This window comes from Apus apus, chromosome 6 (assembly GCF_020740795.1).
Source record: "Apus apus isolate bApuApu2 chromosome 6, bApuApu2.pri.cur, whole genome shotgun sequence".
Lineage (NCBI taxonomy): Eukaryota > Metazoa > Chordata > Aves > Apodiformes > Apodidae > Apus > Apus apus.
In genome coordinates this window covers 35,114,246-35,355,000 of record NC_067287.1, presented here as the reverse complement: position 1 = coordinate 35,355,000, position 240,755 = coordinate 35,114,246, and the positions used below count along the sequence as shown (strand labels likewise).

General features: G+C 44.1%; 3 protein-coding genes across 7 annotated transcripts; 2 read left to right on the top strand and 1 right to left on the bottom strand.

Moving 5' to 3' along the window:
- Positions 1–49,635: 49,635 nt before the first annotated feature.
- CPS1 (carbamoyl-phosphate synthase 1) lies at positions 49,636–170,356 on the bottom strand. 2 transcript variants are annotated; one of them, XM_051624102.1, is made up of 40 exons: positions 170,109–170,356; positions 167,840–168,024; positions 148,451–148,595; positions 140,470–140,579; positions 136,298–136,442; positions 135,153–135,242; positions 134,383–134,439; positions 132,904–132,996; positions 127,807–127,896; positions 126,567–126,695; positions 125,992–126,098; positions 125,444–125,585; positions 123,459–123,536; positions 121,835–121,933; positions 121,064–121,159; positions 116,826–117,015; positions 116,139–116,296; positions 115,382–115,510; positions 111,786–111,930; positions 111,178–111,388; positions 109,905–110,103; positions 107,600–107,776; positions 103,502–103,620; positions 92,645–92,786; positions 90,779–90,844; positions 90,175–90,238; positions 86,599–86,780; positions 79,698–79,892; positions 78,668–78,735; positions 76,291–76,366; positions 72,909–72,986; positions 71,782–71,889; positions 70,473–70,562; positions 68,428–68,598; positions 65,744–65,818; positions 62,704–62,802; positions 54,608–54,667; positions 53,743–53,855; positions 53,082–53,211; positions 49,636–51,828 (listed from the first exon to the last, which is right to left on the bottom strand). In XM_051624102.1, exons 2-40 carry the CDS (start codon positions 167,893–167,895, stop codon positions 51,730–51,732), a joined length of 4,581 nt encoding a protein of 1,526 aa, XP_051480062.1. In that variant the 5' UTR covers positions 167,896–168,024; positions 170,109–170,356; the 3' UTR covers positions 49,636–51,729. The 2 variants fall into 2 exon arrangements, with proteins under 2 accessions (XP_051480062.1, XP_051480063.1); XM_051624103.1 differs by lacking the exon at positions 121,835–121,933.
- Positions 170,357–173,478: 3,122 nt separating this feature from the next.
- Positions 173,479–190,681, top strand: LANCL1 (LanC like glutathione S-transferase 1). Of its 2 annotated transcripts, XM_051622695.1 has the most exons (9): positions 173,479–173,598; positions 173,871–173,988; positions 181,376–181,583; positions 184,112–184,247; positions 184,586–184,732; positions 186,695–186,877; positions 187,284–187,460; positions 187,724–187,796; positions 188,674–190,681. In XM_051622695.1, the coding sequence occupies exons 1-9, from the start codon at positions 173,515–173,517 to the stop codon at positions 188,748–188,750; spliced, it is 1,203 nt and encodes a 400-aa protein (XP_051478655.1). In that variant the 5' UTR covers positions 173,479–173,514; the 3' UTR covers positions 188,751–190,681. The 2 variants fall into 2 exon arrangements, with proteins under 2 accessions (XP_051478655.1, XP_051478656.1); XM_051622696.1 differs by lacking the exon at positions 186,695–186,877.
- Positions 190,682–208,995: 18,314 nt separating this feature from the next.
- Positions 208,996–229,424, top strand: MYL1 (myosin light chain 1). Of its 3 annotated transcripts, none has more exons than XM_051622698.1 (7): positions 208,996–209,260; positions 221,904–221,931; positions 225,104–225,247; positions 226,929–227,102; positions 227,605–227,682; positions 228,205–228,257; positions 229,109–229,424. In XM_051622698.1, the coding sequence occupies exons 1-6, from the start codon at positions 209,141–209,143 to the stop codon at positions 228,231–228,233; spliced, it is 573 nt and encodes a 190-aa protein (XP_051478658.1). In that variant the 5' UTR covers positions 208,996–209,140; the 3' UTR covers positions 228,234–228,257; positions 229,109–229,424. The 3 variants fall into 3 exon arrangements, with proteins under 3 accessions (XP_051478658.1, XP_051478657.1, XP_051478659.1); XM_051622697.1 differs by having other exon boundaries at positions 229,104–229,424; XM_051622699.1 differs by lacking the exons at positions 208,996–209,260; positions 221,904–221,931 and adding exons at positions 220,761–220,854; positions 221,632–221,656 and having other exon boundaries at positions 229,104–229,424.
- Positions 229,425–240,755: the final 11,331 nt, after the last annotated feature.

The following is a 240,755-nucleotide window of genomic DNA, read 5'->3' as shown; positions in this document are numbered from 1 at the left end:
AGTTGTCAGCTGTGCAAATCTTATCCAAAGTTCACAACAGTTGCTGGGAATGCTCCAAGTCCTCCTTGCAAAATACGGAAATTCAGTTCATCAGAACCTGGATGAAGTTTTAGTTTGCGTAGTAGGAAAACCAGCACTCTGGAGTATGCCATGCACACCTCAGTGTCCTCCTTTAAAAACCAGGTGTAAATCCTCAGACCCATGAAATTCTCTCTCCAAACAAAAATCACCACCCAAAACCAAGCAGATGGTTTCTTCAAGGCTAATTAAGATGTTTTATAACTAAGTTGCTGCCCCATTTACAAATGCCCCAGCAGGTCAATTCTGCCCTGAGGCTTCTGTGTTGGTGCCTGACATGTCACTCCTGCCAGCACAGGTCACATCAAGACAGAGCAAGGCCAGCACATATTCAGCCAGCCTAACTTTCATTGCAGTAATGGGGTTACAGTGAGGGTTGGTTCAAACATGAAATAAAGTGTTCACTTAAAGCCATTAAAAAGAGTTACTTCACAGTTAGATTATTAATCGCCTATCATAATATTCTTATAGGTGATTATAAAAAGTATACTTCTGTGCAGTCAGAACGTCCTTCTGTCAGACACCAGGGTGAATGAAAAGCCAGCAGCAGAAGCCCTGCCACTGCTCAGGAACACTGCCACCTCTTGCTGATCACCCTGCAGACAGCTGCCAGGCATGCACTCAAAACGTGGCAAACCCCAAGTTACTCTTTTGAAATCCTAACGACAGAAATGTTATCCAACATGGTTTTATCTCATGTTTTGGGTAACAACACACATCACTTAGCTAGCTGGGGGCAATTCAGTAAGCCATGGTAATGTCCTTTTGAGCTCTGTCGAGCCTGATCCCTTTTGTTTCAGGCACATGATCTTGGTATTTCATTGCTGTAACGCCAGAGACCATCAGCAGTTACCCTCCCTACCAGGAACACAAAAGCAGATTTAGTCCTGGGAGACCACAGAAAGATGCAGCCTGACAAGCTACAAAGCCCAAGATGTTTTCTTCACACAGAAATTTTTGCTAAACCTCCAGTAAAAACATACAGCAAAGGCAGCACATCCTGAGTTGGTGCTGGTGGCCACCAAGGACCTCCATGCCCAGGCCTGCCTGCAAGCTTTGCCCCAGGACCCCAGAGGTAGGTAGGGGCTAGGCTTTGAACACCACAAAACACAGATTTTTAGCAAAAACTCAAGCATCTCACTCCCTGGAAATAAATCATTTTCTTTCATACTCTTCATGAGTCAGTCAATTGCTTTTTTCCCCCCTCTGATGAAAACCAATACAATAATGATAAGGGCAAGAGCACATTTTATGCATAGGCTAGTTAATTGCCATGATTATTCTGCAAGGCATCTGGGTCTGCTACTGAGGCATCCGTGTGTCCATTATGCTTCAGTGGCACATCATGAAGGCATAAATGAATACTGCAAATTTGGAGATTCTAGTTCAGTGGGATAAGAGATCGGGTCAATGGAACAAGTGACCTGTTCCTAAACTCTGGTTATGATATATGGCAGCAAATGTTAAAAAAAAAAAAAAAAAAAAGTAGTAAGGAATTTTAGAAGACAACAGCTATCTTAAAAGACATGTTCTTGAAATAAAGAAAAAGATAAAAATGTTCATTCACTTTAGGTAAGACTACCACTCTATCAAAGCCTACATTAAACCACATCTCCCACAAGCAATTCCAAATAAAGAGCACAAATTCAGCTGCTACAAGTCTGGGTATTTTTTCATATACCTCACCACACCCTGTCTGGGCTGCATGCAGCTATCAACAAGTGCCCATAACACCTTGCCAAAATCCATACATTCACTTAAATCCTGGTTTCCAAACATTTCTCAGCTTCCAAACTTGGCAAGATAACTAGGTTAAAAGGTTGATTTTTTGGGAGGAATACCTTGCCCCTCCACTTGCAGCAGCATTAGCAGGCTAATTGGAGTCAGGCTCAAATTAAGAACAATTAATTTTGCTGATAGAACACCCAGCATCCCAACTTTGCTGCTTGAGGAAGGAAACCAGCGGAAACAAAGATACTTTTACCTCCTCTGACACTGTACTTTTTCATACCCTTGCTGGGCAGGCTTACCTGCAGACCTCTGCAAGCTCCAGCCTCCAACACCCCTCATAACAAAAGTCCTCCATTTTACTCCTTCACAGCAGCCATGGAGCAGCCCCTTCACGGTGCAGGCTGCCAAGGTGCCCATTTCACTTTAAAAGAGCATTTCCCCCCCTCCTTCTCTCCTCAGAAAAGGCCCAAGCACTGCCTCACCCCACAGCCCACCCCCCCTCCCCCTTGGGACCAAGTGCTGCTTTACACCCTTTTCCACCAAAAAATGGGGACCCACCTCCCTGGCCTCACCCCTCAGGCAGTGATGAGATGGCTACCGGCCTCAGGGCTGACTGGCCTGCACCTTTCCAAGCCCAAATTCTGCGCAGATAGGACGAGCCAGGTCAGGAGAGGCTGGAAGAAAGCTGCAGGCCTCGGGGTCTCCGCGTCACAGGCCTCGGGGTCTCCATGTCACAGGCCTCGGGGTCTCCGCGTCACAGGCCTCGGGGTCTCAGGGTCTCCACTTCTCAGGCCTCAGGGGTCTCGGCTTCACAGGCCCCCACAGGGATCTCAGCTGCCTGCTGAGAGGAGGGTGCTCCCCAAAAAGCCCCCCCGATCGGACTGGGGACCCTTCCCCCGGCACCCTCACCTCCTGCCTGCCTAGGAAATGGCTGCTCTGCGGAGCTGTGGGCTAGATGCGGAGAAGTGCACATCTGAGCCCACTTGGGCAATCAGGCAAATTAAGCCGGAACAAGCCAAACAGCTTCACCTGCTGCTGCTTGGCTGCACCTGCTCCCACATTCAAGCCGGCCCCGGCTCCTGCACCCACACTGCCTTCTGCTCCTTCACCACCTCCTGGTGATCCTGCCCCATCTCCTGCCCTCGCACCACGTCTGCCCCTGCACTACCCCTTGCTGCCCCTGCACTACCCCTTGCTGCTCCAGCACCTGCCCCTGCTGCTCCAGCACCTGCCCCTGCTGCTCCACGCCCCTTTCTGCTCCTGCACGTGCACCCACAAACCCTGACTCCACACCATGAAATTCAAACAGCGACCACCTTCAAGCAGCAGATGAGCAGTGACCCGTGTGTGCCATGGGCCTGTGAGGTGGCCCTGCTCATGGAGAACCCCCCCTGGCCACCTGGCTGACCCCTAAACAAGCCCCTCAGGGCCCACCTCACAGCAGCTGAGGAGCAGCCATGGCAGAGCAGCTTGCCCCCTAGTACAGGGGGAACACGGGGTTTTGAAATATGTGCATTCACTGTTTCTCTTTTGTGTTTCTCTGCATTTGTATTTTACTTCAAGAAGCACACTGTACTTTTTGTTACTCTAAACTGCAATTAGCTGCAGAAAATAACTTTTTTTAGTAATCCTTGCTGACAGGTGTTAACCTCCTCAGTACACACGTAATTCTCATCTCCCTCCTGCCCTCCTATTAATTTGTCTGGCATTACAGCAGCCACAGGGAATCCCCAGCTTTTCCCTGGTCCTGAGATCATGGATCTGGGGCTCTGACACCATCAGAGCTGCCAAGCAGGTCCAACAGCCCCTCAAAACCACTCTTATGGGGGAGCCCTTTGCAAAGGGACTAACTACGATGCCACTGCACCATGATTCAGCTCATTCCCTGCCTTAGGAAAAAGAAAAGTAAATGCTACTGAGCAAAAGCAGTGCCAATATTCCAAGTTTCTGTTATTAGTCACACCAGCAATTAAATACCTCATGGAGGCCTGGCTACCTTCTCTTTGAACACATCCAACAAACAGGAGTTTGAGTGATCAAGAAAGGATCTCACAGGTGGAAGCTGATGTAGATCAAACCACTTCTCTAACTGAAAAAGACTAGAAAGATCCATAAGCAGAAGGAGTTTCAGTCTTTGGACTGGTGAGAAGGGGCACAACAATTTCCAGTTAAGTAATTCTAAAGATCAAATTCAATTTAAGAATAATTTGCAGGTTTGGGGCTGTTTGGATTTTTTTTAAGTCAACACTTGGAGAAATGGTCCAGAAAATCATTAGGTTATTTGTGTCTTCAAGGCAAAAATAAACACTTTCATGGATTTAAGTATTTAAGCACAAGTTACCATGTTGGCTGCTCTCCCAGACAGTAACCTCCCAGTCCAGCTTCCCCCAAATCCTGCACAGCAAGGGGAGCTGGAGCTGTGTGAGTGCAGGCAATCAGGAGAGTCACTTCAAAAGTGCACTCATGACCCCAGCTGAAATGCTGGTAGATGTACCCAGACACACTTTCCAAGTGGAAATGAATTAGAACTGGTTGAATTAGTATCTGTGAATAATTTACCCAGTACATTCTGCATTAATTGTTGAATAATTTATTCACAAATACATCTTCTCCATTATTTGACCTCTGCTGCAAAGTAATGAATGCTATTTGGCAAATAATTTACTGTACAATATTTATATGAATACATTAATTCTGAATATATTTCCCTATTACCCATCACTTCCAAATTCAACTTTCTTAACCCTTCCTCTTGCTGTTTGAGTGATCTCAGCACAGACAGCAGTGAGCCATCTTCTGTAAGTTATTCCTCTGTCTGCTCTGGTTCATCCTAATTTAAATGTCCCAGTGCATATTCCAAAATATTTCAGCCTGTTGTGGGCCCGTTCCCTCTGGAGAAGGGTCTCCCTCAGCCTGGAGGCCTCTTGGAATAAACACAGCAATGTGCAGGCAGGTGCAGTTGTGGGTTGCTGGATGGGAGGAGCAGCAAACATGGGAAATATTCAGACAGAGATTTTAATGGAAAGCATCTGTAAGCATCCAAAATTACACTGAGATCTGACAGGAACTAAACACATCATTCCACAGCTCTTAAGAAAACCATGGCCTTTGCTGAAATCTTTTTTACCTCTGCAGTACAATGATACAACCTACTCTTTACTTAAGCACCAAGGCAGCAGTCTTCAAAAAGTTGAAGCCATGGTCTAGAAGATGCACAAAACCTATATTGCTTTACAGTCATCTTGTTCCTTGGGTATTAAGGATAGGCAGGTGGGAAACTAGCTGCAAATACCTGTAATCAACATGTACCTCAGAAACCTCTCTGAAAACAACCTTTGCTCGCTCCTCTTGAACATCAACACCACACTAATAGACCATGAAGACATTTTGCTGAGTTCAACTCGGCCTTCAGGGCAGCTACAGTAATCCAGGAGCAGCAAGGAACTGCTCTGCATCTCCAAATCACAGAATCACCAAGGCTGGGAAAGACCTTTAAGATCATCGAGTCCAGCCTATGACCTAACACCGCCACATCGGCTAGACCATGGCACTAAGTGCCACCACATCCAGCCTTTCCTTGAACACATCCAGGGACAGAGCCTCCACCACTTCCCCGGGAAGTCCATTACGATGAAAGAACATTAAAAAACCTACACACTATATGCAGGAAAGGTTCTTTGGTTCACAAATTTCTGGCAAACATATTGAACTTATTTTCTAACCACGCTCTCATGATTTTAAGTCCAGCATTTCCCCCAGACAAAAGCAACCAGTGAACAGGAGCTATATGAGTCCACATGACTGTTTTGCTGCAATTCCCAGAACCAAGCCATGCACCACAAGTTCTTCAGGACTTTGACACCCTTTACTTGCCACTTTTTAATGAAAAATTGAAATATTATAAAATCTGCACTGCTAAGTTTGCTTAACCAAACTGACAGTTAAAGGCAAGAGTCCCCTGCTATTTTCAATCACACTGACAACTGATTTTTTTTCTGGGGGAGCACAGCATCTTTGGCAGCAATATTAAAAAAAAAAATCCCTCTAAACATGAAGACTGGTGATTTTGAGCCTCTTCTACATTTAAACAAATGAACTCATTGCTGGGCTGCCACTGGCAGACTTGTGATTTTCCATGTTCATAAGGCAATTACCATCTGGGACAAGGAACAAAATCAAAGGGACTGACACTCTTCTAGGCCCCTTTTCAGCAGCACTATGTGTGGATACCAGGGAGCTTTTCCATGCTGCTACAACCTACTCAATGGCCTACTGCTCTCTGCTGGGGAAGGAAGCACAGGAAAATCCTGGCACACTGTAATTTCATACCACCTTTGCAGCTTGAAATACCTCAGACTGCACCTCTGGGAAAGGGTATAAAGAAGAGACAGAGCCCTGTGTACATTTGGGATGATTTCATCACCGTCATCCAGAGAGTAAATATTGACTGAGACAAGACCTTTATCCTGCTGGGATCATATATATTTTCTCCCTTTCTTGTACCTTTTCCATGCTGTGTCCTGAGCAGAGAAAATCCAATCATTTCTTTCCCAGGCAATGAGGCCTCCCCTCAGCCTCCTCTTCTCCAGGCTGAACAGCTCCCTCAGCCTCTCCTCCTAAGACCTGTTCTCCAGACCCCTAATCAGTCTAGTTGCCTTTCTCTGCACCCTCTCCAGCACCTCCATGTCCTTCCTAAACTGCTGTGCCCAAAACTGCACACAGTGCTTGAGGGGCAGCCTCACCAAGGCCAAGGGGCAGTATCACCTCCCTGGTCCTGCTAGTCACATTCTTCCTGATGCAGGCCAGGATGCTGTTATCACAGAGTGTTTAATTGGATGACAAATTTTGATCACACAACAGGAGTCAGTCATATTTTTCATTTATTCTCCTTTCTGTGCCTTGCTTTGCTAGTCTTTGCTGCTACAGTTTTAATTCATTGTGTCCATTATTCCCTTCTAAACAATTTATCTTGTAACTTATTTGCAGATGGAGGAAGCTGAGGAGGGGCAGAGGGATTTGCCGCTCTCATTTTTGCACCTGCTCGTTTTCACCTACAGGGTGCTCCTTTTTCATGCTCATTCTCTCATGTCTTTTTCAATTACAGGCAGTTTTCTTCAAAATGTCATCTCTAAGTAGCTTCCCAAGGAGGGACTAACTGCTTTGTCTTGCCTGAATTCCTCTCTTGCAAAGACACAATTAAGGGTATCCCACAGGATACTTTAGGATTACTTTGATGCTCTTCCCCCAGTACAGACTATCGATTGTAATCTATTTTCTGGATTTCTTATTCCCAATATTTTATTTTTTTTTCTGAATTTTAATACTGACACAGAGCTGCATTTGTTGGGCAATTTGCACCAGTGGCAAAGGCTATGAAAGTAGTGATAGTTACAAGAGATACAGATCCTGAGATACAGTAAAAAGGAATGCATTTCTCTGAGAATAAATTATTTTTTTTACAGTTGCTCAACTCCCTCTGTTCCCATCCTGGCTTCAAATGATGCACTGATCTTGTTCTGGCTCTGTGGACAGCTAATGAGTAGGAAGTCCTCAACTCAGGTTCCTGGCTGCATCACAAAACAGTCTTTCTTATAAAGCAAAAATAACTGCAGAGGAATGAACATCCTTTTGGCTGGCTTTGCTTGACCTGATAGTGCTCCCTCTTGCAATGACCATGATAGCATGACAGTATAACATCAGGTAACATCTCATTCCCTCTGCAACCAGAAAATATGTGGATCCACTTTACCTGGCACAAGCAAATCCTGAGCTTCATTTAGTAAAGTACCATAATTACTCAGCCCTCTCTCTTTACTAGCTACGTCTTCTTCAGCTTTGTTTCTAGTAGACACTGAGGACAAGTAGCCATCAGTCTCTCAAGCAGCTTCCTTCCTTCCTGTGAAGGTCAGGATATCCTTGGTCCCAATTGGATTGATGCAGGAGGCTTCACAGCACTCAGCATCTATTTCTTCTTCCCGCATTTGTCTACGTCCTTCCGTGTTCTCCCATAACTCTATCACCTGGGATGGTTCTGACAATTCTTTACTACATGCTCAATCTGATTTAGTTTCCTTATATTTCCCCAGGGACTCGAATTGCTGTTCATGCCCCATTTAGTTTCCTTCTAGAGAAGAACACCACTTGGTATAGATGTAGTGTCCCCGGCCTCAGGAACAGGAAGAGGACTATGGAGCATTTGAAGGCTGTTCAATTTCTTTAGCTCTCACCTTGTTCCCTTTCATACTGCTCTTCAAGGAGGTTCCTGCACAAGACCTAGAGAATTTAGAGCACCTATTTGATTTATCTCATTTAATTAATTCTTTGCATTGTCTGCTTGGAAACAGAGCCCAGTCACAGCTTCTGTTCCTCAGCAATGGGATGTCAGACACTTTCCACCACACAATCTCACCTTGCAAAAAGAAAAAAATAAAAGAGGAAAAAAAGAACATAAAAAAAGTCTTCAGGCAAGTAAAGAGCATCAAGCGTTATAAAAAAGCAGGATATATTTCTTAATCACTGGCCACTACCTGCAAGAGCATAGCTCCTTTTGTACTCTTATGAATTACTTATTTCCTTTTTTTCTGGCCACCAAATGCTTAGCTGACAGGACAAGAACAGTTTCTCATTATCTTCAGGGAGACAGGCACTACCCAAATCCCTGCGAGCAAATGCTTTGTCCATGTCCAAAAGCACTGAGATTAGAAATGAGGGGTCTTGGAAGTCCCACTTGATTTTCCAAAATGTGCAACTCACCTTGTTTTGCAGTCTGGCTGTTTCCTTCCTGACTCCTGCCTGGTCTGCTGTGTATTTTGCTTCAGAGATACAGCAAACACCTAAAACCTCATGTGGTAGATGGCATTAAAGAAGCTTATTTACAAATGCTCACACTCTCCCAGGTGAAACGTCAAGGTCCAAGATGGAATATAGGGTGGAGCCTTATAACAAATACCAATCATTGAATCATAGAATGGTTCAGGTCAGAAGTGTCCTTTAAAGGCCATCTAGTCCACCCCGCTGCAGTGAGCAGGGTTATCTTCAACTACATCAAGTTGCTCAAGAGCCCTGTCCAACCTGGCCTTGACTGCTTCCAGGGATGGGACATCTACCACCTCTCTGGGCAACCTGCAGCAGTGTTTCACCACCCACATTGTAAACAATTCCTTCCTTATATCTAGTCTAAATATACCCTTGTTCAGTTTAAAACTGTTAGCCCTTGCCCTGTTGGAACAGGCCCTGCTAAAAAGTTTGTCCCCATGTTTCTTATAGGCCCCCTTCAGAAACTGGAAGGTGCCCTAAGGTCTCCCTGGAGCCTTCTCCAGGCTGAACAACCCCAACTCTCTCAGCCTGTCTTCATAGGAGAGGTGCTCCATCTCTCTGATAATTTTTGTGGGTTTTGTTACCAAACCAGTAACTCTGGAGTGTTCCCCCAATTGAGGCCAGTCCCGCTGCTCTTCTGGGCCATTCTGCCAACCCCATTAACTGTGGGTGTGAACAAGCTGGATTGGAGCATTTTGAAGTACATGTTTCCCTCACAGGCTGGTTTTAGAAATGTAAATGCATGTAGGAGGATCTATGCTTCAGGCTGGCTCCACTAAACACAACAACTTTTAATTAATTTTTTAAAAATATTGCCACAGGCTCCTCTTAAATTGATGAGAAGTGCATCCTACTTCCCTTTACAGAAAGGCACCATATATTACACTTAATCTGATTAGGTTGGGAAAAAAAAAAAGCTATCTGTGCTTCGAGAGGCTTTAAATATGTCCTTTTAAACAGCATTTAAACAGAAAACTGTATCAACCCACTTTAATGTGGAGTAAGGCCCACTGAAAGTCAATTTAAAATACTGCACGATTAGTATATTATTGCAGCCCCATTATTATGAAGACACCTTACAGAGGGAAAAATTTCTGAGCAAAACCTGCTGTCACCAAGTTGTAATTTACTGACTCTGAAAGTGTTAAAGAATTATAGCCATAGAGATTTAAGATTATCCACCAAGGAAATGAGCCTTGAAACCTGTATCACAATGTATTTGGCTACAAGTTCAGATCTGAGGAAAATTATATTAACAAAAAATCACATAAATCTTTTCAAATAAGGAAAGATATACTGGGGAATCAGGATGGGATTATGTCTCCTGCCCATTACTTTCATCCAGAGGACTTCATTTTGCAAAGCAGATGAATAGCCTTACCCACATGAGCAATGAAAAGCCAATTCATCACGTTAAATCAATGGTCCCAGTTGACTTAACTGAGCTGGGAAACAGGCCCCCAGGGCCAGACTGTGATGGTGGAGGATGTCCTGGTTACAGCACTGGGGCAAACCAAGGATCAGAAGCCCAGCCGTGCTCTTTTTCCAGTTTGCTGTATTACAGGTTTGTTTGCTAAGGGAAGATGTGAACATAAAGACTGCCATTCCTGAGAGAGAGGAAATTGCAACCCAGCTGTGTAATTTGGATATTTGTCCCATGTAAACAAAACCAAACCTAATATTTACATCATGAGCCTGACACATTCTCCTCAAAGAGTTCAAGACCACAAGCATGAGGAGATGGTGAAGAGAAGGTTACAACTGAGATAAAGCTGTAAGTAACCAGGAGAAGAATTCCACTATGTGGCCAAGCTCTATGTGTCACAGCAGGATGCAGTGGACTGAAACTAAAAAGAGGTAAATTGTGATTTGTGTTAGGTAACATGACTAAGTGATCAATAAGGAACTGCAATAATTTTCCAAGGGATTTACAGGCATCCTAGAGAAGATGAAGCACTTACGAGTGTGTCATTCCGAGGAGAACCCTTTATTTTTGCAAATGGCCAGACAGTGGTTTACTCAGGAGTATTCAGCCAGCTCTATTATTTGTTTCTTTTTGGTGGCCTCTGTCTCCTCATATTGAGAAAACCCAGGCAAGGTTATATTTTGTTGCTGCTTTTATATTTTGTTCTCTCTCGTTAGCTTCTGAGCCATGAGACCTAAGGCAGTTTGGGATATCTGGTACCAGCTCTTGAGATCACTGTTGCTGCAAAGAGCAGAAAATCTGGGCCCTTTTCAGTCCCACCCAAGTTTGTACTGATTTCTTCAAAGCAATCTTAGGCCACGACTCTACAGTTACATGCAGCACAGCTGATGGGCTAATACCATAGAGCCTATCAGGTCATCTTATAAAGAATAATACTTCACAAGATGTTCACATTGCTGCATCCTGTATCCAGTGCAACCTGTCTCCATCAAGCTTTTACCATCTATAGGCCAGTAGAAAAGATGATCATCAGCAGCAGCAGCAGCAACAAAAGTCCACCTTCCTGGAGAAGTAGTGCACTTGTTTCACACTGACAAGCTTAAGGTACACACAGTCTGCCTGGCCCTGCTCATTTGGTCAGATCTTCAGATCAGAGGACTGCAGAACCAACTCCTACCTCTTAGAGAAGGATGTTGATAAACTGGTTACAGAAGCATCCCACCTTCTAAAATAATGAAAATCTAGAAGAGTTTAAGCCTCCTCTCTAATGATTACAGGAGTTTTAATCACTTCCATTTTGAAATTCAAATTGGACGTAACACTTGAGCACCTATAATTATCTTTATGGAAGCAAAGATTTGCATTATGTTAGGGCAATTCACGTACATCAGATAGAGAAACTGCAAAATTCAGGGAGCAAAAACTGATTAAAAATAAGTCAAAATTCTACTGATGAAGATAATTAACTACAGGAACACAGGAATGTGATGGATTCACCAGTGCTGTAAGTGAAGACTGGATGACTTTCCCAAGGGTCTGTTCTAGCTCACACATAAGACAGGAGCAATAGAGAGTTGCTAAATGACATTTTTCACTGTGTGTTATATGTGATGTCTGAACAATTGCAATGACTCCTCCTGCCTTTACTGTTAACAAAATTTGCAATTGTTATCATAAGCAGCCCATGTATAGATGCTTCATCCTAGAGTAAACTTTGAAGGAGGAAGTGATACCAATAAATTCTAGAGCTGAGCTGAAAACACCAGTGCATGGCATACACCTACTTTTAAGATTAAGTTGTAAAAATGGTATGTAAATATCTTACTGTCATTCATGATTTAAAAAGCAGACAGCAGGACAGGCAGCAAAATAACAAAAGGTATGATCTGTAATTGTATCACTAGGTGTCCTTTATGTTTCTAATAATGAAGCAGAGTTTGGTTTCTGCTGAGGAGGAAAAGCTGATACTACTGTGGTTGATGTTGCAGTACAAAGGAAGCAGAGAATCCTCATCCGCAGATAAGAGACATAAGCTCTAATGAAGACATGCTTAAAAAAAAAAAAAAAAAAGAACCCCCTCCCAGTCTAATAGCCTGAAGGCATCTCAACTAAACTGTCTGAGAGTCAAAAGTGATCTGTTTAATTAATGCTGAGTTCTAATCGTTAACAGCAATTACATACAAAAACTCGAGACATGGATTCATGCACTAGGAAATTAGATACAGTAGACAAAACTGTAATTAAAGAGCTGAACATATTTGCTTCCAGAACAGTGTCTAGTACATTCACACTTGTGCAAATGCAGGATTGTATCCTTCAGCTGTGGCACAGATGAACCATCTGGGGTGGTGATCTACATGATGTTAGACTTCCAACAAGACCTGTGATGTTCACTGCTATGGTTTGCTTCTGTGCCCATGATGAAGCTAGAAGCTGCTATTTCCCATGTTTTTCTTAGAGCTGGTTTGACTTAACTGGTCACTGCATTAGCATTTTGTGAGCAGCACAAGCCAGAGCAGAAGGAGCAGCTGCTCACTTTCTTCTGAAGCAGCAATGAGGAGGCATCAAATGAAGTCTGGAAGTAACAAGTTCAGAATATATGAAAGGAGTTACATACTTCAAATATTGCAGAAGGCTCCAGATACTCCAAAATAGATTCTAAAAGTAATGAAATACCAACATCATGGGTCTAAAAGGAAATATAACTCCTCTGAGTTATAAGTTGGAACATATGCAAGAAAACAGCATGAAGACTGAGGAAGCAGGGAATTACTGCCTTGCTCCTGAGATCTTACCCATTTATGTTGCCTGATGCTGGCTGTGGGTGCACACAAGACACAGTCCTTTCAAGGCCATCTTTTTACTTGGAGATTTAGAGACTGGGACTGGTTTTTTGTTTCCTTTTCCTCTATTTTTTTTCACACCCCACTAGGGCCCACTGCAAAGCTTTCAGACAGCCAAGTAACATCGTTACTGGGCAGAGCTTCACCATTTCATGGCAAAGGGCAAACGCTGGAGTCATTTGCCTCATGAGTGGCACATTTCTATCTTAGCCTTGAGCCCTTTGCCTTCTACTAGTGCAAAGCTGAGAGATGCTCTTCAGGAGGAAAAGGGTACCCTTGCCTTAAGCACCACTCTCTGGGCAGGGCTGGGACCACTACCTGCCTGTAGCTAAAATGATCACATCTCTCCCCTGCACCATAACGGATTATGCATGATTACTGGGCTCCTGCAGTCTGGGCTCCCTGAGCTCTTCTTAAAAGAGCATGTACTGCTGGTAAAGCAATCTTCACTTCCAAGTATCTGCAGTGCTCCCTTGCTCTCCCCTTTGCTCCCAGCACCTTTATTCCCAGATGCTGTCCTCTCTCCTTTAAGTCCAAGTCTAACAGGAAAGACTGAGCTGTCCAAAAGCAAACAAACCAAAGGGATCATTTTCTTGCCTAACTCAGATCTCTGCAGCATGCAAAGCTCACCCCTTCTGCTGACTGGTGGTCCCCAGGCATCAAACTTCAGCAGTGTTTCTGAGAGATATAAAATTTGATGTTATCAAGAAACTGCTGAGCTGCTGTGGCTGATACACTACCCAGAAAGCAGTCACTTCCACCAGCCTAACACACCAGCCTGGATTAGCTTCACAGCTCTTAAATATGTTTGCTCCATTTAGGTCATTTGGCGAGAATCGTTTGCCTTGCCTCACTATGCAAGGCAGAAGCCCTTCCTCTCCCTCCCTGTCTGATTATATTTTCTGAATATCCACACCCTCCCCCCCAAAAAAAAAAAATCAAGAGCATAATTTTGCTCAGTCCATCTTCTCCCTTCTGTCTCCTGCTCCCCGTTTGCAGCACAAAAGCTTTCCTTTGTCAGATTTGTTGGCCCGTGACTGACAAGCAATTACAATAAGTAATTTCATTTCAGGGGAAGATAATAAAACGTGATACCATAACTACCCACAGAGCCTCCAAAGTATTCATGTTCACTCTAATAACCTGGTGAGATGCTGTTAATCTTGACAGAGGCTGCCCAGCAGGTGCTGGGGAGCTGAATCTTCATATTCTTTCACTCGTTGCTGATCCTTCCACTGGGAAAGCTCCAAGCTGTTAAAATGCAACGGCCCTGCTCTATTTTTTAATTACATTTAGTTTATTAGAGGCACAATCAGATGCATAACTAATCCTGGAGCCTGCCCTACCTTACTGAAGACGCAAAGGGAGGTCTGACTCATTTAGGCTCTGGCAACCTCAGATGCCTGGAGCAGTTTCCCTCTGGGAGACAGAGATGTTGAAGGGGAATGTGGGGCCAAGGGGGAAACTCTGGCTGTTTTCAAAAGCAGATTATTTTAACTGATACTTCCCTCCCCTGCCCAGGAACCCCTTTGATGCAAGTTGCTTTTGGTTTCAAATATTCCTCCTAAAGCCAAGATGTGCCAAGGAAAGACAGGTGCCCATTTGTCACATAAAATTCAGTCTGTCTGTCCCCTGAGGGCCAGAGTGCAAATAAGGTGTGTATGGGCAAGGGGACAGATGGACCTGGTGCCAAAGAATCCCAGGTCTCTCCCTCAGAAAAACTGCATTTACCAAAACAGCAGGAACCACATAAACTATCCCAGAGATGCCACCCTGTGGTGCAAATCAGCCCAAGAGGAGGAGTAGGGAGAAAGGAGATGACAGCAGGGAGAAAGGTAGCAGCAGCAGCTGCCTAGAAATGGAAGCCACTTTTTGCACATCTCAGCTGGGAAATTAATTTGTTCCTCCATGGAAGCACAGTGGGGGAACCTATGGGGAATTAGGTCCTTATGGCCAAGCATCAGGTACACACAGACTGTCTGCTCCAAAATGTCTCACTGGCTGTTTAGCATGCTAAACCCTTAGGTCCTTAATCTGAGAAAGCACAGTTTGCACCACAAGCACATCAGTGTCCAAACAGTAGAATGGTGATGCTCAGACCTCTTTGAAATCTTGGGCATTCCTCAGGACATACATCACCTCAGTGCACAGGGGACCTGTGGCCTCCTGCTTCTGAGCAAGCAGAATCTCCCTCTGCTGCCAGAACCCAGACAAAAGCAGCCCCTCAGCATCCTGCCAGCACTGCAGAGGGGATGAGTAAACACACAAGACTTGCTGAATCCAGCAAGCAGCTCATAACTGGGGACAGCAACGTGAACTGTGGCCTTCATGGAGACAAACCCAACCTCCCTGCATGCAGTGCTGTGCAGAAAGGGCAGCAGGGAAAGAGGGAGCAGGGTTTGCTCATACAGGTTTCCACATCACCATGGGTACCTTTTTTGACAATCCTATTTTTAAAACTACTGTAACCACAATAGCACCATAACGGAGGTGAGAGGGCAGAGATCTCTCTCAAAGAGGGCTAGTTCAGGGACTAGAGTGTGAGGATGCTCCTTTCAGAGAGGGAAAGCCAGAGGAAGTGCTCCCAGACAAGGGCAAAAGAGCAAAAAGGCTGCTGCCATAAGCTCCATATTCACTTGGGAAGCAAGGATCTAGCTACAAGATCAATTGAACGGGCAGCATGTCCTTGTTAAATTCACAATGGTAATTAATATGTTTCCTAAGCTCTTGTGAAGCAACTGAAATGCTGAGAAATGCTCTGAAGGAAATAACAATAACTGTGATGTGCGTCTCCATCTTCCAAAAAAAAAACATGCAGATCTCTAACCACCAACAGGTGGGTTCCAGGCTAAAACCTATGATATTAGGTCTTTAGAAAGGAAGCTCTATATGGCCCAGATCTCACTCCAAACCAAGAGATCAGAAAGGCATTTGTGTCATTTTAAGTCGTCTATTCTTCAACCATTATACCTCCAGACTCTGTTGAATTTCAAACGTACTCCTGGTAGAGAATGGTCCTCTGAAACACAGTGCATGGGCCTATCAGAGAGTTAATTCCTCTGCCCTCTGGTCATTTATTTACACCTAGACGAAGCTTTAGAAGAGAGGAGTAATATATATGTTGATGACAGCTGAGCTGTGTTTATCTCCCAACATGTTTCAAAGCAAACTATGAGATGTTCCTGTTCTTCCCTTTATTTCAGATGGCCTTCTTGAGTTTGCATAGCAAAAATGGAAGAAAAGAGAGGTGATGTAAGAGCAAGCTAAGTGCAGCTGACTTGCTGGGGTTTAGAAGTGTGGTCCAAACCAATAAGAGAGCCTCTTGCATAACATAAAAAGGTCAAGAGTATAAAGATGTGATCTCGACGGGGAAGAGAGCCAAGAAAACAGTTCGCTATTTAAATAGCTGATTAAACAAAATATAATGAGGGCTAACTTGGCCTCTTTCCCAGAGTTCATAAACCCACACAGGGAATCTCCTCTGGGGGCAGTACAGCCTGACGCGTGCCTTACTTAAATCAGGCCATTTAAATAGCTGACCTTTTTGAGTGTCAGCCTCTGCTTCTTCATACACCCACATCTACTTCTGAAGCTAACCTTTCAGATTGTTGCCTGCCTGTTTGTGTTGTGTCTTCCCCACCTTTAGATGCAGCAGAAGCCACATCAAATAAACCAGAACTACAGCAGAATGACAAGTTGCAGGAAACCTTTTCCTGCATTATTATTTCCTGGATCCCATTTACTAAGTGGGCTTGAAGGGCTGGGTAAGCCCAGCTCCCTGTAGATCATAGAATCATAGACTCCTTAAGGTTGGAAGGGACCTTAAAGATCATCAAGTTCCAACCCCGCTGCCATGAGCAGGGAACCCCACCATTAGATCAGGTTGCACAAAACCTCATCCAACCTGGCCTTAAAAACCTCCAGGGATGGAGCATCAACAACCTCCCTGGGCAACCCATCCCAGTTCCTCACCACCCTTACAGTGAAGAATTTCTTCCTAATATCTAACCTAAATCTCCCCTCTCTCAGTTTAAAACCATTACCCCTTGTCCTATCACTGGCTTCTCTGGTAAAAAGCCCGTCCCCAGCTTTCCTGTAGGCCCCCTTCAAATACTGGAAGGTGCCATCAGGTCTCCCTGGAGCCTTCTCTTCTCTAGGCTGAACAGTCCCAACTCTCTCAGTCTGTCTTCATAGCAGAGCTGCTCCAGGCCTTTGATCTTCTTGGTGGCCCTTCTCTGGACCCTCTCCAACAGGTCTGTATCTTTCTTGTGCTGAGGGCACCAGAACTGTACACAGTACTCCAGGTGCAGTCTCAACAGAGCAGAGCAGAGGGGCAGAATCCCTTCCCTGGACCTGCTGGCCACACTTCTTGTGATGCAGCCCAGGATGCAGGTGCTCTCTGGACTCCAGCACACACTGGCGGCTCATGTTGAGCTTCTCATGAACTACCATCCCCAAGTCCTTCTCCTCAGGACTGCTCTCCAGCCATTCTCCCCTTGTTGGACTTCATGAGGTTGGCACTGGCCCACCTCTCCAGCCTGTCAAGGTCCCTCTGGATGGCATCCCTTTCCTCTAGTGTGTCAACCACAACACCCCTAACCTGTTTCACAGCTTCCAGACAAAGTGGCTTACATCAATATTAGACTATTACTCAGGTAGAGATGGCTTTCCACGTCAGTACTGACCATATGGACAGGTGGTTTATATGGTATGGAGCACAGGGAATCCCTCCTTTACAAAGAAGAATTCACATCAGGAAAGAACCTGCAAATTCATAACCACAAATGCCAAGAGACAGCATAGAGGAAGAGTGGGATGGAGAGTCTGTAACTGATTAAAAAACCTTGAGGACTACAGGAGACTCTGAATTGCCTACAGTAAGGTTTGGATCAGATTTTGGTTTGGGAAGAAGAGGGAGAATTGCAGCTGTCAAGAGCTTTCATTAAAGTGAAAAAATTACTTGAGCACAAGAGCTAGAGTTAATGGAAGGCCAAACTATGAAGCACTGGCCAGGCAGACACGTATGTTTATCCTGCACAACTCAGGATTGTCCAGGAGGCAACTCCCTTCCAGGTTGTTTGGATGCTGTTGCTTCATTCTGATTCCTGACAACATTTATTTGCAGTGGAATAATAAAAATTCAGAAAGTGGGTTCCCAGCTATATATGTGGAAAATATGTCCATCCATTAAGTCCAAATATCACCTCTCAGTTATTTACAATACTACAAATATCAGTTAAAGTGTACATAATGATACTGATTTTAGTCTGAATTGATACTCCACATACTCTGCACACATGGCTGTTTTTACTCTCTTCAGAGGAACATCAATATCAAACACTTTCAGAGGAACAGAGTGAGTACAGTCCTAAACAAACAGACCAATTCTAACAGTGTCAAGTTAGGCTGATGGAGAGAAGTTTGTGGCTTTTGTATCAGAGACCCTGGGAATGTCTCAGGAGTCTTTATTATCCTCATTACAGTAGGCAGCACAGATGGATCTAGGAGATGGGAGGCCATGAACAAAATGCACATAAATATCGTGGAGCTGCCCAAGGTCAAGGAATAACTCACAGAAACCTTACCATGCCTGCTGGATTTACCATTTGTTTCTCCATCTCTCCTGAACTAAATTCCTTTAAATTGTATCTATTCCATGTTAGGACCAGAATGCCCACATAAAAAGTGACCCTTCTGGCTGGCAGTTTCACATTCACTTCATCTTCTTTTCAGAGAATTATGGCCCCAAAATGGAAGGATCAGAAGAAAGCTACTTGGAGATTTCAGCCCATTAGTTTAAAGATAAAGAGCAAGGTGAATGAAAACTGCCTTTCAGTGGCCAGCTGAGGAAACCCAGGGCTACCATAGGACCTGTGAGCAGGCAACTTCATTTACCAGAATTATTTGTGACTCTCTCCTTCTGCAATGAAAAGGTGGACTTTGCCCTTCAACACCAAGAGCACAGAGACTAGCATGGAGCTACAACCTCTTAGCTGCCTGCCCTGTTTCTCACCTTACAAAGCTCTCTTCTGCTGAGGACCCAGCAAAGCCTGTCCCTGCACACTGCATAGTCCTAGTGCTGGTGTCCTCATGAGTCTTCATCACAGCACTCCAGGCTGCTGGATGGAGGTTATGTGACTCAGAAGGAAATAGTATTCAGAAAAACAGGTGGACTTATCCTGCCTAAGGGCATGAAAGGCACATCCTCATGTCTGAGCAGCTCCACACACCATGCTGTGAGCAGTCTGCCTGCTCACCACCACCCAAGGTCAGAGACTCCAGACACAAGCACCTGACAGAAAAGGAATTAAGTAGTGCATTGATCAACTATTTAGAGGGCTTAAACTCTTTTAACAGATAAAACCATATGTACTTCCATTGTCATCAAGATACTGCATCATGTCTGCAACAGTCCAAGTCTCCATCTGCACAGGCCCAGAGATACATTTTTGCTGCAGTGACGCCTGGCACAACCAGGAGGTTTGGCTAAATCATGCTGAAGGCTTTGATTTTTTTCCCATGCTGCTGAATTACAGAGCTCATGGATTAAGAGGAAATCCTCAGTTGTCCAAACACAAAAAAGGCACAGACCACAGCAGTGTAAAAACCCCAGACAGCAAACACCCACCTTGCCCCATGCTTTAGCCACCAGCCAGCCTGTTTGCTAACACACAAAGTGATTATTCTGAATTGCCATCTGTGCCATATTTGAATTAATGACCAGAGGAATATTCTTCTGCTAATTCTCCTACTCACTTAGACTCCTTCTCCTTCCTCTTTCTTCCATTTATTCTAATATGCTTTTCAAATACATCATAATCAATAACATTTTCTGTATGCTTGACTTCTCCTATGTTCTTATCAAATATTTTTTTGCTCTCTTCTCTTCTGTATTATACTTTGTAAGAGAAGTATGTTCTCAACACCATTATCCAGAGTTAATAACCCAGAGACTCAGATGTTCTTAGGAACACTTACCTCCCCCAGGGTTGCAGGAGACTCTGACTTCACTGAGGGACAAGGGCTATCCTGAACATAGATGGACTCAAACAGTCCATTCTGGACTATCCTGGTTTTCATTATTTTCCATGGACTCCTTCTCCAATAAGTTTCATTTGTCGTGGGATCCTGTGGCACTGGAAGGAAGGAAGCCAGTATCAGTAATTGAATATAATGGTACTACCCAGCTCCAGTTCAAGCCAAATCTTTGCCAGGCCCTGCTCTCACTGCAGGGCAGTTGCAGCTCCATGATTTTCTCATCCGGGGCAGGAAAGGCAGGTTACAAACCTGCTGAAAATACCTGACATCAGTCTGAGCCAGCTTTCAATGTCTGACACAGCAAGAAATATTGTTTCCACTTTCCCTCCTTGAGATGGAGGTAACCCTGTCTCTGTCTCCCACCCACCCCAAGAAACAACCCCATTACCAAAGGCAGGCAATGACAAACTGCAAAATGTGGATTCAGCTCATTTTGTAAAATATCTTGACTTACACATCAGCATAATGGTATTCCTCCTCCCAGGAAAAGATTCTGATAGCCCAGATCAATCTATTCACAAAGGTGAAGAGAACCTCCTTTTAGCCCCTTAACAGAATTATGAGATTGGCAGGAGGAACTGGCTTGTGCTGAGCAAATTTGCAGAGTCTGCTTTTTTTTTTTATTTGCATGTGGGGTTTGCTTTAAACCTCACTTATATAACACTTATTTATCAGAGCCACACAGGCTAATTCATGTATATGTATTTAGTATAAAAGCATATGAATTAATGTTCCCAGCTTGTTTACTTTGAAGGACTGAATGCCCCCTCAGGAAGACATACTGATCTTAAAGGAGGCCATTCTCTGATGAACACTGATTCCTGCAATATTTATGGCATCTGAAGCCTTTTCTCTACTCTTGATCTTTTGAAAAGAGATCCCGAAGGAGGGTGACAAAGCTCAGAGAGTGAAGGAGGGAGAAGGAGCACAAAAGGGGTCCCTTTGCTCCAAGTGCAATGTCAAAATGTAAACAGGAAGGTGATCAAGGACTGTGGTCGCTTCTAAATTAAGCATTTAAAGTGTATATTAATGAACATGAAAGGAAAAAAAACACATTGAGCCAACTTTATAGGGAATGCTAGGGTGGAATAAAAAAAAAAAAAAAAAAGATTTGCAGCTTTTCTCAGTTTTGCAGTTCAATTCTGCTAATTTAGGCCATATCAAACTGTGATTTTGAGGCCAGCCAAAAGAACTGATGTCAGCAGAAACATCAGAAAATAACCCCTTCACAGTCCAGCACTTGCCATCTTTCTAATTTCTCCACATGGCCATATTTATTATTGAAAATAAAATATTAAATACTTTTCTGCCTTCTTCTTCAGAACTGAGTTTGCACTCCATATGGGCTGAGAGTATAAGGAGTGCACACATGCTATCCATGGGATGTTCCCCCTCCTCCACTATCCCCAAGGGAAATCACCATTTGTTCCTTGGTTGGTTTTTGCTTTCATGGCATGGTGAGGAACAGAAAAGGCAAAACACAAGCACTGGGATCTCAGGGCTAGATTCAGTGCTCCAAAGCCCAAGCAAAAATATTTTTTCCGTACTCATTTATTCTCATTGTCGTTCTGCTTTAGTACCTGAAGGGGCTACAGGAAAGCTGGCTCTAGAGGGACTTTTTACAAGGACATGGAATGATAGGACAAGGGGTAATGGCTTTAAACTGGAAGAGGGTAGATTTAGATTAGACATTAGGAGGCATTAGTAGCCTGTGTGTAATACACACTCTCAGCTACAAACCTCCTGGTGAGTCTTATTAAGAAAAACCCTCTCATTAGGGAACCAGAGTTGACAGTTGTCTAAGGCATCCTGCACCCACCTGAAGCTCTGCAGTTCCATAGTTCCCCCTACAATCCCACCCCTCCCACACGCCCGAGACAGAGATATAACACATGCATCCAAGTCCTCTACCTGAAAGGTCCCTCTCATCTGGGCAGAACAACGTAGATCTCTGTAGCTGCAGATCAAGGGTGAACAGGAAAGACCAGAAGCTGCAGAGGTAAAGCCTGAAGCTTGTCAAAGTCAGCACTGCCATCCTCCCTGATTTCAGCAGAGCTGGGGTTTCTGCAGTCATTTTGTTTCAATGTCATAACGAGAGGGAAGGTTGAGATGTGCTGTCAGGATTTCTACATGAGAAATTAAAATAACCAATTTCAGGTTAGCTTTTTGTTTAGTTAGTTGTTGCAACTTGTCACCGAGGGGCCTCTTTCAGCTGTACAGAGCACTTGCCTGGCTTGGTCAAGCGGAAGATAGAAGTTGAAGCACTCCTCTCACCAAAATACTTCTTTTAAAGGGAGATCAGAAAAATGAACCACAGCAGAGGCTCAACAGGCGAGGCTGGAAAAGGAGTGTTTAACAAATAGTTCAACATTGGAGAGATAAACTAACATTTGGGTTCATTTCCCTGCATAACGTTATTAGCTGTACAAAATTAGACTGTCAAATACAGCTCCGTAAAATGGAAGGGTAATGCAAGAGGGCAAGAAGGAGAAAGAAAACACAGGGGACATATCACTGTCACTCACAAAGGAATGCCTGGCAGACTAAGAATGAAGTTCACTCCTCAGGGCAAGCCATCCCCAGCTGCTATAAATACATTTTAATGCCCCTGTCAGCACGCAGGAAGAGCCAGGCAGCCTTGCCCAACACAGCGTGTCAGGTGTTTTCTGTCATTCAGAGAGCTTCAAAGAGCCACATTTAGATTGCAGTTTTGTCACTTCTTCCTCTAGCAGGGCTAAGGCAGCTTCTCCACTGCTTGGCCAGAGCAGGTAAAGAATCTGGAGCAAAGCCAGCAAGGCTGCTGCCAGCTCTGGCCTTCGGGCAGCAGCGGTAGCTGGGTGGTGCAGTTGCTCCACCTTGCATCACTGATGCAAGTAGTGACTTTGCTGGACTCCAATCTCCCTCTGGGCTGTACTGCAAAACCACCATTTAACAGGCTGCTTGGCTTTTCTTCAGGGGACCATTGTACAGGAGGACTCCTGCCATGCTTGGGTAATAGGAGTGGGTGAGTCACGCTTGCTGATGGCCAATCTGCAGGCTCACACCCGGAGCTGTTGCTTCCTGGCAGAGCTGTTCCCAGAAAGGTGAGATAAAAAAATCAAGCCCTGAACAAAAAGCAAGAATGCTGCACAGTACCCAGAGTATGTGGCTAGCTCCCTTTCCTCATTAGTTCCAGATCCTATGGCCATCCCTAAGCTGCAGCTCAGCTACAAACAGCTTTGGGGCGACTGTGGGCTAGATTGGAGCCAGTCCTCGTTGCTGCTGCTTCATTTTTCATTTCTGAAGAGCCCTGCAGCACATTCTTCAGAAACAAATGCCAGAGGAGGACTTTTCCCCTTGCTGACAGACAGCTGTGCAGTGCTACAGCTGCCAGCCCAAAACACCATCTCCAGCAAAATAGGAACCAATGTTAGGGCTCCTGCCAGGAATCTCCAAAAGGGAGACTGGCTCTGCTTGAGACAAGCAGCTCTCAGATACAGTCCCATCAGCCCAAGAGGAGAGAGATCACATCCCACTTTGTAAATGCACTTTTGGATTTCTGCTGCCTTTCACTTCCTTCTGAAACATGAGTTTGGCCTGAGCTAGAAGTATGGTAGGAAGTATGCAATGTTTAGCACGTGGAAAACCAAGCACAGGGGAAAAAAAAGGATGTAGCCATGAATAAGCAACCCAAATGGGAGACTCTGGAAGAGCAGCTCATTTCCAAGACAGAACTTTTCCACAGGATGCACAAGCTATTGCAAGGCAGCCCACAGCCAGCTACCCATCCCAGGAGCCAGGCTCACAGGGCAAGACAAGCTTCAGGCTTTCCTTTGGGGCTCAAGTCAGTATTTTGTTCTTTTCCTGGCACCAGGCCTTTGGATGACATGGCACATCTCTCCCCGTCTCCCCCAGTTATACCAGTATAAATGCTTGCAATGCTCAGCTCTAACCAGAACACTGAAACAAAACCAAAAACCAAAACTAGCCTCCTTGGCAGACAGATGTTGCCAAGGTCCCACTAAATCACTGCTGAGAATGATGAAACTGAGCTTGCTGCTCCTGCATTGCTACTGCTGTTGCTCTGCTGACGTGAATATCTGACCTTGGGTCTCAACTGGCACAAACTGGCATCACCTTCTTGAAGCCAACAAAAAAGATGGACAACTGCACCCGGCAGTGCCTACTAACAGAGGCATCCTTTTGAAATGGAAAGGCTTTGTTTCTACAATTTGCTTCATTCTCATTTCATTTCTCAACAGCTCTCGTTTGCCTGCAACCGCCCCAGCAATAGTTCATGAACAGGAACATACCAACCTACCACAAAACATCCCAGGCAGAGATATTTCACTCAGCTCAGCAGCCCTTAAAGGGAAGCATCTGCTGTCAGAGGCCTGTGCTCATCACCTCTTGATGCATGGGCCTGTCTGAGAGCAGCCCTGGTTCAGCACGTGCCCCCTGCGTGAGGGTGAGTTTATCAGCTTTACTGTCACGGCGCGTCTTTAAAAACCAATGTAGGATCTCATCTTTCTGGAAGCACATGCATGCGATTTACAGCCTTCCAGCCAGCAGCACTACAACACAGATTACTTAATCCATCATTTCTCAGGAGGGGGAGGTGGTTGCTAAGGCACGGGGAGGTTTCAGCTGGGTGAGACCTGGTCATAATCCAGAAGAGCCAGCTTCCGAGAACACACTCCGCCTTCTAAACTTCAGCTGGAATTCAAACTGCACCCCCAAAACTGGAGTTCCCATCCTGTCCCACACTTAGGGATACACAGCCAAATAATTCCATCAGAAATGCCACACCAGTAACCCCACTTAAAATGTTCACAAGACACACAGAGGAAAGTAGCAAGTCTCAACAGCTGGCCTTATTGTCTTGAACTTAGAGACACAGCTCTGGGATCAAACTACCACACTATAAAAGAGACCCTCCGGTCCTCTACCTCATGCCACTTTACTGTCCTTATAATCAGTTTTTTTCTAGTAGGTATAAAAAAAGCCACCATGGATGATGGCATAACAGCCTAAATAATTACAAAGTGCTTCTCCATTTGCTATGATTATTAACCAGCAGCTCAGTGAAAGGAAGAAAAGTGTTTTCTAGGCTCTCTCGGAGAGACCTGGCCTCTAGGCTGTATTAGGCCTTTAACGTTAAAGAACCAACTGATCTGATCAGAGATGGCTGATAACTAGATTGAAAAGTGATTATCTGCTCCTTATTGGTGAAGGTTGGGGATGCTCATACTTAAATTCACTGAGTCTAGGTCTTCTGTTTAAGCTAAACTTGAGATAATGCCACTGCTAGATCATCAGTTAACACTAAGTTCCATGTGAAAAAAGCATGTACAAAATTAGTATCAGGTTGTGCAAAGTTATCCTTTCACAGTCTCTGCAGCCTGGGTTGATTTTATTCTCCAACTCCCAATCCACGGACATCCTATTTTCTCCAGGAGTTTCTATGGGAGCCTGCAAGGAGAGGGTGCCAGGAGCACAAACATGGCTCACTAGGCAGACACCAGTACCAAATCTTATGTATCCTCTTGCTCTGCACTCCAGAAATTCTGCCCTTGCTTTCAGATAGCTGGTTGCTCAGGGCTCCCACAACCTCTTTCACCACAAGCAAAATGACACCATCTTCATGACATCCAGTGCTCTGATTTTCTAATACATAGCTTACCTCTTTCATATACAGCTCAAGGAAACCATCACACACTTCTCCCAGGGCTTGTAACCACCAGGTGGAAGCTTGTCCTAACACACTCTCCACCCCCAGCACTGCAGAGCACTCGATATAAAGCAGCTCCATGAACTCTGCAAAGCATACGAGGGGGGCATGAAAAATGCTTCATGGGATTTGCAGCTCAGCAGAGAGCATGAGAGACATGTAGGGTTCATCAGGTTACAGGTCCTTAAAAATGTGTCATCAACTTCGGGTTCCCACTTTCCCCCTGAATGTTATAAAAATCTCAGAATTATCAAAATCTTCACTGCAGCAATCTGTATCTGTGGAAGCACACTTGTTTACACCAGATCCTCAGCAATGCCCACTGAGAGGGGGAAGTTCACTGGGCTGGTGGAGACCAGGAACTCCAGGTTCCAGTGTGGAAATGTAAGAGTAAGGGGAGAAAGGGAAAGAAACTATGACTAGCCTGCCCTTGTATTTCAGCATATCACAGCAGAGCTTAATGGAGCCATAAGAATATGTTCTTGGGTACTTGTGCTTTCCAGCAGGTTTTGCAGCTCTTGTTTAAGACAGACAGCTCTCCTGGAGCTCAGTCTCTGGGCCATTAACAGAGCCCTTGAAAGGACTCATTCTTTTTATTCTATATTTTTTGCCAGTGTTGAAGAAATCCCTGTGAAAGTATTTGGTGACTGTGTTAGAGTGGGGGAAAGCAGAACATCTTGTTTTGCTTGTTTTGAGACACAAGCCCTTTGGAGGTGGTTAACACAATATGACAACCAACCAGCCTGAAGGCTTGGGGCTTAGAAAGACCACAACTGATTTGCTTCAATGGAGGACAATGTTTGTTCTTGGATTTCCTACTCTTGAAGGCACTGTTAGGCAGCCAAATCCTTTTTCTTGCCCAGGAGCAGGTCAGCATTCCTGCGGAGCTGGCACTCCTGCTCCAAAGGAAGTGCCCCCTTGGTCCCTCCTCAGACTGGTCCTCCTGGTGGGGTTTCCCATATGAAATCAGGTAAAAGGGAGCTGGGCTTCCAAACCAGAAGCCCCTAGGGCTATGGGTTTTTTATCACTTTGTGCTGTAACACCGAAAGTCTCTTGACTCCAGAATCTGGGGACTAATGCACAAGGCTCACAATAAAAACACAGGGTTCAGTAAGAACTCTTGACTGACATCACAATAATAATTCAGAGGTGTGGGGCATATAACTATGAAAATAAAAATAACTTAAAACACATTAAAAGCATTAATAACCAAAATTAATAACTCTTGAAAATAAAGCAGAGTATGGCCTGAAAATACTTGCTGCAAAGTACTTGTAATGAAATAATGCTGAGATAAAACGGCAGCTATGTTTACTAGAATATACTGTTTAGCTCTTCCAAGGGCAGTGTCTAGCAGCTTCAGCTAGGGCAGGACTCACCTCAGGGCATAGAAATTCCCACTCCAGTCAATATATCTGAAGGAGGACCTGAACAGCTTTGCCGTCGAAAGCCTGTTGTTCAGTTCTGCACGTGTGACAGGTGACATCAGCTGGTGACTCCTAAAGCGTGGGCTGGTACTGCTTTTCAGCACTAACAGAGCTGGGCTGCTGTGTGTCACACCAGGCTGGTAGTTAATGGATGATCCAAGGCACAGCGCTGGAGGACATTAAAAGGCAAATCATAAAAAATAAAAATTACTTTATAGCTTTACAATAAAAATGGGCATATAAAAGAGGTTCAGAAGAGATGGCTGCTTCCTTCTAAACCAAGTCTGGAAATTAGCTGGAATTTATCAGACAACTTTTGGATCAGAAATGCAATAAATGCTGATGTAGTTGTTACTGCAGGTCTCTGATCTATTGTTCAGAATAGAAAATATAAACTTATCTACAGTTTATCTTTTGCCTTGAGGTTTTTTTTCTTAATTGCTTTTCTCTTTGCTTTGAAAATTAACTGATGCTATAGATAGTGCCTGCTTGATACAGGTAGCCTAAAACCAGAGTGGTGTTACTCTGAACTCTCCAAAAATAAGCCATTGCATTAAATGCCACAGGGTGCTCAGCAGCTCATGCCAGCAGGGGTCAGTGACGTACTTGGGTCACAGGAACTGCCCTTTTAACAGTCAACACTGAGGAAGGAGCTCAGAGGAAAGTGTGCAAACAAACGTTATCACTATCCACAGCAAGCAACTTACCACATCTCCAACAGCTAATGATCTCCTTGCTGTTTTCTTATGCTGAAGTTCCATCTTTTGTGGAATAAGAATTAATCTCTACTGATTTCCTAGGCAATATTTAAAAAATGCAGGCTCCTCTTTCTCATTTCAGAGCTAAAGCAGATAAAAATAGAAGCTCCAGGGTAAGATTTTTTCCACAAGTTCTCATCACTGCCATCTTTCTGCTCTAGGCAGAAAAGCACCAACTGCTCCCTGACCTGCTTCTGGTGCACCTCAATGCTTGAATGTGCAGCCCAACAAGTGAGGACGATGGAAAGAAGGAGCATATCCAACTGCATAGCAAGGGGAAGAGCTATCTGGAAGGAACATTAATTTTGGCCAGGATGACAGTTTCAAATAATGCAGATTTCATATTGACTTTCAATGTTCACACAGGAAGAGTCACCCTTCAGCTCAAGGGCCTGTCCAAGATGGTTCTTGGCAGTAGAGCGTGTAGGACTCACTTCAGGTAGAAGCATCCCCTTGCCAGGACTCAGACTGAGATTTCAGGGAACCAAGGTCTGCTGAGACAACCAGACCTTCACTCATGAAGTCTGGCACACTGGGACAGACCACAGGTACATGTTAGCTGCTGTCAACCCTAGTCTTTCTCATAAAGCTCATTGCTCCTGAGAAAGGTGACATTCCTCCACACACTGGCCCTAAGCAGCTGTGCATAGCCACACTGGCCAGGGAGAGCGGAGGTGGGGAGGGAATAAACTCTTCCTGGTTCTGCCACCAATCATCTTATATTCTGAAATGTGAGGTTTAATTATCCATGTTGCTAGTTTAGCTTGCTTCAAAAGTAGTGCTTAATAGACACCACAAAAGACTATCATACAAGCCCATTATCTCCTAGATAGGTAGAAAAAGAAGAGGCTAATTTGGTAGAAATGAATAAACAAAGCAGAAAACAAAACTCAACACAGCCATGACCTAGAAGCAAGCAGGTAAAGCCAAATGCAATCCTTTGTTGGAAAAGGTGTTTTTGGAACAAATGTTTAAACACAGATAATGAAATTCCTTTACCCCACTCTAAAATAAGGGAAATTACAAGAGTAATGGCAAACAAGGAGCCATGAATATTTGTACTGCAGATGAACATATCTCCAACAGGAAACCTCTGTGGGTGTGTTCATCCCAGGCAGTGTGTTTTGTGGTACCTTTAAATATGAAGAGCAGATCCTTTACTCTCCTGACTTGCACAATCCATCAGTGTCTGCAGAGCCCCAGGTCCCTGCAGGCTTCTACCACAGCTCATTTCCCATGGCACCAGTTAGAGCTTCAAATGCATTGCCAAGAATGAAAAATGGAAAAACAAATTGGATTTGCCAGGGCAAAAGGAAAAGGAAAGAAGAAGGGAAAACCATTACTAACCTTCCATTGACAGGATTCTTGCTGAGGGAGAAAGGAGCCAAGATCATAGAATCCCAGACTGGTTTGGGGTTGAAGAGGCCTTAAAGACCATCTATTTCCAACCCCCTGCATGGGAAGGGACACCTCCCACCAGACCAGGTTACTTCAAGCTCCATCCAACCTGTTCTTGAACACTGCCAGGGATGGGGCAGCCACAGCTTCTCTGGGCAACCTGGGCCAGGGTCTCACCACCCACATAGCAAAGAATTTCTCCCTAATGTCTAACCTAAATGTCCCCTCTTCCAGAGTTTAGGTGTATCTTGTTTTTTTTCCTTGGGAAGGAGGGAGTTAAGGGGAGCACTGAGAGCCAGTGCTGGTGCCAGGCATGGTGTGAACAAGGATCCCTGTTCTACAAGGTGGGATTCACTTCTGTGCATCCTTGCCATCATTTCCTTCCTGCAGAGATGGAGCCAAACCACATGAGATGGAGTTAAAGAGAAGAGGGGCACACTCTCAGCAGGGGAAACCTGCCTTCTTCCCTTCCCCTCTTTCGAAGGCCTTTTGTGCTGGCTGACCACCTATCTTGTAATTCACAGAATCACTTACAAATGCATCAAAGAATCCCCTTTGCTCTCTACAGCTGCTTCATTCTACTCCATAAAAGCACATACCCATTTCCACTCCCCCTCCTCCTCCAACCTCACCTCATAAAGTGTTTTTTTTAAATGCATCCCACAATGTCAGAAGGAAAAAAAACCACAACAAAAACATCCCTGTCTCTCCTCTGCTGCAAGAAGCAATTAACTCCCATTACCCTTCAGCTGGCTCACTCAGGCTGGTCACTGCCAGCCAGTGAAAGTGTCATTGAGCTATCACCAGCACTGTGGCTCTGAGCTGCTGTCACTGAGCCCCAGCACTGCCCGGGGAAGCTTCTGTCATGGCTTTGCTAAATGTTCACTCCTGAGTGGCTCAGAGCCCTCTGCAGGGACAGACATGGTTGTTTCCTTGCTGCAGGTGGGAGCAAAGTGCACAGGAGCAAGCACCTATTGCCCAGAGAGATCCATGGGTTCACAATTACCTACCTCTCTCTGGAAGCAAAAAACCCACCACAGCAAACAGCGGAGCACCAAGGCAAGGCTGTGAGCTGTCAGCAGCAGGCTGCACGCCTGGCCATGCCATCAAACATTCTGCTTTCCTTCTGCTTGGATTAGCAATGCAATTTTCGGGAAGCGTTGAATTTCTTTTGACTCCTCTGGCCTTTTGAAGGGTTTCCAGCAGGCCCTGAAGCCATGTCAGCTGTATTAGCCCCTAAAATGCTGGCTGTTTCCATCTGCCAGTCACATGAATGCATCCCAAGACTTTAGCAGCACATCACCATACTTCAGTCTTCCTAGTGGGAGCAACAACAGACTCTCAATAAAGCAAACGCACCAGCACAACACGTGACAGAAAATAATGAAAACTGGATCTTCATCAGCCAGGCAATTATCCGAAGGAAACAGAGAGGTAAAGGTTTGGAGAAGCATCCCCAGCAGACAGATCTCTTCTGATCTATTCTTGCTGTGGGCTCAAAGGTGGCTTTGCTCTGAGACACAGGCAAAAAGTACTCAAAAAAACCCAAACCTCACTCAAGAAGTATTTAAGAGGAAAGCAAAAAAGCCATGAAGAGCATCAATTCTGTCCCATCTTGTTCTAGGCAACTCCAGACATGACATAGGGCTATCTTTCAGGGTCAGGCCCACTCACCCATGGGCATGTTAAAGGGTCATCCCTAGAAAAAAGACTTCATCCCTTCCCAGCTCAGCCTTTACAGTAAGAAACTGAAGTAAATTCCCTCTGTGCTATTCATTGGTCCCTACACACGGCTCAGTAACTAGCACAGTGCAGAGAGACATCACTTCTCTAAAACCCTAAGGATGTACCAAGTCATGTATCAAACAGCAGTGACATCTTAAAATCACAGGTGACTTCTGAAAGCATTGCCTTCTATTTTTAGAAGGTAATTCCTTCCCTTGAAGTAGCTAGTTTAAAAAAAAGTAAGAGTTTTTCCTCCTTTGTGTTGATACTTGTGACAGAATGATTGGAAGGTCTCAGTTACTCTCAATTCCATGGGCTAATCCCCTTGGAGATAAGGTGGTGCAGTCACTGTGAAACCAGGAACTTAATAAGGTGATTGAACACAGTCATCAGGCACTACGTGAAAAGCCTAACCTCTGGCTACCTGGGATTACTGACTCTAAAGAACAAGTTGAATTATTTTTCTATTGTATTTATTCACAAATCCAGACAAGCTTTTGATCCTTACTTCTAAAATACATAAGCAATGTGCTACGCTTCTCAGAACTGCACTCGCTGTCATAGCTGGGACAATAGGTCAGTGTGCCTGAAGCTGCAGACATCTCTGCAGACAACTCTGAAGAGGGTGATGGACCTGTGAGTGCAAATATGGCCAATTTACCTGGCAGATCTGTGCCTCCTGGTATGGCACCTTCCCTTCCTTGAATTCCTCCTTTGTAGTCAGTTCACCTGGTGGTGGGGACTTCACAGCCAAATACATGCCTGTTACTGAACAAGTGCAACACCCCTGTATTTTCTATGCTGCTGCTTTCTACACTGACATTTTCCCTGATGTAAGCAACTGTGATCGGGGGACAGCCAGTTCCTCCACAATCCCAAAGTGTCCTGGTTTCACATAGGCTGAGAGCACTCACTGCTCATCAGTAGAAGAGCTGTTGGCACTGCTAGAAGCAGATGGGAACCAAATAACAACAGGGAAACAGTCCCAATCCTGCAAGACAGGGACCCTCATTCAGAAGCTTTCACAGCACATCAATGAGAAAGAAATGGACAGTGTAAGGAAAAGCCAAAAACTGGTCTGCATGGCAGATATTTCTCCTCTCTCCTTACCATGAGATACAACCAGAAGGAAATACAAGTAAGAAAATACATGGTCTCTAAGAGAAGTCTTGATGAGAAAAGACAAGCAAAAGAGTCTCTACCTCAAGCTGAAGGAAAGTGAAGAGTGAGAGGCAAAGGTCTGCCTGCATGTTTTCGTTTGTTGCTGTCTACCCCCAATAGTCAAGACCCTCCAGGGACACTGTTTTCCTGGGAAGACTCCACTTTTCAGACAAATAGAATAAGAGAAAGCCCATGCTGCCATTCTTCACTTTACTCTTTCACACAGCAGGGCATTGCCTGTTCACAGGCAGGACTTGTACCACAGCTCCTGCACCTGAAGGGCCTGCACCCCCCTCACAGTTTTCCCTTGACAGAAGTGAGAACCACCACCAGGTATATAAGCAACACACTTCAAGACATAAATAAGAACCTAAAGCAACCAGACCAATTTCCCCATTAAATGCATATTGCCACCATGAGGCTGAAATGAAGGCCTGGGCCTTAATGTATTGTTGACAGGAATCCATTTGCAGAGGCATCAATTATTTACGATTGCAATCAATCATTTGCAAAGCGCTGTAAATTCCAAACAAGGTTGAACAAACACAAGGCTTCATCAGCACCCATTTCTCTTACAGCCAGAGCTGGGTTGGGAAGAGGTGCCCATCTTAAACTGGATTGATGGGAGCTATTGCACTCAGGGTACTCTATTCTGAATAAGGGGTAAACTTCACAAAATAAAGGGTAAACTAAGGTTAAACCTCATCCAGGTTCCAGGCCTGCAGCATTAACTGTCAGCAACACTTGAAGTTGGTAGTTTACAGCCAGCTTGGGGATGCCTGGAAGAGGTTCCAGATAGAAGAGGTTCTGACACCTCTTGAGATGATCAGGAAATGCTCCACAGCATCTTCTGCCTGACCTTAGAGGCTCACTGTGCTGATCTGTGGCTATGCTCACATCACCTGGGTAAGGAGAGCCCTGACCAGTGGGAGTCTGTCCACCAACACTGTGTCAGAATTTCTCATTAAATCTTTTTATAAACAAAACTTGGGACAGCCCCAACTTGGGACAATGCCGAGTGAAGGTTTCCCATGGCATGCATTAAGTCATTTGCTAAAAAGGAGTCAGCTTCTACACACCATGATGTGGACCAGCACAGGGAAATGCGGCAGCCAGCTAACAGCAGGTCAGATTCTGCTCATACTACCCAAATGCTCCCGAGCTGATGTCTGATCCACAGGTGGGACACACTGCCATAAGCAACCTGTGCAGTAGAAAAACCAGTCTCCTAGACTTGGGAAGCTTCTACAGCTCGGCTCTTGTCCTGCAAATCCTTCCCTTACAAACAGACAGATAGATAGATAGAGCAATAGATAGATGGCACTGGCACAAGAGAGCAGCAAAATCAGCATGCCTGTTTACATCATTTGTTGTTTGGGATGTATTTTCTCTGCCAGGCTGTTACTTTGAGCCCTGTGGTTCACTTTCCCTTTTTCTTCTGGACCAAAACAACCTGCTGCTGTTTTCTCTGAAAGTCTGAGTGCTGCTGACTCCTTTGTCTGAGCCAGCTGCTATTAGTCATTTGGGGCTAATTCCAGGGTTTTATTCACTGCAAGGCCCACAGAGGGATTTAAAGCTTTGAAGCAAACCACAAAGGCCCCGTTGACCAGTTGGCCAAACCCAGGGCTCTCTGTCACCCACCCATAGTAGTCCAGAGTGACTCAAGCAAGACAAAGGGCGATGCGACACTGCGGTGGACCCGAGCTTGTGTCAGTGAGATCAGAGCCTGACCTCTGGTTTTAAGAGGCCATCTGGCCCAAGAAGGAGCCACAGGCTTGATTTCTCTGCTTAGGGGGCTTGTTGGCAACGTAACAAAGTAGAATCGTGCCATTTGGAAGCAATGAAAGCTGTGATCCAATGACAAAGAACTTGGCATTGATGCCTACAGCACTGAGCCAGCAGTGATTTTCCCATACAGACTTACCTTGAAAACATCCCCAGTGTGCTGGCAGTGGTTTGGAGAGACATGTCCATATATTCTGGACCACTGACTATGCCATATATCATGTTTCTGTGCAATTTTAAGAATTGCTGCATCAGCCAAACCTCCACAGAATGTTACAAATATAAAAGAATAAATATTTCACATGAAAATTCACTGCTAAGTCTGCAAACTTCCTGCTGTAGCCTAATGCAGTGGGGGAACGGTTCATTTTCCAGGGTTTTAGAGCACATTTACCTACTTGTGTCATTCCCAAATTGCCCAAGTGTTGTGGGGAACAATGGTCTTCTTTGGGGTCCATGCATGGTAGGTAGCACAATATGTTCCTAGCCCACAACCTACCCATTAGGCTCAGTCCTTGAGAGTATTCCAAATTAACAAACTACTGGGAAAAAAAAACATGAGGAAGAGCAATGGAGGGTCAGGCTCTCATGATGAACAAAGGTTACTAGAAATAATGCCTTTCTCTCTCTCCTTGCCTAATGGGAAACCTCTGCGGTGTATTATTTCCAATCAGGCTGGCAGTCCATGTTGTACACATGGTCCCCTGGCGTAACAGGGAGCCTTGGGCATGCATCTCGAGTCAAGAAGCTTTACCATGTCAATGTGTTTCCAGCTAAAATGAGCACACCGTGCTCTCCTAGCATGGTTAACATGCATTGTCTGCAAGGGGTCAGGAGTATTCCCCACAAAGGGCAAAAAATTATATTATTCCCACCGGAAGAAGACAGAAGGATAATTTTTTGTTTGTCTGATTCACATCAAGGCATTTGAAAGACAATTTGGGTATTCCCCCCCTTTCTTTCTGTTCTGCTTGATCTGAGAACATGCTTTTGCATTTTGCCAGCAGGTTTCCTTACTAGGATATTTCTAAGCTGTGATATTTAGTTATTTGTGAAGGGAAGAAAAAAATGCACAATTAGTCTTGCTTCCCTAAAACCAAAATAAATTCTCAACACATCAGTATTCCTCTGAGAGGAATGTCCTCCAAATGTCCATAACTGCACATGTCTACACGTGTACATATGCATATTCATATTTTGTAAGCAGCTAGAAGACCACCATGCCCACCCTAATACCAGCCAAATGCCATTTTCCTGTGCAAGAATAACATTAAACCTGTGTTATCTTCCCCATCACTGCCTGTGTGAAGGCACCATCCTATCTCAGACTTTTCTGACCCTCCTCCTTCCATTTTTCTAGCTGAGTCTAAAAGTTACAGAATAGCTGCACCTGCTTTGATATTTGACTAATTATCTCTGTCTTCTGGCTGACCAGAGATCACTTGGGTTGCAGCAGCAGCAGCCCTGGGGGTATTTCACCTCCTTTTAGAAGCAGCCAAATCTGCAGCCTAGTAATTCTGCCTAACAAACAATTCCAGAGTCTCCACTTCAAATGTATTAAAAGGGGCAAAATTTGTTAGAAAACACTGTGAAAACATGGCCCCTATATTGAGCTTTCTGGCAGATACCTAAACATGCAGGCATCTGAAAAGTTTGGTGAAAGCCCCAAACTGTTCAGTTTTTCATCTACCCACAAGAGGTCATCTTGTCAAAGGCCTACTCCTCACTGGCCCCACCTGGCACAGGATGGGGAGACAGAGGAAATACTGACCTCCTGGCTCAGAGATGTGCAGCTCATTAGGCATCTGTGGTCTTATTTCCTTTTCCCTGAGATCTCCCCATGTCACAGAGCTCAGGGAAACGTGCAGGAAAGCAGTCACAAGGACATTCTTGCCCCTTTCTCTGCCAGACTCAGGACAAGAGCTCAGATGCACACAGTCACCCAAATTACACAGACACCCTGAGAAGGGAGGTAGTTTTTACCCAGCGCACACATACAGCAGGTAGCTGCTAGCTGCACCATGCTCATCACTCCTCACTCCAGCTGCCCCAGGTGTCAAGAGGCATGTTTTGGAAACCCAGCACTTCAAATACCACAGAACTTAGCAGAATTTTAGCAATGCAACCAAGCAAGGTAACCCACTGCCAGTATGTCTGCTTATACAACTTGCTATTGCTTGCCACCTAATGGCAAAGCTATTGGTTATTCCTTGGGATAACCTCTTGCTTGTCATCCAGCCCTCATCTGCCCTGGATCCTCAGGTTGCAGGCATCTGTAGCAGCTTACAGGTACCACAGTCATCACAGAATCACAGACTGGTTTGGCTTTGAAGGGACCTTATAGATCATCTAGTTCCAGTACCTCCTGTATGGGCAGGGGCACCTCCCACTAGACCTGGTTGCTCCAAGCCCCATCCAACCTGGCCTTGAACACTTCCAGCTTCACTGGGCAATCTGTGCCAGTTTCTCACCACCCTCACAGGAAATCCTTTCTTCTTAATATCTATATCTACTCTCTTCCAGTTTAAAAACATAACCTGTCATTTTAAAAGGGAACACTGTATACCTACGGCAAAAGTGAGCCTATGGCCCATGCAATTATTTGCAGACAAGACTCCAACAGGCAATATTTTGAGTACCTTGCCTGTTTGCAATCCTATCTAAATACATACCTTCTAATTTTCCACAAATTCTTTGAAATCATGACCCTTCAAGCTTATGAGACACATCTGAAAGTACAGAAAAGTTCTTCTATCCAAGTCATTAAATGGGAACCCCTATAGCAGAAAGAAGTAAACCAAAGCTTTTGCCCAGAGGTTGGGAATTTTCCAGTTCAGGCTTTTGTGGCTCCCACCCATCTGCACGAGTACAATAGCAGGGCCATGTTTGGCTTTGTGGCAAACTCAAATGCAAGTGCCAGAAATGGGGAAAGAGATAATTGTGTTTCTCTGGGGAAAGTGGTCATTAGGAGGGTATTATCTGGATAGTGGTTATATAAACTGTGACTGAATGGGCTCTATTTACAATAAGAAAAAATGCAATCTGATGAAAAGGCTGCACTTGAGCAACATGAAAAGCCAATAATCTGTGAGGAAGTAGCTGTTAAATAGCTAGGAATTTTAAGCAGGGACAGTGCTGGGGGAGGGATTTAAAATCTAACCAGACAATCAGTTTCAACATTTCTCAGTAGTCCCAAATCTGCTCTGCAATTTGGAGCAGCAGACAGTGAGAAGGCTGCTGCAGCCCACAGGCCACTTTCTGACCTGATTTACACTTTCTGCAAATCCACAGAAGTGCATCCCCTGCCCTTTGGTATGTAACCTTTTCACAGAGGCAGTCCTGTCCTCACACATTCACTATCAAGGAGGTCATGCACATCGGAAAGAAGGCACCTGTCCCATTTCACCACAGCTGGTCCCATTAAGCCAATGTCAATTGTAACCTCTCTGTAATCACCCAGAAGAGCCCCAAGACTCAGTCTCTCAATATCTCTTCTACACTTGCAGCCACGAAGCGCTGGATCAGCCCCACTCAAATCCCTTTTTCATACCTTGCTGAAAAGGATTCGGTGAGTGACTACAGGATATGCAGGGGAGCTTTTATCTTCAATACCTGCCTTCACTGCATATATCCCAGCACAGATTCAGGAGCAGGATTCTTCCTCAAGACTACACTTTCTAGAAAAAGGCATCATATTTTTTTTAGCATGATCTTTGTGAATTTTTAAGCACAGCCTGGGACATAGAAAGCTTGGCCTACATGAGGAGCTTAATTTAGCTTGAGAGCTTTGAGACCATAAAGGGATACTTTTGTGGGGATGTTAAGCAGCCCAGTGGAGTCAGGCACATATTTGGGTTTCTGCCACTGGATCCTTCATGAACTATATCCTGCCAAACCACCACAGACACATGCTCCTCATATACGAGCACAACCTTATCTAGTCAAGGAATCAGCTCCTTCTAAGTTTTTGCCAGAATTTGTAATGAATGTAAGAACACAAAATGGCTCCACCTCCAGCTGTTTTCAGCTCATCACCTTCCAGCCTTGCTAGTGGTTGCTGTGTATTTAAAATGCAGTGGATTTCTTTTTCATGAACATGTTCCAAGATCCCTTGAATACATAAAAACATGTGGTAACCAACTGATTCCCACCCATTCTCTCTTCCCTATGCAGGTTTTTATAGACTCCACCATGGAGAAGCAGAGCTTTCCAACTTATTCCTCCTATGAAAACAAAGTCTTATCTTGTTGCCTTTTCCTGAGCCTCTTTCCAATCTACTGCATTCTTTGTGAGATGCAGAGACCAGAACTGCCTACAGGATTCAAGGTGTGGGCCAGCCAGGGATTCGTCCAGCAGCACTGAGAGGTGTCCCTTACTGCCACCCCGATCCCACCAGTATTTTGGGGTTTCTGCCAAGCATTGGGCTGACATTTTCGTGTGTCTCTTCATTGGTAATGGCCAACTCAAAGCCCACCATTTTATGTAAGATGTTAGGCTTGTTTTTTCTTAAATAGCATTATGTTACATTGTGTTTTAGCTTACACTCTACTGCTCACTCATGAAGTCTCCCAAAGGTGTTAACAGGCTTCACCTTGAATAACTCTGTACCATCAGAAGAGACACAGGCCCTCTAAAAGAGATTTGTATCTTACCAAGACAGATAACCAGATAAGCATTTCAGATAACCTTCTGGGGGTTTAGTCTCAATCTCTTCCTACTCTTACATTTACATTTTAAATGTAAGGTCTGACCAACCTCTTCTCTGTTGATCACTAGCCATATGTCCCCTTCCCATATGATAATGGCCACCTGCAAATTTAAACACAGCATATGGAAGGAGATAAAGTTGTAGTGGTGTGAGTCTCATTTATTCAGCATGATTAGTCCTAGATCTTCTAGTGCAGATGTTAACACATATGGGCACAATTCTCATCATGCTCATGAAACAAGCAAGATGAACTTGTTCCTAACTTCAAGCTTTGGAGTATTTACAGACCTAACCCTAATTTCCCTGCTTGTTATTTTCCTTCTCTGTTCAGCTAGACAAATAAACACTGCCCTCCCTGAACTGAAGAGAGACACAAAGATTGCTTGTTAGGAAATGAGTATGCTCATCTGATTTATGAGAAATGGGAAGTTTTCTTTATGCACTGTTCTCTCAAAAAACACCAAACCAAACCAAACAAAAAAAACCCACAACAAACCAACAAAAAAACCCCAACACAACAACAAAGAAAAAACCTGACACAGCCAAAACAATCCAGCTACCCTATAATTATATAAGGGTGCACTTACTCAGTATTTAGATAGGTGACCTTTAAGGAAAAGATGGGGTATCAATGATTCAATAAAGTGTCTCCTTTCCTCTCAGAGTTAATGGTGATCAATATCCAGTTCTGCAGCTGGCTGGAGGTTGGTTTTGCTAAGGTGGCAGTGAGATGATACAGCTGTTCTGACTACTTGTATTGTTTGAAGATCTGATGCTAAACCAGTGGGTACAAAAGAATAATTTTTATAAAGCTGTTTAAAATTGTCTTTAATTTATCAGCTTGCAAAATAGTTCCCCTTTTTACAAACACTCTTGCAGCACTCTTGCTAAGACATCTGAAGACTTTTCTGCTGCCTTTGTAAAACCAAAATGACTTTCAAAACCAGGTTTTGAGGTTTAATGAGAACAGCAATTTCTCTTCCAAATACAACAGTCACATGCACTTTCTCAGATGTTGCCAAAACTAGACCAAAAAAGCCATCACAACACAGAACCTATGGACCAGCCATTTGAACGCTGCAGAAGTGTCCTGGTAAAAGTCTGCTTAGCATAACGACCCTTTGTGCAAACTGCCCCATCAGCTCAACCAGAAATTGGATGTTGTTTATCCTGCCTTAGGAAAGAGAGATCTGGTAGCATAGACCACATCTTTAACTGCAGGACTCCCTCAGGGGTGCTACTTGTTTCATAGCAAAATACACAGAACACCAACTATGCCATTCAGGGATGCATTACTTTCCCATGACAGCTGGTAGCCATTACTTACATCCTAAAATATTATAATATAAATATTTTTGCTTCTTCTCCCAGATGCAAACAATGAGAAGAGAGTCAGCTCAGGGAGAGGAGAAGAGAAGCCACAAATCGATTTGATCCTTTGATATCTGAGGATATAATCCTCTGGGATCTCCATAACCCCAAAGAAATGAATGGAAAGTCTCTCGAGAGGATTCATCAGGCTTCAAGACAGACACTCCATCCCCATCATGGCTACTCACAGCTGCACTCTAATAACCCTCTAATAGAACAGGGCCTTCCTGCTTTTCCCTCTTTATCAGGGATGCAAACCATCAAGTTTGCATGGGATTAAGCCTCCTAAAATGGTCACTGGTACAAAGTACGATTTACAAAGGCACGCAGCTATGAAACTCCTAATCTGCACCTTTACATAACTTCTTTCCTGAAAAAATCAGCCCTAGGTGACTATGGCTCTGAAGACTATTTCCCTCTTTAGCCATCAGAACTGCAGGACCACCACGGCCAAGACAGAGCTGTGCCTTTGCTCCATCTGCTCATGGCTTGTACCTAAGCAGCACATGGATGCACTGGGGCAAATCAGCAGCCCACAACAGGCTTGCAGAGTTAGCACCGAGGATGTGGCTTGCCTGCAGAACATTCAGTATAGGAGATTAGGCAGAAAAAGCAATGAAACCAGCATCAGCCTGGCAACTCAGGTTGGATTTGCAGGATTGCCAGCAAAGAGGGAGGGCAAAAGAGAAACACAGTGAAAACAAAAAAAATCAGTAAAATCATTCTTTTAAGCAGAGTACATTTTTGGTTTTGTGACTGAAAGCCAACAAAGAGACAGCCAAAGACAATGAGCACAAAGGTGATTCCACAGAGCCTCTTCTCAGAGTAAACTTCCCACTAGCTTGTCATTACTTTGATTATAGGACTGTTACTGTTGGTGTATCCTAGTCTGAGATGCAACTCTGCCAACACGGGAGTCTATCCTGACCACTAACCAGGCAGCATTCCTTGGAAGTGCACTGCTACTGATGGCTGGAAGCCCCCTAGGAAATGGCCCCAAACCTGCATGAGGCTGTTTGCCAGTAGGCACTGGGTAAGGGAAACTGCACTGTAACTCCACACTAGTTAAAAACCATGGTAGAGAGCTTGGTGGTGTTAGAATGGGACTCAAAAAACCCAAGTTGAAGTCTCAAATTTGCAAGGAGCCTGTTGCACGAGAAGGGATGGTAAGGCTGCCCAGGCCTTTTCAACCTTGCCTTACATCCACCACAGACAACAATGGAAACCAGGGGTAGAAGAGCAGGACACCATTGGCTTGCTGGTCTGCTATCAGACCTTAGTGGCCTGGGATTCTCTGAGGAGATTCATGGATGCATTTTGCTTGCAATCACAAAAGTCTGCAAATCACTACTATCACCTCCTTTGAACAAGCCACAAATGACTTGACAAGGCCAGCACTGCAACAATTTACAGAACCTGCTGTCAAGATAGCTACTCAAAATCTGGCTATAAATCTTGACCTGACATATGCATATGCTATGTTTTCCAGCTTTCTGGCTTACTATTCTTTGTTTTGTAATCCCAGAATGATTGCAATTAAGGAACACTATCTCATCAAAATGCCTTTCAGTGCACTAACTTGTAAACACTAGTAATAAGTATGGCTAATAAAATACAGTTTATTAGCCAACCTTGTACAGTATTTATACAGCCTTTTCTACTCATCATTAAGAAAAACAAATCCTTCTTGGCTGTGCTGAAGGTGGCATTGTTGCCAGCTCCCTTGGTCTCACCTGTAATGAGGTGAAGAATTAACAGTCCTTACAGGAGCAGCAGGGTTTTTTTACTGCCTGTCCCAATCCCATCCTCTGCTCTTCTGACTGACTCAGAGAGGAACTGCCACAAATGTTGTTTCCAAAAATAGATTAGCAACAAAACTCGCTTTTGTTGTGTTAAATGATGGAAAAAATCAGAATCTCAGCTGCTTGACAGTACTTGGTTCCTGTCCCGGGATTCCAAGGAAAAATCTGGTGGCCCCTCAAAAGTCTGGTGAATCAAAATCCCTGGTCAGGAAGAGCTGCCTGTGAATCCCTGCAGTTAACATGGTAACAAGCAAGTAGCTGAAATAAGTGGGGTGTAGGGGAAGCCTTCACTCCATAATGTTCTCAGGAGCCAATTAGTGTAGAGTGATGGTAGATAAGTGGTTATTTCCTTAGGGCTTAAGGGAACTACAAACATTTTGCTTTGTTTATGCAATGACCTTGGTAGTTGTCAGCCAGCAACTGGGTAAATGAACCACAAAATAGGAACACTGTAAAAAGCCAGACCACTGATTTAAAAGAGAATGTTTTCCTTAGTGGAAAAACCATGCACAGTCTTTCCCAGCACAAGATTCTGTTTTGTAGCAAAGTCCTTTTTTCTTTTTCTTTCTTCTTTTTTTTTCAAAAGGTACTTGGTAAAGTCAATTATCATGATATATGGAGTTACTTTCCCCGAGATGAACATAAAACCAAATGCTTGGCAGTAAACATAAACCTCCCAAGTTTTCCCTCTTCTTCTGTCCTTTTATCTCTTTTTATTAAACACATGCAGAAGTATAAATTGGTAATTTACTGAAAAATGAATGGTAATATTTACTAAAGTGGCACTATTTACTACCCATTTTACTGTGAAGAGAGCCTGGGTTTAGGAGCTTCTTTCCTTAGGATTTTTAACACAAGCATAAACAAAAATTACTATGAAGAGATGACTTAAGTCCTTTCCTGCTTTTCTTGTTTTCTTTTAAAAAAGAAACACTGAAATAAACCCATGGGAAGGAGTAAGATTTCTTTGTGCAAATACTTATTCCCTGCCAGGTCCTGACATGACACACCAGCTCTGCAGCCTGGAGGACATACCACAGAGAAGTGCCCAGAGCACCTGGAACCAGCCAGCAAAAAAGCCTCCACAGCTTCAGTCTGGGATCTTTATCCAGAGTAACAAAAATCCCTGCATGCCCAGGGATTTCGACTACTGACCTGCTTAAGGCAGCAAAATCATCTAAGGGATTACCCTTCATTAGTACCCAAACTAGGATTACATTTACTACTGGATGTACATCCCTTGGAGCAGGAGATCAGCCCTTTAGATAATGGTGGCAGTCATTTACCCAGAGCAAGGCCTGCAGGGAAGGTGAATCCCTATTAGTGGCACAATTTACATATCCTGGAAATAAAATTCATTCTTGCCCACATCAGAAATCAACCCATGTGCTTAGGGGACACATGAGAAAACCAATGAGCAGCAGCTCTGCTCAGACAGACCAGGTGAGCTGGTCACACAGCTTCCCCCATGTGCTTCCCTTCAGAGGAGGGTCACATGAATCATGGCATCCTAGAGGAGGAGCTCAAGGTTTAAAGTCCCTCCAGCTGGGATCAAAGTGATACATGGTGCTGCTTATTACAAAATATAAATACACATTCCACCATACAACCTTCCAAGAGTCACTACAGAACATAACCTCCTGGCCTTCCTGAGGCTCTTCCTTATCCAAGCACCTACAGCCAGATTATCTGCTGATCTGAGACACTGAAAACATTCCTTGCTGTTTTATTATTTTCACATATGCAAAGTTATTCAGCTGGACTGGAAACTGTCCATATAAATTCTCTGTGACTACACTACTCACACTCTCATTCTCCCATTTCTGCAGAGCAAATCACTCCCACCTACTGCCATGTCCTGGAGCTGAACAGACAGTGACAACTTTCTATAATTAAATTAAATCCATTCTATTCCAGAAGATACCACAATTCAGAGGGAGCAAGTCCTTGTCTGCTAAACTCTCACGGTTTGTAACAAAGTGCTTAATACTCTATATAATTTGTAGAGTGACAAGTGTATGAAAATTGTACAGCAGATTTCCATAAGAGCTGCATCCTGCGTTGAGAGAAAACATCTTATTATGAATGCATCCTCTGGAGCACTCTAACCCTCTAAAAATACAGCTTAGGAGTGAAGTCACATTGTCTTAAGCACTGTAATATTCTATTTTATACAGTTCTTATGCAACCCCATTCACCAAATGCCTTACACCATGCTTCCTAAGAACTCAGGACTCCTCTGGGTCATTTTCTCACCAGGGAAGAATCACATGCAAGGTCCTGAACAGGGCAAGACAGCAGACAAGATGTATATGCACAGAAGAAGAGTTGAAATGGGAGTGGATTTGGATTAGGTTCTCTGCATAAGTAGATCTTCTACAGCTGCCCATTGCTATGGGTTTTTATCAGAGATGGAAGGTCAAGCACCTCCACTGTGCATGGCAGGGAAAAGCTGCAGCATTTGCGTTTCAGAGGAGGACCCACAAAAAACCCTGCTCCTCATCTGAGACCCAGGAGCCCTGCTGCTGAGCACTGCCCTTGGCCTGCAGCTTTTGAAAGCTGTTATGATGGATCAGAGATAATGGACATGAGCCTTGAGACCTTGGCCCAGCCAAATACCAGAGAAAACTAACGTAGGATGAAAGCAAGTTCCTTTTCCAAACACCTTCTGATGCAAATAATTACTACGTGGGAAGGAAACACAAACCCTGAGCAGTGAAAGGAAGGTCACATAACAGGTGAAGCTGGATATTACACCTTGATCCCTTCCCCCTGGCCCTTGGAGAAGACTATTGCTAAAGTGGGTATGAGTCTGATGGCCAAAGGGGTTTGCTTGGGCAAATCCCAACTGTCAAGGGATGGGCATGGACAGACAATCAGATGTGGCCAGTCTCCAACAAGGCATACTCTGGCTCTTTTGGACTCTCAAGTCCTGACCAGTGTAAAAATCAAGCTTAATATAAGGCATGGCTCTAATGATTGGACAGCCACACTCCAGCCCAGAAAACTGGTGAGAAAGAAGTCTTAAATGAGCATGACAGCAACTGAAGACAGCTGGTATTATTGATTGTAATGCATGAGTAAATCTGTAACACGTCCTCCCCTCTACACAGGAATAATTCTCAGATTATTTAAAAAATAAGTCATAGGTGGCACTCAGTCTTAACAGACAAGCCTGGAAATTTAACCAAAGTAGCTTTCTCCATCCCCTTCCCTGACCAACATAACATTTCTGTTTAAACACTGGGAGAAGTAATTCCATTTAGTTAATCCTCACCTATTGAAGAAGATAAATTAGAACAACACCTGTCACTTTTTCACAGTCCCTTAGAGTGAAGAGCCTTTGAGATGGATTTTCTCTGGCAAGGAATGTAACAGAAAGGGATTGTGGTAAATGAAGGAATCAAGCAGAAAATCCACTCCCAATTTAAAGCAGATAATGAGCACCAGAGCTGGTGTGGAAGTAATTAATTCTAATCAGTTATGAGACAATAAAATTTAATTATGGGTTCCTTGAAAACTAAAACCCCAGCAATTATTGTTAATAGGCCTTTCTTGATGGCAGATAGTGAATAGAATTTGTTGAGACTGTTATTCCTGCAGTTAATTTTTTAAAGAAAATAAATTAGCTTTTAGTTAAGGATGCCTGGGCATACACTAACACACTAAACTGTGCTATTGCACTAAGTTTAGATCCCACAGGACAAAAATGCAATCTTTGAGGAAACTCTTGGATATGCTTTTAGCTAGACGACATTCTCCTCTCTGCCAAGGTCTCAGAGCTTCATTACCTGTTCAGATGTACTCTCTCCTCAGGATACCTGGATGTCTCCAGCTTCATTTCAGCACATTTATGCTAGTAACAACAGAAATCGCAAGTGATTTCTTTGTCATGCACTCATTTAAGTGCTGCATGAGAACTCTGGCTGGGGAGTAACAGTGGTAGGAACCCAGAAACCAGACCACAGCACAACCAGGTGACTCCTGCTCTGGCTTGATGTGGCTGTGGCCCCTATTCACTCTCTTCCTGCACCAGATGCTGCTGCCGTTTCAAACAGAAAATGAACTACTTCCCCTCCAGTCTAGAAGCTTATCTCATCCAGCCTGAACTGCATGAGGGGAGAGTTCAACTCTGGTATTTCTCATTTTGATGCTGCACTCATATGTTTCTCTCCCAACTAGCTATGGAGCATGACTTCTACTCAACTTGCAATGATTTCCAGCTCTTTCAAAGCGTGACAGCCTCTGAAACTACCATATTTACCAGAAATGACTTAAAAGAAAATGTAAGCTAACAAATCCAGCATTTGCCCAGTGACTTAAATGCCTGTGCCCAAGTGCCCTTAAGAGTCTGTATTTTCTCTGTCTTGCAGTGTTCAGGTGGTGAATGGAACTAACATGGGCATGTCTGTCCTCCTCACCATTATAGAACTTCTTTACTTACCTGTGCCAAGCTCTAGCAGCTGTGTTTTGTTGTCCCTATGAAAATGGCATAGAAGAGACTGCCCACAATATAGTGTTGCTGAGGCACCATGTGCTTGGGTACCCACAGAGCATCTCTGAATGAGCTAGAACTGCTGAAACCTTCACTTCAGGATCAACAGCTCAGGCTAAGCTGCAAAACAGTTCAATACTGGTACCTTTATGGCTGTTGAAGGAGCACTACAAAATATTTCAATGCTTATTTTAGGATATACTAAGAACTCGGAGCCACTGGTAGTAAGAACACAATATTTGCTTTCAGCTGACCACATCAATGCACTCAAGATGTGACTGAAGGCTCAGGTTTGACCCTCAACAAAGGTCATCTTTGGACTGCTTCACCTCCACCATCTATTCCCATGGATAATGAAAGGCAGAAACACTTCATCCCATGCCCCACGATGCTTAGTCAGAACATAACCCAGTTTTCTAAGAGTTGTTCCAAGTGCTTCTGTCATAAGGGGATGGAGTGTAACACCTCTCAAAGATGGTGAATAGCAGAAGGCCACTTTAAGCTATAATGAGGTCTCATTACTACAAGAGATTATGAAGGACAAGAGCTTGGCAGCATTTAGCAGTGCTCAGGAAGTCAGAAAAATGAACAAGATTGTCTAGAGCTGAAAGAGCAAATGTTTTTCCTGAAAAGGTGCCTGATTCTCTATGATTAGTATCTTGGGCAATCATTTACACCAGGGGCTAAAAGCAGTGTAAAATCAGCACAGCAACATTATGCTGGCTTTGCACTGGTGTGAGCAGCTCTGCAGAGACTGACAAAAAACAGGCCTGTAGAGTTTAAGAAACTTCATGCTATAGGAGTAAAAAATTGACTTTTATAACAAGAAACACTCCGTGGGAGAATGAATTGTGCCTGAATTACAAAATCTTGGCACCCCTTGCAGCTCCCTGTAAAACCACCTGCACTTTCTACTTTTGGAGTCTGGCTTAGATGAACCAGAGTATTCATCCAAGATTATGGCAAACCCAAAGCACTAGAATTACTCCCTAGCAATTATTCATCTTTTTCCCAAAGTACATTATCATAAAGCTTGAACATAATTCACAACAAATGCTTTTGTCTCACAGTTTCACCTTTACAAACTTCCCTGAATTAAAAGAGTTTATCTCAACTGGCATTATCAGTCTGCAGAATTCAATATATTTTAATTAGGAGGATGAGTGAGAGTTTTGCCTTCCTAGTTAATGACAAAGTACCATGTTCTCTCTTTAATTAGGGCATATTAAGAGGTTCATATTTAAATTCACTTCAATGTAAGGGTGAAACAAATGGTACAGTGTAACTAGATTATTCCCTACCAACTACATTATGCAGTGTCAGACATTGAGATCCACGTTCCTAAGCAGCGCATGGAAACATCTTTTAAACGCCTCCAGGGATGGTGATTCAACCACCTCCCTGGGCAGCCTATTCCAGGGTTTAGTTACCCTTTCAGTGAAGAGTTTCTTCTATTACCCATTTCTAGTATCCATTTCAGTTTCTTCTGATATCCAGAGGTCATTTCCTTTTGTCCTGCTAAAGATGCCTCACAGGCTGGTGACAACATTCAGTCCAAGAAAACCCAGTAACCTGTGAGCCAAGCAAGACCCATTCCTCTGCTCACTGCCAAGAGTTCTTTCAGACCATGAAGTCTTTCCTACTTGGCTACTTGCTAGGACTTTCAGAAACCTGATTTTGACTGTTTCAAACAGTTTCAGAGCAAAGGTTTCTTATAGCTTCTCACTATGTCTTTTCACTTACATCAAACATATTTCTTTCATCTCAGTGTGTTTGTGACCTCTACAAAAAGAAAGCACAAAGTGGCAGCAGTAAGCTTCACTTCCTTACATTCTTCTCTTACTGCTTTCAACATGCAAAACCATCACTGCTTTGCTACTAACCTCTGCAGGGACTGCCCAAGCAATCTCCAAGCGATTTAAATGGTGCTAACATGAGAAGAGAAAATCCAGGAAAGTGATCAATTGGATAAAGAGCCTGACCTCAGTATTCAGCAGTGTCTCCTGGGCAATCCAGCCTCTGGAGCTTCCCACCACTTGGTGATCTATGGCTCCAGAGAGTGGTTCAGCAGACTGAGAAAAAAAATCCATCTCTGAAAATTAGGTCCCTTCATATTTCATCATGGCTCTTGCCACCTTTTGTTGTGCTTATCCCAAAAGCTGTGCTTTGTACTCTCTCATACCTTCATGTGTCTCTTTATCAACTGCCTTTTAAGATCACAAAAAAGAATAAAATTGACTGCCTGTAGATTAGCAAACGTCTTGCCCTGAACATCATCCTCTTTCATCAGTCATTGTCCCCCTCCCCAAGACTAGTAAGAAAAAGACATTTATAAACAGAGTCTGTTTAAAGAAGAGATGAGCTTGGTACAAAGGATACTAATTGTAACATTTTTTCTTTCAGATCTGCATTGATCCCAACAGCTGTAGATACTTCAAAAATCTTTTCCTACAGTGTCCACACCTTCATTACACAAAGAAAAGCGTATTACCAAAAAACATTCAGCCAGCATTCAGTGTTTGCTCAAGGTAAACTGGGGGGTGATTTCCTGGCTCCTTCTGACCATGACTGAAGTAGGAGTTTCATCTTACATCAGTCAGAGCAAAATGAACTTTTTTTCTTCAAGAGGGAAAAGGGAGGAGACAGCAAAAGTAGACAAAGACAGCTCAGGAGATGGGATGGTGTACTGATCAAGTGTGGAAGGACACGAGTGTCACCTGCTTCAGCAGAGTGGAGAAGGGACTGGTGTTTAGCACCAGCAGCAAAACATTAACACTACTGCATAGTTACAGGGTACTGAGCAGATATTCAGCCCTGGATGTGTTTTTCTACTAAGTTCCACTTCAATTAGATGACAGTCTGTGGACACCAAAGTACCCGCATCTGCTGCAGTAAAGTAACAAGAGGAACATACACACATACATGTAGCTGTGTGTACACACTGTTGGCAAATTGCAGGAGTAAAGTAGTAGAGATTAAAAGCAGTAAAGTTTACCCTTTTCTAGAACTGGCAGCCCCTTCTTTAAAGTTGCCATCTCTTCCATGCTTCTTCGACCACCACTTTATCATCTCTCCTTGCATTTCACATGTCCCTCTTGGGGGATCAGGGCTTCTTCTTTCTCTTGCACACATGCAGCTGAAGAGAAAGAGCATTGACTTTGTCCTGCTGCTCCTGTTTTCTCACCACCTCCTCACCTCTGAGGTAAACAGCAGCTCCACATTACATTAGGATTTCACTGTCAAACATAAGAATGATGTTTCCCTAACAGACTTGTGTTCATCAGTGCTTTAAAAGAAAAAAAAAACAACAAAAGAAAAACAAAAAGCGGAGTCCAGACCAAAGAGAATTTAAGAACGAGTAGCTGTGACAATCCCAAGCATTTATTTCATTTACAGCTCTTTAAAGAAGTGAAAAAATAGAAAAAGAAGAGAATACAGACATTTTAAGATGTCTCTTTGCTCACTACTAGAGGTAAAAGCAGGGCGGGAGGATGTGAGATGATGCCAGTTGTTAATGGATTTTTCTGACACTGAAAAGAAAGTGCAGAATGCATTTGAAGAGTACTGCTTCATTAACCACCATTAGTCATCCATTTCACAACTGAATGGGTTGATGGCTCTGGGCTCTTCTGGAGTTTTGTCCTCGTTGGTTTTTTTATTTGTTTCTCTCTTTTTCTTCTTCATAACACCCCTACTCTCAACATGGCACTTAGCACCAATTGTTCCAAGACCTCCAAGATACCCAAAGGCACCACAGCCTCTGCCCTCTCTTTTGCATTTTTCAATAACAATTCTCATCAGATTTTATATATTTCCTGAAATGGCTTAGCATTAATTTGAAAAAAAAGAAACAACCACCCGGACTATCTACCTACTCTTATTCTCCCACTACACTTGAAGCTTCTTGGGGCCCAAGTGAACTTCAGGCCACAAGCAAGGTTTGCTCAACTCCTCAACACAGTCCCAAGTGAACTACTTTCAGTGTCCATCACTCCAGCAGGAGCACTCCTGGGTGGTACCCAGCTCCACCACCACACTGGCTGGCAGCAGTATTTCCTGGCAGGGCCTGCAGGTATTGGGGGCTACAGAAGAAGTAGGCAACTAGAAGCTAGAAGTGCCCTGGGTCTGGCATCTCAGACAGAGCATGGCTGGAGGAAATCACTGCTCTTTAGTTCACGCCAGGAAGTATTAGACAAGTTGTACAGCTTGCCTCCAGAGTCTGCTGTGTACATATTGAAACACGGAGGAAAAAGACAGGCACATACATTCCTTAGCTGATAAACATCTAGAGGCAGGCAGTGTATATGCAGCAGGATGCAGAGCCATTGGTCATGGAGCTGCTGAAGTCTTCTGCCATGGAAGCAGCAAGTGATGACATGGAACATGTTGCACAGTGGGTGTCTACTCCCTGGGCAGGATTTGCAGACCTTGCCAGAGCTGAAAAAGCAGCAGAGAAGGCTAGAGCAAACGCAAAGGGGTGACTAATTGGGAGGGGTTAAGCACCGCAACACTTTCACCTCAGTTTGAAAGGATTCAATTTTAATGCCCACAGTCATGGCACAAAATGTTGGACAGCAACACACAGAAGTCTTCTGGGAGTTCTCTGCTTCTGAAGCCAGACACAAAGCTGAGAGAGAGCCTTTATGACACAGGGACAGGCACCTGAATTCAGAATGATGAACCCGAATTTAAAAAATAATAAGAATAGCCTGTAGGACTGAGAAGAACTTGGAAGCAATTCCAGGACACACACAAACAGCCTTCCTCTCCCATCAAATCTACAGGCTGAAGATGATGACATTTTTAACAGTGTTAAAAGCCAAACAAAAAGTAGCTGCATGATGCCTCTCAGTTGTTGCAGGGAATCGTAGGGAATTCGTGCTCATCTTTCTGTAAAGAGCTCCTGTCACACATATCACTGTGACAGGTGTCCATGGTGTCACTGGGTGGATAAAGCAGAAGGATGTCTAACTATTACACAAACTTGTAAGATCCTCAATAATCAGCAGTGGAAGGAGAAAGCTACATGTCTTTCTATGGGAGGTCAGGGCCAGGGTCTAGTAGTCCAGCATGAAAAGAGCTCAGAGTATGGATACAAGGAAGGTGCTCCTAAGGAGGAGCAAGCTTGGTTATGAAGAGAACAAACAACCCCCATGTAGGATCACTTATGTCTCCTTCCATATCCTCTGCTATGGTGGTGTCTGGATCCACCCTTCTAGCAAGTAACTCATATTAGATCCTAGGTGGAAACGGGAAGAAGATGGTGGAGAGTCTGGGGAGAGGATGGCATTCCAATGAACTATCAAAAGTATTGGCTAGGAATTCATTTGTGTGAGTTGGAAAAAACATCAGTGCAGATGCTATAAAAATATGGGAAGATGGTTAGCTGGGTGATCTGAGATTCCCTCTCTTTTGTGGTGCCAGAACCAGTAAGATTGCAGGCCGAAGATAGTTCTTCTATGCAGTGTTTCCGTTGTCAGACTGTCTGTAGTGAAAGAGACTCCTGGAGTCCAGTTTCCCAGAGTACTTGACAGCTTCAGCAAAAAGCTTTGTCACCTGTCAATATAAAGCAGAGGAGGACTGAGCATTGCAAACCTTCTGCAGAAGGCTGGGTAATAAACAGAGCAGGCTCCACATTTCTAAATGGTCACCCTGAAACTACTGTATGCAGTTCCAGTCCTTAAGTTCATCCAAATGGTAGTGACTTGAATCGAGATAACTGTGCATGGGTGTTGCCTCCAGCCTCTGGAGCCTGTGGGTCCAGCTGAAGAGATGTAGAAATGCTGGGCTGCTTTGGCAAGACAGCTCTGTCCCATGAGAGCTGTTGTTTTCCCCCTACAGCCCAAGCCTTTAAGAGAACACAAGGCTGTTTTCCACTCTCAAACTCAAAGATTAAAACTCAGCAATCAAAAGGGTTCAGTGGAATGCATCAAGCAGGTCTGGTAATAAATTTTGGATGGGGACCCCTGTTCTGGTTGTCAGTGTGTCTTGCTAGCAGGCAGAGGATGGGTCTTCAACATCCCATTCCTGCTGACCCTGTTGGGCATTATCCTGCCTATGAACTTACAGCTTGGCACACTCTGCTCTCCATTCACTCCAATCACGGTGGAAGATTGTGCACAGCTGGACACTAGTTCAAGTCACTGGATTCCATGTCAGCGTCCCCAGAAATCAGTGGGAATTTGGCTGCTGTGCTTAATGAGAGCCAGATGAGGCCCTTTTGTGACAGTTGAAGCCACTCGCAAAGGAAGTCAAGGTACTGCTGGCAGCAGGGGTCCCACTTAGCATCACCAAATCTCTCTTCCCCACTCAGTAAGTGAAAGGGGTTTGTCAGGAGCTACAAACACATAATGACTGGCAATTGGGAACTACATCAGAACAGGCAGCAATTCCACTTGGATGGCACTTTGGAACTGGATTGCCTCAAGGATCATTTAAGAAAGCTCAGCTACATCCTGCTCTAAGGTTTAAGGACTGTACTGGAAAAACACCCCAGGAAAAAACTGATCCTGTGCATAATTTAAATATGTTAAAGGCAATCCTGGGCAAGAAGTTTACTCTGAAGTGAAAATGGTACAGCTGCTATTTCAGCTGCAGTACAAGACTCAAGATTTTGTTTGTTTTACTTTGAGCAATAGTATTTTGTACAGCAGCAAAAAGAAAATGCATTTGAATAACTTTGTTGCTATGATTTTCAGGCACATTATTACTTGTCAGAGATAATGAAGGTCCAAACACACTGGAATCTAAGGTCACAAGTGCTTGAAAGCTCTTGTAACTAAGAGGAGAAAGAACAACATGGGAAGTACCTGGAAATTAGTGAGCAGAGCAATCCTGCTATCAACAGCCATCCTCCGGATCACATAATTATCATGGACAAACTTGGTGTTGCTGTTAGGCAGGTTAATCACCAGATCTATTTTCCCATCCCTTATCAGGCTGAAGAAACAAAGCACAAGACAGTATCACAGTGTGTCTTTGCTTCATGAAAATCCACGATGCATAGCACAGGCACACAGGGAAACAACACTGAACACTTTGAATCATCGTGCATCTCGAAAAAGAATGGTTGAGGGGCTAAGGCACTAAGCTGGAACTCAGGAATTTGGGCTCTACTTCTGTTGATGATGCAAAGCAACACTCAGCCTTCACACAACTCAGCAGAAGTCTGTTAGAGGCACGACTGACTGTCATTAAAGGCTAAATACTTAGATCCCATGTACCCTTGCATGAAAACGTAACACGTAGCAACACATCCAAGACGTATTCAATATGACTGTTCAACGAGACGTTCATTAATTACGCTGAAACCTTCCTGCTGTGGCAACTCCAGAATCAGATAAAATAAAACTTTTTGATTGAATCCTGATTAAATACCTCTCACTGATCTCAACAGAACCAGCAATTTACCCCTTTATTTGCTGTCCCTGGATGTTAAGACAAATTTGACAAGGTGGGTGCTGTTCTTACCTCCTGACTGGCGGGAGGCTGAGACTCCGGCTTTCCTGTGAAGGCCACGCCACAGGATTTGCTGGGATACCATTAGCATTGAGCCATTCTGAGGTTGCTTCTGTGGCATACAGCTGTAGAGGGGAAAGAATGGTTACTTCTGTGTGCTGCACAACACAAAAATCTTTCCTTGAACTCATGTGGGTCTGACCCAACATGCAGCCTGGCTGTCAGATTATTTTGGAGGACACTGTCATCACGAGTCTCCCCGTACACAGAGAACAGCACGACTTGCCCAGCTTTGTTATCTGTGACTGCTGATGGATGATGATAGTCAATGAATGGTAGTAACATACAGAGAAGCAGCTAAGGGGCTTAGGAAAACTCAAATCCCTCTGACTTTCAATAGGCTTAAGTTCAATCACTCTTTTTTCTTTTTTAACTTTTTAAATTTTTTTTCCTTGGTTGTTGCTGCCTAGCACTATGTTCTGAAAGGCAGAACTGTAAATCCAGTAGTTGTACTAAAGCCACTGGGGAAAACAGTACTTAAATGCTTCATACTAAGCAGCTCTCCCCATCTTCTGGGGCCACAAGTTTCTTGGAGAAGTCAGAGGAGTTTATAATCTGATATCTTGCCTGCAGGTTGAAAACAGAGCCAGGGGTTTTCTTGCCCTCAGGACTTAGTCCTGTTTGTTCAGTTAAATAATAATGACAATTTTTAGTTGGGTGACACCTGCTGACTTTATGGATCACTCAGCTAAAAATCCCTGTTGTACTCTGAAAATGTTCTTTTTTCACTATCTTTAACATGCTCCTTTCCTGTAGCAGGCTAAGCATATTTCAGATTTGGAAAACCCTGTAGCCTCAAATAACTGAAACCACCCACCTTGAAGCCTTCCTCATGCAGTAGCTCTGCCACGCTCAGGAATCTGGGGCGGAAGGACTTCTGAAAAATGAGATTTATTAGATACAGCATCAGAGCTAGGATTTAGAAGTAGTGCTTCTTTGGGGTAACCCAGGGCTCCTTTACACTGTGCTACGAGGCAAATACACCTTTCTGCGCTGAGAGTGTCTTTGTTTGTGTGGGTGGACATATCTGAATGCACATTTTCAAGAACCCTGTCTGAATCCTGAAGCCTGACTCACTCCCAGCTAAGAGGCATTTCGTTACAACACCAGGTAAGTGCTCCCATACCAAGCTCAACCACAACTACAGAAGATTTCATACTGCATATTAAATATCTGGGTATCTGCGTCCTCAAATACACCAACTAGTTTTCTCTGCTCTTAATTATTATTATCTTCATAATCATTGCTCAAACATTTGGCCTTCTCTTCTGGCAGATAACATATATGGACAGACTTGGGGCTCCCTTTGGATCCTCTGTTTGCAAAGAACCTGTGTATGTGTGAGCTCATTTCTAACCCCCACGAGCATATGGAATGGAAAACACAAAACAACTCAGGAGACTTGGACACCCTATTCCCATGAGGACCTGAATGTCCGTATACTTAGGGCACCTTTAAAAGACTCTCTCATGCATTCCCGGCTCTAACATAATTTAGAAGTAGTAAAGATAAGACGACCTCCTGTAGACATCTTCACTTGAACAAGACAATATAGAGCAACAGAGGAGTGAATGTTTGATCCCAGTATAACTTCCTGCAGGATGTTGAAGGCACAGCAATGCAAAGATCAGATGCCACACATGCCCTTCTGACTGCCAAGGCAGGCTAAATCTCACTTTTAACCTCAGCCTGGTCTGGCTCTTTGCAAGTACGATTACTGCAAGCTCCCTTATCCCCACTGGAGCTACTGATAGCTTAACCTTTATGGGAGAGAGCACAATATTCTGAAGAGTGAATGATTTCCTATAAAGAAAAGGAGTCAACAGGTTTTTTCGAGCACTCTGGAAAGAACCTCCTTCTGAACACCATGTTATTCTGTACAATAACTGGAAAATATAAATACACAATCTGACAGGGTTGGCAGCTTCCCAGTCAGAGAGAACGGCTCTGCCTTCTGGTCAGGAGGTTTGGTTTTCACAACAGTATTATAAACTTCTATCAAACATGTACTGAACGCTTGTGACACATAAAACAGCCTCTCCATGAAAAGAAATTACAGCTGTCAGCTTGCATCCAAGCAGCCTCAGATTTACAAGCTGGCTGAAAGGACCCATGCAAGAAACCATTAGTTACTAAAGGTGAAAAGTACAAGCAGATTTATTTAGTGAAAGATATTTATTGTAGGAGAATTGTATTCTTTTCCTTTATCAGAAAAGTTTCTTATAACCTCTTGCTCACGTTTGCTAGCATGCCCTGCTGTTTGGAGAGAGCTACATCCTCAGTTAATTCAGGACAGCCACACCATTTCTCACAAAGATCCCACCCGAAAAAAAAACAGCTCATCTCCTGTCATAATCTTGAATTCTGTACCTAAACCCACTGTGGAGCACACAATAATCCTGGTGTGTAAGGAACCAAGGCAGAAGGTTACCTTGAAACAACAGACTTGGAGTGCTAGGATTTAAAAATAAAATACTGCATCAATGCTTTCTGCATCTCGTGGTCACCAGCACAGATGTAAGACAGATGCACACCATCCCAGAGATATCACTGAATAGCCCAATCAGGAAAGAAAATAAAATGAGCTTTTCAACTCCTCTTGCATAAAATATAAATTATTTAATGGCAGACTCAGGGTTTCAGCAGCACATATTTCTCAGAATTGTGAAAAGAGGTCAGATTATCAGCTTGCATCAACTGGCAGAGATTCGTGTGCCTAACAAGAAAGAATCACAGAATCACAGAATCCTAGGGGTTGGAAGGGACCTCGAAAGATCATCTAGTCCAACCCCCCTGCCAGAGCATGGTCACCTAGAGTACATCACACAGGAATGTGTCCAGGTGGGTCTTGAATGTCTCCAGTGAAGGAAACTCCACAACTTCTCTAGGCAGCCTGTTCCAGTGCTCTGTCACTCTCACAGTAAAAAAATTTTTCCTGACATCCACATTGAACCTCCTATGCTCCAGTTTGCATCCATTACTCTTGTCCTATCACTAGACATCACTGAAAAAAGCTTAACTCCATCTTCCTGACACTCACCCTTTACATATTGGTAAACACTGATGAGGTCCTCTTCTCCAAGCTAAAGAGACCCAGCTCCCTCAGCCTTTCCTCACAAGGGAGATGTTCCACTCCCTTAATCATCTTTGTGGCTCTGAGCTGGACTCTTTCCAGCAGTTGCCTGTCCTTCTTGAACTGAGGGGCCCAGAACTGGACACAATACTCCAGATGTGGCCTCACCAGGGCAGAATAGAGGGGGAGGAGACCCCCTCTTGACCGACTAACCACACCCTTTCTAATGCACCCCAGGATGCCATTGGCCTTCTTAGCCACAAGGGCACATTGCTGGCGCATGGTCATCCTCCTGTCTACCAGGACCCCCAGGTCCCTTTCCCCTACACTGCTCTCCAGCAGTTCACCATCCTGAACTCCACCATCTCGTGGTCACTGCAGCCAAGGCTGCCACTGACCACCACTGCTTCAACAAGGCCCTCCTTGTTGGTGAGTACAAGATCCAGCAGCGCTCCTCTTCCAGTTGGCTTGTCCACCATTTGCATTAAGAAGTTATCATCAATGCACTGGAGGAATCTCCTAGACTGTGAAAGGCTGGCTGTGTAAGTCTTCCAGCAGATACCGGGGTAGTTAAAATCCCCCATGAGGACCAAGGACTGTAGTTATGAGGCTGCCTTCAGCCGCTTGTAGAAAACCTCATCAACTTCCTCGTCTTGATTAGGAGGTCTGTAGCAGACCCCCACAACTGTATCACATGCCAGCCTGCCCCTTAATTCTTACCCACAGACTTTAAACTTGCCCCTCATCAGCCCCTGCACAAAACTGGATACATTCTAGTTGCTCCCTCACATAAAGAGCAACTCCACCACCTCGCTTCACCGACCGATCTTTCCTAAAAAGGACATAGCCATCCATGGCCACATTCCAGTCATGTGAGCTGTCCCACCATGTCTCTGTTATTGCTACCAGATCATAACCCTTAGACCGCACACAGACCTCTAACTCTTCCTGTTTATTCCCCATGCTGCGTGCATTGGTGTACAGGCATTTCAGGAAGCGAGCAGAGCACACTGGTGGGACCAAATCCTCCTTAGACCATCTGCCTTCGGGCCCTGGCATGTTGCTCCTGGGCTTATCCCTGACAGACCCAGTTTTCTCCCCTTCCCCCTTCACAGCTAGTTTAAAGCTCTCTCAATGAGCCCTGCTAACTCCTGCCCCAAAAGCCTTTTCCCCCTCTGGGACAGGTGCATCTCACCTGCCACCAGCAGGCCAGGTGTCTCATATAGCAGCCCATGATCAAAGAAACCAAAGCCCTGCCTTTGGCACCAGTCTCGTAGCCATTCATTGATCTGTAAACTCTTCCTGTTTACCTCTTCACCCATTCTTGCAGGAGGTATGGAGGCAAACACTACTTGCGCTCCAGACCCCCTAACCCGCCGTCCCAGGGCCCTGAAGTCTCTCTTCATTGCCTTTGCACTTCTTGTAATAATTTCGTCACTGCCAACCTGAAAAATCAGCAGCGGGTAGTAATCAGAGGGATTTACAAGATTAGAGAGTTTTCTTTTAACATCTCTAATGCGAGCCCCAGGGAGGCAGCAGACCTCCCTGTGGGATGGGTCCAGTCAACAGATGGGCCCTTCTGTTCCCCTCAGAAGGGAGTCACCCACCACAATTGCTTTCCTTTTCTTCTTGATTGAAGAAGTCCTAAGGCATCGGGGTGACTCACAAGGCCTAGGTGCTTCACTAGATGGATCTACCCCTCCAACCTCATTTGCCTGGCCCTGAAGTTCCAAGGCCTCATACCTGTTATTCAAGGGCAATTAGGAGGGTGGAGGGGGTTGGGAGGGTTTTTGCTTGCCTCTCTGAGGACGGACCTCCCTCCATTCCTCCCTGTCTCTGAAGTCCTCTCCTTCTGTCCGGTGACAGGAGGGGATGGGATCCTTCACTTGCTCAACCTCTTCCATCTGCCCTTGCCTCAGGGTGTGGCTCCACCAACCTATTTCACTCTCACATTCTCTGATAGTTCTTAGTCTTTCAACCTCCTCTGTCAGTTTAACCACCTGCCTGAGGAGATCATTTACTTGCTCGCACCTCACAGACACGGTGCCACTGGCTCCCTCCGGTACCAGTGCCAGGCTCAGGCATTCACTGCAGCCAGAGACCTGCACGGTTGCGTGCCTGCTCAGAACCTCCATCTGAGTTGCCACATTCTTTTTCAGTACAGTTTTAGGGCGCATTGTGACCATGATCTATCAGGCTAACTTGCCCATCTTGTTAGAGAAAGTTCCTTGCCTGCCCTCGCGCCTCTCCCTGTGAAGGCCGCTCTCCGCTCTGCGCTGCCGCGTGCTCTGAGGAGCTGCCAAGATGGCCGCTTTTAAACCTTCCCGCCGTTCTCAGCCACGGCCCCGCCACCCCAGCCTTCCTGTTCCTTGCAGGATTCCCACTCAGACTCGGGTCTCCTCGCTCTGCCCCGGCTTCACCGCCTCCGTGAAGCCCGGCCCCTTCTCTAATCCTCAGTAATTACAGGAGCAGCTCTCACCGCTGCCGCTCCGCGCTGCCACTCGCCACTCCGCACGACATACTCCATTTACCCTGGGAGAGCATCAGGCCTTTAACACCCTGGGGAACCTGGGCCTGTGCAATGTCAGAGCTCTCGCAGCTGATGGACCATCTACCAGGCTTACGGTCCCACTGGCTGCCCAGCCAGCCTTGTGCTGTCCCACAGACATCAAGGAGCCCTCCCCTGTTTGACTTCAGGACAGCTACTTTGTTAGCAATGTTTCTGTGTGGCCCTAGCAGGGTCACTGCTGGAACTGTATCAACAGGGAAGCCCCTCTCAAGGCGGGTTCACAACCTGGGTGTACTGGGACCTGCAGATGGCAGCCCAGCTGTTTGACTCTTGATTCGGAAAAAAACATTGAATCAAACATTTGCAAGGAAACACAGATTTCACTCTCTACTATTTTCATCTGCATCTATTTGAATTTCATGCTCAAGAAGACAGCCCCTCTCACCTCAACATCATTAACAGCAATGACAGAAAGGTGCCCACTAACCTAAATGTGCTGAGCGTAGGCACTCTTGAGCAGAGCAGAATTCACCACCACTTCTTATCTCTCTCTTTGCAAGACCTAAAAGCCCAGTATAAAAACCAGATCAAGCAATTAATCATGAAGCAAGCAAGCCTTTCAAAGCTGGCTATGTTTTGAGTTCACCATCCACTGCAGATGAAACATAGAACCTTCCTCAGAGACAACCACATGGGCTGGTGTATGTATTCCTAACAAGAATCAGCCCTGAGTGCCCCAGAACAGCTCAAAGAAACCATCCCAGAGTTAGAAAGCCAGAGGCTTCTGCTTGGGGAGGGATCTCCACCCCGTCACCCCCCCACAGGAAGGACACTTAAACATGAACTGATGGTGGAGAGGGACAACAGGCACCTGTGCTTCTGAGCCTGTATTACCCCTCTGAGGATACACTGACAGTTATACCAGTTTGAGGTATGTTTGTCATTAAAATGACAACATCACTACTCCTGTTCACAGCCCACCTCCTGCCTCCACCCTTGCACTTCTTGCTTCTGCACTGCAGGGCCCCCCCTTCCTCCAGCCCATAATGCTCAGGAAAAACCACTCACCATCTACACATCAGGTCTAGGTCAGGCTTTCAACCCTCCCTTCTCACAAGCCTTTATTTCCTCTCTGTTTTGAAATGAACCATCGAAAAGTAGGCAGGTGACAAACTCCAGGATGGTGAGGGAATAATAACGTGGTTCTCAGCATTAACTTTACACTTCTTGTTTTGGAGTTTAATTATATAAGAAATGTGCTGAGATGAAGAGAGACCTTTAAGCGATTGATCCTGTTGTTTTCAAGTCTGTTTTGCATGACAATGAACTGTAAACCACTCATTAAAAGGCACAGAATCTTGTTACTTATAAAAGGTTTGGGGGGGTTGAGCTTTTGGGTTGTTTTATCTTTTTTTTTTTTCCTTCTCCCTTGTTTTTTTTTTTCCTTAAGACCTTTGTGCAAAGAACATTTGGCTCAGTTTAATAGATACTGACACAGAACCTACATAAATGCTTTCTATGCTAAAATTACTCTTTTCTGCTTGTTTCCTCTTAGGTGCTACCAGGAAAAGAGCAGGCTTAAATTTTAAACACTGGGCTCTCTCTTCTTCTCCTGACTTTTCTCCTTTTGCAAACAGTGTTTTAAAATCTGCAGTTATTAGATTCACAGGTACCAACTGCCCAGCTTCATACTGAACTTTTAAATGTTATCTAGGTAGCAAGGAAATGCTTCTGTTAATCTGAGGTAACTCAGAGCAACAGCTTCAACCTCTTATATATGTGTACATTTAAGGACTTAGCAGTGATGTGTGTTAGCAGAAGTCATGTCCCATTCTGGCCACTTTTCACACACTTCACTTCCCCTGCTGGCACAGACAGCCCAACACACTTTTCACCCCCCAGCTGTCTATCAGGAAAATACATGTATTCTATTTTTTTTTGTTGTTGTATCTGCTTGTAGGGTATGAGCTTACTGCAAGCACCAAGGGGAAATGGCAGCAGGCAAGCAGCTGTCTCACAAGAATGTGCTAGTTGCAGTCAAAAGATTTGCTTTCTTTTGAGGAACATACACAAACCTTGTAAACCAAAAAAGTTTACAAGTGTAACTGATTTCAGTATCTCCTATAGCTGGTAACTACTCAGTGATAAAGAACATTTTTTCTTTTCTGCCCAGCTACCTTTTCATCCCAAAAGGCACATCCTCCTTCCTGATACAAAACTGTGCATAGAGCAGGGCTGTTCCTGTGGCAAACCCATCAGGAACTTCCTCAAGTAAGGGTTCCTTACAGAAGCCATTGCATTGAAGGACATCCCCATAAGGACACAATTTAAACTTTCTTTCAGCAACTTTGAGGGATGCTGACAGCAAGAGATTAAACTCTCAACTCCACGTTCTAGTCTGGTGTAGACCTGCAGAATTTGTATCTGAGATGTCTCCAAGAGTGGTCTGGCAAGATACGGCAAACAGAAACATTACTACACAAATGTGGTGCTGGTTCTTCCTTTCTAAGCTACTTTATCCTAGCTGATAAGAGCTGCATGGTAGGGAGCAATATCAATCCTGCACCACCACCAAAGAGGAAAAGGAATCCCTCTAGCTAGTCCAAAAAACAGGCTACAGTGTGAAGACTTGAATCCCTTGCTTCACTGCACTCTAGTATATTCACATCATTACTCCAATGAGGAGAGGAAGGTGACTGTGGAGGTCACATTGACTAACAGTGTCCCACCAACAACTAGCCTCACAATTCCCTAACAACATCACATTTTCCACACTGTCAGATGACACTACAGCTCTGCTGGAATTAAATCTCTGCCATTGATGGGAAAGCTTAGCAGGGCCAGCTTTGCAGTGTGGAAACTGTCTCATTCTTTTGAGGTGGAGGGGAACTGATTCCAACAGGTCAAGAGGCAATGTACAGATAAAGGGAGTTTACATGCCAGGGATGGAAGGTAACATCCCCAGGGCTCCCACTTAGCAGGGAGCAAGAAACAATCTCTAAGTTCCAGCTGAGATTTGTTCCCCTCAGCAAGGTGGCCTCTAACTCTCTGATCCCAGGCCTCTGCTTGTAGCAGCCCAAGGAGTTTGCCCTCAGCAAACTTCTGTAGCTCCCAGTAGAAACTATCAGGAGCCAGAGGGAAAAAACTAGGCCAGCCCAGGGAACCCAGTCCAGATGTCTCCATGGTGTTTGTTCATCACTGTCTTACTGCACTACAAAATGTACTACAAAGAAGCATATTTAAGCCATAAGGACACACGAATGAAAACAAGGCAACAGTTACAGAGTTCCCCTGTGTCAGCCCTTTCTCAGCTTTGATTTTTAGCACTCACCTGGATCCCAATCAAAATTCCTTCCTTAGGAAATATAAATCCTGTGGCAAGCATGGCCTTCTGGAAGGCAGAGTACACATCCTCCCCGAAGCCTGCGACCTGGGAAAAGGCACATGGAAGGCAGCATGAGGGGAAAAAACAAAACCACCTCCACAATATGGCTTTAAAAAAGAAACAGGAATCAAATTTTTAAACAGGCTCTTTTGACTTCTTTATGCAGAATCAGATGCTTTTCCTTGGAGTCAATAGGCAGAGAGGGAAAAAAAATTTATCAGGAAATTATCGCAGACAAATCTCATCATTTTAATGAAGCAATAACGAAGGCATAAGCAACACTTTAGTTTTAAATAGCACTCCAAGGAGCAACAACAATTGATTCTGCTGAGTTATGGAAAGGCTGTACACAGCCCCTGCTGCAGTGTTTGTGAGTGCACTGCCAATGGTTTAACATTATCTGATGCTGAAATGGCAGTGAGTGTTCTGAGTGTTCTGCATCCTGTGTGTGTGCAGCCAACTGGGGTACAGCAGCACTTGTGCTGTCATGTACTGCTGGCACTTCTTTTGAAGATAAACCACGGGGTACAAAGATGCTTTTCCACCAAAAGCCCACAGATGCATGCCATGAAAGTGAAATGCTAGTATGTACTTAAGAGAACAACAAAGCAATCACACCAATTCATAATAATTTGTTTTACATAAACAAAAACTTGATAAAGAAATCAATACAAATCATTCAGCAGATCTCCAGGGTTCAAAACTGCCTGTGGAGCTCAGCTGCTTACAGACTGTCACACAGTAGTGATCTTTGGAAAGAACTAAACTGTGTTCCTTACCAAAATTTGGAATTCTGATGACAAAAAGACGAATGCATGAGCTTTTGGGAAAGTTAAAAAAGAAAAAAACCAAAAACAACACAACAACAACCCTCACTTTTTCTGGCCAACTCCACGCTTGTTGAAAACCAGTGAGAAGCAGAAACTGTCACAGATTTTTCCCTCGAAATAACAAAGCTCCGTGTACAGACCGACAGAAAAAAGGAGCTGATGGAGAATTGCTCTCCCATTTTCCTCTTGTGGTCCTTCTCATCACAGTTCATGGTCTCAATGTTACTATGGTGAGCAGAAACGACTACTTCATGTAAGAACAACAAATGATGATTTGCCAGATATTCTCAAGCAAAAAAAGAACAACCAACCAACAATCCCACAAGGGAAGGGATAAAAAAATAATGACAACTAGCACCTCAGCTTTTCTCCAAAAGCTCATCCTTGAGTGTTCAGTCTGTTCTACAGCATAACTGGCTGAGGGTTTACATATACCATGGACTTTCTAGGGTGGTGGACAGCCCCCTGGCCTCATAGGCTTGAACCAGGGGTTTTGAGCTTGCTGAATGAGGTTTATCATTATGCCACAATACTTAAAGGAACCGCCCCAGTGCTGTGTCTTCTACTGTTGTGGGAACCACAATTTCCAGCAAAATACATCTCTGCTAGAGAGAAGTGACAAACGAAAACCCAAATCAAGCCATATGTGTGTGAAACCTGTCTTAGAGGAATAATCCAGCATTTTACCCAAAGCAAGCTATTATCCTTACTTCACTCTTAAGAAAGACCTTCACAACTGTCAGATTTTATGGCATTTGTGAACATGGATCTTTCCAATTCATAAAAGTTAATAATCCCTCCCTTATGACCAAGGTAATCTCTAACTCTATATAAAGTTCAAAAAATAAATCTTGTCCTTAGTTACATTTTTATTCCTTTTTTTTTTTTTTTTTGGGGGGGGGGGGGTGGTCTGTGTAGTCAATTTTTATCTGAAAAGAAGGAAGTCACAGAACTCACTTGGCTTTTTTCTGCCCATTAACTACACTGAAAGAAAATCCTCTGCAATACTGATTTCTCACACATTACAAAGAACAAAATAAAGGTAATTCTGGAGAGATGTAGGAGACCTAAGGCTGTTCTTAATGTGTATCTGGGTATAGTGCTTTTTCATACTGAAATGATAAGTCTTTTCTAACAGAACAGCTCATCCAGACATACCCAAGCTCATACCAAATGAAGCAGCCCAGGCTCTGCCACCTGTCTAGCTATGGTAGAGCAGAGTTAAGCCTAGACTAATTTCCTCAATATTTAATCACTTCCCAAGTGGGCTTTCCAGCCCAGAATAAAGTCTCTTGCTACTGCAACTCTTTTCTGAAGTAACCGAGTAAGCAAGTTTAAAGACAGCTTGGGTGTATCTACAGAAGTTTTGGACAGTGTGCAATAACTCATAAACAAACCTCTTTGTTCTGGATGATTTGTTACCTCTTCAAATGATGTGGATGGAAAACTGCACCCATTGAGGGGTGAGGGCTCCCATCACTGCTGAGCTGACTCAGGAAGAGGAACAACTGTGTGGCTTTACAGCATGAGATGTGTACACCAGAGACACATGTCAGATTCACCCCACAGCCCTGCTGTAGAAAGTGTGGACAAAGTAGCCCAGCCTCCCTCTCATCCTACCAACAGACAATACTGCACCCAGCCCGTTTTGTTCATCCTTTCTCACCTTTTGCACCTTGAGATATTCCTTGATGGTTTCCACACTACAACAAAAACATCACCACATTTATTTGTTGCCTGTAAGCAACTGGCACGTTCCAAGACCAAATGCTTATGACCCAGAGCCTCGATATTGCTATTCTGGCATCTGTTGAAAGCTGTAAGCACTTGTCTGTCTAGAAGCAAGTGATTAATAAAACTTACTGACACACTGAGAACCTCCCAGGACCCGACAGCTCTCTGATAAACTCATTTCAGGCTGTCACACCAACCAGGTCCAACTCAGGGAGCTGACATGTAGGTAAAGAGGGACATCCAGTGGCTGAACAAACCAGGTTTTCCAGGACAATGTGTTTTTACAGGTAAGAAAGATATTTTCAATCTTCTCAGGAAGCTACAGATGCCATCATGATTCAGGCAGCAATAATATCACTTGCAAAGATTCATGAAGTTTAAAGGCAACTTGGTTTAAGAAAAATAGCAAATCTAAAAGATACCTCCCCAGTAGAGGCCATTTCACATCGGAGAACAGGATCAGCATCTCTCAGCCGGGACCAGGAAAACATTGGGGCCTGGAGAAAGAAAAAGAGGGAGATGGAGAAAGAGAATAAATATTTAATGGATTAAAATAAAATATAAAATATCCAGCTACACTTGGAAGTGACAGAAATAGACAGGAATTAATCCAAAGAAAAGCATTGGTCAAGGCTGATAAGTAAAGAAGCACTTGACAAATCAGTTCCCCAGCATCTTGAGGACAGACTGGAACAAATAAACACTATTTCACCCATGAGTCACCCTTCTAACTCTTGCAATCCTGCTCGCATTCTGAGGGCAGATTTCTAATCTGTGCTAGCTCACTATCACTAAGTTTTAGGACACATTTTAGAACAGAAAGGCTATGAAGCATCTAACTCATTATTCACAAGGGAGACTTCCTGAAGCCAGTCATTTTTTCTGAGCAAACTGTTCTCCAACAGAAATTTTTCATTCACAGGAATCAAACCATTCCACAAGAATACACTCTTTAGGTGTAACCCAGGTGGAACTTCATAAATTAGTTTCATATTTTCTCCCTCCTGCCTCCTCCAAAAACACACCCCCAATTTTTTGACCTTTTGGATGCAAATACTAAAACTCATCACCATAACTATCTGAGGACTTAGGACACTGTGGTCTCTGAGTGCTCTTGTGCAATTTCACCTTATAAAAAAGGGAAAGAAAGAAAGAAAATCTCTGTTAAAGAGTCAATGACCAAATGTGGCAACCACAGAATAAATTTTCTGCTAATTTTCTCTAGGGCTTCTCTCCATCTTAAACTACTAATGGCATTTGCATAAAGACAGCATCCTTGCTGCTTAAAGAAGGACCTATTTTTAAATCCAAAGACACAATTCTATTCTTGGAAGTCTCTGAGGGTAACACTGCAGACAAGACAGCTGCTGTTTCATGACACCTAACAATGACCAGCTAAAATGTGACACCAGAAATTCACTCCAAAAGGTTTCTGAGAAAAATGTCATGTGTCTTCATAACTTTTAGATCAGTTTTACTTCTTTCATAAGTACAGAGAAAATTTTTACAATGGGCAACTCTAGAGACTCAAGCTGAGATATGGCAGTCAAGGTGGATTATTTTTTATGCCCGTTTTGTGTTGAAAAGTAACAAGCAAAAAAGCATTCCACCAGCTCCCTAACTTTTGTCTGCCATGATTATGAAAATGTAGCAGCAGGGGCAGACTGTAAATCAATCCTATTTAAAACTTAGTCAGTCATGCTCTACCCAGGATTTTATCTTGGTCATGCCTTGACACTTGCATCACTTTGCAGGCAAACATGGCAAGACCATATTTCAGTCACTAAGGCTGAAGTGGTGGGACTCCAAATCCACAAAGGAGCATACATGTTGAGAAAGAAAACACTTTCAGATTCTCTCTGCAGAGCATTTAAGAACTGCTGGAGAAACAAAATTCCATTTCCATGCAAATATTCCTAGCAATAAAAACGTAAGAAGACAGAAAATACGATACATGAATAAACAGAACCAGGTTTAACTGGAATATTTTTCCAAGTTTAGCATTTCCAAAGGTATTAGCAGGTTTCTGTATTTGACAAATCCACATAGAACACAAACAGTATAAAAGGCTTTGTAGTCAAGTCTTCAAGAATATAGTTGGGTTTTCCACTCTGTAGCCAACAATCCCAGGAGAGGCAAAACTCCTGACAGTTTAGCTAACAACAGTGCAGAAGCCTCAGGTCTAAATAACTGAAGTTTATAAAAATAAATAAGACTCACAAAAATAAGAAAGACTCAGAATAGAATTTCAAATAATGCCCTACCTGTGGCATCAAAATAAAAGGTAAAGCTACTTTTAGACTGACTGGCTTCCAACAGCCTGAGCTGGCTTGGCCATAGTTTTGGCTTGCATTTGAATAGGTCTGAACCTTTTCTTAGGATAAAGATCTTAGGTGCCTTCTGTTTTCTCAATTTTCATTTGCTATGGAAGCTACTAAGGCTTGAAAGTTTCTGTATAAACATTTCTCATTAGCCTTCGTGTTTTCTGCACTGCTGTTCCAGATTTTTATGATTACAAACACCAATTGATTGATTTTTTTGCAATAAGCATTCAAAAATATCTACAATGCACTTCGGTATATCTTGGGTGCTGCATAAGCTTAGTAATCATGAAAAGTAAAATCTTGGCCCCACTAAACCAAAGGATCCAAGACTTTCATCCCCATTTTAACTGGTGGTGCCTATAAAGAAGATTCCATGCATTCTAGAGCCCATGTCCCAAATTCTGAAGATAAAATCTGGGGTGCACTGAAAACACAATTTGTGCATGTCCACACATATATCAGATATTACAAAATAGTCTGAGCTACAGTGTTCAATTCTGCAAGTGCATACTTATGATGCAGTTCATAAACATCATTTAGATTAGGTTACAAGAAATAAAGGGAGATAAGAATCATTTTGTTAATAATCACTGGACAATTTTCCCTTGATTTTTTTCTCTAAAATTTCCAAGCTACATTATCATAACAGAAGAGGCAAAAGCTCAATTTGGCCTTTGGTCAATGAGTAAATCCTCTCTGGGCATTAAAGCACTAATTGCCTATTAACGTGTGAGGTGCTGGCTCTTTGGTGGGGTTTTTTTGTGTTCTTTTGGAAAACATACCTTAATCCCAACATACTTGGAGGGAATAATGGGATGTTCCAGTGTGGGGAGGGATGACTCATTAACCTCCTTTCCAATCATCACTTTTGTGGCCACATCAATGAAGTCCACCCCCAGAGTCTTCGAAACAAAGGGGAAGGAGCGTGAAGCTCTCAAGTTGCACTCTATCACCTGAGGGGATTAAAAAGAAGAAATACCATGATCAGGCACCATGCAGTGAAGAAACAGGTTTATCCATATTTCTGTAAATAAATTCTTATTCTTGGCAGAGATGCTTTTTATAGGACACAAATTATGTTCAATACTACAAACAGCGGTGAGGGACGGGGAGCGGCCAGCTTGAGATCCAGGGAGCCTGGTGTTCTGCAACACTCTATTTCATTCTCTATATTCTGAAAACTAGGACTGAGAGAAATCCAGAGTTCACTCTGGAAAATGTGCTGTACTATAGCCTAAGTGTCCAGTTCTGGGCTCCCCAGCTCAAGAGGAAAAGGGGTCTACTTGAGAGGGTCCAACAAAGGCTACGAGGACAATGAAGGGACTGGAACACCTGTCTTATGAGGAAAGGCTGAGAGACCTGGGGATTTCAGTCTAGAGAGGGTAAGACTGAGGGGGGATCTAATTATTGTCTGTAAATATATGAGGGCTGGGCAGAAAGAAGGCAGGGCTCTTTTCACTTGTGCTCTGTGATAGGACGAGGGGCAATGGACTCAGACTCGAGCACAGGAAGTTCGACCTCAACATGAGGAAGAACTCTTTACTGTGAGGGTGACGGAGCCCTGGAACAGGCTGCCCAGAGAGGCTGTTGAGTCTCCTTCTCTGGAGACTTTCAAGACCCATCTGGATGTGTTTCTGAGTGATCTGCCCTAGCTTTTGGTCCTGCTCTGGCAGGAGGTTGGACTAGATGATCTTAGGAGGTCCCTTCCAACCCCTAACATTCTGTGATTCTGTAAGCTTATGTGCAAGAAGCATGGAAACTGAAGCACAGGCATTAGGTACGACCTTTAGAAGTCCACTTTGTTCTTTTCCCATGGTAATGGCACCTCAAGAATGACTGGGCTATCCTTAACAAATTCCCTCATCTAATTGCAGAGGTCATTCAGTGATATAAGAAATAAAGAAGGTCTGCATCCTGCTGAGAAGCCCCCCACATTGATCAATAGCAAAAGAATTGTGTAAAGAATAAAGGGAAAGAGGACAAGAATAGGTAAGTTAAGACAGAATGGAAAAAGGGGTTATCCAAAGCAAAGGCCAGCACATCTGAGGGAAAGCAAGGAAAGAAAAATTACATTCTGTCCTTCTGGAGTTTCTCAATAACTTTGTGTGAAACAGAAGAAAGGTGAACAAAGGTAAATACATTTTTCTCAACTAATGGCCCAAACAGGATGTTTCACTAATAACGCACCTCTTCTACACCATGTCAGGTTTTTTTTTCCATTCACTGTTTCCTCAGTCATACTCTGCTCATATACCTCTGACCTTCTTTTCCATGAGCAGCAGAAAGCCAACTGTTACCCACCAAGGGTCAAACAGCTCTGTAGTTCTGCTACTGATAGCTCCCAGAACCATGCTATTTAGATAACCATATTAATGGCTTATATTAAAGGCTTAAACACTGACATTGTCTTGCTTTCTTTCCAGTGACTTGGAAGGCTTATTGCAATGATCAAAATACCTAAAGATGAGAGGGGATTATCAGAGATCTGAAAGCAACGATATTCAGTTCATAGGATGAGGCACAGGTCCCAGTGCTGCCAGTCATACTACAAACTGATAATTTTGGGAAGGACAATATCCTATAGAGAAACAAGGCTCTTGCTGACAGACAGTGCAACCAGACTCATTTCACCCTTGAGGGGAAGGCAGGGGAGGATGCTGTCTCCTGCACAGACAGGGAGAGCTGCAGGACTAGGGGTAGCACAGGTGAGACACAAGTCAGGTTGGAAACCCTCAGCTGCTACTGCTAGAGTTCCCATGACAGGAACCATGCACCTCAGTATCCAAAGCAGAGCCTGATTTCTTGCAGCAGTCACAAGAGCTCTTACCAGCACATCATTGCCTCGCACCAAGAACTGAATGTTGAACGGACCAGAGATGGCAAAGGCATTTGCAATCTTTCTTGTAGCAGCTTTAACCTAGAAAAAGAAAGAAAGTAAAAATCCACCTATATTTTTAAATAAATTAACCCTAAAAAGTAGGTACCATGTCAATAAAACACCTCACATGTGGATTCCTTTAAATGTCACGTCTCTCAGCACTAGCACACTTTGTCTTTCTACCTTCTTTTTGGCAATAGCATTACCTTTCAGAAGGATACATGTTTAACTTGTCTGGTAACCTAGAGCCCAAACTGCAGTTTGAAGGCAGACATAAAACCACAGCTGTGTGTGTGTGTGTGTGTGTAAAGGCATAAAAGAAGAAAAGCCTGTCTGTAGCGATTCTTGCACTGCACACTGAAGCCTTTGTAACTTTGTTAGTGAAATAATGAATAATGATGTTTTGCTATTTGAGATTATCTGCTCCATTTTACATATGTCCCAAAAGTCTTTCACCAACATGCCTATGCCATCACAAATCAGTGGGAGCTGTGTTAGCAGGAATACTCTGGAACAAATTGGGAAAAAAAAGCTACGGCCTTATTTTCTAGGATTGTCAAGAAATCATGTGCAATTTTGGTGCAAGCATTGGAATAGCTTTGTTCTAGGAGATGATTATTTTAAAAACAAGGCTTTGGACATTCTTGTGGAGCTGGGAGCACAGACCACTGCATTACAGCTCTTGTTATCTTCCAAGAAAATCCTTTTCGGGATGATATCTCGGGGGATGACGCATTTCTTTTGCAAAATACATTTGGCAGCGAACTCTGTATCACCAGGTTTAGCCTCAAAAAGAGAAAAAGTCAAGTTTTGGAGAGGTTCAATCATCCTGATCTCCTTTCCAGAAAAGGCAAGCAGCTATAAAGTCACAGACCTGATCTAATTATTTAAGGATTGTGAGAGAAGGAGAAGTGGAAAAGTGCAGTTTGGCACATATATGGAATAGACATTGCTCTTGTGTCATGGTTGCTGGCCCTAAAACAATTTTTTAAAAATGTAAAAAAATCCAATGTGTCTGAAAGTGTGTACACCTGCAGCTTAAACTCATGGGATCCAGTTCAGCTGATCCTGTGTCTGGTACAGCCAGTCATGGGGGACACAATAACATCCTACTTTTGCACAGATCACACTGGCCTTTAAAAAACATTGGCGATTGAATTTCTCCCAAATTCCTCTTCTAAGTTCTCCCGAGCAAAGGGGGAAAGCAGATTCCAACTCTTGTTTTGTTTTCTCTTTGCAGTCTTAGCACAACACCTACCTTCTCCAAGGCTCCCTGGCTAATAGTCTGTGTGGGTAACATGAGGGTGGCATCTCCAGAGTGAACGCCTGCATCCTCCACGTGCTCCGAGATTGCATGTGAGATAACCTGCACACAGCACAGAGACAGCAGTTAGTCACCTCACCTGCTCTCACAAACCATCCCGTCTCCATGCCCTCTCCTAAGTACAGCCCAGCACAGCCTCCTGAACAGAGCTGTATACAAAAGAGGATACAGACAGGAGGGATAAAGGGAATGTCCCAAAACTCTGGGGAGAATGGGCTTGAAGCAAACTCAAGGCATGAGTTTGAAGGCATCATGTAGTGTCTTTCATATTGCGGTTAAGCGAACTGTGAACATGAAAAAACCTACCATGGCCGGGAGAGCCTAAAGCTTCCTTCCTCTCTCTGACACACACTGACTCAGAAGGTAAAAGATAATTAGGCTCTAAACCAGCTCTATAAATTCTGCTTGCCACAAATACAAAAAAGTTGTCATCCCCCAACAGAAGCAAGTATGGACTAACTTCATTTGTGTATATGTTTTTTCACCCTTCTGTGGTGTTTTAATCATGGAAAAATGCAAGCAGATGAAACTCAGACCTAAGGATTTAAACTGAATGGATTGCATCAAGGCACACTGCCTTGATACCAAAAGAGTGATCTCGTCTGCTGGTTAAAAATGAAGACTGAGAACAGAATACTTCTGCTAAATGACAGGTTTGGGATTTTACTGTCAGACCTGTCTTTGATTAGTAACGTAATGCAAACTGAAGTCGTAATAATAAGACAACTGTGGTAATATCATAAGACATGCTGATACTATTCTGATGAAAGTGATTTGTGAAACCAGTGATTTGTGAACCCATTAAAAATTATATTCTGAAGGAATCACTCACACAGCTAAGCAATGCTTAAAAAAACCCAACACTATTTAGATGTGCACAATAAGAGAGGTTGAGCTTTTCAAGCACGATGTTTTTGAACTTAAGACAAATTCATCTTTTCATGTTTCTCTCCTCTTCTGAGCATGAATCCAAGCTGTATAGTAAATCATTCAGACCACACGTTTCTGCAAAACTCCAATCTGAAAAAATGACTATTGTTAAAGAAAAGCAAAGATCTTACTCTTCCTGCCTTGGCTACAGCATCCATTTCCACCTCACGGGCATCTTTGATAAATTTAGTGACTACCACGGGGTGATCCTGTCGCCAAGACAAAAAAGAAAGTTTTCATTTGAGCGTATGTGGGACCATCCAAGCACTCCACTATTCATCACTGGGAAAACTCTGGAAGCAGAATCCCACAGGACCAATCTATATCCTTATTTCCACAGACAAATGAACTTTGCAAAGAAATAATGGGGGAAAACTTGGTGTGATTTCCCCAAAGCCACTGATGCTTTAGTTTGTATCCTCCACAATGTCACCAAGACAGTGAAATTTGGGGAAAACCAAAAAGAGCTTTTAGGTGAGACCACAGTAGAAAGAAGACAGTGGGCCATGTGCGTGGATCCAGTGACCTATGATTCTGTCTCCTGAAGATACTTCTTACCTCCAAAATCTTCAATTCTTGTTCCTCTGTGCCACCCAGTTACCTCACTGAGCACACTGCTTCCCAGAGCAATTGATTCTTGACACAACCAATGACTTAGTACAGCGGCTGTTTGTTCTTTTTAAAAGTCAGATATTTTAGGCAAGAGATCCACTCCTTTCTCATTTTCCTGCCTCATTTCATAAGTTGCCCGAAGGAGAAACTGCAACTAATTTTAGCTGGCCAGAAATAACCTGTCCTTGACTCTCAATACATTCACTGGTATACATGGTTTTCCTTCCTCTTGTACCTGCTTACACTTCCCTAATGCTTTCTCCTTCCAGCCACCTGCTCCAACAGCGGTTAAAAATCTAATCCACATTCTTCCAGGCCAGCTTTATGTCTCAACACTGTACCTGTCCCATCCGCTATTAACTGCCTGTTATTTATTAGAGAATAAAATTGAATAAATGACAGCCTGTGCATGCTCAAAAGGCTCCTCTTGAAAAAATATAAAGCAACTCCAAAAGTTACAAGAAACAATTCCTTACATCTATCAGTGCAAGGGTAAATTCACAGGCAAGGACAATGTCACAGCCTGTGCCGTTTCATAAATTTAGAGGCTTGTGTCCCGTAACTTCGTCTTGCTGCAGTTTTTCACCAGAAGATTTTATATGTGCACACAACCTTGTTTGCTCCAATCTGTCTCAACTCGCACAGGAAGTCTGGAACATTACTGACAACATAAATGCCACGATGACACAACACCATAACAGCAAAGTACAGAACAACACTGGTCAGGCACTTCATCTGGAGATGCTGTTGGATGCAGGAGAGTTAGGTAAGGCTTTCTAAACAGAAAAAATGAAGTGTGTTCCCCCAAAACACACTCATCTTCAATTGTATGCTCACAACAAACCTTGCCACCTTCTGTGGAACCACTCACAGCCCATAAAGCCTTGACGAGGGTAAAAAAAAAAGCATATAAACAAACTGCAGAATACAGTACTTTTGCTCCAGTTTGTTTTTTGCTAGCTTAGCTTCAACTATACTATGGCTCTTGTAAAGAGAAAAATACTGGAAGAAATAATTCTTCCCTTAGCAGTCTAACTACAGCAGCAAAAAATTACATGTATATCCAGTGTAAATCTCAGCAGGATCAGGGCCAGAGCACTCGAAGACTCACGGTGTGCAACCAGTCATGTTTGCAGCAAGCATCAGTGCCTTGTTTGTGTAGCAGTGCTGGACATCTTAAGGATCCCATGGGAACACTCACTCTTTCCCCTGGGAATGCATCACATATTGTCAAGACTTTACAACTTCAGCTCTCAGCAGGGCACCTTGTACCAGGGGATGAGACCTCTCGGCAACGAAGAAGATCATTGCCCAATTCAAGTAATCAAGCTGTGACAAGTTAAGCTACCAAGGGTCACTTTCCTGGGCTTCAGCCTCCTTCAGGGCACCCCTTGTCATCATCAAGCCATCCAGCAGGAAATGTGATCTGTCCCACTGAACACAGCTTAGGACTGCTGCCTGCTCTGCTTCTGTGAGTGTGTGGGGAAACACAAAGCAGGGTACTTCAGATGAACTCCACAGAGAAGAGAGGTGTTCTGGGAGGCTGAGCATTGCTGAGGATCTGGTTCCTACCACAGGTTGGCCCTGGGGTCTTTTGACAATTAGATAATTCCTTCTGCTGGAAGTAACAGTGGCATTCTGTCACTTCCAAAAATCCCTTTGAAGTTGTTTAAAGATGGTAAGTGGTCTGCTTGCATCCACACTATCCTGTCCTTCAGGATACTATTACTTGGCAAGGTGTCTCCATTTCATTCCATCTTTTTGAGGCTGAAATGCTAAATTTACGTAATTTTCCTTGTACACTTAAAAAACACATGACCTTGTTCTTGTTGAAGCTTTAACCACATCTAAGAAATCCCCTGAGTAAGCAGTAAGGTGTCTGGCTTCCACAGCCCATTGTTTTTTCAGATAGTTCCTTTTTGGCTTACTTATTTTTAACTCAAAGAGCCCAGTGACAGTAGCCTCTATGGTGCTACAGAACAGTTCTGAACAGTGATCACTCAAAAGAAGGGGGGAAAGAACCCTCAGAAGAAAACAGACCAAAAGGCAAAGCCAAACTCAGAGACTGATGAAAGGTCAAACTTTGAGTTCTCTATGTTCTTCATTCAGCCTCAATTGTTTAACTTTCTCCTCCTCCCATATTCCCATATTCTCATCTCTCCAAACATCCCTTGTACAATAACACTGATAGAAGGTACAGAAGAAATACAAGCTTTGAGATGACTACTACATTCTGAAGCACTCGTGTCTTTGGGAAATTGCTCAGATTGGCCTTTTCTAAATTTCAACGTGTGAAACCAAATCCTTCTCTTTGCTAGAAAAAAGACACTTGAAAAAATTCCCAAATTAGCTTTTGAAAAACATTTAAAATGGAAACCAGAGCTTTCCTCTTCTGCATAACATACTCTGCAGATCAATAATCCCACTGGATCAACAGTAAGCAGGCAGCAGTCCTGCTTTTGTGTCAGAGGAAAATGGAATTCAGTACATGGTTTGGAGAGCTAAATGTCATAGCAAAATTGTGCAAATGTTCCTGCATTTAAAAGGGTAAAAAAAAATAAATTAAAAAGTAAAAAAAAAAAAAAAAAAAGGGGTGAGAGAGAAGATGCCAGGACAAAGGGTAGGAAGGGTCCCAGCCCACTGCTCTACAGCTCTTTGTAGAGTTAACTGGTCAGAAAGAGAAGCTCCATCTGGGCATCCCAGTGGCATCAGTAAGGATGCTTGCACAGGCTCCCATGGTCTGCCCATTAGGAAAAAAACTCTTAAGTTCATTGGCTCCTCCCCAAACAAAGAAGGGAAAGCACAAGGGAGACAAAACGCAGAAACAAAGAGATGGAAAACACAGCAGAGGCGAACAAATATGACAAAAAGAAAAAGCAGTGGTAGGGCAAAGATTGGTACCTGAGAGACTCTGGTGGCTTCTGCTAAGAACTTCTTCATTTCCCCTTCAGTGTAAACTACATTCATTGCAGACCCACTGTGAGAAGGGCAAAGAAAACAGGTCAGCTTCCCTCGTGACTAGATGATCTTCAGAGGTCTCTTCCAACCCTGACCACTCTGTGATTTCAAGTGAGGTATCAGAGTGTTAGACACCACAGCTCAGGGCTGCCAATTACCTTCATGTGACAGACAAGCCATGCAAGCTACTGACTCAGGCCACTTGCTGCACTCTGGACTGAAAGAAAGGCAAAGCTGGTACCAAATGAACCTCCACTACAGCCCCCAGAAAAGAGAGGTGACCTCCAGATCCATAACCAAGAATTGAATAAAAGAACTGCAACTGTGTAGCCTTAGCACTGCTGCCCAACCCCGTTTCTGACCCAAACCTTTAAAGCTCTTGCACAGCTGGAGGAGATGGAGTCAGCCAGACAGCCCCAGTAAGGATCCCAACATTCACTGCATGTGCAGGTGAGCTGTGAGCTCAGGACAAAACAGGGGCTTTGCTCAGTTTTGCCCAGTTGCTCGTAAGTGACAGATGAAGTGAGGAACACACAGGGCAGTGGTGATGGTGCAACAGTGTAAATGCAGGTAGAAACATGCTGGTTTTTCCTGGCCATTTTGCTGTGCTTCTCCCTTAATGTCTTAGGCCTTAAGGGAGGAGCAGAGCAGATAGAGAGACTATATCTGAAAGCTCCTTTGAAATGTAGCTGTCAGTAATATCAGAGGGGTTTGGGAGTGAACAAGGGTCCAGAGTCATTCACATTCCTTTTAAAGACAAGAATCTTTTGGAAAAGGTGTTTCATTGGTAACTTCCACCACTGATGTTCAGCTTCCCCTGGCTTTGGTGGACAAGCCCACAGAGGCTGAGGGCAAAAGTAGAGGAAGGATCTATCCCACAAAATCAGTCACTTTAGCCTAAGATAAATAGACACAAGTACCTAGGTGATCGTACTTAGCAGACTACCTCTTCAGCTGATGTAAATGAATGGAGTTCAGTTAAATCCATGGACCTATGTTAGTTGTACCAGTGAGGATGTGAGATGGTGCACACAGTACATAACTAGTGGGGAAACGCATTTAGTTTTCCAAGGCAGCTGGCAAATATTAAAGGCCACAACTGTTTGAAGGATGAAGAAGTCTAGCTGTGGACTTGCTGCTGTTCTGCAAATAGAGGCCAGACAGTGTGCTGTGCTAGGGCTTTCCACCTTCTTCCTCAAGCTTACATCCTCCAGTTTCATCTTTCTCCCCAAGGTCCCTCCAGCCTGTCCAAACACCTTTTAGCAAATATTTACAATGGAAAGGGCCCATACTGAATTTAATACAGATGGAAACAGCAGGCTAAAAGAAGTGTTCCCTAAAATTCTGGAGAATTACCTCAGGAGCACTTTCGAATTTATCCTCCTAATCTGAGTGCTGGTTTCTAACTTTGCTTTGCAAACCCACTGCAAGCTTCAGAAACTGGATAGAAAAGTCCCATTCAGCAGACTCTTCTAAAGGTTACATCCTTCAGGGTTGAAAATACAAGAAATATTTTTCTTTTCTTTTTAAATAAAAAGAGTTGTTTTTATCTCCTGAGAATAACTAATGTGCCTTTTTATTTTTGATACCTCTCTCTTTCATATGAAAAGTATCCTGTCTCCAATTTATTTTCACTTGTAAACTCTGCCCAGCAAACTGCCTCTCTGTGCCTCTCTGTCACCCAGTTATGAAGAAATGGCTTGCAGAGAAGAAGGATCATTCACAATGTGTGAGTTTGCTGTGTCTACGCATTGCTATAACTGCTTCAAAAAGTCTACCTCCTGGAAATGGGTGGCTCTGTACAAAGTCTATTTAAAGAGAAGCAGCTGCCACAGCACAGGGACATAAAACATGCCTGTAAGCAGAGAAGCTTAGCAAGTAAGAAGCTGAATTCAAAAGACGTGCTGTCATTTTTTGACAACAGATGCCAACCCAAATAAATGGCCTCAGTATGTTCCCTTCTGTTTTTCCTGGTGGCAAACAATCTCCTGGCCTAATTGTAGAGGTAGTAGTCTCAGGAAGCTTAAGAAACACCACAGATGGTTCATGGTTTTGGCCTTGAGATATGAAAAAGTTAATGCAGCTTAACAGATATTCTTATGATTATGTTCCACCTTTGATCTGTGCCTGATGGACATAAAGAATCCATGAGCTTCCTTTATTAGAGAAGTTGTCCTACCTGTTAAGACAGGCAGCTTCATGCTGCATTCATCTAGGATAGTATTTTCCACACATCCCCTGAAATTACTCTTCCTTGTCTCAAAAGAGGCTTTTGTAGTTTGTATCCCCAGTGTGACGAGCTCTGATGGTGGAGCCTTACCTCAGAACATAGGAAGGCCTCAGCAAACATGGGTAACTCACAGAGCTTGCAAATTCAACTGCATCTCTCTAAAGAAAGGGAGGAGAAACATGCTGTGAACAAGAAAGTATTTTCAAGTCATACCAAAATTTCATTTCTAACTGCATTTGCACTTTCCTAGCCATTAAGACTGGTGGACTTTGGGGGATAAGGTAAGCAGAGGACTACAGTCTGGGCTGAACATAATACATGACTTCTTGGTTCCAGAGTTGTCATCTTCAGACTTTCCCTGCCCATAGAGCTTCACCCAGAAAAAGGAGCAGTGCTGACACAACTCTATTCCTTTGTGAGCTCCATCTGCTAAAATAATTTTCCAGGCCAGTAGGATAAACTTGAGTAGCCTGACAGTGGTGGTAACTTTTGCTAGGTATATATGAGCAGCAGCTGAGGGAACAGGTTGTTTAGCCTGAGAAAAGGAGGCTGAGGGGAGAACTTATCACTCTGTACAACTATCTGAAAGGAGGTTGTGGCCAGGTGGGGGTCACTGTCTTCTCCCTAATACTAAGTGATAGAAAAAGTGGAAATGGCTTCAAGTCGTGTCAGGGGAGGTTTAGATTGGACATTAGAATAAACTTCACTGAAGGGGTTTGTCAGGCCCTGAACAGGCTGCCCAGGGAGGCCAAATCACCATCCCTGGAGATGTTTAGAAGATGCGTAGATGTGGTGCTGAGGGACATGGTTGACATGAGCAGACTCAGTAGGTTAATGTTTGGACTTTATGATCTTAAAGGTCTTTTCCAATCAAAACAATTCTATGATTCTATGTAGTGTAAAGGTGATTTAAAGACACTTCCTTTCCAGTTTCCATCCCACTGCCAGCAATGTTACAGATTCACTTTACAAGGATCAAAAAGTCCTTCAACATCACCAATAAAAAACAGTCAAATGTCTTTGGAATACTGAAACATATCAGCAAGTTGGTGCCCCTGGAGCAGATGCTCTAACAAGCCCCAGCCCCTTCAGAGTTCCCCAGATGCACATCCCAGCTTACCAGAGTGCTGACTGCCTTCCAGGGAGCCTGGGCCACGTGCAGCTCATCCAGAACAGCTGAGAATACGGAGCGATCTTCTGCCCGGTCAATCTGCAAAGGGTTTGTGCCAAGGATCTTCACACCACGCTGGTGTAGTGGCACTGCCAAGTTATTTGGAATCTGCCCACCTACAGAAATAATGCAACCACTGCATCCCTGTTGGCAGAGAGAAAAGAGTACAGTCACATCCAAGTGAGCTTAACTTCAAGAGCTGTTATAAGGAGGAATCCAGTATTTAGATGACATCACTTTTCAGGTTGCTATGAGCAAAGGCAGATCACAACTGTGCTGATCCAGAGGCACTCAGGCTGCACAGCGTGATTCAGAGTGTGTAGTCTCTCTAAAAGAGCACTATCCTTCCTGATATCACTCAACAGCAGTAACTTGAGGTCAAATTCCCCAGGAAACCAAAGAAATCTGCACTATTCATATGCCTTTTGACATCAAGCCAAGATTTTAACTTCTGCTAGAACCAAAGACTGTCACCCTGTTTCCACATCATGTTTAGGTGTCTCTGCCTTGCCAGTGGTGGTGAGCATTGAGCTGACAAAGGCTCCCTGGCTTGGAAGAGAAAGGGCACTGGGATATGAAAACCTCACACCCCACAACAAAACTCTGCTCAGTGGGGTCAGGTCTTCCTCCCTTGTTTTCCTACATGTGTGAACGTGGGGAGTATCACCTCAAATGAGCTGAGCTCCAAATGAGGTCCCCTTCATTTGGATCCAGTAGAGTTGTTTTAAGTCCCCTTTCTTTTTCAGTTCAGCCCTTCTGAGAAAACAGCTTCTCCCATGCGCACAGTTAGAGACTTCCAGAGTAGAAGACATTGATACAAACTCCTTTTTACTACAGAGTTGGAAGACAGCAGCCTCCAGCAGAGAGGCAATGGGAAACAAGTGGATTTATATTTTTTCTGCCAGCACTGCCTTTTGCTAAGGAAACAACCTTTCCTAGCCCCAGAAGAAAGCCTTTAAGGAGTGCTTCTCAATGACCCCTTGCTGGCCTGTACAAATTAAAGCACAGTCTAGTTCAACAGAGCCCAATCCATCAGACAGCCTGTGGCAGTGAATTTCTCTGGATACAAACGGAACCCTTAATTTTCCTTCATCCTCATTATTCATGCCTAGCTCCTCATTCTAGCAGTGCACTCAACAGTGACAGGTACTTCAGCCAAACTGTCATATATGCTCATTTCCACACAGGTTATTTGCAAACACTATAACCCCAGAAGCAGATGGGGCAGGACAGGTGGCACAGCCACAGTGGCACATTCCAAAGCTGTCACTGGGCAACCACAGCATTTTAAGTGAGGAAATAAGAAATGGCAAATCACAAGAGCCTGCTTGCAAACACACATCCTTCTTCAGGTGCAAATATGGGCACTTTCTTGACATAGAACCCCTACTGCTTTCAAGCACAATCTAGACTGGTGCGAAAATTTTTAGTAGTAAAAAAAGGCCTTAGAGTATCTACAACAATGATGAGGACATGAATTACATTTACAATGTGTAATAATTGAGGATAATTGAATAACGGGCACTTTAGTTCCAAATTAAAGCTGGTGAAACTTTGCCCAAAGGAGAATCAAGCCTACGGTACAGCTGCAGGGAGGGCCTCTTGTACATCAGATCTGTTTTACACAGTTTTACCGACCTCCAACGAACAAGAAACATGAATCAAGTGATCCATGGTTTGGCTCTGTCTTTAACAGTATCAATATTCCTTTAGTTAAGCAGTGTGTTGTTGCTGAAGAAGGTTAGCCCAACTGGCCTTCCTGGAAGAGGAACTCCTGAATAAGGGATTTGAAAGGATTTAGAGTAGCAGATCTGTAAGCTGAGAGCAGGAAGGACTAGAAGCAACTGGGAAAAAGAGATGATACATGCTGGTACAAACCCTGCTCAACATCACCATGATTCATTTCCCACCAAAACAAATATCCACTAAAAAAGTCTGGCATTTAAGCAGCACTTATTATTCCAATGTCTAAATATTATTATTTGCTTAAAATGCTAACACACAGTGCTGGAATATTTTTTTTTTTTTTTTCACCATTGCAGTCAGTTATGGGATGAAATGCTGCTGACAGGGAGAGAAAAATGCCTTATTAGTAGGGGGTGGAGCATGGATGGAGACTGTTTTGTGCCCACATGGGGTTGTATCATGACACTGGAGCTCACCATCTCCAGTTTGGAAGAAAAACCTGTTCCTTACTGCTTTCAGAGCTATCCAAAATACAGTACTTATCTCTAGTCCCTGGGCTCCTTATCATCCCACATGGATGAGAAACAGACAAGCAATAAGCAAACCTCTTCTTGCAGCTTGGAATAGTTTCTGTTTAACAACAAGTCAACCTACCTTTGCTGCCAAGGTCAACCAACATCTTAATCTATCCTCAGCATCTTAGACATGCGAATGTCTCACCTAACAGCTTCTCTTCAGCTGCTGCTGCTTTCTTCCTTTAAAAGAATTCTAGTCTCTGAGCCTTCAAAATGCAAATACTGCTTATATCAAACTTGGGATATCATTAGGGACTCCAGCCCCAAGGGGACAGAGATGACTCATTCAAGCAGATAGCAAAGAATCCCATACTCATTTGTACTCAAAAAAGAACTATAAATTGAGGTCCAGCTGCTCCTTACTTCTTGCTTTAAAATTCTGCTGTTATTTGCCAAAGCACAGTCTCACCCAAGGAACAGCCCACCACCCCACTAGGGAACAGGACTGCTCCACTGAGAAATGTGGGCAGACAAAAATGGACTCCACTGCACATCATGTTGCCATCAGCCATATTTTAATTCCAAATGAAATTAATAACATCCTTGCCATTACATATCTTTAAAATATATCATATAGATAATCTAGTGGAAGATGCCTACAGAGAATTATTTTCCCCTTATAACAAAAACCACTCTTTTTATTACTAAAGTGCTTTTATGTCATTAGTAATAGAGTTGGGTTTTCTTTTTCCTTGAGTTTGAAAACAAATTAGACCATTAAAATTATACCTAAGAGCCTCCTTTAGTTTTATGAATTGTTTCAGAATTATCCTAGAAACTGAAGAAGAATCAGAAGAGACCCTCAAGCAGACAGATATTAAAAGAAAAAGGGAACATCTTCTCTGAAAACAAAAAGACAATAAATCTGAGGGAAGGAAATTTATTTATTTTTTTAAATTATTGTCCTCATAGACTACCACCTAGCTTTGCACCTTCACAGTAAGTTAAACTTCCCTCCAAAGCACAGCTCTGTTGCTCAGTTTCCAGTGACTCAGAGCAGTTGTGAATGTCAACTGGAGAGGTAAAAGGGGACACAAAAGAGAGAGAGAGAGAGAGAGAGAGAGTGGGACACCTGAGGATGTCCTTGGAATAGGACTGTGCCAAGCTGTGAGCAGCTCTTGGTAGGCAGGTTCCAGCCCCCTCAGTCTCTTTGGTAACCTCACTCCTCTGCGTAGCCTAATAATCTATTAATCTATTCAGAAAAACTGGGACAAGTCAGTGCACCAATTTGTGTGAGCTTTGTAGCTGTCCAAGGTTTGCTGGCCATTCTAACAATGTTTAGGGTGTTGATGTATCACTACTGAGGACAAAGGCTTGTGTCCAGTGTTTGCTGATGGCTTTACCCACGGTTCCTCTGTAACTTTTCAGAGTATTTGCCACCATGCACTATCACAGAATCACAGAATCAGAATCTTAGAGGTTGGAAGAGACCTCAAAAGATCATCCAGTCTGATGATCCAGTCTGATCCTGCCAGAGCAGGATCACCCAGAGCACATCACACAGGAACGTGTCCAGGTGGGTTTTGAATGTCTCCAGTGAAGGAGACTCCACAGCCTCTCTGGGCAGCCTGTCCCAGGGCTCTGTCATTATACATTGGAACATGGAATTACACACACACTACAGGAGGCTAATGAGCAGGTGGGTCTGAAATCATGGCACTCTTTGTGCTTTGCATTTGAAGCTGGGAGAGATGGTGATCTGCGGGACTGGTGAGGGATCTCGGAGTCAGATCCTGAATTTTTCACTTGATTGTTTTCTCAGGGACTGACTTCCAACTCCGTTGCCTGAGGATTTGGCTCACTCATTTAAAAAAATAAATAAACTACATTTTAAAAAAATAAATAAACTACATAGAGCAAATGAAATATTTCAGACTACACCCTGCTGGAGGTCTGGACTCCATCCCCAGGTCTGCCTATGTCCTTTGGCATGACTCTGTGGAGTCTCTCTACTCCTCAGAGACTCAGTTTCCCTACATGTGAATTAGGCATAATGAGACCATTCTCTTTTGTTGCTACTTGAGAACAATGTTCTAGAACAGCTGAGTATTTATTATTTCTTTCAGGATTTATTAGACAACACAACCCTAACTTGGGATGTTTAGGCTCAGACCCTGATGGCTTTAACACCTCTATAGCAAACATCAAATTGGTTTCCACACCCAAGTCAGAGTAGCAGAATCCTCTGTGAACTCCTGGCCTCTCTCTTCTCCCTCATTTTATTCCCAACACCTCAGCTCCTGCTGCCTTCTCCCTGCCCGCTCTCCCCTCACAATCACTTTTTTGTTACTTGTTAAGCAGGACAGGCTAAAAACATGCCTGAAAGCATGAGCACAGCACAGCTGGTAAGCAAGGCTGGCTGAGCTGGGGAAGCTGCCAAGAGAATGTCCTGCCCCTTCAGCTCTGGGTACCACACGATGCTGCTGTGAGACCCTGAGGTCTGCAACGCCTCCCATCAAACTCACTGAGCCCTTCTGTGACCAGCAGCACAATGCAAGTTTCAACATGTATACATTCTCCTTTTCACTTATTTTTCTTACCCAACTTGCTAATTACTAGCACTACATGTTTACATAAGTAGTTGCTCTCTCATCACCTATCTTCACCTTCTCTTTGATCCTGCAGTAATTAGATACTGTGTTGCATCAGTGTTATTTGTCTGACAAACTGTCACACCACTTCTCTCCCTGCCTCAAGTTCAGAAGTTCAGTTTTGCTTAAGTAAACAAGAGTTCAATGTTTATAGAGCTGAGCTACATGGAAAATCCTAAAGCATTCAAAAATCAGCCATTAATACTCCAGAGAGCCACCAGTCTTTTGACCTGTCCTAAATCTGGGCTTTCCAGTTACAGCCTCTGTTTTTACGTAAATATAAAGAAGAGGTAAAACAACATGTGAAAATTGGGAAGCATCAAGATGCAACTGAAAAATGGTTCTAAACAGTATTTTTCAGATGGTTTAAGAACAAAGCCTAGAGACTGGGATTTGAGTTCTGGTGTGCTTTTGCGCAGTTCCAAATTTAGGAACTATCAAAATGTAGCCAGGTTATAAAATTATTTTAGCAACTTGCACACATTCACAAAGGAGATGAGCTCAAATTGTCACATACTGGGAAAAAAAGAGCCAAGAAAAATCAGAAGTTTAACGTGACCTGGGTTCTGTAAAGTTGCTTCAGCAAGTTACAGGATGAACTCACACTGAATTTCAAGGAAGACGAAGTTCCTGTAAGCATCGTTGAAAATCTCACACAGAAATCCAAGATGTGTGTGTTACCAAACAGAAATCAACATTTTCCATGTTGAGTCACAGAATCACAGAAGCATTAAGGTTGAAAAAGACCTCTAAGATCATCAAGTCCAACCATCACCCCAGCACCACCATGCCCATTAAGCCATGTCCCCAGCTGTCACATCTACACGTGTTCTGAACACCTCCAGGGATGCTGACTCCACCACTTTCCTGGGCAGCCTGCTTCCAATGCTTGACCACCCTTTCAGTAAAGACACTTTTCCTATATGCAATCAAAACCTCTCCTGGAGCAACTTGAAGCCACTTCCTCTTGTCCTATTAAGTTAATTTTATGTTGCCTAATGTAATATGTTTCCCTGACTCCAAAGTAGCACTCCGGCTCTCAGGGTGGGGTGTTACAGGAAGCCTCACTGCCAGCAAGGCTAGGAGGTATCACAGAGGATTCCAGACAGGCTTTTTTGCACAGGATCCCACAAACATACACGTGCATACAGGCACCTATTTTGTATGCACACACCCATACACAACCACTACTTGTATACACACATGCTAACATGGCATTGTTTGGGAATTTTGGAGGCTGGTCCATCCTCGGGGTCCTTGCCAGCCCAGGCAATTTCCCACCCCAGCTTCAGTGCAGACCAGACTGTCACACAACACAGGGCAGCTGGCATGAGGCACTGGAGATACTGGCTTCAACTGTTCATATTATATACCCTTCCATCAAGAAATCTGCCTGGGACTCCTCTCCATAGCTTAGTATCAGTGTTTCTGAGCACTTGAAACCTCCTGACAGACAAATGCAATGTCTGGATCAGGAGCTGGAACATGTTCTGGTTTGATGGCAATTCCAACGCCCCTTCGTGACCTGCCTGCCTGCTGGACCACATCCACCACATTGCCACTTTATTTGCAAAGCCAAGACTGCAAGTTCTTGAGCAGACGTTAGTTAACATGATGCACATAACTTGTCCTGCTGCTTCAGGGGGAGCACTTGTGTTTAAAGTCAAGGATATGCTTAAGTGCTAACACTCAGCACCGCAAGGGCAGAACAATTTGTGCAATAAATGACTGTGCAGCAAATTAAATCTGCTTGTAAATATTGCACAATATGGCACCTTGCAAAATAATTTAATATTTATTTGGCATTCATTATTGAGCAGTCTGCTAGGAACACCAACGATGTGTAAAATGCAGCATTGGGATCCAAACCAAACAGCTTTTGCTAGCAAGCTCTCCCCCTTCCCCCTCAGCTGCTCTGCCAAAGCAAGCTAGTGACAGGAATTCTGAAGAGTCTGGTCTGCTTCATGGATTTTTGTTGCTGCTTCTGCTGTTCTTTACCTCATATTGGTAGATGTCCAAGATCCTTTCCAATGACAGCTCCTCAAAGTACAGTCTGTCACACTCATCAAAATCTGTGCTCACAGTCTCCGGGTTGCAGTTCACGACGACGCTCCGGCTGCCAAGCTGACGCAGCGTGCGGATACTGGAGACAGCACACCAGTCAAACTCCACGCTGCTGCCTGCCAGGAGACAGAACAGTGGGCAAGGTAAGGAAGGGTGCAGAGAAAAAAAAAAAAAAAACACAAACAGACCTTCTCAGCACTCAAGCTGAAAAAGAAAACAAAAGAAAACAGCATTGCCTCCTCTCAGCTAAGAGCAAGAAACCTCATTGTCCTACCATGGAAATTAACCATCCACAAATGTGAGCCTCCCAGCACAACAGGTATGTTGTCCCAACTGCTCAGGAGTGACAGGCCTCTAACACGTCTGTCACCCTGCACCCATAAACACTCATGTCTGCTCTTGCTGCCCAGCCAGCCTCTACTGTCCCCCAAACAACAGGCCTTGAGATGAACTTCAGAGGCAGAAGCTTAGAGGTGACCAAACTGAGCGCCTGTTATTATCAGAGAGTGCTGTTTACTTGAGGAAGCATGAAGCATTTGTACAGATGCGGTTTAAAAAAACAGGAGTCCGAAGTGTTTTTTACCTTTCAGGAGAGCAGAGTGTAGCTAACCTAATGACAGAAAAATTACAGCTCAGTGAGTTTGATCTTCCTGTGCACTGACTCTAGATACAGCAAATGGGTTGAACAACACTTTCAGAGCCACCCTGTGGTCCTTTCATCTTGGTTTAAAGGCCACAGTGATTATGGCAACACTGTGGGGCAAGCACTGTTCTGAACCCTGAGTAACCACTGTGGCCACCTCTAAAGGGAAGAGGCACAGAGGGAGTCACCAGGCACTTGAGTGAGCAGCAGGACTTGGGCAAGCTGCAAGGCTTGGGACTTGGGCAACACTGCAGGCTTCAGGCAATGCTGGAGTCCAGACTTGCACTAACAGCTGCTGCCCCATAATTTCTACACTCAAACATCTAAGAGGGGTACCATAAACAAAGAATGAAATGCAGTAAAAAACATAATTAAATAGTTATGCTTACAGCCTACAAGAAAACCTTGGCCTCATCACAATGTGTTCACAGACATTACATGATCGTTAACCACTGATAGAATTATTTTTCTATATAATTGTGTGACAACACACACTGGAAATTCAGGCTGTGCTTAATTACTGCCTCCACCACCTAGTCACAAACAAATGGCTGTCACAGGTCTCTCCCTGACAAGCACACAATTCCCTACTTTTGTCAGACCGCAAAACATGCCCAAGTCTCAGCTAAAACCCCATAGAAAAGTGAGAGAAATCAAATCTGAAACTGGGTATTTCCCAGAATAGACACCAGATTCTTGGTCCCTTTTTGTATTCTACCTCCACTATTCAGGAATTCTTATACACATAAGAAACCTCAACTCTAGGACACAATGGTCATCTGGAGTCCCCACCTGACTGCTTTAGATACAACCTGGGAAAACAGCTGAACACTTTTAAGTATATTCCAGCCATATCCAGTAATGGTCATGTCCAAACAGTAGCAGGAAAAGGGAAGACAGCAAATAATTAGTAATACTGGTAATGACTGTTGTAACCCAAACAGACACTGCTACTCAGAAGATAATTCCTCCATCCATACAGACATGCTTTTGAGCTAACTTTAAAGTCACAATCATCTGAAATGTATACATTTACAGAGCACTCTGCTGATCCACACAGCCAAACAACTTATTTTATACTTCTCAGGGCTGCCTTTCACACAAACAAATGCCCCTTCCTGGAGAGGAAGTGCCCTCCTGGCAGCAAGTGAAGAGAGAAACATCATGTTGAATGCATGAACAATATCTGCCCAGAGCACAGGTCACTCACTGCAGCTCAGGTTCTCTCTAAGCCAGAGGCCTCTCATGAAAGGTTTGCTTCAAAGCAAACCCTGCATTTGAAGAGTGTGCAACTGTGCTGATTCACACCATGTTTCTATTTGGTGTATTAGTTAACAAGAACAAGAAAACATCAAAAAAAGACACTTCCTTTTGGATAATTTTCATTTTAAACAAAGAAGACAGCATGACTTTTGAAATTACCTCACACTTCCCCCAAATAATTTTATTTCTTTCCAAAAGTGCTAACAAACTCAGTGTTTTCCTGTAACACATTTTAAAATATTTCCAAATCATATCCATAAAGTTGTTTTCACTTTTTTTAATCTAAAACTCAGTTTTCAAAAAGGAAAAAAGAATAATATTTTTTAAAAAAATTATGTCACATGTTCCAACCAAATAATTTAGCTCTTTCTGACCTCTTCCTGTTTTGTAAATGCAAATCCACAAAGAACACTAAGTGGATCCCACTGAATTATGACTACAACTCTGAAAGCATGGAGGGAAACTCTGCTGCTTCCTTTCCTTCAAAAGAAAAAAACATGAAATCAACTTGGCTATTACACCTAGAAATAAAAATGTTTTAGAGATCCAAGCAGCAGTTTCCCTTAGCAGCCTTTATGTGGTTGCAGCCTCTTCCAAATATTGTCTTGATCAAGTCAAAGCGACAGAGCAGGTAAGACCACGAGCAGGCCTGTTGGGCTAATGCAAGAACAATTAGGAGTTTTAGGTGAACAGTGCAAAAGGTATTAACAAACATTCCATCAGATTATTAAACAACACTGCCATCCTTTTTAGGTTCATTTTTTGTAACCACGCTTCACAGCACATTGACTGGCAAATGTGTTCACAAAAAAATTAGCATAATCATGGAGTGTTCCTCCCGATTTCACTAAACTCAACATTTATACTGGAATATGAGTTCAGAAAAGACACATCCTACAAACAGTAACAGGAGTGTGCCACGTGGAGCTGTCCATCCAAGCAAAAGAAAAGGACAGACTTCTAAATTTCAGCTTTCAAAACCCACTACCACTACTTGGGAGATGAAGAGCAAAAATATTTCTGAGTAAGAAGCAATTTTTTTTCTTCTCAATATTTAAAAACTTTTTTGGAAGGATCCATGAAAAGAAGTGAAAGTCATCAGATAGAGAATTCAGCAGCAGTCTGTCTACCCAGTACTCATAGCTATGAGGAAATGCTTATGCTGCATCACCATTTGAGTGGGCTGAAAGAACATACAGAATACTGCTTATACTAAAGCAGCTGAATAGATCAAAATATTTTCCTAGTCACCTATACTTACAGCAGTAAAATGCGTAGGACATAACAACATAGTCATGAGCTGGGAGACAACATGTAAGATAACACATGCAAAAAGTAAGGTTAAAAGAGTTCCCTAAAACTTTGTGGAAATCACCAGTAAGTGGCAAGTGAAAAGTAATAAAATTCTCCTGTTTTTTCCAGGGCATGAAATGAAGTCTCCAAGCAAGTGTAAAAGGCAAGCCTTGTGTTAGGGATTTATGTCCTGTGCACTGTGCTCTGGAGGGTTTTGTCACCATATAAGAAGAGGAACAAATGAACCACAAGAATACCCAAAGAAGGCTCGAGGGTGCAAAGAGAACAGAGGAGTTGTAAGAAAGATTTACCTATGTGATACGGCCCACAGCCCAACACCATCACTCCACTGTCATCAAATTTTACATCGTGCTCCTGAGAAGGGAGGGAGAAAAGTCATTAGGATCTGTGCTCCACAGCACCTAATTCCATGCCTTTCAGAATAAACAGTTTCTGGTGCTCAGGCCATAATCCAAGAGTCTGACCTCGTTTACTGCACTGTAAATCAAGTGCAACTCTATTGGAATTAGTGGTGGTGCAGCCAAACCAAAGGAGACACAACTGCTCTGATTTTAGCAGCTTAAGGAGCTGCTAAGCTTCACATAAAAATAATGCTAGGATGAGAAGAGTGAAACATGAGTTCTGCATTCCCACCACCTGACCTGTGCACAGAGGACACAAGTACAGGTGATACAGAACAGCATAACAACACTGGGGCATTAACATTAAATGCACTGGATCAGCATTTCAGCAAGAGCAAGTTCCAGGCTTTGCTGCAAGGGGATTATGCATAACACTACCCTAAAGAATTGCTACAGAGCCCAAGACATGTCTGAGATCCCCAGAAATAACACAGCACAGGGAAAAGAGATCAAACTAGAGAGCAATGAGGCTGCTGTCTCCAAACATGCCTACCTGCCCGTTGTACGTGACGTAGAGGTAATTGGTTACTGCTGGGTACTCTGCTGCCAGTGTGTCAATCTGTGGGGAAGAAGAGGAGGTGTGACTTGGCCAGCATAGGATCTTTCTTACATGCAGGTGTTTTGGGGTTTTTCTTTTCTCCCTTTCCTTTTCTACTCTTCTTTCTGTCCTATTATTTTCCCAGCATGTCTTTCCTGGGAAGGAAGTGATCTGAGCTCTCTGACACCGGCAACACAGCAGACTCCTGGCCTTCTCCCCAGACCTTACAGTTCAGTCCATGGCAGAGTCTGCCATCTCCTTCTAAGCTGCAGTTTTAGCTCTCTGGTAAAACACCTTCACAGCCCAGGAACTTTTGCCATCCACCCCTCACTCTCTAGTTAGCTTGGCATCATTAATTACACAGATCTCTGTTCCTCCAGGTCTCCTGTCCTCGTTAGCTGGGACATCTGGGATCTTCTCACTGTACTCTTGACCCATCTTACTGCCACACTGAATACAAACACGCTCACAGGATCACTTGGAGATCATGCCAAGGAGCATCCAGCAAGTACTATGTATTTATATTACAGTATAACTCGTGCTTTGATAATGAAATGGAACACAAAGCAAGAGTGATTTTGAACCACCCTGTATATGTAGTTTTCAACAATTTCTTATTTAACTAGTCACCAGAGAGCTCAGAAGAATGATTTGCCCAGGAGGCTACTCACAAACTGTTTATGTCAACTACTTATTGCATGTTATACATGGTAACTAGTCCATCTAGGTCACCAGCAATTGCTGAAGTTCCCTGAATGAACAGCTGAAATACTTCTATGCAGAATACTGAACAGGGAACCACATTAAAGAAGTCATTACATGAATTTTTACATGATACACCATTTAAAAATCTGTTGAATCTTCAAGCATTTTCAGGAATCCCCTCTGGCTGTTCAAATCCTTGCAAATAATGAGGAATGTTGACCTTACGTCACTAGCACTATGTAAGTGTCTGCTGCTCATTACTGTTGCTAATACTGCAGCTTGTACTTCATGGCTCAAGAAGAAACATATGCTTTGAAGCCACAAATGCAGCCATAAGTAGAATGACCTTATTAAGGGTACCTTGGCACACAAATCAATCCAGCACTGCAGTGCCATATGCAGCTAAAAGAATGTAGCACAAGACCAGGCACATTTCTGTGGACCAGGTGAGGATGTAGAAGGAAAACAAGCAGCTGGGGAACAGAAGGAGACTGGGCACCTGGAACCAAGCCTGAGGATACAGCTGGGCTCTTTCAGAAACATTCGGTAGCTAGGGTTGGGGTTGGGTTTTTTTTCCCCTTTAAGGACAAAAAAACAGCTGGTGGCAGTTTAATACCAACACACCTTAAATGCAGCACTCCTGACACTGCCATGAATACTGGATGAGCTCATGACACTCATGCCATCACAGTGAATAGCAAATGAACCCGTAACAATAGCACACATCAAATAAAGTATCACCTTGTAAAAAGTTACTACCAAGAGAAAAACATGCTACATTTTTCATGGTCACACACCATGGTGGGCCAGCAGTCTCAGCCTTTCCCTGAAGCCAGATAGCTGCACTTCCCCCTCAGCCACACCAAATATGAACAAGAATATTCTGTGTCTCTGTTAGGGAATGTTCATGCCATCACACTGTTGCCTGCAGTACAGAAACAACAACTATGTGGGTGAAAATTTGTCTCCTGTAATGTCAATGTCAAAACTCCCATGGATGTTAACAGAGCCAGGGGTTCCACTTTGTTTACCTCCACTGTTTCTAAGGTCATGGAGGTCTCCTGCTTGTTGTGCTCTTGCAAGCCCCCACCATGAACGGTGATGTTTCTCACATACCTGTTTCACCCAGGGCACTATATTCTTCCTCAGTCTCAGTTGATGGCATTGGACTTCAGTCAGCTTCAGGCATTTCCCAATCTGTTTGTCAGAGAACCCGATTTGTTTGGCTCTTCTCAGTGTCTCTTCTGGAACTGTTTCACTGAGATTCAACAAGAAAAACACCTCTGCGTGAGGCATTACAGGAATACTTAGAAGATATATGAGTGCTTGTGTCTTCCATACTGCACAGAGTAGCTATAGGATTGTGCACATAAAGGCAAGAAAAGGAAGACCACCCAGCTAAGCTATGCAATCCTCATACATAAAAGATCTTCTTTGGCACTGGATGCCTGTCAAAAATACCTGTAAGGTAAACTCTATAGGCAGACTGCTGATGCTAGGAAGTGAAACACTTTCTTTCCTTGCATTTTTTGACAGGAATGGGTGACTCATGATGAGGTCCCTCATCTCCCAGGCAGCACTCTACACCAGGCTAGAACAAAGTCACCAAATCTACTACTGTCTTTGCCATTACTGCCTCCATAGATATATTTAGCATTCCCACATCTCCATGCCCAAACTTCAATTCCATCTCTACAATTCCATTCCTCCTCCCAGTCTAAAACTTAAAATATAGGCCTCACCAGACTGGGCTGGATCAGCAGTTATGTACTTGCATCTCCTGCTTCTTATTTCAGCTGTCCACCCACCACAAAGCCATGACATTCCTGAAGCTCTGAATGAGCCATTCAGAGGTATGACTGTAGACTGGCCCTGCTGAGCAGGGTCACAACTTGCCTCAGAACACTACAATTTGTACCAAGCAAGCCCGTCTTTCTGGTGTTAAGGATGCTCTGCCTACCTCCAGAAATGGCCAGTCTTTTGAAAAAAAGATCTGACTTCAGAGATACAAAGTAGAAATGAACTTCAGAGGCTCAAATGCAGGGCAGGCTTTTCCATCTGACAGTCTCAAGTATACTTTTTTCCATATCACTTGTGCTGCTTCTTGCATTACAAAAAGGGAGAGAAGGAGACAGACAGGATAAAGGAAGGGCATGTTTTTTGGTTTTGTATTTGCAATCAGGGGCCCTCAATACTTCCATATGTTCTTAATTTCCTAGTTTTACTCTTCAGGACTTTTTACTGTTTACTGCAAAAACATTGCTTTCCCTGGGCATCTCTGCAGCTCAACAGTTTCTTGCCCATTATGCTTTTGAATTTTTTAATCTTCTCCCTTTCCTTCTTTATTCCCTCTTTTTTTTTTTTCTTTCCTTCTTTTTTCTCTCCTATACTGTATTTGTTACATTTTGGTTTGACTCCCACTTACAGCCGTTATAGTTTCTGTCTGTCTGTTTCAAAGCTACCTTTCCAAAGCTTAGCTTTGGCAAAAACATGAAAAAAGCTTATGTATTTTTATCAGCACTTCTGCTTTTCATCTTCATTGCCAAGAGCATCCTTGCCTGCCCAATAAATCAATATTTTATGAGCAAGCAAGCTCTGAATCAGGAAAAAGGAAATGATTAACAAACAAGCAATTTTCCTAAATCAGAGCTTCTGAATTATGTCCTTTGCTTGATGGTATTTTTAAATAAATAGCATTATGTTATTTGAGTGGGAGGAGAGGGCTAAGGCCGCTTTACTGGAAAGTGTCAGGAAGCTGAAGCATGAAAGAATCACTGGATTGGATTTTCCACTCTGGCTTAGGCACGGAGCAGCTCTGCTGCCCTTGGAGAAGTCAGGCTGCCATAAAACAGGTGAGAGTCACAGATGTGACAAACCAGCTGTTCTGAGAGCAAAACTGGGGACCAGAAACTTCTGGGTTCAGAACCCCGGGTAGAAGCATTTTGCTCTATGAATTCCCCTGCACCACCTCTCCATCCCCTGCAATATGAGACCAGAGTCCTCCGCAGAGCAGCCAGCTAGTGAGGGTTTGCAGCAAGGAAACACTCCCTGTAACTGCTGTCCCCTGCACTATGTCCCAGCCTGGCATCAACAACCAGCCTGCTCCACCACCAGAGGACTCCAGGCAGGAGTACCACCTACAACCCTACATCTGCTCCACAACCCTCTACCACATCAGCATTTTTACTCCAGCAGATCCTGCTCTAATGTCACTCAAATTGAGCTTCCCAGGTTTTGGATTGAGTTCTGGGTGCAGAAGGCTTCCCAAAGTAAGACCCACTTTGCAGCATCGCAGTACGTTGAGCCCATGGCTCCCACACACTAAACACCTCAACCACAAAACTCCTCTACTTCTCCTCAGCCCTTTCTGCTTGCTGATCTCAGCTCAGAGGCAGGACTTCTTGTATAAAATGTGAATGACAGAAATGAAGGCATGGATGTGTGTTTTACAGGAGAAGACGCAGCAAACAAAACCTGCTAGTTCTCTGGCAAAACAGATACTAGCCCTTGCCAGCTACTAAGAACAGCCATGTCAGATTTCTCTCCTAGATTCAGCAAGTACAAGTGAGCAGACCCAATGACTCCAAGAAAATGAGCCCGTCTCTGTGCAGTTTACTCCCTTGCTCTCCCTCCCTTTTGCCTCAGAAACACACATAGCTGGCTGTCATTTAATTACTGACAGGGAAAGAAAATTGCCTTCATTTGCAGCTTGTTTCAATTCAGGTTTTTTTGTATCTCATTATAACAGTATCACTCATCCTCATCACCCCCCAGCATGGTAGGCAGAAGAGAAGCAGTGATTATTTGGTGACATGATTCAGTTGCCTTGGGCTAGCAGTTTAAATTAGTTTAGGACACTTACTAATCCATGCAAAACGGTAACCAGTTTTGTACAGGACAACCAGTGTGCAAGAGAAAAACTGAGTACCTAGAGGGGAGATGAAACCATGCATTTTTTCCCCTGCCGCTTCCAAGGTGTGATAAAGAAAAGACAAGAGATGTAGCTTTCAAAGTGGCTAATAAGAAAGATGTGGTAGGAACCTCTATTCAAGCAGCACATAGACAGGAAGGGTTTTCTCATTTCTCACTGCCATGGAGGCAGCTTAATATGGAAGAAACTCAACCAGCTCACAAGCCTAGAAAGGCTAGAACTGACAACCCAGCCTGCGGATGTAACAGTTTTGCCATTTAATACTGTCACAGAAAATCAGTCAGAGCCAAACGCCCAGCGGTGCCGCTTTCTGAGCACTTGAAACCAGAATCTGCCACAAGATAAGAAATTGCCAAAAGCCTTTGAGGCAGCTCCCAGGGATTTGGAGGCATAACATGAAGAAGGGGCAGGAAGAGTAAGCCAGCAGAATTGCTCCACCACATTTAAAGGAACTGCATCAGAGAGCTGCAAACCCTCAGCTCTGGTAGGGAAATCAGGCTGCCTCTCTGCGTATACTGGACACGCAGCTTCATACCGGAATAATTTCCATTTACTAATCAGGGTAATTTTTAGCATTTATAACTCAACTCTTATTCAAAGAACAAAAAACATTCAGCCAGTATGGTAGGGTGATGCTTATCTTACAGATAGCAAACCTGATGTGCGCATAGGTGAAGGAGTGGTGACATTTAAGATCCAGCATTTCTACCACCTGTGCTCAAAGACAGCCCTTCAGACCTGCTGGAGACACAGAAGCCATCAAGAGCAGAATCAGGCTGATCTCTCTGAATGCCCCAGTGCAAATAACCCTTCCACGAGCCCACCAGAAATCCAACACTAAAAAGAGAAGAAAACAATTCGCACTTCTGGCTATTCCCAAGCACATGATCCTGTCCCTACATCACTGCCTCCAACTTTCCCCTAGAGAATCACTTACTTTTCAAACGCACAACAAAAAAGTCTTCCAAAGATTAAACTGCCTCACTGGTTTATAATCAATCCTGAAAAAAGGGAAGATTAAGTGGCTGTGGGTCCAGACTCCTATAATGCTCCCTTTTTTCCTAACCTTTGCAAATGACAGTCAGAAGTTTTAGAGCTTCAAAACCAGATGATTAGAGTTTTGCACACTGCCACAGTCATTTAGTGGCTGTTCACGTCCTCAGAAAGCTAAAGTCCCCTGCACATTTTGCAGTTTATAAACAATACAAGCCTTTCCCAAACCTTGCTTGTGGCTCTTTTTCAGCTTTCAGTGTTGATTTGTTGTTGCTTTTTGTTTAAAATTCCACCCTGTCATCTTTGGAACTCCATCCACTCACTTCTTCAATAATAAACGATAAAAGGAAATGGAATAAATTCCCCTTAATGAGGAAATTTTCACCTGGCACAGAGGACCTGGGGAAATCTATTAACTGACTGGAGGAACGCTGGCAGCATTGCAATTATGAGAAGAGCTCGCTCCAGCACAGTCCTCTCTTCCACTTGACTGGCTTCATCTAATCCACCAGTTTAGGACTAATGGTAAATAAACGTCCCACAGAAAGGGACGAAGCACTCTTTTTCTTGTCACCCAAATCAGGCTCTGCTTCATTTTACATATGGTGTCTGGTTTATGCCCATACCCACATGACTCAAGGGCATGTCAATGGGTCCTGATGAAAAGGATCAGGAATATTTTGTGAATGGAGGGCCAACGCCTGAGCTGGGAGCAGTTGGGACACAGCTATTGTGTCAGCCAACATCTGCCCTGTAAGCCCACAGGCTCATCCCTGCAGGTCACCTCTGGTTTATCTCAGCAGCTCTTCATGTGGTTAGATACACACAGAGACACTGCAAAGTTGAGCACATGCCAGCTCAGCCTGCCAGTCTTGAAGTCAGCTCCTCCTCAATCTGGAGGGGGTGTATTTAAGCCCAGACTGTAGTTTTACTAAGGCAAGCAAAGTGAACCAAAAACAAGCACTGGAACCTTAATGCCTTATGCCTGTCTAGTCCTGAGAGAGCTCACCCTTTCAGTCACAGACCCGGGGGCTTTCAAAACCCTACTTGAATTCAGGCTGGATTATGTATAGACATATTCTTCCTCTTTTCCTCATTGTCCTGCTTTAGGGCTATTTAGAGCTTTAGGGCTCCTAGTGGCTTTCTTGATCGCTCCTGATGTTCTACAAGATTTTGAACACGCTACAATTAAAATAACAAGATCAGTGTATAAATTCTCTCCCTGCTCTTCTTCTCAAGGAGACAGATTGTTACCACTTTTCCACTCCTGAGCAACTCATGAGATGACTGACAAAAAGCTGTCAAAGGAGCATTTAGGGAAGCAGGAGCTGTAAACCAACACATCTTGCTCACTGAACAGCTATCACTCCACTGCTCTGCATCTTTAACATTCAGGTTCCTAAGCCAATAAATCTCATTGTGGACATCTTGATTTAAGTAACATGAACCCCACACTGTGCCCTAAGACCTGGAAGACTCACAGCTAGGATTAACTGACATGCTGAAGCAGCAGCTCACACCGAAACACAGCTAAGAAATGGGTCATAGATGCTTCTTCAAAGTCTATTTTCTACTCCCAGCATAAGAGAGAGCTTTGAGGTCTTTCCTGCAATGTCATGGTACAGACTCCTCTGCTTCTGATATTTTACCTACTGGATACAGATTCCCCAATGGCTTTTAAAGGACAATGCCCATACTTCATCTACATCAAGGAAAAAAGCATAGAGTGTTTTACAACTGTACAGATGCTTTGAGAGAAAATAAGACTGTGAAACTACCAACGGCTCTGTAAGACAAATAGGAAGTAGCTCGTGTCAGACCCACACAGAGCACAAACAACAGCACTGAATTGCTGGTTACGTTGTAGTCTCCTCATGTACTGAGCTCCTAATTTGTTTCTGAGTCTTCCCTGCCCTGGAGTTCACAAAGAAGACAAAAGTAATCTTCCCAGTTAGTTAAAAGTGAGTACTACAAATATGTCAGTGATAGCCCCTCAAACAGTATCAATCAGCCTCATTTAGTGTCACTGGACCTGCTCTACTTTACACCACAAAAGATCTGATTTATGCTCTCTGACCTGTCCCAAAAAGCATGCAAGTCAGCAGAAACACAGCCTTTGAGAAGAGCAGGTGTGCAACAACCACTGTGGAAGAGCACAGCACAGGTTATCGATGGCCTGTCTGATCTTTCCTTCCTGTTATTTTTTCCCAGGTCACCTACTGGAGCTCCGTTTTAATTCCAGCACCTGTATTTCTGTGGCTGCTCCAGCACAGTCATGTTTTGAAACCAAGTCATGCTTCCAAGCAAGCAGCTTTCAAAGCACACCTTTCACAGAGCCAAGGACATGAGCTTTTAAAAGGAATTCACAATAAACAACTTCTTCCATAGGTCACTGAGTAGATCACCTGGCTACAAATGCTGGGCTGAAGTCTGTCTGCACCCCCACAATTTTTCTTCTTTCCCCTCTATTAACCCATGTCTCTTTAGGAAGGGCAAGAGCAATGCTCAAGCCTTCACTTACCCCTTTCAAGAAAACCACAGACCAGGAGGAGTTTTCACTCAATGACCACCAAGCAAGGACACATTCTCCTCCAAAACAAAGCTTCCAAGTATGAAGTTATCAAAATGTGATTGGTGCCATCAGATTTTAGAAGGCTGAGTTCAGTTCACTGCTCTGCCAGACTGTCTTTGAGACTTTGGGCAAGCTTATCATCTCCAAGCTTTTGCTTCTCAACTGTGAAATGAACGATTATCATGCACCTGATTTCTGACTTGAATTCTATTTTACAGCCTTTTACCAATATTAACACGCTCCTCTTTTGACAATATACTCACACTTCAGCCTGCTGCAAGATGGTTCAATCTCCCCTGACTCTTACTCAGATCTTCGCCAGCAGTGAACTTGACCCCATTACCTCTCCTTTTACCCCATCCACATAAGCTCCCAAGTAATGGCACACACAATCAGTTACAGGTCCAATTGCTACACAGATGCCTAAAGTGACTTAGATGCACAAGTCCTACTGATTTTTAACAAGGCCTTTCGTCCCCACGTCACTTGGGGAATGATGATTTCACCATAGCTGCCTACCTCTTCACCTATACTTAATGGTATCTGTTGCACATTCTCCTTGCATACAGCCATGGTTCTCAGAAATGACAAAATCAGGAACAGATCAAAATAACCACGGCCACATGCCAACAAACCTTCAATGCAGATGGTTAAAGTACAGATGCAAATTCCAAAGAGGCTTTCCCTTCCACCCAGGCCTCCGTTGTCTTGAGTTAAACATGCCTCAGATGAAACTTCCAAGTCTGGCCTTCATCTGTGCTCTTGGGGGTGATGGTGTTACTGGAAACTACTGCAAACGGGACTTGCTCTGGACTGGGTCCACAACCCTGGCCTGAAAGTCACATCTCAGTCCTCACTGCCTCAGAGAACTACACATGGTCTATTCAAATTTCCACCTCCTTCACGAGCTGTCAGTGTGATGAACAGCCAGTGAGGACACTCCACAGCCCTTCCCCTCCATTTTCTCCATGGGACAGGTGAGGTCAAATCTAAGGACAGAATTTCCTGATAATAGCATATCTTATTGCACTGCCACTGCTCTGGACACCATCACCTGTTCCTGGACTGACAGCACGGGATGGTGCTTGCTCTTTCCATTTATGTATGTATATATGGCTTGGTTTGTGTGAGTGCCTGGTGGGGAAGGTTATAGTTAAAGACTATACTGCAGAGGGTACGAAGGTAATCAGTCAAAAACCAACAAAAAACCCACAATGTAAGTTTCCACTTAAAATGAAAAATATGTAGGTCACAGGAGAAACAGCAGAGGCAATGTTTGACATGTGAGTGATATTACTGGATATTCTTGCAAGTACTCTCAAAATGGCTTTCTTTTCCCAACTCAACTCAGGCCATTTGCTTTCCTGCAGCCAAATCACATAACCTGAAACAACTCTTTCACCCTCTTAGAGAGCCCAGAGGCAAACTGAAATGGAAACATTGCTGCAGCACGACAAATGTGATACTGTCTCACCAGCACCAGGTTCAATCTTCTTTGGAAAGAAGTTTGCTGGGACAAGCATAAATGGGGCAGAAGGTGCCCCTCCCAGTCTCCACTTTCTCTGCAAACGGCTGGCCTTACCTGCACATCACTTAGAATGGACAAACATTTATAGGTCAAAAAGGTTTTTCCCCCCATAACATTATCCCATACAACCTCTCAAGCCTGGAAATGGATTCCCTGCACAAACTGGTGAGGCCTTCTGCTCACCTCACTCCACATGGTGAGGATGCAAGGTAGCAGGCAGTGTGTGAATGCGGCCTGCTGCACTGCTCACAAAGGCCTCCACCTGTCTCTGATCCCCCCTCCCCATCTGTCTGTCCTATCCACTTGTTCTAGCTCTAAATTTCCTCTTGGCAGGAACCAGCTTCTTGTTACCAGTCTCTACAACAACTCTGCAGGGGCCCAAATCAAGACTCTTGGCACAGGTGTTACTCCAACTGCATCCAAAAGCTCACTGCAAAGAACCCCCAAACCAGAGACAAAGAGGAAGGGATGGATTTGACCAAATGGAGAGCAAGCTTGTCACCAGCAACAGCACCTGGGAACAGGACAACTACTTCTGGTTCTGGTAAGTGTCAACACAAAAAAGGTTTAAAGCAATGATGGTGTCACAGCTCATTCTTTTCAATCAGAAATAATCCTGTATCCCAGGTAAAACTCATGCCAGGCATGCTGGGGACTGGAAACAGCTGGCTGCAGGAGGAGCACATGTGTGCCAAGCCTCATTTGCATCACTCAATTAGCTTTCCCTCGGCTACTGCAGAGATGTGTTTCCTGATGTGGCTCACTGGACTAGGCTAGGTTCAGGTCAGAAGTGTTTTTCCCTGGCTCTCTGTATTTCTGTCAATGTGCCTTCAACATACTGCAGCTGGACAGTCCATCCCCTCCCTCTAATGCAGGTTGAGAGGTAAAAGTTTCCTTGGCAAGGTCTGAGTGAGGATGGTGGAGTGAAAATTTGCACAGATAAGTAAATGAGACTAAGTCAATTTATTCCACCTGCAATCTGTGTTGAATTGCATGAATCCACTTACTAGGGACACAAAACTGGCTGGGTATGATACCACTGCAAGGTTGGATACTGCAAAAGGGCCTTCCGTAGTGGGTCATCTATACACCTGCTGCCATGTCACCAGAGGAATGAAAACTATGCGGGATGGTACCAGGTACTGACCACATTACTAGCAGTACCATCACCTGCCACCCACTGCAGAGAAAGGGAAAGCAACTCAGTGATACAGGACAGCTCAGCACAACTAGCCTCTGTGGAGTGATCCTGGATTTATACCAGCTGAGGACAGGGCCAACCTCTGGGGTCCCAAAGTGCATCATTCTAGAGCATTTCACCCCAAGAGTGAGGAAATCAAACTGATTCCGGGTGTATTGTTTTTCTTCCTCGGGATCTGCACGTAGATATTTAAGACAGTCAAGACAAATGTAACATGCCACAGATGTTACAGGGCAAACAACTGTGCAGCCAAACAATAGATTTCTGCAAATCATCAAGCTACTTCTTCTCTTCGACACCTCCCTCCGCATTTATTTTTGTTTAGCTCCAGATTCAGCTTCTTCCGGGGGGCAAGAGAGCACAAGAGCTGCTCAATTAAAACCGTGCAGCTGGTCAAAGAAGCAGAAATCACAGCAGATGCACTAACCAGCACCTCGGCGATGTCCTGGCTACGGTGCGCTCCCACTGCCATCGTGTGGGGAAACGTGGTTTAACACACCGAGTACCCGGAGCAGAAAATCTGGCCAACATACCGCCAGCAAGTCAGCAAAGAGGTTCTCTCAGCCTCGTAAACCATGAAGGGAAAGCTCCAGTCAGCAAGCGGCTGGAACTGAAATACAGCCCAGAGCTTTCATTTACTGCGATCTTTCCTGCTTAGTTTTATACGGTCATTTTTCTTGAAGACAGAAGAAGATTTATATTCAAATATGTCTGGAACTATGAATGTTTGAAAGGGCAGTATAAAAGCAACACGTACTGCATGATCACAGCATGGCAGAAAACGCTAAAAATCGATGGCCAGGGCAGAAAAAAAAAATGCAGTGTATTTGACCCTCAGGTATAGTAAGCCAGGGCAAGTCCTGTGCTTGGAGGTTAACTCTGTCCTGGGGACATGAGCACAGCCTGCTGTTACTCGTTGCACATTCCCAGCCTTAGCCTCACAGGTACCGTGAGGATTTTCCAAAATAAACCAGAACTTCAATAATCTCTGAGAAGAGCACTCAAGTAAATTATTTTACCAAAAAGAGTGTTCTCAGAAATTTTCTCTGTCCAGGTGAGGCAGTGGACTGGGTTTTAAGACAACACTGCTTATTCCAAGCACTCACTGATTGATTCCAGCCTTGTGAGGCCCCCCTCAAGCAGTACTGTGTCCAGTTCTGGAGCCGCCAACACAAGAAGGACATGGAACTCTTGGAGCAAGACCAGAGGAGGGCCACAAAGAAGATCCGAAGACTGGAACCCTCTGCTGTGAAGGCAGACTGAGCGTTGGGTTTTTTCAGCCTGGAGGTAAGTAGAAGGCTCTGGGTAGACCCTACAGTGGCCTTCCAGTACCTGAAGGGGCTACAGAAAAGCTGGGGAGGGACTTATTACAAGGGCATGAAGTGATAGGATGTGGGGGAATGTCTTAAAACTGGAAGAGGGGAGATTTAGATTAGACATTAGGAAGAAATTCTTCATTATGAGGGTGGTGAGACACTGGCACAGGTTGCCCAGGGAAGCTGTGGATGCCCCATCCCTGAAAGTGTTCAAGACCAGGTTGGGTGGGACTCTGAGCAACCTGGTCTAGTGGGAGGTGTCCCTGCCCATGCAGAGGAGTTGGGACTGGATGATCTTTAAGGCCCCTTCCAACTCAAACCAGTCTGTAATTCTATGACTGCATCTATACTCAGGCTGACCACAAGTTTCCCAGCAGAAGGATCCTCAGACAGACTGTTGTGTCCTAGGACAAGGCTGTTTGTTTTTCTTACCTGTTCAGTTCTTTCAGGATCTTCTCCATGTTCACAATGCTGCGCATCTTATACAGGAACCATTTGTCAATGGCTGTGAGTTTGTGAATGACATCCACGGGGACTTTGTTCTCCAAGGCCTGCCAAAAAAAGGACAGCACCAAACCGCCCCTTTAATACTTGTTTTGTAAATACAGATTTAGTCTGCAAACAGGTGGTAGCCACTATATAGCATAAAGACACAAAAAATACTGTAGACTAAGCTGGACATAGCAAAGGTTCATCTACACCAGGTCCTGTGACCCACAGCAACCGAGAATGTGCCCCTCAAGTAGTGTAGAGAGGCACCAATCACTTCTGCACATGCCTTGGTACCAAAAACTGGCTTCTGTTTGAATGAGAGAGATGATTTGCTTTTCACAGAGCCAGCAGCCAAACTTAAACTGATGACAACAAAGTTAGGTGGCCACTGAGTATGTGCCTTGGCTACTTACAGTAAGGCATATTCAGGCTGCAGTGCTGACTCCTCCACCTGCATCCCTTACCCCTCAAGATGCCTCATCTCCGACCCAACGACAGTCTCCCAGCTGCAAGTGTTAAACATCAAGGTCCAGCTTCTCAACTGTGGAGGAACTTTCTGCTTTAGAGCATAAATCCTTATTTACCCTTGAAATACTAAGCTGAATCAAAAGACACAGCATTGAAAGACCCCCGAAGCAAGGAAAAGCCCAGTCCTGGGTGACACACTGCAGCTACAGCATAGCTTGTTCTTCTCTCTCTTCACCTCAGGTTAATGTAAAGATCGTTCAAATTCCTCTGCATTATCTTGCTGAAGCTATTTTTTAAATTATTCTTTTATTTTGATCAAACTATCTGCAAAGGAAACCCCACAGAGTTATTCTTCAAACAAGAATATTTTACTGGGCATTGCAGTATTTAAAAAAAATCTCAGAGGAATATGCCACAGAGGCCCCAGTATGATTGTACTGGGGGAAGTTATATCTTGATACATTGCCAGTTTCTCTTCTTTCACTGCTATTTCTTGGGTCTCACCAGTGGTGTACACTTACAAGTCTCCTGATAAAACTATAATCAACCATAATGATAATACCAGTTCGGCATCTTGGCTGAGCTGAAGTAATCAGGTTCATTAATCTGTTACCACACTAAATTGTTTTCTTGCAGGGCAGCATCTCTGGAACAAAGCCAGAGCAATGCTACTGAAGATAACTCCAGCATTAAAATGACTTTGGCCCACTGCACCCCAGCATTATTCTTCTGAATAGCTGTGAGTGTGAGGTGGTACCATTACCATGTGCTTCAGTGGAGTGATATGGAGACTTTATGGCAGCTGAGATGCACAGGTCACTGAAGTGCTGTGCTCCAAGAAGGCACCACCTGCACAGACAAGGGATGGGTGACAGCTCTCCCATCAGGCACTGCCAAATACTCACCTCACCTCCTACCTTCTCTAAAGGATTTCCAGGCAGCTTGCCTGGGTTTCTCTCTCACAGTTATTCTCTTATCCTGAACGGTAAGAAGCTGCTGACTTGAATATCCTGCACACTCACCAGCAGCAGTGAAAATCCCTAATGCACATTTTGCTCCTTTAGAGCAAGTGGTCACTTACACAGACAGCCCTCAGCTAACACTTGGCACTCATCATCCACTGCTCTTCCAAATGCATGCAAAGAGAAGCCTGGGGTCATCAGCCATCCCTGACCACTGGCAATAACCAGGCTGGACTTCTCACACATTTCTGGGTACAATGCTGGTGTGAAGCAATTGAACTGATTCCTTAGTTCTTTGGGGGTGAGGGCACACTGCAACATTAGTGAGATGTGTGCAGGTCTTTCTGCTGCCCATCTGTTTCCACAAAACAAGTGCGAACTTGCATGCCTTGAGGATCTCCAACCTTCAGTCAACGGTCCCTGAGCCACAAAGACACACAGGCAGCATGACCCCACACAATCAATCTGCTTAGGACACTTTATTTCTAAGTCCTAGGGATCTTCAAAGTAAACTGAAAACAAGAAATACCTTCCCCTCCTAAATAAGAGAAGAGGGAGAGAAAATAATCATCTGCACCTCTGTGGAATAAATCTGGAAACTGGAAGAGAATGAGTTTGCAGACACGTCTTGCTTCCAAATCAGCACACTACAGGGGCAAATGAGGTTTCAAGGCAGAAAATCCCTGTAGGATTTGACCAGGGGCCCTGGACAGCCCTCCCATGGCTTTACTCTGTTCAGATCTGCACAAAGGAGTACACTCTAAACACACCATGGAAGAAAGCCACGGGAGCTGCAGCAGGACAGTGTGACTACAGCCCTGCTCACCTTCAAGAGCATCCCATTCAGTAGGCACTGGCCCCATGATGGGAAGCCAAGGGATTTACAGGACTGCCTTCACGGCATGAGTCAGGGAGCAAACGTGACCTCCAGACCAAGCAACAGAGGGCAGCTCAGCTGCCCATGCTGTCCCTAGGGGCAGCACCCTTGTTCCTTCAGTCCCATCCCTGCTCCTTACCAAAGGAAATATTTACCTGCTTGTGGACAGGAGTATAAATGCAAACTAACATGTCTGTGGTGTGGACAACTTGGAGACAAGGGCCCTGGTGTGAAACAGAGCATGGATCAAATCCACAGGTTAAGTCTTCTGAGGCCACTTGTCTACAACCTTAAGAGGGCCTGGAAAAGATCTGATACAACCTGAGCAGCTCTGCTCATCCTTGCAGCACTCATCCACTCTGGCCAAGGAACTAGTCTCATCTACTTCAGCCTTTCTTCTAATGGCTTCTTTTACCTTACAACAGGGAGTACTACTACAGCAGCAACAGCTCTGAGTGGCAGCTGAACTCACATCCCTTTCACCCATGCAGTTGCTGTTCTCATCATCCAACAGATAAAGGAGAGAGAAAAAATAAAAAGCCTTGGAGAGCTGACTAGTGGGGCTTGGGGAGGAGAAGACATACAAGAAGCTCCATCATGTTCCAAATAAAGCTGATGTCTAACAGGGACTAACTGTTGGCTGTTAAATGTCAGCAAGCTGGAAAGGGATTTCCAGGCAGGCAGGCTCAGCTGCCAGAAGCACCTCTTGCTGATACTGCTTGCCTCAGTTATTAACAGGGATGAATTAGTGCACTGTGTCAGACAGAGCCCGCTCTTTATAGGGAGGGATTAAGACTTTGATCTTGTTTGTTTTGACATCTTCTGGTGAAAATGCCACCAGCTGGGAACACCCAGAGTGTTCAGTAGGACCCAAACTCACCTTCAACTCCCCAGATCCCCTGTGTTAACAAGGGGCTAAGACTAACCTTTCATATAAGCTCTCTGAGCCACTCAGAGACAAGAAGAAAGATTTTTCTGGCAGTCACAAGATAAAAAGCTATAATAGAGACCAAGCACAGCTGCTGAAGGATGTTCTACATTTAAGAATCCACACATTTCCCCAGGTGAATAGCAAGAGTCAACAGCTGGACAAGCCACACATTTATAGAACATCTTGTGCTTTTCATTCAGGCCACTTATAAGAAGAACAGCTATGTGAAAACCTTTTTACAGATACAGTACAACCTCATCTCCCCAGTGTCGGGTGGTGGATGCAATGAGACACACCTAAGCATGAGCATAAAGAGCTTAAAGACTTCACCACACAAAGTCAGGGAACTTCACCACACAAAAAACAGTAAACTGGATGTTGCCAGCTAGGAAGGATGACAATCTTAAAAAAACCCAACAGGTAAGTATGAGCTATAAAAGACAGCTGTCCCCTCCTCTTCATAGAGGCTATGGACAGATGGACAAGTTAGCTGCAGCAAAACCCAAGTATGAAATTGCACCCACCATGTAAAGTAACTAACCCCACATGTATCATGTCATATACACAGGCAAACATCATGGACCTGAAGGGAGAAACTATTTCATGCCCTAGCTCCCTTCACAATAACAGCCCCCATTACCCAGGCATGTTGAAAGATTACATGATTTGCCTGGTGTGACAGAAGAGAGGTTAAAAGGGTGCAAGAAAGGGGATTGTCTGTATGCTAAATTCAAGTGAGTTTCGGTTTTTTAGTTTTGTTTTGTTTCAAGCCCAGGTCAGGGCTTTCTGTCTTTTCTCACCTTGGCTATTGCATATATCCGAGTGCTGGATGGCTCAGAAAGTTCCTTCTGGAGATCTACGATGGCTGGCCAGGCTTTATTCATGGGCAGATGTGAAGTGAAGCCATCTACAGAGGGGTGGCACATTCTCAGGGCCTTTTGGAAGCTCTCTTCAAAGGTGCGTCCAATAGCCATGACCTGTAACATGAGCTATGGTGAGCTGCTGCCCAGCTCTCCCCTCAGCAAAAGAGGAGGAGGAAGTTACACCATCAAGACAGACATACAGAAAGATTACAGCCTCTGAGACCTCCTCCCTAAATCAGGTAGTCCTGCAGGCTTTAAGACAGGTGCAGCTGACTGAGCCTTGGGCGTCCTACTTGCAGGCTTGACTCTGCCAATATTATCAGCAGGGAGTGTCAAACAAGTTACTCTTTTCTGTTCTGTCTCCTGATAAAACACAGGAAGCTGCTGCTGTCCTCTGTAAACTGCTTTGCAACACTTTGGGAGAGGGAAGCATTATGCAGCAGCATGGGTGTAGTAATATAGGAAGGTATTTCTGTTTAACAACCTGTTAGAGATAGAAACTCACAGTGGGAATTTTAAGGTTCAGAAGAAATCTGCTCCTCTTCCTTTAAATTACATTTAACCGTGACTCTCCCCTCTGAGGGCCCTCTTAAAGGATTAGCCCTCCTTGGCCTAGCAGCACTGGGGTTTCCCTCTTTCAATCTTTACATCACATCTAATAAGAAAACAAGCCTTTCTCTGTGGAAATCTGCAAGGTAACAGAGCCCTATCTCAAATTTCTACATTTTTATTTCCCAGTGCAGTGCAACTCCAACAGGATAAAAATCTTCTCAAATACAATGTTGAAAAATGTCAAAAGAAAAAATAACATTGTTTTCTGTTCTCTCACAGCTCCAGGCCCAATGCCCAGCACAACAGAGCTCAGGAAAAAGGCTAGACTGTTCAACTGATAAAAATGCAGTAGGTGCTGTGGTCTGGCTTCAAGCTCAGGCCTAGGGAGATGACTGTGCCATACTAATGGAGACAGAGTGGCAAGAAGCTCCTGCTTCAAAGACACCCTCTCCTGTCACCATGTTCTTGATTCCTGGCAAGGGGATTCCTACACATTCTGGATTCTGGAGACTAACGTTTTTGCTGTGTACCTCCAGCACCTGCAAACTGCAACTCCTAAGCTTCACCATCCCTGTTTCAGTTCACCTCCCAGCAGTCAGAGATCTGTATGGTTGGAGCACTGACTCTTCCTGTACCTCCCTGCTCCCCATTCCCCAGCATCCAGTCTTGAGGAGGACAGGGGGCTTATGCACTTCTGCTTCTGTGATATAAGATCACTGGAAGGACTCAATACCCCCTCCTGCAAACTTGCATGGCCCAAAAGTGTTTACAGCTGATGGTCCATATTTAGGAATCCCAGCTCCACAGAACAGACCAAAATAAATTAAAAAATCCAACCTCTTGGATATTAAAATTCAAAACTGCCACTGGAAAAATGAAGTTCCAGTTATGACAAAGGTTTGCTGTCTAAGCAAGGTAGAATTGATATTAGGAAGATCTCATGTGTCAAAATCAGTTAATAAAACAGCTACTTGAAAAGCATTAGGAAAAAAGACAACTGAAAATATAAAATTATCTTGCTTTGGTAGCTGATACATCATTAACTAATGAAGTGGGTAATTTACCCATTTTGCTTCACTCCTCTCTTCTTAAAACATGGTCTGAAAATGCTCTTATTGTCTCAGACACCTTAAAATCAGAGTTTAACAGTCACACCATCATGTTCCAGGTGAAAGAAACTTAATCACTAAGAGAAGTCAAAACTTCAGAACAAGATTACAGGTCGTGTTTGGATTTCAAGAGCAGAAGGCGGTCAAGATTTGGCATATGGTTTTAGCAGAGAGGACTGATAACTATGGGAACAACCAAGAGCTGTGGCTCATCAGTATCACTGAAAATCTTAAGAGACTACAACTCCTGAAATTCTACTCTAATTAACCATCACTACAGAACCCCAAAACAAAATAACTCAGTTCTGTAATGAGTGGTAAGAACGAAGTCCACCTCAGGTGGTCCAAAGTGGTCTCCTTCCTTCAAAGTCAAACCATTTATGAATCCACAATGTGATATCCAAGATTACACAGTCCCAGCTCATTTAAAATAATAGTACTGGATAAAAATCCTTTGAACTGAGTAAGTATCTTCAAAAGCCATTAGGTCCCTGAAGACAGATTTTCTGAGGGTTTCGAAGAATGAGAACTTCCTCACCCTGAGTGGAAAAACTGAAGGGAAGGAGAGAGTCTGCACTCACCTCTCCCACACTCTTCATGGAGCTTCCAATCTGGTTGGAAGTGTGCTGGAAACGGTCCAAATCCCAGCGGGGTATCTTGGTAACAATGTAATCCAGGCTGGGCTCAAAGCAGGCAGAGGTTTTTCCTGTCACCACGTTCTTGATTTCTGGCAAGGGGATCCCCAAGGCAATTTTGGCAGCAATGAATGCTAATGGATACCTGCCATAAAGAAGAAGTAGAGATGGGAAGTAGAATGGGAAGTATTTTGCTCTTGTAAATCTCAGGAGTGGATCAAATTAAGCAGATGTGAGGTGATTTTCCCTCCTCAGCACAACGGGAGGTTACGGTGCTCACGCACAGCAGGGCCCATCCAGCTTCCTACCTTAACACATGGCAGAGCTACCAACCCAGATCTGCAACTTGCTTTACTATCTGCAAAGCCACCATTTTAAGTATCTGTCACACCCACAGTGAGACCACACAAACAGATATGTTTTGCTGCAAGTCTGTCATCCAAAAAGAAAACAATCAAACACCCACTGTCCAACATCATGGCATATCTGCAGTCTGCTTCAGCACTTCAGCAACCACGAGAGTTGTTGAGAACTGCAAATAAGAGATTAATTTGTGCCTCTCAACAGCATCTGCAAAGTGCAATTAAGAAGCCAATTTTTAAACAGCCTGCTCTGACCATTCTTATCTTGATGAGTTTATGATTAGCCAACAAAACAAAGGCAGCTAGTAATACCATTTGCATCAGTCTGACAGACAGCTCATTAATAACTGTGTCCCCAGGGTCCCAGAGATGATTTGCAGCCAACACAGGGAGAACAGTGGATATGCTTTGTAAGGACAGCTATTAGGCTCCCACACTCACACCTCCTGGGAGCCCTTCCATATGTAGAAGCAGCACTGGCAGCCTGGAATGGACTTGGGGGCCTCACTAACCCCTTCTTCCACCTCCCAGCAGGACTGACTCACCAAGGGTCAATCCTAGCACGTGCTGATAAGAATTCTTCTTAGAAGCTTCCCAAGAGGAAATCTGCACCTTACTGACCTGATCCCTTCACAGTTCTCCCTAACAGCAAACCTCAGTCTTCCCTGTCTTAACTGCATGGTGAGCAGATGCAGAAACTCCTTGTCCTTGAAGATGTCAGTTATATATTTAGATAATACACTGATCTGCATCCCTTACCATAATTCCCTCTCTCTGCCCTTCTACCCCCAGTTTTTGTTTATTCATGTCTTTGTTCTGTAGTTTTTTGTGGTGTTTTTTTTTTTAAATAATCTTACCCTGTGGCCTTGGAGGCCAAAGCTGAACTTCTCGAGAGTCGGGCATTAACTTCAATGATATAGTAGTCCAGGGAAGTTGGGTGCAGAGCAAACTGGATGTTACATTCTCCCACGATGCCCAGATGTCGGACAACTTTGATGGCACGATCCCTCAGCATCTGAAATTCCTCATTTGTCAGTGTCTGGCTTGGAGCTACTACAACAGAATCTCCTGTTTGTCACAAAGTAGCAGAAGAGGAAAAGGAGAAGCAGCTCAGCAGCAGTAAATTCTAGCCACAAAGGTCACCTTCTTCGCTAACCCCATTGCCCGTAATGAAGTTACTACAGACATTGAAACCCATGGATGCACAAGTTGATGAAAAGCATGGGTAGTTAGAAGCCCAGAGTTGGAGAGATCAGGCAGTCTTATGGAAAATGGGATCACAGGGCTAGGTTTAGCCTGACAGTATCTGTTTCACACCCTAGCTTGCTGTATCCAAGACCTGAAGAGTAATCCTAGAGCCCACTTCATCAATCACAGAACTAAGTCAGCAACAGCAGACAGAAGGGCCCTGCATAAAAAAAGACAATGAGCCATTTCCAGTGATCCACCCTCTGCCCAAACCTACCTGTGTGGACTCCCATAGCATCAATGTTTTCCATGTTGCAGACAGCAATACAGTTATCAGCAGCATCTCTCACAACTTCATACTCTATCTCCTTCCAGCCAACAACTGACTTTTCCACCAGTATTTGGTTAGTCATTGCAAATGCCTGGGAACATGTAAGGCAAAAGGAACAGTAAAAAAGAAAACCATGTTAGAACATGTTCCATATTTAAGGCTTCTGTGGCTTATCTCCAGACATCCCAGACAAACAAGAAAATTGAGAGATGAAGAAAAGCAAAGTTCATAGAACAGATGACTGACACTTTATATTTCTCTATATTAAAAAAAAAACACAACAACAAACAAACACCAAAAAAAGCACAACAAAAAACCCACTTTGCATTAGCTTCATTTGAAAAGCACATAAAATATTTACGTGATCTGATGGGGAAAAAAAAGCAGGGCACGTGAGCTTGCAGGGGCATATCAATAAGAAATGAAAAACATCTAAGGCTTCACTCATGTGACAGACACATGCTTTTGTTTGTGCATGTGGGTAGCCCCATGGACTTCAGCAGGAGAACTCTGCAGAAAGCTAAATGACTAAGTGATGGGGAGTGTGGTTGCCAGCAGACACTACATAATTCATAGCACCAATAATGCTGCTTATCACTGGCATACTAACCAGAAGCAGGATTTGTGATTTATTCTTAAACTAATTTTGAAAGTACTCCTCAGCAAAAGAGACAAAAATGAAAAATACAGCTTTGTTGGTAAATGAGCATAATCTAAGTGAATAAATGGCCTTAATATTAGCAGATAAAAAACATGAATCAATTCTCACTTAAAATCCTAGAAAGTAATGGGCACATCATCAATCCATCCTTTAGCAAAGCTTCTTGTTTTAATGCTGCCCATGAATCAGTCTTCAGTCTGGCCCCTTCTGTAGTTAGCTCAAGCTGTTACTCAAATATTGCCCTTAGCTCAGCTGTCAAACTCACAAAAAAGAAAAAAATAAAAATAATTTTAAAAATAGTTTGAGGAGTGTCATTTCACACCCTGGCCTAAGCAGGCACTGAATTTGTGGTGATGTAGTAGGAACACCTAACCACACTTGTAAAACAATCCATGCTGCTCCTGTGATGCTATTGCCTTCTCTCACTCAAAGTGAGCTGACTCAGGAGACATGAACTCAAGGCCAGATTACTTGAACTGGCTGTGCTATGGAACATCCTTGGGTGTTCAGTTGTCTGAATTCTACACAAATCAGCATGCAATGCCTGAAAATCCAGTGCTCAGCATTACTACAGATCACCTTCATAACTGAAGAGAACAAAACTTCTGCTGGACTGTGGAAATGAGCATCCAAAGTTGAGCTAATTCCACAACACCCAAATTGTTTTTCACTGTAAATTTTGAAATACTGATACAAAACTGGGACGTGCTGTCAACTTTCTTGAGGGGCAGGAGGCTTTGCAGAGGGATCTAGATTGGAGCATTGGGCTATGATTAATAAGATTAAATTTAACAAGTCAAAATGCCAGATTCTGCACCTAGGATAGAGTAATGCCAAGCACAAGTATAAACTGGCTGAGGACAGTGGCACTGCAAGAAGGGATGTGGGGGTGCTGGTCACAGCAGGCTCACTGTAAGTCAGTTGCATGCCCTGGTACCCAAAAGGGCAAACTGCATCCTGGGGTACTTCACACACAGCATGACCAGCCAGTCAAAAGAGGTGATTATTCTGCTGTTCTCAGCATTGGTGCAGCCTCACCTTGAGCACTGTGCGCAGTTCTGGGCCCCACAACTTCAGAAGGATGTGAAAGTCCCTGAATATGTCCAGAGGAGGGTAAAACAGCTGGTGAAAGCACTGGAAGGAACGTCCTATGAGGCACAGCTAAGGGCTTTGGGCTTGCCTGTTTTGGAGAAAAGGAGGCCGAGGGGTGACCCTACTGCACTCTACAGCTTCCTGAGCAAGAGAAGTGTACAGGGAGTGGAATCTGTGATACCCATTGACAGGATGTGTGGGAATGCTTCAAAGCTGCACCAAGAGAGGTTCAGACTCAACATCAGGAAGCATTTCTTTACTGAGAAAAGAGAGGTCAGATACTGCAACAGGCTACCTAGAGGGGTGGTCAATGTCTCAAGCCTGTCAGTGTTTAAGACACATTTGGACAATGCCCTTTACACCATGCTCTAACTTTTGGTCAGCCCTGAAGTGGTCAGGCACTTGGACTGCTAAACTGTTGCAGGTCCATTTCAGCTGAAATAGCCTATTCTCTTCTACTCCATTCAAAATGCTAGAGCTCTTTTAGCATAGTGTTTGAGAAAATTAAAACATGGCTTTGAAAGTAAAAGAGAATCAAGGCTTTTGTTACAAAAAGGTTTCAGAAAGAAAAAGTTTACCAAAAATATGAACTGTCCCACTACTAAAATTGTATAGATAAAAAGATATTTATAAAGAGCAGCTGTTTTACAGATTTCAGGGAAAAATGGAGATGTTCAAAACCACTTTTCTAAAAAACCACCAAGAAATTCTAATCAAAACTATGTTCTACTGAATAATGTTTGGTAATAAACCCTTCAAGACAGCTGCACTCATAGGGCTTCTGGGTGAACTTCTGCTTTCTCTAAACACAGACCATGGATGAGCTCAGGCAAGCAAAGTGTTTCCAACCTCAGCCATCAATCCACAAGATGGGGTAGGTAAATGCACCCACCGCCTCCTCCTGCACCTGGCAGTCCTGACCACTCAGCCTCCACTTCAAGAGGCACTGCCTGAGCAGAAGTTGGATCACACTAAGCACTCTAGACCCAAAACCTGCCTGCCTGCCAGCAGTGTGAAGGAATACAAAAATGCCGTTTTCACATACAGCTCTTACTGGCATTAGCAGTATTTCTCTCAATAGATACATGCAAGATTAGGAGGTTCAGGAAATGTGGGAAAGACAAACCCAAGAATTTGAGAGACTGACTGAGAGAGATTTATTTCCTAAAATTCTGCATTTTTGCCAAGGAAAAAAAGCTTTTGTTCTGTTTTTCTGAATTATCTGTTTACTCTTCACAGCAAATTTATAAAAAACAAACCCAGATTTCCTACAGAAACAGAGCTGTCTCTTCACAGCTGGTGGATGTCAATTTATGAAGCAGCTTCCCGTTAAATCTCTTCATGAGCTTTTGAAATAGCAAAAATACTGTCTTTAGACACAAACACAGCGGAGGCCAAAGCCTCCCAGCATTTCTGTCCCTGATACTACATTATCTCTCATTTTAGCATTTCACAAGTTGCAACATCCTTGACATATTTCATGTACCATTTACTCCTGAAAGGAGGTGAATATAGTTCACTATGTTTCTTTTCAGACCTTAATTGCTGAAATACTTGCTCAAATTATTACTTGTTTCTAATTAATTTTACAGGTCTGACATTTAATCATTTTCATTACCCAACTCAGCAGGAATTATGAAAAGAGGACATTAGGAGGAATCAGGATAACATTTTACAGCCAAGATGAAAAGCAGGGTATGTACAATTCCAGTGTCCATGCCTATTAGAAGAACATCTAAGAAAATCAGATGTTTGGCACTGTTCCCAGAGCTTTCAATTGCAGACATACCTTCATAACAAGGTCCACCAAACTTTCCTTATCATGACATATTCCTGACCCCAGACCACCAAGGGCATAAGCAGAACGTATCATGACTGGGTAGCTAATCTTTTCAGCTGCTTTCAGAGCATCTTCAATCTTAAGAGAGAGGAGAATGCATTTCAGAGATATTATAACAATTGAGATGAACAAAGCCTTTAACTCTGTTTACAGTTAACTGGAAATCCCATCAGTAAGACACTAAACTGTCTGAAGATAAAATTAAAGGAATAAAAGTTGGCTTTGCAACATTTGCTTTTCTGCCAAGCAGCAGAAAACGGGAACATGGACTCAAGGAGACGACTTCTGTCCTTAGTTACATGTGGACTTCCTTGCTGACTTACCATGGACAATGTCCTTACATGATCTGTCTTCACAGACTTCAGCATAACCCTTTCAACACTTTGTGCAAGGTTTTTTACCCATAAAAAAGTAGCCACAGACGTTATATATTTTTGTGCTGCAGCACAGAAGTCACCCCAACCTAATTTACTTCCCTTGTCAATGGGTAAATTAGCTTAGGCCTTTCAAGTGCTTAATTGCATTTTCACTCATTTTAAATCATGGTGAACCAGCATCAATCACTGTGTAATGCTAACGAGAGCATGCAAACTACAGTAGCCACAGTTTGATTCAACTTTCACTCAATAAAACTAGAAATGCATTTTGTGATAACTCAAATGGGCAACAGTAATAGGAATCACATCTTCAAAATTGTCTGATTTACCGATTCCACAGCAAAGCTAGGAGCAATCTTTTCATTCAGCTCCATCAGTTTATGGGAAAAAAGCTTTCTGTCCTCTGTAGCCATGATGGATTCAATGGATGTACCTAGGACCTTCACACCGTACTCCTGCAGAACTCCTTGCTTGAAGAGATCAACTCCTGTAGAGTAAACAAAGCTCCCGTTTTAAGGGCTGATGGTAGATGAAGAAGAAAGTATTCAGAAGGTATCTGACTAGCTGACAAATTGTCTAGTCTCATCAACAGCTGATTGTAAGTATTAGAACTCAGAACCACAACATGCAAGTTTCTGTCCTAAAGACCTATGAAACCTGGGGCTATTAGTAAAGTTACTGCTTGGTCATCACCAGTAACATGGTTGGATACTGCTGCAAGAAGCTAAATGAAGTCTTCTTTTGGATCTCTGCCTCAAGGTGGTCTGAATAGCCTGAACTCAACTACACAAACAAAGACTTAAGCTGCAAAGCAGGAAATATTACTTTTAAGCATCCAGAACCAGCAACAAGATGCTGTGGTCACAGCTTAGCAATTATTCATACTCCCATGGTGAGTGTCTCTGCCTGCATCACTTAGTAACCTGGTCAACAAATGAGCAGGAGATACGTCTGCAGAGTTTGCTGCACACGTGCTGAAAACCATGAGTTTGGCTGCCTGGGCACCTGTATCTTACCACAGTTGAGAGCAGTCTGGCCACCCATGCCCAGGATTAATCCATCAGGACGCTCCGCGTTGATGACCTCTGTGACAAACTGTGGAGTGATGGGGAGGAAGTAAACAGCATCAGCCTGCTTTAAGCCAGTCTCGTTGGTCTGCACTGAAGCAATATTGGGATTCATGAGGACAATTTTCACATTTTCTTCCTAAAAGATGAAAATCTGCTTTAGAAGTAGGCATATGTGGGGGAAAAAAAGAGCTAGCAGCAGCAGCAGCAAGGAGAGATGGGACTCAACAAGCAATTTACCAACAGCAGAATTTAGAATGCCTAGCTCCTTATGTGGTCTCCCATAAGGGATTTCTGGTATCTTGTACCAGGATGAACCAAGGCCAGTTATTTTCTTTTGTGCCTCTGCCTGTCTATGAAGCTGGAGGGAACAGATTCCCACCTGATTCAAACATCTAGCTGAAATTGTTTAACACGTTTAGGAAGTACATAGGTGAGATGGGCACAAACTCCAGCATCATTATGTCTGTCTTCTGTTGGAAGTCAGAAGAAAAGGGACAAAGGAAAAAAATTAATCAAAACCCCATCTTTTCCTGCCAAGCAGTAGGTCTTTGATCATGGGCACCCAGGTAGTTCTCAGATTTTTGTACAGGCTAGTAACAGTTCAAGAATACATTTTTTTGCTTTGACTCTCCAAAAAGATACTTGGATTTTCCTTGTGTTATCACTTGAAAAATCTTGTCCCATAACCTTTGTATTTGGTATTACACATACTGAAAGACAAACTCTGCCTCTATATGGAAGACAAAGGCTTGCCAAAACTTCACATTGTGTTTCCTCTGTCACACACAAGACACTGAGATAGAGTGATGATAAAGCTTATCTGTTTCCTGCTATACCAATGGGATTTTTGTCACTCTTTTGGCTACAGACAGAAATTCACTACAGTTTGCTCATTAACAGGAAAGTCTGAGTCAGAGTTGGGCAGATCAACTCTTCTCATTCTTGAAATATTAGTGCATAATGAGGAAGCCAGCCAAGTTTTGCTAATAATGATGAGACTAGAATGTGGGCAAGCTTAAAAAAAAAACCCACATCAACTACAAGCAGATAAAGAAGAATGTATTACTGTTTTGTATCACTTTTTTACAGGAACTCATTCCCATCAACTTTTTGCAAGGCAATAAACTTCCACAAACAAGCAAACCATTTGCAAACTGCTAATTTATAGATGCAGAATACTTTTTAAGAGAAAGATGTGCTACACAGAAGCTGTGGAGGTTAAGAAGTAACAATGAATCTCATTAAAAACAGAAACTGTGATGAGATTTTTTAAAAGAGTAGAAAGAAACAAGAAGGTTGGAGACTAAGCCGGCCATTCCTGGAGGAAGTTCTAGGGAAGTGTTCCTGGGACCAGTACAGAAATTGCTGTTTTCCCCTAGCTCACAGGAAGCATGAAAATGCCATAAGGTTTTTATGTGTTTGTGTAAATTTAGTGATTACTTGACCCACTGGTTTGGGAGAACAAATATTTAGTTCACCTGGAGCAGTGGGATTCTCACTGCTCACTTCAGGTATTGGATAACTTGTCTTCTCCTTCCTTTGATAACTTAAAATACTGCCTGAAAGACTGGCTGTAAATTTCTGCTGACCTTTTTTCCTCATGAAAAGTTGAATTGCTTCACTGAAGCACACTTCCTTGGAAATATTTGGAAGAGGGAAGGGAAAGAAGAGATAAAATCCTTATGAAAAAGATTTTGGATTTGGATAAACGATCCCAAACCAGTTAGTTTTCATGGAGGTGCTGAGGGAATAAGGTAAATTTCTGACCAAAACATTCTTCTCTAAGAAATGAACTCAGAAATTCTTAGCTATCATTCTGTTATAACGAATGAGGGAGAGAGAGGTACAAACTGGAGTATCTGGACATCTCAGCCCTTCCATTCCTACTTATTTGGGGCAAGGTGTCTTAAGGACAAGCCAGCAGTGATGAGCAAGGTAATGAATGACAGAGTTAATGCTCACTGTGCTAGGACAGGCAGATTTTACTGATATCACATTGCCTGGCTCAACTGTTTCGGATGCTGGATTTTAATCCACTTGCTGTTTGCCCTTGCAACTCTTTGCATCAACTTCTGCCTTTTTAATTTTTCTATAAGCTTTTTCACTCTGTGCAATGGCCACCCATCCTGACTGAAGACCTTTCTTGCAACTTAATTAAAACAGTGAATTAATGTTCCAGGGGCACTCCATTCCTGTTTTTGTGTAATATCCACCTGTATTTCGACCAGAATCCCCACAGCAAATAATGCAGAAAGTTCTTCAGGTGACCACAAGTCCCTCTCTGTTGTTCACAGATGCTTCCAGGCCTTGTTCTTCAGCAGATGTTCCTGCCTTTGACCAACATTCTTGCAAATACAAATTCACTGCCTGGGGAAGTCCCAGATCCACGGGATTTCAGTCTTTCAAAGTGACACCCATTTAACTGCACAGGATTGAATATTAACAGCAGCACCTTCTTATAATGAACTGGCATCCCACCGACTAGGAAGAACAGCAGGACATAGCAGAATGAATCAGAACATCCAGCAGTGAGAATCAATGCAGATTATTAATAACAAAACAAACAAAAAAGAGTCTAAAGGGAAAGAAATCTCTCATCTCCTATTTATTGTCCCTGTTCTCCCCCCTGTCCCCATGCTCTGCATGTCACTGGCAGTTTCCCCTGGCAGTCACTGACCAACCACCTTCTCTCTTGCATGCAACTGTAAATCACACTGCCAGAGGCAAGGTCAGGGAGTGTAAGCACTGCTGCTGGAGTAGCTGCTTAGCCTGCAGATCAGAGCAGCTGGCTGGTGGCCATGGGAAAGGAAAGGACACTGTAGGACATCAAGCTAGGGAGATTTATCATTAAAAAACCCACTTTCTTCCACAAACTGGAGCTGAATTTGAAGGACAATAGAGAAAATTAGGGAGAGCTACCTCCTCTACAACTCAGGTCATCACCTGCACTCACTAACTCTGGGATCCTCCAATCCTAACTTGTTCTTATTTTCTTGATGACGTGGCTAGTTTGAACTAGTAGCCAGCAGCAGCAACACATGACACAAAGTACGTACAAGATGTAACACCTGGACCAACCCAGAGCAACCCCAGATTATATTTAAGATTACTGTAATTGACTTTTTCCTTCCTTGACTCCAGGGTCAACACTCCTGATGTCAGAACAGCCTCAGAGCTGCTTATCATCATCATCTCATCCAAAGGCAGCTGCTACAACTGCTCTGAATTCGTGAGATAAACCTCTGCAGGATCTCCTCCCTCTTCAAATGAGGTTAGGCATGAACCAGGGGGCCCAGGTAACTGGTACATCACCAGTAATAACCCCATAACAGGAGTACTGCTATGCTTCTATACCTTCTCCTAGCATGAGCTTTTCCCCTAGCACCCTTTCTAGGTGCTTTGCACTTTTGTAGCATGAAGTAGCCAGAGCCAAAATCCAAAAACCCACCAGGTGAGTGCACTGTGCAGGATGTGTCAGCACAAGCACCATTTTACATGCATGTGTTCCTCAGGCACATATGGAAGTGCACATGCATTTTTGTTTGCTTCAGAACAATGCAGCTCTCCAGTCTTCAGAAACGGAACATCAGAAACAGAGTAACAAATTACTGGACAAAATTAATCCAAAGGAATGACTTTTCATTCAAGATTATTAATCTGTTCTAGAAACAAAACTGGGCATATATGGAACTTGAAAAAGTTCATCCAATTTGAAATAAATACCATTTAGAAAAACTGCCTTGATAAGGGGCTCAAAACCTTTTGCCTAAGTTTTGACAGCAGACAAGCATTCAGCTGTTGCTTTTATTTGTCTGCTTTGCTGTGTGTTGTCATATGACAAAGTTTCAGTAATTTCAGCTCACGTATAGCTGACCATATTCCTCCTCTTATTTCCATTCAATATGACAAGCCTGGAGTGACCAGTCACATACCACAAATAACAAACTGCTTGAAGACTGCAATGGAAATCTCAGGAATGTCTCTCTTCAGAAGATAATTCTGAGTGGTTAACTCACATCACCCAACCATTTAATTCACAACCAAACAATGCCCACATTTCCCTGCAGTCATGTAGTCACACCAGCTTCCCTGCCGCAGTGACACCACAGCTGGATGATCAAAGTTAGCTGTGAAAAGGGAAAATTAAATTACATCATGTTAGTATTTTCAGAGTATGCTCTCACCTTCATGGCTTTCACAGCCTGGGATCCAGAGTAATCAAATTCCCCTGCCTGGCCAATGGACAGACCTCCAGATCCTAGAATGAGAACTTTGGAGACCTAAAAGTGTCAAAACAGCATGACAAATATCAGTCCCATGGTAGTGGATGCTGAAATAACAGACTGTGCAGCACTAACAGTCTCAAATTACAAAATGTAAGTTCTAAAAAAGAGAAGAAAAATCACCTCCCAAACCACTGCAGTTTTAGTTCTAAGAATACTTCTACTGGATCTCTCCCACATATTTCTGGCTAGGGAAATACACGACTCGTGCACAGAGCATACAATAAATGCATTAATCATATCATGGGCTTATAGACAACCTTGTCTCACTTTGGCTGCCCACAAAGTCCAGCTGCCTTCCAAGACAGCAAAACCCAGCTCATGCTAGGAAATTCACACTTATTTGCTAAGCAGTAGAGCATCAACATTATGCTGGTAGCACAAAATCTCATGGTCATATTATCCCAGGGCACCTCACATACTGCTATGAGTGCCCTTCTTGGGAGAACTGCAAAGAAAAAATTAAGGAAACATCTTAAAACTTTCTCAAAGAAAAGTGAGTTAATAACACAAGAGATGTGTGATGACTGTGAGACAGGCAGCTAATAGGCCTTTTTTAAAGGAAGCCTCCTTTGACTTCCATGGTCAGCTTTTTGTGCCATGGGTTCAGTAGGAATGAATTAGCTCCTAGTCTCACTGGCAGGCATTAATAACTAGTACCTGAACACTGACCTCAACTCTGGAAGCTGTTGCTCCAGCCTTGGGCAGGACTGAGGAAATGGTAGTACCTTTCCCTCTCTTAATGAGTGAAATAAACGAATCAAACAGGAACTAGGAAAAATAAATGCATGTATTTAATCTCCAAAGTGGTATTAAATAAATGGCAAGCAAAGAAGGAAAAATACAACCCATTTAAGAGTTCAAGCAATCAACTTTGCTTTACTGCCTTCAGAAGGCATATTTACACCATCAGAGAAGAAGGGATCATTATTTGAAATTTATTTAACAACTTTGACATATCTGACAAAGCTGCATTCCAGAAAGTGAGGCCATATCAGGAAGAAAACACATATCAATCACAGCTGTGTGCTCTGCTTGTATACAGCTGGCAGTGTAATGAATGAGTGCACATTAAAGCTAAAATACAGAGCACCATACACTTAGCTAGCTCAAGAAATCCATCTGGAATTCAGCCTGCTACAGAGCTGGGATGTCAACAGGTATATCTAGACATGAGTTGTAGTAAATCAGTATTGTCCTTCCAGAGAAGATCAAGGATTAGATGTGAGAAAAAAGTTTCCTCCAGCCAGGCCAGGCAGGAGAGGCAACATGACCACTGCTGGCATGTGGGCAGCTGCAGACAGTGGGACAGGCTCCCATCTGACCCCACACCTGCAGAGCCTCTGTCCACACAGTCCCTGGAGCTGGCTGCTGGGAAGCACCTATGGAAGGAGTGTAGAGGGGTCCTGAGAGCCTAGCAGCACAGGCACTGTATTAGCAAAACCATCTCAGCAGTGGGAATGCACAGACTTGGAAAAGACACAGCTGAGGGTGGTCTTCAGTTCCCTGAGATTGACTAGTCCATTAGATTGCCAGGAAACCTCTTGATATCATGAGATTTACTTGCAGATTTAATCAAGATCATCAAATTAAAGTTCAAATAAGCACTTGAATGTATTCTTCCATCTTTCTCTTTGAAGAAATGCTAAATAATTTACGTTCAGACATGCCTCCTCTGCCTTCCACATCCCCTGTTGCTTCTTGGTCATACCCTGTGACTACGCAACCAGTTGTTACAGAATTTGTGCGAAGTCACAGATGAGGGATTAAAATTTCATTTCACTTAGGAGAAGCAGAGTGAAGAACTGTGAATCCATTTGCATAATTCCACAGTAATTATAAAATTTGAAAGTGGAACTAAAATACATTAGAAAGTTAATGATTTTATTACAAAGCATCTGGCTAGTACTTTTTCCTGTTAAGAAAAATCCTTTTCCTTTTGCAATCACCCCAGGTACAAGAGATTTGAGCCTGATCCTGCAAAAGCTTAAGCACTTCAGTAACTTCCAACACACAAATAATCCCACCAGGACTCAAAGTATACACATCATACAAATGGACCCACTGATCCAAAACACACAAGTCAACAGATGCCTTGTTGCTGATTGTAATTAGCTGTGCATCAAGCTAGGCAGACACGAGCCGATGCGTGACTGGGCCCTCTGTTAGGATCTTGACATGCCCAACACCAAGATTCAGGCCCACCACCAACATAAAGACTTGCCACTGTAGCTGATACATCTCTGCACTCCCTAGGCCATGTGAAAGCAAGAGCAGATAGACCCTCATACAATACCTCTGTGTCTCTTGGCCCAGGATTTGCATCTGGGTAGAACTGAGCTGTGAAAATGGGTCTGGTCTCATGCATAATTCCCTGCAGGAATAAAAACAATCATCTTAGACACCTCCTCACAAGAGGGCAAGAGAACAGAAAGTCACATCTTACCCCTGAAAGCGCTGAAGGTGAAAGGACTGGGCTGTTTCTAGGGGCTGACAAACTGACACGCATTTCATTCCCAGTCTTGAAACAATGTTTTATCTGGGGAGTCACTGAGCCTCTTGCTCTTCTGCTAACACTCCAGTGCCTGTAGAACCCACGGGGCTGTGGGAGGGCAAGAAACCTAGTGGAGACATCACTTTCACTACGCCAGCAAACACTACGAAGCACTAAGTACTTAACAGAGCAAATAGGCTCGTCTTCCTCCAGAGGCAATCCTGGAACAAGCAGCGAAGAAAAACACATAGCAAGAAAAGATCACCTTGGACAAGGCTGTTACAGAATGAATGGTTTGACCGTTCTGATCTGGTTGGTTCCGTTACAGAAGACATGGGTTTAGGTCATGCTTTTTACTTCCGTAACTCACTTCAAATACTGACACAGGGCCTTGCACATCATCTCTGCCCTGGGTCACTGCCAGGCCTGTGATGAAATGGAATCACTTCATCACTTGCTCTGGGCCAACAATAGCTATGAAGGACCTAGACTGAGTTTTGAGACAGTGCTTGTAATTTCTGTTGCAGCCAGGAAAAACTGACTTCTTCCCATTTCTGTGACCTGAAAGCACCAAACAGCATAGCCCACTGGGACACTATCCTGTAGCTGTCACTGCTTATGGGCCCTGATTCTAGATGGAACCAGAGAAGTCCCTGAAGAGGGAACCCAGGCAAAAATAGTTCTGATATAACCTGCTTCCCTTGGGGTTGGAAAAAAGAGTCTCAACATCTCCTATCGAGCAACAGTGCCATGCAGAGCTGCAGGACAGGGATGAGAGGTGAGCTACCAACCACAGTTGATCCATTATGGTATGAGGTTCTGCTCTCAGAGAATGTTACCAGTCTGTCACATTCTCCCTGAATGCTCATGTTACTCCTAGTTACATACAAATAACTCTAAAAAATATTCACTCCATGGCTTGCGTGTGGTGCATTTATACAAAACAACCCAGAGGAATATTCCCATGGCAGAAACTGCTTTTGAGAATACCTTCTTTTTCAGTGAGTTTCTGATAAATAACAAGACTTCACTGACTTGTACAACACTGGGCCTAATGGACGAGACTTAAAACAAGCAATTTCAAAGCCTGAGATCTGTCTCAATGTCTGTCTGACCTTGTCAAAACTGAGCTATGGGATACTGCTTTCCTTTCTATGCTTTTCCCTGCTCAGCTGTGAACCTGCAGGTGCCAGGCATTTTTTAAATTTTCTTCACTACATGGATGTCACTTGTCATGAGACCTCTGCCTAAGATCCTGTAAGGAGTTCTCTAGAAGTAACTGCCTCTCTCTTTTATTATTTCAGTCTTTGGAATTCTCTTTCCAATAACATAGCAAATCAGACTGCAGTACTACTGCTCTTCTGCACTGGCCAACACAGAACTGACACAACAAAGCAGTGACCCAGCCTAGCACAACTGTGGCACCAGACCCAAGACAACAGTAACCCAGAGAGCCCCGCTACTGGCAGGGAAACCACAGAAGTCTCTAAGGCTCAAGAATGAGGAGGAGGATGAGGAAGGCTCACGGATGAGGAAGGCTGAGGAAGGCTCAGGTTCAAGGGAAATCATAAGGTCACTGTTGCAGTCCCACCCTTTGGGCTGGTATGGAGAACAGTGGTAATGGTTCATCCCCTCTGGGGCTGTAAGGCAAGGCCCCAAGTGAAGTAGATGGTCAGATCATGAAGTTTAGTCCTGGTAATTAACTGTCTGATAGCAAGTTTCCAGGAGGTGAAATCAAGTGAGATGGAGCCTTTGCTCACTTAAAGCTGTTGTGTGCATGAGCTCACCTCATTTGTTTGATCACTGGCATTCACAAAGAGAGGTTTCCATCCAGGTAGGAGGGTAGAACTGTCAATGGCATAACCGTGGTTCTGAGCAGTGATGACAGCCTGTCCATTCACTGCATTCAGGACAGGCTGGTTCTGCCCTCTGAAAGAGAAGGATCAGAGAACAGGAGATGGAAGTGCTAGATGGGCCCAAATGCTGCAATCAAGAAGAGCTGATAACTGCAGGGCTATATATAGCACTTTAACAGTAGCTGCTCCATACTGGCAGCCAATCTCAAAAAGAGAAATCCTAGGAGAAACTTTGCTCGCCTTCAGTTTGATGGGGATCAATTACACCATAAACTCTCAAATCACCCTCAAAAAAGGCAATGCATGACATGGCAGTTTAAATTAAAAGGAAGGAGAATGCCTGGAATGAAGAAGTGATGTGACTGCCACACTAGCTCCCATTAATGCAATTCAGAAGTGAAGGACTGCTGCTCTGCAGCCTTTTGCAATGCTGAGCTGATCCCAGTGCTGGGCCCTGGGAAGCAGAAGAGCTGCCACACCTGTTGGCCATCTGCATCTTGTAGGAAGTAGCTCCGGCTGCTATTCCAGTGATTAGATTCCCCATGCTAATTCCAAACAAGGGCTCTGGGCGATTGCTCTCCAGGACCTAAAAGGAAAAGGTTTTGAAGAGATACGGGAGTGTCTCTGTTCAGCAGTTCCAGCATTAACCATCCTAGTTCCATCACAGCAGCCACACAGACTTGGGAACAAGCTGAATGCAAGGGTGGCAACAGCCTGTAAAGCAAAGATGCCTCCTCTCCTCTGCTTCAGAGGGAAGCCTCAGAACACAGCTTGATGTCTCAGTCTACTCCAGGGAAATAAGCAATGGCACTCAGCACTAGAGCCAAACGGTGCATGACATTATATCAAATGGGAGCACTCTGAAAACAGAGTTATTCTTTCATAAGGTCACAGAGGTCCTGAAAGAGCACAGGGTATTTCAAGGCAATCAGGGTTATCATGTTTACTACATATTGTTCACTGAGGTCTGTATGGCCTTGTTGTAAATACTGATCTGGCACTTGAAAAAAGGCAAATAAACAAGAATAACTGGCCTATGGCTATTACATGGTACCTTTCTGACATTCTGAATCACCTCCTGGGCCTTCATGGGATCCCCTGGACCTCCAGAAATTATGAGCCCGTCGTACTCCATGCTGGTGAAATCATGGTCCCATGGAACCAAATGCACTTCTGCACCTCGCTGGGGAAAGAACAAAACCAAAACAAAACCACAAACCAAACAAAAAAAACAAACAAGGGAATGAAAAATAAGCAGTGAAGGGGAACAAATGTATTTGTGTCAGGAGGTTGTTCTTACGCTCTCATGTCTCAGAGGCTGAGTTTGGATTACAGTCTTTCTTTCATCAGGGACAATGATGAGGTTTCTCTCCACTGTCTGCCCAGATTATTTTCACAAAACTGGTAGACTTAGCCTCTTTGAGCCACCTCAGTGTTTGTCAAGTTTATTTAAAAGTCACTGATGTTATATAAAAAAAAATTGAATGCAAAAATGAGCATGTATGCACACATGTAAATTATGTTCACTTTTACACAGTGCATTCCTCCTAACTGCTAAAATAGGGCTGGACAACCTTATTTTATGATATGCCAGAAACAGTTTTGCACATCACAGATGAGATGAATATCCACATTAACTAAAAAACAGAAACAGGGAAAGCCTGTACATCTAGAGAATGAGAGAACACTGCATTCATTCCTCCTGCGTGCCTAGAGAAGGAAGGACTGCTACATGACAGTGCAACAGAAAAAGATTTTCATAGAATCATAAAATTAAAAAATAACTCAGGCTGGGGGGACCTCAGGAGGCTACCTGGTCCAATCCTTGCTCAAATCAGGGGTAACTTCAACTTCAGGGCAGGTTGCTGAGGGCATTTGTCAGTTGAGTTTTCAGTATCTTCAAAGACTGTCATTCCCCAACTTCTCTGGGCCCATGTCAGCCATTCATCACCCTCACTGCAGACTATTTTCCCTCCGTTTACTTATTTTTGACAATGTTGGGCTGACCTTCGTTGGTTGCTGTTTGGAGAGACTGTACCTTGCCTTTTTAAAGGTCTTGTAGGAATTCTCATAACTGGGAGGTTGCTGCACAGGACCTCTTCCTTACCCCCTCAATGCAGCGTACCATGTTCAGAAAACACCTCCCAGTCCATAAAAATCATCAAAAAAATGGACTTCATTTAAGGTGGGAAACTGCTATTAGAATGGGTGTGTCCAGCTGGAAGGCTAGTGAATACACACAAGGCTTTTCCCCAAGCAAAACAAGAGATGAAGGACACAAAGCTCTGGCCTACCTTTACCAGCAGACGGATAACGTTGTGCTTCAGCCCACAGTCGATAGCTACGACTTTAATTGGATTCCCTCTGCCATAAACCTTGACTTCCTATAAAAAGATAGACCATGTCAGATCTCCCCCTGACCCTAAGATACAGAGTAGAATAACTTTTCACCAACATGCAGCAACTGATACTTAACAACCAATTTACAAGGCAATCTCCACAAGTACTGCAGACATTAGCCCTTCCTTCATTTTTCCATGAAAGTAGAAGTAATAATGCTCTTTTATATACTGTTGATTACAGCAGTAACAGCAATCCCTAAGAAAGCACTTGTTTCCATAGCTAATGACAAGCTTTTTTCCTGTCTTTCACCTCATTAGCAGTGAAGCAGCAAGCCAGTTCTCACAGATTATTGCAGCCCAAGAGAAATACCAGATACATGGCCAGAGATTCTGAGCTGAAGTTTTCCTGCTGATGCCAGTGAAATGAGGCTACTTCACATCAGCTACAGTTCCATCACATTAAACACCACCCTGAGACTCCAGTCACAGATAGACTAAAGCACAGCACAGCTGGGGATCAAAGAATCATACAATCACAGATTCACTAAGGTTGGAAAAGACCTCTAAAGATCATCAAATCCAACAGTCAACCCAATACCACCATGCCCACTAAACCGTGGCCCAAAGTGCCACATATACACATATTTTTGAACACCTGCACAGATGGTGACTCCCTCACTTCCCTAAGATGTGACCAGAACTGATATCCAGTGCAGCACAGCAGTACACACCACGCTAAGCACCCCACTGAGCACCCTGTGTTCATATGGACCTGACAGTTTTACATATCACAGAATCTTAGGGGCTGGAAGGAACCTCTGAAGATCATCTAGTTTAACCCCCCTGCCAGAGCAGGATCACCTAGAGTACATCACACAGGAACGTGTCCAGGTGGGTTTGGAATGTCTCCAGAGAAGGAGACTCCATAACCTCTCTGGGCAGCCTGTCCCAGGGCTCTGTCACTCTCACAGGAAAGAAGTCTATTCCAATGTTTACATGGAACCTCCTATGCTCCAGTTTGCAACCATTGCCCCTTGTCCTATCACAAGACATCACTGAAAAAAGCCTGGCTCCATCCTCCTGACATTCCCTCTTAACATATTTGTAAACTTTGATGAGGTTGCCCCTCAGTCTCCTCTTCTCCAAACTAAAGAGACCCAGCTCCCTGAGCCTTTCCTCTAAGGGACATGTTCCACTCATTTCATCATCTTGGTGGCTCTGAGCTGGACTCTGTCAAGCAGTTCCCTGTCCTTCTTGAACTGAGGGGCCCAGAACTGGACACAATATTCCAGATGTGGCCTCACCAAGGCAGAACAGAGGGGGAGGAGAACCTCCCCCTTGACCTACTAACCACACCCTTTCTAATGCACCCCAGGATGCCATTGGCCTTCTTGGCCACAAGGGCACATTGCTGGCTCATGGCCATCCTCCTGTCCACCAGGACCCCCAGGTCCCTTTCTGCTACCCTGCTCTCCAGCAGGTAACACTTCTCCTCCTCTTGCAGCTGATGTTCCTTAACCAATCCCACAAAGTATATTGACACCAGTCCCAAATCTGGACCATTATGCTTTGTACACACTCTTATCTATTGCTCACAATCAGCATGGAAGACCATGAAGTCAAGTGACCATATGTGATACATGCATTGACATTGCAACACCCACACACGTTGTCAGAGAGCTGTAGCACTAATGCAAGGTTATTTATGGACAGCTGCTTTCTGAAGCTTGCTGAACAGTTTTACTCGTTACCTGACTGCAGGTAGCACCATGCTAGGATGTTTTTCATCACTAAACACATAAGGCAGCCTTCTTCCTTCTAAAAACAAACTCTCTGCTTATCTTCAGTTATGGTCAGCTTCTGAAAGCTGATATTGATAAGTATACTTCATCCAAAGGGGCTTTTCTTTTCTACGATCCATCACTGAAAAAAACAACTAAATAACTCCCTTTTAATCAGCTTCCCTGGCATTCACATTTCACAGCTGGGCCCCTTTATGAAAAGATGCTAAAATCCACGTCAAATATGCTGATGCTGGGTGATGAACTGAATCTTTTCATAGAAGGATTACAACCAGACAGAAGGAAAAATATCCCCTCTACAGGGAACCCAAGATGAAGTTTATTAGCAGAATATTACAATTCTTTCCTCTGTATTATCCTAAATCAGTTATTATTTTTACTTTTACCTTTTCAAAGATTAAGATGAAGAGATTTTGGGATGCAAGAGCATGCCATGGCTGAGGACAGCTCTGACGATCATCAGGAATGACTTACTACCATGTCAGGAACAAGGGTGAAAGAGATGGGATACGAGGAGCCAGCCCTCTTGACTATAAGGTTTCAAGCTGCAGCACATGAACTGCCAGCTGTCCCTTAAACCACCTTTGAGGACATGGCTCTGGACAGAGCCAGTAGTGTTACCATTGCTGTAGCAAATCCTGCTATGCAATGCTGAAGAGATTTTTTTGTATCAGAACATATACTGTAGCTCACACTCCATGATCAGATGGCAAAGTACACCACATCCCCTTTTGAGAATGCGCAGAACGGAAACCACATTGAAACTGGGTCTTGTTAGATCACTCAACACTTCCGATACGAAGCTATGCTTGACATCAAATATGACAGTATCTTCACAGAAACCAATACACAAGTTCATGGTGGAACTGTATCACTGCACAGGAATTGTGTGGATCTTCTACCTGCTGTCCTTCAGGCTTCTGGGAAGTGGGTTTCAAAACTCTCAAGAAGATTAAAGTGGCTAGTTCTCACAGTAACTAACTTAGTACCATGTGCCAGAGTCCCTTAAGAAAAACTCACCCTCCTTTTCTAAAAGGGCTTTTGGAGACCCCTCAATTCCTCACAACATAATGAAGCAACAATCTCTCTCAAAGGTTCTCTCCTGACTGTTTCAGTGGCCAGAGAGAGTTGTGGGACAAGACTGCTTTGAGGTACTTTAATTAACTCACTATCAAAACTCTTCCCTGTCCAATTAATTAGGCTATGATTTGTTAGAACAGTTCCTTTTACAACAAGACTGATTTTAGGTGTTGTTCTCTTCACAACATTCACACCCACACACACACTCTTGTCACACTTAGTACTCCTCTGTGCTACAGAGCACTGCCCCCTGCATATGGCCAAAAACATGTCTAGACAGAAAACAGGCTGGGACTTAAATTTATTAAACTATATTCCCTCTAAAGCCAGAGGATTTGCCTCATCTGCTCACTGCACAGCCTGTAAAAAACTGTCCCAGTCTGAAAGGATGATGTGGGAAGGCTGTGAGCCAGCAGTCAAGGAGAAACTGCTCAGCAGTTAAAACTCCTGCTGGCAATAATGCCAAGAACAAAAACAGAGTGTATGGGGCTGGATGTGTGGATAGAAGTGATGTTTTAGCTTCAGGTGGTTAAATACCTCTCATCTGCTTTGGGACCCTGACAATCACGTGCACCAAAACACATCTCCAACAGAGGTTCCTGCAAAATGCTGACAGTTTGCTACGTTTCCTGCCCTGTACAGGCAACATTAGCAAATAGAGTCTATACCACTAGCATCAAAAGAAGGCCAGGGGGTGGGGAGGCTGGGGGGAAATAAAAGATCAATCACTCGTAAGGTACAACTGACACACAGGTTCCTGCATCCTGACTTCCATGAAAATAGCTGTTATAGATTATCATGTCCAGTAATTACCAACATTGAACAGCTGACTTCATTTTTAGCTTTATTTGTGATGTTGCTTTTTTAAGCCTATAAAATGAACTTATAAATATAATGAGACCACCAAAGCTCCATTAATCTTATTATATTTTCCTTTTATAAGCTATTTGCAGCATCATTACAGTAATTCTGTCTTACTAATTGCAGAGTTTAGCATCAGCAATCTTACCCATTTCTGAGTTACTGCTCAAAACAGCTCCACCTGCATCTTGTAATCATGGACCACAACCTCAGTAAGCAATTTCCATCCTTCTGTGTATCAACAAGGCCCTGACTCAAAATAGAGTGGAGGCATTGGCACGAGTTGGTGAGACTCCTGAAGAAGATTTGCTTTGTGCTCCAATGGCATCCCAGATAACCAGTTACTACTGTAAATCCAAGCCTGGATGGAGACTGCATTTCAAATTCCCACTTGCTCACCCTCAAGCACTCGTGCCACTAACACACCAGCTTGTGTGCAGAACAGGACACAAGCAACTATTGGAAGAGCCCTTCCAGAGCCTCACTGATCTTGAGGGAGCTGCAAACACCACAGTAAGCATGCAGTTTGTAAAAGGGACTCGTACACTCAGTTCTCACTTCAGTCAATGGGATTAAGCACCCAAGGCACTCTTAATCCCAGAATCAAATCCCCAAAGGGTCCACAATTTAAGATATTAACCCTTGCATTGGAACAAGAATAGTTACTGGTTTCAGTATGGGCCAGGTTTGATACGTCCTTGTGATTTGTAATGTTCTTCTCAGCTTGTGGTCAAACATAATTTGCATGCCCAGCTAACAGTACAAACTTGATTGCCGTTCTCTACCTGTCTATAGACAAACCAGCTAATGCCAGCACTATCAGATCCAGGGGATCCCTAACTCGGTCTCTTTGAAATCTAGAAATCTCTTCTGGAATCACCTCAACAAAATCATACCTAAACACCGACTGTCATTGTGAGCTCTCGTAAAATGTATTTAAGGAAAGCAACTATTCTTTTTATTAATTCTTTATATGTTTGAAAATGTCCAGCATTTACTAGATATAACTGTATCACAAATACTTCTCAATCCTGTCTTTGTAATACACAGTCCTCTGAGCAGAGTACTGTTCAGACTAAACCAGCTCACACAGTTCATTTTATGTCTTCAACACTGCACCTTAGGAGCCACGGGAATTCTCTGGGAATTATGTTGAGATGACAGTCCTTCAAAGGTCTGGAAAGGCATATTGTTTAGAAAAGGTGCCCAAATAGTTTGCTTAGAAAGACTGGATGATCCCCAGGGCAAATGGGGAGCACTCACTACCCAGAGAGCTCAGCCCTGGGACTACAGATGAACTTCTCACCTTTGTTGAAACTTCTGCAATTAAGTTTTGTTTATTTGGGTCTGCAAACTCCATGGGATGACCTTCAAATTCAATCTTCCCAAGTACTGTGCCCTGTGGAAATGCACCAGTAAACAACAAAGCATGAGCAAGGGAGAAGCTGTGAACACTGGGACAAGGTGCTGACAGGCACAGCAACTGGAACAGCTGTTCAGAGATTGTTTCTTGGCAGCTTATAATAATTTCTAACATCTTCAGAAGTTTATGAACCTACCTCAGTATCAAAAATCTGCTTAATATCCTTCACTGAGGGCAAAGGCATTGTCAGCAGCAAAACTTGTTAACAGGCAGTCTGGAAAGCTGTCAAGAGACAGCAAAATAGATTGTCTTCCAAGTTGATCAGAATTCTGATCCCTAAATAACTGTTGCATAGATCTGGGAGTAATCCACAAAGAAGTTTGAAGCTTTTTGGCTTTAGAAACCCACTGTGAGGTCTTCACCCACCTCCTGTGGACAGCTATGAGGCAGCAGAGCTGCTAAGTTACAGGATAAGCACTGAAAGCCTGTTTACTTTGGATGAAAGGACTGCTGATTCATTAAACTGTACATCTCAAGAAAATATAAAATGTATTGCTCTTTTCTATCATATTAAATTGCACTTGCCTGCTGTCCCTAAGAGCAGGACAACACCCTATCTTCCTCTAAGAATTCATTTCTACAAATATTCCTCTATTCAAGATGGGTCATTCATATTTTGCTCTGTGGAACAGAAGGGTATTTGTGGGCTTGGACTGCAGGCTGCAAAATGATCACCCAATAAAAGAGCAGCTTCAAACAAACCAATACAAAAAAGAGCCTCCAAGGCACTTTTACATCCAGACTTGCTTTGATCACTGTTTTAGCCAGTGTGAAACATGTACTTGAACATTAACCTCCATTCAGTAACATAATCCTCACGTCCTTCAATTGTCAGCTCCTGGAAACCAGGGGAAAGTAATTACTGTTAAAAATAATAACAGGCTTCAGCCAAAGAAAATGAGACTGAGTTAGGAATGCAGCTGAGGTTATTGTAGTCATTTCTTTGTCCCTGAGGAGCAGGAGAATTTCCCCTGACCAAAGGTGGTGCTGTCTGTGAACTAGTATCCACAGTATTTCACAGAGAGTTGTTGCTCTCTCTGTTACTATCTGAAGCAACATGTAGTTGACACTACTTCCTGTTGTGTCTGACACAGCCACACGAGGCCTTTCACTTACATCAGCTTCTGCTGGTTCCCTTATGTAGAAAAGGAAACCCAGAGCAGAGCCAAGGAGAGGGGGCTCCCTGGGCATTGCCTCAGCTGTACAGAAGACACAGCTTTTGGAAGAGCACAGAGACCTGAGCAGCCACTGAGGTCAAGGCGGCCCAACAGTAACATAACTCCCCAGGTTTGCTGTGCTGTTAGAAAAAGGGGCCAGCAATGCCAAGGTTAATGCAACTGGATCAAGGGAAGCAGGTCATACCTTGTCACGAATCACTTTGGAAAGCATTCTGGTATCAATCCCATACAGTGCAGGCACCTGAAGAAAACAGAAGAGAAGGCTAAGCTAGAAAACAAGCAGATAAGACAGATGAAGACAGCAACCAGAACACTTTGCTGAGAAGAACATGTCCTTGTTTAAGGAGCTCTGGCTCTCAGCAGCACTATTACCAAGGCTGCCTCACTTGCCCTCCCTGTTCCCACTCATAAATAGCTTAGTTGTTCAAATCTAGTTTCTGCACTAAAAAGCAAAAAATAAAAAGCCCTTGTGACAAATATTTGTCTCACTCCCGAGCCCCGTTTTATCTTACTTACGAGCACCTAAACCTCCCAGACATCATAAGCCAGTGGCAGTCTATGACTGATCCTTGACTCCCACAGTTTCAAGTCAGTGGGGTTCTAAGCAGCTAACATGTATTGTGGTCATGAATGTGGCAACACCTAGGAGCAGCACTACAGAAACATTTGATGAGAGAACAGAATATAATCTATTGTGTATTGTTTTTTTGGAGAACCAAACATCTCCATTTAACGATCATTCCTTCTGGACAGAACTTGGGAATACCACTGCAAGCTGAAAAAGAGAAATGGCTGAAGAACTAGAAAACTGAGGAACACAGAATGAGTCCAGTACAGGCTGGTGAAGACATCTGAGGAGCAGAGTAGTTACCAGCTCAAAGCCAGCAGTTCTTGCCCCCTGTTCCCATACATTCAGGTCTGTTCTCATAAGGTAGTTACCCTTAGATTGCTCACCTGTTCTTCCTGCAACCACTCTCCCAGGCTCCTAGCAGCCTGCCAGTGGCTGTACTCATTGCTGTAATCCAGCACCAGCAAACCTGAAACCTGCAGAGAGAAGAAACCTCATTTTGCATGGAAGGATCACTCAGTACTTGCCCCATACCTTCCAAGAGTTCACGGCTCATCCACTGCCAACCATATCACAGGCAGGACAATGGGCTGGGCAGCCATGGCATGGCTGCCCTTATATAACCAAAAGATAGCAAAGCTGAGTCTTCACAGGTCAAGTGCACACCACAGGTTCCTGGCAAAGGGGTACAGACTTCAGTGTTCTGTCATGACTGTACCTGGGCCACTTAGGAAATGGACAGAATCATGTAGCTTCCAGGTAACCGAAGCTGCCAATTGCACTGAACTGAGGAAACTCTTGTTAGAAAGTAATGGAAATTTAAGACAAGACAAAATGTTTTATTTTATTTTTTGCTTAAGAAAGTTTTTCAATTTTAAGTTGCATTTCATTTCAAAAGTCAACTCCATTTTCCAGTGGAGTTAGATAGCTTATAAAGCAGTCATTTCACCTCAGGACAGATCAAGCATTTCACTAGCTCTAAAATTACATCGTTTTGTTTCATTTTATCACTGCATGGACACATCCCTATTCCAGCTAATACTTCCTGACACCACAGCATAAATACTTGTTCCTGCACTAGTACTTACAGCCTTCTTCACACAATTGTCACCTCCCCTGTTTGTGGTAGTACAGTTATATAGAGAAAAGTCTCAGTACACAGAAACCTCTCATTCTCTCGGGCATTTGATCAGTCTGTGCCAACCAGACCTGGGCAAACACAGATAAATGAGAAAGAAGGGAATGTGGAAAAACAGCCATCCAGCACAGCAGTTCACAAAAACTGTAGCATGTCTATCACTGCTGAGAAATGTAACACTTTCAGATAGCACATGGCCTGGTACAGAAAACAAGGTGGATTATCTCTTGCCACCATTCCTCCAAAGAACAATATCCAGGAGGAGAAAAAAAAAGACTAAGTATCATTGCTTCCTTCTAACTCCTATGAGCATGCCAGTAAACTCTTGTGCATATATACACATACAGCCTGCTAGCACCACCTTTTGATCAGCTCTGCATCTCCCACTGTTACCTTGATCCCATCAGACTCCAGAAACCTCCTGAGGCCCATCTCGTCCAAAGCACTCGTGTCAGGCACTCCTCCATTCCCAACAATGGGATTTGCCAGTGTAAGAATTTGTCCTTTGTAGCTGGGATCTGTCAAGGCTTCAGTGTATCTAGATGAAGAAGAAAAGTATATTAGTCTGGAGTTGAAAGGAAAACAAAAGAGCCAGTGAAGCCCAGACAGATCTGAATTCCTATATGACAAAGCCACAAAGAAAATGGTGTATCTGTGAAAACATCCTCAGTATAAAAGCAAACACACCTGTGAATCGCCCTTGACTTTACCACCTACGATTACATATTTACACTGAGAACCAAGAAAGGCTTTGACTTCTCATGTTTCATTTAAGAAAAGCATAGAAGCTATTAACAAACTCAGACTCCTTGTGATTTAACATAAATAACTACGCAAAGACATCACAGAACTGCAGTAAGTGCCTGGCATATCGCTTGGCCCACAGATAACAGCTGGGGCTTGGTCATTCCCTGGTCAGCCCACATGGGCAGTGCTTTGTCACTGCTGTGTCACTCCCTCCATGTGGTGTAAGAACTTAAACCTTCTCAGTGACAATAGAAACCTCAAACTGAAAAGCCAACAGAGCTGCTTGCTGGACTTGTTCCCATCCCCACTGAGGAGCTTGCAGGTGTTGAGATGTACAGAGCTGTAACTGCCCAGCAAGGAGATATCTACAAGCATGGTGGAACTTTCTTCTGCAGTGGAGGATGAAACCTAGGATTTTGCAAAGTATCAACTCTGGATCCAGTAGATCCAGTCTTACTTTCAACCCCAAAGAGGGAGCAGGGTAAACATTCTCTACATGCCCATGCTCCTATCCTTCAGCTTCAAATTAACACGTAGACCTTTGCTATCTCCCCTATACTGAGGCACACTGTTGCAGCAACCCATTAAACAATTGCTGTCTTTTAACCCACCAGCAGCTGTAATTTGGCAGCAGATGAAGTTATCCACACAAATATTTAGCCAAATACATAAAGACATTTCAGGACGAATCCACCCTACAGAAAATACAAGTTATTACTGTCATTACTGTTTAAACAACACATAATTAGCAACTCCAGCCATCTACCAGATATCAGCAAGTCACAAGAGAAACTTTTATGGAACATCAGACTTACTGCCAGAAGATTAATTCTCAAACATACGGAAACTCTTCACGAAACCTGGAGTGGTTGGAGGCAGATATAGACAAGGCAGCACATCAGCCAGCTGTGAGAAATGATGTGTTGAGTGGATAACGGCCAGGAAATAGTTTTCAGGAAGCCTCTCCTGCTGTTCAGACATATACTGCCTGCTGCAGGTAAACAACCAAGCCAAGTGCAGTGTGATCACAGAACTGCTAGTGAGCACTTGGCACATGCACGTTTGGCATTGCTCTCTCCTTCCCAGTCATGGACTCATAGAATGTCTTGGGTTGGAAGGCACCTCTAAAGGTCATCTAGTCCAACATCCCTACAACAAGCAGGGACATCTTCTGCTAGACCAGGTTGCTTAGAGCCCCATCAAGCCTGACCTTGAATGTCTCCAGAGATGGGGCCTCCACCACCTCTCCAGGCAACCTGCTCCAGTGATCCATCACCCTCATATTAAAGAACTTTTTCCTAATGTACAACCTAAATCTACCTTTTCATAGCTTAAGACCACTGCCCCTTGTCCTGTCATTACCTGCTCTTGTGAACAAGCCTTCCCCAGCCTTCTTACAGGCCCCTTTCAGGTACTTGAAGGTCGCTAGAAGGTCCCCCCGGAGTCTTCTTTTCTTCAGGCTGAACAACCCCAGCTCCTTCAGCCTGCCTTTAGTTATGATTCCAAAAGACCCTTTCTTAATGACAAAGCTGCAATTAACCTTTGCATGTTATCTGTAACCAGCAAACAAGGAGAGAGAGACAGTGATTTTGGCTGGGGTACGAAGGCACAGATCTGCACTAGGACACAATGCCCTTTAAACAGGCACATTGCCTCGTGGAGCACAGAGGAGCAGATGGGAACATGAGCTCCAAAGACTCTGCAAGGTCTAATCTGGGCTGTGCCTGCCCAAAGGCCTGCCTGATTTCAGTAAAATCCCATCACTCAGTTTTCTTACTAGAATACTGTGGGAAACACATGCATTTACTGAGCTGTTTCAAATGTGGGAGCATTTTATGGATTCTAATTCTTCTTCTTTCTTAATTGGAAATCTCCTCTCTTCCTTTTTGTTCCTATACCAAACAGATGGTTGCAACAATAGGACTGGGTTTTTTTTGAGCAAGTGTTTCTGAAAGGTTCATCCTTTCCATGCTTTTCTAATGAAAATTCAACATGTCACCATCAAAACACTGCTCTCTGCCCTATTCCAGACTAATACGACAACATTTCAGCCAGCTTTAGCTACTTCAAGCCTGAAAGCTGTACACACATAAAGTGCTTTGCCTCCTGGTTCTATGACATGAATCAGAATGTGGGAGTCTAGATCAGGAGGCAAGGTGCAGAGCAGCATATTTATCATCTCACTAGAAAGCCCATGCTGACCCCTCTCAAGAGTCTAGAAACACCCACCTCACAGAAAGCAGTGGCTGGAGGCATAACAGCAGCACTGGCAAAATCACATCCCTGCTGCCCTCTTGCTCTGACAAACTGCCATGTGCCCACATAGTTTGTAAAAGGTCCCAGCTCTGGTCACCTCCTTCATGCAGGCACTTAGCCTCTCACTGTGTCAATGAAAAGAGGTGCCTGGCTTCCTCTGGATACACAAGGTTTTGGTCTCTGTGCTTAGAAGCACTAGGCAGGGAGACAGGGTTTCCCTCACTGGATAGCAATCCCTGGACTGTCACTCTTATCATCTGCAACAAAGCTGCAAACTCTTATCTCCCCTTCTCAGAAGAAATGAATCAAGGTCATGTTCCTGGAGAGCACTCTGAAGATACAACCTTCCATTTTGAATGTTGCCTCCATGTCCATATGTTCCTCAGCACAGAAGAGATATCTCTTTCACAGGCATCCTCTACAAATAACTAGAAAATTAGCAAACACAGCTTCTGCTGCCACAGTAACACGTGGAGAGGAAATTAATCCATCAGGTCCTCCTTGACTTTTGTGATGTGACAAGATTCATTGCCCATAATCTGTGACCGAGAAGAGAACTCTGGTGTCCTCCATCATTCTGATCTATATTAAACAGTTGCTTGCTGGCAGGTATATTAACACAGCCAGTAATTAGTGCTGTCAAAATACTTAAATAATTGCCTCCTAATGTAAAACTTTGCAAAGAGATTTCCCTCCGCAGCAATTTAACATTCTCACCAATAAGATAATTTAAAAGCTCACCCTGTGAGTTCTGGTTTCTCCAAAGGAGAGCACCATTTGGGGAGTCCAAGGCAGCTGGGTAGGGACAGCTTTGAATGGCTGCAGGAAAATCTCATGCACCAACAGCTTGAGCTTTCTCATCTCCCCAGAGACATGTCCCTCTCCTAACAAAGAGCCTCATTACTCTGGGCAGATTTTGTCTGCTCAAACAGTTCAATAAAAGCATGAGCAGCATTTGGCTGGTAACCTAAGCCAGCCACAGGCTTCTGCCACTCAAAAGGACAAAGAACCATGCTACCTTAGGCATGAATCTGATCCTACCCTTTAGCTGGAATGGGCACAGTTATAATGCATCCTCAACTGTTGTATGAGCCAACAAATGTCATAAGGGACTGGTCATACAGGTGACCAACTCGAGAACCTCAGGATTTAAAAATTTTGCACTCAGAAGCCAAGTTGCATTACCCAGAAGGTTACAGATGCTTCAAACCTCTATATTTGATCAGAGCACTGGAGGGAGAACAAAGACAGCTCCTCCACTCTGGCTCAGCAATGGCTGCATTTCAATGGGAAATGATCAGATCCCTACATACCTCACTAACTCATTTATGTATATCAGTCTCTAAAGTTGCTCATCACCACAAATCCTATCATACAAGAGGACTGTTTGAAATATCTTCATTAACTTTCTCTCTCTGTGTGACCTTGGACCATGGTGTTTTCTTATACAGAACACTGCATGCTTGGGTCAGGACCCTATGGCCTTAGAAAAAGCAGCTTTCACACTTTAACAAGCTCCCAGAGAAGTTTTGGTGCTCATACCTCATTTGCTTTTGCCTTACCCAGAAAGACCAGTGTTGAATACGACTTCCCCTGCCGTGGAGGATGGATGGCCAAAAGAATAGCCCTTCATCTTGGTCCCATCTTCTAGCACCAAGTTCGCTGTCTGGGCCTAGAGAAAGGCACATGAAGAGACTCAAATTCAAGAGGACAAGGCTTGATGTTCATACAGGAAACACCTAGGACACTGGCCTTTCACCCCTCATGTTCTAGGTATTCCTGTATCTCTCCCATTACCAGATGCCAAGATACTGTCTCTTGCACCAGTCTCCTAATGCTCTTTTTCTTTCTAAGACTTAGCAAGCATTGCTCACCTAATGGGGCAAGGCAGCTGCCAAACCAAACTGCAAGGACAGCATGTGCTGCTGGTACTGTGGGATCACCCTTCCATATCACTTTGCTCATTTCTTCCACCCACTGTATCTTGCAATTAACCAATGCCATAACTCTGTAGAGAAAGGATCTCCTCTCTCTTCAGTGTTTGCTCAGAGCTTGCTTCTAAGTATGTTGACTCTCTCTCATCCAGCTGTGACCTTTGATAGGTGTTTAACATCTGCTGCAGCTGCACAGCTAAGCTACTAAAAATAAGTGTATCCTTATTTGGACTGGTCCCACACACCTAAATTCAAAATTTCAATCCATTCCACTGTAGGACACAAGAAGAGATGAACTCATGGATCAGACGGACACTCACGGTCTCAGTTACCTCAAGGACAGGCATAGGTTCTCATGGAAGAGGTAGATATGAAACAATCAGCCTAGAGGAAAACGTCCCAAAAAACCACACTTCTTTCAGAAAGTGTTTAGCAGAAGTGAGTTCCACACTAACTGTGGGATCCCTTATGGGTTTAATCACCATTTTTACAGCTGAGGAAAATGGGACACAGAGAACGAATTTTACATAAGTCCTTAGGAGATTCAGTAGCACAGCTAGGACTTTGCATATACTGGACTAAACACACCCTCATTTGGAAACTAAGCCTTTCTTAGCCTGTCCAGGAACTGGGTGGAAAACCACCTGGGAACTTCAGCTTCTACCAAAACATAATGAGTATATGCACAACAGAAATGACAGAATGAGTTGGCAGATTCCCTCAAGCAGTAGGATCACCGGTGACATGCAGAAGAGAGATGAAGCAAAGATGGCAATAGACTTGATAACAAATTTCTGGGCCAAAGAAATTCGGGTGATGAACCTTTTAGGCCCTGAGAAACTTCTTCCGCAATAAAAGCACAGACGCCTCCTGGGCATAGAGCTGCAGTCACAGAGCAATGACCACTGCAAAAACTCCAATGGTCTGCACCACAGGAGTTGTGCCAAGCTTGTCCATCAGGCAGCAGCTCTCGACATGATTTTTCTTATTGGGTTTTTAACAGAATAATTACTCCTACTAGAATTCTTTAAAAGAATAATCGAGATCAATTTGCTGCAGAAAGGAACAGGAGAGCTACTTTCCATTAGCTGTAAATCAGATGAACAATCACAGCAAGGAGAAATTTCATTCCCTGCATTGAACATTTTGTAACAATCATGGCAAACATTCATCTAGACTCCTCTGCAGTTACAAATCTTGTGCAGATCAATTACTAATGTACTGCAAAATATACTAAAAATCAAACTACACTGCCAAGTAATTGAATTCTGTGCATCTGGGATGCTTTTAGCCTTGCCTTTTTTCCTCATTAATGTCAAACATCCAGTCATTCTCAAAAGGTTTAGCCATAGCTTTCTGAACCTTCCCACACCACTGGATGGGATAGTCAGCAACACCGAATTCCTCTCCCCTCCCCAGTTATAAATATAGTTTTTGTGGCTAAATTCCCTAGATTTACCTCAAAGAAAGGCTACAGTTTGCTCAGCTCCCTAAACTTACTAAGGCTCTCATTACAGACAGCTGTCACCCAGTCAAAGCACTGCAGAGCACAGAGGCCTGAGGCTGCGTGCCTCAGACTGGGCTTTGGATTTAGTTCACTTTCCAGTACAGGGGTTTGTAGCTCTGCCTTTTCTGAAGCCAGCTGAAAAGCCAGCCCACTCTGCTGACAATGGGAGACTGACTGCAGAAACTGGTTTCTTTCAGCCTTGGTTTCAAGAGATGGATCCCTTCCCCCGGCAGGCCATGTATTTCACTCCACTCAAAGATCAACTCCAGTTCAAGCAAGTCCTACCACTCATTGGAATGAGTTGGGGTAATTGCCTGAATCACAGTCCCAACTGCAAACACAGCCTGGGAGAATCCTCCAGGAAACAAAGTCCACAACAGTAAAATTACCAGAAAAGTTAAGATCCATCTTACTCCTGAGGGACAAAATCCACAGCAGTCAGTGTGACCTTTAGAGCTTCACTCTCCCTATAGTATTTGACAGGAATCTGCATGTCTTTCCTCCCACCACAGACCACCTGCCCTTCTACTCACCAGACCAGCACAGAAATAATTTCTGTTGAACAGAAGCCCCCACTGTACTATTAGAGCCCCTACACAGTGTTCAAGTAATGCAAAAGAATGTCCCTGAGCAACCATAACCTGCCTGCTAGTTCAGCTATACCAAGGCATAGATGTTCAAATGTTTCCCTCCCTTACTTGATTTATTATTCTTAATTAAGTGGTTGGATTGTTTGTTGAGCATTCTAGAAGCAATTATTCTTGCTGACGTTTCCAGCGGAGGTGTTACCATATCCCTAAGCTGCCAGCCTACCTTGTCTTCTCAGTGTTGTTTTTAATGTGAAAAGTGATTTACAAGCTATAAAGAAAACCAGTTGGCTCAATCAGGGATTAGTTGGGAGAGAGTTTGACTCTCAGAAAAACAAGTAAGAAATAAACAAAAAACCCAGAGTTTCCATGAAGTACTTTTGTCTCCACTCTTCTAAGAAGCATCCCCATGTAGTCTCAGATGAATCTCTGTTGTAGTCTCAACTAAATGTTTCTTCCACACACACCCCCAGTGTGAGACACACCATTTGGAAACTGATTTCTCCTTCCTACTCACCAGTAGCTTTACATTTAGCAGAGCTTCCTGTGCTCCAGAGGCTGCAGGGCTCTTGAAGAGCTTTGAGGATGGAGATGGCTAAGAGAAAGGGTCATGCTATTCCTGCAGTATTTGTGCATTTTGTCAAAGGCCCCACTTCACATGGAAGTAAACAAAGCACTGTTCTGTTAAATATATATATCAACCAAAACCCCAAACATTAAAAAAAAAATAACAATATTGATTTCATTCCAGTTAGTTCCCTGCTCTAGCAGCCCTTTGCTTCTACAGGATGGATGATAAAGATCTGCAAAGTCCCAAAAGATCTGCAGTGCAATTTTTTATTATTTTTTATAAGTGTCTGCTATAAACCCCCATACTGGAAAGTGAACAGGTATTTTTCATCTTTTCTACCTGCCTCACAAGCAAGTTTTGTACATTTGCTTCTGGCTAAAATTAAGAGAAGAAAAGGCTAGGAACTAAAAAAAAAAAAAAATCAATCAAAAGCCACGTCAGTGTCCTGGGATACAAAACAGAAGATTCACACTTAGACTAAATATAGGGAGAAGCTTTGAATTAGTTCTTCACCATCCAAGCCAAAGAAGAAAGCAAAGCCAGAAACAGCACACAAATGTCATGGTGGAAAAGTCATAGTTTCAACAACTTGACCTCTTCTAAAGGCTGTTAACAATGTCACAAATCTGTGTGCCATTTGTTCATGGCAGAAGTCAAAGGAGGAGGGGGAACCAAGACAGGTGAGGCAGCTAGCAGAAGTCAAGGAGCACCCGAGGATATGAACACCCCATCTTCTTTTCCACAGCAGCAGCTCACTGAGTTCCTCCTACCTCTAGGGGGATAGGCCCAGTTTTACCTCCACTTCCACCTCCACAGGGAGAGCAGTGGAGTAGCTTGTGACCTATCTTTCACCTCCTCACCCATCTTCCTCACTCTGCTTCCTGTGCAGTCATTTTCTCAGTTACATTCCACTTGTCTCAAAATGTATTTGAAGAGCCCTTTTACAGTCAGTTGAAACAGTTTCTAAAGCCAGTGCCCAAAAATTTTACTCCACTCCCTCTCATTTCTAACTACACTTGTAGTTTGCTCCTGGTGGTTTTTACAGCTCTCCCAATCCTCTCCTTAGTGAGCCAGCTATACTGTTACAAGCCACCTATTTATTGCTTGTACTGCTCTCTACATCCCCATTTAACTACATTGGCCTCAGATGAGCATTAAATGATACGAGCTTTGAGCTGCAATTTCTCTGCCCATTCCTGAATTATAAAGGAGCTTGATTAACCCGAGACCAATGATGTGATGCACCCCTACAGAGAGCCCACAAGGTTTCTCCACTCTGCTCTCTGTGCCCCTCTTTCACTCATGGATGCTCCCTCTCTCTTTTAGAACTGAAAGATGGGATGCAGTAGGGACATATGGACCCCTGAGTCCACACGTCTCAGACTGCTCACAGACGTTGGTCTTTCCCCATATATACTGAGTTTAATGGGACAGTAAACAGTCAGGGAGAAGAATTATTAGTCATTCTACTAAAACTACCACCTCTCCCTTATGCTCTCTATTACTTTACTTAGCTTAAACATAGGTTAGAAACACATTTTCATTGCATTTTGTTATGCTCCCTAAAATCACCTGCTGAGAAAAAGCAATAAAATGCAACTAAACACTCATTTAAGCCTGCAATAATGGGAAAATGGGATCATTACCTATGCTGCCATTAGCCCACACACCTTAATTACTTTGCATTTCAATCTTTCTCCAAACTTCTTACAAATATCCATTATCTCTAATGATGGCTGGAACATCAAACCCAGCCCTAAGTCACTACTTGGTCACTTGTCTCAAAACTACAGTTAACCTCCACACTCTGACACAAAGCTATGCAGTAGGTTGTCTTTGTAGGATCACTCATCCTTACATTTTCCCTCAGGCCTTCTGTTTTATTGCTTGTGTATGTATACTTCTGCTTTTGTATGTCCCATGGAAAACAGATTTGAAGCCTGTCACTGTCTTAAAGCAAATGCCCCGGGGCCAGGAAAGGTTCAAGTTTTTGTATTCCAGATTCTCAATTCTAACATCATCATGTCACCCCTGGCAAAGGTGGCATTAAAAACGTGAGCTGAGATCTCAAGAGACACAGGCTCCTAAACTACACTCGATATCAGCCTTCTTACTCTCCATGTGTTCAGGCATCTATTCTGATAGTACAAACTCCTGTAGGAATCAAGTCTAGAAAGGAAACAACTTTCCCTAGTGTCAATGCCAAGGCAAGAGGTGTCACATAATACATGTCAGAAAGAGACTTCTGGGGCTGACTGAGCACCACACCTTATGGTGAGCCAGCTAGTCTCAGAGCAGGTACAAACACTCCACCAGTCTCTGCACTTCAGATACCAGTAGGTCTTGTCCACCCTGTCAACAGATCCTTTCATTCACCTTGAAACAGAAAGAGGGCAGAATGAATTCATCCACCTTTGATGTATATGAAATTGTTAGGACTGAGGTTAAAATAGCTCCCAAGGGTTTCACTCAGCATTGCCTTCCTATCAAGGTATTCATTCTCCTTGCCTTCAGCATTGGTGTTGTTGGCTCTAAGCAATCACTCTTTAGCTTTACAAGCTCAGAATTAGGTAGATACTAGAACAGCTGGTACTGTAACTCCATCAGAGTAGGGCAGCATCTTTCCACGAGCACAAAACTTCTTAACTGCATGCCTCAGCATTATAAGGTATGACCTTGTAGGCCTGTCATGGTGCAATCCTTGAATGAGTAACAAAACATGTACCTAACACCATCAGTTTGTCATTTTAGATGCCAGATCCAAACTTCAGATGCTAATCCATCAGTGTAAGAATGCATCACATCTAGCCTACTGCAGATGCCTACCAGAATTATCCTGGGATGTGTACAGAAAGATGGTGTCTTATCAAAAGCTGAACCAGCAACCCTAACCATGGGCTATAAAGCTTTAGCAGTGGAAGATGCCTTGTACTGCAGCAGACTCACAACCACAAACTGAAGGGTCTTAGAACTCACTTCCCCGTGCATCAAATCTTCAACTCATCTCTGCACAAGTCTTCAACTGCTGCATTTTAGAGAGCATGGCAGAAATAACTGAATCAGCTCCAAAAAGCATGAGAAAAAGCAATAGAGAAAAGCAAGAATGGTGTTCCAGCAGAACTCTTCAGCTCAGGTTAGTCTGACAGTTTCTAAGACCCTTGTGAACTTGAGTGTACCTGCATGGACTCCTGTTCTACAACACACAGCACCACCACACTGATGCTACAGGCCATCACTGGCCATAAACCAAGCTGTCAAGTATGAATCCTGGGCTCCTGTCCCCTATACTCTGTGACATTTGTCAACAACACCTCTTAGTGCATTCACAAGTTCCACTCATCCAGCAATGCCAGCAATATAAGTGTCTCCACTTTCTCCTATCCTGCTTCACTTTGAAGCACAAAGCCCAAAGACAAGACATTGTTCAAACTGTGTCGCAATTGGCTTTTTCAGAGGAAGAGACACTTCATATCCACCTGCTGAGATTTCAGAATGGAACAAGAGAAGCTGGCACCTGCCCTGGAAAATGTGAGAGATGGCACTGCCCCACCTGAGGGCTCTGACACAATTTTAATGTGTGGTCAGTGTTAATCCAACATCGCTTCACAAGCCTGAGGAACAACCAAGGAACTTGCTCCTCAAGTCAGAGCCTTACTCCCTCTTCAAATGGTGCAGCTGTAGAAACTGAAAACCATGATGACTTTTTAATTCACAGGTAGGACTCTTGTTGTCATCTCAAGGAGGAATAACTTCCCTCTAAGCCAGATCCGACTGCAGAGTCAGGATCAATCAGCTGAGAGGAAGATTACTGTGCTGTGTTCTAAGACAGTGACCAAGGTAACAGTTCATCCTTGCTGTGCAGAAGACAGGTCCACTAGCAAGAACACTAGACACTACACAGGCTCTGTTTTTAAGAGCAGGTGAGACAAAGCTAAACTTAGAACCTACATGATGAAAATAGGGAGGTGATTTTCCTCATCCAGCTTTTCTCTGCAGCCAATTTTGGTTTTAAAAGTAATGAGTCTGTTGCCATGAGCTCAGAGAACTCCTGAAAAAATCAGTGGCAGTGTGACAGGTAAGACAAACCCTAGTCCTCAGTGAGCAGAAGTGACGCTGACCAGGGCTCTACTCCACCCTGCCAGGTAAGGTGGCATCCACTGGGTGCCCACAGCCCAAGTCTCTAAGAGCTCTTCCCCTGCACCCACTTGAAACATCACTCCTCTAGTTGCCAATTCAAATACATTATTGATTGAGCAAGATACACACAGAAGAGCACCTTCCCAAAGCAAAGAGCACGGTGGCAGACCACTGCCAGTGCTCACAGCAAGTCCCATTCACCCCTGTACTCTGCCACACCTGCCTCAGTTACACTAGCCAGGTTGGTCAAGTGCAGCTCTCTGGTAACAACAGAATAAAGTTGGGGAACTGAACTAAGGGGTTCCAGTCCCAGTAAATCAAGAGCTGATACTCTAATGCACTCACTAACAGTTGTCTACCTCTCCAACTAATCTGAGAGTCATCACAGTTTCCAATACATGGCAAATGGATCCTTTGTGGATCCAATGGGATTAATCACATGCTTCAGGTGAAGCATGTTTTTAAATATCTAATTCATACTCATATGGACTGAAAAATCTGCTCTGTTAGCTATCAGTCCTCTAAAAGGGCAGGGTGTTTCTAAAGAAAATATCATATAATAATTAACTGAAACCCTGAACTTCCACCTTTTGGTGCAATTTACCCTATAATTTTCATTCCAGATGACAGAAAAAGTGTGTTTGCTTAGCTAATAAAACCATTTAGCCAAGCAACCCCCTTGCTTAGGGTTCAGACCAATTTCCTTTGGTTCACCTTTGTGTCTAGGCAAGCCCTGTTATCTGCAGCAAGCTATCACTCAGCCTGTCAAACACATCAATTAAACCACAGTAGCTCTGTTACTCTTACCTTGGTGCTCAACAACCTGGTTCCAGCCCTTGAGAAACTCCAGCGATCAGCAGACACATTGCAAAACTCCAACCTGCTTTGCACAGTCTTCAACACTTTGCAAGCTGTCAGAATTCTTGTCATCTTGAAAGCTGCTGACGGGTAACTAAAGTTTAAAGAAAACAAGGCAAAACAAAAATCTTTCAGGATTTGGTGCAGCCAAGATACTCGTGCAGATCACGGGGAACGAGAGCAGAGACAGAGTGGGCGTGCTGGACTGGTTGTGCAGCCCTGCCCTACAGCTTCCCATTTACTCTGCCATTTAAAGCCTTTGGGGCAGCCCCACCTCCTCCCACCCCTCCTTGTAGGGGTGCTAGCTTAGACACCCTTGCAGCACTTATTCTTCAGGTTGGTCTCAGAGCACTGGTGTAGGGGTTGCATCGCAGGCCAGACACGAGCTCTGCCTGCAGGAAGACAGCAAAACCCGCTGGAGAAATCACACGCACAGCATCCAAGACAGTCCTCACCCTCTGGAATAAACATGTTACATTTCAGTAAGAGACAAGGAACAGCACCACTTGTTCTCCTAACACCACGTGGTCTAGGCAAATTAAGAGAGCTTGTTCATATTGAGCTGTGAGTGTTCTTCAGCATGTCATCTGGGGTCCGCATATGAGCTACAAGCATACTTGTACTAAAAGCAGTGGGAAGACCAATTCTCTGGAAAGCCATAGTCTTTCTGTTCTGTGTTTGGAGAGTACAGTCACCAGAAGTCCAAGCACAGGTCCCAAAGTGCTGTCCAACCTCAAATAAATGAAGAGGACAACATCAGGGAAAATAAATGGCTGCAAGAGAGAAACTTCCTTGGTAAAATTGAAACGCGCAACAACTGAAATAAGGTGAAATGCTCCATGTGCTGTCTCCTGACTGACAACAGACTTTTGTCACTATCACAGGTTTCCTATAACTCTACACTAGAGTCTTCAAAAAAAAATTGTGTTCCTCATTAGCCAGACATGGAAATGGGTAATGAAGACAAAAGCTGTGGGAGAAGCATGCATGTTATTATTCTTCAAGAACTAAAACAGTGAGGCACCCTTTGAAACCCATGTGATGAAAGCTTCAAGTACCTCAGAGTAAGGGAAAACAGAAAAGTGACATACAGATTTTTTTTTTTTGCAGCTGGTCACATACTGGTGTAAAGAATTTAGGTGATCTTTTCTAACCAGTGACTAATAATCAGGACTTCTTTGTATACAGTGGTTTGTGATTAGTCTAAATTGAAGCCACATGTTTCCTGCAGCTCACTACAGCACCAAGTTGAACCAGCATGCATGTAATAACAGACAGAGAAGAGAGGGCCATGAGGTTTGGGCACCCTCTGTGATGTCAAGACCATATTGGGAACTTGGGTGAGAAACACGTGGCAAGGGCCTGGATCCAGATAATTGAAAGCGACAGAAGGAGATAGGGTGGACAAAAGACTGGGTGTAGAGGAGCTCATTGCTTTAACATGAGCTTTACAAGTGCGCAGAGCTGAGAGAAGCAAGCCAACAATGTTCCCTGGAAACTTGAGTGTGGTTTAGGAAAGACATAACTTTTCCTACAAGATACCTGACAAGATGCAACAGCTGCATAACCCCATCATGAACTGGATTCAGATTGTCAGGGAACAGCAAGGATGGCCCAACGACTACTGCTAGAAACTTGACGCTCTGTCTTCCCCTTTTTTAATCCATATTTTATTATCCAAATGTATGAAGCTCACCTCAGACCCCATGAGATTAGGAAGGTTATGGCTCCAGTGTAACAACCACCTTCTTTATCAAAGCCTCCACTATGGTGGAGGAACTGACCTCTGCCAAAAACAGGAAAACACATCCAAGCTATTTGTCTTGCTGCCAACATGCTAAAAAGAGGTGACGAACTGATGAACTGTTGACTCTTTAAGGCCAGAAAATCTATCAGGTATTCCTGAGAGAAGCCTCAGTTCAAGCAAAACGTGTCAACGTACAAAGGAGCTTTCTGTGGTTTGGAGAGATCTTAAGTATATGCTTTGCTTAACATAAAGACCAGGGGAGGCAGAATCACTAAGAAACAGGGAATCAATAAAGAAACAAAAAATAAAAGAGGGGGAAAATGGGAAAGCAGAGACCCATGGTTTTATAGAGAAGCAACCACACTGCCTGAGCTTAAAACTTGCCTGCCAGTACATGACTTGCAAGCATTATCATTGTCCCTTCAGTATATAAAGTTTGGGCAGGGGGTCTGGAGGAAGGACACGTATCAAGGTCGTCAGGAACGTAAAGCCATGAAGGCTGAAGATTCACTCAGACAAAAGCAGCTCAAATACTGGGGGAGGGAAGTACTCACAACTCAGGCTTCCCTAACACGGTCTTAGACTTGGCACATCTCTTTGGAAAAGGCAGACTGCCTCTTGTTTCATATTCACTCACGCTGTTTCATACACAAATAGGGAGTAGGACAAGGAGACCAAAGTGGTCATTAAAATGAGGAGCCTTTTCTTACTGCTTAAAAGCGAAAAATATCAGAAATTAAATTCATCACATAGTCCCACTGTACCCTACAAACCAAACAAAACCAGTGGTCTGTGGCTTTGTAAATCCCCAAGGCCAAGATATTCAAAGAAAGCTAAGTGCCTGCATTTTCAGAGGCTTAAAACAAACTGCTCAATTTTCAGAAGAGAAGTGCTCAGAGCACTTGAGGCCCTGCTTAGATGCCCCAGGACTGGCACCCCAAAATGGAAGCCCCCAGAGCTGCTCATCAGAGCTGGGAAGCCCTGCTATAAGCAACCAAGCTATGCAGGATTTTTCATTTTCAAGTTGTCTCTAAAATACACTAAATATTTCCATTCTTGCTTGAAAGACAAGAAACCAGGACCAATTTGTGGGCATATTGGCCCAGATTCACACCAATGCAACTCCCAAGTAACTTCCTCCAGCTCACTGAAGCTCCACTGGTGTAAGTCTCCCCTGGACTGGGATCAATTTAACAATCAGCCCACATGAATTGCTTGGACTCTTCTTTGTGTGTCTGAGATCAGAGAGGAGTTCTTTCCCCTGGTGTCCTTCAGATGAGTCTGGAAATCTCTCCTGCCACCTGTCAGGTTGTGTCTGATTTCTGACCCCCATCTTGCCCTGAGTAAAATACATGTCAAAATTAAGAGTGCAAAAGCAGAAAAGCTGAAGATGCCAGAAAAAATTAATTTCTCTGCTGCAACAGGGAACAAGACAGATACTGTCCTCCATCCCTACAGCTAGCAGAAAAGATCTCAAAGTGATCTGGAAGCCCTGTCTTCCATTTCATGGCAAGCTCCACTTGCTTCCCAGGGAACTTGTAGGAAGAGTTTCAAAAGTGCCTGAAAAATACTAAAATTTGCCCTGTATTTTCTAACCAGATGTTGATTTATCAAATAAGATGACTGCAGTGGATACAACAGTAAGTTTGAGCTAGATAACAATTTATGTTCACAGCATACTGCTAACAACTCCATCAAACCTCATTGCCCTGGAGACCATCACTTTCAGGATGTGCGAGGGGGGATAAACTGAAGTTGTCTTGTTCACATGCAAATGAACTAAGAGCATCCAGGCATCCCCTATCACCTCACCCTCTTGGATCGCTGCAGGTAAGAGAGCAAGCTCAGTTATACCTTCAGATCTGCCGCTTTGAGCCCATTTCAAAACAAATGAAGCATTTCAAGCAAAATCTACAATGTTTAGGAAACACAGTAATTGCAATGCAAAGCGCAACAAGCCAAGAATTTCAAAACTAAGATTTCACCTGAGTATATGGAGAGAAACTGAAAGGAATAAGAATCAAGTGCAAGCCTTACCCCTTGGCTCTCCTGAATTCTGTTACTTAAGGCACCACCAGAACATGCCTGCATTTTTTCCAGAGTTTGTTCTACTTTAGAAGAGGTCTGGGGAAAAGGGTATCTTAAATTTTAATAGGAGAGGTTCATAGCAGATCAAAATACCATCTTCATATTCAGGTACTGCATTTTGATTCACCCTTACCAACTCACATGACTGTACATCCTGACACTTTACTTTCTTCCAGCCAAACAGTAGTAGCAGTTCACTATTAGAGAACTTAAGCCTTAATATATATGCAGCAAAAAAAGTTTGTTGATGTGATGAAAACCTTTAAGATACTGTTCTGACCTCAGCACAGAAGATAAATTTTTTAAAGACACATTTCAAATTATACCAAGTTCAAGTCTTGCCAGATCTTTTCCCAGACATAAATCCTGCATTAGCAGAAAATGACAGATTCATATATTCATTCAGGATTTCTGGACAGCTAGAAATACTGGCTGTGTCCACTCTGCCTGCACAGATGGACTCTGTAGAACTCCCACGTGGAGATCAAAGATCTGTGGAAGCATCACATGCCCTGGGTGTGTGCAGCTCAACAGCACACCTGCTAGGAAGGCAAGTCTGGCACTGTCCTGCAGTAGGGAATTCCCATTGCGTGGACCATACTGCATATCCACAGAGATATGACTGGCAAAGTTCATAAAACCTGGCAGAACAACACACGCAGGTTAGGATGAAGCCTGATTTGGAGGAGCTAATCCATCCTGCATCACCTGGGATCTGACAGCTCCTGCCAAATGGTACCTTGACAGAAGTATACTACAGATACAGACAGAAATATATATACATAGATACAGAAAAACAAGGCTAGGTTTGGCCATAGCAATTCCCCTTCCCTTTCGGTCTCAGTCAAATTTTGAGTAAACAGCAGGCATTCAAGGCTCTATTTTCTCTTATTGTTTGAGTCCCTTCATGTGGCATAAACATTGATAAGCACTTCCTTCGCTTGCCTAGCTTACTGACAAGCCAAATAAACCTTACTAAAAATCCACCTGCTTGTTTCCTCAGAGATGGAGAGACTGGTTGCTATCCAAAAAGTCAAGCAGTGCTGATTCTTTACTTTTCTTTTACTTATTTTTCTATCATAGTCCTGAAACTGTGAGTTTTCATCCTCCTAGTCCAGTTTCAGTAAGGCATAGAATGGATGTGACAATAGCTCAAGCCTTCAACCTAAACTTTTTTCTCATTGAGCTTCCCAAAAAAACATAGAATTGCTTTTAAACTAATAAAAGACAGGCAAGATTTAATATAAACTCAGATGATTGGATGATTGATTTTTTTAAATAGAAAGAATTCCAAGTGACAAGGCAAGAAGAACAGGAACAAAAAATGGACAGCTCCTAGTGCCCACTGTGTCCTTACAGGTGTGCTCTTGCTTGCAGTTTATTTTCCATTCAACTCAGTGCCTTCCTGAGATGCAGAATGCCTAGTCCTCTCTGGTTCCTAGTCCCTTCTCCCCCTGAGATCCTGCTTTTTGCTCTCTGCTTCCTTCTACAGCTTCTCTGCATAAGTAACATTCGCCCAGCTCCTTGTTGTGACTCTCCTGCCCACCACACTCCATTGGTCCCAAAAGCTGCTTTCCCTTGAGCACACTTTAGAGGAAAGAAGTCACCATCCCTGTTCAGTTTCCCCCACTACTACTCACTTACAGGAAAAAAAAAACAAAAAACAAAAACAAAACAACAAAAAAAGAACCAACAAATTGATTGTTGCATCATTGTTATTTTCTTTAAACTTGCCTGTGTGATAGTGGCAGGCATTTTTCCCTCAAAATCTCTGTGATCCCTCTGGATTGGCCAGCCAGCAATGTAACAACCTGACAGTGCAGCTGATGTCTTACTTGACAAATAGCCCTGCTGCCTTCACTGGGAGCTATCCTCCAAAGTCATGCATGACTTTCTAAGCATGGCAGCATTCAACTGTAAGATTTTAAATGCACAGTTTACCCACCAGCTTAAACCATATCAGGGCAGCCTACTCTGCACTCATCCACAACTCCACTCCACTGTTTCCTTATACTGACCATTTTACTTTGTGGAGAGTTTCAGAAAATGTGCTCTTTTCTGCTCTGAGCATCACTAAGTCCCTTCCTGTGGAAAAAAAAAAAAAGCTATTGGCTAACATGGTTAAGTAAAAATTGTTATGGGAAATACTGGGAAAAATTTAACTCACAGCCATCATAATGATGGCAGGTTCATATCAGATCAGTTACATGATCAGATGTTTACATTTTTTTGGCATCTTTATATCTTCACACTCATTTACTCCTTTCACCTGTATCTACTAGGCAAAGACTCAGCTAAATACATGGAGAGAATACAAGGAGAGCTTTATCTGCTCCCAAAGACAAAGCTGTGAAGATTTTATTGATAGCTGTAATTGGATTCTACAAGTCAGCCTGAAAGGAGAATTAATTTCTGTATTTACACTTTTCCCCTTTGCTTTTATACAATTTTCTACATGATTCTTTTTCCTGCAAGGACAGATTCTGACTGCCATCTGTTACCTACCTAGTACCTTCCACAAGAACTGGCAACAATGCTACCAAACCTTAACCATCTCCTGCAGAAGGGAACAATAAACATGAACAAAAAGTAAGAGATCCGTTTTTAACAGCTCAGTGAAATCTTATTGCTAAGTTCCAACCCTTAAATCCTCACAGAAAACATGCATGTCTGGGTGACAGAGAAGCCACAGATCTGAGCCACAAGCCAATATAAATTAATGGAAAACACAACAAGCAAGTGTTCTTTAAAGAAGATGTGTAAACCTCAGGTTGGTGAGGGCTTGAGATACAGTGCAAAATTCAGCCTGTTCTCCTCGTGGGTCTTTGGCTGACAAAAGCTCCTTCTGAAGAAAAGATGGAGACATTTATACTTTTAGATGAAAAACACAGTAACTACAATCTGAAACATCTTTCTAATTCTGACTGAATGTCACTTTATGTTTGGGAGTCCAGAGAAACAAAAAGTATAAACAAATGTTTTAAACAGAGTTGTTACATTTTTTATGTTATTAATACTGCAAGTATTTATTTGAACTACTGCAAATCTTTTTTTTTCTTAGAGAAATATATTTCTCCTCTTTTAAATTAACATTTTCCTTCTGTTTTTTTGTTTGCTTGTTTTCAAAACACCAACCAAAAAGCAAATTCCCGTTAAAAACATAAACCAAGACTTTCATTTTGGTATTTTTAATTGAAATGTCAAAAAGCATCAGAATCAAACTGAGATGTAGTTTCACTTTTCTTCAAAAATATTTGTCCGGTCCAGCAACAGCTAATAGTAATTTAGTTCTGCAGGGCAAATACTTAGCCGTGGAAACAGACCCTCATGTCCAATGCACAGTTCTATAAAAGAAAGGAAACCTGCCTCAAAACAACCCAAGTGTCCAGGGGTGGTAGCAAATACTAAAGGGATTCAGGATACTAAAGTGTTAACGATCAATCAACAGGCCCTGTGACTGTTTCAGTTACCATCTTACATGATCACTTTTAAAGCTAATAAACACTTCTCATTTTTAAAAGGAAAAAATACTCTAACAAAGTAACTGAAAATCTCCAAACAAGGCCATGTGAAGGACAGCTTTAAAAAGAAAAAAAAAAAAAAGGCAAATCTGTTGATAATTCTGAACAGCCTACCTTGACACCTCCCTTCTTTTCCAAATTTTGTATATAAGCAGTAATCAAGACTAGTACAGTTTATCTAATGCATGACAAGAAGACTGTTATATATCTATTTACAGGTTAGAGAAAATCCATTTTCATGGAGATTGAACTTTTCTCTAAGGCTTCAGCAGCCCAGAGTACACTCATCTGCTGTCTGGGATACAGAGCCCATGCTTCACCCAAACTTGACAAAGATAAGGTTCTTATCTCCAGCAAGAGAAAAAGAATCAAGGCCTTTAAAATGGGGCAAAATCCATTGCCACTGGGATTAGCAGCTCTTCTTAGATCAGCTGACTTGGAAGAAATAAGAGAAAACCCTTGCAGTATCTGAAAGAGACTGATATTATTCCAAAAGGCCAATTTCAGAAAACCCTTAGTTAGCTAAAACCAGGTGTAACCAGAAAACACTGCCCGAGAGGTAATAATGACTACACAAAGTGCAGTTTGTTCCCAGTGCCACGACTAAGCACTACACTGCAGACACAACTCTGGTTTTCATGTTGATGACTGGCTCCAGGAGTCTCAGAGCTACCTGATAGGAGCCTGCAGTGTCTGGCTTCAGACCAGAGCTGAATTCTATTTACTGGAAGATTTTAGGAGGCAGCAGGATTTCTCATTCCTTGATGTTTTCTAAAAAGACAGTTTTACAAATGGGAGCCAGGATTAGGAGTCATCCCTTTTCCGTTGTGATTCCAGAGGCTCACACATTCCACTGGCCTCTTCCTCAGGATCACTAAAAAGGCCAAACTCATTTTATGAAATAAAAACAAATCAAAAGTCCTACACAAACACCACCTCCCCCATGCTACACAGTCTTTACACAGTTTAAAAATAACGTGACCTTACAATGCAAGATTAGCTACATTTGCTCAAGATCTGTGGTACACTTGCTTCCTGCTGTGGCAACCCTGCCATGTGGGAATATTTGATAAGTTATCATACCCCAGTGTGTTTGTTGTAGCAAAGGAAAACAAAATTGACTTGCCCTTGATTAGATTGTAAATAAATAGCTTTTATCTAGAATGAAGACTACAATATAAACTGTTCCTGAGCTGCTAATTTATGCACATAAAACTACGTGCATTCACACAGGCACAGGCTGTGTTCACTGGACAGTTACAATAGGTTTTTTACTTGATAGTCCTTTTACCACTAGTTAAATATAATTTCACTAAAATAAAAAATTCTATAACTAAGTTCTTTTCATGGACATTTTGACCTGAGACAGACCATTAGGTCCAACCTTCCTGGTGGACATCAACAGAAGATCTAGGCCAGACCCATCGCACACCACTCTGTGGTCTGTGATCTCAGATCTATGACTAGGGAGGCTCAGAAACAAAAAAATGAATTGAGTAGAGATAGAAAGCATCCAGCAGAATGGAGCAGAAGAGCATGTTACAGACATAGGTATTTCCTGGAACAACTGATCCTCACAGCTAGGCACTCTGAAATACAATTCACAATAACTGCCACTAGTAGGACAGCTACCCATTCCCTGGACTGCAAAAAACCCAGATGAAACAGACACATTGTTCCCAGTACAAATGTAGGCATGTTTTGAGGAAAGGAGCACCTCCACTGAAATGGTGGAACATGTGACAGGTCACAATGATATGTGCTAGTAGCTTGAGTATAAATACTCATATAAAGTATCACCTCCCAGCCTTATCCATGAAAGTTTGTACAGAGGCAGAAATGCTCTACTAATAACATGCTCTTACAATTCTTTTACTACAACAGAGGTCACATCCAGTGACAGGACACATGGCAATGGCACAAAGCTGCACCAGGGGAGGATCAGATTGGACATTAGGAAGCATTTCTTTACTGAGAATAGAGAGGTTAGACACTGCAACAGGCTACCTAGAGGGGTGGTCAATGTCTCAAGCCTGTCAGTGTTTAAGACACATTTCGACAATGCCCTTTACACCATGCTCTAACTTTTGGTCAGCCCTGAAGTGGTCAGGCACTTGGACTGCTGAACTGTTGCAGGTCCCTTCCAGCTGAAATATTCTATGAGAAGACAGAGAAAGTTTTGTACAGAAAGCTTCTTCCCTAACTTTGAACGAATAAAACTTAATTAATCTTCCCTTTGAGTAAATAGATTTATGCTAAAGGGAAGAGACATGATTTTGACTGACTGGAAAACATTTTTAGGGCAGAAGAGCAAAGAGACTTGAAGAAGTAACTGATGTCATCAAGTGTCCAGGACTTTAACCCCAGAACTCCAATGCTGCCTATTCAGCCAGTATTTTTATAATAGCAAGGAAACTTTATGAGTTAATTATAAGACTATAACATGCTCCATAGGGATGAGTCTTTACACTAGCATTTTCCTTAGCAAAACCCCCAGAAATAGACTTCTCCCCACAAAGACCAACTGGCTTAAATAGAGTCTATCCTTTTCGACATGGGCTTTTACTGGACCCCTTAAGAGAGGGCACACAACTCCGACAGATGTGTGAGAGGAAGCAGCGCTGTAGGCCTTGGGTGCAGTTAGGCTGCCCTTTCCCTGAAGAAATTCTGTACTGTAATGTCCTCATTACCCATTTCACACTGATACCTACTATTGTTCAGCAGGGTTTAAATCAACCACCCCTAGGAAGAAATCACTATATACCCAAAGGCAACAGGGTCCTAGTTTTTCATTCATTTGAAGAAGGCAGGATATGAAATACTGAACCATTTCACAGAATCACAGAATCATCATAGATGGCTTCAGGAAAGACAAAAAAAGATGGTCACTGAGGAAAATTAAGGAGCCCCAGTTCACATTGATAAGGCCAAGGTAACACAAAATGCTTTTGCTTCTTCCTCTAAGTTACAGACCTCCCTTCCATGAGGGCACAGGAAGCAACCACTGAGCTGGAGACACCAAAAACATCCATCTGGCTAATGCTCCTCCAACAGCCCTCTGAACTGGCTCAAGTTCCTTGCACAGCCACAGCTGGGGCAGTGTCAACATGGCACAGCACCATCAGGAAAAAAATCTGACATCCACATATGTGGATTTTCTTGGCTTAGTCAAAACTGGGGCCCAAATACACCAAATATATGAAGGTTTTTATGCTTCAACTGCTTCAACTAAGAGGTATAAACACAGGCTTTAATGTTCAGATAGTAACCTTCATGAACAGATGTGGTTACAATATTATCAGGTTTTAGTAAAATGAGCAATCAAATTGTAAAGGAGATAGTACAAAGGTAGGTTATCCACATTTCTGTACTGATATACTCAGTTCTCCATCTTTATGCACTGCCATAAATACAACAAAATCAATTACATACATTTATTTCCACTTCCTATGGTCTCCATCATGCTACAATCCATTATAACCAAAGCAATCATAAACTACCACATCCAGTGCAATGAAATTGCACTAACCTGATAAAAATCCACAAGAGCCAAGTAAAACTGCAAAGTTTTCATGTCATTACTCTGATCACAGAGGTCTCAACAACAGTGTGTGCTTTGGAAACCACAGCAAAGATGAGGAGTTGGCTTATATAGGACATATGATTAAGAAGAGATTCAGTTGATCATTTCTGATTTGAGGGAGGAAATAAGGCTTGAAAAATACAGGCCACTCAGAATTAGGAGCACACAAACAGCAGGTATCCATACAGTGAGGCATCCAAGATCTTTGGCTCTTATCACCCATGGTAAACTGACATGTTGTCTGTCAAACTCTGGCTCAAGCCTAGCCCAGGGATTGTTCAAAAATTGAACAAAAACACATTGAAGTGCTGCTTTGTGTGAACAGCTGCATATTACTGCATCCACTCCCTGTAACACAGGCTTCTTAAAAGCACAATCTCCATCTCAGACAGCTGTTCAGGAATGTGATGCATCCTTTATTACACAGGAGTGTCTAAGGCCACAGAAGAGGACCACCAAAGCTGATACCTGAAAGCTGGAGCAAGGAAGGAGGTCTCTATTTGAAGCATCAGTTTCTGAAGTGCCACAGTGTGTCTGGTGCAGGAAAAAAATGACTTCACTAAACCAGACTCCCAGGGATGAGAAAGCTTATCAAGAGACAACTTGGTAAAGAAGCACTGCTGAATTCTTCCAAGCAATGCAGAAGGGCACAGGTAATCAGGATCCAACTTGTTGCTGTCTGAGCCTCACACAATCTGCCTCTGAGCAGGAAGAAGTCACAGAAAGAGAAAGCACACTTTAACTAAGTACACAGCATTTACCAGTCAAAGAGAGGAAAAAGTGTATCAGCTGGTAGGCAGGCTGGATGGAAACACTAGGGATGTATCTGCAAAAGTGCTTTACACAAGTGTTACTTCTTTCCTGTGCCAGTTAGGAAGTCAGCCAGTCATGCACTCTTGTAATCATATTTAACCTTTCCAGACAATCTAATCCTTTCTCTCCTTCCCTCCTGCCCCTAGCAATTCCCCTGCAGCTGCAACACACTCAGGAGTGTGCTTTGAAGAATTTGGAAGCTCATTTTGAACAGCATCAACAGCAGAAGAAATTGCTCTCAAACCATGACTTGGGAATAACCTAAAATGCTTTATTTTGCTGATTCCCATGAAGCTTAAAACCTTCACCCACACAAATTTCTGCCTTTGCCCTAGCCCTGCTCTTCTCCTGACCCTTACCACAACATCTCATCCTGGCAAAATACACTTTTCACCAGAGCTCTGACCCAGATACATTTACCTATGCAATCCAGGAGGTAGAATAAGCAGTGCTAGTATGTGTGAATGCTTCCAGTTTTCTGTTTACCACTCTCCTCTCGTTATCAGCTTCCTACAACAGATGGACTGTAAATTCATAGGTACAGGAAGATTCAATAACTGGGTGGGAGAGGCAGGAGGGGCTGCTGCTTCAGTAGCAAGACCCTAAGGAAAAGAGGGGGGAAAAGATCCAGAAGATTTTGGAAGAAATACAGAGACCTGTGTTTAAGCACCAGCCCAGTATTAGCTATGAATATAGCTGCAGCCAGGGCAATTCAGACTGCATGCTGTGCCCAACTCTGCCTTTTTTTTTTCCCAGGGAAATGCATTCCATGAAATGCAGCTAAAGACATGATAAACCTGTCTCCAGCTACTATGTTCCTTCTGTTGGAACAGCGCTCCTTTCAATATCATTAGCCAGTGTCTTCTAGTAAAGGGCTCTAATAGCTCTTCCATCCATCCTGCCAGTCAGGTAATATCTACTCTCTCCAAAGTTGCAAATGGTCACAAGGGGAATGGAGATGCATTTCATCCTTTCATTGCTCACATCCTCTAGAAAAGTCACAATGTAACACTTTCTAGGCTTTTCCAAAGCGCAAATGAATCATAACTAAAAATCATCCAAGCAAAATAAAGGAATGAGAAATTCTTTAGGTTTTGACAGTCATCAGCTTTCAAACTCACCACACTGGAAATGCTGCAGTGTTATGCACACCCTTCTCCCACACTCTATGTGCCTAAAATAATACATACAGGACACTTCCACCATATTGCCCCAAGACTGAAGAATAGATAGGCACTAAAGCCACACAGCCTTTCGCAGGCCAACCTGTGGCTGCTTTGCCTACATTCATAATCCACTCAGCACAAGACAAGCCTGGAATAGAAGCTCATGAACTTCATGGCCTGACCACAGCACTGCTGCTGACCAAATGGGGGAAATGCTGGTTTCACACCTGTTTTTTCTCCTGCCTCTCAGATAAGCCTGTCTGCAAAGGCCATATCAATATATCTTCAGTCATTCAAACTGGAAACAACATGAACTAATCTAGACAAATGAGAACATGATAATCTGCAGAGCGGCAAACATTTTAAGTGCCAAACATCTGCATCCCCTTAAATCCAAGAGCCTTCTTTGAGGACACTCCCTCCCTGTACACCAGATTTCTACTTGTTTGCATTGTGCACCGCTGTGAAAACTCCCTGAAAGGGAAAATCAGAAAACTGTTCATTAGAAAGGAGTTAACTGCAGAACAGAATTCTAGAGGAGGAATATTTTCTGTATAATGTGTACACCTATACATACTCTGAGCAATTCATTCCTTTTCCTTTTACCTGCATCAAAAGAGAAGTCACCAAAAAGCAAACCAAGATGAAACATAATTCTTGCAAGGTGAGAAAGCCACGAGTCTGGGAATGTAGTGAGCAAATTGCCCCTTTGCTTTGAGCAACATTATGAGTTTGCAAAATGTTTTCAATCCTTACAGGCTAAGCGTTAATTAGCCCTTCTTGTAACAACAACATGGTAAAATACAAAAGGCAAGGAGAGCAAGAAACTCTCTGGCACACAGCAAGCTGTGTTCCAGGCAGCGACCCATCAAGAGATGTCAGTCTCTGGAGAAGAAAGCGTGGCACTGTCTCCTGGCACTGCTTGCATGGCTTGTGGCTGAGTGACAGGCAGCTGTGCTGGCCCTGTGCCAGCTGAGATCAGTCCTCCCTCCCCAGGCCTCAGCACAGCAGCTTACTTTTTTTAAAGAAAACCATGCAGAGTTATGGATGCATCCAAGGTATGAAATAGTGTTCTCTAAGGTCAGGTGAACATCCAAGCCTGCATTTCTGCAGTGGTTTAGTCAGGGGCAGCTCTTTCAGTGAGGTCCAGCCTCAGCAGAGCTGTCTGAGGGTCACCTAGGAAAAGCCCTGCTGATCTGTTTTCTTCTTGGGCTATGCATAAAGTTCAGAGGTGCACACAGCAGCACCAAACGCAGCATCACAGCTGAGGAAGAGCTTTACCACACCTGCCTGTTGAGATACCCACTAGATACAAAGAATCTTTACCACCATTTCTAGCATGCTTATGTTAATGATTAACGCTCCAGTCCCAGTTCAGTCATAAAACTGTCAAGACAATTAAACATGTGTCAGATATTATGATCTGACTGCCTTCATCCTCTACATCCAAGGTAACTCCAAGCCCAGTTTCACTTCAAGAGGCATCCAGCTGCATTCAGGGCATACCAGACACTGCAAGACTTTGCAAAGAGCCATTCTGAACATCTGAACCATAAGAAAATGAGTTCAGCAGAAGTTCACAGCTTATTAGCCTCTGAAGTATTCAACAGAAGATAGAAATCTATAGGAAATTAGGTTGATTAAGATGGCATTACACATTTATGGGGGGCAGGATTTAAAGAAGCTTGTTTAGAAGCTGTCTCAAGGCTTTTAAATACTCACACTGTTCATTTCAGCTATCCCTTGCACACGGACTGTGTTAGGTGATGCTATCAAATACCTGCCTCTAGTGGGTGTATGACCCATCCACTCTACCTCAGGGAAGAGGGGCTGTAAGAGGCTCTGTAAGCTACAGGAAGACTACTTGGATTCTGGTTGCAAGGAAACATTTTGGGCTGAAATTAAGCCATGGATGGTATCACAGCCAATCTGGATTGTACAGCTGAAAAAGCTGGCCAAAGCGTTCATGAAGTTGATTCATCTCTACCCAGTTTCCCTGAAGGAGATGGGAAGCTCTAAGGAAGTCACTCCTCAGAGCCAGCCATCACCATCCTCTCCAGTGATGTAACAGCCACAGAAACACAAGAGCCAGCAAAAAGCCTAGCAGGGACAGGAATCAAGGTGAGTGGTCTCTATGAGGAATCCAGGTGTGATCTTGAGAGAGCTGCAGAGAGTGACAGGTGCTCTGAGGAACAGCAGATACTCAAAACCTACCAGAACAGCAAACCTGGCTCATGATGCCACTTTTTTATTGACCAGAAGAAATTCAGACAAATCTACAACTATAAAGGTGGGTGTGGAGAAAGAATATCAAGATACTGGCACATGTGCCAAAGCATCGCTGGGTCAGAACAGAGACTACAATGCCTGGATGTCCCAGTTACAGGTGCTATAGACACTCAAGAATGTCCTTTAAAAACAAGACACCAAACAGTTTTCCCAAAAAAAAAATTGTACACTGAGCAATAGCAGATTCTGTTATAAGGAAGGGGTAAAACAGCACCTTTATAGGTCACAAAATAAACCAACAGGACCCTTTCAGTGCCTCACAGAGTCCTTAGATCACCTGTAAAGACTGATTTTATTGCTCAGTATCATAAAAACCCTGGTCACTGCCACCTCAAACTGTTCACATTGCTAAGCAAACACGTCAACAGTCACACTTGTGCACTGCTCATTCTGTAGACGTGCAAAGGTGAACAGTCAGGCTGAGCAATCAATCACACCCACATCACATTTTCACTGGCAATCACGTGCAGCCCTCACACTGAACTTTAGAGACGGCATCAAGGATGCAAGTGCCTTGTGCAGCCTGTTTCAGTCACTACAGCAAAGCAAAATAAATGTGACTTAATGTCAGTCCTGACCAGGGATCAAAGTGTATCAAATCTCAGCAAACCCTACTGTCTTCCAGATGACTTCATCACCAAAAGAGTGCTTCATCCAGCTCTCAGGACTTTCCTGTCTTGTTTTCATTGCTCCTGCCCCCAAGTAGCCCTTACTGATCTCCTCTCAATCAGGACTGCTCTCCCAACCTCTCTTTCATTTGCTAGAAGTCGATGCATACCCATTGCATTGGGGGTAGATATCTTATGGTCCACGAAGAGAAGAAAACGGCAAAATATCAGAGAGGATCGCTACGTGCGTTTCTCCAAAGAGTTGTGGCCTTATGCACAGAACCACTGATCCCTGCGCGCTGCTCCCGACAGCAAACAGCCACAGCGGCCGCAGGGAGCGGTGCGGAGCTGCTCTCCCGGCGTGGCGGGCACAGCAAGGCTCCTCCGGCTTCTTGCTTGTGAGAACAGGGGCATCTAGTGGCTGAGCCCCAGAAGAGCAGGACGAAGCCACAGCCACAAGCTGCAGCCCCACTTTAAGCACGGATGAGTCGGGAGCTTGTAAGAGGCGGCTGCTCCCGATAGGGAAGCAGATCATTACAAAGCTGTCGAGCTGCTAACTGCTCTACCCAGGCCAAGGTGCCATGAAACCACAAATAAACACTTAGCGTCAGGCACAGCAGCTCAGACGGAATCCCCCAGTAACTGTCTTTCCTGTCAGATGCTCAGGAACAGTGCACTAGCAAACACATACAGCAACATGTCCCAACAGTCTCCTAACACCCAGAAGTCAGTGGCTCCAGCGACTCCCACACACAAGCACTGGGGTATCTTCTTACTTGACATCTCTACCACAGCTTAACTATTTGAATAATCTCCTTCACCCTTGAATGCTGATCCTGTCACCTCAGTTGGGATCTGCTAGCTTCGAAAGCCAGTGTGTCACCTTCCCCTGTTTACATTTGTGACACTGTTGAAGACTTTACAGACATCTGTCAGCTACCGCTTTCTTCAGAAAGGTCTTTTCCCAGGTGGAATAGTCCTAGCCTGGCTACTTAGTCCTGGCACATAACCCATTTCATGTAGTTTATGAGCTTTTTTTTGGCCTGATCAGTTCTGTAACTTGTCCAGCTTCTAGTACTGCTATCCTATTTGAGATGAGATTGGAACCCAACATGGTATTTCAGATGCAGGTGAGCCACAGACACATATGACAGCATTTAAGTTTGGGGCTCTTTTCCCTTCCTAGTAACAACTGGTTTTCTTTTTCCTGCTAGCGAGCAGTGAGCTGGTGTTTTCACAGAACCACCTGTAGATTTCTGAGACCTCTTTTCTGAATGGGAATTGCTAGCTCATAGCCCACCGCTGTGTGTGTACATAGTGGCAGGATGGATTTTACTGAATACTTGGCTTAACATCTGGCCACAATAAAAGCAGCTGTGCCCCAGATACAATATCAATATAATCGACCAGCTTAGTTCAGCTTCTGTGACCAGTAATCAAGACTTTGATCTCTTCATGGAAGCTGCTAAAAGAAAAATACTCAATGCCATCTGCAATGATGCTTGGTGTGAATTGGAAAAAAGGATCCAATACAGTAAGATGTTTTTTCCCCCCTTCTGGATATCTTCTAAAATGAAAAATTTTACTGTCATAATGCCAAGATATAACACTTGTTTTACCTCTCAAGAGCAAGTCTGCTTGGCTTCAGAATGGCACCAAGATCTTAAGTCTCTCAACGTATGTTTGAGTTTTTATTGAGATCAAATACTGTGAGCCATAGCTCTAATATTAAGGAATAGCAAAGTTTCTAGAATTATCACTGGTTTATACATAGCATTACAGCTGAAAGAACCTCTGATACTCAAAATTGTAACTTTAAAAGATGAAACGCACATCTTTGATCTTTCATGTCTTAGGACACTTTGGACATCAAACCTAAATATGCAGTATCTTTAACCATGCTGCTGAATAAATAATGTGTAAGAGAGGCTAACAAATGCAGCCAAGAAGCTTCTTGCTTTTACTCAGTACCATCTGAAGTTTAAACACAAAGAAGCCAACACAAAAAAAAGAGAGATGGGGAGATAAATGCCATGACTTGCACTACATTTCTTAACTGTCCACAAGATTTTGTAGTGCAATAGTTGTGTGAACATGCCAAGACATCCCTAGGGCAATTTTTCAGCAGGTGAAACCTCTCCCACCACCCAAGTGCTCAGTCTGTACAGTTTTCCAGGACATTCCCACACAGTGAGGATGACCATGCTCTGTGAAGCACTTTCACAAATCTCCTTTTCTATCAAGGAGGCCCTGAAGGACACCTTATCCTTGCTCACTGCACTCCCTCACACACAGCATGCAGATGCAAAGGAAAGAAACCCTCACATGTATTATTATGGAATCACCATGCCAAGCCCATCTGGTCCACAGCATGGAGGCCACTCTCTGAGGTCAAACCAACCCTGAGCAGAGGCTACACAGAAGGGGAGATGCCAAACCACCATTCTGGAGAGGCCACTTGCAAGTCCACATCTACACTGTCCAACTTTGGCATCTACTGACTGGAGATTAGAGGTAGGGTGGATTACAGAACTGATAAATGCCAGAAAAGGGCAGTCACCCCCATGAGGAGACATCTCCTCTCAGGTAAGAGGTGTTTCAGTTAAATACTCAGGCAGGATGCCAAGTAGCCTGTAAGCAGCTGTAACATCTGACAGGTTTGAAATTCACATCCTCACTAAAATGAGGAGGTAGCAGACACCCAGGCATCCTAATGTTTTCTTCAGTGAGGATTGTGAAACTTAAGTTTTATCAATGTAACTACAGGAACCACTGACATGCCAACACCAACAGCCAGGATCCTTATGCCACTAAAATTCAGGAATGATTTGTCTTCTAGACAACGCTGTGGAGGAGAAAATTTTACATAGAGTTCTTTTCTCACCGGTAGAAAGATTCTGGGACATCTTTTCAACAACTTAATGTGTGTAACTTGAGAAAATGAGATTTTTCTCAGGCTAACTTTGTGATGGGACTGCCAAGAAGGCTATTGGAGCCTGTTCTATCACCATTTTCTCTGCCTATTCTGACAGCTGCTTCTGCACAAAATGAGTCTCTAGATGTGTTTTGAACAGATCTGCTTTCATGGCTTTTTTTCAGTGGAAAAGAAAAGACAAGAAACAGCAAATGGCTTCAAATTGTGCCAGGGGAGGTTTAGAATGGATAGTAGGAAAAAATTATTTACTGAAAGGGTTGACAGGCACCGGAACAGGCTGCCCAGGCAAATGGTAGCATCACCAACCCTGGAGGTAGTTAAAAGACATGTAGATGTGGTATTGAGGGACAAGATTTAGTGGTGGACTTGGCAGTGCTAACAGCTGGACTTGGTGATCTTAAAAGTCTTTCTCAACCAAAACAACACTATGATTTCATTAATTCAGCATGACCCTTTTTAGAGAAAGCAAACAAACCATCCTCAAACATCTCAGAGTGACTGCGTGTGCAATGAGAACACGAGGCTCTTTTCCTTTCATTGCCCACTCTGCATGGGCAGGTTACTAAGGAAGAATCATGAGTCACTTACCTGGGCTCTGGGTGACAGCCACAATGAGACACTCTGGATTCATCCTGGGCAGCCATCAAAGTCCATCAAAGCCAAAGTGACAGCAGCTCTTTGGAAAATAACATTCTGAAACATCAGCTCTTGGTAGGGCAGGTGAGGAGAACAGGCAGGGTAATTTGGCAGAAGCATCTTTGCCTTCAAGTGATCTGGAAAAAAAATCAAGAATATGAAAGGAATCAAAGACAAAAGAAAGGCTCTGAAGCTGAAACGTTGTCCCCTGTGCTGGAAGTTAGTACTGAACTGTGCTGGACGGAAGGAGGGCAGCAAATATTGTTCTGACCTGTGGATGGAAGGGAAAACCATAAAACAGGGCTGTGAACTTGGCCATAAGCAGAAGAGCCCGTGATATTTTTACTGATGCTAGAGCTGCCTCTCTGAATACTAAAGCTGCACAGTCCATCTCCCTGCCTTGAATGCAAGGCAATGTTGACATGATTAAAATTCACTAAATAAGGAACAGCTGAGTGAAAAAGGAACTGAAACCTACCATAACTGGGATGCCCTCTTTTCTGCTTGTTTCTCACCATCTCCTGCAAGAATTCTTTTTCTTTTCCTTGAGCTCTGATTTTACAGATTGTAATGAAGAATGGACACAAAACCAGAATCTCTTGTATAATACAATTGTCCCAAGCATGAATGCAGCAGCCTAATGTAGTCCCATGCATGTTCTCCATCACCACCAAAAGGTAAATTCTTAGAGTAGCTGTTTCTCCTGAACTCACCCAGAGGGATTCAGGTCCTGCAAGGGGCATCGTCCCTGCACCCAGGCCTCTACAAGCCACCAAGAGCTTCAAGCTCAGCCACATTTTGTGCTTCCCAAGATAAGTGTTGGGGAGCCCCAAAGCTGTGCCTGTTATGAACTTCAGCAAGGCAGACCCCAAGCAAGGATGTCACAACCTGTCTCAGGCCTACAGGGTCAGGAAAAGGGAAGGTGGGCACAGTGTTACACCAGGCAGAAAGCAGCAAGGCCTGGACTCAGAAATACAGAATCATCATAGTTGGAAAGGACGTCTAAGACCACAGAGTCCAACTATGAACACAAAAAAAACCCCACAGCCTTGGCCACCAGAGCATGTCCTGAAGTACCAAACCTACACAGCCTTTGAATACCTCCAGGGATGGTGACTCCACCACCTCCCTGAGCAGGCTGTTCCAGTGCCTGACCACTCTTTCAGTACAGAAATTCTTCATAATATCCAATGTAAACCTCCCCTGCCAAAACTTCAGGCCATTTCCTCTCCTGTCATTATTCACTTGGGACAACAGGCCAACACCCACCTTCTTACATCCTCCTTTCAAGTAGCTGTAGAGGGCAATGAGGTCTCCCCTCAGCCTCTTTTTCTTCAGACTAAACATCTCCAGTTCCCTCAGCCTGTCCTCATATAACTTGCTCTCCAGACCATTCTCCAGCCTCATTGCTCTGCTCTGGACCTGCTCCAGCACCTCAATGTCCCTCTTACAGTGAGGGGCCCAGAACTGAACACAGCACTCGAGGTGCTGCCTCACCAGTGCAGAGCAGAGGGGCACAACCACTTCCCTGCTCCTGCTGGCCACACTGTTCCTGATGCAGGCCAGGATGATGTTGGCCTTCTTGGCCACCTGGGCTACTGCTGGCTTATGTTAAGTCGGTGGTCAATCAACACCCCCAGGTCCTTTTCTGCTGGGCAGCTCTCCAGCCACTCCTCACCAAGCCTGTAGCGCTGCCTGGGGTTGTTGTGATTTAAATGCAGGACCCAGCACTTGGCCTTGTTGAACCTCACACAACTGGCCTCAGCCCATCAATCCAGCCTGCCCAGGTCCCTCTGTAGAGTCTTGCCACCCTCAGGCAGATCAACACTCCCATGCAATTTCAAGTCATCTGCAAACTCACTGAGGGTGCACTCAGTGCCCTCATCCAGATCATTGATAAAGAAATTGAACAAAACCGGCCCCAAAACTGAGCCCTGAAGGACACCACTGGTGACTGGCCACCAGCTAGATTTGACCCCATTTACCACAGCTGTCTGGGTCTGGGCATCCAGTTTCTCACCCAGTGAGGAGGATACGTGTCTATGCCATGATTTGGAGTCAAAGGCCTTACTGAAGTTTAAGTAGACAACGTCCACAGCCTCCCCGTTATCCAACAGGCAGGTCACACGGTCATATAAAGAGGTGGCAGCAATGTGGCATTTGGGGTGAAAAGCAGGAGGACAATTTCTACTGCTCAGGGCTACAAGTCAAAAGGACCTACCTTCTAGTCCTGAGGAAGACACGGCTCAGCTGGCACAGGTGACACAGCAGCTCGGCAGGAGATGGCAAGGGAAAGGTGCTGTCTGTTGTCCAGACCTGGCCCCAAGCCAGGTGAGGAAGCACTGCTGCTGGAGGGCAGCAGGACTCACGTGTTTCTCAGACTGACCCTCTGCCACCACTGGGACCAGATGGGCACCACTCCCACGGGGCAAACAGCCCCACAGGGCTGACCACATGGTGCCCAGCCACACAAGACCCCAAAATCCCACAGAGTTAGCTACGAGGGGCCCCAAACCTCACAGGGCCTACAAGTCCCATAGGCCCAGCAGAATCAAACTGCACATGGCCCATAAACCACACAAGGAAAGATGCATGGGACCTCTAAAGCCCACGGGGCCCCTAGAACCAGTAGAGCCTGCTAGAAGGGGCCTTAAACCTCACAGGGCTCCCTAAAGCCCAGAGGACTCTCTAAGCCCCAAAGGATCAGCAGCAATGATCCCTCAAGCACACAAGGCTCCTTAAAGCCCACAGAGCCAGACAAAATGGGCCCTAAGCCCCAGAGGGCTCCCTGAAATCTACACAGCCAGCCACAATGGGCCCTAAACCCCACAAGGATCTCTTAAGCCCACAGCACCAGACAAAATGGGCCCTTAACCCCACAGGGCTCTCTAAAAGCCCACAGAGCCAGTTGTAATGGGCCTTAAATACAACAAGGCTCCCTAAAGCCCACAGAGACAGCTGCAATTGGCCCTAAGCCCCACAGAGCCAGACAAATTGGGCACTAAACACTGCAGGGCTCTCTAAAAGCCCACAGAGCCAGCATAAATGGGCCCTAAATCCCAAAGGGCCTCACTAATGCCCACAGGGTCAGCTGCAATAGGCCCTAAACCCCACAGGGCTCTCTAAGTCCCACAGAGCAAGACAAAATGGGCCCTAAATGCCACAGGCCTCCCTAAAGCCCACACAGCCAGCCACAACAGGCCCTAAACCCCACACGGCTCTCTAAAAGCCCACAGGGTCAGCTGCAATAGGCCCAAAACACCAAAAGGCTTGCTAAAGCTCACAGAGCCAGCTGAAATGGGCCCTAAACCATACAGGGCTCTCTAGGCCCCACAGAGCCAGCCACAATGGGCCCTGAACCCCACAGGGATCTCTAAAGCCCACAAAGCCAGACAAAATGGGGACTTAACCCCACAGCGCTCTCTAAAGGCCCACAGAGTCAGCTGCAACAGGCCCTAAACCCCACACGGCTCTCTAAAGCCCACAGAGCCAGCTGAAATGGGCCCTAAACCCCACAGGGCTCCCTAAAGCTCACAGAGCCAGCTGCAATAGGCCCTAAAACCCACAGGCCTCCCTTAAACCCTCAGAGCCAACTCCAATGGGCTCTAAATCCCACAGAGCTCTCTAAAAGCCCACAGAGCAAGCTGTAATGGGCCCTAAACCCCAAAAGGCTCCCTAAAACCCACAGAGCCAGCTGCAATGGGCTCTAAAACCCACAGGCCTCTCTTAAGCCCAAAGAGCCAGCTGAAATGGGCCCTAAACCCCACAGTGCTCTCTAAGCCCCACAGAGCCAGCTGAAATGGGCCCTAAACCCCAAAGGGCCTCACTTAAGCCCACAGGGTCAGCAGCAATAGGCCCTACACCCCAAAAGGCTTCCTAAAGCTCACAGAGCCAGCTGAAATGGGCCCTAAACCATACAGGGCTCTCTAGGCTCCACAGAGCCAGCCACAATGGGCCCTGAACCCCACAGAGCCAGCTGCAATAGGCCCTAAACCCCACAGGCCTCCCTTAAACTGTCAGAGCCAACACCAATGGGCCCTAAACCCCACAGAGCTCCCTAAAGCCCACAGAACCAGCCACAATGGCCCCTAAACCTCACAGGCCTCCCTTAAGGTAACAGGGTCTGCTGCAATGGGCTCTTAACCCCAGAAGCCTCTGTTAAGCCCACAGATCCTGCTGCAATAGGCCCTAAGGCCCTCAAGGCTCACTAAGCCCCACAGAGCCAGCCATGATGGGCCCTGAACACCACAGGACTCTGTAAAGGCCACAGAGCCAGCCACAATGGGCCCTAAACCCCACAGAGATCTCTAAAAGCCCACAGAGCCAGCTGCAATAGGCCCTAAACCCCACAGGGCTCCCTAAAGCCCACAGGGTCAGCAGCAATGGGCCCTAATTCCCCACAAACCTCCCTAAAGTCCACAGAGCTACCTGCAATGGGCTCTAAACCTCACAGGCCTCCCTTAAGCCCACAGAGCCAGCTGCACTAGGCCCTAAAGCCCTCAGGGCTCTTGAAGCCCCACAGAGCCAGCCATGATAGGCCCTTAACCCCACAGGGTTCTGTAAAGGCCACAGAGCCAGCCACAATGGGCCTTAAATACAACAAGGCTCCCTAAAGCCCACAGAGACAGCTGCAATTGGCCCTAAACCCCACAGGCCTCCCTTAAGCCCACAAGTCAGCTGAAATGGGTCCTAAACCCAACAAACCTTCTTAAATCCCACAGGGTCAGCTGCAATGGGCCCGTAACCCAACAGGGCTCCCTAAAGCCCATAGAACCAGCTGAAATGGGCCCTAACCCCCGAAGACTCTCTGAAGGCCCCAGGATCAGCTGCAAAGCGTGCCCTAAACCCCACAGGGCTCTCTAATCCCCACAGAGCCAGCCAAAATGGGCCCTAAACCCCCCAGGACTCCCTTATGCCCTCGGAGGCAGCTCCAATAGGCCCTAAACCCCACAGGGACCTCTAAGCCCCACAGAGCCAGGCAAAACGGTCCCTAAACCCAACAGGGCTCTCTCCAGCCCACAGGATTCTCTAAGCCCATCGGGGTCAGCTGCAAGAAGACCCCAAATCCTACACAGCTTCCTAAACCCCTCAGGACCAGAAAAAAACAAAAACAAACAAACAAACAAACAAAAAACCACAACAAAAACAAAAAACAATCCTCTGAACTCCGCACGGCTCCCTAAACCCCGCTGGGTCAGGCGCAAGGGGCTCCTACAACCCACAGGGCTCTCCAAGCCCTGCAGAGTCAGCTCGCAGGAAGCCCTCAACAGCTTCCTAAACAGCCTACCCCAGGGTCCCCTAAACCCCACACGACTCCCTAAATCCCCCAGGGTCCACGGAAAATAAAAAAGGTCCCTCACACCCCTCAGCGGGAGATACAAGGGACCCCCTCAATCCTTCAAGGCTCCCTGAAGCGCGACAGGACGAGCCGCCAAGAGCCTCCAGGCCTCACGGCGCCCAGGAGGAGCAGCTGCCGGGAGCCAACAACCCGCACCCCGACCCCGCCAGCCCCCGGCGCTGCCGGAGCGGCCCGAGGAGCTGCCCGGCCCCGGCCCTGCCTTCCGGGGCGGAGCGGAGCGGGGGCGGGCCCGGCCCGGCCCGGCCCAGCGCGGGCAAACGGCGGCACCATGATGGCGCAGCGGGCGCTCCCCAACCCCTACGCCGACTACGATAAGTCCTTGGCTACCAGCTACTTCGATGCCGCCGGGAGGGTGAGTGCCGGGGGGGCCGGGGCGAGGTGGCCAAGGCGGGAAGCGGGGCCCCCTTCCCAGGGCCGCCCCTGCCAGGAGCCCAGCCCGGGCCTGAGGTACCCGCAGCTTCTCTCGCGAAGGCCTGTCAGGTTAAAAAAAAAAACAAGCCACCACAAAACAGCTCCCTGTTAGCGGCCCCTCCTGCGTACCCAGATCCCCCATCCGCCTGCCGGGTGTTTTCTTCCCGCTCAGTGAGGGGGGGTTTTGCGGTGCGTTCGGTTTTGTCTTCACAGCTGACCCCCGAGTTCACGCAGCGGCTCAACAACAAGATCCGGGAGCTGCTGCAGCAGATGGAGAGGGGCCTCAAGGCTGCCGACCCGCAGGACTGCACGGCCTACACCGGCTGGGCAGGTAGGGGGGTGCCCGCCGGACTGGATGGAGCGGGAGCTCCCTGGAGGGGACTTCTGGGGCAGGCCAAGGCAGCCCATGGGGTGGGGTTTTTTTTGGGTGCATGAGCGATCACAGTCGATCCAGGTCAGGAACTGCGCTTCTTCCGCATGATTTGATCCACCCTAAGACGAGGGTCTCGTCTTTCTCGGTGCTCCCCATTTTTGGAGCAGGTTTCAAGCTGCAGAGGGAAGACTGTAATCTTCTGTAATCTTGGGTCTTCTCTTGGTTAATCGTGCCAAACTTTTGCAACAGAGAAAGCCACCACTTGCTTGAGAGCAAACATGGGAGCCTTCAGAGGGACTTGCTCTAAATCTGGCCATGGTGGGGATGGTGACCACTGCTCCATGAAGTAGACAGGTGCATGTGGTAGGTCCACATGCAAGGAGTGCTTGTGTATGGCATTGGTGACCTTATGGCCTGAGTTTATGGCCATCTTTTCTGTTTGGGCTGAACTTTATCTTATGACATTGTCTGATTGGCAGGTTGCTTCATTCCTGTTCCCCAGGTAGTGCCCCTCCACTTAGCCAGGGCTAGTTCTGCTCCAGTACCTGCTGGAAGGAGCAGAAGTACAAATGTGAGTATCATGAAGGATGGAAGACTTTCTCACACTAACTCTTGTGTGCAAAGCTTCCCTGAGCTTGTCTTTCTCCTGTTCTGCATTATCAACCTGGTTTTCCTTCCTGGGGAGTGTGCACTGCTGTTTTCACTGGAGCCAGGGAGGACACACCTTTCTCTGCCACCTCATCCTTGGCTACTGCTGTGTGCTTTGTCAGCTTTCCTGCCCTCTGCCAGGCTCCAGGGAGGGACCCCAGGATACTTGCAATTAATCTCATGCTCGCTGCAAGATTTATGCCACTTCTTTGTTGTTTTTTGGCAATACACTGCAATCCTAAATGGCAGCTTTCTACATGACAATCTGGGTGTGGCTGGTATGTTCTTGGATGCTGTGGAACTCGGTGCAAACTGTTGCCTTGGGAGAACAGTGTTCACTGTGTTGGTGCTAAACCAACATTTCAGCTTGATGACAGCAGTGCTAGGCATGCCTGCTTAAACATTTTAGCAAGGTAGACAGGGACTGAAAGCACTCTAGAGCAGTTCATAAGAAGTGCTAGGGTGGCAGTATTAAATTCCAGCCTAAGAGAACATCGATGTCATCAGCTGGTGCCTGGCAGCACTCTGCTGCTTCTGTGAATTGAAGCATTTTTTTATCAGTGCTGGCTGATTTCACCTTGGGAGACAGGTTCAATCTTCCAGACTGTGTCACCCTGCTCTGAGGTCCCCTCAGATGAAAAGCCCTCTGTAAGTAAAGATGGTCTTCAGTCATGAGGGTGTTGCTTGGCACAATGGTAGAGTCTACCTCTGGCCAGAATAATTATGGAGATAAAGCAGGAAGATAATCATCTGATGTTAGGAGTACTCTGAAAGTCTGTGGGGAGAAGGTAAACACCATTCCTCAGGAACCAGGTTCCCTTCCTTAGGGTGGTTTTGAGGACCTTCCTGTTGGAAAGCGACTGGAGTTGTGAAACAGTGGTTGAGAGACCTTTGGTAGGATTTCAGCTCGTTTTTATTTGGAAGGGAGGTTCTCAAGAGGGATTCGTCACTTTTCTTCCCAGGAATCTTTCCTCATTGGGCACTCAGCCCTTCTCACCTTGGCTAACAGGATTAGCAAAAACATGTGGACATGTGCTGCAGGTCACAGCCAGCACAGTGAGGTTTGCAGATACTACACTGTATCTTTGTCACCCTCCCTTCTTTTCTAATCCTAGCTATATTAATTTATTCAGTGCTGGTTTCCAGAGACAAAATTAATTGGGCCAAGACAGCAGCTTTTTCATGTAATTGCTTATGTAGAGAAGGTTTGTTGAGTATCTTCTCATGTAAATCATTGCCCAGCAGTCTGAAATCCACCTGCACTCTTGTGGCTGCTAATCAGAGAGATTTGAAATGTGGCTCTCTAAGCACAAACTGTGTGAAATGTAACATACTCAAGTGTACTGCATTACACCCAGTAATACACAGCATATGCTGGCATTTCACTTTGGTGCCCATTTCTTTCCCCACACACTTGACAGAGCCCTGTTCCCCCAGCCTGCATTTGTGCCAGAGAAGCCACAGCTTGTTGGCAAGGGGAAGTTGGAGCAGAGGGAGGGAAGGACTTCTATTTTCAGCTCAGAGGCAGGGAAAACACACTTTGGATCAGGATTATCCAGCCTATGGCTGAATGCCCTCAAAACATGTTTGAGTCGGCTCGTTGCAGTTTCACTCGGGTCCCCACAGAGATCAGGGCACTGTAGGCAACACCTGGTACGTGCCTGGGTATAGACCAGACTCAGCTGCTGTGTTCTCTTCTGTATTTTAATCAGTTTGGCTAGACTGCTGTAAGAGCTTTTGTGGTCTTGCTTGTTTCACTAGTATCCAAGTGAGGAAAGGTAAACTGCCGTGAGCTAATTCCGAATGGGAAGCAGTTCAGCACCTGGCAAAAGTACAACTGCCTCATCCATTTTCAAATAGATCTGCATGAGGAACATGCCTGTGTGTTGGTGTTTCTCATAGCACAAGAGGCTTAACTTCAAAGACTACCTCAACTGGGACCACAGATGATAGAAAGGGAATGGAAGGAGACTGACTTCACTCCTGTCACCTCTTAGCTGACTGCAGAAGCTGGAAAGCTCCTGAGTCCAGTGCCTGCTGGACTGTTGTGTCCTTCCAAGATGATGAGGTGGTCTGCCACTTCAAAGGGTATATAAGGGAGAGATTTCCCTTCCTCCCTGTTATGGCAGTGCCTTTGGAATTTGCTGCCCATGCAAGCATTCCCTTCTCCAGCAATGTCACAGTCACTTTCAGAGCTCAAGGGCCTCTGGTGCAGAGCAGCGAGTCCAGCTGGTCTGCCTCACCCACAGCTTTTGGCTGGCCTGTTGGGAAGTAGAGATGAGGAGCAGAGCTGAGTCGCGTTTGGAAGGACTCTTCAAAAGACACACCAAGATGAAAGAAGCCATTTAAGAAACAAAGATGAAAGAAGCCATTTAAGAATTGATAGAAATTCTGACCATACCAGTTGAGGGAAGCTTCTGGAGAAACACCTTTCATTCATTGTAGTGCAGTATCTTAGTTTTAACCTCAAAATGCAGAGAACTTGCATCTCCTTAAGAGAGTTCTGTTCAGAAAAAAGTCCTCAAATAATCCCTACAGAATAGGAAGCAGTGAGACTGCCTTTGATGGGAGAGGACAGAGTGCCTTGTGTCACCCACATTAACCACATTCCTGGATTCCTGGGTAGCTTTTGTGAATCTTGGAGATAGTCAGTATTTGATTGGACAAGGCTCAGAGCAAAGGGATGTAAATCTGAAGTTGCCCTTATTTCCAGAGGGTTGGATCAGATTAACTCCATGTATCCCTTCTAACCTAACCCATTGTGGGATTCTGTGATGGGGTAACATGTAGTTTTGGTTTGGGCTGTTTTTTTGTTTTGTTTAGTTTTTTTACAGGGGGAAGCTTCTTTGCTAAAAAGTTTGAGAAAAGAAGCTTTGTTACCCAGGTTTTAAGGCTGGAAAAGCTGAGGCACCCTGAGAAATGGCCCATGTCCCACAGCGCAGTAGGAAGGCAAGCTGTACAGTAAATAATGCACCATGGCTTCTCAGACAGTTCCCCTCAGCCCTCTGAAGAAGATGCCCCACTGTTCCGTTCAGCATGGCTTTGGCATGTATTTATGAGCACAAGATAACAACCCACGTGTCTGCACTAGAAAAGATGTGCAGTAAAGCTATGCCACCCCCTCTGTAGCTATTACCCCATGCCTGACACATTAAAATTACATCAGGTTTCTCACTAGAAACCATCAGGCTTTGTACCTACATGCAGAGATAGTTTTCCACTTCTTCCCCCTGTGTTTGACACCCTGCTTTGAGGATGCTAGCTGACTTACTCCCTGGGTCAGTGCAAGATCTCTGACCTCTTTATTACTGTAGATGGCAGGTTTGGAGCTGCTCCAAATTAGGACAAGAAATCTCCTCTTGTGGCAACCTCACGTCCTTTGTGAAAGGACCACATTGCAGCTCAGCTCCTGGTGGACAAGAGGCATGTTCAGACCAGCTGAATGCCCATCCCTGGTGGTGCTGTCAGCAAGGGGACTGCAGAGGAGCTGATGCCAAGCAGTGCTTACTCTCACTTGTATCCACTCTTTCAGCATGAAGGGGAAGCTTTGTCTCACTACTGCTGTTCTGCCACCAGAGAACTGTTTGCAGTGGTAGTGCAATCCAACATAAAGAACGAGTCTAAACTTGCAGGCAAGTTGAGGCACAGCTTTACTTGTCTTTGATCAACAGAATGGTCATATGGATGAGATGTCTTTTCAGCCTGCTGCAGTGCTTTAGCTCTCAAGCAAGAACTTTTTGGGTATCTCCACTGATGTCTGCTCTGTTGAAAGCAGTGTTTGCTCAAGTCAGGGCCACCAGCACCAACCAGTGCAAACAATTGCATGTCTGCTCTGTATGTTTAAGTCTTCTCTCTGCCTTGCTCAAAGGAAGCTTCTAATGCAAAGCACCCCTCAGCAGCCACAATGCTGCCCATACAGGGTGGAAAGAGGAAAGAGATGTTGTTTACCACCCTACTGAAGATGTTAAACAAACAGGCTTTGTGAGAGACATGCAGAATTCATTGTTGCCTCCTGATTTCCTGCAGTGACCAAGCATCTCGGTCATTAGCACTCCGATGTATTGGCTTCCCACACACTAGAGATGGCAGTTTCAGTCACCAGAGCCCTGCTAAAGGATGTGCTGTCAGCAGCAAGTGTTCACTGCCATCCTGCAAGGAGCAAAAAGCTTTCAAGTCTGAAGAAACGTTAGTAACCCATAAAGAGAACAAAGCCTGTACATCTTTGGCAATGGCAGACCACAGGCAGTCACTGCATGGCAGTTCTGCTAGAAACAATCAGGAATCTCACAGGTCACAAAAACAGGTCACATTTCCAGCTGGGGGACTGAACACAGACCTACCTCCAGGGCACACAGAAATGGAGCAGACCCACTGCTTACCTAACCCCTTTTGACTGATGATGCCATGTTTGTACAGCACTTCAAGCATGCCAAACAAACAGCCCATCAGTTGGCAAGCCCTGCCTGGCCAGTTGGGGTGAGGCAGAGCTATGGAGTAGCTTCTGCCAAGTTCATCCAGTGGGAACTCTCTTGCCTCCAGTCTGCACTGCCTCTGAAATATGCTGCCTACATCTTGGCACAGAGGTCAAAATAGGATATTCCCAGGCAACTACCTTTTGTATTCCTCTCCATGCCTCTGTAAACATGGGCCTGCCCTCCTCTGCTGGCCTTCCTGACTTTTGGGCTCACAGGCCACAAGACAGCAAGCAGTGGGCTGAAGGCAGCACTGCACTAAGCCCTTCTGATCAGCTTGAGAACATTAATTCCTTGAGGAAGAAGTTGAGAAAATTTGCTTTAGATTCAATTTCTAAAGCCTTTGGGTTTTAAAAGACAAAATTAACAACCTGGGCTAGCAAGTCATCCCTTCTGTCCTTTAATATAGGTCAGTGTTTTTTTGGAGTCTTTCCAAAGATGCTTGGGACTAGGAGGAAAGGGGGTGAGAAATATTTTAAAAGAAGAGAGGTAAAGAAGCCAGAGGAAAACAATGCTGAGACATTTACTTTCTAAGAATTCAATCCTAGCAGTGGTCTTAGCATGGTAGTTATGTACATAATTAGGGTGGTGTGATGGCAATGGGAATAAAAGCTACTTACAAAGCAAAAACTTCTATATTAAACCAGGTAAGTCAAGAGTGCAAGTTGTGCTCAGCTATCAAGCCTATTAAAGCTATGCTAGGTGCCAAATAAATGAAGGAAAGTCCCTTGACATTTACTAGCTGGAAGAGGAGGGTTTCCCTTAAAAAAGGGCTTCATCTCCACATCCTTACAGAGTTGAGTGATGGCACTGTACACCTGAGCTCTCTCTGGAAATACCAGCACTGAACTGCTTAGAGAGAGAACAAGGTTATTAGCTTCAGCAAGAAATGGAAATTTGGCTGTAATATACATGTGAAATTGAATTGTCTGTAGCACGAAGCTTTGGAGATTACCCATGCAAAATGAGAAAATGATCTAAATTTAAAATTGTCCTGAGTGCCATGAAAAGCAATTTTGCAGCCTGCTTGTCCTCCCTCACCTTACCACACCAAAATCTGCGGAGAGTGGATCTACTAATTTAGGCTTAAATGCAGGACCCGAGTCTTCTTAGAAATGGTTACTGGTAAGGGGAGAAAAAAGCTTTTCTGAAAGTGATATAGGCCAGTGGCTTTCTCCAGTGCATGTCTGAGGATGCCTTCCCAATCAGAAGGATGGTTCAAACGTGGCAGAATTTCAGACACTGAGGACTTCTCAGTTACCTACTAAAAGCTTCAAGAGCTGGATGAAGATGAGGCAGATGGAGACAAAGGACAGCACTTGATGTGACCTCTCAGTAGCAGTATTGTTTCTGTAGCTGGCCAGCCCATTGAAAACCTCCAGGAGGGACCGTGCAGCCTTTTCCAGCATCCCAGGAAACTGTTTATGTTTTAGGCAAGGGCTGATCTCAGGAATGTTGCGCTGCAGACAAAAGTTGGGCAGCCCCCTTCTTCTCAAGGATACACCAGTCCTTGGTGTAGGGCTTGGGACCTGCTCAGTAGCAGGAGATGATGTCCAGAGAGCTGTAACAACCTTGTTGGTGCTTTCCAGTAGGAGGGACGGGAAAAAAAATAAGTTTAAAAAATCACCAAACAAGAGCCAAGTAGGGTGTCTTAAGGGTGCTGCTTCTCAGTGCTGATGATGTGCCACTTTTTTTGAAAATCCAATCCATGCTAAGTGACCCAGCCCTTTACCTCCTGGCATGGGAAAAAATAATTGAGATAGGTAAGCGCTCAGCACAGCTCTGCCACAAGTACCATCTTGCCCAAAGATTACTTGTTGTTTTTTTTCCTCCACGGTTTAGCAACAGTCCCAAGTGCAACTGACAGATTTAGGTGGGTTTGTCTAGGTCTTGTCTTTTGTTCCTTGCTACTAAAATAGTATGTAACTTGTGTATCAGAAGCTCTGCTGTTCTCCAGGACCTCCTGGGTCAGACACTGCTCTTGTCTGGCCCTGCAGTCTGCTTATGAGCAACATCAAGTACAAGGAGGTCATAAAGCAGGAGAAGAAGCTGTGGATGCTGCAGCTTTTGGTTGTGCCCCTGAATTTGCCCGAGAAGCCTGTCTAGAATGCTTGTGCCCTAGATTAATCTGAGGGCCAAGCTTTTAGGTTCCTTAAAACAGCCAGGGCACATAGTGGGAAACATATACTTTTCTGGTGGGTGCAACCTTAATGTTCCTTCTACAGGCATTGCTTTGCTGTATTTGCACCTGTATGAGGTGTATGGAGACCCAGCCTATCTTCAGGTGGCCCACGAGTACGTGAAGAAGAGCCTGAGCTGCCTGACACGACGATCTATCACTTTCCTGTGTGGAGATGCTGGGCCCCTGGCAGTGGCTGCTGTTGTCTACCACAAACTGCAGAGCCAGAAGCAGTCAGAAGACTGCATCACCCGGTAAAACACTTGGTTACACCTTTGATCTCATGTTCCTCTTCCTCACAGACCTGCTGTGGGCTTGTACCAGCCACTTTCCACCAAGCCTGAATACATTTGGTTGCCGTGTCATGTGAAAACTAAGCCAGTAACTTTGCAGGGCAGCACAAACTTGTTCTGCCCTGGGAAAGAGCTACTTAAGGACAAACAGGCTTGCCTGGCAGGCTGCAGAGCAAGGATATTGCTCAGCTGGCACTGCCATCTTAAAAATAATCCAAATAAACACAGAGGAAAAAATTAAAAAAAAAACACAGAACACGAGGTTTGGTATTTTTTGAGAACCCTCAAGTTTAGCTTTACAGCTGTTTTGATTAAAAAGGAGAAGTGTAGATTAATTTTATTACTTGCTTCCACTTGCTATTTGTTAGTTGACTTTGACCTAAACATAAGATTAGACAGCATCCCTTTCAACTGCTGAATGCAGCTGGTTATGATTCATTTATTTCTATTTCCTGCCTTTCCTTAATTGTTTTCAAATGTATTTCTGTTGGGTACTTATGACAAGAAAAGGACAAACAAGTCCTACAATCAGATCAGCATGTGGCAGGGGAAGGAAAGAAGTTAAGGAGATGCAGTTGCAAGCTGTTCTTGTTTAAGGGAGATCAGTTTTGAGAAGGTGAAAATCAGCCCTGTAAAGAGTTTCCGTTTACATGTGGTCAGCACAAAACCAAGACAAAACCCCTGACACTTCAGAACAACACTGAATGCCCTCAAACAGCCCCGAGCAACTGATGCATAACAGCAATTAAAAAAAGCCATGGGTGGGAATCAGAGGTGCCTGTGTGGTTTGGACACTAAGTTCCTCACTCCCTTAACTAAGAATAGCTTCTGGTTTATGTGGATACAGTCACTCTGAGGATGAAACTCCTTTCTTTGTTCTTGAAATAATCGGTGGTTTAGGTTTTGCTTAGTATCGTGTCAAAGTGGTGAACGTCACCAAACAATGGATTTGCTAACAAAAAGGTACTAATCTGCCAAACAGTACTGGCCAGTTACACTCAGTGCATAAGTCCCAAGTTATGAATAATCCCCAATATGTTTTCTTGCTGTAGCTCCCTCCTTCCTGTATCCCTTCTGTTCTGCCTACAGTTTTGTGTCAGAATGGAAACTCATTAATCCTGCACTGCCATCTAATGGCATAATAAAGGCAGAGCCCTGGAAATCAGTTTCTTCATACACCTGAGAAGAGGAAAAAAGAAAAATGGGATTTTCTTGAAGGAACAGTTATACTGTCCTTACTTTGCCACCAATTCCCAGAACAGTTAATCTGATCATGCAACCCTTATAAAGAGAATATTTCTTTGAGAAATAACTCCCGTATTCACATCTCTTATGTGGGTTTTGAGCATGCTGTTCAGCTACAGAGCAGTTGCTAAGTTATGCAGCTCAAGTGCATAGAAAATGCACTTTATCACAGCTGCAGAGAAGCAGGAACTCCCTCCATTTTATTCTTTCTTTAAAGCACCTCATCTTTACAAAGCCCAAGGAGAGAATCCATCAGCCAGGTTTTACCTGCAGTGGAATAGACAGAAGCTTGCTTTTTCTTAGCTCCTTGCTTTTGCCTAAATGAGTTCATGACCAACAAATGTGCTTTTATGCTCTGGAGAAACTTAATATTTCAGGGCAGCCCATTTTCCAAGAGCCTGTGAAAATCTGAGCTGTGTTCCAGGAGTCCTCTTTTCCTTGCCATCTCCAACCAATTCAGAAGGTTAAAAGTTTGCTTTTAGAGCCAGTGACATACAAAAATCCCATCTTGCTCTACAGCTGCTTTGCTTACCCTCTGTCCAGAAACCTGATTTTTGACAGTTGAAATACCAGGCTGATAGTGAGCAGGAGTGGCTCTTCCTTTCAGGACCTCAATTTACCCCCTCACATCTGAGAAATGCATTCTGCATGAAAGCACCTCTTTCTCCACTGACAGTGTAGCCCTGGCCACTTGCAGACATGGAGAGAAAGGGACTTTTCTATCAGGCTTCTGAGGACAAGTTGAGAGATTTTTCCACATACCATCAGCAACAGTTTGACTTTTTAGCATTCCTTGAGCAGCCAAATTAAACAGATACTAGTTAAGTCTGAAAACAGTCATTTTTGGCAGAGCATCTGCCTTGCCAGCTGCAGCACACGGTAATGGTGGGCAGCCTTTCTGAGCAATCAGCAACTTCATATGCTGCCCTGCAGACCAGGTTTCCCCACAAGTAGCCTTTCCCAGAGCTGGTGCTCTAAAAAACAAGCACATAATACAACTGCATTGGAAAGAGCTGAGCAGACTAAACTAATAATCCATACAAAAATCAAAGGGGAAAGAGGGATTCTGTGATTATGCACCTTGCGTAGCTAGAAGGCTGAGACCCAGAGATTGGCCTGATGTCTCCCGGGGGGCAGGCAGCATGCAGGAACAAACCCGTGTTTTGGGGTTCCAGTCTCACTGCTTGCTTATGTGGCTTTGAGTGTCCTCTTATCTCCCTCACGTGGTGCTTTTTTCTCTGCAGTTTGCTCCATCTACAGAAGCTTGACTCGCGAGTGCCAGACGAGCTGCTGTACGGGCGCCTGGGCTACCTCTATGCACTGGTATTTGTGAACAAGCACTTTGGAGAGGAAAAGATCCCTCAAAGTCACATTCAACAGGTACTGTGGCTGCTGCTGATTTGTTAGCTGTCTCTTCCCCTGCAGCTCATCTTGGAGCAGGTGAAAATCAATGCTAGATGTAAAGAACTCAGGCAAAAAGGGAGAAACCACGTCATGTTATCCCTGCTCTTCTTCCAAAAGGACAAAGCACCCCACCCCCCAGTACCATCCATATAAATCCACAGGCAGTACTGAACTGGCACATATATCACTCCCTCACCCACAGTCTTCCCTGTGTTCGGGCAGAAAAACAACCCTTTTGTTCTGTGCCAGGATATTCATTGTGCTGTGTCCAAGATAACAGCATTTCCCTCACCTGTATCTGTTCCCTTCCACAGGTCTGTGAAGCTGTTGTGGCCTCAGGAGAGAGCTTGGCCAAAAGGAGGAACTTTACTGCAAAGAGCCCACTGATGTACGAGTGGTACCAGGAGTACTACGTAGGGGCAGCCCATGGTTTGGCTGGGATTTACTATTTTCTCATGCAGGTAAGAGGCACTGGAGGGGAGGGGCCTTTAGCAGCTGTTTCTCATTTCTTTGAACAAAGAGGAGCATTTGAATTGGCTCTTGGTGATATCAACCTGGGCAGGATCCCTTGTCCGATGGACATAATCCTGGGTTTGATCAAGTTACTACTTCTAAAGGTTTTCTCAAAATCTGTGAGATGGAATTTCCCACATCGGTGATGATCCATAGGGAAATGTGGCCTTTCACATAAGAAAGCCCCATAAGTCAGCTGGGTCTGAGCTTCCCTTTGCCCCTTCCTGTTTTCATTGCTTATAAAGTATTCCCAGCTCTTGGTATCTGTGGACTTCCTGCATCATTTAAGGTGGTTACTTGGAGCAATCTCAGATCATTACAGAATGAGAATCTGTGCAAGGAAAGCATGGCAAAAGAGACTGTGTTCATAGGAAGAAAGTGGGAAATATCTTTCTTTCCAAATCAGAACCTATGTCTGAACCCAGGAAAAGTGGAACTTTTTGCTTTGGAAAGCAGCTGAATGCTGTAGTGCTTGAAGTAAGCAGGGGAAGACAAGAGGGAGGAGCTGCAGAGCCCCTTTCCTTTGCTGTTCTGTTTCCCACAATTTTACACAACTCACTGGAGCTTTAGAAATCTTTGCTTTCCCAGCTCTGAAATGAGGGTGATAATTCCCCTGTGGTTCACTTTGTGCATAAATTTACAGAACTTGAGCTCTTTGAAAAATAACGGCAAAAAATAACATTGCATTTTCAAAGCATTCAGGGCACCTACTGATCAACACAATTTATTTCGACGTAGTAATGTTCACAGAAATAGGTGATACCTTTTATTAGACCCAACTCACAGCAGGTGGACAAAAAACCACCAGGTATCAACTATTTGAGCTTTCCTTCAGTAGCTTCAAAGCTCAAGCCCATATGCAGGATAAGGGAGGTTCCTGTGGGTGTAAGCTTCTTATGTGACTCAGAGAAGAAGAGGTGATTGGTGTTTTTTAAGCAGGAGGAGATTTGGCAAGAGGAGGATGCCAAGTGATTATTGCCCAGGAGTACAGAATGGCTAGTTGAGAGCAGGGGAGACAAAGGTTTGCTGTCAGCCTAAATTTTCACCAAGTCCCTGACATTTTTTCCAGGCTGATGTTTTAAAGAATTTAAGTCTCTAATATTTCATGGACTTTGTGCATCACTTCTATATAAAGTACAAGGAGCCTTAGTCAGCCAAGCATAATGCACAGAAAGCCTTAGGAGAATCAGACAAGGGAAATATGGAGGACATTGGACTTTTATGGTTCTACTGCATGAGTATTTATTTTTAATTTTCAAGTTATCAGCCTGGGAACAGTCTGATCCTTTGATGAGAGTGCTTATTGCAGCCTACCATGGGAATTCAGAACTGCACAGATTCATGTGCAGCACTGTCACTGGAAGAGGACACTGAAGCCACTCCCTTGCTTCTGTCTGAGGTCAGCAGTGAACTGACCCCCTACCAGTTACCCAGAAACATCTGTGAAAATGCAGCATCACAGCCTGCCAGCTGGGCTGGCCCAGCAACCCAGAGCCTAGATGCTCTGGGTTCTAGAAATCAATCCTTGTATTCAACTTGAATGCTGTTCTCACAGTTTACCTCTTTACTCCAGCTCTGAGTACCTGAGATGATTTCTACTCATCTTCAGGAAAAGCAGCAGCAAGCCTTTTTGCTTAGAGGGCCACATGACATGCTAGGAGCAGCCTTGTTTCTGGGGCTGCAAAGGCAGGACTGGAACTAAGTCCCTGCCAAAAGGCAGAGTAGCCAGGAGCCAGGTGTGTGTTTGTGGTGTGTGAAAGCCTGGACCAAAGAAATTACTTGAGTTACAAGGAGCATGTAGGAACGTGGCCATAGCTGGCTTTGTTTCTGCCTTTCAGGCAGATCTTGGGTCTCTTAGTGAGAGACATAACAGTAATTCTCCTTGATTTAACACTTGCTTTCTTTCTTAGCCTGGCCTTGGAGTGAGTCAAGTAAAACTTCACAACACAGTCAAGCCCAGCGTGGACTATGTCTGCCAGCTCAAGTTCCCATCTGGCAATTACCCTCCATGCATTGATGACACCAGAGACCTACTTGTCCACTGGTGCCATGGGGCACCAGGTGTTATCTACATGCTTATCCAGGCTTACAAGGTACCAGAAATCTTGCAAAATGTGGATCTTCATCACAGAGAAGACTGTTGAGAGTCCCGCTGCCTGAAAGTAGGATGGCTTGTTACAATGAAATCACTCCCCAGGGACCACTGACTGAAACTGAAATCAGTCTTTTAAAAAAATTGTGGTTTTAAATACCCATCAGGTGTGTGGGGTGTCCTATTGCAGGTGACTGATGGTAACAGCTAGTTGTGTGTGAAGTAATGGTCATACAGCCCCATTCATCCTGTCAAAAACATCCTCCTTTCAAGTAGACAGCAAAGTCAAAGCATTAAGATTTTAGTAGGAGAGAAACTAATTATCCCAAACCTTCCCACTGACACAGGGATGCTCTTTGTGTGGAGGAAATTGCTTGAGCAAGAGGAAATACTTCTTGTCTCTGCAGGTCTTTGGGGAACAGCAGTACCTAAGTGATGCCCTGCAGTGTGCAGAAGTGATCTGGCAGCACGGGTTGCTGAAGAAAGGCTACGGGCTGTGCCACGGGGCAGCTGGCAATGCTTATGGCTTCCTAGCACTGTACAACCTCACTCAGAATATGAAATACCTGTACAGGGCTTGCAAGGTGAGAGCCTATGTAAGGAAGGGAGAGGGGATTATCCCTTTCTGCCTTTTACATCACCACCTTTGCCTTTGAAATTTAATTTCTGCTGTGGCAGCTCCACCAGAATAGTCCTTCAACAGCACCATCACTGTCTGACAGGCTGCACAGAAGGAAGATGCAGCAGGAGCCTTTCTCTGCACGGGATAATGCAAAGATTAGTGTGGTTATTTTTTAAGATCTGTCTTGAAGAGAATTTGAAAAGCTTTTTGTTCCTCTTTCCTCAGTTTGCAGAGTGGTGTTTAAGTTATGGTCAACACGGATGCCGGACTCCAGACACACCCTTCTCTCTCTTTGAAGGTAACCTCCATCTCTGTGCGTGTGTTTTGCTCCCGGATCTGAGCCAGCCCAGCACCAAGGACAAATTTAATACATGCTCCACTCAAGTCTTTGCCAAACTCAGCATAGAGGATGGGAAGGAAATTGTATTCACAGTTTTTACCCTTTCCCAGAAGGGAGAAGTCTCCTTGTAGCACAGGCAAATATCTGAGCTGGAGTGTCTGGTCCTCTTGGGCCTCCTGCACAGATTCTGCAAACAGGTCTCAAGAGCAGCTCTTTAATGGGTACCAGTCAAAGTCTACCTTACAGTAATTTGTAGCCTGGCTTCTCAGTCAGTCTCTTTTCAGTACAGCTTTAAGGACTGACGTCCTTCAGGAGCTTTCCAGTTCCATTCCAAAGGTGTGAGGAACAAACAGGGCTGCTTTTGTAGGCCTGTTGGCTTCTGTGGCACTTTGTCACTAAGGGCTCCTCCAAAATCTGCCATCAGCAGGCATTGCTGAAACAGCCAGTTCCTCAGCTCACCTGAATCTCCCCAGTTTTTCTGCAGGCCAGCAAATGAGGGCAGTTACATCAGTGAGGTCCTGAGGAAGCAATGTCACAGGGTCCAGAGTTATGCAGATATTCCAGATTGTTAAACCTGCAGTCAGTTAAAGGGAGGAAGCTGGAAGGGGGAAGATCCATCATGTTTCCCCAGGGGCTTTTCAACATTTAATTAGCTTCAAAATGCTTTCCCAACTGAGGTACCTAAGTTGCTTGAGAAAGCTGGGTTCAGACCTTAGAAATTATTTAGGTCCTTCTGAAAATGTTACCCTTTTTTCTGTCTTCATGACTCATTTACCCCCTGGATAGTTGCTAAAAGGGAATGTCTCTGAACCACATTGTTTTCTCTCATCCTCAGGAATGGCTGGAACCATTTACTTTCTTGCAGACCTGCTGGTGCCAACCAAGGCCAAGTTCCCTGCGTTTGAACTCTAATTCTGAGCTTAGCACTTTCCTGCTGAATCCATCCACACCTAGAAAAGCAGGTCAAGGCTGCTTTCTCCTTCTTCCAGACTCATCATTGTTCACCTAACTGAACATCAACCCATCCTCCTGAGGGCATGCTGAGTTCTCTAATGCTTCTGGTCATCTCATTGCATTGTTTCAATTGAAAAGACAGAAGGCAGGTTTTACTGATGTCTCTTACAATTGCAGGGCTGCAGGTGGGAGCAGGGAGAAAATGTACAGTATTTTATTGGGTCTAGAGTTTTGCTATTTTCTGTATCCCATTTCCTGGGAGAAAGTTTTCTGTTGAATGTAACTCCAGCCATTTATATTTTTTTGTGCTGACAAATAGTTGCAGGAATTTAATTGCCTTTGAAAAACAGAACATGAAAATCTGAGACTGCAAGTTGCAAGCTCCTTTTAAGTGTTTTCTTTCTGAGCACCCAGGGAGCAGGCAGTTCAGGAACTGGGCTGCTCCAACTGAAGTTAATGTGATGGACTGTGGAGTCTTGATACATGTTTTCTTAAATGTCACAGTGCAAGTGGTACAGCTGGAACTTCCATGATAAAGCCTTGTCCTGAACTTCCTCCTGTCTGCTTTAAAGGCAAAGGCTAAGTATAGCTCTTCTGTGACAGACTAGTAATCCATTAGCTTTTGTGCTTATTTGACATCTTAAGCTAAACATTGCAAAAATCCATCAATTTAATGGAAAACTCCCATCTAAAAGTGAGCTAAGCATGCTTGTTGGTATGGATGCTTCTGCTTAGTTTTGAAAGTGTATTTTGCATTCTTTATTTAAAATTGTGTATGACTACTATAGGTGTTAGGTGGTGCTGGGCCCACCAGCAGCAGCATGGGAAATGTATTCCACTGAGTTCTGTCAGTGTTCAACCTATTACCTGTATAGATTTGGTTTACATGCTTTGTTTTACAAGCTTTCCTGAACCTGGATAATTTCAGTCACTTATTTGCCTCATTACTGCTTATTCTGCTTGGATATACAACCACACATCCAACCAACTGGAAAATCTGCCCTAGCTTAAGTAGTGGTGACTGTCAAGCAGACCTGGTACTTGCAAGTGGTAAACCTGCTTTTCTGTCCTTAGCTGATGCTACACTCATGTGCAGCAGCTCAGGACCTAACCCTTGCAAACCACTCTCTCAGCACTGAGCACAAGCTACACACAGCACAGTGAAGGTCACTGATGCAGCTCTTTGTGCTGTTTAAGGGCAGCTCCTCAGCCTGTGCCAGAGTCAGTGTGGGTTTTGATCTTTTAAGGGCCCAGTTCCTGAGTGCCTCAGGCCACCTGAGATCAGGCAGGCAGGCAGCTGCCTGCTTCCAAGCTGGCACACCCTGCACCGGCAACAGTGAAGCAGGAGGCCCAATCCTGGCACACCAACCCAGCAAGCTCACATGTGCCTGAGCACAAGGCAGCCTAACCACAGCTGCACGGGCTGCTCCTGCAAGGAGTAGAAACCATTCCTGCAAGGCTGGCTGTTTCCTCAAAGCCCAGCCTCCCTCTGCCATCACACCTTCATCAAGAGACAGCCCAAAGCACAGAGAAACTCACCTGCTTTAGGCTGGGCATCCCCATCAGAAGCCTCAAGCTCACATGGACTCAGCAGTGGTCAGTCCTTATCATTCACAGGGCCTAAACAGCACAGGGAGGTGACTGGAAAGGAGGACCCTTGAGAGCAGAATTTGGCTACATTTAACAGCATCCTGCAGTACATGGGGCCTGCTCCCAGTGTGGCTAGTGTAATGGCAGCACAGGGACACTGCTCTGAGCCTGGGCTTCTCCTGGCACTTCTTGTGTAAAGGAGATGGTTCCTGCCAGATACCATGGCAGCACTATCCCAGGGTTCATACACCAATCTGCATCTGCTGAGGGAGCACTGTTTAATAAAAATGCTGAAACGAGCAAGTGTTCTGTTCTTACCCTCTGCTTTGTGACAAGGATCCATATCTAAAGAGATGAAGATACACCACAAAAACATTCGCTCTGGTGGCTCCTGGAGGCTCACTGGCCTCCCACCCACCCTGAGTGTTAAGAGTATTTCACCGTTATCCCCATCTCCAATTCCTCAAGCCCACTCCAATGCTTTTCCTCACAGGCTGTGCTTTTCTCCCAGGACATTCTTTTGCAGTGCTGTCTCCAAGCCAAGGCCATGTCCTCCCTGCTGTGGTTTCCATTGGAGACCACAGTCCTGCAGGTTAGTCTTAATTGCTCACAGGCATATTTCGGTGCAAGGCAGCCTCCACAAACGCCAGCTCAACCCCTGCCTCCAACAGGGACCTTGCTCCCATCTGACAGGCATGGAGCTGGCAGAGGTGGAGAATTAAGGTTGCATGTTCCACACATGACTCCCCAACAGCAGCTGTGGGAGAAACAGCCATGTGGTGCACAAAGCTGCTGGGGAAGGGCTTAATTTCCACTAGTTACTCCAGCCAGACCTTGCTTCTCTCCAGCATCTCCTCTGACTTCCATCTCTCCACACCACTGCCTAGCCTTTCCCCCTTCGGTTTTTTGTTTTGTTTTGGGATTTTTTTGGTGTGTTTTTGTTTGTTTGTTTTTTGTTTTTTTTTTGTCATGTTTTTCCACCACAGTGTAATACCTTGGTCAAATCTGAGTGGGGTTTTCTTGGGTAACACCCAAGGAAATATGGCTGGTCCCAGTGAGGCCACAAGTCCATCTCCAGGCCAGCAAGGTCCCAGAACATTCAGCTGATTCTTTGCAAGAGGTTATTATTTTACATTAAGAAAAACATCTCTCACATCTTCCTGTCCATAACATCCGATGAGCTCTTTGGCCAAAGTGTCCCCTGCCTCCCTTTAGCTGCACCCAGGAAAGAAACCTGAACTGAAGGCCAGTACTTAAACCAGGAAATGTAAACCTCAAGACTTAAAACTCTAAACGTAAAGAAGTGTCTGAAGACAAAACCCAACAGAGCAAGAGGCACCAGATCTGCCCAAAATAAACAGCTGAGGAAACATGCTGGAGCCCAGCTAGGCCTGCCCCTGAAAAGGGAGCCCCTGGCTGAAGTGAGGTGGAGGTGGCCTCAGAAAGGGGCTGTGTGCCCCAGCAGGTGGCAATGCAGCCTGACAGCAGCAGCCACTCTGCTTCCGCCCACACCCTCAGCTGCTCAACCGAGGGTCCAGGAAGCTAGGATTCAGCTCTTGGCTAGCCCCGGAATGGTTCCTCAAACCAAACAGCCCCCACAGATGAGGCTACGTTTGTACACTGTGTGGGATGATGGAGCTGTGAGAAATGTGGAAGCCCTTCAGAAGCACATGGCATCTAAACGAGTCAAGAAAAAAAAAAAAAAGAAATCAAGAAAGCACATCTTTCCCAATCCTGCCCAAAGCCTCCCAAGCTCCTCCACAAGCCTCCACTGGGAAAGACAACTCCTCATGCTCTTCAGCCACACAGGCAGGAAAGGAAATGATCCACATGTTGGATGAAAAGACTCTGTGCCTCCCCATGTCAGCTTTACAGACATTGCACAAGATCTGCCACCAACTGCTCCCAACTTGCAGGAACTAGAGCCAACAACCCTCATCCCCATAGGCTGCCCTTGCCTCTGTGACATCTCCTGCACTGAACATGCCTCCCCTAGAACTCCCTATGGTTTGAGGACATCCCAAAAGAGCAAGAACAACAACAAACCCCAGTCAGACACATGTCTAAGGGTGCCAAGGCTCACCACTGAGATATTTTTATGTTAAGAGGAAAAAAAAGTCTATGTAGTGCTGAAATGGCTCCTGCAGATGGGCTTGCAGTGCTGCCTCTGTTGGGACATGACCTGAAGCCAACAGGACCAGAGCAGCCTTGTGTCTCACTGACCCTGGTGACAGGCAATCTCCAGAGTTCTCAGGCAACAGCTTGTTTTGGCCACATGTGGGGGCAGCAGAGCACAAGACAGGGAAGCAGCTCCATGGAGTGAGGGTTTTCAGGCCAGAAAGGGTTTTTCAGGGGGATCCCCTGTGCACTGTGGGTGTGCAATGTTAGCATCCAAACTCACTCTCAACCCAACAGGAAGCCAATAACTAAGCTCAGGCCAACACAGCCTCAAAACCCTGAATTGCATACCAAAGCTGGTGAGAACAGATACTCCTCAGAGCTGGGCCTTTCCACTTGCCCAGAACAGCTCATGAACCTTGGCCAAAGGGCTAGCACAGATTTGCAAAGTATAGCTGAAACTGAGAAGGTTGCTTTATTGACTGTTCTCCCTGAATCAATCAACCCAGCTTATACCTTATGCTTGCCTTCTTGGTTTTGATATTTTCCTCCTTACCTTTGCTTTTCTCAGTGGCAAAAATATTCTGGAAAAAATGTTTATGTGGGACAGATCTGGAGCTGTGTGAAGCCCATGGAGTTAAGCTGATTTAGAGCAGTTTAGGAGCCAGCCCTTCTGCAACAGCTGAATGTGGGAGTCGGGGGAGTTTAACTTTGAACATTTGATCAAATGTCAGGGCCAGCTTATAAACCTGTTTGTGCCTGACCTTAACAGCAAGTCCTGACTATTAGTTAAAGCATCTCAGCAAAATCCAACAAGTAGTTTGTGGTAGTGGTTGTTTGTTTTCTTTGGGAAAGAAAAGGCAAACTCTTCCATCAAATCAGGATGACCTTCATCAAGCACGTCCTTACCATGATTTGGAAACAGATAGACCACCATTCTCCCTTTAACACAAGCATGTTTAAATTCTTTCTGGACCCCATCTTTGCCAAAGATTACAGAATATTACTTCATACCAACCAGGCTTCAGAGAACTCCTTGCAAGCTCTGGAGCCAAGATCAGGGACGCTACTGCCACAAAAGCAACATTGCTTGGCTTGAGTAATGCTTTGCAAGCCCAGAGAGGAGATCAGGGGCTCTATGTGCCAATGGCTGTGCTGGCATCACTGTGAATGTGGTCTTTGCTGTCTGGGGAGGAGCATTGCTCACCATCCTTGCACCACCCCACTGGCACAACTGACCTTTGAAACCAGAGGATGAGCATGAAGATCTCTGCCTGCCTGGGTGGGCACAATGCACAGCTGCTCCAAGACCCAAAGAGGACCACTGCATCTTTGCATCCTGCAGGATTTTTGCTGTTTCAGAATCAAAACCAGTCCCTCGAAGGCTGTTGGAGAAAAGCAAAACAAAACACTTCTTAATAGAGCTGCTGATTTGAGACAGGACCTGATTCTGCCTCTCCCACAAAGCTTTGTATTCCCAAGTGTTGCTCAAGCCAGCTTTAACCCTCCACACAGCAGTCCCCATGTCTTCTCCTGCCACAGAGCTGCCTGAAAACACTTCTGGTTTTACCTCTCTCCCCACCTCACTCTCACCCACTTGTTTCTGTCTCCGTGCTGCGTCTGTCAGGGAAGAAGGGTGGTGGCTTTTACTCTGTACACAGCATCATGACAAGGGGAAGGCAAAACGTAATGTGGGAGGAAAGCAAAACTGGCTTTGCACAAGGAAACCTTTGCCCTCCCTGTTGCTCATGGGGAGGAAGGATTTGAGCACAGGTGAGGACCACCCCAGAACAACTTCATCCCCAAGAGCTGAGCAATCTAGGTGCTAAGAGCTGCCAGCAGGAAAGGGAGAAGAGGAATAAATCCTTTTTCATGTAGCCCTCACCTCAACATGAGCCATTTTGTTTTGCCACCCCTTGTTTTGGATAGCACACCGTGCAGCCATCCTTCACCTTCAGATGCCACACATCCCCTTCCATTTGCCCCAGAGAGCAAGAGACAGCAAATTTGACCAAAAAATACAATAGATCTGGCCACCATTGGAGTCTGGGGATGACAGCACACTGCTCTGCTCTCTTTAATAGTGAGGAAGACAGCCAGGGATGGAGAAGGCACAGAGACAGCCCAAAAAACAACCTTGAAAGCCTTTAAGAAGGGAAAAAGAGCACAAGTGTGGGGAGCCATTTAACTCCATCTCCTCATGGCTAGGGAATTTCTCACTGGCAGGACACGTGTCAGGCAGCCCTTTGACAAAGCTCGTTTTGTGGCCATTGCAGCTTGCTGCAGCATTTGCAGCGATCTCAGGCAGTAACTGAATCCACTGTCCATAAATCCCACTGGAGCCAGGCCCATAAATAGTTACCCTGTAGCATGCAGCTGTAGACGGGGCAGGAGCAAATGTTCTGCATAACGGCTGTTGGCTCAAATCAGAGGAACTGAGGAATCCATCACATTTCCACCATTTGACCAAGTTTTGTTACAGCTGCCCCTCCCCAAGCACACCCCTCCCTGGGGAAGGAGAGACCACTGTACTGCCAAACAGCTTTCTTGCAGGGAAGGCCCAACCCACAGCTTAGTTGCAGAGGTTTCTCCCAGAAGGTTTTTAGAGCTGTTTTGTAGCCATCTGCTGTGCCACTAAGGCATTCCTCCTCCATACTGACACTCCCAGGAGTGGATAGGAAGGGATGGATCAGATTTTACAAGCGGCTGAAAAAACAGGAGAGATGGAGGCAGCAGAACGTGAAGTCTGAGAGACTGTGAGAGGGTCACCGTAAAACACAGGCTTCCGATGAGAGTATATCCTACACCCAGAGATACCCTTGTTACCAATTCATAGCTCACTTATTGCCACAGCAAAGAGGAACAACCCCCATGTGGATGGCAGCAGCAGTGGGTTGCAGCTAGGTGAAAACCAGAGCAGGATACAACAGCAGTTCCTGGGATAGGAGGGCTCACCACCCCACCAGACTGCTGGGCTTGGCACTTACCAACACGACCAAGTCACCTGCAAGAATCTGGGCTCTGGACCAGCAGTGGGAAGTTGCCAGTGGAAGTGCTTGGGAACTCCTGGGGGTTTATCACCACAGAGGTTCAACTCCAACGTGTTTATACCACCCAAAGCTAGGACATATCCCACACTCCAGCAGGACTGCCCCTGTGCTTTACAAGCATACAGAGGACAGAGCCTGATCTCAAATTGGTTCAAACGTATCCGAGTTTTGGGACCACACAGATACTACTTAAAACAGAAAATCATCTTCCCTTATCTTTCCCCTCTTTTTTTTATCTTCACAATACCAATAGTTCCAATTCCCTGGTTTTCATCAGCAATATTCTCATTCATTCTCTCCAATAACCACTTAGCCTTCCACTGAATAGTCTGTGCATTCAACAGTTGAATTACTGCCTTGTAATGAATCACATTACTCCAAGTACAGAGGTTGCAGCCAAGCTATTTGGTTAGCAAATGGGTTAGATACATCTGAACAAACCTCATTAATGATCCATGTGCAGCTTGATTCTTCCTTAGATAAAGTGAGGAATACATTTCCTAATTAATTCCAGCATTTGCAAAAAGAAAACCCCTCTGCATTACTAGCCCAACACATTTTCTACTGTAAAAGGTTCATGCCATGCCCATACAGAGCTGAGTCCTTGAAAAACTTCAGATTATGGAAGTTTCCTTTGCCATCCTGCCACCACTTCTGATGCTGAGTGAACAGCATCTGCACTGGACAGATCAGTTTTCAGGTGTGCTCCAATAACTGCCTCCTCTGATCAGCTCAGGTTGGTGCCTCCACACCACTTTTGAAGGCAGCTTTGCAATCTCCACCAGGAACTGGGAGAAAGCCTACATCCACTTGGGGCCACCAAGGTGTTGGACTCAAGCCTACACAGTCTCTACATCCTTGACAATTCTCTACACATAATTTCATGAAAAAGCAAAGAAACTTGGACAATGGGGACTGTTTGAAAGCTGTTCTGGCAAGACAGCTCATTCCAGTGGACATACCTAGCCTTAGACTGGGACTTGACAGACGTGCCTTGCCTGCAGCTGCCAAGCAGCACTTGGCTGTTCTCTGCTTTTCTCCCATTTCTTTTGCTCATTTTCCAGCACTTCTGAGGCAGGGTTTCTCATTATTACTTGCTGTGGCACATCACAAAAGGACTCCAGTTAGAGCTTGGAAGCTGGAAACACTTTTTGCATTTGCCATGCTGCAAATGGTAACACATCTACAGCACTTTCAAAATGTTCAAAAGCTGTTGAGTACAAATATGGAACTGAAAGTCATGTAAAATTAATACTGTGTCTCCAGCATTATACCTTCCAAGTCTTGTGCAAGAATCTCTGGGGGAAAAAAGGTCTTTACAGAAGGGTTTCATTTCTCAAACAAAAGAACATCTGAATAGCTTCTCCTCTGATTAACCCATTATTATCATGCTCTGCCACACATACTTGGCAGTCAGGAGGTACTGCCATGGCAATTTGCTGAGTTTTGGCTGGATTCAGAGCAATCTGGAAGAAGGCAGCATCTCCCAGATAGCTGCCAGCCCTTTTGCTATTGCAAATCTCGCCTCTCCCTGCCTCTGGCCAGGCCTGCTAGCTCAGCTACAGGGGGAAAGTTGGGCAGATAACCCCATTGCTCCTAGCCAGCCTTGCCCAGCCCTAGAAGCTTGCAGGAGACATGCTCTGTGAAGGCAGGTCACAAGGAACTTGGCGGAATGGAGTATAATTTGCCACAATGTGGATCACAGCCCTGTCTTTGACCTGCATGCAAGCCCACTCCAGATGATCCCCAAGGAGTATACACTGCCCATGAGCAAGGGAACTGCCACTAGTTCTTTACAAGGATCATGAAAGTTGGAGGTACTCCATGTAACAATTGCAAAAGTCATTTACCTGCATGGAAACTAAGCTATAACAAAGTGTACCAAGTTTGCTGGCCAAGACTGTCAGAGAGCTACTAAAACCAGCATCTATTCTACAGCAGGCCAGGCACCCCAAGACCTCTGCTACCTGTTGGGCACATTTCCCTCAGCTCCAGCTAAATGACTAGACATAACCTTTACATATTGACAGAGGGCTGGGAGCCTTGTGTGGGCACAAACGTAGGACTGGGAGAAACAAGAATGCAGAGAGAAAAATCCAACTAGCAGTTTGCAAGGGTTGTGGGAAAGTGAAAAGTTTTGTCCTGCAGGAACATGTAGAAAATGGGAACAAAGACATGTAAAAAAAAGGCATACTAGGAACCTCTTCTGGCCCCTAGAGTGGGAGCTGGAAAGCATGCTGATTTGTCATCTTTGTAAAGTGAACTGGAAGCAATAACATTCCCCATATCTTTGCTTTCCAGAGGGGTTGAGTACTTTGTCTCATGAAAGCACTGGGATGGGCATTTACACCCCATGATGTGGCCACTGCCACAAAATTGTCCTGCTCCCAGAGCTCAGAAAAGTATGCCAGACTCTTGTTGAACTGTTCCCATCAATTCAGCATCCAGGCATTTGCAGGTGATAACATTTCCATGTGCCGGGCACCAAAATCCTGTTTGTACATATTTTCCTAGCTCTCCCTTATGCCTTTGACCCACTTACTAGACTGCCTGACTTGATCTATGTCGGTGCTTTTATCCTCCTCGTACCACTGCTTCCCAGTAAGTTCTTTTTCTCCTTAACTTGAAGCCTAATCATGCAACCTACAACATAGAGCCTCCCACGCAGTCCTGTGGCTGCAGAGACACCATTAGAAGCAGACTTAGCTATCACTTGGTCTTCAAAAACCTGTTGGTAATAATAGATTTTCAAAGTGACATGGGGTGAGACACCTTGACTTGGAAGATGTTCACCTTAAAAAAAAAAATCCATGAAAGGAAGCCATGGGTTTTTTTGTTTGTTGGGGTTTTTTGAGGGTGGTGGTTTTGTTCGTTTTTTTGAGGGGTTTTGTTTGTTTGAAGAGGGAAGTGTTCTTCACTTTCTGAAAACCCTAAATTGGTCTCTGAAAATCACTTGTGACTACTAACACCTTAGCCAATTACTGAGCAAAGGATGGCAGGACTCTGCATCAGTGCACAGAGGGGAAAAGCAGACCTCAGCCACTGAAGCTGCCAACACCACATTCCTCCTGGCAGATGTCATCTTATCCCAAGAGCTGCCACTGCCACTTTCTGCAGGACTGTTTTCTTCAGCTGTCTAATCCTGGGCTGCAGCTGCAGCAAACACATGGCTCCTCTCCTCCCAGTGAGCAGACAGCCCCCAAGACTGGGTGTTCACAACCGTGCTGTGGCTTTGGCTTTCTCCATCTCTCTGAAGGGACAGGACTAGGGGACAAAACACACTTGTCAAGTTAATAAGGAATTGGGGAATGTCACTTTTGAACTCTGATGTGAAGGAAGCAGATCTGCCAAATTACATGTACTAGGAGTGGGGGAAGTTGTTTTTCAACATCCACAACCTTCAGGTAGATAAGTCGATGTGCTACCCAAGATCAGCAGCATGCTTTTATTAAAGGTTGAAGCCCACAGCAGCCTGAGCGCCCTGACCACAGTTCTTTAAATGCTGTCAAAAATGATAAAAACACTACACAAAATCCTTGCAGAAACTGAACCTTTCAGAAGAGGAAATAAAACCTTTAGCCCATAATGGCAAAAAAAAGGTAACCATTAGTAATAAAAAAAACCCCCACAGTGATGTAAAGAAAAGATGGCAGGGACAGCACCCACACTTGAAGCTTCCTTGGGGGCATCTCTACAGTGATGGTCTAAAGGATCATAAACCCCATCTAATTTTAAGCAAGACAGTCTTGAATTCAGATCATAAAAGGCACAAATGTGAGGGAGATACTCCCAACTCCAAAAGCAGCTGGCACAAAAAATTACATTCAAGCCCCAACCCTCACAGGATGCTACCTATGGCATTATTAAACACACAGCAGCTCCCCTCTCCAAGCTATCCTATGAAAGCTGTGCTAGACTGGCTCTCAAATGCAGAACACTACTGGAGTTCTGCTCTCTTGGGACAGTACAGGTACCACAGACTATTGCTGAAATAGCAGGTAAATACCAGAAACTATTGTTTTGTTTCTATATGGGAGATGAAAATAATGTCTGAATTTTGTAAAAATACCTTCGTGGATAAGGCTGCTGTAATAGTACAGAAAAAATTACTACACAAAATGCACTTGAATTTCTAAATCACTTCCATTTTGTGGATATATCTTACATTTTTTGCCAGTCTTCACCACATCTATTTCGTTTACAAAAGCTTTTCTAAATACATTCTTAAACTACTGATGAACTTGTTCTTGCAAAAGGTTTCTGTCATTTCTGTATTCAGAGAGTTAATACAAACCAGACAGGAAATAAAAATACTGCATGATCTACCTGTTCACCAAGACAGTCTTGATTTAAGAAGTTGTGAATAGTTAGGTTTAGGAATCATTGACAAACCCAGAAACTAAAATTCATTTGCCCAAAATGAATGGGTAAAACATTTCAAACGTGACCCTTGCCAAACAAAAAGGGTGGCACAGCTAATTTAAACAAGTCACGAGGCTGGAGTTTGCATCAGGCAACTCTTGAGTGGCAGCATCACTTTTCAGGATTCGACATCCCTCCTGTTTCAGAGCCCCCAAAACCACAGAAGTGAACACTACTCCCACCACCCTTGCCACAGTCATTTCAACTGTCCTTGCTACAAACATTCATCCAAACCAGCTTTGGTACTTGGGGGCCAGCTGCACTTGCTGTTCCCACTTCTATGATCCAGTATTTCTCAAGGAGAAAGGCAGAAACAACCTATTAGGCCTGAAGGGTTAAAAATCACACCTGCATGTACACACACTGCAGCCCACACCCAGTTGCAGTTCTATCAGTTTAACAGAGTTGCTTGGGAGACATGAGTTTGGGACAAAAGCATTTAATAAAAATAGCAGGCATTTCTGAACTACCTTTGAGGGTAACAGTCTTCTTAAATTATGTCATCAGCCTCTCGCTGGCAGCTCTGAAGGCCTCTCATATTGCAAAGCAATTAACTTTGACAGGAGCGTAACAAGTAGGAGAACACCCCTCAGGTCTGGCTATTCAAGGAGAAGTGGCCAAAATTGCAGCCTTGCTCCCATCACACCCCCTAAGTGGACCTCCCAGGTCCTGGTTACTGGCATCTCATACAAAATAGCAACTGTAAACCTAATGGTTAAGTGCTCTGGGCAGAGGCAGCTGGCACTAGCTGCCAAACACCAGGCACACGAAGCTTTCATAGGGGGCCTGAGGGGCTCAGTCACACCCTATAGCCAGGGCCACCCCCAGGGCCTCCTTCAGCCCTTATGCTCTCAGGTCTTCCCAACCCCGTAGGATTTCCAGGTCTTGGATCCAGCCACACCTTCTGTGAGAGTCACTATCTCCTGCTAACAACCTCTGATCTCATAGGTCACACGAGAAGCAAAATGAATTCCTGAGCACCACTGTGTCACTTTGCCTCCCTACAGCTAAATAAGGGGCACAGCAGCACCAGGCTATTTACAGAAAGTCAGCATAGCTACTTGACAGGCCCTGGAGGAGAGACACTACATGGGCGTACATCACTGCCCCTTGAAAATCAGGCTCACAGCCATGAGCAGCTTCCATGGGAGATTTCACAGGGCTTGCACACACAGAGCAGGAACACAGATGTTACAAGCGCAAGTCACCAAGCCCTACAGCAGCCAGTTTTGAACAGCCTAGCCAGGTTTATCCAGTGTTTTGCTGGCAGTGGTGAGACCTTCCTGCCTCCTGTAAGCAGCACCTGGCAGCACACTGCGTGCTCTATCCCCTTCAACTGCAGCACAACCAGTTGCTGAGTCTCCCCCCTCTCACTAAAAGCATTAAGGGACCTACACGATCTTCGTGACATTTCTAAAGGAAAGCTCTGTAGCCCAGACTGGCTACAGAAGTGTGAGGAAACCCTCTCAGGCCAGCCTTGTCTGCAGCTTCTTTTGCCTGCTGGCTAGAGGACACCTCTTCAGCCGTGTGCCAGGCACTGGGAATGAAAATCCTGCTGGGCTTAGAGGACACGGTGCCATCAGAAAGCACCTGTTAGTGCTACGGAAGAACACAGACCTATAGACAGCATCAAGCTGAGCACCGTGATGGTTGGAAGGCTGGACAAAAGGTGCAGTGTCAAGTATAGAGGAATGCTACCACTGAGGTGCCACAGGAAACACTCCACCACCAGACACAATAGCCTCAAATCCCCAAACCTCCAAAGCAAAATGTCAGCTCCAACTTCCCCTGTCAAGTCTCTGCAGACAGACACTTTTTACACAGGATGTTCAGAACCACTCTCAGTGATTCATGAGAAAGGAGGAGCTCATCATATGCTTTATGCTTGTTTGTGTCCACTCAGCCACAATACGGATTTCTAGATATTTGTGTAGGTGTCTATCAGCACTTAAGCCTTGACAATTCTACCTAGATTCTTAGAATCGCTTTCCAAGGTAAGTACAACACAGTTGATCATACGATAATGTAGTTATAGCTCTGTCTCCCCAAAGAATATAATCTCCATTATCCAAAATGCACAAGAATTATCTGAAACCTACATAATTTCCAGAAATCCAAAGTGCTTAATACCAGACATTGAAAGAGATGAAAAAATTTAGTTCCTACAGTTTCATTTTTGTTGGGCTGTCTCAAGGTTTTCATATGACTGAGCTACATACCACTTAAATTCTAACACGACAGCAAGACTCAATTAAACAATAGGGTGTTCGAGTGTATTGAACACATTTTTGAGTGTCTGGATATTTAGCAGTATTTAAGCAAACACAGACTGCATGCTTGGCTGAGACAGGCTTCCAATCACAAAGAATGTATGATCACAGAGTGATGCTCACATCTCCAAGCTTAAAGGTTATCCATACCTCCAGTCATCAAGAAGTTGTCTTACTGATGGTCAAAAAGAGGCCTAGATTGTGACAGCACCAGATTTCCCCAAAATAGGTATGATCTTTGAGTTTTGAGAGGTTTCAAGCCCAGACCACCCCTAACAGAAATCAGCAAAACTAAACCCATGTTAAGCCTCGTCATTTATCCCACCAGATAGTCTGGCCTTTAGATCCTGGTCTGACTCAAGACCTTCTGCAGCACTTTATGTCAAAAATGAGAGGGAAGAAAAAAAATCAGAGGCTGATGCCCTGTAAGTCACAATGAAGCCTTCCAGGCACTACAGGTATGTGGGGACTCTGTGCCATGTACTTGGCTATCCTTTAATGCCCTTTCCAAGTCTGAAGTCACTCTGTCTCCTAGTAGATTAAAATGGGACCCAAGAAAGACACAGTAAATTTTAAATGGGCAGTAAATTCCCTCCTTTGCTACATGCTCCAGGGTACAGAATGGAAGGGAAAGTCAGTGAATCTCTGCAGCTCACACACAGGCTGTAGGGCTTGGAAGCCACAGGAATCTAAACTGCCCAAAACAGCTCCAAGACAATTTTATCCTACATAGGGTGAAAGAGTGTGCAGAGATTAACATTTTATGCAGTGCCTATTCCTTACATCTAAAACCACACAATACCTGCCAGCTCGTGCTTTCCTTGGTAAAGAACCCAGCCTGATGGGATCTGATAGGCACGTTCTGCCTCAATCACAGCCCTTGCCAAAGCAGCTGGGCAGCAGGGACAAGGTGCAGCTCTGCTCACGAATATTTTGGTTTCATTTAGCCAGGCACTTGCATTTCAGAGCTTGGTTGCTCAGTCATCTAGAAACTGATGCTCATGTAGAGGAAAACCTAGGTAAAAAAAAAAAGGATCAAAAGCTTTACAGGACCGTGGAAAGCAAACTGCAAAAAGCCTTTAGGTGACCCTGTTTCTTCCTCCTCAGGGAATGAGGGCATTTGCAAAAGTAAGCTGCCTAAGAATGAGCTGAAGGCAGCACCCAAGTCACGCCGCAAGAGCTGAGAAGCATGCACACCTTCACAAAATGGTTCCCCCTGTCATCAGCCCCGCTGGGGTGAGGTGGGGGGTGACAGAGGTGCTCGTGGGCTCTCCAAGGAATGCCTTGGATGTCTCTCTGCTAGTTGCTGGGGGACACTGACATGGTCTGGGACAGAATTAGAAATGCTCGAGCAGGAGGGCAATGCAGCACAAGTGCTAAGTCAGCCATAGGCTATATGTGGCACACCAGTTGGTGCCTTCTTTCCCCTCCTCTAGATACTCATTCCTTAGCCTGCTCCTTCAGCATGATTTGACTGTTGCATGTCCCTGGCTGCATTCAGGCTACCAATGCCTTACGCAGCACTTGAAGGAGCCAAGAGGCAAATCCTGCCTACAAAACACACCCATCACCTTCTCGAGCCAACAGAGCTTTTCGTTTGTGCACATTATCCTATCTTGGTGCCATTAGACAATGGTCTCACCAGCATTCATCCATTATTGCCCTATTCCCCACCACCTGCAAATCCTTTTGTGGTTTGGGCCTAACACAACACCAAAAACCAGCCCCATGGCTGCCCACTCAACTCCCCCCTGGACACACACACTGGGATGGGGAGGACAAAGCACAACTAGAAGCTCATGGGTCGAGACAAAGGGCAAAGAGGGGTCTTGACTGATTAAGGTCCTGGGACAAACTAACTTGACTTGGGGAAAAAAAATATTTTAATTTAACACTAATTAAATGCACCCAGACAACACAAAGAGCAGTGCCCACATATGTTACACCCACCCCTCCCTTTTTTCCAAGCTCAAATTATTTGAGCTCCCCATTTCTCTCCCTCCTTGCCCCCAGCGGCACAGGGGGACAGGGGATGGGGTTTAGAGTCAGTTCACAGGCTGGTGGTTCCTGCAACTGTCAGCAAATGGCTTTGGGTCTTTTTCTGTATTAAAAGTGCCTTGTATGTCGGGGACACTGACCAACCCAAGTCATCAGCAGACTAATTAAGCACCGTGTTTCACCAAGTCAGCATTACCGCGTGATGCCGAGATCTTGAGATTGCTGGCAGCAGATCCCTGGCTAGTTACTTTAAGCCTGTGGTGAAACCTGTGAGAATCAAACCACATGAGCAGTCCAGACAAGGGAGTAGTCTCTCTTTTATGGCCCAAACCACAGGTTTAAGAAAGAGCATAAGTATCTCTGCAGAGTCTTGGTGTGGAAAAACACACCCAGTCTCTGTCAGTTCAAGAACTGCTGAAGCACAGAGACATAGTATTGTATATTCCTTGCAAATGTGTTATGAATTATAGTAACTCTGATATTCTCAATAACTGCCTAAATGCCCATTTCCTTCCTGCATCTTATTAGGTTCCTGGCCTCAAGGAGACCCCAGCAACAAGTCTCACCATCTAACTGGTGCTGGGGAAAAAAAATAATTCCTACATATTAGTTTTGAATTTCACTGAACCTTTCTTGTTTGTGTTCAAAAGGCTCCCTTCCTATGTATGGGCTGAACAAAGTAGGTGGTTGTACCACGGCACAGCTCCAAACCACTGCAGTCTCTCAAAGCTCATTGCTTGCAATTTTTCCTGCTGACATTGCAGCCACTCAACCTTCAGAAGAGGAACACAGCAAATATTTAATAGCAACAGGTGTCAGTTAAGAGTTGATCACAGGAAAGAGAACATGACAGCTAAAATTACAAGGTAAGTGTGCATAGGACAGGAGAAAAGCTCCAAGAAGAGACTCTTAACAGGTTGCCTGTCCTGAAGTATTTGCAAACACTGTCCATATTCTCAGTGTTACACACCTTGCCTGAAATTAAAGTCCCACCAGAGCCTTCTGAGCAACCAACACTTCCCCTAGTGCCTGACCTGGTGTCCTGCAAGGAGCTTGCCAACAATTTCACAAAACAAAGCACAGAAACCACATCTGAAGCAGGCATGCAAACAGAGATGCACTAAGCTTGCAGTGGCCCTTCTGGTCGTAGAGTAGTAGCATATAAATTACCATTATCATGCCCAAAAACTACCTCTTCCTCTGTGGCCTACTATACCAGCCCTGGCTATCTCGAGCAGAGTAAAGCACTCAGAAGCACTGGTCTAAGCTCTGAGCAAATGTACCCTCAAAGAAGCATGCTTTACACCTTCTGAGCCCTGCACAACACTGCAAATACAGAGCAACTAGTAGAAATGTCTCTTGGGCAGTCATTACAGCACATGTGTCTTGGTGGACATTATCAGACGTGCAAAAGGAAAATAAGTGCCCAGGTGGATAATGAAAAGACAATTACCCTAGGTTTAAGTTAGTGACAAAATGGGAAGTTAATTGCATTTTCAGTCATTTTAGACACAAAAAGGCTCAAGTCTCACAGGAAGTTCATTGTGAAACAGCAGAAGCAGCAGTGGCTACCCTTTCATCCAACAGCTCCATGGCTTGCACACTCCCCTGAAATATGCAAGATCTAGTTGCCTGCTCCACTGCATGGATTTAAACCATTGCCTCCCTGGGCTATAAGAAATCCAAGACAGAGCCATCCTGTTGAAACTAGACCAGAAAGGCAGAGACTTCATAGTAACTGCACAGGTAGCCCAACCCAGCATTGGAACTCCCACTTCAATTCTGGTGCTGCAATCATGCCACCACTCTGTCACTTCAGCCTGAAGAAAGGAACACGCTCCTCTTCAGAAGCTCCAAAATGAATCAGGTCAGTGGTCTAGACAGAAAACACCCTTCCCTTACAGAAATTCCACTAAATGCAGCCTGAATGCATAAAACATTTCCTGTCAGCCAGAACTGCATCCTCATCAGTTCAACTGTTTGTAAAAACCAGGCAAGCCCCAAGCAGCTGTCCTGTTTCAGTGGGCAGGACTAACAGGGCATGGTTTTCAACCAACAGCTTTCCCACTACGGGATTTTCTGGAGCTCTGAAATCTGAAGCTTTGTCACAGCTCGTTATGCCTCCCCTTGACATGGCTTCTCCTGCAGGTGAGAGGCATCCGTGCACGTCCCAGGAGCTGCGCACCCAGAGAAGCAGATGCCAGGGATCATTCACATTCCCCAGCTGCTGCTGCTTTCCTTTAGAAGTGAATCCCTGCAAGTCCCAGCAAGCATGAGGGAGAGGCTGGGGGCTTGTTCCAGTATTCCTGCTCCTTTTAGCTGCTACTAGATGTGGAAGAGGAAGCTTCCTGCTGGAGCCCCTGGAACCATCTCTGCAGCCCAGGGCAAGGTGGTACAACATCACCAGCAACCTGCAAACAGCAGCTCTCGTGTAACAGCACAAGGACACATCTCCTCTACATCATCTGGAACAACTTTACTCCTTAAGAACAGGCCAAACACATTCCCAGGGGTGTCTTGGGACAAATCCAAGCTTGCCAGACAGATAAAGCCATGGTGTCCTGTCCCAAGTCCAGAAAACTGGTGGGATCCAAAACTTTAAGCCAGCAATTGAAATAAAGACCTGCCATACTCCTCCTCTTTCACACCTGTTTATTTTTTCACCTGATCAATATACTTTTTTTTACAGCAGCTCCTCACAACACCACCTCTTCTAGCAGCATGAAGCATGTCCAGGCACATTTGCAGGCTTATGCCGCACTGTGCAGAGCCAGCTCCAAGCTCACGCTTCATTTTTGAAAGCCTGTCTTGCTTTTAGGTTGTATTTGATGGTGGCTTTCAGGCTTATTTTGTTGCAAACCTCAGGAGACTGTAGAAAGGATTAGCTCATCATTGGTTCTTTCTTGCAATTACTGAAAAATTCTCATAGATGTAGAAAAGGATAAAAATTATTTTAAGCTGTTTTCACCCAAGTTACACCTCCAGGATGCACTGCCCCTGGTGTATTTTGCCAAAGTTTGGTTTGTGATGGAAAACACCAGCATCACTGGTTACGTTCTCATCAGGCCCCTTGGGGATGACAGCTGACAGGCTTCTGCTGACCTGCAGTCCTTAAGAGGCCCCACCATCATCTTCCCAGGCAGACCAGCAAAAAAGGGATCCCTCCATCAGACACCTTGAAGACAGCCAGCAGAGCTCATAAATCACAGGCTCTTTGCCCCAAAGCATTCACAGAACTAAAGGCAGAAGGAAATAAAATCTCTCCTGATCTGTGTTCTCTAAAGCAGAGACTGAACCAAGGCTTCAAATTGTATGCATCAGTATAGATCTATTGATTCAGAAGAGATTACTTCTCTTCCAAAACTTTCTTGTTCAAGGTCATGGGCTGTAGCAAAAGCACTCTGAGCACAGGTTTTCTTACATAAAAACCACCTTTAGCCACTCTCAATCTCCGTTCACCTTCCTTAAACACACACATCTGAAATGCAAGTGCTTGGATATCCTGCCAGATTTTAGGTGCAAATTGTCTCTCCAGGCCTTCAGACTCTAAATTTCTAATTACAAAACACTCCACAGTACACCTCATGAGACAGATAAAGTCCCCATCAGAAGCCTTGCAGTTACTGGCACAGAACTGGGGGAGCCTGGACAGTAAATGGAAGGAGATTGCTGAAAAAGAGGAACAAAACCATGGGTACTGGATTTTCTGCAAAAAATCTCAATCATATGGACCTGGTGGAACCACTGGGTTTGAAAGAGAAGCTGTTTTGCTGTGCTAGAAAAAGTCTACTGATGAGATAAGCTGATTGCTCCTGAAAACTGTCTCCTGAAGAACATGGGGAGCAGGGAGGTCCACCAGGAGACTGAGTGAAAAGATAAACTAGAGACACAAGATGGAAAGGCAAACAAGGTAAGAAAAAGAGAGCTTCCTTTGTCTGATGATGAGTTTCCAATCATAAATACATTACAAAAGGAAACCTTTTGTGTGGCAACAAAACTGCTACCTGATCTCCATTCTATCATGACACAGTTTATCCCCAGGGAAGGAAAAAGAAGATCACAGAAAAATGTTAAAGGAAGCAATTGTGAATTTTAAAAACAGCCTTAACATGACAGAAAGGAACACTAAGAACAGCTGAAAGACACTCAGGGTCTGGTAGGGATGCCTTGGCTGAAGGTACTGCAGTGTTTTCCATATCTGTCTGCTTTATTTTTAAACACCCAAAGCCTTCACTTGATCAACACTTCCTTGTAAAAGAAGGAGGCAAAGAAGGAGTGAAGGGCTGTGTGGAGAGAGGCAAACGAGGTTGGAAATTGATGATCTTCCCAGCCATGAAAGTCAAAATTGCTACTTGAAACCAAATCCTTTTGGAGCACTACACAGGCATGGGGGGAAAGGGGAGGGAAAGAAAGGAGATTTTATTACTTAAGCAGAACAAATTCTGATGAGAAAAAGGACTGTTCAATCCATGCTCAAATGGCAATGGCTGATCTGAAGCTGGATTTGTGATATTCCCCTCTCCTTTACATGCATAATATAAAAATTACAGGGAAGATAATTGGGGTTTCTAAAGAAGGGGGGAGGAAAGCCACTGAAGTCTCCTGATCTTATGAAGCCCTGAACTCTCACATTCCATTTATAGCTCGAGCTGGAATGACATCCCCCTTGATTAGCAAGCTGTCCAATCCAGCTGCATGTGTCAGGACTGTACAAGGCACTAAGTGAAATATATATATGCCCTTATAGAGTTTAGCACAGCAGGTCCACCTCCAGGGCACAGGCTGTAGCTCATTCTGACCACTGCTCCTCTCCTGGGAATAACTTTTAAGGCTTTGGGGGGTTTTAAAAGTTTTTTTTTGGGGGGAGGGCAGCTTTACTTTCAAGTTTAAGCAACACACAATGGCACCAAAGAAGGATGTAAAGAAACCAGCAGCAGCACCCGCACCAGCACCCGCTCCAGCACCTGCACCAGCACCAGCCAAACCCAAAGAACCTGCAATTGACCTCAAGAGCATCAAGGTAAAGGGATGAACGTGTGCTGATCGTGGGCCCCAAGTGCTCCCCAAGGGGAAAACCTGCAGAGTCCTGCCTGAGACCTGCAGTGAAGCCTTGTGTGTGGTTGGCTCCGGTTTGGGGACTGCAGTGAAATGAATGAATAACCTCAGCCAACGGATTCGCTGACCTGCCTGAGCTTTTGATTGTTTTAGTAGCTGGAGGGGTGTCAGGCATGGTGCATGGCTTAAGAGTGAAGCCTGGTGGTTTCAGAAGTATTTTAGAGTGTGGTCCTCCAAACTTTATACCACATCAGTATCACTCTGCCCTTTTTGGTAAAGCTAAATTTAAAAGAAAGAAAACAACCCCACCCCCCAAAAAGAACCAACAAACCAAACCCAAAACAAACACCAGAGTAGGTGCATGAGGACAGGAAAGGGTTACTGAAACTTGAAATGCAGCATTTTCCCAAAGAGCCGCACTAAAGCCAAATCTTATTTTGCCACTTTCCTTCAAATTCCTTTTCAAATTTTTGCAACCACCTGATGACCCTTTGGTCATGTGTTTTGAGATGAGCATGGCTTGTCTTTAAAAGCAGAAACAAAACTAAACAGTGTTTTGTTTGTTTGTTTTTTAAAAAAGGGAGGGTGGGATTTGGCACTTTATTCTCTTTTCATTTGTATTGTACAACAATCATGGATAGAGACCATGAGCTGGAAAGCGGCAGATGGAAACATTTCAGGTTATTTCCACTCACTGTTACATATTAGCTCAGAATTTGCAATGTGCTGCAAATTGAAAGCAATAAAGGGGAAGAGTCTTTTGGAGGTTTCCCTTAGACTACACTTCCCTAGATCTCATACTTTTAGATTTCATGCTGACCAACATCAGATTGTTGCCTTGACCCTTTGAAGAAGACTCCATGTTGGGAAATTCTTTACTTAGGAAAGATGATAGGGAGATTAAAGATTTAAAGGGATGATGAGACAGAACTGTTTCTCTAGGTAACACTATAAATAGTTATTCTCCTCCTACCTGAGAAGCTGATTGGTCCCAGGACCAATTTGCCAAATTCTACATAAAGGAGTCATGCTTATTATAGAGAAAAGAAAGAGTACAAAGACTCCTGATAGAAGGGATAAGTTACCATCCAGAGGGAGGTGGACAAGCTTGAAAACTGGGCCTGTGTGAAACTCATGAGGTTCAAACAAGGCCAAGTGCAAGGTCTTGCACATAGGTCGGGACAAATCCTGGTATCAACACAGGCTGAGGGATAAAGGGGTTGAGAGCAGCCCTGCATAAATGGACTTGGGGATACTGGTAGATGAAAAGCTGGACATGAGCTGGCAGTATGTGCTGGCAGTCCAGAAAGCCAACAACATCCTGGACTGCACCAAAAGCAGCATAGCTACCAGGTCAAGGGAGGCAACTCGCCCCCTCTGCTGTCAGTAAACTCCACCTGGAGCACAGTGCTCAGTTCTGGAGTCCTCAAAAGAGGAAAGACATGGACCTGTTGGAGCAGGTCCAGAGGAGAGTGATAAAAATGATAAGAGGACTGGAGCTACTCTGCTGTGAGGACAGGAATAGAATTGGGGTTGTTCAGCCTGAAGAAGAGACTCCAAGGAGACCTTGTGGCAGCGTTCCAGTACCTGAAGGGGGCCTATAAGATGGGAACAACCTTTTTTTGCAGAATCTGTAGCAATAGGACAAGGGGTAATGGTTTTAAACTAGAAGAGGGTAGTTTGAAACTACATATATGAAATTGTTTACAATGAGGTTGGTGAAAAACTGGCACAGGTTGCCCAGAGTCGTGGTAGGTGCCCCATCCCTGGAAATATTTGGGGTCAGGTCGGACAGGGCTCTGAGCAACCTGATCTAGTTGAAGATGTCCCTGCTCATTGCAGGAGGGTTGGACTAGATGACCTTTAATGGTCCCTTCCAACCCAAACTATTCTGTGAGTTCTGTTTCAGGTATCTTAATAAGTCCCAAAATTATGACCCATTCAATGAAATTTCTTGAAGTTTAATTTTTACAACCAGCAGTATTTTCTGAAGCAGAACGTATCTTCTCATAAGAAAATGAAAATGAACCCACTAGCAAAGAAAAATCAGAGCAAGAGAATAAAAAGACATTTTGAAATACTTGGAGTGATCATAATAAAGGCTACACAAAAAAGCCCACTAGTTTTGAGAATACTGTCTGAAAATTAGATTAGACCTCACATTTCACTCATCTCCAGAGATGAAGGAAAATGCAAACTAGATTTCCTACTAAATAACTTAATCTTTTATAGCTTTCTATGTCCAGTTCATTAGGAGAAAATAGAATTTTCAATTCCAGTGATCCTAGCTAATCCAACTTAACATAAATAGACTCTATAGTATACTACCAGATTAAAAAATGGTAGGCTACTGTCTGAAGCATTTCCAGACAGCATTCCTCTTTAACAGCAGGAATTATATACTGGTAGCACAAAGAATGCTCCAGGTTTTGTCATATTCAGACTGATAAAAGAAAAAAGTCTCCCTAAATCCTCTTTCTTTTGAAATATAATATCAGACAAAATATTTTCCACTTCGAAGGGGAGGAAAACCCTGGGGTAGTAAGATAAAACTGTTCTTTTAACAATAAATGCAGCACATAAGCATTACTATTGCTATTTGCAAATAAGTGAAGATACAAGCAGCATAATGGAGGCAACAGGACTACCCAGCCCCTGCCCTGCATGCCTATCACTAGCATACATCTTTCTATAAGTATCTCCTCTGCTCTTCATCATGCCCTTACCAGGCAATGCACAGGGTGCCTCAGAGGGGCTGCAAAGGTGGATGGAAACTGCTCCCCCTGTAGCAGAGGAGTCCACCCAACCACACAGTGGTGGTGGCAGGGGATACAGAAACCCACACTGCCCCTGAGGGTGACACACATCACCTCTGTTCCTGACCTTCCCCTCTCAATTGAGACCCCATATCAACAAAGGGCTGCCCAGGTAGACAGGACACCTGCAGTGGTGGGTTCTTCAGGAAGGCACCACAACAACCATGGTACCTTTCACCTTGCTTTGGAGCAGGGACTGAGCCACCTCCTAAGGTCCCAGCCAGCCACCCTGGGTTGTACTTTTTCACCCTTAGTGGGCTAAGGCAGTGAGGTCATCACAATTCTTATGAGTGATTTGCCTGGGAGACATGGCAGATTCAGGTAATAAAAATTTTCTGAATTTCAGCCCAATCTCTTACTTAACATTAAACATTCCTGAATCCTTCTTCCATTCAACCACCAAAGTCTCAGTATGGGAAAAGCCACAGCACCATTTCCAGCTCCAAATTTGAGGTCAGGGAGTATTAAAACTAAGCTTTTGACTCAAAGAATGATACTGTCCTGGGATTCTTTGCACTGATTTACCAGGTGTGGAGGCTGAGCACTTGGAACAAGGGCATCCAGTAGGGTCTCCTCCACTCCTCAGGGGAATTACAGGCCATGTCAGAGCTTGCTGCTCATGAGAAGTGACTGGGAATGCCAGGCTGCAGTGCCATGATGACCTGGGGAGCCTCACAGCAGGCAAAGACACAGAAAGGCACTGATAGCTTTTATAAAGAGACAGCCAAGCCCCTTCTAACTGTTACAGCTGGAGTAGGTAAGGGTAGAGCTGCCTAACAAGGGTTTACATCAGCCAAATAAGCCACATTTGATAGTGCACTTAACTTGAAATTGGCATCAGAGATCATAATATTCTCCAGAACAAGCAATTAAGTGGTTTATAAATACAAGGAGTGGTTCTTTTGGCGGTGCCCCTCCACTAGATGCCCTGCTGGGCTCACCTCCAGATAATCTGGTTTTCTGAGCCTTCTGGGGCACACACTTGGAAAGTCAGGCTGCTGGTTCCTGTTTTTGTGTTGTTGTTTTGTTGGTTTTTTTTCCATAAGGAGCCTCAAGCTGGGTTCTTGCAAATGCAGGCACCCCAGAATTGCCTGTCACCATCAGAAGCTGTGACAGGCCTTTCATCCTCTTCTGTTCCTTTTTTTCCCATTTTAAATTAACCCAATAAAAGCAAATATTTGGTGATTTGCTAGTACTAATAGCAGCTCGTATGGGATTTTCTATTTTTGAGCACCATCTGTTGACTATAAAACTAAGTAACAGGAATACCTAACTGGTGAAGACTCAAAACTCTCAACAACCCTTTCTCAGCTCACCTTAGGCTACAGAACAACAACTGCAGGAAGTGAGTCAAGGCAGGGAGGAAGAAATGGGTTTTCAATAGAAATGTAAAGACTCTTTTCCCCCTATGTGGGAAACATGAAACTCAATCTGCTTTGCACAAGCCTTTCCAGACCAAATTTATATTTCAAATTTTCTTTATTACAAGCATGGCCTGGATTTGAACAGTAGATAAAGGTTAGAGATTAAATCACACAACCGTGAAGGGAAGAACAGGGTGATGGATGCATCTGAGAACTACTGCCAGGAACCAACAGTTACTAAAAGCAAAGTGACCATATGGGTCATTTTCTCAAGAGACCCTTAGGAATTCTGTAGTTAAAACTGTGTTCAAGAACAATCCCAAAAAGACAGCTTATCTGTTTTGTCAGCTTCCATCTTCCACTCAAGCCCGAGTGAGAAGAAACATGGCATTTATGAGCAGCACTACTGTGGGTCTACATCTGCAATAACTGGGATGAGACATGAATGATGAGGATGTCTCATGCTTGGTTTTGCAACTGATGCCATGGGAAATAGATAAATTTGATCTGGCCCAAATCTGTTGAACTCTGTCCCTATCAACAACAGGAAGAATGTGATTTTCTACAGGGAATCTAAGGGCCCTTCCCAGAACATGCAACCAGTCCTTGAATTTAGCTCTGGCTCATAGCACTAGCTGTGATGTTTTGGGATCTGGGTGCTGGAGATGCTGAGAGCAGTGCTTCATAGACTTCTGCTCTGCAGATGGCCATCTAAGGGCATAGCACCCTGACCTGGTGTCACACCAGTTCCTTCACTTCGAGGATACACTGGACTATCCCCTTGTGAGCAGAGACAAGAGACTGGGTTCTTGCAAGTATCCATGGTGTGTTGTTCATTTGCTACATAAGGTTTCCCAAGCTGGTGTTTTCAAGACTGAAATCCCAGAACATCCATTATGCCGTGGCCAATTGCAGATAAGCTACTTACACCTTTACTAGAAAAATAATCAAAATCTATCAACTAGTAAACCTTGCCAAGGCCTTGTGTAACTGTGTGATGCATGACAAAGCCTGCTGTGTGGAAGCAAACCTGTGTGATCATTTGTTTTTAAATACTGAGCTCTTAAGGCAGTAGAAGGTGTTTCTCCACGTATCCTTAATTCTTATTACATTCACTGCTAAAGTAGGTCATCACTGAACAGACACTGGATATAACCAGAGAGAGAAACTCACTGAAATGCACTGACAGAAAGCTTCTGTGCTGGCAGGCAAGCAGGGCTGCAAGTGTCAGCTGAAGCACTTGGAGAGCTATTCCACTGCAGACAAACTCCACTGGAAGCTGTGGAGTGACAATGGGAATGTCACCAGGAGCTTTGCTCATCAGATTAAGGGCTTTTTGAAGGACTGGCAGGTTTTTGCCTGAAATTTTGGTGCAGGCCTTCAGATTCTGCCTGACCTGGCTCCAACAACAACTCCAGCAGGATTCCTTAGGTCTGATATAACTGTTGGACAAGGTCACCAGTCCCAAGTGCCCTTTCAGGTAGGAAGGGAACAAGTGCAAATATGACCTAGCCTTGAGGGATGTAAGAGGGTGTGTCTGACAGTCCAGATCAGCTTCCTGCTGCCACTTGTACCACCAAGATATGGCACCATTTGGGATCCACCCCAGAGCAGCACAGATACAGCCAAACCCCTTTGCCTTGGGAACCCCACCACTGATGCCAGACCCACCTTGGTGGCAGTTGCTAATCACTGCACAAGCAAGGCATAAAGGTGTCCCAGGACAGACAATGTGGACATCAGACCAAGACATCCCTTGACACCAAGACATCCCTTTGGGACACGTGAAAAACAGCAGGAAAAGCAAACAGAAAAGCCACCACTTCATTTTCTTCACAAAGTTTCCAGAAGAACTTAGACTCCTTTTCTTCCTAAAGCGCTGCTAAGCAAGGAGTCTGTCAAAAGCAGGGGCTGCTAATATATATATTATTACACACTTTCCCTAACCTGAAAATTTGGAAAATTATGGTTTTTTTACAAAAACAATTATTAGTACTTCACAGCTTTGGCTGTGACTAGATACCTATAGCGTCTAGAGGATCTAGGGAGTGACAAACTTGAGCAGAAACAGTGAAATTTAAAGCAAATTACAGAAAATAATGTTTCTAGAGCTCACAGAGGAATTTCAATTATTAACAGTGGTTGTGTGGCAGAGCCTCTCTTCCATCAACTAATTAATCAAAACTCCCCCAAAATATTTATAAATTAGTGTTTAAAGCCCCCTTAAAACAGAGAGATTGTAACAGACAGTAACAAGATATTTGAGTTTGCCTTACATAAGGCAAGAAGAACGTGACTAATTTAGCCAATGACAAGTCAAGAAAGAAGTTGTCTGTAAGGAGATACGAAACAACCAAGCTGGAAATTTGCCCCCACATTACTGAGGCTTTATTACCTCTTATACCCGTTGCCAAAAAGCACTTTCAACTGGCTGGTTTACCGCATAGCACTTAAATGTCAAATAGCACTAGTTTAAATCATGTTAATACTCTAGCACCGCCGCTGGGAGGCATGTTAAAACAACAAATCCCACCCAGAGCAGGGCTCCAGAGCCTCACATTTCCTAACCACATCTTCTCCATGCTATGCATTCATGCAAAACTAAACGCAATTAGAAAAAGGATACTTTGGCAAATGAATAGACTATTTCGGTTGGAAAGGAGTTATGACGGTCTAGTCCAACTGCCTGGCCAATTCAAGGCTGACCAAAAGTTAAAGCATGATGCCAAAGGTCCAAATGCCTCCAACACTGACAGGCTTGGGGCATCGACCAGCCCTCTAGGAAGCCTGTTCCAGTGTTTGACCAGTAAAGAACAAGCTAATGAAATCTGTGCAGAATGGTTTGATCAGTGCAGCCAGTGCATGTTTCACTCCCAGACGTTTTAGAAGTGCACAATAATTTATCTGCAAGGCTTATCAAAATTTTTTTGCACAACTGTAAAGCAACTGCAAAGTTACAAGCTTTAAAAGAAATCAAACTGCCAAGTTACACAGAATATTTAGTTAAAAAAAATCAAATTCATCTGCAGTTAAGTCCATTAAACACAGAGAGATCTTGAACTATTCTTTCAATCCTTGTATCGATCTCACACATGAAATTTTCTCTCATATATTAATAGTGTTTATTTTTATTCTTTCTTCAATTATATTCCCAGGCAGCTCTGTTCTCAAAACAAAACTCTCAAGAGCGTATCTGCTCCTACTGTTTCTCTGCCTCATAAAAGACATGAGACTAAATCCATCAGGCTGTTGATTCTCACTTAAATGATAAATAGCCTCAGATCTGTGGCATCGATCGCACAAGCTATCGAACCAGGGTGAGGGACAGAACAAGAGCCCACTGTTCAGAGGGGGTCTGAGAGCTGTGTAATCCTGCACTCAGTGATGTCTGCTAGAAAATATGTGCAGCTGTATTAACCAAGGAGCAGGCATTCATGGTGAGCAGATATCATATGAACTGCTGTGGGCACAATCCTAGTTTATCACCAATCAAAATGAAAAAAAATCCCCCTAGTCCTGAATAGGTGGCTAAATATACAGTGAGTATCCTAGAAGACTCTCCCATTTTCTCCTCTCTGATTTTCCAAGACACCTGCGATGTACTCAGTCTCTTTTACAGAGACATTACCTTGAAATATCTGGTGACTCTCTAATACAGTTCTAGGATGATTGCTTTCTCTGTAACTCACCCAAAGGGTAACAAGCAGATGGAGCAGCTCAACGCTTTGACTCCCAGCAGCAGTTTTTCCCAGGACTTTTCACCCAGTCCAGACATTTACAGTGAGCACAAAACAACAGTCACACAGCACAACTGTACTCAGTCCCAGTGCCCACCAAGAATTAAGGGAGCACAGCTTAGCTGGTGACTACGGTCAGCTGGTCATCTACTCCAACCCTGCTGAACTGGGATCTGGTCAAAATGCCTCTATCTAGCAACAAGAGGAATAGAACTGAACAGGGAAAAGCCTTAAACTTAAAAGCAGAGCAAAACAAAAAACCCAATTACACCACCTTTTTCTTTGGCACAGATAAATTTCTGGATAATAAATTTACCCATAATTAAGTTTTAAGCCAAATTAGAGAAATCCAAGTCCTCCTGGTCTTTCCATGAGTTGCAGTTCCTTCATCTTTTCATTATTTCTGCCAGGGGTCATTCATTTTTTTTAAAACCAAGCTTGCTGAAATTTCAACCTCTTCCCTAAAGCTCTGAAACTCACCACATCCTCTGACAACGCAGATTACACAAAGGTCAGATCACTGCAAAATACTTCTTTCTACCTTTTGAAGGTGATGAAAGCTCCTTACAGAATCAGAAATCTTAATTTCCATTGCTTTTAAGGAGTGTTGGAAATATTTTCTATACCGAGGCCATTTTTAAGTGCCTTCGCTCAAAGCAAGGAGCCTTTTAAGGCTGCAACAGACCCTACTGGCTTAAAGCAGGTGATTCAAGTGAATGCAACATGCCCATAGTAGAATGTTTCTCCCCAGCAAACCTCTACTTCATGAGCTTTTATTCGAGAACCAGTAATAAAATGAGGGCTGATGTGGAGCTACAGTACTTCCTCCTCTAAAACCAGCACAAAGCCTCATATGGCCAAAAGAGCAAAACAGTTTATATGTAGACCCCTCTCGATTTCTATGTATTTGACAGCCCATTCAAGCCAGATGGCTACTTGAGATACCAGTTTTCCATGCCCAAGACAAATGTGCCCCAATTATTTTCTGCTTCACATGTCAAGTATTTTGGGATGAACTTTGCTTTAGCCAATCATAAAACTTAACTGGAAAGCATAGAGCTTTATCTTGAAAAAAACGTTCAAGAAAATTAAGCAAAGTTTTCACTTTTTACTTTAAACCTTGTTTTACGGGGAACATGTCTCAACTGCAGGCACTGAGGAGCAAGAGGCTGAGGGCAGAAGGAAAATTCCACAACAGGCAACATACTGCATTGACCCAGGCAACATTTCAGCTCTGCCAAAGTCATTAGAAAGGTCCTCTCAATGCATTGGGACTGATGGTCAAGATCTGTATTAGCTTTCTGACTGCCTGAGCCCCAGCCAGTATTAATCAGGAGGTCTGCACTGTGCTAAACCTATGTTAACTAATTCCAACAAAAGCATCAACCCCCTTCCCTATGCAACTGCATCTGACCAAGGATACACTTTGTCCTGAACACACTCCTTTTCCCACAGGCTAAAAGACCACAAATAGCAGAAAAACAAAAGTGAAGGATTAGCAGTGAAGCATTTTTCTCACGCTGTATATTTTCCAGATATTTCTCCAAAATGTTTTTCAGCTAAAGTTGCAAGCTTAAAAAACTCTTTGCAGTGTATCTTTTGTTTTTAAAATAGGAGGTAGGAGGTTAATGTCTCAAATCTAACCAAGTATTTTGACCTATTTTGATCTTTCAGTTAAAAAAAACACCACAAACCAACCAACAAAATCAACAGCAAAGTCTGCTTGGAGTTGAATCCTTCTTTCAGTGCCCTCAATGTTCTGAAAAGATACTTTCACAAACATTATGTTAATCTTCAGGGTAACTAACTGAGCTAAGGAGAAAATTGCCCTCACTAATCACATTTTATCATTAGAAAACCAGGAGCAGACAGATTTGCGTTTGCAGCAGGGAGTCTTCTGTCACACAACCTTTCCCACCCTGGCTCCATGACACTCTTGAACAAATTGGGGTGATGGGGGAAAAAAAAAAGTTTTGAGCAAAGTGTTCTAATCTGTTCACCATGTCTCACAGCATCAAATCAGAGATGTGACCTAGGCTTGGAGGATGCTGCATGGTGGGACTAGATCTTTGCTACTTTTGCATCATCATGACCCCTGTACTCTGCAACCCCCCAAAAAAAGAAAAAAGAACCCCTTTCTCCACCATGAAGAGTCCCAATTTCACTTCACAAAGCCTCCTGGGGTCTTAGCTTCTATAATGGCTTCTCCTTTGTATCCACATCACAAAACCCTCAGCAGCACTTCCTCTCACCACACCGAGCTCTGAAGCTGACACCCTAACTCCAGGCCTACAGGAAGAGTGTCCTAGAGAACACAGGCTATTGGGAATGCAAATATTCCACTGCCTTGTTATCCTAACAACACAGTTGGAGCTGAAAGGGAGACAATTCTCCCCCTCTACTCTGTCCTCCTGAAACCCCCCACCTGCAGTACTGCATCCAGTTCTTGGAGCCCCCAATACAAGAACAAATAGAGCTGTTGGAGCAGGTCCAGAAGAGGCCATGAAGATCAGAGGGCTGGAGCACCTCTCCTATGAAGACGGGCTGAGAAAGTTGGGGCTGTTCAGCCTGGAGAAGACAAGGCTCAAGGCATACTTCACAGTGGTCTTCCAGTACCTGATGAGGCTACAGGAAAGCTGGGGAGGGACTTTTTATAAGGGCACAGAGGGACAGGACAAGGGGTAATGGCTTTAAACTGGAAGAGGGAAGATTTAGGTTAGACCTTAGGAAGAAATTCTTATTCTTCTTCTGGCCCAGGCTGCCCAGAGAACATGTGGCTGCCTCATCCCCAGAAGTATTCAAGGCCAGGCTCGAAGGGGCTTGGAGTAATGTGGTCTACTGGGAAGTGTCCCTCCCCATGCAGTGGGGCTGGAACTAGATGATCTTTAATGTCCCTTCCAGCCCCAAACATCTTATGGTCCTATGAAAATGCACGAATAATTTTCTCCTAAAAGTGTTCAGAATTTGGAAAACAAGACCTGTGCAGAGAAGGAGGTTCACAATGAGACATCAGCTCCATCAACAGGTTAATCTGTTCAGTGCCAACAACTGGATCACACTGTGCAGACAGGCAGCAGCACCACTCCTGGAACTCCAAGCGCTGCATTATCGGTGTAACAGGTTGAGCAGAACCCAGCAAAGGTATAAGGACCACCCAGTTGCACCCAACACACATCCTGCAAGCCACACATAAAACCACCTGGGCAAACACGTGGCAGCTCTTACCGCCAGCACATCTTGCTCACCGACTTCTTAGCTTCTTGGAGAAATAGAATCCTTCCCTATAGGGAAGTCTTGGTAGGTTGGGCCAAGGAATATCCCCTCTTGACAGAACAGACCCAGAAAGTGCTGACATGAATCAAACTTACTGCTTACCACTCCCTGCCCCTCTCCAGCCTCCTAAAAATAGCCACCATAAGGTGTCCATCAAGACATGGAGCCTCCTGTCACTTTGCCCTAAGAAAGCTAAAGAACTCGCCAAGGGGAGGGACTGCTTCCTTCTGACACCTAATCCAGGCAATGTCGTCAGCACCACTGGATAAATAAGGGGAAGAAAGGCCAGGAAAGCAGGACCACTCTCAAGACCTCTCAGCTAGTCCCTCCTGCCCGTCTGCAGCTCAGCTTTTCCAACTTTCAGCCATGGTGGGTCCACCAAAAAGCTAATGGTTAGCAGCAAGTCAGCGTGCTTTACAGAAGTAAATTGGGCTTCTGGCTCAAGTTATTTCTAGTGGGGGGAAGGACAGTGCAGAAGATAGTTCAGTTTGCTTGGCTTTCCTCCTTAAAGCTCAAGGACTGTGGGAGGTTTTCCAGTTAGCCTCAAGTTCTGCACGGGGTAAGGGCAGATGTGCAGCACCTGTAGCTTCAGACAGAAGGGTTACAATTTCCTAGTGCTGTCTACTACTTGATTTTGTTAAAATTGGATGGAACCTGCTGAAGTGGCAAAGGAAACGAGCAATACTTTTATAGAAGAAAAGATCATGGTTTAGTACTTTATAAACAATGTAGTGTCAAAAAATAATTTGAAAAACAGATTCTAGGGGTTTGGTTTAATGTTATGTTAATGTAAGAAAGCTGCTTTTTAAACAATATTACTTCAAATGGTCTTAATAAAATGGGTCTCTACTAAAACAGTAAATGACCCCATGGTATGCTGACAACTTGGTTAGTTAAGAGACTTTAGATTGTTGTTGCTTTTAGCCACTGCCCTGGCTTTCCCTGGGACGCAGATTTTAATGGAATCTTTAAAAATAGACCTGGTGATGCACTTTTACAAAGGAAGTTTCTAGTTTAGGTTGCCATGGCCTAATTACATTAGGCAAGACAGAGGTGAGAGTGCTCAGCTACTTGGTGCTATTTGCTTTCTCTCAGTGCATTTTCAGCAGTACTGGTTCTTTTCTCTCTTTTTCTTCCCAACTGCAGTCCTTCACTCCTGACCAAATCAATGGTAAGTGCAATAAAAGTTAAACTTCAATGGGGGAAGGAGGGAGGACATAATAGCTTCCAAATGCTAAAAACTCACCAGTCTTAACAGCTCTTTTGCTATCTGCATTACTTCTGCACATCTGACAGACGACATTTTTGCTGTTTTGGGAGTTGACTCATGGATTGAGCTGGATGCTTTAGAAAACAAGCAGGTTCTCCCCCAGCCCCCCCTTCCTAAGTTATTTTTGTGATTGATTTCCTTCTAACAGATCGAGTTCTCCAAGGAGCAACAGGATGGTAAGTTACAAGAGAGCAAATGTGTTTTGCAGCTACATGGGTTCAGAGAGAAGCTACAGGCTTGAAGTTTAACCCTTACAAAAAGATGATTAACCTTTACAAAAAGATGAGCTAGGACTTCAGCTGGGATAAATCACCACACTCTTGACTTCAAAAGAGCAGTGCTGACTCACGCTTAAAAACCTGACTGTAGATTCACATATAATTTATCTGGGTACTTATGTGCTGCCCAAGTTGAGAAGTTTATGCCATGAGGAGGAATTATGGTGGTGTTACCAGATCTCCCTACTGAACATGTTTCAGTTGTGCTCCTGTACTGGCCATTCACAAGGATGCTGAAAATGGGTCTTGCATTTGCAAGTCATGGGGGAAACAGGCAGATGGAGAACAGAAGGGGGAAGTGAGCTGAAAATTTAACTTAGCTGCAGAGACACTGAAAATTTACTTGAACAGAAGATGCAAGAGGCCTGCATGTCATTTTTGCCAGGAAGTGCTCTAAGGGGAAGAAGAAAGAATGTATTTACAGTACAGCAGCCATGAAGCATGAAAATAGTGAGAAAATAAGTTACTGTGAATACTGTTGCATATAAACAGTCTGGATATGCTGCAATTTTTTACCATCTCACTATCCCCTGCTGCATAGGCTACCACTAAGTTCCAATATAGATTTTTATTCAATCTTCTACAACAATCCAATTAAAAATTCTGACAAAAATCCCCACTGAAGCTCTGCAAACCTAAGCTGGAGTGTTTAAAATACATTGAGATATGCATTTGGTTATATTCAATAATGGAAGGTTTTTTAAAAGTCAAACAATGAGTAGGAAATATAGCAGGCTTCTAAGTGTGAAGAAAGTATTTAGATTGGAAGATACAAGGATTTACTAGAATCCAGAAAGAGAAGAATAGCTAGAAGGATGTTTTGAGAGAGTCCTAAACTTCTTCAACACCAGCCTGCACTCGATGTTTATACCAAAGCAAAAGGGAGAGGCATAGAGCAGTGAGACTGGAGACATTTCTCTTTCTGCAGACCGAACCCTCCTCGTCCCCAAGAAAATAATTTGTCCTCTTCTGCACTTCTTCCTTCTAAAAATTTTAGAAAAGGGTTGGGAGTGTTTATAGGAAAATGCCATCAATTCAAAGCTCCCAGCATGTGAACCAATGCAAAATATTTCTTTCAGCTTCCACAAATATTCCAGATCACCCAGCTCCTGGCATGCTGACTGAACCAGGCAGCAGAGCCATTAAGAGCTACTTGAGAGACGGAGGATTTCCCAGGAACAGCCATGTTCCACCCTCAGTAATTATTTCCATCCACACAGGCTGGTGCACCAGCAGCTGGATAACACCCTCCTCAAAGAAGGAATTTAGACATGCTTATTTCAGCAGAGATATAAACTAGGACTGGGTAGATTTTTAATAAATAAATGCTAAAACCCCACAGCAGAGATACCTTGCAGCAAAATGCACACCTGGGAAACAAAAATAAAACCAGGCCTTTTCCCCAAGGTGGGGAGCCATGTTCAGAACCCAGTGAAAATAAAATTTCATGGGATTTACCAACCAGACAACTCCCCTGATGGTTTTGCCAATAGCCAACTGGCATTGTTTTATATCTCCCTCTGACTTCATGTCATTAATGCACCAAAAAGAAAGACCAGATCATATGGTATAAATCCTTACAGCTCCATCGATCTCAGGTGCTAGAGCAGGAGCCCATATCAAGTTGGTGTATTGTAAGGGGAAGCTCTAACAGGTTCAGGCAGCCTTGATTTCATACCCTGCAATAAAAGCTGTAAGGGGAGCAGGTTTGCAGTCAAGGGTTGTAGGTCTCTCACATCAGACAGTAGGAGAATTAGTTTCAGATGTATTAGATTACAACCTAGCAGGCTGACAACCTGTATCAGCAGTTTTGCTGGGTGCCAGCAACTCCTCCACTAAGGTGGCATATGGATGGCTACAGCAAGAGCCTAAACACCCCTGCAACATACCTCCCCAGCACAAGATCAATGAAGACATGATTTGAAATGTGTTTTATTGCTCCTAAATCTGCCCCAAGGCACAAAGAGCATTCCACCTACACAAGCTGCAAAACACAAAGCCTGTCTAGCTGCTGGAAGTGCATCACAGTCAAAGGAAAGGCTGCTTTACTTGAAGCTAAAACACAGCATCAGACACTGCAGTGCAGAAACCATCAACAGCACAGTCCAAGATACTCTTGATGTATTAAGTTCAAAGAGTTTTAGCTAGACCCTTAACTTTTGGGCCCACTCCCTTTTTTAAAAAAGGTATTTCTTTGTTAATTGCAACCAATACTCTAAAATAGCTGAAAAATGTACTAAGATGATTAACATGGAACTTTGCAACAGAAGAAGACTGGCAATGCAATGAAGGCAGCTGTCTGTGCTGATTTTCGTAGGAGAAGTGTCTGTATCTCAAGTCCTTGGTCAGCAGTAAGAGAAGAATAAGTGAACCTGGAAACACTGAAAGAAGTCTCAAAGCGTACGCGCTGGACATGCACCGCAATAAAACACCACACAAGTATTATCACTGGGAAAGATGGATCTGTAAGAAGCAAAGACAGATTGCAAAGGGCAGACAAAGGGTGAACAAACAGTAGAAAAGTAATTGCAAGGCAACTCTAACCGAAAACAAAAGTAGAAGCATTTGAAATCCATCTTCAAGCTTCCCATTAGTACCGTGTCATTGAGATGCTGGGATTGCAGGCAGGAGCCAAAGCAGGCAGATGTTTTGCACTGCCAGGTTCTTAGACAAAAGACTTCCAGTCCTCTAGTGAGACAAGGTAGGGTGGATAACAACATTTTTACCTTCTGCTGCTGTATCATATAAAGAAACCTGTTCTTGAATAGCAATGTTTGTGGAAGGCTTATCTTTCCCCATGCTTGAAATACCTACTGGGTCAATCATGAAGCTATTGATGGCCATTAGAGCCAGGAAAGCTATGAAAGGTAGATATAAACATTTAAAAATAGTGAAACCAAAATGTCAGAGGGGAAGAGTATTTCTTGGGATCGTGGGCTAAAGATTCCCCTGGCTAATTCCCCAGAGTTGGTGGAACAGTGCCAGGAGACAACAGGTTCATGTCTTTCTCCATACAACTTGTCAATAGGGAGCTGCCTGGCTTAATTTAACTGTTGCTCTTCCCTTGCAGACTTCAAGGAGGCCTTCCTCCTCTTTGACAGGACTGGTGATGCCAAAATCACCCTGAGCCAGGTTGGCGATATCATCCGGGCGCTGGGGCAGAACCCGACAAATGCCGAGATCAACAAGATCCTGGGCAACCCCAGCAAAGAGGGTAAGTACCCTGCAGCCTCTCATGGGCCCTTCTTGAGGCTGGGGAGCCCCAATTAGGCAACATCAATATAGTCATAGCAGGAGGGAGAGGAGCTTCTGTCCAGATGGGGAGCAAGAAGGATACTGCAGCAACAAGACATGACATTTTTCCAGGCCCCTTTTGAAGAGGATGATGGTGATTGGGGAATACAGTGCTCTGGATTACACCATCAAAACAATAGAGAGAAGTACAGTGCAGTAAGTGAAACTGGAAACATTTCTCTTCCTTCTGCCCTTCTCCTTGGGCTATGGAGAATTCTCTGTAGGGATCATTTTGGTGGTAATTCGGTATAGGTGTAACAAACTTATTCCTGCTCCCAGGCCATCTATGTCCCAGCCGTTGCTGAGGATATACAAGTCCTTTTCCAACAGCTGACACTTAGCTCTTCAGCTCCTTCCAGTGTAGGATCTTCTGCATAAACCAAGACATGCCCTGGGACTCAAAAACGACCTGCTTATTTCTGCTAATTGGGGCAATTTGCTTAAAGCTCCTACAAACCTGGGCATGCTCAGGCATATGTTGGCCATTTATTACAGCAGAAAACTTCAATTTCCTTTTCTCATGGTAAATACCATAGTCACTCTGCCTAACAAGGACCTAGGTGATCCCTAACTTCAGAAGCATATTAGGATGGGCTAAGTTATATCCAAACCCTCAGGCTTAGTAAAGATGGCTCTGAGGATCAACTCAGAAGAGCCAAGTGAAGCATTACAGAATCATTGAAGCTGGAAAAGACCTCTGAGATCATCAAGTCCAACCTATGACGTAACACCACCAGACACCATTATCACCAGCAGAAAGCACTGAGTAGAGGACTAACACAGAGGTGAGACCATGACAGTACTTTAAGTAACAGCAGCAATAACCAACAGCAGTTTTGATATAGCTGGGTAGAAAAATAGTTTCTGTAATGAATATACATTCAAAAATCTCACATGTTTCCATCTATTGTATTTTGTTGCTGCTTAGATGAAGGCTGAAGGAAAGAAAAAAGATCCTTTTATTTGGCAGTCTTACTCCAGTAAGATCATTCAGGGTAGGCCTCACTGAGGACTACAACTTCTGGCCCATGACACCAAAAGGGTTGCATACACTAAGCTTGCGAGTCCTTAAAACTGCCACAATGACCATGTCAATGGTAAATCTGGACACCATCCCCACTGGACATTCCTATTTTAAATTAGTTTATTATTTTGCTAATAGCCTCTGGCACCACATTCAAAAGGCCCTGCAGAAGTGAATAACATGCCAGCAACCTCAGGGGCTTAATGTGCAACATCACACTCTTCTCACCTTTCACCTCTGTGGGGTCTCAAGATTTCTGTCCTACTGTATTCTGCAAAATACACATCTAAAATCCTTGCAATATCATCTTGTACAGCAAGAAAAATACAACATACACAAAGCATAGTAAAGTATGTGAGAAGAAGCCTAGAGCAAGGGTGTGAAACATCAGATGGATGTGAAGCCAACTCTCACAAGAGAGAAACCAGATTCTGCTAAGGAACAGCCAAATCCTTGATGCAAAGACTAAGAGAGGTGTGCAAATGAGGTGGGAGGCTCTCCCGTATTTCAGAGCAAATATCTGAAAAGAACACACACCGAAGTGTTTAGGATGTAGCAACCGGTGCTTTCTTTCCAGAGATGAATGCCAAGAAAATTACTTTTGAAGAGTTCCTGCCCATGTTGCAAGCAGCTGCTAACAACAAGGAACAAGGTACCTATGAAGACTTTGTTGAAGGTCTGCGTGTCTTTGACAAGGAAGGCAATGGCACAGTCATGGGGGCTGAACTCCGTCACGTACTGGCTACTCTGGGTAAGGGATTGTCATCTCTGTGAGCACTTCAGAAACTGCAACTGTTTAAGGCCTGAGAGAGGAAAGATATTCTAATCAGTCCAGAGAGGCAAAAGTCTACAAAGCCAGATAAGACTCTGGGTTTCCTAACTGGGAATCCACAAGGAAAGTAAAAACAACACTCAGTAGAAAGCCCGAACGAAAAGGGTTGGTTTATTACCTCTAAAATTGGACTAGGCATTAGAAGTGCCTATTTGAGGATTGGAGATAAAAGGTTGTATATGCCTCATGCACATGGACAAAGGTAGAGGATTTGCTGTATAGCTTAAGTAAGAATAACTAGAATCTGTGTCTATATGCATGTGCAGAACTTGTAAAGAAAGTTAAAAGTAATAAAGATCAGTTCTTGTATAGATCTTTTTGTTACTAACTCAGAAAATAAAAAATCCTTTGGAAAAACTGTAGTATTCAGCCTCAATTGTGAGTCTGCAGAAGAATTAACCAAACTCTGTCTGCTCTCCAGGTGAGAAGATGACAGAAGAGGAAGTAGAGGAACTCATGAAAGGTCAGGAAGACTCCAATGGCTGCATCAACTATGAGGGTAGGTCCAAGACTTCACCACCCTCTCATCCTACATTTCTTCTTTCTCACAGTTACACTGCAGTTGGCTTTTAGCTTCTCAGGCAAATCAGTCAGAAAAAGCTAGAGCTAAGCTAGGTTGAAAGGCTTATGCATGAAAGCCACACTCTACGCTTACTCTGCAGTCACAGCACCCAAAATACTAGCTTCAGCCACAGCAGAAAAGGCTACTTCATTCAACATCAGGTCTCCAGACTCTGGCATTCTGTAGAGCAGTTGCAGTGATTGGAACCAATCCTATAGCTGATGCTTAGACAAAGTGCTCTATTTGTCATATATTTACTCTTATCATACTTAAGCAGGAAGAGAATTTGAGTTGTACAACATTAAACACTTAGAATTTTCTCTCACATTGCTGGGTCAAATCTGTTCAGTAACATATGTTTTTAATGCCATCAGCTCAGGAACAGCTGTTATTTTATATGTATTTCCCAAAGTAACATTTGCTGCTCCTTCTAACTAGCATATCTGTGTTTTTCTACAGCATTTGTAAAGCACATCTTGTCAGTCTAAGTGGGCTTCCCCAGACACCCAGCGGTACGTTCTTCTCATTTGTGCACTTGTCTGCTTGGTATGTTTAAAGGCTTCCACATGCCTGTGGCCAGATCTACGTTACAAAACGAATGTGACACCATTTCCCCAATGATACAAATAGAACAAAATTACATCCTTGTCCAAGAGCAAACAAAACAGGAATATGGATTTCTGGGTTTTGTTCATAGCTCTGTAACTGTTGGGAATCTGTGTTCAGTGGGTTTTTCAAGCATACCCAACACATGGAAAAAATGTGCAGTAAACTGCATGGAAATGCTCAGGCATCAATATCACCCTAAATCTGTTGTCATACAAAATTAGAGTATGCAAAGTTAAGCTATGCAAACTGACAGCGAGAAACATTTATACTTTAAGCATGATGACATTTGGTTTAAAAAAAAAAAAGGAAATCAAAGCAACACCTTCTGATAATTTCTTGATTTCTGTAAAGACAGTGTAGCCTGAGTATTTATGTTAACTGCTGAGAACAGCTCTTCAAACAAAGTAATCTGAAAAAGAGCATTCTTACAGTCACAATCAATAGTTAAGAGGGCTTCTAAAGTACCCAGTCACTTAACAGTTCTTCTGTAGGTAGGGAAAAAAGAGCAAGAAAAAACCCTTTATATGCTGCTGTTGTGTCCAAAGAAAAACCCAGCAGATGTCTTTAAAATGCAAACAAAATACTGTGGGTCTGCAGGCTGTTATTCTAGTCCAGGAAAGAAAAAACTGCTAACCCTTGTATGGATAAACACACACCTCAAAATAGAAATCAATAGGTGAGTTTGTAATTTTGCTTGCATTTCTTCAGCCAGGGCTGACTTGAAGTCCAACTCTCCCATTCCTTCCCAGAACAGGTACCATTCAAGAAGACCAGATGGCACTCGAGATTTGCCTGAAATTCTTGTTCAGTCTGTCACCATCAACATGGAAACTGCATAAAACTGGATGATGTGCCTCCAACCCCACCACTTTTTACCAGTACAGCCACAGGTATCACCTCTGTGCCTCTACACTTTCATTTAACAAACCTGAACTTTCACCGAGGCAAGCTAGATGGAATAAACTGCGACCATCCAGGACCATCTATTCCAAGCACCTCCTTCCATGTTGCTTGCATTGAAACAACGTAAAATCTCAGAAAAATAAAACATCAATAAATCCTTGTGGTCACTTTTTGGCTATAAAGTATTTCTTTCCTCTGAAGCTGTTCAAACCCACTCAACGCAGCACTCAGCATTCATTTTCTCTGTATATTCTATTTCACAAAATAATTTCCTTGAGGACAGGGAGGAGTAATGAGGGAACCCCTACCTACACCAGCACTTCAACATTTTCGGGAGAAGGAAAGCTGGTGTCAGAACAGCTCCCAGGGTGGCACCTGCCCTAGCACACCAGGCAAAACCCAAAATCAGCCACGGTAGGGGGCCATGCAGAACCACTCTTCCCAACACTATCTCCTCTGTAATATTGCAGCAGCAGGTTCACACCACTATAAGGACGGGATCCTAGCTACTGCCAGTATTTATAGCTATGTGGATGACTAGAAAAAGCAATCAAGCATCAGCCACCCCGAAAGTCTGGCCTTGGGGCCATCATTGCCTGGGCCACAGCAAGAGGATTCGCATTATCTCTTCTGCAGTGACAGTGGGAATAGCCATCGCTCAGGGAAGTATTGTTACTGGTAATCCCTCCCTTTCAATGCAGTTCTTCTCTTTTCCTTAAGTGTTCATGAAACTTCCTTAAACCCAATCTGAGCATCAGCTTGTTCTATTAAAAGCCAACTTTACCTTACTAGGGTGCTATGCTAAAAATGACCATAATTCAAGTGCCAACAGGTGCAGTGGGGGTGGCTGGCACCAGAATGAACTGCAGCCGTTGTAACAGCAGCTGCCTCTTTTTAAGGCTTCCCAAAGAAAAGTATCTTTCATTTAAGTCCCTCACCATGCTGGCAGCCAGGGCCAAATGAGTCCCTGAATTACACCCTGCCCAGAGACCTATGCCAGCAGGTAGTTTACAGGGGGCTGTTGTGGTTGCTACACACACAATGGGAAAAAACCCTCATAGAAGAAAATAGGGGGGGAAGAAAAAAAATTTTTTAAAGGACAATTTATTCATCTTAGCCTTAAAAAGTAATTAAAAAGTGAGAGATACATTAAAGCAAGTTATTTACAAGGACTCGGTCTGGAGAGCATTTCTCAAGGGACTGTTAGACACCCTACTGTTCTTTCACATTGTGCCTATACACACATGCTCCATGTGGTTCTCCTTGCCCAGAATCTATGGATCTAGGTTGCTGGGAAAGGAAAGAAACAACATTTCACCATGTACACTGTCAGCCTGCTTTTTACACTGCCCTGTCACACTGCATTGACAGGTAGTTAAATAATCAGCCTAGTCCAAGGTCAGATGGAGCCCCAGAGGAAAGACTGAAATTTGCATTATATTTTCCTTACAGAAATTGCAGGGTTTATAAATTTCTAAAATATTTGGGGCCCAAGCCCAGATAAGTAACAAAACGGGACGACTTCTAATCAGTGCAGGAGGAGACATTTTTAAACCACTTTTAAAAAACTCATTCATATTTTTGTTTAAAACAAAATGCCAGACTGAGACATAACCAGCCTGAGAGTATTTCTCTGAACTCTAATTACAAGAAAATAAGGTAGTATTATCTACACTACTCTCACTCCTCAAAAACTAAAGCAGAAATAATTTTTACAGACAAAATAGATGAAAACAAAGAGAAAATTAATTTTCCAGTAAACTGAGACCGAGTCTCAAAGTATTTCAACAGAGCTGCACAGAGAATGAATGTTTGTTATCCAAAGGTCTCAATAATTACTAAAAATCCTCACCTCAAATTTAGATAGACAGGTATCTGAAAAAATTTCATGTTCTTGTAAAACAAACACATTTTCGGGCAATCTTAAATAATTCAGTAATTTCTAAAGAATGACGAAGTACTTAAATACCAGCCTGTTTCAGCTAAAACAAATAATTTGTTTTCTTTTTTTAAATCTAAAAAAAGATGCTTTGGAAATTAGTATTTTTTTTTTTAATTGAGAAACAAACCACACCCTCTCTTACAGCTGAAACTTAATCAATAAACCCTAACAAAAGACAACAAACCCAAAAGCACTCTTTGGAAATGCCTGAAGAGCTTTAGTGCCTCATCTGTAGCAGTGCAGGAAAACTTTCTACTTTGCCTCCAAACCATTTAAAAGTTGAACTTGTTTCAACCTACTGCCTCCATGCTAGTAACACTCAGAGCTCTGATCCTGGGAAAAGCTCTTCAAAAAAGGCTGCTTCCTCTTATATTTTTGTTAATCTAAGGAAAGAAACACTCCACACAAGAAGTACCACTGCACTCCAATCATGTCCCACCACTGAGGTCCTCCTTTACTGGCAAAGAGAGACTGAAGACCCTGGGCAGCTGGGGAAGGTCGCCCTGCATCTGCTCAGGCTCTGAATAGTACAAGTATTTCTCAGTCCCTGCCATCTGACACCTCTCACCATAATTACATTTGCTTTGTATTTTAAATAGAACATTGTTAATGAGCATACTTTCCACTACACAACGCAATCGACAGTTAAACTCCTCAGGAGCAGGGCTAAAGCCCTACAGGGAGGTCAAGCTGAAAAACCCTGGTACTGGATATGCAGCTCTAGACACTGCAACCAGCACCATGGAGCAGGCACCCCACAACACCAAAGGGGAGAGGTCAGAATGATTCAGGAGAGGTAGTCACTGAGCCCATGAACACATGGGCTGCTCCTGACATAGGCTGTGTTCATTGACAGCAGGCTGCCACCACACATATGAGCAAGGACATCTCCGCAGCTGTTTCTGCCAGGCCAGGAATAGCTGAGAAACCTCTCCATGAAGGGAATCCATATGCACCGAGCACATGGATTTTAGACAGCAGGGAATTGCAAGAGGAACAGTGCCTCTCTGTTTAGCGCTGCTGAAGGGTCTGGATCCTCAGCAAGGAACAGGCAGAGGCTGTTGTGCACTACTCATGGTGCTTTGCTTTGGAGATTGGATAGGCTCACGGAATGTTTAGGATTGGAAAGGACCTTAAGGTTTGTTTAGTTCCAACTCCCCTACACAGGCAGAGACATCTCGCACTAAACCAAGCTGTTCCAAACCCCATCCAACCTGGCCTTGAAACACATTCCAGACCTCAATGGGCTTGCAAAGCCACCCACAGCATCAACACCTACCGAAGACAATCAGGCAAGGCTTCCTGTCCCTATTGGCCCACTCACATTATAGGTGCTTTCCTCTTAAATGCAGGAGTTGAGCGTCAAAAACATGGATACTGGGCTCTTAAGAATTGTTTGTGCACACGATCAGTTACCTCCCTAGCCTTGGACTACATGATAATGTATTTTGGAAGAATGGACTCCAGCCACTGGTTGGGGCAGTTCTGCGAGAAAGAGAAGGACAGAAAGGGGCACTTACCCAGGGCAACAGATACAGCAGTCAGGTGTGCCTGTTGTGTCAGGAGTTATTTACTGCTCTTACAGCACCTAAGTGCTGTACCCAGCATGGTCCACCTGCTGCCCCAAGCTCATTTGGGCAAAAGTTGCTCAGACATGTCCTCGCAACCCTCTGTGTAGCTTGCTTTTCTCACTCCCGGGACCAGACACTGGTCATTTCTCCCACCCACAGACTAAGAAACCAAGCAAGCACAACAGCAGCTGTGTCACCCTTCCCCAGAGCAAGAAGGAATGGAAAGTGCACTAACTGACCCTAACACTGCAGGAGCCAGCACACATACTCCCTGCCACCTCACAGCATCAGCCCAAGGCTCTGAAGATCTGCCATTTGTTTGGGAACACCTCCAACACTTTTACATAGCAACAATATCCCCTATTACTGAGGTCCCTGGCATCACTACATAAAATCACCTGGGTCCTTCACACAGATCTGCTAGCCCAAACCCTCTTACCATAGTGGCAAAACCGAGAAGAGAAATTTCCCACACTGAAATATTATTTTTTCCCATAGGTCCCTTCTCATGGTACTTCATACTATTGCTACAGGAACAACTGATCCACTTTAGCAGGTTTTCCACCAAATCTTGGGCTTTAAATACAGTTTTACTGTCGATGCAGTCCTGCTGCAACTTCCCATCTACACCCTTCTTTTGCCAGGGAGGCTGACTTCTACAGGGATACAAGGAAGTGCTCCAATGTGCAATGAAAAAAAATAAAGCTTTCTTAGTAACCTATTTCTCATTTATTTTATAATGAAAAACACAGTACTTTATCATCTACCCAGGCATCTCTGTTTACTTCAAGATGAAATCTGAGGTGTTGCTGAAAATATAAAACTCACTCTCTCATCTACCTTCTAGACTACCCGGCACAATACATATCAGACCACAGTTTATTAGAGCATTAAACCAAACTTTCCATTACCAAAATCTGTGGTTTGGGAGGACAGTATAAATTAGCTCATAAACTTTTCACTCCTCCACCAGTGTAGCAATACTCCTAAATCAAACTGCTTGCTGTAAAAGAAAGGCTATCGCCAATCCTCTGGAAAGGTCTTGCACTAAGAAGTGAATGAGGTAGAGCAATGAAAGCAATAAACACACGTGTGCACTTCCTCAGCAGCATGAAAAGCATTTGAAGGGGGATTGCTCACACTGGTGAAAACAAACAGCAATGATGGTTATTTGCCATTATACTTCCAAACAAAACAATTTTTACTGTGTCTCCATAGTTTCCATACACTTAAGCACCCTTAAGGGTGTTCAGTCTTGTGCTGGATCAAGGGCATTTAGGCACAGAGAAATGTCACAAGGCAAATTTCAGCCAGAGACATGGCTCCGAGGGAATGCAGCTCCTGCCCAACCTCACAAACATCCTCTGGAGCTCACTTGGCTTCTTCGTGGTCTCACGAGTGAAAGTGAGCAATGAAGAGCATGTTAAGAGAGGGGCCAGGACAGGTGGACAGCACAAAGTCTTGAGAAAGCCAATGACAAAACCAGTACCTCACAGTGGCTCTGCAGTTATGTTCTCTACAGCTATCTGGAGCATTTCTCCTTGGTGCGCTGCTCTCCCTGCTGACCTTTGTCTTTCTCACCTCCCTGTTGTGTGCCAGGCAGCAAAAGGAATAAGCAGCTGTGCCTCTGGTCTACATCAGAGCACAGAGGTTTGAACAATTGCCAACCTCTTCTGAGAAGACCTATTAGGACAGTGCTGTGCAGTACAGGTCACATCCCTTTTCCCTACAGGCAGATCCTTAAGAGAATCAGAAGCAAGGAGGAACACATAACACTACTTCTACCTCACCCAGTCTAGCCACACTGCAGGTTATTTTCCCAAGGCTCTGCTACAAGGACCAAGAGATCACATGTGAACTCCAGGCATTACATGGAGTAAGAAAGGAAATCTCTCTCATAGCTGCCATGGAACTTGTGAAGGAGGCTTAGAAGATGAAGAAACAAAGCACCCATAATTTGTTACATCTAGGGAAAACAAGTCTCATGTGTCTTTAAGCCAATTTAGGGGCTTTTGGACTTTAAACTCGATTCACATTTTGTTGCATGAGTTTCTGTTTAAAAAATTTCTACAGCACTGCTATGCTTAACTTTTCACAGCCATCAGATGTGAAGAAAGAAAATGCAAAAGAAATCCTCCAGTCAGGTATAGCTCGTAGGAAGGTCAGTAGAGCACAGCATTCACAACCTCAGAAATTACACTTTTTTATCAGAAAAACCTCCACTTTGCATCCTCTGCGTGTGCTTCAAAGCAGCACAATGGCAATTGTCTCTTCTGGGGACACCACACATTATTAAATGCTTGGTCAGAGGCTACCAGGTGCCTGAGAACCTGTTTTAAAGCCTTACAAGAAAATATGAGAGAATAAGGCTTTAAAATAGCTACTAAAAAAATAAATTGCCATCCACCTTATCATTAAAGAGCATAGTAGTATGGAGAACCACTTCCCAAAATAAGCTAACTTTCTAGACTGCTTTCCAGAGTTCCTGGTACCCAGGACTCATAAAAGGTCTCTTTTCTCCAAGGGAAGCTCCTCTTCGCTCGCTCTCAGCCCCCTTAACTAAACTCTTCAGGACTCAAGCAAACCCATGATCTGCTGACTCCCAAAAACCCCAGCAAAAATAAGAGAACAGTACACCTCTTTCCAGGAAAAAGGATTAATTGCTTCCTACACTCTTGTTACAGAAAATGCACACATGCTAAACTAGGCACCATTCAGGGAACACCACAAATATAATGTATGTTAACATGCCACGTTCACCTGGTATCCCAAGGAAAATAAGGCATGAGCATTTTATGTTCACTCCTCAGCTCTATCAATTCAGAGAAACGCAAAGAGAGTTTTTCTTTTATCTTTTCAAATATCAGCTCTTCAGAAAGCTTGCTCAGGAACGCATTTTCTTTGGCTCTTTGTGAAACAAAGATGGATCCATTTTCTACTCCATGCTATACTGAACACCACAGTTTTTCAAGGTGTTTTCCTCCCTGCAAATGACAGTGATTACTAACTGCCTCATTAGCTTAAGAAGCATTTTCAATTAAGAATTTCTCATTTGTAACACTACTGTATATCTGAAAAGCTAAGCTTGTTTTTAGAACACAACAAATAAAACACCTCTGACTTTGTTTAACTTACGAGGTTGCCTCTGGTCTGTTTCTTCATCACTCAGGAACATATCTGATCTTCTGAGCAAGGGTTGATGTTATTACTGTATCCCTTGCATATCCCTGATAGAATAAAAACCAAGCAATTAGTTGAACTCATACAGGCCACACCAGCCAGAGCAAGAACCCATTTTCAGAAGAAAAGGACTATTCTACCTTCTTGGCAAGGTGGCTAAGATTGTAAAACAAGCCATGCAAGAAAAACAGGCCAGGATCTACACAGACTAAGAGTACAGCCCTACAACCACAAAGCAGCCTTGCCAGTCACCACAGGGGCAAGGCACCCATCCCAACATACCTTTCTACATCCTCTGAGCTCAACACCTACACCTGTGCTAGGGTGGTGCTCAGTTACTTTGAGTTACTGAAACCAGCAAAGCAGCTGTTCAAGGAATCCCTCTTTCCTCAGTGCAGATTAAACCCATTATTACATTAATTTGCCCAGTTCAGTAGTAGCTTCCATCATGCCATTTCTGCCAAATGTGATGCTACTCTCTTACATACAGAACTATTCTCTCCCAGCCCCTTGCCAAATTAGAGATAAGAAAATGTTCTATGCCTGGACTAGTAAGTACAGCCATGGCTAATCAACAGCTCCTGGTTTCTGCCTCTAACACAAAGCATGGGAATGAGTTCATACCAGAAGCTGAAACCAAGACCTCTCAAGCTCGTTTCACACCATCAACACGAAACATGACTGTAATTAACGTCTGCCTTAGGCTGCATTTCAGCTGAATACCTGTGGAGGAAACCGTGAGCAGCTCATTAGAGCTACTGCACCTAAACCCCCAGTGACTGTTAATTGAAAAAACATGTCGAAATGATACATACGTATTCTGTGCATTAAAAAACATGTTAAAAGTGCAGAAAATCTACAACATTTAGGATTAGGAAAACCTAGCATCACAGTTACTCAGCACTTACAAAGAAAAAGTGGTTCATGAGGATGGATCTCAGGGTTATCTATCATTTGAGCTCTATTAAACCAGCCAGAGCAGTTTTCTCCCAAATACCAAACAAATAATGAACATGAGGTCTGAAACTGTAAGCATTGATATTGCTTGAACAAAGACACTTTAAAAGACTGTTGGAAGTCCTTATTGCCACCACACAGGATGCCACCCATTTGGATTCTGATACAATAAAAAGTACATAAGTGTATTTTTATCCTTATAAAAATACTAATGACACATACAGGGAGTAGCCCTGTTCTGGGAGATGATGCCTTGTTTGCACAGCCCCGTTTCACACAGCACTTTCAACCTCCAGCAATACTTTCAGTAGATCAATGACTGCTCTGTTTAGCAAACGCCTTTATGTGCCTTTTACATTGACTGCCTGCTGCTACAATCTGTTTTACTTGAGAATTAAGTGCATTTTTAATGGTCTGCAGCTGATTTATGTAGGACAACAGCTCTAATCAAGAGACAAATTTTGCTGAAATTTTGAATTCTTCATAGCCATCTTTGAAAACTTTTATCCTGTGCCACATGCTAAAGTGAACGCAGAGTGATGAACACCTAAGCAGCTGAAGTTTTCTTCTTTGATACCAGCCTTAACAAATTTTCCCTACATAAGAAACCAGGACTTCAGTCTGTAACCTCCACCTTCGCTGTAAATGCTCCCTGAAACCTCTGCTCTTCTTGAATTTTGGTAAAAGTGATTTTGAAATAATTTACTGAGCAATTCATACAGTTCTGCTCCAAATCAGTATTGCCACATGCTGAAAACTGCTAACAGCTACCCAACTAACTAAAAAGTACAGGCCAGCATCCTAGGATTGGAAATCCTTTTTAAACAGGATAGTTTGAAGTTTCATGTTAAAACACCAGGATAAAACACAGTCTTGTCCCATGTTGAAATATCAGCTGCCACCATCATCTTCAGGCCTGCCAAGTCACATTCTCAGCTCGTGAGACTCACACACTTAACTCCCGCATCCTTCTCCTTGCTGATTCCCAGCTATCACTGGACCTCACATGCAGGTCTTGGAGGGCTGTGGCATCCCTCTGGTGCTCCAAGGGACATGCTGAAGGAGCTAGCTCTCCTGGTAGTGGTGTGCCTATATGCCACACGTGGTCAGAGAGTGAGAGTGCTATTGTGGTGCTCTCCCAGGATGGAGGAATGCAAGGTGGTTACCAGGGGCCCATGCCCTGAGAAGGCCCCCTTGAAGGCACCACATCAGCTGCAGCCTGTCTCTCTCTGTCACATCCTCTCGCACCCGCATGACTAACACTGTGTGACCCCATGCAAAGGCACACTAAGGAGAGTCACATATCACAGGAGAAGTAAGCTGAGAGCTCTGCATCTTGTTCTAGCTTGCCCTGCACTATAATGCCAACATAAAAAAAAGTTGGATGAAGAACATGTAGATCCCCTGATGGGCAGACGTGCTGAACTAGCACCTGGGCTCTTTTTGAAAGAAGGCAGCACATAAGCTTTAAATAACCTACTCAGAAACCAAACGTCTAGGCTATTGATATCAGACACGACTAGTTGGACACAACCTTTGCAACACAGACTGAAAGTCTAAAAAGGGGATAAGGTGCTTTGTGAGAGGGGTCAGTGGTGTCCCTTCCTGTGTTTTCAAAACACCCAGTCAGATCCTGCAGCCTGGCTTTACAGGACAGTGTCCATCGCATGTAGCAAGACAGAGGAATGCACGTAACCATAGCTCCTATAACAGGGGTCTCTACCATCCAAATATAGACAGCCAGCTAGCAGAAGTCACTTTCAGGGCTTGTACATGGTGTTTATCAGCTGTTAGGGGATCTCAGCCAAGAAGAACATACCTATAAGCGGTTGTTCCACTTCAGATTTGTACCACGGACATAAAAACTCTTTTCAAAGCCTAGTACATACCAATGGCACAGGAGAATCTCTGAGAAACATTAGGACATTTGTATCCAAGCTTGCATTAACTGGTAGTTTTCCACACTATGTTGTCTGTTACCAAAACCAAACCCAACACACCTAGCCCTGGAGGAGAACACTCTTCCACAGCAACAGATGCTGCTGCAGATGTAATATGACTAATGATGTTCCAGCTCAGGAATATACATGAGAAGTTGTAGGTAACTTATTTGACAGGAAAAATGCATGCAATGGAATTTGTTGGTTCAGTTCCTTTACAGTTTCTTTTACTTGCAGCGGGAATGAAAGCCAGCAAATATCTCTTCTAAAAAAAAGGAAGATTAAGTTTGACCAAAACAAATTTCATTTCAGCTTGTCTTACCCACAGGGCTTCACTTGAACACTTTTTCTCCAGGTAACCTACAACTCCCTTATTTGCTAGCTTTGTATCTTGCAATGCCACGTGCATTTTTCTTCAGCAAGATAGTGCCTTAAATTACAGTAGTAAACACGTTAAAGATTATGCCCAATAGAGCAGGTACTGAAGAGAATACAGGTCCTTTCCAGCTCCAGCAATGACCTATTAACACTGACAATCATAAAAAGTAACATAAGTGGTGACAAAAAGAGACTGTTTACCTACCCCTATCAACATAGGGCAAACCATATCCATCTCCTGAGCCTTCTGTACCAGAAGTTAGGAAGGATGGACATGTCATTTATTGGCATGGGAGATGACCATAACAAAGAGAAAGCATCACCATGAAGAGGGGGGAAATCAGTATTAGAAACTCCCCCTCTAACTATTCCCATGCGAGGAATGGAGGCACAGGGATCAGACTGCTCTAGGAAGGAGTACCCCCACTGTACCTTAACCCTGTTTGTGCTGTATCTCTGAAACGCACAATCCCAAACTGGAAACAGCACCCACAAGGAGACCAACAATGCATTTGCACTCTCTGCCCTGCTGTAGTATCTATTTCTACTCTGTTTTCTGCCAAGACATGCAAAAAAAAAGTAAAAATAATAATAAAAAAATCATTGTTCTCAATGTCCATTTTTTTACAACCACACTTCCTTCCTTCCTTCCAAAAAACTTGGTATCAAAAATGTCCATCTGTTTGCCACTGTCTATTTGAGGCATTTCCTGATCACAGGAACTGATACTCGACACCTGGACAAAGTCTGCTTTTCTGTGGCTTAGGGCAGATCTACCATCTCTCGGCTCCCTTATCACTTTACCCCGTGCGTGGGTGATGGGCCACGTCCTGCCAGATCTGCTTGCTGCAACAAAGCTGCCGAGACTGCAAACGGGGAGATCAGGGCATTCCCCAGGAATGCTAATGTCCCTGTCAGCCTCCTGCCTGCTGACAGGCATGAAACCAAGGTGCTGGGCTCTCCATGGAGACCCACGCCAGCCCAAGGGCACTCCTCAGGAGGCCCTGGTGGGACCTTGAAGGCATGCCCAAATCTTATTTCTGGGCACCCACATCTAGCAATTCCCACCAAACTCCGTTTTTATGTGTTTCCTCTCAGTTGTCCCTGCGTGGTTCCCTCTTGCCTACTCTGATATAACAGGAGATCAGACTACCAAATTAAAAATTAGTGCAACTTTTCAGGCTGCAACCGGTTTCGCAAGGCAGGTGCTTCTGGCTGTAAGTACAGACAGCTCTCCGCACTGCCAGTATGACACACTGAAAGCACATACCCTTCGAGAGGCAAGCTGATCCCAAAGGAATAGCTATTCCTGTAGTGCCATCTTGCGGCCTCGGGTGTAGGAACATCATAGCTGAAAATGGGACGATCAAAAGAAAGATTTATTTATTATTATGTTTTTTTCCTGTTAAAACCCGTTGTAACAGATTATTACAATGCACCTCCCAGTAAATGATTAGCTTTAAAACAAGATTTTGAAAAATATCTTCTGAGCCGATCTGCTTTGTGTTTTGAGCTATTACAATTTTGCTT

Coding starts and splice junctions, on each gene's coding strand:
- LANCL1 (XM_051622695.1), top strand. CDS start 173,515: ATGATGGCGCAGCGGGCGCTCCCCAACCCCTACGCCGACTACGATAAG. Junction 186,878..187,283: donor TGCTTATCCAGGCTTACAAG/GTACCAGAAATC, acceptor TTGTCTCTGCAG/GTCTTTGGGGAACAGCAGTA. Junction 187,461..187,723: donor ACCTGTACAGGGCTTGCAAG/GTGAGAGCCTAT, acceptor CTCTTTCCTCAG/TTTGCAGAGTGGTGTTTAAG.
- MYL1 (XM_051622698.1), top strand. CDS start 209,141: ATGGCACCAAAGAAGGATGTAAAGAAACCAGCAGCAGCACCCGCACCA. Junction 225,248..226,928: donor GGGCAACCCCAGCAAAGAGG/GTAAGTACCCTG, acceptor CTTTCTTTCCAG/AGATGAATGCCAAGAAAATT. Junction 227,683..228,204: donor TGGCTGCATCAACTATGAGG/GTAGGTCCAAGA, acceptor GTTTTTCTACAG/CATTTGTAAAGCACATCTTG.
- CPS1 (XM_051624102.1), bottom strand. CDS start 167,895: ATGGCTGCCCAGGATGAATCCAGAGTGTCTCATTGTGGCTGTCACCCA. Junction 115,511..116,138: donor CTAGCTTTGCTGTGGAATCG/GTAAATCAGACA, acceptor CTCTCTCTTAAG/ATTGAAGATGCTCTGAAAGC. Junction 65,819..68,427: donor CCAAGTATGTTGGGATTAAG/GTATGTTTTCCA, acceptor TTCTTTCTCCAG/GCCCCAATGTTTTCCTGGTC.